Genomic DNA, 288,358 nt, shown 5'->3' with positions numbered 1-288,358 from the left:
GAGAGCCGTTTGAGGGAGGTGCTTCAAAAATTCAAAGACTCGGGGTTAAAAGTCAAGAAAGAGAAATGCCAGCTCTGCACTGAGAGAGTCGAATTCCTAGGGTACCTCCTAGACCAGCACGGGATCCACCCAATGGAAAAAAAATCAGGGCCATCAAGGAAGCCCCCAGACCGAGAAATAAAACCGAACTACAGGCGTTTCTGGGACTGATTAATTTCTATAATGTTTTCCTGCCCCAAAAGGCGACCGCAGCGGAACCATTGCATAGGCTGTTGGACAAGACAGCCACCTGGAACTGGGGAAGGCGAGAGGAAAACGCATTCAACCGGACTAAAGACCTACTCATATCGGACGCTGTTCTCATCCAATACAGCGAGACCCTACCACTAGCAGTCACTTGCGACGCATCCCCCTTCGGCGTCGGGGCTATCCTCAGCCACATGCTCCCTGACGGAAAAGAGGCGCCCATCGCCTTCTTCTCAAGAACCCTCTCAAAACCGGAAAGGAATTACAGCCAGCTGGATAAGGAGGCCCTGGCAATCGTCGCCGCCGTAAAGAAGTTCCACGAGTACCTTTATGGCAGAACCTTCACCGTCATCACTGATCACAAGTCGCTGCTCGGGATTCTGGCGGGGGACAGGGCCACCCCGAACATTCTATCCCCGAAAATGACAAGGTGGTCCGAATTCCTTGCCGCCTACAATTACAGGCTCATCCATTGGCCGGGTAAGACAATCTCACATGCAGATGCTTTGAGCCGCACTCCATTACCCGACATGGACGCTGACCCAGCACCCACCACTTCCACCCTGAGCATAGAGACATTACCCAATCTCCCCCTAACCGCGTCAGACATTGCCCGGGAAACCAATAAAGACAAACGTCTGGCGCGGGTTTCAAACTGGGTGGAGAAAGGGTGGCTGGAAAAAGACGACGATGAACAAGTCAGGACTTTCCGAAGCTGGCAAACAGAACTCTTTACACAAAAAGGTTGCTTACTTTGGGGGGACAGGGTGGTTATCCCAGAAAAACTACGGAAAAGGGTCTTGGACATGTTACACGAAGGGCACCCGGGCATCGTTAGAAGTTTACACTTGGTGGCCAGGGATGGACAAGGAAATCGAAGCCTGGGTGGCATCTTGCAAGAATCCAGGCCAAGCCCTCCCGCCGCCCCAATCCTGGAATGGGAAACCCCCAGAGGGCCATGGTCCAGGATTCACATAGACTTCGCCGGGCCCACAAAGGGACCCATGTTCGTGATAACGGTAGACGCTTACTCCAATTGGTTGGAGGTAAGCAACATGAGAACGACTACCACAGAGGTCGTTATCAGAGAACTCAACAAACTATTCTCAACCCACGGCCTCCCAGATGTAATTGTATCTGACAACGGGCCCCAATTTACTGCGCTACCATTCGAAAAATTCCTAGCGGAACGGGGAATACAGCATGCGCTGACAGCGCCAGCACATCCGGCGGCGAATGGGAGGGCGGAACGAATGGTACAATTTACCAAAAAAAACAATCCAAAAAATTGAAACCGGGGAAATACAAGAAAAGATTAATAAAATGCTATTTATACAACATATAACTCCAAACACGACAACCAACAAAAGCCCGGCAGAACTATTAATGGGGAGGAAATTAAGGTCCCCACTAGACAGGCTGCACCCCACATACAACCCCGAGAACCCCCCCGACTCATCCAGCAAGCACCGAACGTTCGCACCGGGCGACACAGTATACGCTAAGAACTTCACAGGGGACCCACTCTGGGTACCAGCAACTATAACCCAGGTAACAGCTCATACCGGCTGCAAACAACCGACGGACGAGCATGGAAAAGACACATCGATCAGCTAAGATCAAGAACCAACGCGGGAAATACAACCGACATGGAAACCAGAGGGGGAAGGGGAAACCCAAACAGCACCCAGGAAAGAGAAGAAAACCCCGCAACGCAAAAACAAACAAACCCAACAAGAAAGAAACCAGCAATACTCACCAGAGACAGACGACCAGCCCAAAGCCTCACCTGGAAGGAACAGCCAAGCCAGTTCCACCAGCCCAGAAAGACCAGGCGGGAACAACGAAGCCAGCAGCTCAACCAGCCCAGGTAGACCGGGAGGGAGCTGCGGCGAAAGGCCCGACTCACCCTTCCAGGCGGTTCCATCGATGAGGCGGAGAGCAACACAGAACCCGACCGAACCGGCCGGAGACCAAGGAACAACTAACCTGCGCAGGTCCAGTAGACAAGTATGGAGCCCCGCCTACTTACGGGACTACGTTACGTAGGACTGAACCAAGAGGGGAGGGGTGTTCTGTATTTGCATTCTTGTAAACCTGCGTTCGGATTGGCTGAGACGCACAGCAACCTGATTGGTCGAGTGTGCGGCACTGATTGGCCGTTACGAAGCAACCGCGATTGGCCGAGCCGATCGCGGGAGATTCGAACGGCTGCCATTGGCCGCAGCACCCTGTGCAAGACCAATATAAGCCGCTGCCGATCCAAGCCAAGCAAGCAGATCTACCTAACTAATAAAGAGCTTTTAAAAATCACTCGCCTCGCGTCTCTTCTTGGGACCGATCTACCAACACAACATTAGCCCTTTATTTAATTTTATATCAGTAACACAGTGGAAAAACCTCACAAAATTGGAGCGTATTCAGGCCAGGCTAGTTGTCATATAGTACTACTTTTATATCAGATAATACAGCCATTATCTCAATTTCACTTGTGGACTTATCAAATTGTGGTACCACAGAGGCTCTGTTACTAGCATCTGGTCATCCCAATTTCAAGGAAGAAAGAGTGTTGGATCTCGAGAAATAAGCTGTGGTTATTTTATGAAATCTGGTGAACTTAAAGTGTAGATTCACATAAAGTGTAGATTCACATAAAATGTTTATTCTTTCTATGCAACTCCTGAATCCAGTGCCATATGGACATGGTGGCCACTGGCTTCAACTATTAAAGTTATTGATGATAGTAGTTAAATAGGAGCTCTTTATATGGAGCAGTATGTCAGCCACTGCTTATTTCTTTTTGCTGTAGAGCAAAACAGAAACATTTATATTCCATTTACAGGCTTCCTGGTGGTCTCTGTCAGACCAATGAAGAAAACAGGAGTTGAAATTTAGGTAGTAAGATGGGAAGAATACGCCCAGGAACCAGAATTTGCTCTTTTCTTATTTGTTTGATTTTCTGCCAGAATTAGCATGCACATTGGCTTGTCTTTGTTTCTGCTCTTTTTAAATCTACTTGTAAAAATTACTGTTTTTCTTTCTATGTCCCCAATATCCTCACACTTCCTGTCTACTCAATACTTTGCTCTGTCCTCACTCTACCAACTCCAGGAAGAGCATTATATAGCAAAAAGGTTTCAGATCGGTGTTTACAGATTAGTCTACCATGTCAAGTCCATTTAACTCTGCATTTTGTTTCCTACAGAAATTCCTAGCAATCAAACACATACCTCCATAAAGTGCAAAAGCTTGGGCTTGAAGAGGTCATCTTTCCATAGGGATTTCATTTCATTTTTTTTTCTAAAGAGATACATGTCTTCAGAACAAAGAGATTCCATTTTGCTGTGGAGTTAATAGTCTCTTCTTTGAAGTACCCAACTCAGTGGGAAAGAAGATCCCGTGCCCCTTTATGTGAAAATTCTATCTATCGGGCTCTTTTATATTAATCATAGAAATTGGATCACCTATGTTTGTGACCAGGCACTGTGTAATCCAGAACAACTCTCAGCACCACTTCTGTAGGTTTAGTGACCTATTTGATGTCAGGGTTCCACGTAATGTATCCATTGCAAGCAAAAACTCCAAGGCAGGTGAATTCCTGAAATAATAGCTTTATTGGAAATATCAAACTGGCACATATCCGGTGAAAACCAACTCTGAGAGGCCCCTTAATGTAAAGGTAAAGGTTCCTGTTGCAAATACATGCTGGTCATTTTCAGCTCTAGGGGACGGTGCTCAAAGCCAAACAGCCAGCACTGTCTGAAGACGTCTCCATGGACATGTGGCCGGCATGACTAAATGCCAAAGGTGCACGGAACACTGTTACCTTCCTACCGAAGTGGTCCCTATTTTTCTACTTGCATTTTTTACATGCTTTCGAACTGCTAGGTTGGCAGAAGCTGGGACAAGTAATGGGAGCTCAATCTGTTACGCAGTGCTAGGGATTCGAATCGCTGAACTGCTGACCTTTCTGATCGACAAGCTCAGCATCTTAGCCACTGAGCCACCACATCCCTATAAAGACTCCTTGGTTTTCATCTAATTAAAAGTAAAAGTTATCCAAGATATTGGACATGTTATTAATTTGGATAATTGGCAAATCCTATGGGAAAGAAATAAAAAAATAACATTAGCCACATCGTACACAGAAAATTTATGGAAAATGTTTAATAGATGGCATATCCCCCCAACAAAATTAGCTAAAATGTACCCAAATTTATCTCCTATCTGTTGGAAATGCTTCCAGGAAAATGGATCATACTATCATATATGGTGGGCTTGTAGGAAAGCCCAGGATTTCTGGCATAAAATTCAGAGCTGATTAGAGGAAATGGGTGGAATCAAACTTGAATAGAAACCAGAATTTTTCTTACTTGGAATTCATATAGAGAAATATAATAAAGATATGATGTACCTAATAATACATGTGATTACGGTTGCAAGACTAGTTTATGCTCAAAAGTGGAAACTTAAGGAAATTCCAGATGAAATAGAGATAATTAAAAAGACATGGACATGTGCAGAAATGGACAGATTAACCTTGGAACTGAAAAATAAAGATGAATCTGAATATTACAAAGTATGGGAAAAGTTTTACCACTGGTTGGGAAAAAGGATGTAAAATTTAAATTAAAATAAGATAAAGATGTAAAGATGATCGACTACGAATATATAAGAATTGTTGACATTGATGTATATAAGATGTAAATATGTATTACTATCTGAAATAGATATTAAGACACCACATTCAATGTTTTTAAATGTTTTATCTTTTTGTTCAATAAAATTTTGTAAAAAAAAAAAAAAAGTAAGTTTTCCCCTCAAACCCAAACAATCAGTCACATGGCCCAAATCATAGCAGCATCCACAGGTCTGGTGACATCGCTCCTCCTTCTTCCAGCCAGGTGTGAGAATGTCCTTGGTTCCCAGGGAAAAGTATTTTATTTTGACTACACAACCCCAGCTATCTCTAATTCCCCCCTCCCTATACCTCGCTCCAGTGTGGCAGCACTGTAGCTCCAAAATGGCTTTGGCCAGGTCAGCTTCAAGGTTGGCACTTGGATGACCAATCTCTGTACTATATGAGATTAGTTTAAATGAGGGGAGAGAGGAAGTAGGCGCATTGTTTCCCTCCCCCCACCCTCCCCCCCCCAAAAAAATCCCTGTAAAGTCTGTAAAGAAGCAGCCAATAACATTGGAAATACAGTACCTTGGTTTCCTTCACTGGGGAGCAAAGGGAGAAAATGTTCGTGGCTTCCCCTTCTCTTGCATAAGAATAATAGTGGAGAGCTGAAGTTAGGAAGCAGATACTGGGAAACAGGGAAGTATCCTTGTTCTTTTTCTCCCTTAGCAATCCTCTTCTGAACCACGAGAGAGGGAGAATGCTTCCAACTTTCACATGTGTAAAATACAGTAATTGGATTTCCACAGTGGGAAACTAATGATACGTAAACTGATGGGGTCTGGTGAGAGGAAAGAGAGGTAATGGTGAGGCATGAAGTTCTGACTTGGAAACTAAGGCATCCCTTGGGGGTCAAATATATTGTCTGTCTCTGATCCAGACATTAGAATAGAAATCCTCCTGCACTTGGAGACTTGGAAATTCTGTACTTGGAGACTTGGAAATTCTCCTGAAGACTTGGAAATTCTTGTTTCTTTATTTCTCATTCTTTTAAAAGTAAGTTTCTCTTTTTCTAGGTAGGCATTCAAGATGAATTGACATAGTTTTGAAGTTTGCCACAACAGGTAGAAAAGAAGTGAGGTTCCATTCTGCGTTTTAGCTGTTATGTTGAAGTATATCTTGCCTTCTATGACTGCATATGAATACTTCATGCCGGAATATACAGATAGATATACAGTACATACATTCTTGTTATGTCTCACCTTTACAAAGGAGGTGAGAAGTCCAAATTCCAACTGAATACAAACAAGCAAGCAAATCCAGTAATTATAGAGTTAATTCCTTGAGCCGATAAAGTTCTTGGCAGTCTCACACACGCTGTCTGCCAAGTCCGACAAGAAAGCAGGAATATAAATCACACAAGCTATCACAACACAGAATAATCCGAAGCTCCTCTGAATAAGTCACACCTCCCGTACGAAACTCTCAGAGCAAACACACCCACTTTTATTCCCTGTGGGGTGTGTCAGTCCCTCAGCTCAGTCTCTGATTCGTCCCTTCCTCCTGTGTTGCAGCTCACACTTTTGCCTGCGATGCTGCCTTGCATCAAGCCAGCATTCCTCTGCTTGATTCTCAGTCAGAGACACTGATATGCTCCTCCTTTTCCTGATTAGCCTCAGGTTTTCCCTCTCGGTTATCTGCCGACACCTGAGGCACAATCAGGGAGGAAGGCATTGCCGAAGAGGAAGGCACTGGGGAGGAAGGCATTTCCAAATCCTCCTCTTCCCCATTGTCCGAGTCTTCGTCCTCTAACAATGCAGGCTCAAACCTCAGAGCCACAACACATTCTCAGATTTATTTATTTTTTAATTTAAGGGAAACAAACTACTTCAATAAGAAAAATGGTATGAAAACTGCAATATGTCTGTGAGATGTAGTTCAGGCATCCTTGATGCTCACAAAAATGATCTGCAAACTACACTAACTGCACGTGTCAAAATATATATCTATTAACTGCTATGTGCCAGCTTGTGATCTATTTCTGATACTGAGGCTCCATACCAAACAGGCTGTTTGAATCCTAACCTAAAACCTGAACATACTTTCCTGCTTCATTACAGCTGCCAGACCTGTACTCACAAGAGCAGGGCGCTGAGATGCAACCCCAGGCTAGCAACGAAAACAACAGGGGGCAGCCTGACATGGGATCCCAGCAAGATGCAGTAGCACCCTCAGAGATCCCAGGGGTTCAGATCACGGAAGAAGGTGAGCCCTTCAATTTACTTTATTGTTAGGTTGCCTCTCCAGATCTAGTGCAATAAGGAAAACTGCCTTGCCGTTTCTTTTAGTCTCGTTATGCTCCAACATACTTGAATAATTGATTGATTGACTATACTTTCTCTACTGCCATGTTTCCCAGGGATGTAAGTTCCCTTTCTAAGTACATTATTCCTATGCTGTGCAACTCCATCAAATAAGTGGCATACAGCGTTGGAAACTAAATAAATAATTAAGACTTCTCACTGATCTGGAGTAGTTGGACAATGATTGTAATGCCTTAATAAATCTTGTCTTTTCTGACAGGCAGTGTTTCTACAAATTCTTTCTATACCACTAGCTATTAACCTTTTGTGCGTATTCAGTTTTTGACCTATACACCATTCAAATGGGATACTTATGAGAGGCGTCATCATGCCAATGTTATCAATGTTACCAATTCCTCTTATTTGCTTTGCTGGTATTGCACAATCTTAATTTGGGTTTGCAGCTTACAAAGAGATCGTTTGTTTTAAGTATATTTTTTAATAAGCCATAATTGGTTGGATTAATGCATCATGCTAACTCAAAAACCAGAGTACACTGCAATGGCTAAACCAGCATGAAAAATAATGATGAAATTTGTTGTGTGAATCTTCTTGATTGTGACTTTTTTTTTTTTTTTTTACAATAAACCATGGTCGAGCAGACATGGCTCAATGTGATATTTGAATCCACCCTACCACAAAACTTAAACCAATCAAAGACTTTGAATAAAATATGAGCCCAGCCTTAGCCATTCTGTACATCTTTTTCCTGATTATGGTCAATTCCTTTGTATTTAAAAAGAACTACTCTTTGTGCTACAGGAAACAGTATGATAAAACCAAATTAAATAACTAGCATGGTCACTGAGCAATAAACATTCTTCTTTATTGTTTCTAAAAAATGGGTTGGGAAAGATGTTTGTGTTGGATTGCTTTGTCTATTTTAGATGTCTGCTCGGATCTAGCCACATTAAAGACATACTGTATTTCAGAGACCATCCAAAGAGAGGGAAGATAGCAAGACTGAAGACAAGGTAGAATAGCAGGATGGTTCTGTCAACAGCTGGAGCCTGCCAGCTGCTAGTATTGTAGTGATCAGCAAATCTCTTGTGATATGATTTATTTTAAATTAACATATGGGAGAAGAGGACATGCTAGTATCCATGGTTCCATGTTGCCCTTCCTGCCCTTTAACAGCTAACCAATTCTTTTATATGACTTACAAATGGTTTTTTTGCATTCTTAAAAAAAAAGTCATATTTGTATGTCAAATGTTCTAGAAATTTGTCTGTTTTATGAGTACAAAGCAATGAAGAAAATCCGAACTGGATGATTGTCATTTTGGGAAATAAAACTATCACATACCTAATCAGTGACAGGAAATCTGAAGTGCAAATCATGGAATGAAGAGAGCTACATGTATTAAATGCCTAATTTCCCAATTTTTCAAATGCAGTTCCTTTCCCCAAGGCCATTTTCTTTAGAATGATTTTTGAATGCGAGTATTTTGCAAGTATCAGATTCTAGACTCAATTCCTAACAACTTTAGGTTAGGCTGAGGAAAGCCCATGTCTGAAATACTGTAATAGATCTGTTGACTCCTATGATGGAATTGCCTTCCCCTGCATAATATTTGCTAAATATGTTAACTGAAATTCCCATAATCTTCAACAACTGTTTGGGAATTAAGGGATTGCAAACTAACAACTGGTGAGATCAGATGGGAGGCAGTGCTCAATTTGGTTTAACTCATCAAGAGGGTGCCAGAGTCACATTTGGCATAATTGCTCCCAAATAGGTAAAAATCAAGGCCAAGAACAAGGCTGAATTGGGCAAGAGAACACTTTATTTGATTTAATATAAATGAATATTTAATTCAAATGAATGGAACACAGTTAACATTACTATGAAAGGAAGAAAAGATGGAATAGGTAGATAATGTCATTTGGCCAGTAGCATTTGGGGCTACATTGTAATGCTACCTGGAAGCAATAACAATATAGAAATTATTTTTATTTTTCTTGTCTGTCATGTAATTGTAAAGAAAAGAAATCAAATATTAGGAAATAAGACCTTTCATGGGCAGCTAACAGTCAAGGATGCAGCCTCAGAATATAGGAGCCAGTATTGGGTTCTCTGGGTTTAAAGTGCGGGGGAGACACAAAAGTAAGAGAATTAGAATGACTGACAGCTGGCTGAAGTTGTTTTAAACTAATGCAAAGAAAAGAGGGACATAGAGGTCAGAAAAGAGTAAGCTGTTCATGGCAATAAGCAGAATAAATGAGGAATTCAAAACAGAGGTAAGAAGATTGAAGAAAGGGGCAGAAAGGGTGAGCCTCTGCTGATTAGTTCCCAGAATAATTAATAGATTGCAGCAAAGCTTCCATCAGCAGCAGGCAGGGTCGTTCGGCATGTTTCTTTCAGAACCTGATGGCATCTCTGCCTTGATGGGCTTTTGAATGGAGGTAAGACTCCTCCTTGCCAGTTCCATCTGCTTGCCAGTGCCCCTTGCTTTTCTTGGTTTGCCCAACAGGCTCTTCAAACGAGTAGTGAGACTTTTCTTGTAATCTAGTACTGCCAAAGTCAGCTTCAGTATATTCTTACTGAACTGCATCTGAAATTGGCACTAGCGATCTGCCACTCTGTACAGCCAGGTCTCAAGGGGAATGCTTGGTTCTGCTCCAGTGAGGACTTACTAGAAGCCGAGTAGCTGGCTAGTCACTCCAAGTGGCTAGCCAATTAACTATAAACTTGCAGTGACCTATGTGGAGAGGTTTCTCCAACTGTGAGCTTTCTAATGAACTCATTATTTCCAATCTCTCAGGAGAGCAATTGTGAAGTGGAAGAGCTACCAATTTAAAGATACAACAGCCACCTCTATTCCCTTGAGTGATTACTGTATGGGGATAGAAATAGTAGGTAAAATGAGCATGACGGTTAAATAAGATAACATAAGAAATATGTATTCAGATAATTGATTTGTAATTCCTCATCTACCTTCTGTCTTTGCTCTTGCAGCACAACCAATGTTCTGCAGACTTACTGAGACAATTTACTTTCCTTCCCGTCACTGCATACTGTTATTTTTTGTCCCAAATTCATAGCTTCTGCTTCTCTTGTGCTTTTTTTTAATACTATCTTTCTTTGTCTTCCTTTCACTATACAAACGTACAAATGTCATCCTCTTCCAACAGCATCCTGGCTATAGGATACCAGGCCTTGCCCTCACCTCCACCTGCCCTGATATTTTGAGTAATATCCACACAACTATTTTTTAAACATTCTTCTGAAATTGTAGTTTGTGAGAGAAAGGCAGGAGGATTAAGTTCTCTCCATGTAGCAGCTTTCAAATAATTTGGCACTAAAGCTCCCATGATCAATAGGCATTTTGGTACAGGGTTACACAGATGATAATTTAACGTATTTGAGAAGTACTGGGATGAACAAGCTTGACCAAGATTCTGTAATAAAACTATTCTCAGCACCTCATCAAAAGCAATGACTAATTTAAATGGCCCATAAAACCAATGGTCTTAGAGTGGAAACATAATGCTATTAAGATGATTGCATCTTTAATATTAAAAAAGGTTGGTATGATTTAAGCCAGACTTGAGAAAAAAAGAATCTTAAATGTCCTCTTCAATCCTTATCTTTGAAAAGAATCTGAGAAATGATGACAGTTTGTACAGGTCACTTTTACCATTATTATTGCTCCATATGTTATACACTTGAACTTGCACTTTGAAAATAAGTGCTAGAACTAATCTCTGATTCAAATCTGATTTGAGATTTTAAAAATTCGCATTCCTCAGTTGAACAGGTTGCTGACAAAGTCTAATCTATAATTTGCAGCAGAATGGAATGGTAGACAGAGGAGATTGTACAATCTCTGAAGGAAATGCATGATGTTATTTTTAAAAGCTACCCAATATAACAGCCGAATACATCCTACAAGTAGGAAAACATCATACCAAAGGGAAAATTTTTCCTCAACTTCCTTTTTATTTCTTTGCTTTTACCTCTAATGCTTCCCAAACCTGGGTAAATTTCCCAAAATTGGGTAGAAGTTTTTCTTCTGATAGAGTCATACAAACCCATTACCCATCACAACATTTAAATGGATTTAAAGAATGCCCTGTATACTAAAATATATTCAAAAATCTCCCAAAGTATTCCTCCTATTAAGACAAACATCATTGAAATTACCGATGGCAATTGGCTGAAATGATATAGATATCGTTCAGTGATATCATTTTTATAACAGAGGTAGACCTCGAATTATGACCATTTATTCAGTGTTCATTCGAAGTTACAATGGGTGCTGAAGCAAGGGACCACTTATCAAACTGAGGACCGCCAACAAATGGTTTTGGGTAATGAAAGAAAAAGAAATAGGAAGCACTTCTCTAGAGAATTGATCTTATGACTAGCTTTTAATGCTGATCATTAAATCAACCCAATGTGTTGATGTACCAAAATATAATCATCATTCTGTAGCATACTGGATAGCCTCAAGGAACTTTGTGGTCCTGGGTGACAATTTTGAGTTTCTTTCTAGTTCTGCAAGATAAGCATATACTGTACTGTTTAGATTCTAGTTGGAGATGATGAGGGTTGTAGTCACAACATGCCTGGGAAGCATTAGAAGGTGGAAGTCTTCCAATAGTAGTGAAGCATATTCCTGATAAAGGATTGGCTGTTTTTGTGAGGCAGTAGGAATGTAAAAGCATGAGATTGTGGTTATGAGGAAAGGGAGAAAAACATTAAAATATGGCAATAAATGTAACCTCTCGGGGTTGGTGCCAGTGTAATCAACATTTCCTTTATTCAAACTGCATTTTTGTCTTGTTTTTGCATATTTTACTTACACCTAATTTTTCTTCCAAGACATTTTGAACAGTCTGTATAGTTCCCATCTACTCACCTCCATTTTATCTGATAACAAATCTGTAAGGAAGAATTAAGTATTGCAATTGGCTCAACAATATTAAATGGCTGATAGAGCATTTGAACCTGGGCCTTCTCAGATAAGTCTAACACCTTTGATAATTAGACTTCATTTGACCATTCATCCCCCAAGCAAACTTCATTGTGAGGAAAACACGAAGCGCAGCAAACTTATTCTTAGTGCACATAGCAAAAGAATGGTGTCCTTCCTGTGATTATCATCTGTCCGGCTTTTCAAATATATTGATAACAGCTTTTCTGGGAACTCTAAGTGTGCACGGGCATGGCTGTGTCATCATCTCAACAATAAACCCTGAAATAATTGAACAGTTGAGCTTATTATGGACTTCAACCTGGTCTCCTCAAGCCCAGTCCAACAACTTAACCACTGCATCATATCAGTTCTTAACGCATTACGAGTTTTGTGTATAAATTTTTCCTAGGTGAAAATGTATTTCTAGTTTACTTGTTAAGATTTACAGTGGATCCTACTTTTTCTCCAGGAACCTAAGGAGCCTAGCACTCCTTTCTCAAATTTAATTCCTATCAGTATGAGAGGCAGGTTGTGCTGAGAGAATGACTGACCCAACTAAGTACTGTATTGCCTTCTGCGTAGGCATTTTCAGCTGTCTTTTGTTTTAAAGATGTGGGTTGAGTCCTGAGGCTTTTACCTTTGCAATAGGAAGTTGATATGAAAAGGACTGTACAAATCCCCGTCCACTCCCTGTTTCTGGACTCCTGCTGTCCTGTGTGGCCGGGGGTGCGGGGGAGGGAGGGAATGGGGAACTATATAATGCACAGCCATCAGCACAAGAGAAGCTGCCAACTCATTCCTCTTCTTGATACACTTTGGACATGCTGTATACTCACCCTTTTTATTTGTGTGTCCACACACACACATTTACACAGGCACATGCGTGCCTTCTAACGTACTCCTCCTTGTTTCCTTGCCTTTCCAATCCCAGACGGCTGCATCCACCGAGGTTTGTTTTCTTTCTCTTTTCTTTCTCCTTCCTCACGGGTAGCCTTCCGCAGTGGTGGGAACACCAAGAGATCTCACTTGTGCCTGCTGCAGGCTCAGCTGCTGCAGAGCTGGCTGCAATGGCTCAGCAAGAGTGAGGAAGGAGGGAGGGAGGGGGAGTCTGGCTCCGGGAAGCTTTGGAGATGGATGAAGAGAGAGAGAGAGAGACAGAAAGAGAAAGAGAGGAAGGGAGGGAGGGAGGAGAGAAGCAAGGGGGCAGCTGCAGAAGCTCCTCCTCCCCATGGGCGAGGAGCCCAGCCCTGTTGTTCTGTCACTGAGCAAACGGCTGCGGTGGCAAGAACTCTCCCCCCAGCCCCCTTTCACTGCCTGGGAAGTACTGTCCCCTCGCTCGATGGCTGGCATAGTGAGTGACGGAGCCCAGCACAGCCGGGCGGCACCATGAGAGGTGGGAGCCAGCAAGGCTGTGCTTGCCACCACTTGTTCCGCAAAGTCCTGGCCAAGTGCAGCTGCTGCCCCTCTAGGGCACGAGGTGAGTGGGATTCCCAATGCAGGCACTGTTTTTCCTCCTCTCTCCAGCTCCCCCACCCTCCCCCCCCTCCCCCGGCCTCCCCCTGCCTGCTTAAGCACCGCAGCCTTTATGTTGCCCTTTTTCTTAGACGCCGCTCGCTCGTCCATCCATCATTGCTTGAACGCCACCTGCTCAGTACCAGCATCATTATCCAAAGTGGACATCACCAACCAGTAGGATGGCACGGGCGTTGTCGTCCCTGCTGAATAATAACACCTGTCCTGGGATACCTTCCCTGGCCATCACTGCCCCTTCCTTCTTGTCAGAAATTAATATTATTTTGTTATTTCAATGGCAAGCACACCCCTCACCATTGAATCATCCCTGTGCCTGACATAGAGAGGCACTGTTTTTCCATGTCTGTCTCCTCCAGCGTTTCACAGGTGCTATGGTTTTCCCTGGGTGGGTCTGAGTTTGCTCTCCAGGTGTTGGCAAATGGGGTGGGATCTGCTTTCTTGAACATGGTTCCTCACATTCTTGTACTACTCTGGTACTTTCTGCTTACCAAACAATTAGATTGGGTTTATGTCAAGTTACCTCAGATGTCAGTTTCTTGTGGCCAGGCTACAGAGGGCACTAACGGGGCAGAATGACACAGCACGGGGAGGGGTGGTTTAGAAAAGTTTGTGGCAAGTATCACAGGTGCAACTGGAGTGGTCCAATATCTTGGCTTTCAGGCAAGTGAAGAGGTCAATTTTTAGCGGCTGTTTAAAGAGATGAATTTTTCTAAAACATATGAACATGCTCCCTCTCCAGAAGACTGCACTTTTGGTTGTTGTTTCTAATACTTTAGCATGATTTTGCATGCATATTTGTATTTAGAAGAATTGGATCTCTATATGAATCACTGTAAGATTCTTGTTTACATCTCTCATTGCACGTATCTGGTTCGGCACTCAGGTTGTACATGTGAGCAGAAGGGACAACTTGTGGGAGGCTATATGTACAAGAAGTCTGGCTGTGGAAGAGAGGAACAGAAAAAAAAATCTGGATGTGGGGGAGGCTGTGCATGCATGTCGGAATATATGGCTGTGTATCACTGCACGCATGATTGCATTTCTCCTGCAGTCTGTGAATATGTGAGGTTGCTTGTGTCAATGGATTGTGTTCTGCACACACACTTGAGAATATAAAGCACTCTCTGCATGAGCAGAGTTTTAAAATGCTAAAGAAAAAAGAGAGAGAGAGAGATGAGAAGTACCAGGGAAGGATGTTTGAGAACTTCCTTCCTTGAGTTTTCTGCTACTTAGTACTGCCTCTTCTCCACCTTATTTCCAGCCAATTGCCCAAATGATTGAGGCTGATATCAGTATAGTAATGTTGAAAACTTAAAGAATCTGGGGTTGAAGGTGGTGTTATGGGACAAGAGACCTAGACTTTAAGTGTTAATCCTGATTTAGTGAGTAGGGTCAGAAGGCATGGTCCATCTCTTTGTATATATGTTTTGCATCCCTTTATGCTTGGAACTTACTACAAGGGTTACCACTCTTGATTCCCGTTCTCCAAATCTTATCTAAGCCCTCCTTTTCATGTCCTGTCTTTGCCTTAAAAGCCAGGTGCCTGTACCCAACCGTTAGAAAAGAACTCTAGGTTATATGTAACTACCATTCATTTTCCCTTGTTATCTCTACATCTCCCCTAGCTTTTCCATCTGTTGACATTTAGACTGTAAGTTCCTCAGTGCAGAGATCTGCTTAAAAAAGACAAACATGTAGCTCAAGACAAACCCATGTGTTCGGATATTTCTTATAAAAATAATAATGATGTGTGGGTAGCAACTGGCTGTGTTGTTGGCTTTTTATACTTCTCATTTTCAGGGATTTTTCGTGTGTTAACTCTTTTATACCAAGGATCCTGTAAAGGATTCTGAGCTTTATGTCTGAAATGCCATCAGGCCATGGAGAACTTTAAATTTCCAGTGGACCCACGTTTTAGGACACTCCAAAACAAACCCAGCACTGAGCACTCCCTTGCAGGCACAGGCTGGGGAGTATGATGCTAGGGAATTCTTCAGTATTGCTATTTGTCTAGTTGAGAATTCCATGATAAAATGGTTAAGAAACCCCAGCAGGATCCTTTGTAGCAATTTCAAAATCACTGAATTCAATTACATAATGTAGATCAATGCATTTACCCACATATGCATGTGAAAAAAATGCACATATGATTTTGATTCTATAGTGTATGGATTCCTAATTAGGCCTACTCACATCTGACTCCTTGTCTTTTATTTTGTGCTTTACATGTCCACCCAAATAATTCTGTCCAGTAATACATTCCTTATTGTTGTTTTCTCTCTGTATACCCTCCTCTTCCCTTCCACTTAGGAAAGCTGAAGCCTGCCAATTCTCAGCCATGTAGCTAAATTAATAATAGGTTAGAAGGGACAAGCTGAGGGTTGGAATCTTGTTGCCAAATGGGTACCTGTGCTGCTCCAAATCCTGTATTCAGATAATGTTCATTTTACTGGCTGCTCCTTTTTCTGGTTGTTGACTATTCGTTTGGGTGAGAGACAGATAACTTCAGATTCTGACAACATAGCCTATTTCAAACCACCCTTAAGCTTTTAAAAATGGCTAGTTTGGGGATCTGCTTATAGGTTTTCCCAGCAACAGTCACTGGCTTCAAAATGGTGGATGCAAAAGAGCTATTGAAACCATGTTCTGTTTATGTGCAGGTAATGTGTGTGACACATGTTCAAGGTGGAGGCCCTTGTTTATATGATTTAGAAATAAAGTCCCACTGAGGTTATACTACATCAGGAGCTTTTGATACTGAACTTAATTGTTTTCTTGCAGACATTTCATTACCCAAACTTGATAACATCATCAGTACACATATGTAAGGCTGCATATCATTTAAGGAAACTGCAAAAACTGAGGAAGATGTAGAGTTTTATTTCTAGTGTTTCTTCAGTTTTTGTTTAATGGAATACCTTTCCAAAGTTCTCCATATATATTGGATGTAGCTTCCATTACCCCAAGCCCTGTCCATATGATTCCATGTCCATGGATTAGGGACTGTGACAATTGAACAGTTCTGAAATTTGTAGTGCAGACCTATTTTTTTAATTGATTTTTTTCTGCAATAGTTTTTGATTTTTTTTTATTTCCCTGTATTGCATTTAAATTGTTCACATCCCTGTAATAACATTGGAAGTGTATTTTCTATTCATGAGTAAACATACTGCTAGTTTCCTCTTTCTGATCAGAGTTTTCAGGCTTCACACTTATGAACAAGAGTCATCCAAAACATAAAAGTCATATGGCAATTTGTCTAATTGTGCTATAGTACGTTTTCTGAACCCAATCACTGTGATTTATATGCTGTGGCTTATAACTTTCATGTTATGTGAGTCTAGGTAGCAGTCGTATCTATGATTACTAAGCAAAACATGACTTGGTTTGACACATGAACGTAATCATTAATGTATCTGTTAATCTCTGGTCTATTTTGATCGGACCTCCAAGGCTTGCTGGTTTATTCCTCTGGTTCGAAGGACCTGGAAGTAGGTCTCTTGGGGCCTAGAAGCAGCTATCCGAATGACAGTGGTTTGGTGAAATTAGAACAGAGGTTGTGGGAGCAAGCATGACATTTGTCCTCATATCTGGGAGCACAGCTGAGACTTGAGTGGTGAAGCCGGAACTAGGGGAAGAGAAGCTGGTATTAATTCCCTTTCTTTTGTTCTCGGATCAAAGGTGGATTGTTAATGCTGCTTTCCCACAGTCAAATGGAAGTGTTAAAATATACATTTGCTTGCATATCTTCAAGTGCTCTTATTAATTATGCAGGCAGCAAACAAGGAGGGAAGTATGGAGGGAAAATCTGCATCGGGCTTTTCTTTATGCAAGTCTCCCTTCCTGCAAAAAAGAGTGCTTTGAGTCATGTCAAGAGTGCCTTTCCTCCTGACACAAGTAATTGCAGCTGGTTCCAGGGTGCTGAGGGATTAGGAAGCAAAGCTTTCCAGAGCAAAGCTAGCAACCAACTTTTTAAGCAACCAAGAAAGATTAGGATGCCCTCTCTTGAGTACTTCTCTCCACAGGATGTTTCTTGAGAATCTGATCCTGAAATAAATGCTGGCTGAACCTCAAAACCTGCATCTGGCGGTTCCAGTTATCAACAGTGCCTCCAGTCCAGATATGATTGGTGCTGCTCTCAGATTGGTGGTAACCAATTATTCTGCACTGCCCTACTCAGGCCTACTTTCTTCTTCCTCCTGGTCTTCACAGACAGGCATGGACACATTTATCACCAGTCCAAACTTTTCGCTTGGTGGAATTTGACATTCAGGAGGACAGGTCGAAACTACTTCATTCCATAGAATTCAAGTTGCGGTCATATTAGTGAAGTGTTCAAATCCTCACATTGGTGAACAGGCCTTCTATTCTTGGAGCATGGGGGAAACAAGAGCAATGATTTCACACTTTAAAAATGCACGGGAGCCATTTGAAATGATCAGTTGTGACAATGCATCAGTACTGTGTAAATCCAAGAGTTGTTTTAATGATTGTAAGCAGCCCAAGTTTGCTTTGGATAGTGAGGTGGGTGGAATAAAATTGTGTTTATTGGGCCATTGATGTCAGTGGATAATAAACCATGGAGAAAAATAAATAAACTGATCAGGGACTCAAACGTTATTCCTCTCTGAATCTTAAAAAAAATCTTGCCTGGGGACTAAGGAGAAGGCTTGAACTAGTATATAAATGTCTTCTGGATCAACATATGTTCATTGGCATGAGGTGTCTCTACAGAAACTCAGTACATGATTAGTGCCAAGAGCACTTTACACCCCAATTCTCAATATAAATAATTTCAGAGCATAACCCCAACCATTCCTCTTTTCTATTATTGCAATTATAAAATGAATAAGAATCCTTCTCTTACCTGTAAACGTGTTCAGCTATCTTTAATTGCATTGATGGTGCACATGTGCAAAAGGAGGTTACAAAGGGTTTCTGAGTATATGACACTGCTTCATGTCATGAGGTGATTTAAAAAAACATCACTACAGTAATTATTTATTTTTATTTATATATTATATTTGTTTGCTGCCCATCTCAACATAATTGTTTGATTGCTTTCCTTCTCTTTTAGTTTGTTAATTCAGACTTGGCTAAGGTAGTTGCTTCTCAGCCTAATTAATAGACTAAATTTGTCTCCTTTTTTTTTTGCTTCAGCCGGTAGCCTTCTTCATATTGATCCGTCACAGCAGGGTTTCCCAAACTGAGATATACGGTACATTCCTAGGGGAGGTCCAGACAGAGTCCAGGGGAGATTTGAAAAATCCTTTAGCTGCATTGTTACAATAAATTCACCTTTCCCCAAATCTCATTGCATTGTTTTTGGTGTTTGGATTTTTAGAGGAGTTGTATACATTAAGGTTATCCTCAAGGCAGATGTAATGGCAAAATGTTTAGGAACTCCTGTGTTAAGAGGATCAAATCGCTGAACTCTGTATATGTTCTCATATGAGAGCAGACTTACATATTATTATTAGTAATTGGGATGAATATGGAATTAGCTCTTTAGTATAGGTAGTCTTCGACTTGCAATCATTCCTTTAGTGACCAAAGTTACAACGGCACTGAAAAAAGTGAATTATGACAATTTTTCACACTTATGGTTGTTGTAGCATCCCCATGGTCACATGATCAAAATTTGGATGCTTGGCAAGTGGTATGTGCTTATAATGGTTGTAGTGTCCTGGGATTATATGATCACCTTTTACAACTTTCTGTCAGGCAAAGTCAATGGAGAAGCCCAGATTCACTTAACAACCGGGTTACTAATATAACAATATACTGATTCACCTTAAAAATTGTGGGAAGAAAGGTTGTAAATGAGGCAAAACTCATTGTTATGGTTGTTAAGTCAAGGACTACCTATACCTCATCTTTTCATCTTCTTAAATTATCATAGAAATTAATTGTATTTATTCCATAGCTTGAGAACAGCCCTGCATTCTAAGGATTAGTGCTCAAGTCCGTATTGTTTTGCAGCAGTCACTGTTTCTCTGAGAGTTTGGCCCATCTTATTGTGGAAATGTATTTGTGTGTTTAGTTCATAACAAGCAGGCATCACTGTTTGGCTTGGCCTGGTTGGCCCTAAAGTGTTGTGTGTTGTGGAAACAACCAATTGCAAGCAGAGCTGTTCCTAAAATCAACTTTAAAAGACAGAACAAGGTAATAGATGAATTTTCAATGTCATAAGTTATTTTGTCAAATGGCTGTGCAAGCTTTTTAAGTTACACTGAGTTCTTTGTCATGTACCTAAACCAGAGGTGGGGAATTATGTCCCTTTTATGATTAGTGGACTTCAACTCCTAGAGTTCCCGAGAAAGCATGGCTGGCTCAGGAATTCTGGGAGTTGAAGTCCACAATTCATAAAAGGGCCATCGTTCCCCACCCCCGACCTAAATGACTATTGAAAAATTATTTCTTTCATTATTTTGGGATTGTTTCTAATGATGGAAACCAGAAACAGACAATGTTATAAATAAGTAATTTTTCCTTACTCTCCTTCCAAAGTCATGTCAAGAGATTGTGCGAAGATGAATAAGGATTTACCAGTGTAAATAATATTAGTATGAATCAGAGATGTGCTTCTACCCATCTCCCCTTCTGGTGGTGTATGACGCATAGGAATTACCTCGTTGGACAGGGCCAGTAGCCAGCTCATCAAACGTTGGCCCACCCGATGTATCAGGCATATGCATAAGTGGTAAAGTTGTTGAATTTTCCAGCTACTGTGAGTTGCTTCCCGAAATACATGTAACATTTGGCTCTAGACACCATTTGGTGGGGAGGAGGGGAAGCAAAATTCCTTACCAAAGCAAATTCTTATAGCCATTTTAAGTAGGGAGCGTCTGAAGCTACTCCATTTCAAGATTAATTATCTAAAGAGAAAAATGCCCAATCAAAAGGTAGAGAAAGCAGAAAAATACTCTAAACTACACGATCTGTTCTGCCTACAGTATGTGGGTTTGGGAGAATCAGTTCTGTAACTATTGGTGCAGAAGGATTATTTTTTGAACTTGGGCTGTAAGGTCTGCAAGCAAATCTCTTCCCTCTTATTGCTCCTGTAGTAACAAAATATTAATTGAGATTGTTTGGTTGATTTTGCTGTCCTCTTAACACCATCCCAACTCATGAAAAATAAGCAGATAAGCTTTTCCTGGCATGAAAACAGCATAAGCATAGTCTAAGAGTCAGCAAAACAAAAAAAAATAGCTAAAATCCTGCTTGTATGTGATATGTCCAGTGTTTATTTTCCCATAAGTGAAAGCCATGAGGAGCACTAATGAAAGCTTGTCAAGGAAGAGGTTTTTATAAACCCTTTCTCCTTTGCAAAAAGCCTAATTAAATCCCTCCCTTTCAAAGCTGTAGTTAGCCCTCAGATCCACTGATACCAGGGACTGAGCTACAGATCTGTAAGTCCTTTGGCTGATCTTTTGTTCTGCTAATTGATGGCCTTAGGGCAATCCTGTTAGCTGCAGTATTCATCCACTGTTATAGTTTTGATGTCATTAGTTAATACTTATAAATACAGCATTTCTAAACACTAGGCAATCCAAATACTGAAAGGTAAGATTGTTCCAGCCCACAGGTTCACTGACATGATACCAAAGGAAAATTAAGTGGAGAGTGAAGGGGAGAGCAGAGTAAATAAAGGACTATTGTCGGTATACCTTTCTTCAACCAATGATTAATGTCCCCCATGCAAGGACACTATGTCTGGAAGACAGGGAATGTAGCTTCCCAGTGGTGCTTGGTCTCCAGACCAATGGATGGTGCCAGAGTCTGCTGCAGGTCTGATAGACATAGGACTACATCATTGGGTAAAAGCATTGTGTAATGCTGCTGGTGAGTAGGTATGCCTTCATCTGCTATGTTTTTGTAGAGGTGACACAAACTTTACAACAAGTTGCTGAGAGAGCTCCTTCCCTTGGCTGCTTCCCCACAAGTCAGTCTGCTTTCTCCACCAGCTTTCACGGTGATCTCATCCTTCTTCTCCATTCACTATTGTTTCCTCCATCCAAGCTGCCAATTCCACCAGTGGCACTTTCAGCACTGTTGTTGGGATGCACAATTTCAGGAGCAATAGAAGCCTGTATTATTTTCCACAAAGAGAAAATTAAAGTATAGTTTTGAACCAATCAATAACGTGCTGCCTTTGGGAGTGTTGAAGTAGCACAGGACTGGGTTTATTGCTTTTTCTCCATGCATCACAAGGAGTTTCTGATTTGGTTATCATTCTTGGAGAAGTAATTTCTTTTAAATTGTATCCTGTTACTACAAGTATGCCTATATGGAAACCTGTATGCAATTACCCCTGCTGCTTTCCAAAAAACAAAAATAAACCAGGGGTGACTCTATACTGCTAAACATTCTCAAGGCTTTCTTCAAGGTATTATGAATTAGAAAATAAGCCAAAGAATAAAGCATGGATATTTAATTTTACTGTAAGCACAACATTACTCTAAAAACAATACATCTGTTTTCTGAAACACTCATGGAGAATGTTGAAAGTATGATTTTAGAAGGTGGGGCAAAAGATTTGTCTAAAAATAGGTGAAACTCGGGACCTAAAAATGCAACAGTGTCTGAAGATACATTTCAGATTAAATCTGGATTTGCACTTCCCTGAAATTTATTAGCTGCGCTTAGATTTCATTTACATTTTTGGTTGCCTGAATATCTGATAACATTTTACAAGTATTTTCTGTGCTGAAAGTTTTGTTAAACTGAAGTCTGCCCATCTCTTTCATTGGCTAAGCTCGTTCATTTTACAAGAGCTCTTTTCTGCTTTCTCTTCTGCCTGGCCATAGTAATAGTTTAAAGAGACAGAGAAGTGATAGAGACGTCTTGACCAGCCTGACTAAGAAGTTGAGCAAATTATCTTCCTTGAATAATAAAGGTAAGATAAAGTCTTCTGAGTGAGCTCAACTCCCGCTGACTTCATGAGTATGGCCTTGCAATTTTCCTGGCAATAGTGTAGAAGTGGATTTTCATGTCTACTTTTTGGACATTTTCATAACTTTCCAATCTGGTTATTGCCCTTAATAACTTTCCATATAATTATTTAACCAGGGCCAACCCTGCTTAGTTTCCAAACCCAGACATCATCAGCCAAGAAAGTGCTGCCACATATTGAGACAAATAGTAAAAGAGGGGGAACAAATTGAATAGAAGCTTGTAGTCCTTTCATAGCACCTAAGATGTGGTTAATGCAGAAACAAAGAAGAAAATTAGTTTATGCCATGGAAAGGATTAGCCCTATAAAAAAGGGGGATGGTCTTCCCTGAATGGCTGCATCTTTCCAGCATGTGTATATGCAAGTCTTAGAGATGTATGCACATTCCATTGCTGCTTGTGGTATTCTCATGGGCATGTTGTTCTATTCCCTACTCAATAGGCTCCTTCTGCAGGAAATGCCTCATGCAAGCAGCTACCCTAGAAGGGGCTGGATGAGATGATTGACACAGTTGTTCTCCTTGTGAACATTCTTTCATTTTTCTGCCTGAATCTAGTAATGCACAGAACAAATGGGATTTCTGGCCATGATCTGAAGCTGCAATTAGATCTTGCTCAGCTTTTCAAAACGGATTGAATAGTGTGTGTGTGTGGTGGGGAGTGTTCCATTCTTGATGAACAGCTCAGGCATCACCTTTGACAGTAATAGACTGTATTCTAAAAAACTTCAGAAAGAAAACAGGCTGCAAGGTAAACCACTGTGTGAGTTCCCTTAGCCCAGTGGTGGCTAACCTTTTTGGGCTCCTGTGCCAAAAATTGCTCACGCACGTGTGCTCACGTGCCAGCACCCAGGAGACAATACGCGCGAGGCTCCCACGGCCCCTGCACATGTGCGTGCAATTCCCCCCCCCTCTTATGTGCACTGCACCTCCCGGCTGATTTTCGGCCCGTTTGAGGCCTTTTCGGCCTTCCAGAAGCTCAAGGGAAGCCTCTGCAGCCTTTGGAAGCCAAAAACAGGCCTGTTTCGTCACTTCCTGTATTTCTGGAAATGCAGGAAGTGAGGAAACGGGTCTGGTTTTTGGCCTGCAGAGGCTTCCTTTGAGCTTCTGGGAGACCAAAAAAGGCCTCAAAGAGGCCGCAAATCAGCTGCGAGGCATACACATGCGCAGTGAGGTAAGTTTGCCTGGGGCTCGCATGCCCGGACAAATGGCTCTGCATGCCACCTGTGGCATGCGTGCCACAGGTTCGCCATCATGGCCTTAGCCTATTGACCCGTCTTCAATTTAATGCCTTCCAGGTTCATTGAACAATATCACCCGTGATGCCTGGCCATCATGCCTAATTAGCGGCTGTCTGGGGACAATGGAGGAAGCGATGCAACATATAAAAGACTCTGTTAAAGGAAGATGAACACATTTTGTGAGATTTTACATCATTTGAATACATGAGTGAGATTTGCCAAGGTGGTCAGAGAATTATCATTCTATAACGATTGCTTCAAAAAGCTTCAGAGTGTAGCAAGTGTACAGAAAAGTGCACATTTGTCCCTTTGAAGCTAAATCCATGTACTTAGATTTTTTTAAATTATGTTTTATTGGAGCAGCTTTCCCCAAAGTAGTGCCCTTCAGAAGTGCTTGGGTTACTGTGCTCAGAATTCCCAGCCAGCATCTGGAAGATACCAGAGTTGAGAAGGATGCTTAGATAACTGGTTCCTTTATTCATTGCTTTGATTAAAACAAAGCTTTCAGCTAGCTTAAATTCATGACTTGTTATGCTGTGTTTGATGGCTAACTACACTATGTTTTTAATAATGTTTGTAGAAATAATTTAGTCTTCATCTATTTTGCTTTTTCAACATACTTGTGAGGTGAATCACAATCATTCCCACATGGGAAGATTGAGAGAATATATTTGCTAACAATTCGTTAAACAGAGCAAGGATTTCAGCCTAGGCCTTCTATTCCATATCCAGTTCTCTGTGTACTCTCTTCTCAACTTAATTGCAACAATCTTCAGCTCTTGCAGATGTGGGACCTTTCATCTGACTCTCGATGTGGCGTGACTATTTTCTTTTTTATTTATTTTTAATACCACATTTCTTCCTTGAAATTTGCCTTTCGTTGGTAACTCCTTTTCTTCTTGCTTTTCTTTCTATCTCTTTGATTCTCTATTAGCTCATGGCTGTGACACCAGTAATATAATTCATATAACTGTTTAGATAAAAACCCATGTTCTATGGCAGGGGTCTCAAACTCAATTTACCTGGGGGCCGCTGGAGGCAGAGTCTGGGTGAAGCTGGGCCGCATAAGGGATTCCACAAAAAACGTTAAAAAAATATCCTCAAATGTCATCAACAGTTAATGATTTCTCCAATACATGAACTGTCCTGAACACATGAATGGAACATTGAATGAAGATCATGAGCAGTTCCTCAGAACATGGCTTCTCCAGCTTACTCCTTGCTGCCAGAGACTTGACAACGCTTCCTCTCATATATCTGAGCCACATTTGGCTTGAGAGAGGAGGCACTTGAGACCCTCAGTTATGGCTTGAAGATGATCATCAGTAAGTCTGGACCTGTACTTGGACTTGTTAAAGTTCAGGGTGGAGAAGAAGCCATGACGAGGAACGGCGGGCGGGACTTCCTTCAGAGGTCCATTCCCCCTGCGGGCCACACTAATATTATACTTTCATATCACGGTGGGGGCCACAGGATATCGTCCTGCGGGCCACAATTGGCCCGCAGTCCGCGAGTTTGAGACCCCTGTTCTATGGGATGCCTATATTAGGCTGAATTGTCATCCCCTAGGGAGAGAAAAGGAGCCATGGTGATGCAGTGGTTAGAACACAGTATTGCAAGCTAATTCTGCCAACAGCCAAAGCTTGATTCTGACTATCTCAAGGTTGACTCAGCTTTCCATCCTTCTGAGGTTGGTAAAATTAGGACCCAGATTGTTGGGGGCAATAGGTGGACTCTGTAAACTGCTCAAGGTGGGCTGTATTATAGAGCAATATATATGTCTAAACGCTATTGCTATTTAAATGTATGTAGATTTAAAGCAACATTCTGTTTTTCTTTTTTAAATAAATATTGAAAGGAAATGTCAGGCATTACCTAAATACATGAGAGTAGGAATTTCTTGTCCCATGTTTCTGTCATCACCTATATCGATTTGTTATGCCTTTTTCCTTCTCCACCTCCCATAGTCCACAAAGAAGAAAGAACCTCTTTAGTGCTGTCATTATGCAAATAAAGCATAAACAATGTCAGGGGATAAGGACTCCAAGATTTGACAGTGAACCTTTTTATAGGACATGTCAGGTGCTCACTGAAGTCACTCTGATGTTATAAATGCTGATTCATGTAGGAGCCTCGTTAACTGTTTCAATCAAAATAAGAGTTGTTTATTTCAATGTAAAATGTTATGAGTCCTTTAGAAAGTTTTTCTTTCTCCCTTTTCTGCCACAAGTTCTTTTTATTCTTAGCAAATTGCATATCAATTTTATTAGGATCTTCACAGGGTGAACTAATTATGAAGGTCTTTTGAATCAAATGACCAACTTAAGCCTGTGTTGCTATTGTTTTTTTAAGTGGGGATTAGGATGTTGGTAGGGATAATACTGATAAAAAAATAGAAAAATACACTTCTTTAATAAAAATTTCCTCTTCTCTGGAAAACTCAGTGCGTGAGTAGAATTAGACACTTCTAACTGAAGTTTCATTAGTGTCATGAAACTGCAATTTCTAGAATTCTCTTGAGGAAAGCTATAATATTTAAGATTATACAACCAATATATTGCAGTCTAGAATGGAATTAAATGAGGCAAGAGTGTTGAGTCTAAATGAATCCTTAAGAAATACATTTTTCTTTTTTACAGTTGCACTTGGACGATAGACATTTCTAACCCTTTCCTTTTCTGTATTATCCTTTTGGGAATGGGTCCATAACTCTGAAATAATGTGTGCATTGAAGAATATATAGAAGGTCTCAAGTTCAGGAATTTCAGAGAGCACAGCTGAAAAAATTCCTTCCTTTCCTCTAAGGTCTTAGACTGCCAATGCTGTTTAGGCAGTATTGAGTCAGAGACCAGATGGATCAATATTCTAACTAACTCTCTACAGAAGCTTCTGTTATGGATCTCTCTAAAGCTGGACCAGCCTTGCCTTTAGGCATAGCAGAACAAACTTCCAAAATAGCATATTTTGGGAGTGGGTAACATTAGGTTGTATTTGATTTGTGCTCTTACGGCAGCTTTTCGGATGCAGAGAAGTAAACTGTTTATTGCCAATGTTCTAGAGGTGTCTTAGAGGTTGATAAAAGCCCAGAATTGAATATACCCAGCAAGACCAACAGTGGAAGAGACAAAGGATAAGTTAATATTGACTACATTTTAGAAGTTATGGCAGTATATACAAGGATATAGTATTAAAATGGATAAAATTTGCATATTAGCAAAACTAATATGGGAAAATATTTCCTTGTCATAGCTACTGCTTGGAATCAGGAATAGAATCAAATTGAAGAGAGATGAGCCTTAGAGATTGGCAGAAAACTGTAACAATAGAAGTACTACCATAACACAGGAGGTCAAGTATGATATCATAGGCATCATTGAAACTTAGTGGGATCATTGCTTAGGTTCTACTAGATCACAAGTTGAACACGAGCTGAAAGTGTGATGCCGCTACTAAAAAGGCAAATCTATTTTGGGATGTTGTATTAATAGAAATGTAGAGTTCCGATTGTGAAAAGTAACTATCCCATTCTAATCTGCCCAGGCCAGACCCCAATTGGAATACTGTGAGCAGTTTCAGATATCACAGTCAAAACAAGTAATGGTTAAACTGAGGTGAATTTAGAGGAGGACCATCAGAATGGTGAGGGAATTAGAAATCAAGTCCTGTGAGAGACAGTTAAAGGAAATGGATATGTTTTACCTTGGAAGAGAAGATAGAGGAGATTCAATAGTAGCCTTCAGATATCTGAACTACTGTATGTTCATATATAGGATAGAAAGTTCTCCCTGGGAGGCAGAACAAGAACCATTGGATTGAAACTACAGGGAAGTACATTCAGGCTAGGAGAAATTTCATGAGGTCAAGCAGTGGAAGGAGCTGTCTTATGTAATGGTGGCTTCCTCTTCAGTGAAGGTCTTCAAACAGAAGCTGGATAGCCATATCTCTGAAATACACAGCATATTTATTCTAAGCAATAGATTGGACTAAATGAAATCTGAGGATATTTCCAACTCTATGATTCCGTTCAACTGCCTGGTTATCTCACATTTTGTATATGAAACCTAAAGAATGAACATGATCTTAATCTTTACCCCCAGAGAGCAACCTTTCTTGTGCTCACCCTATTGTTGAAAATGAACTTTTGGAAAGTTTGGGCAGACTTCACTCTCTTCTTTCCCATCCCAGTTCAATAACTGTTTCATAAACTGAACCTAATAAAGAGACCTTTAAAGAAGCAAATGTTGACATTATTTTGCATGCTATTTAAGAGAATCTACTTTAATCTCGTCTCCATTGCTTTTCCTGGAAAGAAATTTAAGTTTTGAGGGTTTTTTTGCCCCTGTACTGTAGTGTCATGACTATTATTTATTTTTATTTTATTTTTCACTTTTTTGAATTGCCCATCTCCCTCAGATAGGAACTCTGGATATCTTGCCATCCATCAGATTGTCATCTATTTGTGCTAAAATAGAGGAAAAACATATCGTTTTTGTTACTTATATTCATTCATTCTCCCTCAGATTTGATGTAAGAGCCTATAGTTGATGATAAAAGTCTTGTCATCTCAAAAACCTCTTGCTTATGCCAGAGTTGTTTGTAGAACATTCAAACGCTATGGCCCCTCTGTTCATTTTCTGTGTACAAAAAATGCTGCCATCTTTGAAAGCCTCAGTCAATAGTTCTGTGAGATTTTCATGGGATCAGTTGATTAGGAACAGGAATTTCTGAAACAGATAACATGTGCCTGACACAGAGGACATATACCAATGAACTACTTGTATAGTGGAATCATTTTGGCTGATGCATGGGGATCACAGGCAATGAATGTAAGGTGGAAAAGCCAAAGATAACTACCTTTTTATCTCAAAGTGTAGTAGGGAAGTGAATATTGAATAATCTGTTTGCCTGTATTGATAACATCAAATGTTCTGCCGGCGGGCAGGCTACTTTGTTGTATTGAGTGAAAAGATAATGCTCTCAGTGTTAACACTTTTAAGATTTGTTTTTGTGCTTTGCTACATAATTTGTTTTGCGATGCAACCTATCTACATGTCTGCTCAGAAGTAAATCTCTGGATTTCAATAGGGAGGTGGGGTATTGCTGGATAATGTGCATAGCTGTATTGGAAGAAATATCCTTCTGGGTTCAGTTCCACGTGGGGAAAAAGACACTGGAAACATGGAGGCTATTTGGAAGGTTTAATGATGGACAGGACCACATGGCCTTGAGCTCCAGAGTGAAAAGGAAGGATGATCACATGCTTCAAGATGAAGGAAGAGATCAAGAAAAGGCTGATATGCTGAGAGTACCTGGGTTCTATACCCTCTGTTGGGATTTGAATTGGAGCTTGTATTCTAATTGGTTGTCAGAACCCCATGGGACCATGCAGGGGCAACTCTGTAGGCTGTCCTGAGTTCCAGGCTTGGTTGAGCCTTGCTGGATGATTATGCCCTTAAAAGGGCTTTTGGCAATTGCTATAGCTTTACCTGCAGACCTTTGTTATGTAAAGTATTCTGGCCCAGGCCTTAATGGCCCACCCATTAACAAAGGTGGGGGTGAGCTTCTGCTTCTGAGATGAGTTTCTGCTTCTGAGTTTCTACTCTTTTTAGGGGAAATATTCTGCCTTTTTAATATTTCCTAGGCTATTTCAATTTTCTAGGAGAGGGGTGGGTGCTAACTTCCTACAGCTGTTTTTCCTACTTTGATACTCTTCAGTTCTCAGAAACCTGAACCAGCACAGCCAATGACAACTGAGGTCTGTCGTATTTAGATTATTGGGTGCTAATATGTAGGGTTGCAGTATTAGAGAGCATTTCACTCTGGATCCATTTAAATAAAACTTTTACATAGCAAAGGAAGAACTAGGAAGCCAGCAAGATTATCTCACCATTCACACCCCCAGGTCCTCACGTCCATTTTTGGATTGGGGTCACGTATCTCTTCATGCTCTTCATTCTAAAGAAAGAAATAAAGGTAGGAGGATCTCTCAGCTGGAAAATTTCTTTTTAACTTATCTACACTCACCTCTGTCCATTAAGTCATACTGAATTTATCCAAAAATTATTTCAGCATTTAGAATTAAATACATTTTCTTTCAAGATCTAAGGAGGAAGCATAAGCAAGTATCTTGGGTATGCACCCCCAGAGAACATGTAGAAAGGAGAGAGATAAAATATTAAGTTGGAGAGGACTCAAATTACTGGATAAAATAGAAAGAATCTAACTGTTTTTATTTTAGAAGAAGGGCACAGTCCATCTGCAAGTTTTATGGGTTCTTTTTGATAAAACGTTGCACAGTTACTGTTTATTTCAATGAGGCTTGCTTAGGAGAATTTCTTAGGAAATTGGAGTCCTAAGTTTAATTACTAGCTTTCATGCTTAAAATGGGGGAGATATGTCATTTTGAAATATGATTCTGTCTGCTACTAATTCTAGAGTTACCTAAAAACAAATGCCACAAAAAGAAGTTGATGATTTTGTCTTTGAAGTCTGGAGTTTTTAGATAACAATATTTTATTTTCAAGACCTTACTCATCATGTTTGCAGTTGTCTGCAATTAGTGATCCTGGAGTTGGCTGGACACCTATCTTCATGCTGCCAAATACCCTTATATCAAATAATTATTCTGCATTGGAATCCTCCACCTTAAAAATATTGAAAGCAATGATGATATTTTGTGCTGCTTTATGGGGAAAGATAATGGTTTTCAGAAACTTGGCACAGAATGCCCTCTCCATTACAAACATAATAAGATTTATCATCTTTTTCTTTGTGGACAGAAGGTCCCATACCCACAGACATATCCCTGCAGCAGTTCAAACTATTTCTACGTACCATGGTAAGGCAATTTTAAGAAAGATTTCATCTCTAAATTTGCAATTTGTGAAACAGTCGTAACATAGTACATGTCTCCATGAAACATGGAAACATTAGAAGCCACAAACAGAGAAAATCTTTTTGTGAATGGCTTTTGTGGCTTGCCTTCCATTATACCCCACAGAGTTGCATAATGATTGGTACCTCTTAATAAACACTGTACCTCGCAGCTAATGTGCACTATCATGGTTTGAATCAGCCATCATAGATAGACTGATGGTGTTCTCATTCAAACAACCACGAGGCCAGCTTTTATTTCCATACTTCCATAGGCTTTAATGCAAGTGCTTCCCAAACGTTTTTTTTCTGTCATTACCCAAAACTGCTATCGGAAAGTCCTTTTTACCGCCATTTATAAGAAAGGGTCAGGGAACAGCTTTTTTGTTGTTGTTGTTATATACGTTGAGAATTGCTATTAAAAAAACATGAAAAATACAAGGAAATGTGTAAAGAAATCCTCTCCCCTTGTGTTTTGAGCCTTTCTTTCCTGCACATGGCTCCACCCACCAGTACACCGAACTTCTAAAGAACAGATGGTGGAAGACGCAGCCAGTTACACCAGGCCTTGCCAAGGAACGTGCTGTGCACACTCCTCCTCCACTGATATTAATGGTTGCCCCATCACCCATAGAAGTAGCAGGAGGGATCTGAAGGAGATCAGCATTTAGCAACATATAGCTTATGTGAACATGGCTCTTGCACTCTTTCCTCTTGTTTTACTTCTGGAGAGCAGCCAGCGAGAATGGACTGGTATAATGTGTTGTTAAGACAGACTTGTACAAGCTATTTCTGACACACTGTTTTGAGGGTGGCCCCACCAATCACTAGCTTGGACCTCATAGATTCTTGATAGATCCCCGCTTCTTTTTTCTTTGTTCTCCCATGCCAGCAAAACTGGGAGGTTCGTCTGTTTGCCAGAGATGACGCTAGCCTTAAAGAGGGTGAGGCTGAGGTAACATGTGGTAGGATGCCATTAAAAACAGTATTTAAAAAAATATTTCATATTCCTCATACAATGCAAAGTGGATTTAAAATGCTTTGTGCCCCCATTTTCTATTAAAATGCTCAAAAAGTTACACCGCACAGAAAATGTTGACCCCGTTCTCTCACCAACGATACCCCTGATATCCGCCAGATATCAGGGGGAGGCCCAATTGTTTAATTGTTTAATTAGAAATGTCCCCACCTCAAAAAAATGTATGTTAGGGATAAAAGGTAATTGGCTTGTGGAATTAAAATAGTGAATGCATTCATTGAGGATGTGGCATACGCAGCCACATTTACAATTATCTAGACTAAGGGTAAATACAAACTACATAAACTGTTCTTAAAAGTGGTTCACACATGCATATATAGATACTACTTGCAAGCTTGGACCAGACAGCCAATTTGAACTTTTCTTTAAAGTCATTTGATTTTGAGAGTCTGTAAATAAAAACAAAAACAAAAACTGGAGCCCAGTAAAGCTGCTCTGATTTATTTCACTTTAGAGTGCAAATGAGAAGTCCTTTCCATTCTCCTTTCCATTAGCAGTCCTTACATAAGCTTTCAACCTTATCCTTGACTTGCTAGTTTTCTCTAGAAGTAATATTTTCTATGGAAGAACATTTAGTCAACACGAATTTCAGCACTTCAGGTACAGTATAGGCTTCAGATCATGGAGTAATAAGCAGCAGCGGTAAGAATGACATTACATGCTATATTTTGTGGGTGCAAGTTGTTTTCCCCCCCCCCCCAAGCCTTCATCCCAAGTAGACCATGGACATGTACAGAGCTGATTGGTTGCCATAGCAACACCCCTCACACTGTCGTGTTAGTTTCCTAGGTGGGTTTAGATGCCTGTGGCATTGGCTTGACACATCTCTACTTCCTGACGCAGGCAGTGTTATTTCAGGAGCAGGTGCCATGCCACTGTATTGAATTATGGCCCCTGGCTAAATGGGTTATTACTGCAATACAGTGGTTTTTTCATCCCTGAAAACAAGACTCCTTTATCTTGCTAGTTGCATTGGGACTATACTGCTGGCTTACAGATATTTATCGGAGTGTCTCCAGTGTGCATTTTCAGATATAATTCCATGCATTCAGGCTCACTTTATGAGAGTAAGCAGAAAATGGGCCAAAGTAGCCAAACCAAACGTTTCTGTTGAAACTAAGCATGACTACCCTGATTCGTTTTGAAACAGATATGGGGGAACTGCTTTTTCCACATATTTCTGGACTCCAGCTTGCAAGATCCCTAACCAGCATAGTCAATGGTGAAAGATTCCTGGAGTGGCAGTTCAACAACATCTGGAGAATAGAAACTCCTTGCAGATTTAAAGCACATTTGAATCATTTTTCATCAAATTCAGATTTTATGGTGATGTATGGTAAAAACTGCTCAAGCGGAGCCATATTTGAATCACTCTCCCATATCGTTTAAGTAATGTACACAGTCATACTGAATAGTTGATTACCAAATCTCAGGGATTTTTATGGAAATGAATCAGATACAGATTTCACACAACATCCCTGAACTTTTATGAATCAGGTTACAAGTATGTTCTAATATTTATAATGTAAATTAGGGCCAAGGAGACTTCAATTAATATATCCTCATAGGGTTATCAAACCCTATGAGCCTTCTCTCTCATCCTAGATCGAGGTGGGGAACAATGGCATAGCTGGCTCAGGAATTCTGGGAGCTGAAGTCCACAAATCATAAAAGGGCCATTGTTTCCCACCCTGAAGTAAGATGAGAGAGAGAGAGCTATAAGGAAGTTTATTGTTCCCCAACCTATTGTTCCTCAACCCTGCCTTAGATGGTAATTGTGAAGGATGAACTAGAAGGGACAGGGCTATGTATATTGCATAGAGTTCCATGAAGAAGGTGAGAAAATTAACAAAAACAACAAAAATTAATTCACCTGTGAGCCATCAGTTCTTGGTTCACAAATGTATGAATTTTACTTGATTTCCCTCCCCATGATTATATTAATTGATGGTTTTTGTCTGATGCACAGTAAAATAAAACTGTGTATGTGCTCTTTCATTCATAGATTCAGCCAATCATCAGACAATAAATAAACCCTAGATCTCAAGTACATATCAGTTTGTATGAATCTGGCATAAATCTGCATGCAATCATTTTACTATGTAGTCAGCTTGCAGTGTAACCCATGTTTATTGTCTTGTCCAGAATAAGATGTTATTGAGCTAGTAACTTTAGGATTTATTTGAAAAATCACCCATATTGTGTAGCTGATTTCATCACTGCTTCTGTACACAGCTCAATCAATCTACTTCCTCTCACAGAACTTGGATTGTGTAAATTTAGTCTTTATTCTCACCCAGTTGATTGCATTTTCATACATGCTCTATAAATATTAATGCATACAAATGAACACCTGCACCCATCAACCAGGGTTTAATTTAAACTTTATTTCATTATGTCAACTCACTACTAGAATATAGGAGAGGAATATTAATATCTTGTCTTTGCTTCAGATTTCAGTTTCTCTAGGCCCATCAGTTGCACTTAAATAAAGACTGTGTCTCCTAGGAAAATGGTTGTAGTCTTGCTCTTACTGAATCTTATGTCTTGATTAGAGGCATAAGCTACGCTTAAAAAAAACAAAACCCCATCCTGTTCATGAAATTGGTTGGGAAGGGAGAGAGAGAAACATTTTCAGTGCAAAATCATTCAGTTCACTTCAATATATGTCCTTAATATCAGGAGTGTTATTTGCTTTTAGTGAAATTGAGGCACCAGCCACTTGCAGTGGCTTTTCAACAGACTGGATGCTGAATTTGGGGAGAGCGAACTTTGTGTGACATATATGAAATAAATATGCAGGTGTTCTGTCATTTAAGAAAATATCCAAGCTACGCTGAAGTTTTTGCTAATTACATAGGACTATTGCTAATGCAACTTCTGATCATTTTCATATTGCATTGATGTTATCCCAACAGGGTTTACAATGAATACCTATAAAGCAGATGTGCTATAAGGCATTTTATTTGCTTGTTTATTTATTTATTTGATTGATTGATTTGGGTACCACCCAGTTCCAGATCAACTCTGGGTGCATGACAGTATGGACAAAATAGACAAAATAGCAAATACACTGAATACGATTAAGCTGTACAACTTTAAATAAGATGGTGAATCTGGCCAAAGATAGAAAAACACATATCACCCACCCAGCAAGGGGTACCAATCACCCTAGCTCACAATCTAGAAAGTCTTTTAGGTTTCCAGAATACCAACTGGCTACCAAATTTCAGGGGCAACCTCATTCCAGAGGGCAAGTACTGCCTTAGAGAAATCAAACTTCTGAGGTCTTGATAAATGACACTGCTTAACTTGAAAGACCTTGGAGCATGCCAATCCTGTTAGATCAAATCAGACATCAGGAGAGATAGGGCGTCCCACAAATAACCAGACCCCAAGCCACATGGGACTAAACGGGTCATAAACAGCATCTTGAATCCCATCCAGAAGCAGGCTGGCAACAAGTGCAACTTATGAAGCAGGGCTATCATGTGGCATAACACAACATGTTCCTCAGTGCCCAAACTGCTGCTTTCTCAATCATTTGAAGCTTCTGAGTGGGCTTCAAGAGCAGTTCCATGTAGAGCATATTGCAGTTCATACAAGGGGGCTGTCCTTATGCATAAGGACCTGCACTGATTTTTGAAACATAAAAGCGTAACATGAAATTTAGTATTCATTTCAAATAAGCTTGGAGAATGCAGAGGGATGCAATTAGAGTGGCTTCAGCTCTTTGACATTAATTAAGACCATTAACACCTGGTTGTTTAATGATGTGCAGATATCCCATTGCATTTTGTGACTGATTATATTGAAATAATGTTTTCTTGTTGACTTAGGATTTTTTAGTATTCATATTGGTGATTGGTTTCTTTGATTTTAATCCTGGTTATGAAGAATGCACATATGCTGCTTAGAGTTGAATACAAGTGAAGCATTCTATAAGCCTGAAAGATAAATAAACATCCGTCAAATTAGTTATTGAAGAAGTATCATGGGGTCTGTTTCCAAATGACTGGGTCCTAATTCCTACCAACTCTTAACTATGTACTCTAAATTTTCAGTATGGTCACCAGTTCAAATATGATTCAGAGACAAAAGAAAAACCTTACCATCCTTGCTACAAAGCATAAAATGATATTTCGATGCCTCTCTGACCCAAGCCTTGTTCAAATTAAACAAACACAAACTGTGTAAAAAAGCAAACCTTTTTTAATGCAGCGCTGGGAATTCTGCATTCCCAGCCAAGAGTCAGTTAAAACTAATTTTCCAATATCAAAAGCAAGCTCTTTCAAGGTTGTGAAAGGGTGCCAAGTACAGAAGACTAATTACTGATTAAATATCCACCGACAAGTTTCAAAACCAAGCCGGAGTAAGCAGGGCTTCGACAAGAACTCTGAGTCTAAAGAACTTCTTTGCTTCCTGCAAAGAATATATCCCCGAGGGCTGGCTTTTATCCCCTCTGGAAGGGGCCATCACCTTCCAGCCTTACTCCTGAGTCACCCTAGCTGCTTCAGCTGCTCTTTCCTTCGAGCAGCCCTGCACCCCACTCTCTAATAGTCCTGGGCCCATCCCTGCATCACCTGCAGGCCCCTCGTCTGAGTCCTCACTATCAGAGAGTTCTGCCATCCATACCTGCTGCCGGCGAACCATAACAGCCTCCAAGATTTTGTAATTCATATTTATTTCATGCTTTGGTCTTCAAATGCTGACAGAACATTGGCCCGCTTTCTGCTATCCATTTTCTTGATAACCATGAGAGCAAATAGTGCAGCATCTTTTTTTGAAGCTGGACAGGATTGAGCTTGATCAGTGTGTACATTAAGGCTAGCCAAAAGCCCCATGCATGCAGCAATGAATCCTATTATTGAAGGAAAATAGGATAATAAATGAACCAACAACATAGGAGGTTTCTCTGGGAAGGAAAAATAAAATAAAAAAATACAACAAAGGACATTTCCCACCTTACTACCTCAGGCTATTTCAACTGGATTTGTTTCTAAGTGCAACATGTATACTGCAACATTGAGTGATGATCCTGTCCTCGGTGAGAATGTATAGAATACCATAAAATATGCTTTCGTAACTAGTGGAAGGACTTCCAGATTATGGAGTATAACTTATTTGGCAGTCTTGAGTCCATTTACTTGAATGTTTCGCCTTGGCGCTTAACATTTGTCATGATGCACTCATTGTTTCTGTCTTCTTCTTGCAGATCCGTACTCTGTTGCAGGCAGTGATGGCAGCATCTCTGCCTCAGTGGCCTCAATCCAGCCACAGGCATCTAGCAGCTCAGCTCCCAGTTCCCCGGCTTCCCGCCACTCAGTTAGCACCCTCAAGAAATGGCTTACCAACCCTGTTCGCAAGCTAAGTGGTGGTGGGCTACCTCGGGGAGAACGCCCACTCAGGAAAACAGAAGGCCGGACAAGGCGCCACGGGCGCCAGGAGGAACGCAAGAGTATTGACCTAGGCCTCCTCAGCCAACCAGAGGGACCCTTTGCTGTTCCACAGGAGTCAATCAGCACTGTAAGAGCAAAGAAATGCATGCCTGTGCAAACAAAAGCTATTTTGTTCAGTCCCTCACTGCAAGGCAGGATTAGGCAGCCCCCAGCTCTGATAGAATAGTCCATTGAATCTAGGCTAGTTTCCTGCAATCCAGATGTCTGGTTGAGGATTCCCTAAATTAAGCTCCACAGATGTGGAGGGTACCCAAGTTGGGGAGGTTGATCTAGATTGCAAGACATAGAACAAATGGTTTGTTTGAGCAAACAAGACAACACACATGCTGTTGAAGAACACCAGCATCATGACGCACATGATACTATGAATCAGAGACATCTGATCACCTATTGCCGGTCAAAGTGAATTAGAAAGAGACAGCCTTCAAAATTGCATTGGATGATTGTCCTTTTTCATGTGTCAGTACAATAGCATTAGTTATTCTGGTTTGTCTTGTAACCTTTTTGTTAATATGGAGTTTCCTAGATGCATCTTGATGCCTTTAAAAAAAAACACTTTGATTTACAGAAAGGCTTGGATTAAGTGTGCTAATTTTGCTGGTAGAACAAACTGGCAGCTGTGTAGAGTATGGCCAGAGATTTCAGGTGCTAAAATTGTGTAATGATGTGAGGAGTAGTGCTGTTATCTAAAGGAAATTTAAAAGAGGAGGATCAGAAAGTTTTGTATATCTGTATATTTTATTATAAACCTGGTATGAAGTTGTTTGATACCCTTCCCTTATAATTTCAGGATGGCAATACTCATCTCCCAGACCTTCCCTTGCTCTCCAACCTGCTAGAAGGAGATGGCTTAAAAACACCCAGCCAGGTGGGTTGTGAAGGTGGGGGAGGCAGGAAGAAAAAAATGTCTTGAATTAGATGTTGTTCAATGCACATCTTGATGGATGATGTTATATTTAAGCAGACTTTAAAGAAGAATCAACTATTTTTCTGAAGCGGTGAACACATTTGGAATTTTAAGATCGAGCCACTATAAAATGTCTTCTTACTCCTGGAAGCAAATTTGGGAGGGTTTGTTTCACCAACCATCAGGATACTTTTATTTGTTTATTTATTTATTTCATTAAATATATATGCTGAGTTTATATAAATATAAATTTATGTATTTTTATCTTTTCTCTGGGAAGGTCAATACAGTTCCTACAACATTAGGATATAGGCTAGAAATCTCCAAAATTGTACTCTTGTTGCCTAGCTTGGTTCAGAAAAATACTTTGACATTGAAGTTAAATATTTGCAACTCATGCAGTTAGTGTTGCATGAAATGAGGTTAGCTGCAGCCAAAGGCAGTCAAAGAATAGTTTAGCTGGACAATCTTATGATGACTTCTTTAACTGGTCTCAGTTCTGATTTAAAGCCTATTTTCTCTCCTTTTCTTTTTCTTTCCCTTCTTGAGCCAATTTCCCTTTTTAAAGAATTATGTCATCTTCATAGAAACCAATATGTACTTTACTTACAGTTCAGGAATACCAATATTCAAAAGGAGCTAGGAGAAAAGAAATTATTCTGTATACCATGAGAGCAATTAAAAAAGAAAGTAAAATAAAAATGGCAGCAACAGAGCTGAGGTTAAGGGAATCTTCTAAAATCTCAAAACCACCTAACTTATTAAGTTGGTAACTGCTAATAATAACCCTTCCTTGTGCATGTAGGGTTTCTTATCTGAATAGTTAGATGGGATAACTTTATATGTAAGGTCCCAAATTTAATCCTTTGTCTTACTTAAATACAAGATTCAAGTGAAAAACTGATGGAGCTACAGCCATTGTGTTTAAGTAGTATATGACTATTAGACTAGGTGTATCTAATCTTTTGGCTTGCCTCACTGCATTGAGTGAAAAGGAATTGTCTTGGACCGCATATAAAATATATAATATAGTTAATATATGTATACAATACATAACAAACTTTTTTCATTTTAAAATATATTTATTATGATCTTGTGGGAGCCCATTACTGGGGGTCCAGGGTTATATGCAGCCTGTAGGCCATGGGTTGGATATACCTGGTTTAGACTATCGGATTGATTCCACATAAGATAGGTTCTTATGTTCAAATGAAGCCCACTGTTACTCAGAAGTTTATATGTAAAAATTTCTGACTACAAACAGACTATTAATGCTTTATTGACCAAAACATTATTAGCAAATTTCAAAACATATTTGTAATAGGCATTCATTGATTTATAATAATACTATGTTGATTTGAAGTTTAAAAGCCATAATAGTTAGGTAAGGTGGAAAAAGTTTGATGTTTCCATATAAATCTTTCTCTAACAAAATATAGAACGAAACAGGTTGCACTCAAGAACCACAGAATTCAACAATACTTTCATTGTGAATTTTGGCAGGCATCAGAGAAGGGTGAATGTCTAGTTTTTACAAATAACATCAGTTTTGGAAATTGAGGTAAATCTTATTGAGAAGCAGTGCTTGATTTGCTCGCAGATTATATACCTCTTTAACTTTTTAAAAACAGTTGACCTGAGAACCAAATCCAAATAAACCAGTTTTGCTTTCCGCATATACTGTATGTGGAAAACAAGGCATTAAAATTGGGAGGGCTTTTTGGTTTGGTTTGGTTTAAAAAGAAATGGGTTCTGTAACTTTCTTTTCTTTGGCAAAGAATCAATTACCTGCCTCCAGTAATTTGGAGCATTAGTGTATTTTCTTTCCCTTTGGGATTTTTGTTACCGCAAAACTTGGAACAGTTCATGGTGGGTCAGCAATTTGCTTTATTTACCTCATAACTTCTAAAATTTCAGAAGTGAAGAGGTTTTAAATTGCTTTTCAGAAGCTGGGAAATCAAAAGGGATATATGCCCAATGTCAATAGTGTCCAGCATCAAAAACAAGTAATCTGCTCCAAACCGGAAAAATGAACTTGGATTTTTTTTATTAATATTCCTTCCTGTGCATCATCAAACTCCTCATATTCTGAATGACATTAGAGGAAATGAGACACTACAGTAACTCTTCTTGCTTGAGTAAAATGTTTTGAGTTGCCTTGAATCCCAAACCTGCCTTTTAACCTATTATTGTCTACTGCAAATTTTAACATGTAATGGAATCTTTTCTTTTTTCGGCAGGATCCTGAGCCCTCTCTGCTCCCCACTGATCCCAGAACTCCAGAGTCTACCTTGGAGCCTCTTGTGCAACCCACAAACTCTGAGGAGCAGGAAGAGGAGGAGAGGCATAGTGCCTTAGAAAAGAGTATGTAAGTGATATTCCTTGGTGCAGTAGCTTACAACCATGATGGGAGAAAGGGACAAAGACAAAACTAGGTGGAAGGCCAATGTAGCAGACATTGGCCCAAGACCCTTAGGATATAGAAAAGCACAGAGGCACAAATTTAATGTAGGTGAAACAAGAGTTATTTCATAGCTTTTGTACTCAGGGTATATCCCATCAAGTCCTAAGTCTTCATTCCAAATGTGCTAGGACTACATGCTATATAGAACCAGTTGTTAATTATGCATCAACATTCCTGTAATACTTCAGGAAAAACTGGCTCCTTAGATATTTGCATCATACTTGCTCTATCACATCTTAAGCAGCTTGCAAACAAGGTCCTTTCTCTGAGTCATACAAGAGTCTCCTCTGCATAGAGAAGGCTTGACTGTATGTCTGTAAGTGGCACATGTGTGCAGAATAAGAAGATGGGAGGGATGCCGTGCATAAGAAAAGAGGGGAAAGGGCTCACACAATGCATTTCCTTCCCCTTAGACACTGCTGCTTCGTCTTGTCTGCAGGTTTGTTCTCAGGGAGTTGATTGAAACCGAGAAGATGTACGTGGAAGACCTGGGCCAGATTGTGGAGGTGCACACACATACTCTACATCTTAGACACTAATTCCCTATCCATCAGCGGGTCATCTCCAGATCTTTTGGGATCTTGGGAAAAGTATTTTCCCTCCTCCAAAGAGAGTAGATTGCTTGAGACTGCCTGTCTTCTTGCTTGACAAGAGCAGAAGAAAAAGAAAATTAATGCTTGATTCTAATCTTCAGTCTGAAGAGCCATTCAAGTAACTATGGACTGACCCAGGGCAAACCCTGTGTGATTGGGGATTTGTTGCATTGCCACCCAAGCTCCTTTGAGGTTTGAAAACCTCAGTATCTTACGAAGAGAAGACTTTTCCCTTCAATTTTTTGTCTCCTCTAGTCTGTGTCTCATTTTTTTGAGATGGGGCTAGCCATGTCCCGAAGTTCATACTGGTAGTATATTAAATTTTGACAAAGTTTTGGTGAAAGTAAAATCCCAAAGATTCAAATGAGAAGTGGTTGCATGCTTTTGGGTACCAAATATATATTGGCTACTGGAGGAAACATAAAACAGGGTGGAATGTAATATCCTGTAGAGAGCACATTATTTTACAATGCGATATTCTTTTGAATGTCTTAATTGTAAATTTTAACATTGAATCAGCTTGTTGTGTTTACTTCCATTTTGGGCCCTATTTATTTATTTCCATCTTCAATTGCTTGTCTTTCAAACTAGCAACCAGTCTACCCTCTTATGTCTTGACTAGTTGTGTACAAATTGTTTGACATTCAAACTCAGCTTGAAAAGCCCTGATTTTTAATTCAAAATCTATTTCAATCCTAACTATATGTGGGTCAAACATGAAACAACTGCTTCATTTAGAATTGGAATTAGAATTCAGAAATAGAAATGTTTGCATATCTCTACGTTTGACTGCTGCAATGCAAGGCGAGTAACATTTTTATAGTCAGGAATTTTATTTATTAAAATCACATTTTTGTGCCAGGCTGGAACTGTTGGCTTCTTTTATATCTCTTTTGAAAATTCGATAAGGTTTTACTTAAAAGCTAAAATATTTGGGCTCATTGTATTGAAGGCTTGTTTTGGAAGAAGTGTATTAGGAAAACAGTGCTAATATTAGCCTTTCAGTACTGAATATCACTGATTTTATCTTCAGTATTCAGCAACAGAATTGGAGTAGGCCAGGCCAGGAGTGTCTAACTCAGGGCCCACAGACCGAATCCGGCCTGTGTGGCCATCCTGGAAATTGTAAGGGGACAGCCCGTGTTGCTTCGGCCTGGCCCACGCTATCCCAGTGGGCGCATATGTGCACAGGAGACAGCAGGAGCACATGCGCATAGGCCTGGCCCGGTAGCTGCATGTGCACACAGGAGGCGGCTGTGATGGGGGCAGGGCCTGTGCACGCATGCGTCTGCCAACTCTGTGTGCACATGTGCCCACCGACTGCTGCACATGCATGTGCCCACCAACTCCTCCCCACACCACTAGCCCATGGAGGACAACTAGAACACTGATCTGGCCCACAAGGAAATTGAGTTTGACACCCCTGATCTAGGCTGTCAAAAAGAGGAAGTTGATGGTTGCATGGAGGCTGCTTGTTCACCACATTATAGTTTTCTGAACAGCTGAGATTACAGTACTCAACTGGATCACTTACTGTATATCCAACTTTATTATTGATGCCTTTATGGTACAGTATTTTCAATGGCTGGCAGAGCAGAACCTCCCTTTACAATAATTCTTCCTTAACAAGTCTTGTGCTTACGCACGTTTTTACAATATCAGTGATCTTGAGTTTTTCATCAATGCATCTCAGGCAGGCCAGTAATTTCCTGGATGTTATTTTCTTTTTTCCTCTCCCTCAACTCCAACCCATTTCTTTTAAAAAATATTGCTAATATATTGGCTGCCTTCCAAGTTCTCTGTTAAGAAGTCTGATTTAAGAGATGTTACACATTTGATCTCGTGCTGCAGCAGTTCCTCAACTGTTCTTTAAGACCTGTTGGGTGAATGCAAAGCCCTGATCCATTTTGAGAAAAAAAATGTATTCATTTTCAATCAATTCTGATTCAGGCATGGGTACACTTCCAGCAACTTTTATAGTAAAGACCAACGTACAAAATTCATTTGATTCATTTGCCAATTTCCCTGACTCCTATAATGACTTTTTCTATATTGTCGTCATGTAATGGTTTCATTGCTCTTCCTGCTTCTTATATTTTTAACTTGTATTAAAGCAATACAAGTTATGTGTTTAATATCTTTAACAACTGGTTTTTCATTTTCTGCATTTTTAAAATATTTTGTCAGACACAATTATTTTGCAAAATGTGAGTTCAGTTACACCTTTTCTTGAGTTGGGCAAAACCTCCCTTTATAATAAAATAATGCTTCCTTTTATAGTTTACTGACTTTAATTTTCTGTGTGCTTATTGCTGATCTGTCTTCTTCCATTCCTCCTCCTCTTCAACTTGTTACCCACTTTATGTGAGCTTCTGTTACTACATATCTAAAATGAATTTGTGTTTTATTTTAAAGTGTCCTCAGTTCAATACTGCCAATGAGTTATTTCTTGCTGAACTCTCCCATTTTTGCAATAATTCAAATTTTTCCGGTTTATAGCACTATAGTCATAGAGATTTGGTTTAATGGAGAGGATAGTACAGAAATAATTCTTGAACTTTGGTGAATACCAAAATACCAAGTAATGGAAGAAAAGGTAGCAGTAATGCGTGTCCCTTCCTTGTCAGTCATCATATTTTCTGAAGTCCTTGAAAAAGAGCACCTGTTTGCTTCTTTTTGTGCAGTTCAACTTTTTTTTCTCCAACTAATAAAAGCACTAGAGAGGAAATATAAATCAATCTCAACATAGTATAGTATTCCCCAGATTTTTTAGTTTTAAACTCCAATAAGCTGTTTACTTTGAGATATCGTTAACTGGAGTAATGGGAATTAAAGTCCAAGCAAAATATGGAGACAAAATGCCTATCCTACTATAAAGTATATTACATTCTAGATAAGAATTTTTGAGTTTGTAATGCAACTTGGCACAAACTTGGTATTTATACCATGTTCGAGGTAAATAACTTGATCTTTGTTTTAGTAGGTCAGCATGTTGTTAACCATGTCTCCCTGTAGACAAAAGGCATGTTACCACCCCAAAAATCTCCTGTGACATATTTCATTGAAAGATATTTTAAAATGGGAAGACTTTTTTTTTAAAGGAAATTGGCTAGCTCTGCTCTCATTGAGGAATCTGTGATGTGTTTCTGAATATCAGGGATTCTCAGGGATTCCTCAGAACCGTGGTTGCTATAAATAAGATATATGCACACGTACTCCCTTTCTCCCACTGACCAAGTCAGAGCCCATCACCTGTACTTTCTGTCAGGGCAGGAATTCTGTCTTATTTCCTCCTTTGTTTACTCCTTCCATCTTTCAAAGAAGAAACAAACTAGGGTCCCTCTAGCCTCTTCTTCTGATTTTGCAGGGCTATATGGTGACCATGAATACCCGTGGCATCCCTGAGAGTATGAAGGGCAAGGATAAGATCATCTTTGGGAACATCCACCAGATCTATGACTGGCATAAAGAGTGAGTGAACAAACAAAGCAGTCATTTCTGGGTAGAGCATGGCATGTGGTATTAATGGAACTTTCTATTGAACCTGTGGGGTCTAGGTAGAACTTTCCAATAATCAGGCCAAATGGCTGTAATGGGAACTGTAGTCCAGTGGTCATATCTGGGTGAAATCTGGTGTAACTTTGGATTATTACAAGGGTTAATAGTGACCCAGTGATTACCTATCTAGGTGAGTGTGGCCAATATGAAATTATGAAGATAAGGGGCAAGAACTTTGATGGGCCGCTATCTTATGGTTGAATGGATTACTGATCCTCTTTCCTTTGTTTCCCAAAAGAATCCAGTCCTAAGAAGGACTTTTATTTCTTAGCCTCCATTGAAAAGCACTTTGGTTTGAATCTGGCATATAAAAGATGGGGAGGGAGGAATGGGAGGGATGGGACAAAGGCACCTATCTCATGGATACCATATCTGCTCCCTCTCCTCCCCCAACTACAGTTATTTACTCAAGCAGCTGGAGAAATGTCTGGAGGATCCTGATCTTCTGGCTGAGCTGTTCATAAAGCACGTGAGTCCCTACATTCGGAGGGTAGAAAAGCTGTCGAAAAAGAAGCAGAATGGTTAAATGGCATTTCTGAATCGAGGGACATATATTTCTAGTTTCTAAAGGCCGAGATAAAACAATTACCCTTTTCATTTGCATTAAAACATTTTCAGAATGGCCATGGTCAGATGCGGAATGCTGACCTAGATAGAGCTTTTGTTTGATTGAATCATCTAATTCCTCTGGAAAGCATGTCCAGTAGCTTCTTAACTCGGGGATTGTGCAAGTTTAAGTATAAAAGAGGAAATCTGTTACTCATCTTAAGAAAGCTAGATGCTCTAATGATGATGATATTGATCCCTTTTTCTTATCAAGCATTTGTTAGCCTGACCTGTGCCATATTTAATAGAAGAGATTTTTCATTGTCTAGGAATATTGGTAATTATTGTCCCACAACTGGTCTAGGAATATTGTCTAGGAATATTGGTAATTATTGTCCCACAATTGGTAATTATTGTCCCACAACTGGTGATAATAGCCTGATAACAGTGCAAATGAAATGAGGTATAGAGTTGTAAAGTGGAATGTTATTTACATGTGGCACAGACTTCCCCACTTTGTTGCATTTTAAATCTCATAATCCTCAAGCACCATAACCTTTGACCATTCAGTTGGTGATTATGGGAGTCATCAATTGTATGATGGTTGGAGAAAGAAACATTCTTCTAATAGAATGAAGGTGGAATTGACTATACCATGTCAAAGGCTACACCTGCCCTAGTCAAGTTCATGCTGCAGAAGAACATTTAATAAAACAATTTCAGTATACAGTAATGAAGAACTCTGAACGCTATTTATAAATTCAAAAAGCATCTTTGAAAACTAGGAGCTTTGCTGCCTGAGATCAGATAGCTTTGTACTTTTTTTAAAAAAAACAGGGCTACATTCTAAATAATATCAAACTCCAAAGAGAGGAGAGTTGCCATGAATCATTCACACCCTGTCTGAATCTTGTTTTTCACAAAATTATTTTGTTATTGCCCCAATGAATTACCATGATTAACCCATAGTTCACCTTTGTAAAAGGAAACTTCGGTAAAATGAGATATTTTTCCTAGCCTACTATTTAACTGTAGTAATTCAACAAAATAAACTGCTATAATTCAACAAAATTGACTGTAATCATTCAACAAAACAAGGTCTGGTCCCAAATAAATGTGAAGTATATACATATATATTTATATAAACAATCAGAAAAAATATTACATTTATTTCTTAGTAAGTATGCATATTCAGTGGTTACAACTACAAGCTGTGAACTACAAGTTATGAAAATTATACATGCCTTGCTTATGATCTGCCAGAGGAAGCTAATTCTGAGTTTCCCCAAGCATTATTGGAAGCATTATAGAAACAAATGCTGGCTTAAGCATAGATAACGATGAAACAATTAAAAAAAAGCCCCAAAGGCAAAGACAGCATGTGCTATAAAGTAAGATTTTCATCAGAACTTGTAACTTGTATAAATTGCTCAGGAGGTTTGGACCTGGCTCTTTAACATACACGTTGTTAAAATTTTATCCAAAGTGTTCCACTGAACTGTTTCCCTGTTGTATTCTAGGAGCGCCGATTGCACATGTATGTTGTTTACTGTCAGAACAAACCCAAATCTGAGCATATTGTTTCTGAGTTTATTGACACTTACTTTGAGGTAAGGGGCTATGTGCCTTGACTGCTGCTTTGTTCTTTCTTCCTGCCCTCAGCTTCTACCACATAACTTGCTTGTGTCTGACTCATCTCCTGCCGGCATAAGGGACCTTTGATTTTGTGCTGTTGTGTGCCCCTTTCTCAGCCAACGCAGATGAACTCCAGGGTACCTGGCAACCTCTTTTGGTCCTGTCACCTAGCAGCTCCCATCTTGAGGAGAAACATTTGTATGGAGCCATTGCCACCCAACACATCTGCCTCTTCTTGCACACTACCACACATTCATCTTAATGTGGGTAGGCAATGATTTGCGAAACCCATGGGAATTAACTCCTGGCATCTGTTAGCCGTAATTGAGGTGAGAACTCCTGGTTGAGGGAGACTTTAAAAGCCATGTACCATCAGAGGTTGCCTGTATTAACTATTTAGATTGGCATAAGGAGTAGATGAGCAGCTGTTGACTGGCCCCAGGCTGTCTTTTCTCTCAGAAATACCTGTCCTTGAGCTAAGGGTTGGGAAAGGAAGGTCTTTTGAAAGACTGGTGAATTTCCTATCCCTAGGGTCCTTCTGCTCAGAGATAAAGAATAGTAGACTACAAATGTTTTTCTATGCTAAGCTCCATTCTAAATATGTAAGAGTGTGAAGCTGCTTTTAAATGTTAATTATTTTTTTTTTTTGGTCCCATCTTGCTTTCGCAAGTCTCTAATACTTGTCTTTCACTTGCAGGTGTCCTTTTAAAGCATGTCACATTTTGTGTGGTATCTGTATAGCATGCACAGTCAATCTCCCACACATTTTTTTTTACAGACTTGGCTGAACATCGATTTCTCTTTTCCAGGAACTGAAGCAGGAATTGGGGCATCGCCTGCAGCTCAATGATTTACTTATCAAGCCCGTACAGCGGATCATGAAATACCAACTGCTGCTCAAGGTGCTGAAGCAGAAAGTGGATTGTTGATCTCCAAAGCTAAGGGCAAAAAAGACTGATCTCCAAAGATCTCCAAAGCCGAAGGCAAATCCAGCAAGGAAGAATCTATACACGTATTTCCTGCTGATCTTTAAAGAGCAAGCTTCCCTACTAGCCTGTTATTCTCCAGATGGCTGAAACTTCAATGGCCTTAACTCCCCATTAATAACACGAATGCCCATCTGGAGAGTAGCAGGTTGGAGGTGGCTGCTGTAGAATCCAGAGGGGAACAATTGGTGAAAAGGAGCTCCTAACAACATCTGGGTTTTCTCTAGGGCAGTCGGCCAGTGAAATGTCCCAAAAGGAGTGGCCACTCCATCTGGTAGAGTTCCCTCACCCCCTACTGGACATTATTTCTATCTAATTCCCCCAGAGTGAAAACAGGGATTCAGACTGAGGCGCAATTCCACCCTGCAGCCTAAGCCATTTGTTTCTTAATGTCAGCTTCAGAAATTCTACTCTGGACAAGGGCCAAGTTCCAATTAGCCTTTTAAAATATTTTTTTTAATCCCACCTTTATTGTTTTTTTAATAAGTCACTCAAGGCAGCCAACACACCTAATATTCCTTCCTCCTCCTATTTTCCCCACAACAATAACCTTATAGGTAGGTTGGGCTGATGGACAGTGATTGGCCCAAAGTCACCCTATCAGATTTCATGCTTTAAGGTCCTTCTGTGAGGAAGATGGGTGGTTTAAAAATGTAATGAATAAATAAGCTCAAGTCTTCTTTGTTGATTGGCTCCTGTGGGCACTGCCTGTGCCTGCCTTCTTTTAGAGATTGATTCCTAATATATAATATATAATTATAATATATAATAATATATAAGTCCTGATGCCTTGCCTTTGCTTCTCCAGATGTTTGCAGGCATGGATACCTTCCCCTTTCCCTTCTCATGTTACTTCCTTTGACACAAATGCAGATCCTTTCTGGGAGTTTTTCACCCCCTTTATGATACTTTTGTAGTTCCAATGACACAATTGTATCAAAGCAATAGGGACCATTTTTTCTGTAGGACCATGGAAAGGGGAGCAAGGAAGAACTGTTCATTTATCTTCACAGAAATAAAATAGCAATGTTCCTACATTGCAGTGCAAAGATCGTCAAATTAAATGAAAGGCCGGGAAGGGAAAGCCCAGATGCAGGAATACTAAGGAAATGGGTTGGAAAGAAAGGAGAGTCTGGACAGAAAGAGCAAATCGTTAAAGTATCCTCTCCTCAACCCTAAAAGCTTGTATTCCATTCAGTCTTTATCTTCACCAAGAGATGTAAAGATGGAATGAAGCACACACTTATAGGGATGAGGATGTTTCAGTGATTGTTAGATCAGTTGCAGGGTTATTTTTAAAATTAACAACTTGCAACTGCTGTCCAATAAACAACATAATATCGCAGCAGCAAAGGACAGGATGACCCATTAGAGGAGAGGCAGTGTGTGCCAGGCACCAGAGCCAGTCAGAACTGCTCTTGGAACAAAATGAAGCATGGAGACCATCCTTTCTGAAGAACCCAGGATGGCTTGAGTTGAAAACAGTAGTTTTGAATTGAAGATGGGAAAAATGAGAGGGGCGAGGGGGCATTTGGAATGGAATGAGAGAGGAGAACAGTCATCCATTCCTGCACTTAGAAAGCAATGAGTTTGCCTGCACTAGTAATGAGCCAAACAGAAAGTATGCATCTACCCAGTTCAGACATTAATGGCAACAAATTTGAATTTGTCATCCTGTCTACATTTTTGACATCAACTGTTTCTTGACCTTTTCTACCATTTTTAATCCTCCTCCTCCTCCTCCTCCTCCTCCTCCTCCTCCTCCTCCTCCTCCTCCTCCTCCTCCTCCTCCTCCTCCTCCTCCTCCTCCTCCTCCTCCTCCTCCTCCTCCTCCTCCTCCTCCTCCTCCGTTTTGAGTCTTCCACTTGTGGCGTCCTCACCAGTAGTTGATGCCATTGTAGTGTGTCTATGATGTTGCCTCTCCATCTTCTTCTGGGTCTACCTCATATTCTTTGGCTTTCTCCTCTTTTTGTATATGCCATATTTCCAATTCCCCGAATACTAAGACCAGGGGTCCCCAAACATGGCAACTTTAAGACTTGTGGACTTCAACTTCCAGAATTCTCCAGGCAGCATAGTCCACAAGTCTTAAAGTTGTCAAGTTTGGAGACTTCTGACTAAGACCTTTAAAGGATAGCACTGCAGGTTTTAGTTTCCTTTGGATAAAGAGAGCCCTGGAGGTTTTTTGTTTTTTAAATGGTATGTTATTTACAAAAATACAGGCAACACAACTTAGAAGGCAGATAAGCAGATATCCATCTGAGCCAGGTTCCCATAGAGGAATTATTACAACATTATTGCCCTCCCTCCTGCTCTGTTGTTCCAACTAAAAACTGCTTTGGGGCCATTTTCCTGTTAGGTACTGCTGTCAACCCTGTACCTACCCCACTGAGTTGTCCTAACCCTGTACCTACCCCACTGAGTTAACATTCTTTTTTTTTCTATTTAGGAGAAAAGTCACTCATAGATTTCCCCAAGAGCTCAGTTAAACTGGAAGCCAGCACATAATTTTGTTGAAGCAAGATTGCTTCTGTTGCCTCTGGTACTATAATAAACAAACATAGAAAGGGTAGGGATACAACTCCTCTAAACAAAATTATGCAAATTGGAATGTAGATGTGATTGGATATAACAGTACACGTATTTGTTTGGATGTAGCAACATATCAGGTGTTTTGGAAGATCAGTTGTGGGCTAGATTCTATGAGGAAATGAGAGCAATACTATAAAGACAACGTATTTGAGAAAAGAGATAGTGTTTCATTCATATAAGTTTTCTTCTAATGGTTTTACTTCCCTGAGCCTTTTTCATCTTTTAGAATCTTCTATCTATCAATATCATTCAAGTTTTTCAGCATTTTATGGCAAAGCTAATAGATTTTTTAACGTTTCTCAGGTCCCTGGGAACATAATTTAGGGAGGGGGATATTTTGAAAGAATTATATTTTCTCTTACACTAATCCAATAGTGGGTTTAATTATACAGAAGCTTGCAATTTTTTTAAAAAATGTTCACCTTTAGAATTTTAATTTTAAGTTTCTTCAAGATTAATATGACAATGTGTTTTGTCAAGATATTCACAATGTGATGAGTATGATTATGATTTGAAAAATTGGCATTCAGTTGTAAAAAAGAAATCCTCAATATTATTGCTCCAAATAGCGTTAACTCTGCACAGTTCGTGAATGTGTACAAATGTCCATGAGCTGATTTAAAAGTTAGGAAATTGATCTAGTTATAGATTCCTGCCTAATGGAAATGTTGGCCTTTATGCAAACAAAATACACAGCAGTGAGATTTTGTAATGGCTCCGATGCTGCCAACTGTCTTTTGATGGGATACAATTTAGTTCTAAGTCATGACTTGTCTCTTCTCCAAGGAGGTTGGAATTTATGTCACTCTTGCCACGTTTGGTAGCCTTTAGACTGTAGCTTTCATCAGTGGTCATGCTGTGAGAGGATTGTGGGTTCAGTAGATCCTGAGTGCAAAACAGTCAGAGTTATACTCTCAACATATTTGAAGGAGACACCAAATAGGTATAAGCTGATGTAGGTAAGTCATAGAACAATGATAACTTGGTAATAGTAACAGTGGTAACTATAGAACAATGGTAACAGTAGATGACACTAAATTTAATCACTCATCATAAACTAGCTCATGTTGCTCTCTTTCTCTCTCTTATAAAAACAGTTATTCTTTCCTTTCCTTCTTTCTCTTGCTGTCTCCAGGATTTCCTGAAGTATTATAGCAAAGCTGGGAAGAACACGGAACAGCTGGAGGTAGGAGCTGAAACCAATGGGGAGCTATCATAGAGCCACTGTTCCTACGTAATGGTCTTGATATTACACTATTGCTTTTGAATGAAGAATTGCAGTCATATGGGTCGGTTGGAATACCACCCAGCATTTACAAGATTGACAGTTGTGGGAAAATTGGCAGATGGGCAATCCACATCCCAGGTCAGTTATTGTACATTTGATACACTGTATCTTCAGATCTCAGGCCAGTGAAGCCTTCTGTATGACTAGCAAATCTTATTTTGTGATTCCGCCTCCCCTCAGTTTACCCTCGCCTTTGTAGTTTAAGATGAAGAATAAAAGGTTAACAGCTTTAGTATACTTCACTGATGAGCCCTGAAATTGATATATCCAGTGGCAATTGGGCTTGGAGAATCCAGTACATCTTTTCTAGCTTCCTTCTCCACATTTGAATTTCAGAAAGCTGTAGACGTTATGTGCTTTGTTCCCAAACGTTGCAATGACATGATGAATGTGGGACGTCTTCAAGGCTTTGAGGTAAATTCTGAGGATCAATGTCTGGTTGGAGATTCTTAGCTCTGATTTTTCTGATTAGCTAGCTCAGTATGGTAGACAGCATTGAAACTATTCTCTTTTTACACCCTCCCTGACCTCTATCATCACTTCAGTCTTACAGTGATAGGAAGGTTGTACAATCTTCAAGGAAGGGTCTTAATTGTTTATTTCTGAAGGATCTCAACTTCAATACAGATTTACTTGGGAATGTGAGCTTTAAATATAGGATATTACTGGGAGGTGGGAGAGTGGGAGGTGAGGGCAAGATTTAGAGACATTTTGACCAAAGAAGATTTAAGATAGATGTTTTGAAATGTCTGATGATGCAGTTGTTGAAACTGCCACATTAACTATAGTGGCATATGTGAATGAACAAGGAGAGATTTAACCTGGAAATAAGGAGAAACTTTCTGACAGTGAGAACAATCAACCAATGGAACAGCTTGCCCTCGGAAGTTGTGGGAGCGCCATCACTTGAGACTTTCAAGAAGAGATTGGACAGCCATTTGTCAGAAATGGTATAGGGTCTCCTGCTTGGGCAGGGGGTTGGACTAGATGACCTACAAGGTCCCTTCCAACTCTGATTATCTGTTATTTGTTATCTGAATGCTCTCCCAAACTACATTTTAGAAAATTATTGACAGGGAAAGCTACCATTTTGATGGGAAAGAACCTTCGACATAGAGCAGCATTATAAGGGTGTGCTAGACCCTACTAACACTAAGTTCTCATAGTAAGGTAATTTTATGCTGTTTAGACAATTGGATAAATTGCAGCTTACTTTTTTTTCTGTAGGGGAAGCTGACTTCACAAGGGAAGCTGCTGCAGCAGAACACTTTTTGGGTGATAGAGCAGGCAGGCGGGATCCTGGCCCGGGCTCGTGAGCGTCGCATCTTTCTCTTTGAGCAAATTGTCATCCTAAGTGAGACCTTGGAGCGAAGGCGTGGTCCATATGCTGCCCCAACATATGCCTTTAAGAGCAGCATCAAGGTATTCCAGAGTTAACAGTGGGGAATTGAGATACATATAAGCATCTGGCACTTACTCATAAGGGACTTTACAATGGAAGTCTTTCATATCCAAAGTTGGATGCCCCATCTTTCTGCAGGGGCCTTGTGCATTTGTATACCATAATACCACATAGTAAATTTGATATTCTCCTTGATATATGCAGAGGTCTGGATTCTGGACTTATAGCTGCAATTTGAGAATATGTGGGCAACAAAAAATAAAGAACCTAAGGAATTCTTTATGCTGCAAACCTAATGGGGAAAACATTAATATTTGTTTGATTTCCATGCCTTATGCCAATCAATGAATGTAACTTCTGTTTGCATCAGGATATAATTGTATAACCAGAAAGCCATACAATTTCTGTATGGGCAGCCAAAAACTAAAAAGATGATGAAACTGGGGTTGTAATACAGTACTTTAAACCCTTGCAATATATCACTGTATGGCACATGTTTTATGTTTTGTGAATTGGAATAACCTAAGTCTAAATCTACTCTCAAAAATAAGTAAAGGTTTGTATTTGCTTGATTGTTGAATATCTTACTCTCTCTATTGTATTCATGTAATTTTCTTGCTTTTTTACATTGTTGCTTAGGAAAAGATCATATTCATGTGGTCTGGATTATGCTTGGGCCAATTTCACTTAATTATCTTTATTTATTTAATCAAGTGTATAATCTGTCTCAGTTGCAGTCACAACACTAGGTTGATCCACCATCAATTTCTCTTGCAGTTAAGCAGTTTGGGCCTGGAGCCTTGTGTGGACAATGATCCCTGCAAATTTGCACTGATCTCTCGTGGCGCAGAACGGGGCACCGTCCGTTATGTACTGCAGGCAGCAACACCGGAAATTGCCCAAGCCTGGGTGACTGACATCAACCTCATCTTGGAGACCCAACGTGACTTCCTTAATGGTAGGAGTAAAAACATAGCTACCTACTAACTTTGGCCATTCAAATCATCCTATCAGAAATTGCCTTTTAAACTTTACCCAACCTTCCTGCAGGGCTTCAGTATTTCTTACATCACATTTCCATACTGCATTTTAGAAGTATGAGAAACAATCATTCATAGTTAAGAAGAACATTTTCAAATTGTAATTTGAATTAGAGGCTTTAAAATAATAAGTTTTGGCTTTTATACAATTTGATGTAGTTTGGATTAAAGGCCCGGAGACTAAAACATATGAAAAAGGGTTGCAGGATTTGGGTTTGGCTAGTCTAGAGAAAAGGATTGAGAGGGATATGATAGCAGTATTCCAGTATTTGAGAAGCTGCCACAAAGAGGAGAGGGTCAAGTTATTTTCCAAAGCACCAGAGGACAGGATAAGAAACAATGGATGGAAACTAATCAAGGAGAGAAGCAACCTGGAATTAAGGAGAAAATTCCTAACAGTGAAGACAATTAACCAGTGGAACAGCTTGCCATCAGAAGTTGTGGGTACTTCATCACTGGAGGTTTTCAAGAACAGATTGAAGAGCCTTATATTTTTGATCCAGGTATTGTTTCATCAGTGAAAGAACTGTTTAATTTCCCTCTTGTTAACTATTTTGCTTTTTGTTATTCTTGAATCTTGATCATATGTCAATCATTTGGAAGCCTGCACTCACAAACAAAAAAATCTCCACACCACAAGCCAGGCAAACACCTGGGCACAAACAGATCCCCCTGATACCTCCAGCTCAAACACACCCCAACCAGGCACCCAGATGAAACCTAGCTTCCTAACTAATGATAGCCGTCCATTCACCCAGAGCCAAGCTGCACTAAAGGCCTCCAATAAAGTAACACAATGTTGCCAGCCAATCAAGATACAAAAAGAGCCAAAAAACAGACAGAAGATATTAGAAACACCAATCAAGCAGAACACAGCAAACTCCAAGACCAATAACACAGACCAAGACTCTCAACCAATCAGGATGAAGAAAAACATTCTGGCACAGCAATAGGCTGCCCCAAATTCAAATCTGAAACCACTGTAAAAGCCTGACTCACAGATGAACACTATACAGAAGCCTGGTGATGGCAGATGAGATTCTGCCGCTATCTAACTTTAAAAGCACAACTACATGACGTGGAAAATACCCAACAAAGCTGAATGCCATACATATACATATACATATACATATATACATATATACATATATACATATATATATATACTTAAGTTTTCGCGGGTACTTACATGTATGGTATTCAGCTTTGTTCGGGTATTTTCCCACGTCATTATAGTTGTGCTTTTAAAGTTGTAGCAACGTTTCGGCAGAATCTCATCTGCCATCATCAGGCTTCTGATTGTGTTCGCCTGTGAGTCAGGCTTTCACAGCCGTTTCTGTTTTAAATTTGGTGCCAGCCTACTGCTGTGTTAGAATGGTTTTTTCTTCATCCTGATTGGTTGGGAGTCTTGGTCTGTGTTTATTGGTCTTGGAGTTTGCTGTGTTCTGCTTGACAATCAAGCAGTATATATATATTTGTTTTCTTATGTTTTTGCGGGTATTTATATGTATGGTATTTAGGTTTCTTCAGGTATTTTCCCACGTCTTAATATTTGTGCTTTTATTATAGCGACGTTTCGGCAGAATCTCATCTGCCATCCTCAGGCTTGTGTATTGGGTTCTTTTTAATCTTGTGTGTCAGGCTTAGCAGCCGTTTTTTGTTTTTTGTTCGGGAAAAGACCCGAACGCACGAAGACCTGCATACCTGTACCCGTGAAAATCTACGAAAATATACATATGCTCAATATTATATATTCTTTGCCAGAGTAATACCTAGATTGATCCTTGTAGGCAGAAATTGGACTTATTTCTCAGGGACTCCTTCTAATAGGAAAGGAACCAGGGCAACAGTTCTCAGCTTGGTGCCTGCATGCTGATTTTTTTTACTCCTAGGAAGGTTTGTGTTATTCAAAGATGTGATTCCCACTTGTCAATTCGTCTGTAATTTCCATTCTAATAAGATCAGGTCTTAATGAAATTGAAGAAGCAACAAACATGTCTCACAAGGGGGTGCTTTGATTTGTGCAGATCAAACACAACACAAAACACATTTGAAGGAAGGGAGCTCCAGAATCCCAAGTGGAGGCCCTCTACTCATTACAAGGAATGTGAAGGCAAAACCTGCAAGTTTGCTTATGTTGCTTTTTCAATACTTCCATTTTTTTTCACTTGAAACATTTACTTTAATTTTAAAGTTTGGAAGTTACCTGAATCCAAAGACAATAGGCAACTGACAACTTTTAACAGCAAGAACAATGATAAAGAAGCAAAAAATCATAGACCTACGAACAATTCATAACCAGTGACAAATCCTACAAAGGCTTGGTATTATATTTCAAGGCCTGTAGAAACAACCTGCTCTTCTTCCCCAAAACAATGTATATTTTTATAAATTGTTTATAAATCTTTGGTCAAATGATATAAACATTCCAATTGTTTATAAAAATTGGCCTTCTGTATAAATGAGAGGCAGAATATAACAGCACTTCCCTAAATATTACACTGCCATGAAAATAGTTGATGAGATCATTTAAGTATAATAAATCCCTATTATTTTGGATTGGTGATAGCAAGTGTTTAAGCTACATTTTTTTTCCAAATTAAATTTGCCACTTCTAATCAAATAAATCTGATCTCAGCGTATGAAATCACAGTGGTATAATATAGATCCCCAAAGGAGTTTATTTATTTATTCAACTTGTATACTGTCAAATCAATTTATCTGACTAAAAAGTTTTAAGAAAAAGTGAGGTGGGAATCAAGAAAATCTGAGAAAAAAATGGTTTTAAAGGATAGCACAGAAAATTAGAAACAACAGAGAAAATACTGTGCGTAGAAAAAAGAAGAAAATTGATAGCAATAGCACTTAGACTTATATACCGCTTCACAGTGCTTTCCAGCCGTCTCTAAGCAGTTTACAGAGTCAGCATATTGCCCCCAACAATCTGGGTCCTCATTTTACCAACCTTGGAAGGATGGAAGGCGGAGTCAACCTTGAGCCAGTGAGAATTGGACTTTGGCTGCGGACAGAGTTAGCCTTCAATGTTACAGTCTAATCACTGCGCTACCATGGCTTTTTGATTTAACAAAAATTAAGTCCAGATCCTGGACAATAAACAAAGCTATTTTTTTTAAAAAAAGTGAGGACAAATGGATCTTATATTATAAAATCAGCATGAGAGATATCAGACTGTTACTGACTAGAAAAGAGCAGTTAAAGAAATGAAATATTTATAAATATTTTCAGGGAACAGAAGACGCTGAGGAAATAAAAGATATAAGAAAAGAGAAAAGAATAAAAAAATTCAAATGTCATTGAGGCTCACCATTATGAAAAAGAAATATTGCAGGTTAAACTTCAACTGAAAGATACCATTAGGTTTCATCATGTATCCATACATCTTTCTCTCAGTTTTTAATGGAACTTAAGAAACAAAAACTTCATGATATTCACAGTGTGTTTGATTTGAGGAGAGCTGGCAGAGATATAAAACAAATTTTCTGAAGAATAAGCTGCTTTCAATGTCTTTAAACCAATTATATACAAGAGGTTTACACTTTTTTCAACTACTTTAAATACACAATAGTTGCAGAAGAGTTCCATAGTGGGCGGGTTATAACTGTGACTAAAAAAGGATCATCTGAAGACTATTATTTTAGGTAATCCATACTGGCCAAAAAAGTGGGGGGGAATGGTAAAATTGAAGAAGTATGCCAATATTGGCTTTTAATTATTAAATGTTATGAGATTGACAAAGAAGAGAATCACAATTTGAGGAAATGATAAACCATAGCTGCCTCCTTGCCTGTTTTATGTACCAAATTAGTGGATAGAAAAAAAATATCTGTATTGACAGGCAAATTAGGAAGCTAAAACCCTTTTGTATCACCAGTAACAAGTCTCTCAGTGAATGGAGAGGAAAAGAAGGGTTGCTTGAAAGAACTATAATACTGTACAGCATCAGTTTGTACCATTTATTATAAAGTAGGAAGGGATATCATGGGTCCCAGTACAAATCCTTAACCAGGAGGCAACAGGATTAGTTTGAATAACTATATTCTTGATCATTGTATTCCTGATTCAGAACATGGGCTGAAGCTGAGGAAAAAGTAGGTTGTCTAGAGGAATCAATTTTTAAAACTGAAACTGAGGAAAAAACTGTTGTTAAGAAAAGAGTAGCTGTCAACTGGATACTTGAGGGGTGGGGGGATAAATACTTGTGGTTTTGGTTGCTGCAGAACATGCAGACCTAATCCAATAGCAGAGGTATTAATAAAAGCTTTGGCTGAGGCAGGAGAAGAAAAACATTATGCTCAACAATTTCTGCTGTTAAGAAAATAGAACACCATGCTGAAAAGGCAAACCAGCAAGCTATAGTTGTAATTGGAAAAAAAGATCAAAGCCATTTCTACAGAAAGGGGTAAAATGGTTTGAAAAAGGAAGAATTTGGATAATCCTTGAGTTGGGAAAAAAAACCATTGCCTTTGCTCCAAAGGAAATTGTTTCTCTGGGTGATGTCAACTAATGACATGAAATAAAAACTGAAATTGTTGCTAAGGTAGAAAAGAAAAGATGACAGGATTTGAAGGCGACATAGGAGAATGCAGTGGTGCGACCTTGGCTTTGAGAATAATTCTGGTTTGTAGATCATCTAACTTTTCACAAGGTATTGAAAGTGGTAGAACTCAGCATTCCTATTTGGGGAAACAGCTGACAAAGCTACAGACACTTTCCATCTTGTCAAAGAAGAGGGGAAACTGAAGAAGAAGAAAGGGGGTGAGGAAACCAACACAAATCTGAATAGATTTTTGAGAATTCTGTTATTTTGGGTTCAGTGCAATGACATCTTAAACTATATTTATACCCCAAAATTCACTCATAAACCCAATCTCACCGAATGTGCCAGCAACAAGAAATCTATTTTTAAAGTATCTTAAAAAATCTTTCTTAAAGATTTTATTTTATTTATCAAATTTCTACATCACCCATCTCACCTAAGTGACTCTGAGCAATTTACAAAGTGATCATTCAAAAATGATGTTAAGATCAAGGTTTCCATCCTCTCCAGCAGCCACCTCAGTACATCAGTCATGGGAGGAATCAGTAGATGATGTTAGACCTCAGGTAAGCCTAATCTGTGATGGCTAATTCAGACAGGCAAATCATCACGTAATCCTTTTACTCAATGAAATTACCTCTTGGTTCAGAAATGGTTTCTTGTTATTCTCAGTGAATATCATACAACTTCTTTTTTGGCATGTGCATTATTTTTGTTAACCGGGTTGACCCCATAGTTCAAAGTTTCTTCCTATTGTTTTTTTCCCCTCCCAGCACTGCAGTCACCCATAGAGTACCAGCGTCGGGAGAGCAAAACCCACAGTCTAGGACGAACGGGGGCTCTGCACCACTCACTGACAGGTGGCTCAACCCGGCCCTCTTCCTCGACCTCCATGGACCAGAACAAGGGATCCAGCCTCCAGGCCCACAATGCCTCTCTGCCTTCCCTTTATCTTCCTGGTCCTGCCCCACCTGAGCCCCTCCCCTCTGTCGAGGTAAGGCAAGAAAAGCATCAGTCAGGCTCCCACCTCAGATAGTATAGCAATTCGGTGTGTGTGGCTGACACAGATTTTCTACTTTGGAGAAGAAAGCTTAACATCCAATGCAGTCATTTGATTTAATTAAACAGTAGCTCTGAGCCTACTTAGAATGTGAATGCCTGAAATAACCATTACTGTATATAAAAACAGCAATTCATGATTAAGATAATTCTATCCTGTCTGTTGCTTGAAATATGTTGTGAACCAGTTGCCGTAAAGACAAAACAGTTTCTTGCTCCATTCCTAATCGATGCCGCTTTGTAAAATTTCCATTATTGATGTGGAAAAAAAGAGGTGGGAGAGAGAGAAGGTTATTGGCCATCTTTTAATAGAGCAGCTCAACAAATAATGAGCAATTTGGGCCATTTACTTAATATGTTGCTCTTTCCTAAGTAAACTATCCTGGAAATAATTGTACTGAAAGCTACTATGTAAATATTGAAAATAAATGCTAATATATTTGTCTACCATACATCATTTTATTTGAACAACTTATTAGTAGAGTCAAAGGACCCTGAGCCCATGCCAAGTGTATGTACAGCATATATGTTATTCTGTCTAAGGATCATAACTGCTCTATCCAAATGTTGAAAGTTGGAGAAGATGGAGTCACGGTCAAATGAAAAGGAAATTGGGTTGAGGAAGACCTAGAATAGGACTTCTTAACTCTGCTCCAGCTCATCTGGGAGGAGATGATTTCTTTCTTTTGATAAGGAGAGGCTATTCAGATGAACAGAATGGGTTTCCATGGTCTCCCAAGATGGTCAGTTGAGAAATAGGAAAAATTGATGAATGAATGAATGAATGAATGAATGAATGAATGAATGAATGAATGAATGAATGAATGAAATCCATGCCCCAAGCAACCCAATTTTTTTTTGGCTTGGTCCATCCTTGAGGCAGAGATATCAGAAAAACTAGAACAGGGCAGGTAGGAAGGGAATATATTGTCTGCTATTGCTACTAAACAATTATTATTATTTAGTATCACCCACTGAATGTACAAGAAAAAAATCTTTGCGAGAATATATATCAAAGTGTTGATTTACCCAGCAGACTGCTAGGCAAGAAAGATTGAGAAAAGGTAATTTTAGAGGATATTAATCAATGTAGAAAAACCAGATGCATTTATTATGAGGCCATTAAGACAATGATTATTATGTGTTTACTGATCATTGATCATTTGGCTGCTGTTAGAGGAATATCTTTTTCAACATCTATTTGATTCTTCTATTTATTTATTTATTAAATTTGTATGCTTATATTAAATTTATGTAGCTATGTATATAGGCACATTAGAAGGGAGAGACTTGCAAGCTTTTTTTAAATCTGGGAGAGCAGTTGATTCCATTAGATTAAAGGAATCCACTCTTCTCATTTTGAAAGAGATCGAAATATGTGCTAAATTAGTGATGACTTTAGTGAAGCTATGAATGGTACAACATGTCTTCAGCATTGAAACGATCATGTCCTTTTAAGGATAATTTCTTACATCCAGTCAATGCTAAATGGTGCACTCATCCCCAAAATGCTCAGCTTCTGGTTTGCTTTTCTGTACTATGGTTCTCTTCAAATTTTCTCTCTTCATCCCACCTTTCATTTACAGCCATCTCACAGCCAAAGCTCTCCAGGGCCTGAATCCTCTCACATACCTTCTGAGCAACCTGACATGCAGCTCTCCAGTGTCCCTCAGCAAGAAACCCAGCAATTGGTGAGTTCTTGGTGAGTTCAGAATAATCACAATGATCAGATTATTCTGGTTCTATTCACTTTCTCTCCAAAATTAATTGTTTCCTTACCCTTTTGCTGGAGATTTCTACTTGCATGCATGCACATACACGTACAGTACATACTCACTGGTCCTTGGCCTTTGGCATGTTACCAGGGTTTTGTTTTGGGAGAGGGTAATTGTAAAGAACCTTTCCCCTCCCCTTTTGCGATCTTGGTAAGCACAATCACTGCAGACGGCAACGATAAACAATTGAATCAAAGCTTAAATGCAGTTTCTCAGTTCCAGCATGTTGTTGATCAGTACAATTTTTGCAACTAATATAAGCAAAAGGGTTATATAATCAGGTAACTACCAAAACTGTTTTAAGTCTAGGAAGACCTCCCAATGTGAAAAAGATAAAGGGAGAAATAGCAGGCAAACAGGAGCAAATACAGTAATTAGCTATAGGATAGAAAAAACATTGCATGTTATGTGCACTCACTCACACACATGTGCACACATACATACCCTTTGCTCACTTTGCCCAGTTTACACACAGAGATCCTCTTTATCTTCTATTTTATAACCTGGTTTTTATCAATCTTGTCATGGAATAGGTGTTAGCAGATTCTGATTCTTTTGTCCAGAATGGATGACTGTGTATGAAATGAGACAGTTGTGTCTAAGAAATTTTTATATACAAAATAGACAAACTATAGACAAACTATGTCTATAGACAAACATAGTCGTAGTCAAACTATGATGTATAATGCCTTCCCATATTTTTACACACACACCCAACTAAAGAAAATTACAGGTAAATGAGAGGAAAGAAACTGCATGAAATCCTCGTGTGGTTTTAATGACCAGAAGTTGAGGATATATTCTATAGAAGTAGCTTCTCTATCTGCCAATACACATGTGTATTGTAGAAAGTGCACCTGTGTACAAATATTTAATTTGTTTGTACTCCCCATGCCAGGACAGCAGAGAAGAAAAAAGTTGGAGGAAAGGGAGACAGAGTGTCAAAGTCTTTAGTCAAGTCCTTGCCATTCTATTATGATGTGATAATGAAAAATGTTATTTATCATAATCTGACTTCATAGAAAATAGAAATGCAATTAGACAAATGAACCAAATTCTGTTGATAGAAGTGTGCAGCTGAACTTTATCAGGTGGGAGACTCATGAGTGGACAGATTCATAAGAAATAACATTCCTAGTAGATGAGATAGATTAATAGCTATAGCACTTAGAATTATATACCACTTAATACCTGAATGTCTTGTCCTCTGTTAGTTTTTAGTGTCATTTTGATCAGGAAAATTATGGTTGGTTTGATATTTTAAAAATAGAGTTAGCAGACCAGTCTCCCGGTGGTTTTACAACAGAAGCAATTCCTACATATTTAGTTGTCTTGAAACATTATTGTTGTTTAGAAGGGGGGAGGAGAACAGCAGAGAAAAGAAATGGCCCAGGTACTGTCTATTGCTTTTACATATTATCTAATCTTTTAATCCCTTTAGGTTTATCATTATTCATAGAAAAATGATTCCATAAAAATAGCCATTTCCTCAATCAGAAATGGTGAATGCTATTTCAGTTCTGCAGGGAAGTGCAAGATTCTGGGTTTGTCTGCATTCTCACACATAACCACAAACCAGAGAGCATTCATGTTCCATCAGAATGCAACTTTTTGTGGACAAACGAAGGGCCCTTCCTGGTGATCATAAGATAATGAGCTTAATGAACTCTATTATGCTGATCAGTCTAATTTCATATATACAATCCATTTGAATGCATGAAAGTACAACATCATGCTAGGGTGGACTATATAATGTGCCAAAGATCAGAAGAAAGTCAAAGTATAACTGATGGATAAACGCACCGAGTGAGGACATGAACTTCCATTATCAAGAGCTGCTCAAGAACTAGATAAATCTCAGTTTTATTTTGTAAATGGAAGAATACAGGTAGTCCTTGATGTACAACTACAACTAAGCTCAATATTTCTAAGGGAGACAATTGTTTAGTGAGTTTTGCCCCATTTTACCTTTCTTTTGCCAGCATGGTTAAGTGAATCCCTGCAGTTATTAAGATAGTAACATGGTTGTGAAGAGAATCTGGCTTCTCCATTGACTCTGCTTATCAGAAGTCGCAAACAGTGATCACGTGTCCTCAGGATACTGCAACTGTCATAAATATGAGCCAGTTGCCAGGCATCTGAATTTTGATCATGTGACCATGGGGATGCTACAATGGTTGTAAGTGTGAAAAACAGCATAAGTCACTTTTTTCAATACCGTTTTAACTTCGAACAGTGACTAAATGAATGTTTGTTAGTCAAGGATGTGTTTTGACTAACAAATGTTATTAAAAAGTGTAAGCTTTTGTGACCTGTGGCTCATTTTATCAGGTCCATAGAATAACCAGACTGATGTAGGATTAAATTGCAGTGATTTGGGGGTAAGAGGAGAGGGAGAAAAGTGAGTAAGATGGGTTGGTTATGCAGATGTAGGTAACATAAGAAGCAGCTTATAAGTAGCTTATCACTTGGGCTTCTGATACCCATCATTTCTCTATGTTATATATATGTAAAGTGAAATGGAATCCCTACATATTATTATTTACATATATTTTGCACATTTTTTGTCAGGGAAGTGATACCCAGTTGTTTCTTGATTTCACTTTTACAACTCCTTTTTGTTGAGGAACTGGAGGTAGTACAGGGGTGGGATTCTACACGTTCACACCTATTCGCAAGAACCGGTTGTTAGCATTTTAAGCAGTTCGGAAAACTGGTTGTTAGAAGAAATTACTGGCCTAATCCTGTAAAGAAGGCAGGAAGGAAACATTCTGGTGTTGCTTACAGAAACTGCCTCTCGGTTAACCCTTATTACATTCTTGGCAGGACTAGACTTCCTGTCTCTGGAACTTCTCTGGAGTTTTTTTCCCTCCTTTGCTGGTACTTTGCTTGTGTGGAGTGACCATTCAAAGTTACCATGGCACTGAAAAAAGTGACTTATGACCATTTTTCACACTTAGGACTGTTGCAGCATCCCCACAGTCATGAGAGGCCAGGCGAGGAGATGCGTGCCTCGATGTGAGTGATATTGATAACGACCACCAAGCCACATCCACCCAGTCACACCAAGTAAGCCACGCCCACAGAACTGGTTGTTAAAAAAATTTGAATGGCCCCCCTGAGGTAGTATAAATGTTTGTTGCTATCTAGTCCAGGGGTCACCAACCTTTTGGACCTCAGGGACCACCAAACTCATAATTTTAAATCCCAGGGACCACTAACTGGTTCTGTGGGCATGGCTTAATTTGTGGGTGTGTCTTGGTGGTCATGTGACTGGCTGGGCATGGCTTGTATGTAAATATTATAAATATTTATATAAATATTGAATTTTTCATAAAAAAGAGCAACTTTTACCCAAAATCAGGCAAAGCAGGCAGGCAGATTGAGTTGCACACAGAATCACAGATTCATTCAGAGATCTATCTATCTGCCATCGGCTAGCTCAGTCTGTCACATAAAATTGGCTTGCAAGCAAACTCATAAAATTTGCTAGCAAGCAAACTCACAAAATTAACTCACAACACACCATGTATGTAAATATTGAAATATTTTATTTTAAAAAAGAGCAACTTTTACCCAAAAACAGGCAAAGCAGGCAGGCAGATTGAGTTGCTCACAGAATCATTCAGTCATCTATCTATCTGCCATCAGCTATCTGAATCTGTCACATAAAATTTGCTTGCCGTGACTCTGCACTGCATAATAGAACTTTCAATCCTAAGGGAGGTTCGGCTGTGCTTAAAAGCAGAGCCGAAGATCTAAAGACTAGCTAGAAAGTAAGAAATCCAACCATTTCCTGCTTCCGAGCTAATCTAAATCTCCCGAACAGCTGATGGTCAGAAAAAGGAAAAATAGCAATTTAGCAGGCAAGTTTGCCAGGTAAGGAGTGAGTGGGCGGGGAGGGTTCCCGTGGGCCATGTGGGCGGCGCAGGCTTGTGTTTCTGTGCAGCCTGGATTAATTGCTTTGGGGGGGTGCTCTGGGGGAGAGATTTCTCTGCGGCCTACCAAAATTTTCTCGCGGCCCACTGGTTGGTGACCGCTGATCTAGTCATTATTATTCGTGCAACAATCCTATGAGTGGTGTTAAGGTAAAATACTTTCACCTAAGGCCTAAGAGACTACATGGCTAAGAGAGGATTTCTCTTCTCTGAGTTTGATGTTCTTGACCACTATATCATCTTTCGAGTTTACAGAGGATTTATTGTGTGTTTAAGAGATTCAAGAGACTTAGGTTCCACTTGCAGTGATGCCTACAATTGTCCCCTTGTCTTTTGGAAAATTGGTGTAGTAAATATTGAAGACACTGCTGCTGATACATTTCTTGCTCTGGGAAAGCCGCTGATAGAAAAGTGTAGATCATTGCAAGTAGGATCATTATTGTCCATGTTATAATTAGTTGACAGAAGGTAAATCGTGAACCAATTAAACATATAGAGGAAATATGCTTAGATAACATGTTTGCCTATAGCTGTAAAAATAATTTAATTTTCATTTTAAAATAATTGTATCAAACCTTATTTTTGAGAATGGAAACAAATGTTGATATTTCATGTTCTAGAAATATGTTTTCAGGAGACAAAATATTGGATAGTCCTGAACCTGGCAGGCCAGATATAACTTAGATTTATATACTGTTTCATAGTGCTTTATACCTTTTTCTGAACATATTACAATAGCAGCCTATTACCCCCAACAATCTGGGTCCTCATTTTACCAACCTTGGCTGAGTCAACCCTGAGCCAGCCAGGATAGAACTCCTGGCAGTGGGCAAAGTCAGCCTGCAATATTATATTCTAACCACTGCGCCACCACGGCTCTTGATATAAAAACATAGTTCACGTGCTCTAATAGAATGAAATTGTGCATAATGTATGTAGATTAGAGTGCAGCTTTTCTTAAGGAGGAATTTGGATTGCTTTGCTTTACAATTTTCCCCCCTTAAAACTCAACATACTGAACTACTACAAATGAGCCTGGCAGAATGTTCCCGAGAGCAGTTATATCAGAGATCAGTCTTGAACAGATTTCTGTAGTTGACCATCTCTCTTTGTCCCCTCATTAGGTCCTGATTGAAGATGAGGCCAGGCCACTGCTCCCCGATCCTGAGGTCCCAGAAATTAATGTCCCTCAAGGTAGTGCCCAACTTGCCAAACTTGACGAGGATGAGCTGTGACCCTTGGCCTGCAAGATGGTGGCCTCTGTCAGACAGGCACTTCAACTGGGGAAATCGAACGCTTCTCCCACATCCCTCCTCCCTCTCTCTGGCTGCTCTGGAGGAAAGAGAAATGTAGCAACAGCGGGATGGAAAGTTTTGTTGTCCTCTGATTCTGCTCAAAATGCCCAGACTTCACCCCCTTCCTCGTATGGGTGCAGGACCCCATATTGGGACCAGAGCAAACAGCTGAAGGCTCTTCCCTAGACCCCAGTATATGCATGCTGTGGGGCTCTAGGGCTTTACGTGGGGGGCTCTTGGATGAGGGGGTTTAGATTATGTGAAATGAGAATATTTTGTTCGTTGTAATAAAGATTTTAATTAAAACTAACAAGGAAGTAAATTGTATCACACAAAATCTGCACAGGCATCCCCCAAAAACCGATTTCCACAGCTGATTTCTGTAACATTTCTTCAGGAGGAGCTTGTGAGGTACCCATCAAATTCTCTGTTTTCTCCAATTCTTCATAACTGAACACTTACGTGTTGGGCATGTAGACTTCAAGGCAGCCTTGAATTCTCATTGTACTAAGGGAATATTTTCCTCCTTTCCCACTTTTAAATTATACTTGAAACTAATCCTGCATCTATTCAACTCAATGCAAAGTCCCTCCTCATTTAGATTACAGAATCCATCATCCTAGTCATTAGAGAAAACTACCATTGCATAGGAAATTGGAAGGTGTGAATGTAGCTATTACATTCGGGGAAAAAAATTCGAGATTGTGGTTTCATTCTCAGCATTTCTCAGCTGTTAATCCATTTTTGCTGTCACTGGCACATCATTGCATCCCAGCTGAAGGGCTATCTACTGTATTAGTGTGCAAGATTTGTCAATTAACATCAGTATGGAGGGATCAAGGAAAACTTCCTATCTATAAATCCTGAATTAATAGGATTTAACTTAATAGTGAGAGCAAAGGGTTGGGAAAAGGGATTTCTCCTGTCAATCCCCTTTTAACAACAGTCTCAGAGATATAAATGAAAGAAGCTTGGTTCTTTTACACTTCAAAGGCCACCCAGCCTATTTTGACAAAGGCAGCTCTGCTTACAAGTTGATCCTGATAGTGGTCAGAAGCATTCTTTATGAAACAAAGCAAAAGATTATTTTCAATTAAGCAGTTTTTGCATTTGTTTCCTCTAAAATTTGCAAGTGAAAGGAGTATATCAGCCATCCCATTCACCAGGTATTAAGTTCAAAAGGTGCCTCCTGTTAAAAACACACAAACATTTCTATCTAAGATGAAGATTAGGAATTTTATTTCTCTAGGTCCTTCCAAAATTACCTAAAACAGGGTATGCAAAACTATTGGAAGTACTCATAGCAATATATAGCTCCACCAACATTTAAAGACAATAAATACTAACATTGATACAATTTTTTCAAGAAAGCTGAAAAGCAAAATACTAGACAAACCATAAGAGAATTGTACCTCCGAGTACTTGTTACCCGAGCAATGCCCAGAAGATATCTTCCATTGTTGTCCAAGAAAGAACTTAGGTGGGTCTGCCAAACTTGCTTCAGGAGAAGATTCCACCTCTGAGGTAATGCCCTTTTGCTGGCATACAGCTTGAGGTGGTGCTGGAAACAGGTCATCTTTTATGGGCTTGGGTCCAATCCTGGAGGTGGGGGCTTAACACTGGCTTAGCCCAACATGCCACATCTGAGTTAGTTATTACTGCTGTATCCTTTTGAGGGGGGGAGGCACTCTACAGACAAAAGGATACCAATGTATAGTGATCTTTTACCCACAAGGTATCGCAAAGGCTAGAACAACTCATAAATGTATGCAGTTGTGCATCCTTCTTGGTTAAAACATCAGCCGACACTTTTCTCAAAAGATTCCACTGGAGCTAACTGTGTTAAAGACCCCATTGTGATGTAGGGAGGGACAGCCCCATGGACACAAAGCTGATGGCTGGTTTCTGTGGCAATTAAGAGGAACAGAGCCCTCTGGAGTGTTCCTTGGGTCCCAAAGGAACTAACAGTAATAATAATAATAGTGATTATCTCAAGTAGAGCTGGAGGCAGCGTGAAAGGATCTATCTTTCCATTGGAAAACAAAACAGCATCTTCTCAGCCCCATTCCCCCCATAGTAGCCTGTTCCTCTCACAAAAAGGTGAGTGTCTCAAGACAGAAAGAAGAATCAAGCTACCAGTTCACTCTGCTTCTATATGATTCTGAGTTGGGTGTGCGTTTTTTAAGCCAGAATTCAGGTAATAAAGGAGAATATTTGTAATTCGGGCTTGAATTGAGGGGTCCTTGGTGCTCTCTGAGCTTGGTTGTGCACTGATGATGTTGCCTAGTTAAACATCTGCAAGAAAACAAATTCATTCAGCATGAATGATCCCCTCATTAAGGTGTGCGTAGTCCAAGGTTACATATAGATTAGTATTTTTTTTCTTCCTCAAGACACCAAGACACCACACCAGTTTTCCCCATGAGTCAAAAATGGACATCTTTGAGTGTTTATGTGGATGTGGATGCATGCACAGAGGAAGCCTAATATAAAAGAGTTGTGAATTCCACAGTATGAAATACGACAAAAGGGGATCCACCATGAGGGTGTTTCATTTTTATTTCTGTTTTCATTGAAAGGTAGGTTTACCCTCAAACCTTTCGTCACTTAATATCACAGAAGCAGCAAATGAGATGATAAAAATGTTCCTAGACATTTTTGTTACTAATTGCAGGCTGGAATCAAAGGTTTGAGTGCTTCTACCTGAGGGCAGGGGAGGAGGGAAGACACTGCATAGATGCAACTAGCATGTCAACGAGAAGGCCATGCCAGAATTTTCAGCCATTATCATGAGGATGTGTATATTCACGTTCACAAACATATGAGTTTCAACACACAGAAGCTTCACACTAGCTTATGGAGTCCTTTTCATTGCATACTGGCTTGTTTTCTTAAAGCACAGCAAAATGGGGGAAGGCTGGTTTAATATCAACTTATCAGGATATTCTCATCTCTAAATTCTTTATTTTTTTTATGAAATGACCCAAGAAAAGAAAGCAAAAGAGCCTGTATATCCAGGGAGGGCTGCACCCTCTAATTTGTTAATGCTTTTACAGCTTTTAGTGCAAAACAGATGGTTAAAAAAATTCAAACTATGTTGTTTGGTGAGCTACAAAAATAATTCAAAACCTGTGATGTCAACATCAGAGTTATAGGACAGACCAATATTTCTCAATATGGGCAACTTTAAAGACCTGTGGACTTAGTCCCAGAATTCTCTAAATCTGAAGAATTCTGGAAACTGATGTCTACACAAATCGCCAAGACTGAGAAGCAATAGGATAGAGAATATGAAAAAAAATGGTTTAGATCAGGGGTGTCCAACCTTGGCAACTTTAAGACTTGTGGACTTCAACTCCCAGAATTCCTCAGCCAGCAAAAAGTTGCCAAGGTTGGACATCCCTGGTTTAGATGCTAGGCTTTCTTTCAGTGCTATGGAGACCAGGGGGCAAGGTGGTGATAGAGGTAATAACAACATATTACTATGTGACTTGCAATTGGTCAAGTATACTTGCGCTTCCCCCTACCAGTTTGGACTGGATATGCTCTCATAGAGTATTTGATATTGCCTATATTCTCATATCTTTCTGGGAATGAGTGGAAACTGCCTCCTAGCAGACCTTATCTAGGTTCAGAAGTGGGACTGAACTTCTGTGAATATTTGGATGGGAGATCACTTGGAACCTCACAACTGTAAGTGAAATGGGAAAGTCAAAAAAAAAACATCCTAGAAGGCAGTCAGTTGACCTGCTTGCAAATTGATGTATTAATGTGTTTGTCAAGTCCACAGAAATCACACTCATCTCAAAAGGGGATTTATTTTATCTGAGAATTTATTGAAAAGTGTACTAGACAACCCATGCCGCATTGGCTCATTGTTTCAGAGATACTTCCTTACCTAACAGAGAAACCGAATGATTGGCAGGCAAGAAAGCAATAGGAGCAAGAGCAATTTCCAACTTCCTGACTGTTTTCCATTGACTTTTCTTGTAGAAAGTCAGAAGGAACACTGGAAATGATGATCACATGACCATGGCTGGCTGCAGCTAACTTTGGCAGTGCAGTAGCACTGAAGCAGCCACAACTTTACCACATTTCAATCAGAAGGAGTCATGGATCCCAGATTTTGGGTGCCTTCTCTCATTTGAAACACATTGATTCAAAAACAGTTGCCCTGTGATGCACTATTTAATCCAGTTGAAGGTTACAAACAATCATAGTTTTAGTAATACAGTATATAGATTCAACTATCTGGGTCAACTCTGTTTGGACTTGCTATGAATTCTCAAGGTAACCCAAGGCATTAATTTCCTATTAACTTCCTTTCAGTGCATGCATTTGATTGTTTCTGTGGACACTTCCCTGAGCACTATTAGGCTCCTTATCCAACATGTCACTAATATTTTGAAGATGTTTTAAAATAAAAAAAGCTAGTTAGAAACTGATATTCCGCAAAGCAAAGCACTACTCTTTATTTCCCAAAACTGCCTTCAGGTCTAATAATCATATTTAGAAAATAAAAATACTTTGCATTGCAACCCAGTTTTCTGTTAGAAATGTACTCTTGAGCCTAGATAAAGGAACAACATCACTCCTCTCAAAAGCAATCGATCTAGGACTATAAGGAACTTAGGGTGAGGGAGGGGAGGTTTGAAGTAGTTGTCGGGACTAGTGGGGAGCAACTCACCAATTTGCCTTCCAGAAATGGAAGTTTTGTGACCTGGCAGCCATTTAGTCCCATAGAGGCCAGCATGTACTATCTTGACACAAAAGAATTATCTGCCTGCTCCTGTTTTTATACCAATGGAATTGAAGGGGCTCAGGCATCACTATTGGTTTTAATGGACCTAGCCCCAAGGGTCTTCAAACTTGGCAAGTTTAAGACTTGTGGACTTCAACTCCCAGAATTCCCGAGATAACATGACTGGAGGAGAAATTCTGGGAGTTGAAGTCCACAAGTCTTAAAGCTGTCAAGTTTGAAGAGCCCTGACTGGTCCTAGCCAATCATACATTGTTGCTAGGGAACATTGCCAGGATTTTCTGATTGAGACTTCATAGCATCCCGCTGATCTATAGTTGCCAGGTTTTTGGGAAAACAATATGATAGGTCAATATTAGTGTTGGGTATAAAATGAATTTAGCAAGGGCTCCAAATCAGTAGACGGTAGCAAAAGTATGTAAAAAAACAACCCATTTCTTTGCTGTCATCTGCCGTCTGTCCAGATTTTTGCAGCCCAGGCACCATAACCCTGCTGTAACCTTCTCCTTGCTTCCTTGACCTCATCTCTGCTCTTTTAGGCCTCTTTGTTTAACATCACTCTCGCTTGATGCCCACTGCGGCTGTTGTCACAACAGCCACATTCCGCACCCGCTTTCCCTGGTGGGTCTTGACATGCTTTGCTAGGTGGTCACTCCGCATAAATCTCTTGGGGCACAGCTGGCAGCCAAAACGCTTCTCCCCCGTGTGTGTCCGAAGGTGCCTTTGCAGCTCATCTGAGCGAGTGAAGCTCTTCCCACAGTACAGCCAGGAGCAAATGAAGGGGCGCTCGCCTGCATGCCAGCGGAGGTGGGCCTTCAAGTGAGAGGTTTTGCCATAGACCTTGCCGCACCCTGGCAGATGGCAGACATGTTGCTTCTTCCTCCCTGGCTCCTCGTGGGACCTGCTGGCTCCCTGGCAATTGGGGCATTTGCAGCGACGACAGCGGCGAGCTGTACTCAACAGCCCTTTGGGAGGGCTCTGAAGGAAGGGCGCAAGGGGAGGCTGGGGACTGAGAACTAGTGGGTGTCCCAGAGAGAAATTGTTTGGCTGCTGCAGGGTCCACCAAGGGGTATCGTCGGTGGAGGAGGGGCCTGGAGGAATAGCTGGACCCAAGGGCCACGGGCCTTGCAGAAAACTGGAGGAGTCCTGGGCTTCTGGGAAAGCATATGAGGGGTGCACTGTGGGTGCCAACATCTTGACAGGTGACCACTCCAAGGAGTAGATGGCCTCAGCTGGCGGTGTCAGTGGCAGTTCATGGGCTGAGGCACAACAATTGCTGGCCACCATCTGCTCATGATATGGCATCTTGGGTTGTCCAAATGCCATGGTTGTGTGAGAGCGTGATGGCACCTCATTGCTCCAGAGTTGAAACATTCCCACAGATTCATAAGACCCTGGTGAGCTGGCCGAGGAACAGGGAAGCGGAGGTGCTGCTCGGAAGGCCAAGGTGGGATAGTTGGCAGTGATGTCCTCTGGAGACGAGTTGGGAGAGCGGTCCTGAAAGCAGAGCAAAAAGACTGAGCGAGGGTATAGATGTTAATCATCCCAATTCCTTAATCAACATCTACTCAAACTCTATCCAAGCAAATCATCTTCTGTAGCACATTGCTACGTGTCTTGCACTTTGCATACATCCTCTGACTAACTTTGCCTGCCATGCTAAGGTAACTATATGTATGGCCATTTTGTCCTCTTCCCCTGTCATGCATAGATCTTTAATTTGGCTCCATGAGTGATGTTTTCATCTGTCTTAAATTGCCATTATCTGCAATGGGAATCGAACCAAACATCTGTCATAGTCTGTAAGCACAGAAGCAGTTTTCTCAAAATGCCTGGACAATGCATGTTGGTCAGCAGCTAGAGCAGATCACTTCATCTCCCTCTTTAGAGGAAGAACAAGAGCCACTTGAGTCGGAAGACCAGGTCTGGTTTACACTAATTTGGTATCTGATACTTTCTACACACGATTTCTGCTTTCTGATCAAAGGGGCTCAATCTTCTGGATGTTGCCAAATTCTGTTAGGCTCCTACTGAGATAAGATTCAAACTAACCGATTCCCATCCTTTAATATATCTGTGGCTAACTATGGGGGGACGGGGGACTTTTTGAACAACACTAAAGTATAGATAGATGTCATTCCATCCCATTCTTTTTAAAATTTTAGCTCTACAGATTAACCTTTTTTTGGTTATGGTATTTTTAAAACTGTTATTAGTATTATGTGCTACCCAGAGTCATTATGGACTCTGGAAATTTTAGAATGTTGACAAATATTGATATTTAAAGATGTTTCGGTAAATACTTGCTGTAGTTATAACCTAAGCAACACCATTATATAAATGTTCATGGACAGGAATATTATCTATGGATGTTCAAGCTTTTGTATCTTTTCTTTTTTTAAAAAGACCAATATAATAAGGAGGGCTAGGTAAAAGCATTGCCAATTGATGAAGCTGCTTTGGTTCCAATCACTGGAAAAAGATCCACTTTAGAGCAATACTTTTAGGCCTCCAGTTAAAAGCCTGTCAAAAGATCTGCAAGCCATTTTTCATTGCCTGAGGTTATGCTTGGGGGAGAGAGAGAGTCCAAATGCAAAGCAGCTAATTTGATGTAGTGAAAAAGGCTTTAAGCTGATGCTACTCCCCAGAAGTGTAGAAGGCACATTTTATCGTACTGCAAGGACCTGTCAAGGCTTTGGGCCTAGTAGGTACTGATAGTTTCTCTTTGGCATGGTTTTTGCTAATTTTTTTTTGTTTCTGTGTCCCCCTTTTTTTAAAAAAAACTTTTCCCATTATGCTGCTTTGATCTTTTGGTGTTGAAATATATTTTAAGAGAGGGAAAAAAAAGCAGAGGAGGCAGAATCCTAGAAGCATTTCAATTAAGCAGGAAGTCTCTACTCATAAATCCTGACAATGTATACAGATAGTCCTCAGGTTACGACCGTAATAGAGCTTGCCCATTACAGTTGTACAGTCACAACAGTCATAAAATGGAAATAGACACGATTGTGTCTTTTTCAGCGATTGTTAAGTGAACAGCGCAGTCATAAAATGAACCCATTGTTCACTATTGTGCAGTTTTAATAGAAACTAGGAGTGCTGATTTTTGGCAACTATTGTAAAATATGGTTGGAATGCTACAAATGGCTGTAAATGCAGCTATGTTGCTGAACATCCAAAATAAGGTCACTTCACCACAGCAAGGAGTGACTGACAAAATTTTGGGTAGGGGCGATAGGTCCCTTTCCCAGGTAGATTATAATTTCAAATGGCCCTTAAGCAACCAGTTGTAAGTCAAGGACTATCTGCATTGGAAAATGGGCAAAGAGGAGGCAATATAAATTCAATAAATAAATAAAAAGATGGACATCCAGACGGGAATGTTAACTGCGGCTATTTTAGAATAAAAAACAGAAATCCTGTTTATCATTTCATAAAATGATGCAAATTATATAGCTGCATCACTTTGGGTTTAAAAACAAAGCGATCCTAGGATCAAACTTCAAGAATATTTAGGAAAATAGTGGTGAAAAATCACCATCAAGTAGGAACAATAGGATGAGGGATTCTAGCTGCCACCAGTATCAGGCAGCATGACCAGTGATGATGGCAGTTATACAATTCATCCAGAATCTACTGGCTTCTAGTCCTGTTATATTGGCCTTCCTGGAATAGCTTTAATTGTATTTTATTTGGAATTATGAAGAGTGAAACATTTCAAAGTGACTGGAACTTTCAAGCAATTACAAAGATAATTGTGTGTTCCCAGGATTGGTTACTATATTTTTCATTTTGTCATTCCCCAAAATCGTGATGCTACTTTACTATGAACTTCATTGGTCACTTGATTTCATGTCATGACAATTTTCTCTGTATTTATTGAAAAATAATTTTAAAAGTCATTTAAATGTTTCCTTAATTGCCAGTTCAAACCCCATGCAAAACTCTGTACATGGCCAGAAAGAAAAGCTTGTTAATTCTCTTTAAGAAAACCAAAGTCTATTACTATTTCCTACTGAAAACATGTAATAAAGCCATAGATTACGAGAGAGAACCAAAAAAGGAGAACAAGAATCGGTGATAGGAATTTAAAAGCGGAATATGCTTCAGTTATGTGCCATCTTTTAATGGAGGATTATGTGTATGAAAAGTGGGAAATAGCTCCCAAATCCTTTGTAACTTTTTCAAACCTGTATTAAAGCATCATTGCTATACATTCCTCCTAGCAAGGAGGTCATATTGAATTCAGTGAAACCTGTTCCACAAGCCACTCTCGAAAAGTTGCAATCAGGCAGGAAACGCTCCAACTAATAAAGGTTTTATCCATCTGATCAACAGGAGAGTTTTGAGAATGGAACTTAAGCCGTGCCCATCACCTGAATTGCCAGAGCTCTTGAACCAATGAATATCCTATAGCAGAAACAGTAGGAGAATGAGCAGGACTTTTTTCAGAATATGTTTTAAACTGGTCATTTGTCGTTTCTGGGAGAATTCCCTGCTGTGAAGGAACCATGCAGTTCCTTACTTTAAAAGCCCTTATTAGCTCTGATCTCAGAAAAATTCACTTTATAGCAACATTCTTACAGCCCGCCCGCTTTTCACAACAGATCAAATTAGGATGGGAAATATGCTGTATAAAACTCTCTCCCTCCCTCCATACACATGAAATGATAAGGAATAAAAGTGAACGTCTAAAGGCAGTCTGAGGCAGGAATTCTGTGCCTGCTACTTCGATCAGCACGGAAAATAATCTCAAGCAGTTTTAGGAGGGGTGGGAGTTGATTTTGTAAACAAAAGAGTGAAAAACTAACTAGAAACCTAAGGATTAAGGTGGTTCTTTGCTCAAGTTCCCTTCCTTACAATAAATAGATTGCAGCAGATAAGAGCTTGTTTACACCTAAGAACTGGAAGGTTGGTGAAGCAAGAGTCAAGCCAACAGGAGAATGGAGCATTTCCATAGTCCGTGTCTTTGTTTTGATTTTAAATAAGTCAATGAGGAGCCAGAATAAATGCTCGCTTACACCCCCTCCCCAAATACACCAATATTATTGGTTAAAGGCAAATCCAGAGTCAATCAGGAAATTGTGCAAATGGATACATGGGGTGAGTCTGTAACTAAGCATTAATAACAGTTAATGATCTACCGTATCTTTTAGGCCTGTGGTTAGGATACAGGAAATTACTATTTTTTCCCTAAGGAATGGCTTAAATGGTGGATGTGACTTTAAATTTGTCTCAATAGGCATTAAAATGTCACATTTCCCTATTCAGAGTGTCGCCTTCTTCTAGCTAGAATTAGATGCCTAGCTAATATTGTCTAAGCTCAATTGCAACAGCTTATCAGGTCTTAGGCAGATTCTTTACAATAACTCGGTATCTAGCTTTTCATTAGGAGATATGTGGGAACTGAATTTGCAACCATTTCCAAGTAAAGCTATACTACTGAGCTGTAGTCTATTTCTAAATAGTCTTCTTGGCACTGAACAAAGCACAGTAGGATCTACTTCCCCCTTCTACAATGTATATAATATACTCATATAATACTCATTTTGCAAAGTAAAAAAAATGCAATACTTTCATTAGACATTTAAAATATGTATAGTACCCATAAACAAAAAAATAGCACATTGTAAATGTATATTCCAGGAGTCATACAACAAATATATAGTTGAAAAGTAATGTTTTTATTCAAAATAAACACAATTCTGCCCCAACTTAATACCTTAAAGATGTCTGTATCCCAAATTAATATAACATTTGTCAACATTTGTTTCTTTAGAATCACAAACCACCTTCCCCACTTTTTAAAATGTTCTTGCTATCTAAATCTCAGCTGAGCTCACCTGCTAAAAAAAAAAAATCACCTGCAGTTAGAATTGATTATCCTTCCCTTTCCTCCAGCATCTCAGCAGCCTCACTAGTCCAAAGTTAGCATCGTTCTAGTACATTTCCTATTTGTTTGCACCCATTTGGTCCTTACAGTTCAGGAGCAATTTAACCTAGCTTGAACATAGCAGGTAAAATCCACTTCTCTCCTTCAGAGTCCTTGCTTAGCTATTCCTTAAAATGAGAATGCAGGTTTTCAATACTGAACCTTTAGTGGGAGATCGGGAGAAGGAAAGCAGGTGTGGTTAAAATACGCAAAATTCAGAGGCTAACAGTCCTTTTAGTAAATCTAAAAGATAACTTGCCCTACCATTCCCTACAATCAAGAACACTGCATAGCCTCAGAATTTACACAACTGTAACTCCACAGTCTCTTCCAGAAGGTCAAATTAGACGGGGTGGTCCACATCAAAGTGCTATAATCAGTTGGTTGTCGGTTGCTAATTATGACTTTGTGGTTTCTTTTTAAGGTTTCGTTTCACGTTAATAAAAAATAATGATACCTCTTGCATCCTGATCCCTTCAAGGCAAGGCTGCTTGCTCCAGAGTTCCTCTGGGATTATTCACAGTTATATGGGAATCCAAGAGGAAGCCTCCTCTGAGTGAATGGGATCTTACATCTCAACAGAAACCTTACAGGCTTTCCCGGAAAATGTTGGAGCGCGCTTTCCCCATTCCTTCCACAGCAAACCCGCGCCGGTCGGGTATTTGAAACAGCCAAAAGGACAGGCTGAAAAATCAACAGGTGAAGTTTCCCCAACTGCTGAATCTCCTCCGCATCAGGCAAATCCTCACTTACTGAATTGCACCCCTCGGTTAAAGACCCCACGAAAGAAACTCGCCCTCGAGGCAAACCCAGATGGGGGCCACGCTACTTCTAACCTAGGGAGTTGCTTCCTACCTCTTTGAACATTTGAACTACTCTTAAGTCCATGGGCACACGTCAAATAAATCAACAAATCTTCCTACCTGCAGAAAGGAGGTGAAGTGGTTCGCGGAGTTTGGCACCGCCAAAGTTGCCATTGGGACCGGGGGTCATCCAGCTCTATCCACGGATAGGCCTCATAAACTCAGCCGAGAGAGCCCGGAAGAGCCGAAGTGGCAACCTGCTCTGCTCCCCCTCTCTATGCGAAAAGCCCCCGCCTTCCTCCCCAACCTGCATCTTTCTCCTCCTGCGCTCAGACTCCCCTCACCCTCCAAGCACTTTGATTTTGGCTCCCCGTCAGCCGATCAGGAGTGGCGATTGGAGGCGCCTTTGATGTCGCCCGGGCGCGAACCAATCATTAAAATAGATTGAGTGATTTCAAAGAGGGGGCCTGGCTAGATCGCCTTGAAGGGCCGGGCTCCCCCGCTGGGCCGCTTGTTACGGATGCAAAAGGCCTTGATTGGGCTTGCGTGCGATCAAGAGACCCGGCCTGTTCCTTTTATCTCTTTAGAAAGGCCGAGAGCGGGAGTAGACACGTCCCATGCACGTCGGTGCAATCCTCCCCGAGGCCTGCATAGCCCCCAACACGTGGCCAGCCTCTCCAAGTGATAGAGATTGTCCGTCATCCGGGTCATGGTGGACCCAAAGGGGCTTATTCTGGAGGCAACTGGACTTTCTTGTTTGATTGTTTGTTTTTCTTTGAAGACGTTTTCCTTCTCCTCCAAGAAGCTCTGACACCGAAACTTCTTCCCCGCTGTCCTGTCAAGAGCTGAAGAAGCTCCTTGGATGAGAAGGGAAATGTCTTCAAAGGAAAAACAAGAAAGTCCAGTTGCCTCCAGAATAAGCACCTTTGGGATCTCCAAGTGATTGTCTTTTGGGTAATAGATGGGAAGGTAGAGAGATCCTGATTGAGTGTGCCCGGTCTTCATTTATGCAGAATCCACGGACAAGCCATCATGAGCTTAGTGTATTAAGCTAACTATTTGATTTGTAAACCAATGACTTTAATGTGTGAGTCAGTGGTCACTTCACCCATGCTTTTATCAACCTCTAGCGAAGAGTCGTAAATAAACCTGATTTGTAAATACTTAAGTTCTGTATGATGATGATGATCATTCATGGCACAGTCAGCCAGATGTTTGGGCTGAATGGCATTTTTATCTACCCATTGAGTCCTTCCCAAGGACTTGGAATACGCAGATGTTGTTTGATGGTGTTAAAAGTATGGTCACAGGATGTAAGCTGTTCCAAATAAAACCGCCTTTTGCAATTGACTGGTGGTGATTTTGCCAAGGCTGATGGTGTTCAATTGGTGCTCCAGATGTTTTGGGATTTGTACCCAAGGTGCCTATTACTATTGGTACTAGCTGTGTTTTCTTTTGCCCCTGTCCTTCCATATCTGTTGGCAGGTCTTTGTGTTTTGTGATTTTTCTCCAGTTCTTTCTCTTCTCCTGTGTCCAGGTACTGCCGCATTAACTAACCAGACTTTTTTGTGTGTCTTTTTATCAACAAGAGATAAAAGCCAGATTTTTAGATTGGATTTGGCAGTTTTATTATTAATTTTTTATTCTGCTTTTTCAAATATTTTAGTCAACTCAAGCTAGTGAACATACCTAATATTCCTGCTTCCTATTTTTCCAACAACCCTATGAGGTGGGCTGGGCTAAGCAACTAGCAAAGAGAGTAACTAGCCCAAAGTTACCTAGCTGGCTTTCATGTCTTCTAAGGGAGGTTTAAAACTCACCACCTCCTGGTTTCTAGGCCAGCATCTGAACCACTAGACCCAAATGACTCTGTATACAGTTTCTATCTATAAGGAAAATATTGGGATAGACAGAGGATGAATAAATGGAACCTGCCTAAGCATAGGATTGCCTCATCCAACCTCCAAACATGTATTGTAGATCACTGCTAGATATAAGAGAGGGAGTTGCTATATCACTTTGCCACGCTTAGTGATTGTCTAGAGTTTATTTATTTATTTATTTGATTTGCCAATTGTTTACAAGATAATAAGTATAAGTGTATACATGGTTGTGAATACATGAAATGGGTACATATAAGAAAAATAAAAGAAGAATAAGAGAAACAATAGGACAGGGACGGTAGGCACGTTGGTGCGCTTATGCACGCCCCTACAGACCTCTTAGGAAGGGGCGAGGTCAATAGTAGACAGTCTAAGGTTAAAGTTTTTGGGGTTTGGGGAAGAAACTACAGAGTCGGGTAGAGTATTCCAGACATTGACCACTCTATTGCTGAAGTCGTATTTCCTGCAATCAAGTTTGGTGCGGTTTACTTTGAGTTTGTATCTATTGTGTGCTCTTGTGTTGTTATGGTTGAAGCTGAAGTATTCATTGACAGGTAGGACATTGCAATGTATGATTTTATATACCATGCTTAAGTCAGACCGAAGACGGCGTAATTCAAGGTTTTCTAGTTCTAGAATTTCAAGTCTGGTGGCATAAGGTATTCTACAATGAGTAGAGGAGTGGAGAACTCTTCTTGTGAAATATTTCTGGACTTTCTCAATTGTGCTAATATCAGATATGTAATGTGGGTTCCAGACTGATGAACTGTATTCGAGTATTGGTCTAGCAAATGTTTTGTATGCTCTGGTTAGTAGTGTGATATTACCAGAGAAAAAGCTACGTAGGATTAGGTTAACAACTCTTAATGCCTTTTGGCTATGTAGTTGCAGTGGGCTCTAGCACTTAGATCATTAGAGGTGAGTATTCCAAGGTCCTTTACAGAGCTTGGGTCATCAACAAGATCTTGTTGTACAATCCACGTTTGGTAGCCCTAGCTGGCAGCTACAACCCCAGTTCATTTCTCAATGTCTGATGATTTTTCACACTGTTTAACACAAGCGTCCTGTCCACCAGGGATGAATGAAAATTAATGCCACCAATATTATAAATTGCCAATAGGTGGCAGTATTGATGCATTAGGTGCTCTGATGTGGTCTTTAGCTTCTGTTCTCCCACTTCAGTTAGTGGGAAGTTGCTCCAAAAAGATCATTGTTATTGCTATTGTTCAATGGAAGCTTTTAATGAATATTAATATATTCTGAGCAATGTAATTGAATTTTGGACTGTCAAAAGAAGTATCTCCAATTGAAATTCATTGCCTAATGCAGATTGTTATTATGGTAATGCCTAGGTTGATGTGAGCACAATAGTCCTCACTTAACAATCTTAAATGAGGCCTACAACTCCTGAGCAAGGTGGTGGTTGCTAAGTAGGAAATCAGGTGACTTTGACTGTACTTTTTAGCTGGAAAGAGATAAGACTGCTCAATTTCGCAGATTCAGCTTTAGTTTTGCCACCTAACCACTCTGCTGCCCTTTGTGTTTATATGCATCAAAAACAATGTGATCATGCTAGTAGCCCAGGGCTGAGAACTCTGGGCATGTTGCACAAACAGCTTACACTCTTGAAATTTCTGCTCTAGGAATGTGTCAGGAAAAAAAAAAGATTTCTATAGGCACTCTCTCCTTTGCCTCACTTTCCCTGCTGTCAGCATAATTGAACTGTTTTCAATGTATAAAAGAGCAACAGCTTATTCTCTCTCTCTCTCTCTATATATATATATATATATATATATATATAGATAGATAGATAGATAGATAGATAGATAGATAGATAGATAGATAGATAGATAGATATAGATATAGATATAGATATAGATATAGATATAGATATAGATATAGATATAGATATAGATATAGATATAGATATAGATGTATGGCCTTCAGCTTTGTTCGGGTATTTTCCCACGTCATAGTAGTGGTGCTTTTAAAGTTGTAGCAACGTTTCAGCAGAATCTCATCTGCCATCATCAGGCTTCTGATGATGGCAGATGAGATCTGCTGAACGTGCTACAACTTTAAAAGCACCACTACTATGACGTGAAAATACCGAACAAAGCTGAAGGCCATACATGTAAGTACCAGCAAACTTAAGAAAATATAGATATAGATATAGATATAGATATAGATAGATAGATAGATATAGATAGATAGATAGATAGATAGATGATAGATAGATAGATAGATATAGATGATAGATATAGATAGATAGATAGATAGATAGATAGATAGATAGATAGATAGATAGATAGATAGATAGATAGATAGATAGATAGATAGATAGATAGATAGATAGATAGATAGATAGATAGATAGATAGATAGCGAGAGAGAGAGCTGGTGAACTGGGAAGAGCTGATTTATGTGGTCAAGAAAGGCGGAATTGTTAGGACAATCAGAGGATCACTCAAAGGGAAATTTCTGTCAAGCTTGGTATTCACAGAACATTTGGATCACATTATAAACATTCTTCAGTATCACAAATGTTTGCTCGAAGTGGATTCCTCATATGCTGATGGCAGAGACAAAAGCCTCAAGATCTGAAATTTGTCAGCAATTATTTTCATGAGCAAGAATGAAGGCAACACATTTCATCACAGCATAGTGATAGCCAACAAAATACGGGCTTATCGTTATGACCCAGAAAAGAACTGTTAATCCATGAAATGTGTTCATGAAGTTTTACTGGAAACAAAAATAAATAAATCAACACCCAGGGTTCAATATTTTTGGGGACACTAATTATATTATTCATTTTTATTTTCCTGAAACCGGCACCAATATCAACTCAAAGTATTACATTGCAAGAATTATAAAAAAATTAAACTGAGTTCAGAAACACAAGAAGAAAATTTTGCTACAACACTACAGTAGACTTCACATTTCAAGCTAACCCAAGAGGAGTTGCAAATTTGGATCTCACCACCTTACTCCATTTAGTCTAGATTTGCTACCAGGCTAGTTCTACCTTTTCCCAAAATTGATGGAATAACTTAATGGGAATCTGTTAGAATCAGATGAAGAGTTGGGAAGGACTGTTGGGATGGGGCTAAAAAGACAAAATATAAATTCATTTTTTGATGACTTTAAGAAGCTGGTCCATTGTTGGCAAAAGTTATGAAGTAAATCATAGACTTTATGTGGAGAGAAAATATAGCTAATGAGCTCATTTCAACATTATTTTCCTTTTTATATTTATTAAACTATCCCTATTTTAAACTAAAGTTATGGAGTTGGAGAAAATATTTTGCATTTGTTCCTTGTATAGCGTATAACATCCAGGATGAGTGATAGTAAAGGAGAGAGGATTTCAGAGTGGCAGAAAGAATGTCTCTTATGTAATCAACTTTGCCCTGATTAAAAAACAGAGCTCTTGTTTGGGGAAAAAAGGATCTCAGCTGTTACATTTAATAACAGTTTGATATGTGCCACCTAGAGTTTGGCCAACTCTCTAAGGTCTCTTTGAAAAAACAATCAATCTGTTTAGGGGTAGTTCAAAACAAACAGTTGAATGTAGTTCCACTATCCAAAAAACCTCAAAAAATCCCTCTGGGAAATTTAACATTAAATAGTGTTAATTTGGTTTGCGTAATGTTATAAAATATTTTCTGTCAGTAACGATGCAGATACAATATACTTGAAAACCCAAGGATGGTCTCAACTTCTTTAGGCAACAAGATATGAAGAAAAAGATGCTTTGGAGAATTCATCCAGAGCAGCAGTAACATCAATGTATGCACATTACTTGTGGCTATACTTCTGAGTTCAAAGTTTTATAATCCCATTACCCTGAGATGAAACCAATGCCTGTATATTGATAGAAAAGAAAAGTTACCAGGGACATTGTCATATTCTGTCCTTGAAAAGGTACAAACGTGGCAGAAGCCAAATCTGGGAACATATGCGCTATTTTCATGTACTTTGGTGGAAGAGATCATGGCAAAGCATTTAGGTGTTAATGACTCCTGTAGTACCTACAACCAATGCAAGAGATTAAGTTACTTGAGATAAAGGCATCACCAATCTCATTTCTTATATAATATATACTGTCCTACTCAATTAGCTTTTTTCAAAAGTGAAATTTACATCATTTTTGGATGAACATGACAGACACTAGAAATAAACAGGGATGTTGATCTCAACTTCCAGCCGCCATATAGATAGAATTTCTCCAAGATTATCTGTACTCAACCAGGATCTTCAGCTCCTCCAATAGTGTATCTATCGCTGTTCTAATTGATCCATTCACCATGCTGCTGGGTGTCCTCTTCTTCAGTTGCTTTCCACCTTTCCCAGAAGTTCTAATATGGATTTCTGAAGGACTATGCTAGCATTTTAAAAAAAGAAATAATTGGATTTGCAGAAACTGATATTATTCTGCTTCATTTTCATTTTATTTTGTACAGTTCACCTACATTTTCCTCATTACTGTTTCCAATTTCAGAATTCCAGTATATAATCTTGATGTACACACCCTAATTCTTTATTCTTCCCCTGCCATATTGAGGTAGCATAGCAGTACTCGGATATGTCTCTGTGTGAGTATAGTTAAGATAGTTTAATTTAATAAGGTAATAAATCTCCTTCAAGTCAATATTGATACCCAAATATTTGTCCAGTCTTTCTGTCCACAAAAGGGTTTGTTCTTCATTTCTGCTAGGATATTTTTGACTTCCCAAATTGGCATAGACTGTAACCTTTGGTAGTTTCCCAATCAAGTTTAGCCCCAAAATTCAAACAAGGCCAACCAGATGCTGATACCTGCTGAGATATTTGTAAACACAGTATATTTTTCCTTACTGTTCTAGTTAATTTTTTTGGCAGGGAGGTCCCTCAACAAGTATCCCATGCCATTATATTATATGATCTTTTTCCTTGGACACCTTGGAAACATGCTTCCTGGTCTTAACCCTTTGCTTTTGAGTTAAACATCTCATAAAGGACCTTCATTTGAGAATTTGGAGGAACACGCATCCGCAGGGAGACACCTATGTGTTTAATAAATAAAAATGTTGTTGATGATGTTGATGAAGAAAATAATAATAATAATAATAATAATAATAATAATAATAATAATAATAATAATAATAATAATAATAATAATCTTTAGTGAGATTCACAGCCTTTGTGGCTGGTTGGTAGCTCAACAGCTTGAGTCCTAACCAAGGACCTAGGAACTGTTCAGGTAGCGTCGGAGGATATAAGCTGTTCCAAGTAGGGTAGTTTTTTGCAGAATAAGAGTATTCAAGTCTGATAAGTTCAGGATTTCCAAATAGCGAGGCAGCCCTTTAGGTATTGCTCCAAGGGTTCCAATTACAATTGGGATAACACATGAATTTTTTATTATTATTTTTATATTGTTATTGTTGTTATTATTATTTAATAGTTGCTGCATAGGTTATGGATGGAATGGGGTTTTTGTGTTGTGGATTTTTAATGTTATAACTCACCCAGACTCACCTGTGCATGAATCAGGTGACCAAATAAATTTGTTTAATAAATAAATAGGCAAATCTCTTCATTTATTACCCTCCAGGATATTGTCAAGCTGTCTCTCTCAAAGCAAAAATCATAAAATGTGCTAAGTTTTAGTCCTTTTGCAGATGGAGATGTAGTGTGAATCCTTCTAGTAGGGTACCAAGCTTAAAAGCCAGTGCAAGACATTTGCCTATCAGAAGGTCAGGCTGTCTCAGCTCAACATGATGCCAGATTGTAGTTGCTGGGCTGAGACAGAAATGAATTGATATCCAGGTGGTACGTTGTGGAGGGAGAGTAGAGAAGTCAGGCAAGGTGAGTGGAAGGACTTGGTGAGTAACTGTTGCAACCTTACCGAGAGAAGCAAGAAGAAAAACATGACCTTTCATATTCTTTCTTACTTGTTTATTTAACAAGGAATCGCTATGGATCCATTTGGATTTGTTAAAAAAAAGTTTTAATTCATGATCTTGGTAATTTAATTAAGACTCAAAGGACATACCGTACCTACCTTATCCTGATATGATTTATTAATATGGAATACAAGTTGACCTATTGTTTTAACCGTGAAGGATGACTTTTACTTTCCAATTGTAACTTATTTCACACTTCAGTGCCTCCATGGAATATCTCTTTTGTAATTTTGGCCAATAGCTGCCATTTTAAAAGAGCACTTCATTAATAATTGGAATATTCTTTCATAAAACTATAGACCCAGTTTGGCTGATATGTATATTGGAGATTATATATGTATATGTATATGTATATGTGGTATTCAGCTTTGTTTGGGTATTTTCCCACGTCATTATAGTTATGCTTTTAAAGTTGTAGCAATGTTTTGGCAGAATCTCATCTGCCATCATCAGGCTTCTGTATTATGTTCATCTGTGAGTCAGGTTTTCACAGCCATTTCTGTTTTAAATTTGGTGCTAGCCTACTGCTGTGCCAGAATGGTTTTATCATTCATCCATTGGTTGGGAGTCTTGGTCTGTGTTTATTGGTCTTGGAGTTTGCTGTGTTCTGCTTGATTGGTGTTTCTAACATCTTCTCTGTTTTGTGGCTTTTTTTTGTCTTGATTGGCTGGCAACATTGTGCTCCGATACTGGAGGCTTTTAGTGCGGCTTGGCTCTGAGTAAATGGACGGCTATCATTTATTAGGAAGCTAGGCTTCATCTGGGTGCCTAGTTGGGGTGTGTTTGAGCAGGAGGTATCGGGGGGGGATCTGTTTGTGCCCAGGTGTTTGCCTGGCTTGTGGTGTGGAGATTTTTTTGTTTGTGAGTGCAGGCTTCCAAATGATTGACAATCTGGTGGAATCATCTCTTCTGTTCTTATGTAGGGCAGGACAGCTGTTCCATAGGTCTGTTCATCTTCTAGGTTTCCATTATGTCTCAGTGTGTTTTTGTGGATCAAGCCGGTGATTTTGCTTTTGTGGAAGCCGTTAGCACAAACACCTGGGCACAAACAGATCCTCCCTGATACCTCCAGCTCAAACACACCCCAACCAGACACCCAGATGAAACCTAGCTTCCTAACAAATGATAGCCGTCCATTTACCCGGAGCCAAGCTGCACAAAAGGCCTCCAATAAAGGAACAGAATGTTGCCAGGCAATCAAGATACAAAAAGAGCCACAAAACAGACAGAAGATATTAGAAACACCAATCAAGCAGAACACAACAAACTCCAAGACCAATAAAAACAGACCAAGATTCCCAACCAATCAGGATGAAGAAAAAAACCATTCTGGCACAGCAATAGGCTGCCCCAAATTTAAAACTGAAACAACTGTGGGGGCCTGACTCACAGACGGACACAATATAGAAGCCTAATGATGGCAGATGAGATTCTGCCGAAACATTGCTACAACTTTAAAAGCACAACTACAATGACGTGGGAAAATACCCGAACAAAGCTGAATACCATACATGTAAGTACCTGCGAAAACTTAAGAATACACACACACACACACACACACACAGAGTATATAATCCAATACATATCCAACACACACACACACACACACCAGGGCTCAGATTCAGTTTAAAAAGACCTTTGAAACATGCAGGAATGTGAATGTTGTTGCATTCAAGGTTGCAAAAGATGTATGACTAGGGAAGAAATTCAGCTGCATCAAAAGGACGCTATGTTCACAGAAGCACCTTTTCTGAATTATTTCTGAAACTTTGCACAGCCTTGACATACACATACTGGGAAGCTGTAAATCAGTGTGAGCAAATTGCAAGACTAATATTGCTTTCCAGTCCCAATTTTTTTTTTGCACTCAGATCTGGGGCTATTTCATCTTTTATCTTGGATGGGATTGTGTTTTCTCTTTCAAGGTTACTACGCAATCTGGTGGCTTTCCTAGATTCACAGTTCCTACTTGAAGGGCAGCTGGCAACTGTGGCCAGAAAGGCCTTTGCACAACTTTGTCTGCTGTGCCAGCTGTACTATGACAGTTGCTTATGATACAGTTATCTGGCAGCATGCAACACCAATGTGCTGTATATGGGGCTACCTTTGAAGATTACTGAAAAGCTTAAGCTGGTCTAGAATGCAATGGCATGGACAGTGATGGGCACGCCTCAGTATGGCCATGTAACACCTGTACTTTGTGAGCTGCACTCGCCACCAGTTTGCTTCCAGCTGCAATTCAAGATGCTAGTTGTTACCTAAAACGGCCTGGTTACTTGAGGGAACCATCTGTGTTTTATTACATTTGCCCTGCCAATTTGATCTTGCAGACTTGGTGCACTCTGGGTTCCTTAAATTAAGCAATGCTGTCTATTGAGATCCTGGAATGAGTCCACCCCTCCAAACTCTGGAAGAACTGACTTTTCTCTGAGGTCTTTGGCAAGGGAAGGAGAGACCCTCTTGCTTCATTCCATCCATTTTACATGGACTTTTCTGGCTCTTGGAATGTGTGTGTGTGTGTGTGTGTATGTGAGAGAGAGAGAGAGAGAGAGAGAGAGAGAGAGAGAGAGAGAGGAGAAGACTTAGTTGTGTCCTTTGTATGACATAAGGAGGTGACTTAAAATTAGATGCAGTCATTGTGTTCTGGGTTTTGAAGGAGCATAACATCTGTTGGTTGCTTGACTTTTCTAATGACATGGTTGTGTATATAACAAAATCTTGGCCTTGTCTATTTGTCAATCCTGATTGAGTAAAACCAAGAGCCCCCCAAAAAAAACATGCATACGTGTGTCTATGCAAATAGGTTAGGCTGAAAATGAGATAAGCTATGGATACAATGAGATAAGAATTCTTATCTATCAGATAAGAAAAGAATGCAAACCTTGGCTTGGATAGTTATGAGCTATGTGCTTGCTCCAGGCCTCACTGTTTTAAGCCTGCCCCGAGGCCCCTTGCCTGCACCGTACCTAATTGAAAAGGACCCAGATCCCTTTTCACTCCCCAAAGTTCTTTGCCAAAGTGAAATTTCACCAAGTCTCAGACCAGCTGCCCACAGCTGTCTTTAAACTCCAGCAATTTGCACATAGCTCTCCTCTGAAGGAAAAACAACAAGCAGCCTTGACTCAGGAGGATAATCTGTTTCCCTCAACTAGCTTCTGTTTCATCTCCTCTCCTACCACCTTCGATGATGGAAATTAAAGGAAGCAGCTAAGTGGTTTTGGTGCAGGTGTACAAAGGCCCAGGAGCCCTGGGCGGATAACTGGTGACTTGTCCAATTTGCTTGTGCCACGTCGGCCTCCCTTTGAAGATAGCTGCTTAGCATAAGATGGTACTCAGCATCTGAGCAGCATCTGCTGCCAGTCCCATATCATTCAATTAAAGAGAAAAGAAACAAGGCTGGGAGGCGGGCAACCATCTCTTTCTGTATTAAGTTTCCCAGCTTTGGGCAGGGGAACCAGAGAAAAAGTGATACTTCTGGAGTGGGATAGATCCACCTGTTGAAAACTCTGGCCTCTCTAGGATTATTTCATACTCGCTGGCATGCAGAGAAACGAACCGCATTCTCCGATTGCCTCCATTTTTGATGGGCACAAATTTGTACCCCTTCTCCCCATTTCCTCTTACTGTACTTTTTTCTTTAAAAAAATAACTTTAATTGGTATGTTTTAATGATGGCTTGAGGTAAATTCTCATTTATAGAAGGTCGACATTTTAATTAATGTGGAAAAGAGAATAATGAAAAGAGGGAGGTGGGCATTAGCTCCCTTCCTTGACTCTCATCAAACCAGATCTCCATCATTCTACATAGGCTTGGAGGAATTAAGTAGCCAGAAGAGACTTTCATTGCTGTTCCCCAACATTCGTAAAGGAAATTCTTCTCCCATGGTAACTGGGGAATGAGACTCTGAACAGAGTAATTAAACCAGAGTTGACATCTGAAAGAGGCAGCCTTAAGAAACAGAAGAAACATATTCTCCCAATTCTTCTGCTTGAAAGGACCAGATCCTCTTCTCATCTATTTCAATAGTAGAGTTTGGCAGAATTAAGTTGCCAGAAGATGCTTTCATTGCTGTTTGCCAATATTCATAAAGGAAATTCTTCTCACATGGTGAGCAGTTTGGTTACTGGAGAATCAGACTCTGAACAAAGTCATTAAACCAGAGTTGACTGATCTGAAAAATGGTATCCTCAAGGAACAAAGGGAACATGTTCTCCCAATTCTTCTGGTTGAAAGGGCAAGATCCCCTCTCAGATATTTCAATAGTAGAGTCACATGCCTTAAGAAAGAAAGGCGGTAAAAATCAGTACCAAGCTTGCATCCTGCCTCTTAGAAGTGCACCCCAAAAGGACAGTGCCAGGAACCACTAAAGCAGTAAAGGAAGACCCCCTCCCCAGATAGAAAAAGCATGAAGCAGGAAAAAAAATTCAAACACAATACAAATAATTCAATCACAACAGTTTAAATCCTTTTAAAACTAAAACACAAGCCCTATCTGGGTCATTGTCAAAGTTCACACCCCAGGCAAGCTCAAGTGTAAACACTTGAGATAAGCCTAAAGAAAGCAATTAGCGCTAGAATGTAGCAAAAGAGCAAACACAATAGCTGTTGCTTGTTAAACCAATTACCAGAACAAATAGACACAGGAAGTAGCCAGATTTCTCAACCCAGTTTCTTTTCAGGAACAGAGATTAACCTTTTTCCTTCCAAACAAAACTGAATAGGGAAAATTATCCCATTAATAAACACAGGATTAAACGTCACCAAGCACAGAATTAAACTTCACCAAAAACCAGTTTTAGACCCAAACTCAGAAAGGTATGTAAACTCACGTTTGAATGTTAATCTTTCTAGCTAGCCAAGAAGCCTTGTTGAATGTCACTCATCTTGGTTCCTTGTCATTAAAAGCTTCTTTCCAGCAGCTCTGCTTCATTATTCAATTATTTCTTCAAAGTGCTGATAGTTGCATCCTGGCCTGAAGAACTCCAACAGGGGAGTATTTCCTCCCAATAGCAGTGTAAAAAGCTTAAAACAACCCCTCCCATTTAAGAAAGTCAAGCCCTAGCAAAGTACCAGCAAAGGAAGGGGGGAAAAAAACTCCAGAGAAACTCCAGAGTAAGTGTAGGTGTACTGCCAATAATGTAATAAGGGTTAACGGAGAGGTGGTTTTTATAAGTACGGCAATAAAGATTAGGCTATAAACAACACCAGAATGTTTCCTTCCTGCCTTCCTTACAGGAATAGCCCTGTAAAGTAGAAAAAAACAAAAGGAGATTTCTTCCAACAACTGGTTCTCTGAACTGCTTAGAAAGTTAACAACAGGTCCTCGGGAATAGGTGCAGACTAGTAGAATTCCACCACTGCCCCTACATAACCTCTACATCAGGGGTGTCAAACTCGTGTCATCATGGTGGTGTCACATGACACATCATGACTTTCCCCCCTTAAACCCGGAATGGGCATAGGTGATGCATCCGGCCCACAGGCCATGAGTTTGACAGCCCTGCCCTACATGAGTTTGACAGCCCTGCCCTACATGACCGACAACAGCCAATAGAATATTAAAGGGCATGTTCTTGTACAGGAACAGGAAGCTCAAATACAAAGCCCAAAGAAGATATAAAAACCCACTCACTCTCAACTCCATTTTGTCAGCTGCCTAGAACCACATGTGGTTGGTGGTTCTGCTTCATCAATAAAGGGAACCTTTCTTTCCAATCAGCCTCCAGCCTTCATTTTATTTCTGGTGCCTTTCTCCCGGATTGGGACTGAACCAGATGAATTTTTCTTCCAACAGATGTAAGCTAACACCCCTGCTTGTTTATGTGGGTATGTGCCTGAAGTCACTATTGACTTTTCTCCCAAATTTTCTTAGGAAGATTTTTCAGAAGTGTCTTGACCTCTTCCTTCCTCCCTTCCTCCCTCCCTTCCTTCCTTCCTTCCTTCCTTCCTTCCTTCCTTCCTTCCTTCCTTCCTTCCTTCCTTCCTTCCTTCCTTCCTCTGGTGAGAGAGAATGACTGGTCCAAGGTCAGTGAGTTGGCTTTTTTCTAGTGGTTAAGGTGCTAAAATAGAAGACTAGAACTTGGAGTTCCCTAGATTCTATTCCAGCACCTTAACCACTAGACATTCAAAAACACATCTGCAAAATTGGATTTGGCTTATCCATGGATGGCCTTATCCACAAATATATATTGTATTTTTGTTATGAAAGACAAATTATTAGATTTTTTTTTTAAATCTCAGCTTTATTAATTTTATACAAGGTCAAGGTGGCAAACATAGGTAACACCCCCTTCCTCCTCCTATTTTTCCCCACAACAACCATGTGAGGTGGGTTGGGCCAAGAAAGAATGACTGAGCCACCCAGTTAACTTTCATGCCTAAGGCAGGACTAGAACTCACAGGTCTCCTGGTCTCGAAACCAGAAGACCTGTGAGTTCTAGTCCTGCCTTAGGCATGAAAGTTAACTGATTCTTGCATAATGATTTTTGCATAATGAACAAAAGAAAAGAGTCACTTCATAATTAAGCTACAAAAGCTCCATGCCAATTCACCATCCTTTTCTCTCTTTTTTTTCCACTTATTTTTTCCAAAGAGCTGGAAAAAAAATGTGGAATAAAATTTTGGTACAGCAGCACACCAGATGGCAAAGACAAGAATGTGGAAGTTCAGTGAAAGAACAGGAATGAAATGTAACAGCCTTCAAACTTTGAATCTTTAGAATTAAATTTTGCACGCACAGGCTTTCTGCACCTATAACCTATTGATCATTAGAGGCAATATGTATAATTAACAGATAGATTGTATCCCCTTTTCTTCTTATCTAAAAGACTTACTGCATTTTCCATGTCTTGATGATTAGGTGGATAATCTCAGGTCTTTGTTCCATCAGTTTCTTCTTGTCTCACTTCACTTTTCTTTTTTTCTGCCTCTGACCTGTGTGATTTAAGGACTGACTACATAGTGAAGAACACATCACAGTTTCTTACCTCAAGTCACATAGGCTATCTTCTGTCATGCAAATGCCAGCCTCATAAATGCTTTCTCACAAAAAATTATACTCCTAACTTCAATGGTTTTCTCTCTGTGGGTGTGCTTTTAGCTGTATAAAGCTATCTTCTATCCAAAGCAAACCCAGGCCTGGTTCCCTAAATATTGTTATATTGTAATTCTGTCCCACTGGATAAGTTGGTGGGCTCCTGGGATTTGGAGCTAAACATCTGAACGGTTGCACATTGCCTATTGCCCTATCCTATTCTAAATGGTTGACTGTTAAAGAATAGTTTTATGAAAACATGTTGCAAGGGCAATTCTGGGAGCTGACATCTGTACATCCATCCATCCATCCAACCATCCATTTAAAAAAGTATATAAATGTTGTGACTCAGAGGTTTGAGCCTGCTCTGTTGGAAGACACAGACTTGAGCAATGAGGAAGAGGAGGATTTGGCCTTGAGGTTTGAGCCTGCTTTGCTGGAGGACACAGACTTGAGCCATGAGGAAGAGGAGGATTTGGCTCTGAGGTTTGAGCCTGCTTTGCTGGAGGATTTGGAATTGTCTTCCTCCCCAGGACCTTCCTCCCTGGTTGTGCCTCAGGTGTCGACAGATAATCAGGAGAGCGTAGCGGAGACTCTGGCTGAGGATCAAACTGAGGAATGTTGGTTTGATGCGAGGCAAAGATGCAGGCATAGGCGTGAGATGCAATGTAGAAGGAAAGGACAAATCAGGGACTGAGATGAGAGACTGACACGCCTCTCAGGGAATAAAAGGGGGCGTGTTAGCTCTGGATTCTCGTTCAGGACAATTTGTTAATTTGGGAGAGAAGCTTCGACAAATTCTGTGTGTGGCGTTTGCCTGTGATTTATGATCTTGTTTTATTATCGGACTTGGCAGGCAGCTTGTGGGAGACTGCCAAGGACTTCTCCAGCCAAAGGAATTTAACCCTGTCGTTACTGGTCTTGTCTGCTTGTTTATATTCCTTTGGAAACTTGGACTCTCACCTCGTGGGCACAGGTGAGACAGAACATATAAATAAAAGCTAAACATGAAAACACATAAAAAACTGGAAGAAACCTAAAATAAAAAGGTCAGAAAACAATATAAATAGAAAAAGAAAAAAGTGAAAGATAATTAAGTAATTTCCAATCATCTTTATGGCAGCTACAAACAAATTTATTATCCCTCCTCCCTCTTTGAAATTACAAAGTTGCCTTCTGTCCCATATTCAGCCTTTTTTTAACCAGCAAATCAAGAAATCACTAGTTCATTTTTTTCCATTTTCAAGAAAAATAAAATCCATAAAAGGTACTTATTGTTTTATTCCTGATCTAACATATCAAACATTTTGCCATTTCTGCGAATCCTGTCATCTTCACAAGCCATTCCTCCACGGTGTGTTTTTCAGTATTTTTCCATCTTTGTGAATAATCTTCATGTGGTGACAATATACAGAAACGTTCTTCTGCAAGTCTTTTCTAATTGACTATCCATAAGCCCAAAGTCTGCCCATCTTGAAGCTGCCACCACTGCCCCAAAGCTATGACATTCTGAAAATATATGCTCCATATCATGAATCGGTCAGTGTGTTTTAGTTAGAAAGAGAAATCTCCATCAACAAATAATTGCAATGGAGAAGCAAATGATTTTTGGGGGTATTACCTTGTAGTTACAGTGGAACGATGTGTTAAGAAAGTGCAAGCTGCGTGATCACACTTATGTTAGAATACTCTGCCTTATCCGTTCCTATTTCACTCCATCTGCCCTTATGATTTTCTCCCCATTCCTGACTCCCTGTAGCTTCCCACAGCGTGTTTCTTGGTAAGGTGAGCATTGATAGTTCTGGCTCCTTTTCAGTTCAGAAAGTGATGAAAAATCAAACATGGAAATGAAGACGCCTGAGTTTGCAGATCAAAGAGCCTGAATTTACCTTTTGCTTCACTTGATCTTCAAACTCAGCCTGAATCAAAGCTGCCCAAGGGGAGCCAGCCAACACAGAGTTCATGCTGGGAAATGGGGTGGGCGGTTGGGAGGGGTGGGAGTTGAGAGGAGAAGTCGAGGGTAAAGGCAAAAAATATATATATTTCATTGTACATTTGCTTTATAAATACAGTAGGGGAATTTCAGAAGTTGGCCTGTTTTCTCTTCATCTGCTGGCCCTTAACAGTTGGTGATGCTTGCTGTGAATCATCATGTGCATTTGTGTACAGGAGTATGTGTGTGTAACGCTGAAAGAAAGAGAGAATAAACGCATCAGACAAAGGCTCAAGATCTGCCATAGAGTCACAGTGGACAAAAGTGTATAACCCCAGAATTGGGCCTCAGCACAGTGACTTTGGGCATCTATGTGTCATTAAAGAGCAATTTCCAGGAATACAGTCCATTTGTGTGGGGTTTTTTTGTTTATGCCTAAACGGAGGTCAGTGGAGATTCAACTGGTATTTTCTAATTTTTGCTTTTATTTACCAGTGAGCCGATTGAGCATAGCCAGAGGCATGCTTAGCATTTCAATGCACACCCAAAGTCCATTGCTCCCTCATCAAACATTCCAGACAGACGGTCAGGCCAGGAAAATATTGCTTGTTTTCAAATGTCTGCCCAGCCCCTCTTTACCAGGTGTTATGTGTTCTATATCCATAACTCCCATGGAAAATGGAGCGTTTCAATTAGGGAATGCTGGCTTGCATGAGGGGATGCTGGTTTGCATGAGGGAATGCTGGTTTAAAAGTCAACTCTCTGCCTTTCTCAGTCTGCCTCAGCTAAGGGAGATGCTAGTTTGAAATTTTACCACATATTCTCATAGTCTGAGGGAGCTTATTGAGAGACCTGCTAAGGCAGTGATGGCTAATCTTTTCGGCACCAAGTGCCCAAAGTGTGCACACGCATCCCCAAAATGCATCATGCACGCCCCCACAGGTGCAACCCTGTGACCCCCACACATGTGCAGGTGATGTCCTGCACCCACATGCTCCCATGCATGCGTGTGTGAACCCCATGCACGGACACGTGACTCCCACACATTCGTCCCATCCCCATGCATGCACGTGCAACTTCTGCATGTACACGCGACCCCCCTGCGCATGCATTCGTGACTCCCATGCATATGAAGATCAGTTGGATGGTGGAAGGGGGGGGCGTGACAGAGGTGGTACTCAGCAGGTTCTGACCAGCTCTGGAGAACTGGTAGCGGAAATTTTGAGTAGTTCGGAGAACCGGCAAATACCCCCTCTGACTGGGGATTTTACAGTATCCTTTCCCTGCCACGCCCATCAAGCCACACCCACATAACCGGTAGTAAAAAAAAATTAATCCCACCACTGGTGCATGCACGGCGGAGTCAGCTGGGGCGACGGCTCGTGTGCCATTACAGTGCTAAGGGCTGTGGGTCTGTAGACCACTCTACAGCACTTCCACTTTTTCTTCCTCTCCTGTTGGAGGAAAGGAAAAGGCCGAAGTTGTAATGGGAAAACATGGCATTTAAAAGCAGGAGACCCCCCACAAACAATTCAGTGAAGTCAAGATAATTACAAAAAAAAAGTCTCCTCTGGAAACTCTCAGAATGGCAGAGATGAAGCAGTCAGAAAACAGAAGAAGTCAGCAAAAATTCAGAAACCCAATATTTTACTAGGTGCAAGAGAAATTTGTATGTTAAAAAGCAATTTACTTTAAAAGCAGTAAACTCTAAACTTCACTATACTGCTTGCTATTTACTTTAGAGTAAAGTTTTAATGTAACTCCAGAGATGCTGCCGCTGAATAATAAAAACAGTGTGGAACTTGATGTTGGGGGAAGGGAGAAACTTTCTTCCACCAAGCACAACATACCCCAAATACAAAGGGGAAGTTTTGGACTTCCAAGGGCTATAGCTGTTGCAGAGGATAAAACAGGACAGAGAAGACTGTAATCCTCTGCAAACTGAATTGTGTACTGTAGAGGGCTATGGTGGAGCAGGATAAAGAACCCAGATCCTGATGTACTCCTTTGAAGAAGAAGGAGCTTTGCCAAATGCCTCCATATTCTGAGAATTGATACTCCACTTTTCAGCTGTGAATGACATCCAAGGTAGACAAATATTAGGGGAAAAAAATCAATGGTTGCAAAGCACAGGTACAGTTATAGTGGATTCTGAATCAGAAAAAGCAACACTAACTATGATTAAACTATTTTATCTTACTTGCATAAGAAACAAAGTTCAATATTTCAGAAGGCCCTTTCCAAAAATCATACAAATTTGCTTTCTCTGTATCAGAAAATTACTTTTTCTTAGTGAAAAATTACAGTACTTGTATCCTGAAAAGCTAGTGCACACTTATGCTGATAGTTGAATGTATGAGGAAAGGTACAACCAAATCACAACTAAGTTACAACCGTTAATCACAACCTTTAAGTACAGTATTTTTTGTCAATAATATGTTTTTTCCTCCAGAGGGAGATATAGTCAAGTTCTCTGCAGGCTCTTTGATGTCTAGAAAGAAGGCAATTGAGTTTGCATTTTGGATGGGATAAGGTGCCTTGCCAACAACCCAAAGGAGATGCCTAACTTTGTCTAGTCGTGCCATGAACCACTAAGGAAATAGGACCAAATTAAAATTTGTTCATTTGTAAAAACAATACATTAATACTGTAAAGACATTTGTACTCTGGTTAACTGATAATGATGTTAATTCATACTTTTTTTAAAATGATGGTTTATTGAAATAGTGTTGGTGGCCTGGCCTGCACGCTAGTCATAATAGGTGAATTAATAGGTGGAACCCACATTACGTATCTGATATTAGCACAATTGAGAAAGTCCAGAAATATTTCACAAGAAGAGCTCTCCACTCCTCCACTCGCTGTAGAATACCTTATGCCACCAGACTTGAAATTCTAGAACTAGAAAACCTTGAATTACGCCGTCTTCGGTCTGACTTAAGCATGGTATATAAAATCATACATTGCAATGTCCTACCTGTCAATGAATACTTCAGCTTCAACCATAACAACACAAGAGCACACAATAGATACAAACTCAAAGTAAACCGCACCAAACTTGATTGCAGGAAATACGACTTCAGCAATAGAGTGGTCAATGTCTGGAATACTCTACCCGACTCTGTAGTTTCTTCCCCAAACCCCAAAAACTTTAACCTTAGACTGTCTACCATTGACCTCACCCCTTTCCTAAGAGGCCTGTAGGGGGCGTGCATAAGCGCACCAACGTGCCTACCGTCCCTGTCCTATTGTTTCTCTTATTCTTTTATTTTTCTTATATGTACCCATTTCATGTATTCACAACTATGTATACATTTATACTTATTATCTTGTAAACAATTGGCAAATCAAATAAATAAATAAATAAATAAATAAATAAATTCATGCTTGCCTAAGGTGATGTACAAACCAGGCTGTTATTCTTCAGTGACTATAAAATGTAAGCATGTGTGGAGAACTGAAACATTGTTCCTCTGTTTAGAGCAATGTTTTCAAACGGGGCAATTTAAAATGTATGGATTTCAACTCCCAGAATCCCCCAGCCAGGATCCTGGTTGGGGAATTCTGGAAGTTGGTCTGCACATCATAAAAGTGCCAAGTTTGGGGGAAAAAATGGATTAGAGTTACCCAAACTGAGGACAGTAACCTAAACTTTGAACTGGAGACTCTACCATAATTCTCTGACTACATTCCTGCCCCCACCTAAAGTTTACTCTAACACCATTATGACCTCACAATCCTTGGTTGCATGGGGCCTGCCTGACACTTGTCCCTCCATCGATATTCTCTCTCTACATGTTCTCACTATAATTTCAGTTCTCAATATGGAAGCAAGTTCAGATGGCCTGCGATGGTCTCCATAGTTTCATGAAGAGGCCACATACTTCCAGGATTCCATAGCCACGACTCTCTAGATTACATTGGAATATTTATACAATCTGAAGAGAAACAAGAGAAATTGCTTGATGAAATGATCACATCTCTACTATTTTGTTCAGGGAATGGAGTGGGCATATTTGCATGGCTGAGCTGTAAGTGGGGATCTTCACATTTAGATCTATCTGCCCAGTTGCTGCTCACTGCAATGCCTTGAAAATAGAGCTGCTTTTTTGCCAGTGTCTCTTCATTGGTCAGTTTCAATCACTGTTCTATTCATCCAGTTTCTCAATAGCCAGTCAGTTGTTCAGTTCCTGCTTTATAGAACAAATCTAATTGCATAGCTCACAAAAGAGCCTTCTTTCTTTCTTTCTTTCTTTCTTTCTTTCTTTCTTTCTTTCTTTCTTTCTTTCTTTCTTTCTTTCTTTCTTTCTTTCCTTCCTTCCTTCCTTCCTTCCTTCCTTCCTTCCTTCCTTCCTTCCTTCCTTCCTTCCTTCTTTCTTTCTTTCTTTCTTTCTTTCTTTCTTTCTTTCTTTCTTTCTTTCTTTCTTTCTTTCTTTCTTTCCCCTCTTTGGAGCTATTTCTGCTTTAGACTCTTTAATATTCTTTCCTTTCACATTATTATAGTTTGGGAAATGGGTATTTGTGCTCAGCTGAAGATGTTTTTCCTGCTGGCTGAGAGCAATCACAAAAGCCAGAGGGGGAAACTGAACACCTTGCCTGTAACAAATGGAATATTCAAATGGAAACCGGGACTTGGAAAAACTGCAACAGGCAGGCAGAGGCAGGAAAGGGTTTGGCAATGAAGACAACATGTTTTGTGCCATCAGAGTTTTGTGCCAATTAAAGGTGGGGTGAATGTGCCTTGACTTAACATCGGGGAAAGATTCTATGATACAATACTAGTTGTTTTCCTTTCCTTGGGGACTGTCATAAAGTTCTTATACTTACACAACAGTCTTGAGTAATAGGTTTTATTGTGTATTCAGTATAAAAATATGAACAATGATTGTTTATCAGCAGCAGCACTAATTTACAACAATATATATGGCTTTTCAACTGAGACAAGTTACTTACACAAAAATATTCTTAAAGGGGTGTTTGAGCCCTTTGGTTCTTAATCACTAGTACTGAAATCATTTGAAAACTATCCAGCCTCTACAGAATCCTCATTTTTTCTCTCTCAACATGTTGGGATATTGAAGAAGTAGTAGATACAATATTTTAAAAACCAAATATACAATACAGGATGAAAAGAAAGAAGGAAAAAAAATAAAAAAATGCCCTTTTTGCATGCTAGATTATCATGTGTACATAATGTAATCCCTGCTAATTCAGAATCAGTTGCCACCTGAATATAATTAATATTTTCTTTGTAGGGATAGAGTACATTCACTCTGCTCCCTGTGTGGGATTCTTTTAATATCCCTGGCATTTTAAAAGCAGGGCTTATTCTAAACATGGATCTTTTGTAGTACAAAAAGGAATGAGATGTTTATTTCTCTTCCCACCATTGTTTGGTCTTGGACATTATCACACTTAGAGCAAAAAGTGAGTTTCCTATTTCTCAAAAAATAGGTGTAGGAGGGAAGATAGTGGCTAACTTCTGATATTGAGTCAAATAATTTTTTTGCAAAAAAAAAAAAATCTAACTGTAGCTCTTCCATTATTGAGAAAAAAGTTAAGGAAGTATTGACAAGTGTTTAGCTGATAACCTGTTTGGAAATGCACTTGTAATACATAAAAACAGATCATGTGCTCTAAAAACAGGAATCAGAAAGAGGGAGGGAAAATAAAGAATGTTAGAAAGAGAGAAGAACAAAGTCAAACAGAGAGTTAAAATTGGTTGCATGATCTAATCAACATGGGTTTTGCAATAAATTATCTCTAAGGGAATGTGGCTTTTGCAGAGGGAAGTTGACCAAGGTCTTGGTCTTTGTTCTTTCACAACACTGAAGGAATAATCTGAAATATTGGCCTTAATCAGGGAAGTTCCCCAGACAACTTTGGACAGTCATTCTGTCTCAACCCATCTTATCTGACAGGATTATTGAGGTGAGCAAAAGAGGAGGGGTGGAGCACTGTGTATGTTGCCTTGAACTCCTGGACAAAAAGGCAGGATATGAATCAAACAAGCTAAACAAAAATGAGTCCTGATTCTTTGCTCACTGCACTCTTACTTCATACCTTTAGATTTCAGAGTATAATCTGGATTTAAAAGGTTATAAAATGAGGCTTGTTATACTAATATATTTTAGCTGAGCCACATCAATCATATTCTGGACATAATGCCACATTCAGTATTACTAAAGAGGGGGTAGTGGACAGCTTTCGACTTTGGATCATGTCAATGAGAACAAAAAAATGGGGTGGAGCTAAGGTGAAACAGTGAGATGCTATTCATGACCAAAGTTGCTAGAGTCAAATAGCATGTTTTTTCAATTTTTTCAAGTTGTTTTATAAGAGCCGTGGTGGTGCAGTGGTTAGAATGACACCTCTATAACTGTCTGGTTTGGTTCTGCAACCCAACAGGAAAGACACAGACTTCAGAGGATAATTAGGACTGCAGAAAAACAATTACTACCCACCTGCCTTCAATTGAGGACCTGTATACTGCACGAGTCAAAAAGAGGGCTGTGAAAATATTTACAGACCCCTCACATCCCGGACATAAACTGTTTCAACTCCTTCCCTCAAAATGACCCTATAGAGCACTGCACATCAGAACAAATAGACACAAGAACAGTTTTTCCCCGAAAGCCATCACTCTGCTAAACAAATAATTCCCTCAACACTGTTCCAACTATTTACAAAGTGTACACTACTATTACTGTTAATTTTCTCATCACTCCTTATCACCCATCCCCTCCCACTTGTGACTGAATGACTGTAACTTTGTCGCTTGTATCCTTACGATTTATATTGACTGTTTCCTAGTATGATTTGATTGCTTATTGCACCCTATGACTATCATTAAGTGTTGTACGTTATGATTCTTGATTCTTAACGAATGTACCTTTTCTTTATGTATACTGAGAGTATTTACACCAAGACAAATTCCTTGTGTGTCCAATCACACTTGGCCAATAAAGTATTCTATTCTATTCTATTCTATTCTATTCTATTCTATTCTATTCTATTCTAACCCTGCCGACTGCCAGCAGTTCGACCCTGACTGGCTCAAGGTTGATTCAGCCTTCCATCCTTCCGAGTTCAGTAAAATTAGGACCCAGATTGTTGGGGCCAGAGTCTGACTCTTGGAGAGGGCTGTAAAGAGTTGTGAAGTGGTATAGAAGTTTGCTATTGCTTTTATAATTTTAGAATTGTAAGCTGCCCACAGTCATGGTGGGGTGGCTATAGAAATTGAATGAATGATTGAATGGTTCTTAGCTGAGAGTTATTTTCTTCACTGATTGCCCCTATACTGCCTCTCGCGTTGGAAAACGCTGCTATTGGATTTCTGAGGAAAAGGAATGCTGCTCTGGAGAAACTGTTGAAAGAATGGCTGAAATTAGCAACATCTGAAGGGGATCCAAAGGGAAGAAATGATGAAAGGAACATCATATACACCTGATGCAAGGTGTAACATATTTATATTTATTTATATACCATATAAAGAAACCCATCTCCGTCACAGAATGACTCTACAATGGTATGTGGGAATGACCTTGGGAAACAGGCAGAAGAGCTGCAGACTAGGCAATGGTCGGGTAAGATCCAGCTGAGTCTGTTGAAGGAAGGGGACATGGCAAGCATCTCAGAAGGAATCCTCCCTATTTTCTTCAACTATAAAGAGAGGGGGCGGGCAAAGGCTGTATTCAGCAGCTTCTGACCAGTTATAGAGAACCGGTAGCGGAAATTTTGAGCAGTTCAGAGAACCGGCAAATACCATCTCTGACTGGCCTTGCCCCCATCTATTCTCTGCCTCCCGAGTCCCAGCTGATTGGCTGGGTCTTCTTTGGTTGCCCTGCACAGGAGAATGGAGCTGGAAAGCAGGTTAGTGGGATGGGGGAGGGAATGGGGATTTTGCAGTATCCTTCCCCTGTCATGCCCACCAAGCCACACCCACAGTACTGATAGTAATTTTTTTTTGTATCCTACCACTTGGGGGGGGGTGCAGTAGAAATGCGCTTTCAGATTTTCAAAGTTCTGTTAATGCAACCTTCAATAAAATTACAGCTACTACTTGTGAGGGAGCTTCTTGTCTGGATTAGCTGTATCAGTTATGATGTCCCAGGTGGCTATGAAAGGAACACAAGGTGCGCGCCTGAGGGTGTAAATCTACTTTCAAAATAATGGAAGTGCTGAATCCTGGGAATGCCTCTGACTAAAATTGTCCAGATTTGCTCCTGATTGAGAGATGCACAGAACTGGGTATAAAATGCACAAAAATACACTGCCCTCTTCCTATGCTTATTGCTATTTCCATAAGCCTTCTTTTTAGATCAGGGATGTCAATCGGGCGGCCTGTGGGCCAGATGCGTCATGTGTAGGCCACGCCCACCCCAGCTCTGCGAAGTGGAAAAACGCCACGATACGTCACATGATAACAACATGACGCCACAAATTTGACACCCATGCTTTAGATGGTCCCACCTGCCTTTCTAGCTTGGTACTGAAAAGGTTTTTTTAATGGCTGTTTGCTGTTTGTTGGTTTTATGAATAAGACCCAAGGACAGTTGTTCCTGTATTATCTCTTTAAGCCACTACTAAATGCCCTTCCAGTGTTGTACCCCCTCGTCTCATGGGTGAAACAATATCCACAATGAGCCACAGGGGGAGGCTTTATTGGAAGGTTTCTTGTCTCATAGCTTTTGGACTCAACCTGGTTTATTGGGGCCTTCACTTTGAAAAAGTCTCTTTATGTCTCTGGCACAAACAGTAATATCTTTTTTGAAGAAGGGGAAGCTTTACTGAGATATTTTACCCTGGGTTGTTCCCACCCCACTGCTAACATCAGACAGCAAGCAAGACTGAGTCCCAAAAATGGAAGTTTCAAATTTTTTCCTCACAAGAGTCTTCTGTGTCTGTTTAATTCAATCCCACCTCCTGCCCTGGGATACAGGCTTGATAGCTTCCACTGTCATACTTACCTTCCAAGGAGGTGCCACATCTGATATCTTTCTCCTAACCAAAGCTAGACTTATCATATCCTTTTATGGGGAGAAAGGTAATTTAAAAAAAATGCTATTATACATGTTATATAGAACATGTAGTTGTAGTGTATAATTCTCTTACATGGGAATAATACAATCCTATAAAGAAAAAAAATCTTTATTTGAAAATAAAACTTTTATAACTGTTAAACTTTAAAATTTTGCACTTGTTTAACATGCTGTGTTGCACAACGTGGTACAGAGCCGCCCAATTTACAACAGACAACAACTGGTAAGTTCAACAATCCAAAACTCTACACAATGGCACTTCAACCGATAGAGAACCACACAAATGACCCTTAGAGAAACTGTGCAATAGCCTTTGGAAAAACATGTTTTAACTCTAGGACAGGGAGAAAACATTAGGATAAAACTCTAACTAGCTCTGCCTTAACTCTCTTGACTGTAAGAGAGAGGGAGGGAGGGAAAATGCTGTTGGGCTTTCAAGATTCAGTTACTAGAGCCTATGGAAATAAAGTCCAGTTTTAGTCATTCTTGTAGAATCTGGTATCCGACCCGTGAAACAAAAAGGCCTCCCATTACCCAAACTCTGAGTTTCATAGGGGAAAAATTATGATCTCGAGAGAGTTGAACGAAAGGAAGCAGGCATCCTCATATAACCTGAGATATGCATAAAGGACTGAACTATATATAGTTGCTAAGCTTACTCTGAGGTAGTAAAAATACTGGACCATAAGCACGCACAGGAAAAATAAATTAAAATTGAATGCAGCTTCTGCCTAAAATATTTATCTCTTTCCTAGATATAACCTGAAGCTCAAAGCAAAGCCGCCTCCTTTCTCTGCCCTGGACTTCCCTAATCCCTTGGGAGTAAGTTTATCTGAGCTATTGAGGATATGGTCTGGTTCCCCCCCCCCCCCGCACTCAGGTGTAAGCAGGGGTGGGATTCAAATTTCTTAACAGCTGGTTCTGTGGGTGTGGCCTAATTTGTGGGTGTGGCTTGGTGGTCATGTGACTGGCTGAACGTGGCTTGTATGTAAATATTGTAAATATATATGTAAAGATTGAATTTTTTTATTTAAAAATTAAAGAGCAACTTTTACCCCAAATCAGGCAAAGCAGGTAGGCAGATTGAGCTGCTTGCAGAATCACAGATTCACTCCCAGATCTACCTTTCTGCAATCTGCTGCCTGAGTCTTCACTGCAAAATAGAAGCTTCAATCCTAAGGAAGGTTCAGCTCTGCTCTCAGGCCACTTCTCCCTCCCCCAACCCCCTGAATACCACCCCTGATTGGGCCTCAGGGAAGCCTCCTGGGCGGGGCGGGTGGGGAGGGGAGGAGCCAGCCAGTGGTGCGATTTGCTGGTTCTCCAAACTGCGCGGAATCGTAACAACCGGTTCTATAGAACTGGTCCGAACTGGTAGAATCCCACCCCTGAGTGTAAGTACTTTTCCTCTATTTCCCTGAGTTTAGAAGCTTTTTCCTATCCAGGAGAGGAAGCGGCTAGAGCACCTGCCTTTGTTTTACCTGATGCCTCCCCCAATGTTGATTCTGCTCAAGATGAAGGAAGGGATATTCCCAATCAGGGAAACAAACTGTCATTCTAGTGAATGCAGTTGGGCATCACAGCCCTGTTTTAATGGTGATGGCACTGCTACTTTAGAAATAGAAGTGCCATAGCCCATTGAGCAAGATTTTCAAACTTAGATGTGCTGCTGCTCCTGAATGCTTTTCTTCTACTGGAGGTACATATCAGAGGCGGTATTCAGCAGGTTCTGACCAATTCTGGAGAATCGGTAGCGGAAATTTTGAGTAGTTCAGAGAACCGGAAGCTACCACCTGTGACTGGAGATCTTACAGTATCCTTCCTTGCTGCCACACCCACCAAACCACGCCCACAGAACCGGTAGTAAAAAAAAAATTGAATCCCACCACTGGTACATATGTACCAGAGGTGGTATTCAGCAGCTTCTGACCAGTTCTGGAGAACCAGTAGCAGAAATTTTGAATAGTTCAGAGAACCGGCCAATCCTACCTCTGACTGGAGATTTTACAGTATCCTTCCCCTGCCAGCAAGCCACACCCATAGAACCTGTAGTAAAAAAATTTGAATCCCACTATCGATATGTACTTACTGCGGGAGCACAGTTTCCTATCGTGTTGCCAAAATTTGATGGCAAACAGCTATTAGCCTTATAACGGTTTTCCTTAGGTGTTTTTTTTTAATGCATTAAAATAACAATGTTGTGCCCTCCAACTTTCACAAATCTAGTTTGTTTTAATAAAGTAAAGCAAAACAAAAAAACAAAAAACAAAAACCCAAGCCCTCAGCCTGCTTCCTTGGTGATGTCACCACATCACCGTCATGTTTCAAAGGTTGAAAAGAAATATTTGCTTTTGTAGAAAAGTACATTTTCCAGCCATAAAGAACATTGCTTGCTCCTGAAATTATTGTGTAAGGGGTCAGCCAACATTGCAGCTCTCCAGATGTGCATTATCCATCAATGCAAAGCTTCAACTTTGAACCAATTGTGACATTTCAGGATTGGTTTTTAAGATTAGGCCAGATCTACACATTTTGTTTGCCCCATTGCCAGTATGGGCCACCCGCCATTTTTTTGAGTGCAGGAATGGATGACAGAGTTTTACAATTATTCCTAGTCTTCCTCGTACAACCCGCTTCCCCTTTGTTCTGAATCTTGCTTGTTTTTCATCCTTAAACCATACCAAGCAGTAGGTGTTGGTTGCCATCTTTGAAAACCTTCATGGTGTGAGGTTAAGATGTCTGTGGGACCAAGTCCTTCCTGTAATATCTGATAAAATCCAAGGAGATGTGTTTATTGCTTATTGGACATCTCCTTGTATAGAGCCTGTCATCTATAGCAGGGGTTCCCCAACCACCGGTCCACTGCCCTTGGACCGGTACGGTCAGCTATTTTATAGAACAACTCCTACCGGACGCGGCTTGCTGATTGCACCGCCATCTTTTTCATGAAAAAAAGTGCTTCCCGGTGAGCTTTTCCGGGTAGAAAAGCTCACCCGAAGCTGCGTTTTTCATCAAAAAATGGCGGCGCCCAGCAATGATGCGATACCCGGGCCGTGGCGCCAACTGATGCGGTGCAGGCCGCGGCGTCAAAAAAAAATACAAGGTTGGGGATCACTGATCTATAGGACTGATTTTTTTTTTAAAAAAACCTGCCTTTTCTGTCTCCTTGGTGTGTAAAGAGCCCCTTCCCTTCTATTTTATAGAAATTGGGCAAAAGGCTTCACATCATGCAAGAAGACTGATGGCATGGACCAGTCGTCATGTGGATCCTGACAAAAGAACAAAAGAGACCTTTAAAAAGACGATATGACATCAGCAAGTATTGTGAGCCCAACTGGCAAAAGGAAAGTTCAGGGCTACATGGGTTGGAAACATGCGGAAGGAGCCTTTGTCTTGCAGTAGATAGATGAGGATGAGGATGGTGATGAAGATACACCAACACACACACACACACACACACATACCCACACATATATGTACATGAGAGAGACAGTGTGTCTGTGTGAAGGGAAGAGAAAGTCATAGCAGGACTTCAAAGCCTGCTTTGGGATACAATCAAGATTCCACTGCCATGCATTTGGAGCGTTTGTGCTGAATGTTTTTAGAATATATATTCTTACAGCATTATATCCTGATGCAGGGCAAACCTTCCCCCCTGCCTCTCTCCTCTCCCTCTCCTCTCCTTCATTCTGTTTTATTTTAAGCAAGCTAATTTGTACCTTTGCCATCCAGACCCAGGCTGATGTTATCGTTCCTAACAATAGCTCCTCGGCATGTAAAGCTGAAGAGCTTGCCAGAAATCTCTCCTGAGGCCACGTTACAATTGGTTTTCCCCCTGCCCAACATCCCAAGATGGGAACTTTGCAGTACATTGAAACACCCAAAGGGAGGATGCCGGAAATTCTCTTTCAAGCAAGTGCTTTTATTGAAGTGAGACCAGATGGCCAAGTAGAATAAGCTTCTATACCAGAATCCAGCAGCTCCACCCTGGTCAGTGAGAATCGCATTTCAGCTTTCGGATACCATGACAAACCATGGTTTGCAAAGCCTACTTTTTAATTCCAATCTTTAAATATCTTTGATCTTGTGGCCAACCCAATGGAACAATAAAGATCGTATTGGGAAAATGGATCTCTAGCACTATCTGAAACCTCCCTTACAGAATGAATATCAGAGCCAGGGTATCCTTCCGGCCATGGTCAAAGTAGAGAAGAAAAGTTCTTTCTATTATTTAAAACAAGGCCAGCTGATGTGATACTAAAAATGAACTTGACAGCTTTCTAATTTTGTTTTGTCAATACCAAGAAATCAAAAGATCAAAACAGAGCTTGAGCCTTGTTCAAAATATTAAAAAAAAAAAACGGGATGGGGGAACATGGTTTCAGTTTCCATCAACTGTGGTTTGCTACTGCTTTATATCTGAACTCACAAGCTGTGGACCTGGGTGCTTAAGCTATTAACTCTGATGTTTAAAGGTGGCTAGGACAGTGGATCTTCATATTTCATAAGGATGGAGAGATTTTAACAGCTTGCATTTGCAGCTATTGAAATGCCCTCTTTGTGCAACAAGCCATGGGGTACAGGAAAGAGAGAGGGGAGGAAGAGGGAGAGAGAGAAAGAGAGAGAGAGGGAGGGAAGGAGGGAGGGAGGGAGAGAGAGAAAGAGAGAGAGAGTGAGGGAAGGAGGGAGGGAGGGAGGGAGGGAGAGAAAGAAAGAGAGTGCTCACACAATATAAACTGTGAAGGAGTAAAGAAGAAAAGAAGAAACAGAAGAGTGGGGTTTGAAGCAGTGGTAAGATTCAAAAATGTTTACTACCGGTTCTGTGGGCATGGCTTGGTGGGCGTGGCAGGGGAAAGATACTGTAAAATCTCCAGTCAGAGGTGGTATTTGCCGGTTCTCTGAACTATTCAAAATTTCTACTACCGGTTCTCCAGAACTGGTCAGAACCTGCTGAATACCACCTCTGGTTTGAAGGTAAGGAAATATAAGTGAAAGATTATATTAGAATTCAATCTATAAATGTACCAATAGTTGAGAAAATGTGTCCAATCACGTTTCCACATAAGCAGCCGTCTTAAAGACATGCCACTTGCTAAATATATAAAGAATAACAAGATCCTTTATGTAGTGTATTCAAATACAGACTTCTAAGACTACATTCCTATTGGTTAGTTAATGCAGCGTAACGATTGGTTTATAACGACAGTTTCGGATTGGCCACCTAAGCGGCGGGAAGTTTAAATAAATGCCATTGGTTGCGAGCCGCGAGCAGCCACTATAAAAAGGGCTGCCGCGGCTTGACTTTAGTTGAAGTTACTGGTTACTAATTCAACTCCGGTCTTCGAGTCTGCTTTGTCCTGGCGATAGAACACTTTATTCACTTCAGCCTGAGTGGTGCACTGAACTACTTCTCTTTTCTGGCTGGGTATGCTGAGAAGCCCAAATACTTCAGAGTAGAAAAGGCTGGGTCCTTGGATGATTTTTGACAGAGCTTGCTGCAATACGATCCCCTCCGTCCTTTGGAATGATTGGATGTTTCTCCTGTTTTGGCCACCAAGCCGGTTCCAGAGACAGAAAGTTGCTTCGTAATTCAACACACTGTAGACCCAAGGACGCTTTTTTCGAAAGGCAACTGGACTTCGTTTTTTTTCCCTTGAAGACATTTCACTTCTCATCCAAGAAGCTTCTTCAGTTTTGACTCAGAAGTGAAGAAGCTCCTTTTGGATGAGAAACAAAATGTCTCCAAGGGGAAAAAAACAACAAAGTCCAGTTGTCTTTTGAAAAAAATTTTTTTTTGAGGGGGACAACCATGATCTGGATGACTGGGAATCTCCATAGACAATGCATTGTAGAGTTCTTGGTGCTCTATTAGGTTGGTTTTTGTTTGCTTGCAAATACTGATGGTCTTAACTAGTTGGGTAATGAAATGTTTGCAAGTAAGACACCAAGGTCAAAAAGTACCAAGTACTTCCCGGTTTAGTCCTGAGCTATATTCTCTTCTGCAGGAAGTTCAACATTGAGTTCTTCAGTTCACAAAAGAGTGTCTTTAGATTGAGATTGGAATACAGGTAGTTCTTGATTTACAACAGTTCATTTAGTGATCGTTCCAAGTTACAACGGCATTGAAAAAAGTGACTTATGACCGTTTTTCACACTTATCACCATTACAAAATCCCTATGGTCATGTGATTTATATTCAGGTCCTTGACCACTGACTCACATTGATGATGTTTGGAGTGTTCCAGGGTCATGAGCCATTCCCCACCATCCAATCAGAGCTGAAAAAGCTTCTTGGTTGAGAAGCAAAACGTCTTCAAAGAAAAACCAGAAAGTCCAGTTGCCTCTTGAAAAAAAAGCACCTTTGGGACAACCATGACCTGGATGACTGAGAATCTCCATAGACCCCTGGCTAGGATAGTTTCCTGAAATAAGATGGTTTGAGGCAGCAGGTCACACTGGGAGGATCTTCAGTTAGAACTTGCACCAGGTCCTGCAGGTCCAGTGAGTCAACCCAATGACTAAATACTAGTGGTCCATGCAGGCACAACCCTTCCCCAATTTGCCACAACTGGTGAGAGAAAGGCAATATAAGTCTAGACCCTTAGAAGACAGCTTTGGTTTGCACTACCAACCTGTTAATCAATCTGCCAGTGAACTGCTTAGTTCCCAAGAACCTTCATTCCACCACCTGCTTCCACTTTAGGTAAAGGTAAAGATTCCCCTCGCACATACATGCTAGTTGTTTCTGGCTCTAGGGGAAAGTGCTCCTCTCCGTTACAAAGCCAAAGAGCCAGCGCTGTCCGAAGACGCCTTTGTGGTCATGTGGCCGGCACAACTAAACGCCGAAGGTGCACTGTTACCTTCCCACCAAAGAGGTCCCTATTTTTCTACTTGCATTTTTTACATGCTTTCGAACTGCTAGGTTGGCAGAAGCTGGAACAAGTAATGGGAGCTCACTCCGTTACCTGACGCTAGGGATTCGAACCGCCAAACTGCCGACCTTTCTGATCAACAAGCTCAGCATCTTAGCCACTGAGCCACCATGTCCCTTTGCTTCCACTTTACATCATCCTAAATCAAACTTATGACCATCAAAGCACTGTCAAATCCTATCCTTTTGGGCTCTTGTTCTCTCTCCCTTTTAAACTCCCATGCTTAGCATTCCTTCCAATATCCAAATCTTGTCATAAGATACAAAAGAATCCCTCCTAACTGGTGATACATCTTGACTCTCCTGCTGGCAAAAAATACGTTTAAATATTCATGGAGGCAGGGAACAGACACACAGCACTGCAGCTGGAGAGCTTTTGAAGTAGTTGGGGAGAATAGATCAGAATTGCCATGGTTCACACTGGGACTGAGGATGGTTGTCTTAGGTCAAGAGTGAGCAGAAGGTTGGCTTAAATCACAAGTAGATTTCTGTATGTAGGGATCTTGATTTTTTTTAAACTATCACAGCAATAAAATGGTCTTTGTCTTTCCAAACTGTAGTTTTAAAATGAAGAAAGATTGGAGTAACCAGGAGTTTTTTTCAGAGGACTACAAATTACAAATTCCATTCAGTTTTCATACTCCTGGTCTAGAATTTCTTGAATGCTCATTGTCAATGTTCTCTCTCTCTCTCTCTCTCTCTCTCTCTCTCTCTCTCTCTCTCTCTCTCCCTCCCTCCCTCCCTCCCCCCCTCCCTCCCTCCCTCTGTGTGTGTTCATGTCTGTGTGCCTGTGTGATCCAGAATTAGTTTGGCCTGGAATAGGACAATGGCAAAGTTGAAGTAAGTAAATAAGTAAGTAAATAAATAAAAGTGTGAGTCTTGCAATCCTAAAACTGCCCCAGGTCTGTAGTAGAAGAACCATTGCATATGCAGAAAATAATTATCTCCAGATAATAATCACGGTGCCAGTTGTGATCAGACACAGTGGGGATAATGAAGAAGTTTCTTTCTTTTGCTATCTACTCTTTGTCCAAATCGTTTTCACTCGCATCTTCATGTTTCAGCGGCCATTATCTTCCTTTCACTTTCATGAATCTCCCTTCCCTTCTCATTTCCTCAATTAAACACTTTCACAGATCCTCTCAAGTCCATGGCTCTTTCCTAACAGTTCTCTTTAGAGTCTGCTAAATCCCAAAGCCAAAGCATTTTCAAAATTACTCCTGGAGTTAAACAAACTAGTAACCATGAGTGAGTAGCCATGACTGAGAACTTAAAAAAGAAAAACAGAGAGACGGAGTTGTGTTTCCAGTGTTCAGTCTGAAATTATTTTCATGTCTGAATCTGGGAGCTCCATTTACCAATTCTTTATCTGTAAAGCCATCTAAGATCAAAGGAAACCCCTCTGAGACATGTAGCAGCAAATTCCAAATGTTTTTATATTGTATGAAGAAATATTTTTTATTCTCCGTTCTCCTTCTATAGCAGGTTGATTTTGTTACCACAAATACATCACCTCGGTCTCCTTTCTCCACTCATTTTATAATTTGACAATACTCCATATCACTATAGCAATTAATTTATTAATTTATTTCTGTACCAAACACATAAACCCTCAAATTAATCTTTCTTCATAGGGCAATTGCTTTGGTCCTTTGATTGTCCTTTCCCGAGCCTTTCTACAGAGAGTATTATTTGTATGTATGTATGTATGTATGTTATTCAGCTTTGTTCGGGTATTTTCCCACATCATTATAGTTGTGCTTTTAAAGTTGTAGCAACATTTCGGCAGAATCTCATCTGCCATCATCAGGCTTCTGTATCTATCTATCTATCTATCTATCTATCTATCTATCTATCTATCTATCTATCTATCTATCTATCTATCTATCATCTATCATCTATCTATCTATCATCTATCTATCTATCTATCTATCTATCTATCTATCATCTATCTATCTATCTATCTATCTATCTATCTATCATCTATCTATCATCTATCTATCTATCTATCTATCTATCTATCTATCTATCTATCTATCTATCATCTATCTATCTATCATCTATCTATCTATCTATCTATCTATCATCTATCTATCTATCTATCATCTATCTATCTATCTATCTATCATCTATCTATCTATCTATCTATCTATCTATCTATCTATCTATCATCTATCTATCTATCTATCTATCTATCTATCTATCTATCTATCTATCTATCTATCTATCTATCTATCTATCTATCTATCTATCTATCATCTATCTATCTATCATCTATCTATCTATCTATCTATCTATCTATCTATCTATCATCTATCTATCTATCTATCTATCTATCTATCATCTATCTATCTATCTATCCATCATCTATCTATCTATCTATCTATCTATCTATCATCTATCTATCTATCTATCATCTATCTATCTATCTATCATCTATCATCTATCATCTATCATCTATCATCTATCTGTCTATCTATCTATCTATCTATCTATCTATCTATCTATCTATCTATCTATCTATCTATCTATCTATCATCTATCTATCTATCTATCTATCTATCTATCTATCATCTATCTATCTATCTATCTATCTATCTATCATCTATCTATCTATCTATCTATCTATCATCTATCTATCTATCTATCTATCTATCTATCTATCTATCATCTATCTATCTATCTATCTATCTATCTATCTATCAATCATCTATCTATCTATCTATCTATCTATCTATCATCTATCTATCATCTATCTATCATCTATCTATCATCTATCTATCTATCTATCTATCTATCTATCATCTATCATCTATCTATCATCTATCTATCATCTATCTATCATCTATCTATCATCTATCTATCTATCTATCTATCTATCTATCTATCTATCTATCTATCTATCTATCTATCATCTATCTATCTATCTATCTATCATCTCACTCTGTCCATCTATCTATTTATCTATCTATCTATCTATCTATCTATCTATCTATCTATCTATCTATCATCTATCTATCATCTCTCATCTATCTATCTATCTATCTATCTATCTATCTATCTATCTATCTATCATCTATCTATCTATCTATCTATCATCTATCTATCTATCATCTATCTATCTATCTATCTATCTATCTATCTATCTATCATCTATCTATCTATCTATCTATCTATCTATCTATCTATCTATCATCTATCTATCTATCTATCTATCTATCATCTATCTATCTATCTATCTATCTATCTATCTATCTATCTATCTATCTATCTATCTATCATCTATCTATCTATCTATCTATCATCTATCTATCTATCATCTATCTATCTATCTATCTATCTATCTATCTATCTATCTATCTATCTATCATCTATCTATCTATCTATCTATCTATCTATCTATCTATCTATCTATCTATCTATCTATCACAGGGTGGGCAAACTTTTGGCTCGGGGCCGTTGACTTTTAAAATTTGACAGACGGGCCGGGTCAGCACAAGATTTTTGGGAATCGCCCCCCTTCCCCCTCTTCTCCTCCTTCCCTCCCCTCGGAGGCCCCTGAGTCAGGAGTTGCACGCCGGGCGCGCTCACGGCTCCAGTCTCGCATTGCCTTGGGAAGGGAAAGGCAAAAAGGAAGAGCCGCGGCGGTGCTTTGCAACGGAGCAGCGGCACCGGAGGCTCAGGCTCAGCGGCTCCTGGTTTTGCCTTTTCCTTCCCAAGCCAACGCGGACTGGAGCCACACGGAGCTGCGCCGGGCGGTAGCAACTCCTGACAGCCCCAGCCGGACACCTGAGCGGAGCCCGGGCGAACTGCCTGTTGCTGCTGCCGGAGCACCGCCGGTCGCCTCCTCCAAGCAGCCCGCCCGCCCCGCCTGGCTTCCCTCTGCCGCGCAGCTCGGGGCCAGGCGCAGCGCCCGCGAGTTAAAAGGAAGCCGAAAGTTGCTGGGAAGTTGCTCGGGTGCTGGGAGCAGGCTTTTAAAGTGCCGCCGAGCAAAGTTTAAGCAGCCCGCCCGCTGGGAGGAACCCTTCCTGCTCCTCGGGCGGGAAGACGCTTCCAGTCTGCAAACTTTGCCTTTGCAAAGTTTAAGCCTGAAGCCCCGAAACCCAAGCAACTTCCCAGCAACTGGCTTCTTTAACTCGCAGGCGCTCGTGCCTGGCGGAGGGGAAGCCCGAAGCCTCCTCCAAGCAGTCCGCCCGTCCGCCCCGCCGGGCTTCCTCCGCCGGCTGCTTGGGCCAGGCGCGAGCGCCTGCGAGTTAAAAGGAAGCCGAAAGTTGCTGGGAAGTTGCTCGGGTTTCCGGGATTCCAGGGCTTTGCAAAGGCAAAGTTTGCAGGCGGAGGCCTTTCCCGCCGAGGAGCGGGAAGGGTTCCGCCCAGCAGGCAGGGCGGGCTGCTTGGAGTGGGCTGCCGTGCGGCTCGGGCGAGGCGCGAGCACCCATGAGTTAAAAGTTGCTGGGAAGTTGCTCGGGTGCTGGGAGCAGGCTTTTAAAGTGCCGCCCGAGCAAAGTTGAAGCAGCCCGCCCGCCCGCCGGACAGAACCCTTCCCGCTCCTCGGCAGGAAGACGCTCCAGCCTGCAAACTTTGCCTTTGCAAAGCCCTGGAAGCCCGGAAACCCAGCAACTTCCCAGCAACTTTCGGCTTCCTTTAACTCGCGGGCGCGGCCGCGCAGAGCCGCACGGCGGAGGGGAAGCCCGGTCGCCGCCGGTCACCTCCTCCAAGCAGCCTGCCTGCCCGCCCGCCCGCCAGGCTTCCTCCGCCGGGCTCGGGACCAGGCGCGAGCGCCCGCGAGTTAAAACGAAGCGGAAAGTTGCTGGGAAGTTGCTCGGGTGCTGGGAGCAGGCTTTTAAAGTGCCGCCCGAGCAGGACCGCCGAGCCGGGAAATGGGGCACCAAGGCAGGGCAAGGCTCCACCAGCAGCGGCCTAGTTTTAGGTGGCTCAAGCAGCTCGCTCGCCCGCCGCTCCTCGGCGGGAAGACGCTCCAGCCTGCAAGCTTTGCCTTTGCAAAGTTTAAGCCTGGAAGCCCCGGGAAAAAAAGGGAATCGGGGGGGACTCACCTTCGGAGAGGTCGCACTTGAAGGTGATTTCGAACTCCCAGCCGAGGCCTTTGCAAATTTCTTTTCTTTCCTACCCCTAGATCGCTCCGCACTGTTTTGCAGCTTTGGGGCCATGCGGCACAGGGCAATACACCACACCCAGCGATTTTTTCAGGGGCGGGCCGGATTGGACAGACCAATGGCAGCTATTTTTTTTTCGGCGGGCGCATTGGACAGACCAACGGGCCGGATGTGGCCCGTGGGCCGTAGTTTGCCCACCCCTGCTATATGACATTGTTTGTGTAATTTTCAACCTTTCCTCAGCAATTCTTCCATGGAATTGATCTTTTTCCTCATCCTCAGTGCATTGAATTGATGCTCATAGAAGTCTGTTGGCCATTGCTTTCTGTCAGCAACATAATGCCCAAGAGTAAATCAAGGCCTTGCCATTTCTAAAGGTAGTCCTCTTTTAGTGATGGCCTCACACAGCTACCATTTGCAGTTATGACCATGATGAAAAAGTAACCTTCCAACCAATCCTCGCCTTTACGACTTTTGCAGGTTTGTAAAGCAAAGGAAAGCTGGGGAAGATGATAAGCACAGTTGAGGTTTTGCTTAGTGATGCTTTGCTTAACGACCAACTTGCCGGTCCCAATTGTAGTCACTAAATGAGGACTATCTGTATTTTCAGGACAGCAGATACTCTTTTGTCTCCTTTTGTCCCTATGCTTCCTTTCCTCTCTTCTCTGTCCCTCACTGCTCTCTAACTGAAGAGTTCTGGTGACGCATGAACCAATGCCAACAAGACTTTCAAGCATCACTAAGAGTTTAGTACACTTTAGGGCAGAAATCCCTTAGGGAATGATCAGACAGCATTGGGGATGACTTTAACTGCCTCTCACTCATAACTATGCAGCAGTCTTAAAAGAACATGTTTTTTCATTCACCTTTGATTATCCCTATTTATAAAAAAACAAAACAAAAAACCCAGAGGGATTGATTCTCCTAGTTTTCAGCTTTTCTGGTTCTAGCACCTAGCAGTCATTTTTCTGAATATAATTTTGAGGCAAACACACTCCCTCTTTCTCTCTTTCACTACTTGCAACCTTCATTCAACTGATCAGGACAGAACAATCGTACAAGCAGCATCCGTGAAAGCAAACTTGGCCGAGGTCCTTTAGATGGGAATGCAAGGTTGCCATTATCGAAAGCAGAGCAAGTTTGTAAATACATGAAGTAGAGTTTTCCTGAATGGCTTTCTCTGTGCATGTAAGGCCAATTAGGAGACCAACAGCTGCTGACATGGTTACTTGCACATGGTGTTACATTGCTAATTTTTTTAACAGGGTTGCTCTTCTCCCCTCATTGTGGGGACTTTTAGCCACCAAACAGCATATGATAACGGCGCTCCCAGGGAAGACAAGGGTAGAATTTTCTACCCTTTTTGCTCATTTAAGAGTTTTCTGTTGTAAGTAAAAGAGGAACATTAAGATGAAGGCATAATGCCTCTTTTAGCTGCTTACTTTCACATGCAGAAGAGGACAAAGTTAGTTTACTTTATTGTCATTGTATCTCGTACAATGAAATCAAACACCATCTTCAGTAATTACAGTAATTCAGTCAGTTTTGGCAATGTAATCTTTGGGGTAACAGGAGCTGCAAGCAAGACTAACTCTGCTTTCCAACCTAGCATTCCAGCCTGATGGTTGTAAAACAAAATATTGCAAATGGAAATGGTTTCTGGCTCAATTTACAGTAGTGAAGCATCCTAAAATACCACATTATATGAGGAAGGAGAGGCTACAAGACCAAGTTAGGGACAGATTGTCCTGGAGAAAGTCTATCTCCATGGTTGCTAAGAGTTGACAGTGATCTGATGGCACATAATCAATCAAATGTAAGGAAGAGACAAAAGGACATAATCAAATGTGAGGAAACAACAACCATAACGAAGGTTGTATTTTACTTTGTTATATCTCTGTACCAGTTATACTTGAGGGCATATTGTGCTATTGTGCTAAAGAGTAGATTGTTTCTTTCTTTTTTTTTCCTTTAAGGAGCTTGTATGTCATGTACTTACATAAAGATATTTCATGGCAGCAAAGGGGAAGTTGTTACAAGGAAATAATTAAATGGAAATCATTGTACACAGGCTTTGTTCCCTCAGGAGGGGGTGACAAAAGGCTCATCCTGATTTGCATCTCTCAGTTGCCTGCTTTGACATGTCAGGAAATGGGAGGGACAGTTGCAGTCCTCTTGAAGTCAGTACTCGCCATTTCTAATTCTTGAAGTAGCTCTCCGAGTACAGCAAGTAAGCATTTTCTCCATGGGGGATAATGGGTCACCTTATTAGAGAGCTTCCCAGATTCATGGGGACATTGATGGTAGCATTGCTAATACTGCGGCAAGCTACATTCTAGTTGCAATTTGTGCCAACTGAGAGGTGAACGGTCAAAGGACCGATGCAGGTCTTTCTTGAAGAAATGATTGCTGAATCCTTCCCTCCAGGGCCCAAAATGTTGCTGCATGGGGGCCTATGTTTTGCATGGAGATTAGAAGGATAAATGCAATACATGGCCAGAACGAAAAGACCAGGCCAAAAGTCTTCCTGTACTAATCTGCTACAAAGAGAGAGGCTAACTATTAATAATGGCTGGCCAATTATTTGGAAATTGGGTGCTTTTTAAAAATTAAATCTGAAAAAGTAAGGAAAGAGCCTAGAATAACTCATGTTGAAGAACCTTCTCCCCTGGTTACATTCTTGTTACTCTTTCATCTGGGGACCTGCTTCAGTCTGGAGGTTGTCGCAGACCGGAGGGGGACTACCAATTTTCCAAAGCACCCGAAGGCCAGACAAGGAATAATGTATGGAAACAGATCAAGGGAGAGATTCAAACTAGAAATAAAGGTAAATTTTCTGACAGTGAGAACAATCAACCGAAGGAACAGCTTGCCTTTGGACGTTGTAGGTGCCCCATTACTGGAGGCTTTCAAGAAGAGAATGGACAACCACTTGTCAGAAATGGTATAGGGTCTCCTGCCTGAGCAGGGGGTTGGACTAAATGACCTCCAAGGTCCCTTTCAACTCTGTTATTCTGTTATTCTTCCTTTTGTAACTGGCACATGCTCACTTTTGCCACATGGCTATGAATGGAGGGTGGCCATTCCTTGCAAATCTCCCCCATTCCACCCATGCAAAGAATTACAGAATTGAACGCTGACTCTCTATACCAGGGGTCTCCAACCTTAGCAACTTTAAGACTTGTGGACTTCAAATCCCAGAATTCCTTTGCTTTGCTGGCTGAGGAATTCTGGGAGTTGAAGTCCACAAGTCTTAAAGTTGCCAAGGTTGGAGACCCCTGCTCTAAACTACCTTCTGGATAATAAGTACTTGTAATTGTTGCTTTGGGCAGTGGGGGTGGAAGAACCTGCCAGTGGATGGCATCTCCTAGCAGAAGTCATTTATGCATAGGACCAGCGTATAATACTGCCCTGCCTGAGGCAAAGAATAATTGGTTGCTTCACTCAGCCAAAAATGAGTGAACTAATTGGTAATCTCTTTCTATAACCCTGGTGATACCTGGTATAACGGAGTAGGTATTTACACAAATATACAAGCACAACGGAATATGATGGCCTGGGATACTTGGCATCTACACACACACAAAAAAGGCTCTAGTCTTTTCCATCCACAAACTTCTTACTGTATTCTCTCTTGCTGTTGGGCGAAGCCTGTTCGGTATAACATTGTAGACCCATGAAAATATCATGGAGAATCAAAACAAAAAACGAAGTCAATGGATATCAAACAAATCAGCCCAGATTTAAGCAGAAGTAACCATGCTCAAATTATCCGACTTCAAACACATTATGCAAAGAGGTTTTTCTCTGGTCTGATACTGCGAAAGATAGAAGGACAGAGAAGGGGATGACCAGCAAAAATATAGTAAATGGACTCAGTTATAATATGATGAGGACACCACCAGGTTAGGGGACATCATTATGGAGGAAATCTATTTAGATAGTCACTAAGAGTAGATACTGTTGGAACATAATCAATCAATCAATCAATCAATCAATGCTGCTTCTATCCACTCTACTCCAGAGGAGACCCTTCTCTGCATGAGTTTAATTTACAAGAAAGGGTGTGAAGAAAGTTCTTTGCTTAATCTGGCAGACAGTGCACTAAAAGTCCTTCCAAAATGAATATGCTGATTCCAATAAGGACCTCCAAGCCTCCTTATTATGTATATCAAAGTTAGGGGGTTAATGGGAGTGAAAGACAAAGGAAGAAAGAAAACAAAAAGAAGAACTAATTCAAAGTGATTTCACTCAACGAACTCCCCCTCTAGCCACAAATAGACACAAAGGCAGAAGAAACTAGGGCACAGGATAGCAAAATCAAAAGGCAAAATAGATTAGCAAAAACACCATTCAAATAATTTGAAAAACCAAAATGCAAATTTCGCATCTAGCTTCCACTAATCCCTAGATGGCTGTATTTTTCCTAAATCTCCAACCCAGGTTTCTGGGATTGTTTCTTTCTTTCTTTTTCTTTTTAACTCGACATACACTCCGTCCTGAGAGGGACGATCTTCTTTCCTATTCCTGTGAGAGAAAAGGACAGAATGAACCCAAAATGGAACTGCTCCATCTATTTAAAGGACCATCGGGGAAGACAATTTTCTGGAATTGTTTCGGTGCCTCAGTTTCATATTCCCATGCCTGACACACAGTTTTAACGGTTTTAGTATCTGGGATGGGATTTTTCTTGCATCTGCTACACCTGGTGACACTTGAGAGCATCAGGAAAAGCTTTGAAATCCTCGACAACGAGACGTCTGTTCCTCAGTATCAGATATCTTACAACTTATCCACACAATTAGCTTGATGCCAGTCCTAGTCTGTCTCTGTTTCTCTGTCTCTCTCTTTCACTCACTCTCTCTTCCCCTCCATCTACCACCTTTATTATTTTTATAAGTAACTCAAGATTGTGAACTACTACATAACCATAACAACACAAGAGCACACAATAGATACAAACTCAAAGTTAACCGCACCAAACTTGATTGCAGGAAATACGACTTCAGCAATAGAGTGGTCAATGTCTGGAATACTCTACCCGACTCTGTAGTTTCTTCCCCAAACCCCAAAAACTTTAACCTTAGACTGTCTACTATTGACCTCACCCCTTTCCTAAGAGGTCTCTAGGGGGCGTGCATAAGCGCACCAACGTGCCTACCGTCCCTGTCCTATTGTTTCTCTTATTCTTCTTTTTTTTTTCTTATATGTACCCATTTCATATATTCACAACTATGTATACACTTATACTTATTATCTTGTAAACAATTGGCAAATCAAATAAATCAAATAAATAAATAAATAAAAAAATCTTCCTCCTCCTATTTTCACCACAACAACCACCCTATAAGTTGGAATGTGCTGAGAGAGTGACTGGCCCAAACTCACCCAGCCAGCTTTCGTACTAAGGTGGAACTAGAATTCATGATCTCCCACTAACCTGGTGTCTTAACCACTAGATCCAACTGGCTCTCTTCAGAATGAGTATCCAACGGTATCTCATCAGTATGGGTCACTAGATGTAGCTCAAGGACCAGAACACTCAACATCCTCTAGCCTCCCTCTGCCCATCAGGAAGCAACTTCCACTAGTCTTTTTCTGCTACCCATCAAAATTATATTACAGGTAGTCCTCGACTTAAGACCACGATGGAGCCCTAAATTTCTGTTGCTAAGCAAGACAGTTAAGTGAGTTTTGCTCCATTTTACAATCTTTCTTGTTAGAGTTGTTAAGTGAATCATTGCAGTTGTTAAGCTGCTAATGTGGTTATTCAGTGAATCTGGCTTCCCCATTGACTTTGCTTGCCAGATGTTCACATGAGCCTGGATCACAAAAGATGCTCACATGATCCTGGATCACAAAAGATGCTCACATGACCCTGGATCACAAAAGATGCTCACATGACCCTGGATCACAAAAGATGCTCACATGACCGTGGGACACTGCAGCTGTCACAAATACGTGCCAGTCACCAAATGTCCAAATTTTGGTCATGTGACCATGGAGATGCTGCAATGGTTGTGAGTATGAAAAGAGGTCATAAGTCACTTTTTTCAGTGTTGTAACTTCAGACAGTCACTAAATGAATGGTTGCCTGTCAGGGTGGTGTTTTCTGATTGTGGTGTTTTCTGACTTTTGCTGTCCAAATTGCTGCTTTGTATTATTTCTTTGTAGACAAAACACTTCTGACCTGACAGGCTATATAGTGTATGGCTACTTTTCATATACACTTGTACCTTGGTACTCAACTTTGAAACTCATCAAGTTTAGTACTCAACGCATTTTGATGTGAAAATTTTGTCCCAGTGTTCATCATTTGTTTGGTACTCAACGCACAAGCTAGAACCTGTCAGCGTCGGCTGCCTCATGATTCACTACATTATTCTTTATGGAAAACGTTTGTTTGGTACTCTTTGTTTTTGATATTCATAGCATCTCCTGGAAACGATTAACGATGAGTAGTGAGGTACCACTCTACGTTCACCAATTAAAAGTTGGACTTATTTTTTTTAAAAGCCCCCCCCCCCTTTTTTTACAAACTTATTGCAAGGCTTGGTTTTCAAAAAAACATGGGCAAAATTGACAAGAATTATGTTAGTTGTCCTTTCCAGCCAAAGTGACAGGAAAAATAGTAAAACTTGGTCTTTTCTTGTCTACTGCTTAAGCAGCGGTAAAGCTTTTGCCAGACCCCTAAATTGGGGTCAAATTGGAAAAAAGATCCTGGCAACAGATTTGGATATCTGCAGGCCTGTGGATCTGAATGATAATGGATCTCCCTTCCTTGGTACCATATACAGTAGTATCAACATCGTAAACTCTCAAGACTCTTTTTTCACTATGTATTCAAAATTATTCAAGTCTCACTGGTTCAAGGTTACACTCAGCCTTCCATCCTTCTGAGGTGGGTAAAATGAGGACCCAGATTGTTGGGAGCAATATGTTGACTCTGTAAACTGCTTAGAGAGGGCTGGAAATCACTGGAAAGCAGTATATAAGTCTAAGTGCTATTGCTATTGCTATCTCTCTCTGTGTATATACATACACACACACACACGCTCACACATATATTCTTTTGAGAGTGCGAATCAGAATTTCATTTTTAATGTGTGCCAGTGTGTACACAGAAAAAGCAACAATAAAGGTTTGCAGTTATCAGCTTTTGCCCCTTAAGGTGGCCTACCAATTTGAGAAATGAATCAAAATCAATCATCTGCTTGGTATTCTGGTACTGGTACATGCAGAAGCAGCTGAGCAATGGCTTGCCATCTTTGCAGGAACTCATTTAGATTAGAGATAGTACACACACACACACACACATACGCTTAATAAGCCTGTTATTATTTGTATGTCAGGCTTCCTGTTTTGCTAATAAATTTATTGTAATAGTTTTCTTCTGATCTTGCCAAAGGCTGCTGAGAAGAATCCTAATCTTCAGAATTTAGGTTCTCCCCTCCTTCCTTTTCCCACTGAATCCTGTTGTTTTGCACCCCCCCTTGCTATAGGCTACTGCCAGAGACCTGGCTCTGCCCCAGTTCCATTACTATTTATATCTGTGGTGGGTGTCCCCCTGGACATGTTGATAAATTACTTTCTCTTATAACCCTCAGCCTATTGTAAGCAAAGTTATTCAGGCTGCTTGCTTGTAGCGAAGTGGTGGTGGTGGAAAGGGGTGGGGGCATGTGACAATGAAGGTCAGGAGGTCAGGGAGGGGCTCCAGAAAAGAGAAAGGGCTACGTGCTGAAACTGGGCCCGAGGGCAGAGTATGAAAGTCCCCGGAGTGCCCTCCACAGAAAGGGTTCAGGATGAAGATCTGCCACTTCCTTCCCACCTTGCTGTTCTCCATTCCCGTAACGGGCAAATTTTCCTTGGCCAAAGGCTCCAACTGCTGCAACAGAGGAACTCTGTGAACTGAAAACAACGAGATCATCGAGGGTCTTCACTGAGGTCACGTTTCTTCCAATGGAAGTTGAACTTCTTCGTTTAAAAAAAAAAAAGCCATGTGGACAATGATAGGAAGACACAGAGAAAAAAGAAGAGGAGGAGAATTGAGGAAAAGAGGACAAGAAAGGGAAATAGAGATGAACCCAAGGGGTCCTTGGTGCTCTCTGAGCTTGTTGGCTTTCTTGCAGATGTTTCACAATCCAAACAACTGCAGTGCTAGTGTCAGTGCTAGTGATGTTGCTAGCACTGGAATAGCACTGATGATGCTAGCTAGTTGGGTATAATGAAACCTCTGCAAGAAAACGGCCAAGCTCAGAGAGCACCAGGGACCCCCCTCATTTCAACACTGAGCCAGAAATATTCTCCTTTAGCGATGGACCTCACTGCTTCTGATTCTGGTGAAGTTTGTAAGTGGGGGAAGATCTGCTTTCCTCATCACTGAATTAATGACCATCTATTTTAACTTTTGATGTGAACTGATCCAAAATTTGTATCCAACTCCACAACAAAATTATGCCCAATATTTTAAGTCAGTAGATGTGCTCTTGTGTATTTGAAATTGTTTTTATAGTTCTGAAAGTAAACTTCTTAAGATCCCGCACATCCATTGAAGAAAGCTTCTTGCAGAAGAATGCTGGAAGTTGGTTGGCTGGTTTTCAAAGATGAAGGTGGTGATTTTCGGAAAAATCAAGAGGAAAAAGTAACAGCATCTAAACTTCAGCTATTACTAATCCGAAAGGTGCTTTTTCGGGAGGCAACTGGACTTTCTTGTTTTTTCTTTTGAAGATGTTTCACTTTTCATCCAAGGAGCTTCTTCAGCTCTGACAGGACAGTGGGGCATGGAAGGATTTATGCTCCTTGCAGATAGCTGGTCATTTGCATCCTTTTAGATGGTAGTTGCAGCACTTGGAGGTTTATCTGCGTCCTCAGGGTCAAGTGAGTAGTTCTCCTGGTTCCTGTAGTCTGCAATTTTTCCTCTGGAAATCCATTTCTGGATCCAAATCCAGGTGAACCTGAGGGCACAGATAAACCTCCAAGTGCTGCAAGGACTGTCTAAAAGGTTTTTTTTTTTGTCAATGTTTCAAGTTAGTTAGTTATATAGTGCAGGGGTTGAAAGGATGGTACATATAAGGATGCAAATGACCAGCTGTCTGCAGGGAATATAAATCTTTCCATTCCCCATCATTCAGTCAGAGCAAAACATCTTCAAAAAACAAACAAAAGAAAGAAAGAAAGAAAGCCAGCTGCCTCCTGAAAAAAGCACCTTTGGGACAACCATGGCCTGGATGACTGAGAATCTCTACAGACTTTTAGCTATACAATTTGGGATGAACACCTTTTGAACGGTGTGGTAGTCGGAATGAGTTTCCAGAGGAAAAAATTGCAGACTACAGGAACCAGGAGCACTACTCAGGTGATCCTGAGGACACAGATAAACCTCCAAGTGCTTCAAGGACCCTCTAAAAGGATGCAAATGACCAGCTACCTTTTGCAGATGACTCAACAGAGATAGGGGAGTTGAATCTATAGGTCTACTGGATCTCTTGGTAACTTTTGACATCATCAATCATGGCATCTTTCTGCACTGTCTGCAAGCATTGACAGAGAGGGAGACTATTTTACTGGGAATTCCTTCCTTCCTGTATGGGTGGCTCCAGAGGGGGTGAGGGGAAGAGGTCAGCCTTAGGAGCCTTTGTTATGTGATCCCACAAAGCTTGATTCTTACATATACACACACATACACTTTTAAAATAAATATAAAAGATGTTGATGAGGTTACAGGCATCCATGGAGATTCTCAGTCATCCAGGTCATGGTTGTCCCAAAAGTGCTTTTTCAAGAGGCAACTGGATTTTCTTGTTTTTTTCTTTTGAAGATATTTCGCTTCTCATCCAAGAAGCTTCTTGGATGAGAAGCGAAATATCTTCAAAGAAAAACAAGGAAATCCAGTTGCCTCTTGAACAAACGTCTTTGGAACGTGAGGTCACAAGGATTTATTTGTTCATTTGTTTGCTTGTTTATTTATTTCCTATTTCTAGGATTAGGTAGTGATGCTACCTCATAGTACATCATTTGCATTGCATAGTACCTCTTGACCTGTGATCAAACAAAAGGTGTAGTTGAAGTTCTTTCCCAGTGTTTGGTGGCTGTTAGGGCTTGAGTAGAGAGAAATAGGCTCAGATTTAGTTCCACAAAGATGGAATAGGTCCAGTTCTAGAAACCAATTGATCCCTGTAATTTCCATCTAAATTCTATCTAGAGTTGCATGTTCCTGTATAGACCTAACTCATGATCTGGGATTTCCATAGATTCTCTTTCAAAAGGTCCTTGTGGGATGTTTTGAGTGTTTATTCCCTTTTAGAAGAGTTGTGCATTGCCTGCATTGATTGTGTATGTGTCAATTATTTATTACTGTAACTTGTTTTAATGTGTTTTTTACTGAATAAACTATTCAGGGTTGCTTTTGACTGGAGCAATATGTAAGACTCAGCAAAATAACTATAAATAAATCAATAATTAGATTTCCATCATTAAAGACTTTGGCCATAAAAACTGGCACTTGTAGAAATCCTGAAAAGGCATATCACCACATTTTTTATGTAGCTTCATTCTTGTTCATTTATTCTATATATAGATAATCTTGAATTGGTATCATAAATCATGGCATCAAGCAGCAGCTACATATTAACCAATCAGACTTGGCCATTTGATGACATTATGAAACCACATTAAAGTAAGCCGGGCAGTTCCTGCGATCATTCTTAATGGGTAAACTCTTTTTTCCAATTTTGCAGACACCCCCCTGGAAAATTGTAGAAACAAGTGGATACATTTCACAGAAAACAGATTAGTCCATAATAACAGTAGTAAAATTAAGTCTCAAACATCTGTCTTGGAGATGTGAGTAAACTGAAGACAGGGATACAATATTTTAATAAGTAAAAAGCCTGCCATATTATTGCTAGTTATTTTTTGAACGAGAAGGGAGCTTTGAATTAAGACGGATATCTGAAACAGATTAGAGATAACTGCTTGGTTTTTATTAAAAAAAAACACCAGCCATTGTAGCTGTGTCTTGGTACAGTTCTGTATAAGATGAGATTTTTGCCAATAGTGCAAGCATTTGCCTTATTAATTTTCATAAATACCAAGCTGGTGGATCTTTTAAACCATTTTTCTTCCTGATATTTTTTTTTACATGAATGGTATGGAAAGCTGAAATCACCTCCATCCTTTCCTCAAAATGAAGATTTTAAGGAAAAGCAAAACAGGGTATTTTCCCCTCCCAAATGCCTCCACAACTATGGAACTCATTAACATAGAAGGTTGCAATAAGAGTTGCTAGTATCTCATATTGAAATGGTTCTTGGAGGAAAGCTTTGAGGAAATATACAGTCTTTAACTTCACCACCATTGTTGTGGAGTTTTGCTACTCATCAACATTCTAGAGGCATTTAGCTAGTCACCATTGGATACAGAATGTTGAGTTTCATTGATCTGGTCCAGCAAAGTAACTGTACTTACATCAATATTTATCACCCCCATCAATATGTTTGGTGTTGTACAGCAACAACAGAAAAGAGATCAAGTTCTACTGGAAAGCTATAGGACCTTATATGATTCCCTATCGCTTAACACCAGCAACAACTAAGAAGTCCCCTTTTTTCATCCTACAGTTGATTATGTGGCATCATGTTGTTTTTGACTCTTTGTGACCACATAGATAGATTTTCTCCATGATGGTCTATATTAACCTATTCTTTCGGGTCTCCCAAAAGTGCACCCCCCACCACTGTAACCGAGTCTGTCCACTTTGCTCTTGGTTATCCTCCATCTCCTTCCTTCCCCCCTTTCCAGCATTACAACTTTTGTAGAGAGCTGTTTATTTATTTTCTACATTTATACAGCTGCCTATCTCACATGTGTGATTGGGTGATATATCATAATACAATCAAGTAAACAAGCATGGGATAACAATTTCTAAAAGTTTAAAACACAGACATAAATAAAACTGCAGTAGAATGGACCAATATCCTACACCCAAGTGTGGTTATTTTGCTGGCTCCCAACATCAATAGGATCTTCAAGCTTGTCGAAAGCCAGGTTTAGAGAGACTTTCTAAATGAAAAATGAAAAAAAAAAAACCTGGAAAGAAAACCAAGACTGGGATTTTGTGAGGAAGAATGGTAAGAACCTGTCTGGAACAGAAAACAAATCTCTTCACTGTGCTCATTGACAATCTGTTTTTTTAATTGTCTTCTAACCCAGTGTTTCTCAACCCCGGTAACTTTAACAAATGTGAACTCCAACTTCCAGAAATCTGAAGCCTGTAACCCGAGTGGAAGAAATGTGACCAGCATGGTAAATAAATACTTCAGATAAACAAGACAAGTACATTTGTGGCTCTTTATAGATTTCACTTATTTTCCAAAGCACCAGAGGGCAAGACAAGAAACAAAGGATGGAAACTAATCAAGGAGGGTTTTTAACAGGCTGGACAGCCACCTGTCTGAAATGGTATAGGGTCTTCTGCTTGAGCAGGGGGTTGCACTAGAAGACCTCTAAAGTCCCTTCCAGTTCTATTCTGAATGATTGATTCATACCAGATTGCATTTTCACCTAAAGCAATTCAAACTTGGCAAGTTTTAAGACTTGTGGACTTCAACTCGCAGAATTCCTGAGCTAACACGACTGGAGGAGGAATTCCGGGAGTTGAAGTCCACAAGTCTTAAAGCTGTCAAGTTTGAAGACCCCAGCCCCTAAAGGCTGTGTTGACCACTCCTTGGTTCAGCGATAGGGATCAGTGTTACAATAAACACTAGAGGGCAGAGAGATAAACACTAAACAACAAACACCAGACGGCAGAGAGCAGGTTGGGATTCCTCCATTTTAGGGGCACCCCAGCGCATCTGCAAAGTGCAAACTGTCCACAGGAGTTATTCTGCATCGGAAGGGTTGGCGGCCACGACTCTGGACTGCTGGCCAGGAGATAACATCTCTCCACACGTTGAGCGCGCGTCGATCAGATGGGACAAGTGAGGTCTATGCACGTGTCAGGCCAGCAGTCCTCCCTGCCTCCCCCGCCCGCCCTTCCTCCACCTCAGTACGGCGGCACCGCGTGTCTCAATTCCCCCCGCGCCACCTCTCGCCCCGCTTCCCGAGGCGCCCGGGGTGGCTGCGGTTCGAGCCCACGAGGCTCGGGGGGAGCGCGACCTGCCTCCGCCGGGGCCACCGCCGGGGCCACCGCCGTCTATTTTGGCCCCGTTCGCGTGTTGGGCCAGCTTCCTGCCATCAAGACAATAGCGCCGGGAGGGAGGGGAGGACGACGACGACGAAGAGGACACCCTCCAGCGGGGTCCCGACCACCCCATCACCCTGGCAGCCTACGAGCTGCCAGCTGGCCAGAGGCCAGGGCTAATCCTCGGAGGCCTCTCCAAAACACAGGAACCCACCCGGGAGCGATCCTCCGCGCGAACAATGCGAGTCCGAGGGGGAAGCTCCCTGCGGTGGAATTAAGGCTGCTGACAGGACGTGCCGAGCCAGCAGGCCGGGCGGCCAGCCGCCGAGATAAGACGCCACTGGGAACAATAGAAGGAATTGCAGAGCTGCCCTTCCAAAGGCAGCACCGCCCAGGCCTTGAAGAAGAATGGCTTTTTCGGGCCTTGGGACGCGCCGCGGCAGCCGCACTCAAGCCGGCGTTTCCTTGAGGCCGAGGCGGGCGGGGAGCAGCGCCAGCCGGCGGCGCTGCTGGGGCTGAGGCGGCGGAGCGGCTCTTTGGGAGCCACCCGGACTTCCTCGACCCCGATAGGGTTCGCTCATACGCGCAACCCGTCTGGCTCCTTCGTATCGTCTAATGCCGTCTTAATGGTTTAGAGTAGACTCTAACCGTTACCATTTATGGTAGGGACTCTTAGGTAGATAGTTGGTCAATTAAAAAAAGTAGCATTCCTTTGTGTTGCACTTTTCCTCTTGGACACATCCGTGCACGGTTTTGTTTTGTTGTTGTTGGGTTTTTTTTTGGCAACAAGACCAAAATAACCCTTGCCACCTTTTGGTATCTTTATTTCATCTACAATCCTGCTATTCTCCTCTTACCCAAGTATTAAGCGGATCTGGTTCTGCTTAGTTTCTGAACCAAGGCAAGATGGACCAGAGGCAGAGTGAAAAATGGAGCTATATTGAAATGAAATTTATATATATAATTATATATAAACTTCAGCTTCTACCGCAACAATACAAGAGCACACAACAGATACAAACTCAATGTTAACAGCTCCAAACTTGATTGCAGAAAGTACGACTTCAGCAACAGAGTGGTCGATGCCTGGAATGCACTATCTGACTCTGTAAGTTACATCCTCAAACCCCCACTCCTTTAACCTCAAACTATCCACTATTGACCTCACCCCATTCCTAAGAGGTCTGTAAGCGCCATGCATAAGTGCACCATCCTGCCTCCCGTCCCTGTCCTAATGTCCCCATTTAATCGTACCTAGTTTCTGTATTCTTACTCATGTTTATACGTATACCTATTATTATGTAAGCAATTGACAAATAAATAAATAAATAAATAAAATGTTTGTAAGTGCACACACAGCTTCAAGTTATTGGTCTTAAATTACAGGATAGGTTTATTGGAGTGATGGGAATTAATAGAAGAATAAAGATGAATACACTTGTCCCAGGATAATGTTGCAGGATCCAATCTGGGTCAGTCATCCGGACCAAAAGTGTTTGCCTTCCCAGCTTTCGGAGTGCTAACCCAAACCTATTGGTTCCCATGATTTTTATTTTTATTTGAAAGGCTGCTTGAAGCATTATAGGGCATTGAATCTGATAGATAGGTGTTTTTTTCTTTTCTTTTCATTGAGTGTGGGGTTGTAGACCAAAATGTATACAGCTAAAACTCTTGTCATGATTGAAACCTGAGCAAAATGGTACATCAAAGGGCAATAATTTTTGAACCAAAGTACCTCAAATGGGCTAATTTAACAGAAAATATCCAAAATCTGAGGTTCCTGTGGAATTGAACGTGGCAAAGTTGCTACTGCCTCAATGCTGCCAAAGCCAGCTGCAGTTAGCCATGGTCACGTGATCATCATTTCCATTGCTCTCTTCCTGCTTCCTACAAGGAAAGTCAGTGGGGAAGCTCGCAGGAAGTTGGAAGTTGTTCCTGCTCCCCCACTGGTTTTTTTTGCCTGCCAGTGGTCATTCAGTTTCTCTGTTTAAATAAGGAAATAATATCTGAAATGAAGACTTAATGGGCCACTGGTTTGTCTAGCTAAAACTGTTAAAAACTGTACAATAATATATTTCACTTGTGCCACATAAATCTTAAAAGATGACTATTCTTGTACTGCTGGATTTTCCAACTGGGTGCATTCTTGATGTGCTGAGACTACAGTTTTCCCAAACTGGCAAAGTGTGTTTAAGTGCACGCACAAAATACATAAATACTGTGTTACATATGGTGGTCCTACTTTTAATTAATGGATAAAAAGCTTACATTCATTTATCTGTTGAATTAACATTTCCCTCTTTTCACCAGGAGCTGAAAGCTGCATAAGTAGTTGTCCATTCTCCATTTTTCCTCATAACAACAAGCCTGCATGTTGATAGAGCTGAGTGTGAGAGAGTAATTTACTTTAAGAATCTTAAAATTACATTTCCATTTCCCTAATTTATTTTGTCATGATTGCCATCCCATTCAAATTGCTTAAATATTTGCTTGTAAGCATGAAAAAGATACAGCAGCGTGGGATGCAATAAATAGATGCCTCCCAAAGCTGGAAGTTCTGTCTCCAATTAACCCCTTTCCCGCTTCCATTATTCCCTTGAAAGTCTTTGTGGAAAGACTATGATGGAGTATTGAGCAGTGCATGGTCCATCTTGCAAACAATGGCTTTCTTTTCACATTCAGTGTGATGGAGCTGGGAGAGAAAGGGCACGGAAAATCTGTTCTGAACTGGGGCTTCAGGCTACCCAAAGAAGCATTTGTTTTCATAGCAGCTCTTGGCCTGAGTTGCTGTTTTATTTTTATTTTTTAAAAGTGTTTATAAAAAATGGATCTTCTCTAGAGCAGGTTATGCAAAGGCCAGGCAACTGGAAACAAAACAAATTTGCAGGGAGAGCTAAGGTTAAGCATACTGCCAAGAAAGCCAGGTTAAAGGTTTTTCATAATTTCTGAATTTGGCTACAAGATCTGGATATCAACAAGGCCAGAAAAGACATTATTTATAGAGCACATTTAAAATTGCATCTTGAATAACTTAATGTTTTCTATTCATTTTACACCACTATGTATCAATGATTCAACAATAGTCAAGGACAAGATTTTTTTTTCAATCAGTGATACTGACAGAGACAAAATGAGTATTTATTCTGGTTAATGATATTACTAAAAGTATTGGCTGGAAATTTGAGATGTTTCAATCCCAGTACATTTGTGTGATGGCCCTTTTTCTTTTCCATTGCCATTGTGACAAAATATTATTCCCTTTTTCATTTTTGTTTGCTCTTTTCCAAGGGAAAATAGATAGTTCTGTGAGATTACAGGATATACCTCCTTTTCAGTACCAATTATTCAATTTTCATAATAAACTAGTTATCCAGAAGACGGCACTGGCAAACCACTTCCACACTGTTGTGAAGTAAATTATATGGACATGGATGTGTCATCACCAGGAGTCAACTGAAATCACAACAAAACTCATGTTGTGAATTCAGAATGATAATTCATTGTTTACAGCTAATAATTGCAATTTCAATCAATAACTTGCATTTGAGTAGAGAAGCTAGAATTGCACCTGGTCATCAAGTTTGGTTACCAGAATAATCAAAAGACATGCTGATTTTGAGAAGATCTATGTAATCATATAAGTATGGTAGGAACCAGTGGTTGGTGGGCATATTCTGATAGCTTTCCTGCTTCCAGCGACTACTTTATCCCATTGCATCTGTTTGCTGCCTTCCAACCAAGTAGTCCAAGATATGTAACATCTGTCCCTCTACTTTATCTTCACACAAATTGGTTAGGTGAACCATTATTTGAGATGATCAACTCTAGTAGTCACTTAACACTTAGCCAAGTATGTTGTGATTGAAATAAAGTCTTCAAGCCAAGCAAAACTCTAGTTTTTTACTACAAAACTGTAGTTTGCTTAGCAATAATCCAGGTATAGTTCCCCATTATCTCCTTCTGGGGTGATTTTTCAACTTTTCAATTTAGTTTATATCCCTGGAACAGTCTCATCCAACTATTCAAATGAGCAAGTTGATTTTTTTTCTTCTTGGCAATATTTGCCATGATGGATACTCAAATGTAATTGTGTAATCTTAGCAAATTGTATGCTCCTTGGAGACAGGATTTTGCCTGTTTGGGCCTATGCAAGAAACATCAATACACAATAATTTCAGGTATAAATAAATAATTTAGAAGCTCAGCAGCTTACAGAATTGATAATAATATATGAATCAATCAAGCGACTGAGAAACTTCTGCCTTTCAATTACATCTTTAACATTTCTGAAACCTTTACACTTTTAAATGAAAGTCAAGACATGCTGCTTTGAAAAGAAGGCACGATTAATAAGCAGTCAATTAAAACCTCAACTTAGGAAGACCTTGGGAGTATTCTATAACTTTGTGTAAGAGATTTTTTAAGAGAAATAAAGATCATAGGAGACAGGATATTTTCCCATTTTTGGTGGGACATATTAGGAAAATACATTTCCTAATTTTTATGTGAATTCTCAAGAAAGATGAAATGAGATAAGCATCTTAAAAGATTTGCAAGGTATCACTTATGACTGATAGACAGTTTCATGGTTGCAGGCAAATTCAGAGAATATAAGACCACTTTGCCAACTACAAGAAAGTGCTCCCATTACCCTGGAATTCTCTTCTGATCAGAAAGCTGACATAAAGCAATGAAGGGCAGGAGGAATTATACTGGGTATCACCAAGCAAGCATCTGATTGCCAATTAAATGTAGCGAGGAACCTTGTGGTGCCTTCATGATTAAAACATTCGTTATGCCACATGTTATGGATCACAATTGATTTCATCATCTAAGCAGATTTCTAACTGACTAACCTCAATGAAGTACAAGACTGTAGATTTGGACTGTAGGACTGAAGACTTAGATAAGATTGCAGATCAACAACCATTTGCTTGCGTAGGGCCAGCTTTGGGTGCTGTTCATTGGGTTAAGGGAGAGACAGCCAGTGGTAGCAGAACCAACTTTTTTTTTCATCCTAGCCAAATGTCACTCATTGTCATTTGTCATCCTCCAATTTTTTTTTACTTTTTTAAAAAGAGCAATGAATTCCATAAGTAAATTACACATAGTCTGAAGGCATGCCTCCTTTGATCTGCCCTTGACTTCTTGCAACTCTTGGATTAATCTTGGCAAGATTTTTCAGAAGTGGTTTGTCGTGGTCGAGAAAGGAAGCTCGGAGTCAGTGACTTGGTTTCAGCTCTTTATTGGCTCCTGATACAGCTTAAGCTTGAAGGGGAAAACTGCGGCTTTTTATTCCCGAGCCGCGGTGGCGCGACCAATGACACCGCTTGAATCTCCCGCGATTAGTTTCCACCAATCGCGGGGGATTCGTGAACGGGCCATCAGTGCGGCTCGCTCGACCAATCCGGTCGTGCGCACTTTAACCAATCGCGACGGGGCTACGGTATGTAAATTGACTTGTACAGAACACCCTCCCTCTTGGTTCGGTCCTACGTAACGTAGTCCCGTAGGTAGGCGGGGCTTCGTACTTGTCTACTTGACTTGCGCAGCTTAGTTGTTGTTTGGCTCCCGGCCGGTTCGGTCGGGACTTCTGTTTCTCTTGGCCCTGTCGATGGAACCCCTGGAAGGTGTCGTTGGGCCTCTTGTTGCAGCTCCTCCCGGTCTACCCGGGTTGGTCGAGCTGCGACTTTCGCCGCTCCTGCCTGGTCTTTCCGGGCTGGTTGAGCTGGCCTGGCTGTTCCTTCCTGGTGAGACTTCGGGCTGGCTGTTGACTGGTGAGTATTGCTGGTTATTTCCTATTTGATCCCTGTATCTTCCCTCCCCTCTTGGTTTGTGTTATCGGGTCGCCTGTGTTTGGTGCGTGTCGGTTGTGTTTTTGTTCTTGATCTTATTTGATCGATGTGGCGTTTCCATGTTTGTCCGCCGGTTGTCTGTAACCGGTAGGAGTGGGTCCTGTCAGTTGGGTTATAGTTGCCGGTACCCATAGTGGGTCTCGGTAAGGTTTCTTGCATAGACTGCGTCGCCTGGTGCAAAACCCGGTGCTTGCTAGATGAGTCCGGGGTTTTTCTGGGTTGTATGTGGGGTGTAGTCTGTCGAGTGGTGACCTTAGTTTTCTCCCCATTAGTAATTCTGCCGGGCTTTTGTTAGTCGTTGTGTTTGGGGTGATATGTTGTATTAGGAGCATTTTATTTATTTTTCTTGTATGTCCCGTGTTCGATTTTTTGGAGGGTTCTTTTGTAAATTGAACCATCCGTTCTGCCCTACCATTGGCCGGATGCGCCGTCGCTGTCAGTGCGTGTCGTATGCCTCGCCCGCTAGGAATCTTTCGAATTCCAGCGAGGTGAACTGGGGTCCGTTGTCTGACACGATGACATCCGGGAGACCGTGGGTTGCGAAGAGTTTGTTTAAGACCTTGGTTACCGCATCTGTTGTGGTGGTCTTCATGTTGCTTACCTCCAGCCAGTTGGAGTAAGCATCCACCGTGATGAGGAATGTGTTTCCTTTTGTGGGCCCGGCAAAATCTATATGGAGTCTCGACCAAGGTCTCCTGGGCGTTTCCCATTCTAATATTGGTGCTGCGGGGATTTGGTCTGGTTTCTTGGCAGCGCGAGCACTTGGCTACCCAGGCCTCGATCTCCTTGTCCATACCTGGCCACCAAGCATAGCTTCTGGCCAAAGCCTTAGTCCTCACAATCCCGGGTGCCCTTCGTGTAATAATTTTAATACCTTCCTTGCAGTTTTTCCGGTATGACCACCCTGTCCCCCATAGCAAACAACCTTTCTGTAGTGACAGTTCTGTTTGCCGGTTTCGAATGTCCTGAATGCTTCATCGTTGTCTTTCTCTGGCCATCCCTTTTCTACCCAATGTAACACCCGCGCCAGACGCTTGTCTTTATTAGTCTCTCGGGCAATGTCTGACGCGTTATGGGTAGGTCCGGCAATGTCTCTATGCTGAGGGTGGCCGTCGTGGGAGCTGGATCGTCATCTAGGTCGGGAAGCGGCGAGCGGCTCAATGCGTCTGCATGGGAGATCGTTTTACCGGGTCTGTGTGTGAGCCGGTAGTCGTAGGCGGCGAGGAACTCAGACCACCTTGTCATCCTGGGGGACAGGATGTTCGGGTGGCCTTGTTCCCTGCCAGGATGCCCAGCAGCGGCTTGTGGTCTGTGATGAGGGTGAATCGGCGGCCGTAGAGATACTCGTGGAACTTCTTTACTGCTGCGACGATGGCCAGTGCCTCCTTATCTAATTGGCTGTAGTTTCTTTCGGGTTTGCTGAGTGTTCTTGAAAAGAAAGCGATGGGTGCTTCTTTTCCGTCTGGGAGTGTATGGCTGAGGACGGCGCCGACGCCAAATGGTGAGGTGTCGCATGTGACGGCGATGGGTAGGGTCTCATTATACTGAATGAGAACGGCATCCGAGGTGAGCAGGTCTTTGGTATTCTTGAATGCGGTGTCCTCCCGTTTCCCCCAGGTCCATTTGGCCGTCCTGTCCAGGAGCCTATGCAAAGGCTCCGCCGTCGCCTTTTGGGGCAAGAACACATTGTAAAAATTTAGCAGTCCCAAAAATGCCTGCAGCTCTGTTTTGTTCTTGGGTGTGGGGGCTTCCTTTATGGCTTTGACCTTGCTTCCGGTTGGGTGGATGCCATGTCGGTCTAGGAGGTACCCCAGAAACTCGACTTGCTCTGTGTATAGCTGGCATTTCTCTTTCTTCACCTTTAGCCCGGCCCCTTTGAATTTTTCTAGTACCTCCCTTAGGCGACCCTCTAGTTCCTCCTGGTTGGCTGCCGACACCAATACATCGTCAAAATAGGGAACCACCCCTTGATTCCTCGCAGCAGTCTCTCCATGAGGCTCTGGAAAATCCCTGGGGCTACGCTGACTCCAAACTGGAGTCGGTTACAACGGAACGCTCCTCGGTGGGTGACTATTGTTTGCGCCGGCGGTTTCTTCATCGACCGGCAGTTGCTGATAGGCTTGCGCCAGGTCGAGCCCATGAAAGACCTTGCCCCCCAGCGAGTGTAAAGGTGTTGCACTACTGGGACGGGGTAGGCGCTTGTTGCAGGGCGCAATTGAGGGTGGCCTTATAGTCCCCGCAGATCCTTACTGACCCATCTGGTTTGACTGGGGTGACTATAGGGGTCTCCCACCGGGCGTGGTCGATTGGCTGCAAAACCCCTGTTTGACGAGCTTGTCAATCTGCTCGTCTATTTTCTTCCGGAGTGCAAAAGGCACCCGTCTGGGTTTTAGGCGTATGGGGCGACATTTGGGTCTAGGCTAAAAGAGATAGGGGGCCCTTTGTACTTGCCTAGGTGCCGTCGAATACTTCTTGGAAGTCCTCGCCAGCTGCTGCTCCCAGTCGGCCTCTGTGGTGTGGTTTACTCCCGTGACCTCGATCCCGAGTGGCGCGAACCATTGGAGTCCTAAGAGGCTGGGTCGGTTCCGGTCCACGATAGTCAGGGAAGTTTCAAGGTGCGGTTTTTGAAAGTCACCTCGAACTGTCCGGTCCCAATGACGGGGATGCGGTTCCCCTGATAGTCCTTGATAATCAGCTTCTGGTTCTCCAGTCCTCTTTTCTGGATGTTTGGCACCAGACGCTTGAGTTCTTTCCAGGCGACCATGGAGAGGTAGGATCCGGAGTCTACCTCCATCCGGCATGGCTCGCCCTCGATGCTCACCTCCACGTAGACCTTCCGGGCATCCGTGGTTTCGGCATGGCCGATGGTGACCGTCTGGTGGGTCTCTTCTCTGGCGGCCTTCCCCTCCGTCGTCCTCGGTTGTCTCGGTTCCAGTGATAGTTGGCTTGGCGATCTCTGGTTCTCGGGGGTGTCGTCTCGTCCCGGTTGCTTGGTTCTCGCCGGCGGGGCTGTGTGTCTTTTGAGTCGGCAGACTCGGGCGATGTGGCCCTTCTTGTTGCAATGCCGGCAGATCGCCGATAAAACGGCACTCTGATCGAAGGTGATTTCCCGCACCCGCGCACTGGTTCCCGACTTACGACTCCGCTGATCTCGCCGGTCCCGTCCTGTCTGTAATCGGTGGACGTCTTCCTCCTCGTCCGTGGTATCGGAGGCGGAGTCCAGGTCCCCGTGGTGTGTGGTGGTTTCTGTCGGCTCGCCTCGGGGTTTCAGTGTGGTCCCCGTTGTCTGCTCTCCGAAGTCTGGCTGCTGACTTCCGGGTGGCTTCGCTGCGGAAGCTTCGCCAGGGCGTCTCCGAGGTCGATGTTGCCTTTGCCATCAGTCGACTTTTTAGTGCCTGATCCCTGAGGCCTAGGACCACGCGGTCTCGGAGGACATCGTCCAGGTCCCTGAACTCGCACATCCCCCTAGGTCTCGCAAGGCGGCTATAAAGTCGCTAATGCTCGCCCTGCCGCTGGTTCCGCCGATAGAACTCATCCCGCCCGGATGAGGATGGGCACAGCGGGGCGTAGTGGTTCCGAAGGAGTGGCTCGAGATCGGCCCAGTCCATCGCCTTCACGTCCCTCGGGCTTCGCGAGGCTTTGGCCATCTTAAACACTGCGGGCCCGCAGTGTGTGAGGAAGACGGCCCTTTTCTTCTGCCCGTTCGCATCCTTCAAATTGCTACTTGAGGAACATCAGGAATCTATCCGTGTACGATTCCCAGTCCTCAGTAGCGGGTTGAAGGGTGCTGGTGGGGTCATGCTGGCCATCTCGCCGGTCTTTGTCTTCCTCGGGACACGTGCTCGGTGGTTATTCTCTGGATCCCACCCTCGTCGCCAGTGTCGTGTCCGTCGAGAAAGGAAGCTCGGAGTCAGTGACTTGGTTTCAGCTCTTTATTGGCTCCTGATACAGCTTAAGCTTGAAGGGAAAACTGCGGCTTTTATTCCCGAGCCGCGGTGGCTGCCAATGACACCGCCAATCTCCCGCGATTAGTTTCCACCAATCGCGGGGATTCGAACGGCCAATCAGTGCGGCTCGCCGACCAATCCGGTCGCCGCGCACTTTAACCAATCGCGACGCTGGGCTACGAGTATGTAAATTGACTTGTACAGAACATGGTTTGTCATTGTCTCCTTTCTAGGGCTAAGAGAGAGAGAGTGACTGGCCTAAAATCACCCAGCTGACCTTGTGTTTAAGACAGAACTAGAATTCACAGTCCTCTGGTTTTTAGCCTGATGCCTTAACCACTGCTCCAAACTGCTGAGTTATTGTAGTACATTCATGGAGTAGGCATGGACTTGGACAGGAAGGAACTTTGGTTGAAATCTTCCTTGGCCATGAAGCTTGTTGGGTGTCTTTGGGCAAATCTGTGCCTGCACAGAGATAGTGAAGATAGAACAAGAGAGACAGATATTATTTTAAATGGAGGCCAAGACACAAATCAGAGCCCCAATTAAAATATTGCTAATCAAAATGCCTGAGTTCTACTCTTTTCAGAACAAACCATCTCCATTCATCTTCCACAAGTTTTCCTCTCTGGACCTAATTTAAACTAACATGAGAGATCCGGCCCTGTTTTTCTTTTTAATTATGCTTAGGTATATCTGTGGACCTCTGATTTAGGTCAGGGTCTTGATATTGAGAAAGGAGGCATTCTCTTTTTTCCATGTGATATTTATCTAGATTTCTCTCCCCATACATCATGGGACAGGGGAGAGGAATTAGATTCAACACAGTTCCTGGCTTGTCCTTTTGACAGCTAAGAGCATCCTTGAGCAGAGATTTGGAATAATTCACATATGAGGATTAAGTGTTTTTTCCCTTTCTCTTTATCGAAAAGCTTGGATTCAGATTGGTCCTCTTTGCCACTGCCTTTAAAAGCCAAGAAGACCAGAACACAGATTTTTTAAATCTAGTTTATGTTTCAGATCCTGTTAAAATATTATTTTATCCACATGAAGGCTGCCCACCTTTTTGTGAGGAAGGGATTCTATGTCAAGAGCCATAATATTGGACAGTAAGCCATTATATAGATGTCTTGATGAATGACCAAGCCACTGTCTTATGATTAAATGGCAACTGTGACATATGCAGCAAGTTCTTATATCAGCTTACGTGCTGACTTTCAGGGGGCTAATTATGCAGTACAAAGAGATTCAAACAATCTCAATCACTGTTAAAGCTATCCCAAGCTGAAAAGAGCTGGCCGAAATGAAAAAGATCCCAAAAGTGGAACGAGTCTGGCTTCCAAGGGAGCATATTTTCTATATATGTATTAGATGGTCCTAATGCGCAGGCAAAGTCACATCAAGAAACAGAGTCTCTCGGAGAATTAGGTCTTACATTGTTAAGGGCTTTAAACCAACACCTTACATTGTGTTCAGAAATTAAACCAACACCTTACATTGTGTTCAGAAAACAGCTGACAAGCGACATGGGAAAAACATGTTCTCTGAATTATGCACCACTGAGCAGGCAAGTTGCTTTGTTTTTTGTTTTTTTTTTAAATCAAGGAAAGCTTGAAGCCAGTTCTCTGGGATACCCCCCATGTGGATATTAAACTTTCTGAAAATTTGCTGAAAGTTAAGTAGTCGTGAGGGGCATTCAGTTAGAATTCCCCAGCAGAGGAACAGAGCAATCCAGCTGCTTTGAAAGAATTGAAAATGCAAGGACAAGAAGGGAGAACGAAAGGTATTGTTCCAGCGAGGGAAGTCTCTGGCTGCAGGGATGCTGGTGAAAGTGCCTGGAGTGCTGACTCAGAGAGCGCCTGGTGGCCGGCGACTGACCTTTGGCCCCTTTGCTTCCTCCTCCTTCCTGCCCAAAACCTCTTTGGCTTTCCAGAGGGAGGAGAATCTCAGCTCCTCAAGTCTTTGATTGGTTCAGGAAGTCAAGTCTAGCCCAGAATAAAAAATAAGAGGGAGCATTCTGTCAGCCGGACTGCCACCCTCAGCATGAGCACCTTGACCTTGTACCGTGGCATCTACACCCAAGAGGGCTTCCAACAAGTCTATGGGGTTCCCCTGGAGCCGGAGAACAGCAGCCTAGCAGGGATGGTGAAGGGCAGGCTGAGCCGCTGCTGCCACTGCTCCAAAGCGGCAGCCTTGCACTTGTTTAGAAGCAGGCTGCCTATTGCAAGTTGGCTGCCCAAGTACCAGCCGAAGAAATGGCTCCTGGGGGACCTGGTGGCGGGGTTAACCGTGGGCGTTGTACACATCCCTCAAGGTGAGTTTGTATGTGGGTGTCTGCGGGTGTGCAGGGGTGCAATTTGTTGCAGGGTCATGCAACAGAAGGTGAACAAAAGACTTGGGAGCTTGTAGTCATGCGCCCAAGAATTTTGCAGCCTGAACAGGACCAGCAATTCTTTCCTTTCGGAAAGATCTATTGAACTGCATAACAAAACAGGCAAATTTAGGGATAGGCAAACAATATCTTTGACTGACTCATTTCTGTTCCACACTTGTCCCTCCATCAATCTCTCTTTCTCTCTCTTCCTCCATAGATTTTTGGTGTTCCAAAATCAGTCTCAAATATTTTGTTTCTGTTTTCCTCACAAGCCTGACAGGAACGCCCTACTTCTTACCTCCATTTTTGAAGGGGAAAAAAAATATCTTTATTTCATTCTCCCTTTCCCTCACCTGTAGATTCTGAGAGCTGCCCTATTTCTCTGGGGCAGGAGGATTTCTACTTTCTTGTGCTTCCAAACTATTCCTATGTTCTTCTTTAAGGTCTGGTCTTTATTCTCCTTTCTACTTGGATTTTGATTGCTGTGTCTGCCTGCCTTCCCTTATTTCCAAAAGTGTTCCCTGATTCCATGCACAGAATCCCAAAATCCAGCTGTCATCCTTGTAATTCAGATCTCTGCTGTTCTTCTAAGCACTTCTCTCCTTTCACCTCTCTTTGCTTCTTCCTCTTTTAGGATTTTTGATAGGTAGCTTCTCTTTGCACACCTTATAATCACTGTCTGGTTTTGGATGGCTGCCTTTTTCTGCACACTTACCAGGGAGGAAGCCTTATGAGTCCCAGTTGTCTAAGAAATTGCACACAGGATGGGTAGTCAGCCTTGCTCCAAAGATTGTTCTCTAGGTTATCTTTCTGTCTCTGGTGAGAGTTGAGAGATTACAGCTATCCAGTGCAAGAGATAAAAGCAAAGTAGAACAAGGAGACACAGTGCCTAGATGATGATGATGATAATGATGATGATGATTATTATTATTATTATTATTATTATTATTATTATTATTATTATTATTATTATTATTATTATTATTTTGCTTTAGACTGGACTCATGCCTTACTTGCCCTCCCATTTGTCCCTTGCCAGCCCTTGCTTTGGCAAGGCAGCTGAGCTGGCATTAAAGCCATGCATCCTGCCAAGTCCCCAGCCAAGACTGCTGTTGCGTGTCATCCTCTAACTGTTGACAGAGAGAAAAAAGGAGGCTTTGCCAGTCATTCATGGATCCCATCAAAGTAGATTGGAGGTGCTTTGAACAAACCCTGAGCAGCATGAGAGAAGCTCTTTTCCTGTTAAGATGCCACAATCAAAACCCTGGATTTCTGTTTCCAGAGGCTGGTGGCTGTTTATATGAAAAGCAATGCAAAGCTCTCAACACGTTAAAGATGTAATAAGGATTTATTATCATTTAAACTTCCAGAGACTAGAACCCAATTTGTCTGGTCTGGGACCAGAATGGAAGCTATATAATAATTGAAGCAGAATAATGAGTGTCTTTCCAGAAAATAAGAGAATACAGTTCGCATCCAAGTTTTGAAACAAATCATACAGGAAATTATGTTCACACTCCCTGCATTGGGATGAGTTGGTGGGAAGCATTTGATGTTATAGAATATTTTCGTTTATATCTATGAAACTTGGGAAGTATTCTTGGATAACTTATTGCCTCAAAGGTCTACTCTTACCCTAAGTTTTTTTTTTTCAAGAAGTGCAATGGGGTGACAATATTTGTTATCTGAATGTCAGGAATGGAAAGCCTAGTAATGTTTATCTAATAACAGAAGCCACACTACTGAATCTAAATATTTGTGGGTTATAGATACTCATACAAGAGTGAGAGAAATGCTCTGCATGTGGGAGAACGTAGGCAAAGTTATGTTTGACTGAAGTATCAGGAGATACCCCTGGATTCTGTGGACATCAATTCCTCTCATCAAACAGGACAGCCAATGACGAGGAATAATAGAAGTTGTAATTCTATAGGTTGCACACTCCCAAATTAGGTTATTGTTCTGTCAACTCTTTATCCAAGGTTAAGTCGTATACCATTGGAAAAGTGAAATAATTTACTGCTACTCAGAGTTGGCTAATATCCTCTCTACTCTACCAAGTTACAATAGGAAGGGCAGAAGACAGAGCTAAGGCATTCTGTCCCTACTATTACCTCAAAGGAACTGATAATGTCAGCAGTGTTTTGGCAAGGTAACCAGACCTACAACTTGGGGTTTATGTTCTTGAAAATCAAAATTCCTGTCCCATCTAATAGTTTATTCTTTGGGTTTAGAAGCAGTGGGGATTCTATGACTCTTTCTGTTTGTTCTTCCTGCAGGAATGGCCTTTGCTCTGCTCACTTCAGTGGCTCCAATCTATGGGCTCTACACTTCATTCTTCCCAGCCTTGCTGTATATGCTCTTGGGGACAGGGCGTCATGTGTCTACAGGTATGTAAAACCAGGTCACATCCAGATAACCAACTTTCTGTCTCCTAACTCTGTGGAATCCTGTTTAAACTGCCTTCCCAAATTCATCTGGAATGCTTTGATTGTTTACAAATCTATTCAAGTATCCAGATATGACTGTGGTGGACTCCCATGGAAAGGATGAGACACAAGCGAGTGAACTCGGGATGAGAGTCTAGAGCAATTTCTAGTGCTCCCTTTTTATTGAGAATTTTACACATAGTAAGCATTCACATTGTGGATAATAATTAAACATAATACATGGAATTATTTACAATTGTCTGAGCTGCATGATTGTTTCTGGTGTTTATTTTTAATTTCCTTGTTTTATCTAGGTGACCTTTAGGCAGACATGTATGTATAAGGTCTTAGATTAATAATTACTCAATACTGGAGTCAGAGTTATTCCCACATATGACAAGCAGTTTCTTGACATTTCTGGACATCCATAGACTTTCTAGAGTTGAAATAGGCAAGTGAAACAACTTCACTTGCTAGCCAATAACTGTGCCTAGTCCTGTCTCCTGGGATCTGCACATAGGTTCCTTTATTGTGTTCCAGAAAGTAAGAGTCCAGAAAGTTTCTGTGTGTGGGAGGGAGGGAAGGGGAGAGAGAGAGTGAGAGAGGGAAAGAGAGAGAGAAAGAGAGAAGGAAGGACTGGCATCAAACTAATTGTGTGGAGGAGATGCTGCTTCTGAAGCTACACTTCCTGCTATGATATGGTATTTCCACAGATACCTCCTGGATACCACAATATATCAAATTGCTTGCACATGCATGCTTCTAACTAACAGCAACAGAACTCACCTTGCATGGGTCTTAGGGATGCACATTCTTCTAGAAGACCTGTCTGTCAGAATACTCTTTGGGGTGCTTCTTGAGGTAGTCTTTTTTGCAGATCTACATTCATAACATAATATTAAGCATGTTATGCTTAGGCTAAGTATAATCTCATGCTTTACGTGAACTTGAAATGTGAGAATCTTCTGAGGCATTGGTTTGAGTGTTGATTTATGGTGGATTCACAGGTCAAGCCCTGCATTACTTACTCCAAAAGTATTGAATCTTTATTGTCCATTTTCTTGATTTGTTCAAAGAATATTATGAGAAATCCAATCGCTTCTCATACTTTTCTTTCTTATCTCAGAAAGAAGGAGGGGGGAAACAGGAGTTTCTTTTAATTAATACTGGGAATTATTTCCTTTATTATTCATGTGTATCAGCTTTTCTGGGACACGGTGGCTCAGTGGCTAAGACACTGAGCTTGTTGATCAGAAAAGTCGGCAGTTCAGCGGGTCGAATCCCTAGCGCCGCATAACGGAGTGAGCTCCTGTTACTTGTCTCAGCTTCTGCCAACCTAGCAGTTTGAAAGCACATAAAAAATGCAAGTAGAAAAATAGGGACCACTTTGGTGGGAAGGTAACAGCGCTCCGTGCACCTTTGGCATTTAGTCATGCCGGCCACATGACCATGGAGATGTCTTCAGACAGCGCTGGCTCTTTGGCTTAGAAACAGAGATGAGCACCACCCCTAGAGCCAGAAACGACTAGCATGCATGTGTGTGGGAACCTTTACCTTTATCAGCTTTTCTGCAAGGCCAAGTGTATTGTTCAAACCAAGGGTAACTTCTATTGCTCTTGGTCCTGCAGTGTGTCAAAGAGTGTTACATAATAGAGTAGGGAGAGGAAAATTGTCATCCTTCACCTGTTTTGGATTACAGTTCTCATAAGTCCCTAATTCCTTACCCTGGCAGTTGAAATTGGTGGGTATTTAGCCATGGAGATTAAAACCTTGCTTCCCTACTTCATCTTTCCCCCCCACTCCTCAGGCACATTTGCTGTGGTCAGTCTGATGACAGGCTCCGTGGTGGAGCGCTTGGTTCCCATCCCCCAGCACTCCAATGGCACAGGTGCTGCTGAAGTCACCTTGTTGGAGAGACAACGCATTGAGGTGGCTGCCTCCATGGCCTTTCTCATGGGGCTTCTCATGGTAAGTTCCATGGTAACTTTAGCAGGCCTGTGCAGCTGGGTCCATTGGGGAGGCCTTGCATAACACAAGCGATTGTGTTATTGTGCTGTGAGAATGTTGGGTTAACAAGTTAAAAGGGTGTTCCTTCTGAACTTGAGGATTTAGTTTTGTTCACTACATGAACAGCTGTTTCATTGGATTTTTTTATATATATATGGCTCTTCATATATAGGATTTTCAGTGATAAATAATTATGTGTTATTAATAAGGAATTATTGTGAAGCAGTTATCAATGTAATTTGTCATGTTTCATGTATCTGATGGTATTTGAAAATGCTGAAGTTGACTTTTGTAATTTTTCTTTTATGATAATTCCAATTTTACTGCTTTTGTTTTAATTTTTCTTGAGTTTAGCACACAAACCAGCACTAATAAAATATTTTAAAATATTGTAATTTTTTTTTTAAAAAAATATGTTTTCGTAGTTATCTGTTTTGTAGCGTTTATTTAGTGAGTGTGATAACAGTGAGGCCAACTGATCCCTAAAGTTTACTTAAGGTTACTGTCCAGAACTTTCAGTTCAGCAATGTGGCACACATATATTGGTGTATATAAAGATATATGCTTTGTTTGGTCCCAAAATTGCTTCTGGACAGTGGCCTTTGGTTTATAAAAGGACATGACACTGGAGAAAAGGAGGATTAGGGAAAAAATTGTTATCCATATATTTCAAGCTTATATTCACACAAGCATAATAATTAGAGCATTGCTTCATTAAAACAAAGATTGCTAAGATTTTTAAAGGAAGTTTTAAGGGTTCTTACAACATATTTATAAACCTGAAAATAAAAACAGAAGAGAAATTTTCTAATTTTGCCTGGAAAGGTGCAAACTTAACCACAGCTCCATGTTGCGTGGCTTTCTCCACATGTGGAAGAGATAAAACCAAGCACTGCATCGTTTTTCAGGGACTTTCATACAACTAACTCTGGCATCTCTTTCCTTAACCCCAGGTCATGATGTTTCTGCTTCACTTGGGCTTCCTTTCCACCTACCTCTCGGAACCAGTGGTCAAGGCCTTTACGAGTGCCGCTGCCTTGCACGTGGTGGTTTCTCAGCTACAGAGCCTCCTGGGCATATCCTTACCACGCGCCAATGGCTACTTTGCCATTTTCAAGGTATGGGGGAATACATATTCTGGGGCCATGTATGAAGAGAGAAGATGCCTCGATGGCACAATAGTTAGAGTGCAGTTATATTACAATCAGAATTCTGTTGTTTATTCAAATGTATCAAAAATTGTGTCTTGAGACACAAGTTAAACAATGATAAAGCTCTCTATATAATTTACAATATAATCATCATCTAATCCGTAGTGGTGCAGTGGGTAGAATGCAGTACTGCAGGCTATTTCTGCTGATTGCCGGCTGCCTGCAATTTGGCAGTTCAAATCTCACCAGGCTCAAGGTTGACTCAGCCTTCCATCCTTCTGAGGTGGGTAAAATGAAGACCCAAATTATTGAGGGCAAAATGCTGACTCTGTAAACCACTTAAAGAGGACTGTGAAGCACTGTGAAGCGGTATATAAATCTAAATGCTATTGCTCATCCCTAATCCACCTAACCTTGTTCTAATATGCCGAAGAAGTTTGTGTCAAGCCTCTGTTGGAGTCTGACTCTGAGGGAGAGATGGAACAGCTGACAAGGAGTGGGAGTGTGGCTCCGGTGGTTGTGGAGGAAACTGGGGAAGGGCACAGGCCAGATGGGCATTCAGAGGAAGACCTAGACCCATCCCCTCTTCATCCTAGGGCACGCAGGGAGGAGCGGATAAGGGAGAAACATGAGTGGTGTGGTCTTCATGGGCTGCGGCTGGGAGGACTGGTTAAAAGGACAAACTGCGCATGGCAAAGTTGCTGGAAGCAAAGGGTGCATTCTTGTCAGAGCTTATCTGTGTTTTGGCTTCCTCCCAACTGTGGTTGCTGCTTATCTGGTAGAAGTCTGCAATTAATCATCCTTGCTTGCTGTAGTAATTCCTTCAGTGTGGTGTGTTGGATTTTTTATTTCAAATTAACTTTACTTTGGGTGCGGATTGCATTTACTCCCTCCGTAAACTGTATTTCTTTTAAGAGTTTGATGTCCTGCCGAGGATAATTGGACATTGGGTCCAAGTTGGAGGCATTAAAGGGACTTTCTTCTATTTTTGTGACTTCGTTATTTTTGTGTCACATCCTGGGTGATCACAGTTTGCTTCTCTAAGCGACTATGAGTCTACCCTTCTAAGTAGGCCACTTAAGAAACTGGCACTTGCAGGAATGTTCTTTATTGTAGCATGAAGAATAACAGAATATTGAAAGCCTACCGAAGCTTTTACCTGTCTCTTCTTAATACAAAACAAAATCAAGGTAGGGAATTTTGAGTTTCTTTCGCATGTTTTCCTCTATCTCAGGACTGAGTAATTTCCTCTTCTGCTAAACAGCTCTCCTGTACCTTCCTCAAGGTTTGCATTGCATTTCTTGTCAGTAGGTTTTCTTACAGCTTAGCTATGCTTTGTTTTTCCTCCCTTCCCAGGTTACTTTAGGCAAGGTGCAATGGATCCTCAGCTCTGCTGAGTCAGCCTACAAGGTCCCTTAGTGACTGCTGCTGGAAGGGTTCAGTAAATTCAGTCGCTGCCTTGTCTTCCCAGGCTGCTCCATGAGCATATGTTAAATTCTGTTTGTTCAATGGGAATTATCTTTGTGTTATTTCCTAGACACTGGCATCTGTTGTGGAAGCATTGCCCTTAACCAACATGGCAGAACTACTTATCTCTGGGCTCTGCTTAGCTGTGCTGGTCCCGATCAAAGAAATCAACCACCGCTACCGTAGCCGGATGTGGGTCCCCATTCCAGGAGAGATCATCATGGCAAGTTCTGAGCCTCCACTCTATCGAAATACAGCCGCTGACCACCCTAAGTTGGAGAAACTCATTCCTTAACTTAACAAATTGATGTACACAGAGTCCACTGTTTCCTTTGTCTGTTTCTTTAGGTTATCAATATATTTAGGTTATAAACATACATTACACCCCCTACAGACACATACACAGACACAAAAATGGAGGCCAAAAGAAGCGATTGAAAGAACAGAGGAGGAGCTTGTAGCAGAGGTGGTATTCAGCAGGTTCTGACCAGTTCTGGAGAACCGGTAGTGGAAATTTTGAGTAGTTTGGAGAACCGGCAAATACCCCCTCTGACGGGCCCCACCCCCACATATTCTCTGCCTCCCACTGAGACCCAGTTGAATGGCTGGGTCTTCTTTGGTTGCCCTGCACAGGAGAACGGAGCTGGAAAGCAGGTTAGAGGGGTGGGGAGGGAATGGGAGTTTGCAGTATCCTTCCCCTGCCATGCCCACTAAGCCATGCCCACAGAACCGGTCGTAAAAAAAATTGAATCCCACCACTGGCTTGTAGGTATGTCATTGTTCCAGTAGTGGTTATGAGAAGAAAAGCTGAGTGCTCTACTTAGGACTAAACTAGAAATGATGTTAAGCATTCCTTTGTATTGAACACATCATTTAAAAAACAGAGAAGCAAACAAATAGCTGTTGAAATATCTTTGGGCTCATCCTCATGTCCACCTAACCATGACACAAATGTGGCCTTAAATCAGCTTAAAGTTGTTGTTAGTTATTCCATTTTTAAAAGGATGTTTTCCCTCTTCTTCTTACCCAGATTGACATTGACAGACTGTGGCACAGGGGGTCGCCAACCCTCAGGGACAACCAAACTCATAATTTTAAATCCTGCGGACCACTAATATGAATTTTGACTGATGGTGGCTTGCTGACATTGGTGGGAAAATCGGTCCCATATTCCAGAGCTGCAGTAATCACAGGACTGGCCCTTTGGTCATCCTGGAGATGCTGCTTTTCTGCAGAGACCCTGGGAAAATCCCCAAAAAAGTCTGCAGGAAAATTCCCCACCCCGTTTTCCTACCGGTTGATCATTCTTTATTTGGGATCGCTTGATACGTTCTCCAGCTCCGTTCTCAAGGGGAGAGAGAAACTTTTGGCTTCATGCAATGGAAGCAGCCAAAGCAGCAGAAGTCTTTCTTTCTTTCCCCCAAATTCTGCCAGAAATGATTCTTTGTGAGATTTCTTGTGCCAGCACAGCCTCTTGGAGCAGGAGGCCTTGCAGGGTCCCAAAGACTCATTTCTGGAGGAGTTTGAGGGAGAGAAAGAAAGACTTCTGCTGCTTTCCTTGCGTACAGCCAAAAGCAGAAGAAAGAAGCGGAAAGAAGCAGCCTGGTGGCCAGGTGAGGTGCGTGGGGCAAGTGGGGCAAGTTCCCCCCCTTCCCCCTTTCCCCCTCCCACCACTACCTCGTGTTGTTCACAATGCAAGTGATGCAAGCCTTGTATTCCCACGGGCCGTGTGGGCGGCACAGCCTGGTGTTCCTGCACAGCCTGGATTAATTGCTTTGGGGGGATGCTTTGGGGGTGATGTTTCTCTGCAGACCACCAAAATTTTATTGTGGACCACCAGTGGTCCGTGGACCACCAGTGGGCAACCACTGCTCTAGCATGTTTCAGTCACAATCAAGTTGCTAGCATAAGCAGGGATGGGCAGCTTTTAATAGCCAGCCTCTCCTGTTGTGGGCAGATCCTCCAGTCACTGGAAACTGCCCCTCATCGCCATTTTGTCTTCGGCTGCAGGAGAGACTGAACAGCTGGCTTCTGCAGACCTACTCGCCTGACCCATGCTTTCTGCAGCATTTGTCAGGTCCTCCATAGACACCTTACAAAAAAAGTTTAGCTTATTTCTGAAAAAAGTACCGAACCTATGCTTAGACAACGGGACTTGCACTTGTTTCAAAAAATAGCGCTAGAAGTATGCTGCGTGGAGAATTGATTAAAACCCAGGAGAGATATCTAGGTTCTGTCAGCTATGTGTTGCGGGTTCTGTCGCCACTGAGCACATTAAAGATTTTTCCATGGCTTCTGTCAACCATGGGTTTTCTACCGTTGCACTTTTGACTGGCTTTATCACAATGGGAGGGAATGGTGCCATTTCACCTAGACTGTTCTGCACTACTGACATACTGCCAGTGCCGCCATTCTGTTGCAATATTTTGCAGCACTTGCCCAACAGAAACACAAGTTATATAATACTTGATCTTCTTTTTAAAGACATATATGACGGCTCTAGCTGACATAGAAAAAAAATATCCTTAACTCGGTTCAGTATTCATCCCTAACACACTTAATAAATTCAGGTTGCCCTATTGCGGCAAAATGTATCTGAGAGATCAATAAAACTTGGAGAGACTTGATTTTTCAGATCTCCAGATATTAACAGCTGCAATCAATTTTTTTTCAAAGATGATGGTGTTGCTGGCTTCTTTAAAAATAAAGATGTTGCAGATAACACTTCTTTTAATTATTTCACTTCTTGCGATAGGTACTGCTGGCCACGGGAATCTGCTTTGCTTCCTCTCTGAATACCCACTATAATGTACAGATCGTTGGGCACCTCCCAGCAGGGTAAGTTCCTTCTCTGTCTCCATTTTCCCCATTTTACACATTGGCTAAAGGCAAGGGCACTGCCACTCTATTGGCATGGCATCAAAAATGCAACTTCCTATCTTTGCCTGATGCTCTGGATTGGACCACATGACGGTCAGTTTTGCCCTGGAGATGGATGACGGGGTGGGGCAATGTATGATCTCTTTCCCAGCACAAAGTGATTCCCATTCCACCATTCTTTCGTGCAGGTTCCCACAGCCCCAGCTCCCAGCTCTGCATCTGCTGCCCCAAGTGTTGGGTGACACGGTGGCCCTCGCTTTTGTGGCCTACGCCATCTCAGTGTCCCTGGCCATGATCTACGCTGAGAAGTACCACTATGTCATTGACCCCAACCAGGTGTGTGCCCATCCTGGGAGCCTGGGTCTCCTCAAAAAGGGAGAAATGGAAACATCCAGTCAAGGAGTTCATCCCCTTATAGAATATAATAGAATACTTTATTGGCCAAGGGTGATTGGACAGACAAGGAATTTGTCTTTGGTGCATATGTTCTCAGTGTACATAAAGGAAAAAGATACATTCATCAAGAATCATAAGATACAACACTTAGTGATAGTCATAGGTTACTAATAAGCAATCAAAAATACTAGGAAACAAATAAAACAATATAAATCATAAAGATACAAGCAACATGGTTATAGTCATAAGTGGGAAGAGATAGGTACTAGAAAGGATGTGAGGAATAACAGTAAGACAGTCTTAGTAAATAAGTTGACAGTGTTGTAGGAATTAGTTCTTTAGCAGAGTGATGGCATTCGGGAAGCTGTTTTAACTCCTTGTATCCTGAAGGATCTGATTTTCCCCTTCTTCCTTTTACATTTAAATTGACAGCCAGCTTGAATGGGCTTCTGATTCTGACTTGAAGTTTCAGATTGATATCACTGACGGACAGAATAGGAGCTACCCAATTCTTGATTCCTTTTCAATGGACTTCATCAAGTAGCTGAAAAAGGTCTCACGAAACTTGTGTGAGGCCAACACTCCCATTCTTAAATCCACTGTGCTCTTGCTCTGCAAATGGAAGCTTTCATTTCAGAATCTGAAGTTTAGGGCTGAACTTTGGTGTAAAAGTTCCTGTTGGTTGGGTTCTGCACTACCCTTTTATTTTCAGCCATGCTTCAGGTTTTGCTGAAAGTAAAGCAACGGATGTTTCTGCCATCTTCATTATTGAAGATGGTGGGGTTTTCCTCAGCTTGTTCCTCAACTTGGAGAAGTTTTCCCTAAGGTGCATTTTGTTCACATTCACTTTAATAGGCTTTGGCTAAGCATTAGAGTAGACATTTCAAAGCCAAATCTCACAGTAGTTAAAACCAACCCAGATTTTAACTCTCAAATAGCTTTTCCAGTTGAGGAACACTGGAAACTATAATTCTCTGAGATTCTTACTGTGGTCTTCATGATTTTCCAGTATTTGCTGAATTCCATGGAGAGAGGGAGATTAGATAATAAATCCAATTAAACCTGTGCTCTATTTGTGCCATAGAACAACCCGAGACCAACCTGCTCTTGTTCTCCATTATCCCACAGGAACTTCTGGCTCATGGTGTTTCAAACCTAGTCTCTTCCTTGTTCACTTGTTTCCCCAGTTCAGCCACTCTGGCTACAACTAACATTTTGGAGAGTACTGGTGGACACACACAGGTACTTGGAGAATGTCTTATTTGGTAAAAAATTTTTGCTGTTTAAATGCACCAGAAACAAACAGCAGATTGCTTGAGATATTAAAAAAAAATGTTCAAAGCACCGAGTAAATTTGCAAAAGCACGAAAAATGTTTGGTTTTGTTCTGGATGTGGATGTGGCAGTAAAAGTGGCTGGCCAACTTTTTTTTTCTTGCCAGGACTTCTCTGTCTTCAAAACGTGCTGACAAGTCCTTTAGGAATAAAATATAGAAATGAGACCAAGACAAGAACAATACCCTCCTGTCTTTGTTTATTTTTTTAAAAAAAATTTAAAGCAAAGAAAAATATTTACATTGGTTTAAGGACTGCAAATTTACAAATTTCTCTGGAAAATGGAGATGATAGAGAGCAAGGAGAGTTTAGATCCTTAGCCTTGGATCTGTGGCTTCTTCCTTAAGGACTTCGGTCCAATCTATTCATTACCACTTTTTTCTCCTACCTAATGTTGAAATTTCCAACATGGGGGAAAAATGATATCAGCAATTGGAGAAGAGAAAGAATTTTAACTAGACTTTCCTATCCAAAGTGCTTTTCTGCCAGCGTTAGAGGGAGAAATCTGCCCCATGCTTTCTGGAGATGGTACTATAGTTTGCTATCTGGGAAGCCAAAGGATTGCTTTGTATTAGCATAATGGTGAATAAAGATATGTTTATCTATTTGCTACCTATACCTCTTGCGTACTATGCGATACAAAGATTGTTGTGTACGTTTGGTTCCCAATAAACTATTGTCTTTCTGTTAGTCTGCCACGACTTAACCAGCCTTCCTTATCCACAGCTTTCTGGACTCTTCACCAGTGCCGTTGTCCTGATTGTGTTAATATGGATTGGACCTCTCTTTCATTATTTACCAAAGGTGAGCTAGATGCAGGAATGGGTTGGCAAAACCCAAGGAATTGTGGTTCTTTTTTTAAAAAACTACTCCTCAAATGAGAATGAGAATAATTAATGTGTATCTATTTAAAGTGTCTATTGTATGCATAATTTGGATAGCTTTGATAAATGATTGTGGATTGAGGCTGTTGGGTTTCTTTAATAGGTGTTTTATTTATTGGGTTACTTTTGGTTAAGCCTAAGCAACGCTTAGCAATGGTAACTGGCAGTGAAGTTTCTCAAGAGGGCCATTGTGCCTTTAACAAGAAGCTTCCTCCATGTGACCTTGGCCTTGCCTTGCTACCTTTTCAATGTAGCTCTGGAATTTCTAATCAACTGTTCCTTCATTGTCCTTCAGTCAATCAATTCTTGGGTGTGGATAGGTTATAAGGACTAATTTCCTTCCAGTAATGGTTTTCTTCAAAAAAAAAAAAAAAGCACTGTTTCAGAATTTAAAAACCAAAAAAAAAAAAAAGAGAGAGAAGAAGACAGAAAACTATTAACGACTACTAAACTGTCATTTGCAGGATATAGGAGCAAACTATTTAAGGCAGAGATGGTATTCAGTAGGTTCTGACCAGTTCTGGAGAACCGGTAGCAGACATTTTGAGTAGTTCAGAGAACCGGCAAATACCACCTCTGACTGGAGATTTTACAGTCTCCTTCCCCTGCCACGCCCACCAAGCCACGCCCACAGAACCGGTAGTAAAAACTTTTGAATCCCACCACTGACTTAAGGATACATTCAATGGAAATTCAGTCATGTTGCATCTCCACTGAACAAAAAACAGTTACACAAAACTAAAGCTATAAGAAAGAAATTATTGAAGTAAAAATACAGTATATATTTGGGAAGGGCAGATGCAGGCTAGTTTTTTCCCCCAAAAATATACTAGGAGAATTTTAAGCATAGACATGAGATACCACCATTTAAATTTTGCATCCAGTTGTAGAAAAACAGTGTCTTAATAATGCTAAGATAGCACAGTATAGAAGCCCATTCTTGCAGATATTAGTAAGATGGATGTGGACATGGCAGCTCTTAAAATCTAGTCTGGCACATGGTTAAATCCTATCATTGGATTTAGATTTATCTAAGTATCCGTAGCTTGTTCTGAACCCAAGATGTAGCAGTTCAGTATCCATACTAGGCAATTTAGAATGCCAAAAGGTGAGAAGCTGGCCTTTTCCAAATAGTTTCCAACAACTGTTATCATCTGTGGTTACGACAATAAACCTATGTATGTATATATTGACTAGGGATAAGTTGTCTTTGAACTCTTTTATATGAGATCCCCATCGTTACATCATCAACCAGATGCTAGTGATTTCCTATTGAGGCTTTAAAATACTTCTCCTTAGCAGGAAAACATCTGGAACAGATAATGAAAGATAAACAAGATGATGTCAATGGGAGCTCCTTTGAGCAAGGGAAAGTCTACTCTCATTGAGAGAAAAGGCAATAAGAGTAATTACTGTACTCTAGATTAAGATCTGTGTTTTTAGACAGATACCTTAAGTTATTTTCTGGTTAAATGAATAATTTTTGTTCTCTCTTTTCCCGTAACCATGTTGTCAGCTTTGGAAGCCATATTTTACTTAGAAGTTTCCATGTTACCACATCGTAGTTCCTGGGAATTTGGGAGGGGGGATTTCATAAGAGTGGTGGAAGTTTAGACATAACAGCATTCTTCTCATAAAGTCAAGGACAAGTGACTCTGCACCTGGAATGGGGTGATTGGAGGAATGTCTCTAGTTGGGTGATTGGACCATGTGATGGATTGGTGGGTGCAGGGGAGGCGTTTTGATTTCCAGTTATGAAGGGAAAACCTGGAACTCTTAGATTCAAGTTTTCCCAGCTGTACCAGCATGACTTCTTTCATAACTTCTTACTTGGATGAACTGTGTTTTTGAGTGTTGAATGAAATGGGGAGTTTCACTGGAACGCTGATACGTGTTTTGATTCATTAAAATAATAATTTTCTACACTCCTGCTTACTGAAGTCTACATTCATAAGTATCATACAACCACTGCAGCCAACGTATCTATAAACCTGAAAATAAAAAAGGAAGGAGATGTCCTACTTTTGTCCAAAGAAGGACCAAACCCACAATTCATATTGGTGGTGGCAACTTATTATTGAAGGAGGAAATTGCTGCACCGAGAAGACCCTGGGTGGGATTGGGAAGGAGGAATTTTGTCAGGTAACCCAGAGGAGAGATGAGATTTGAGCAGGAGAGGACATGTCCATCCTGCTAGTCAATCTTGGCCTGTTTTGAAAAGACGGTCTCTTTATGTGATTCCTGGTTTCTTGTTTCATGATAGGCTGTCCTAGCTTGTATCAATGTCACCAGCCTTCGACAGATGTTTCTGCAGTTCCGGGATTTACCTGAGCTTTGGAGGATCAGCCACGTGGACTTTGTAAGTGTCCATAGCATCTGCGAATCTCCTAATTCTGACACCTAGCTAGCTATTAAATCGAAGCTTTATACTATAGATGTTCCTTCTCCTATAACTGCTGACATAGGTGCTCAGAATGTGCATTTGGAATCTGTTATTGCTTTTGCAATTGAACTGCATCTGTTATTCTGCCATTCATTTAACTTATGAAGTGCGAAGGCTGTTCCCAATTGAAAGAGGTGATAGGTTGGAATGGGACGGTCTCTTCTGACCCCCATGGAACTTTCTGTGCAAGTTCAGAATTGGGTGTCTCTATTACTATCTTTTCAACTCTTTTGCAGGCTGTGTGGATGGTCACGTGGCTTTCCGTGGTTATGCTCAGTGTGGACTTTGGCCTGGCAGTGGGGGTCGTGTTCTCCATGATGACCGTTGTATGCCGCACACAGAGGTAACTTCATAGTCGTGGTCTTTCCGTTGCTATGTTGTATTGCTGAATGCTGGATTAAAGCCCAGCTGTTGGGATCCAATGTCCCCTTGTGCTAAAAAGATCATTCTTGAAAGGGGATCATTAAAATTAAGGCAGATTTTTCGACCCCCATCTCTTGTCCTCGGCCATAGGTCAGGGCGAAGTCTTCCTTGGTTTCCAAACACCCATGTAAATGTGCAGAGTACCCTCTAAGAGTGTATCCTTTTGAAATGCTCTCTCTGCCTTGTTCCCAACGGCCACCCAAATATTGCCTGCATGCTTCTTGGGGCGGAAGCTATTCTACCCAATGTAATACCACTTTACTCTGTATGCCTTTATTTATGATTGAATAAATAAAATGCCATTCATTTTCCAGGGCTGAATGCTCTGTTCTAGGCAGAGCAGCTGATACGGAAATCTACAAGCCTGTGAAGTACAATAGCAAGGTAAAAGTGCTGGAAATTGTTCTTACTTACCTGGCTGGGAGAAAGTCTTTGGACTCTCAACGGGACTAATTCCTGTGCCGATAGGCGTAGAGGCTGCCTTAATATAGAATCATCTTGCCTTGGAACAAGATGAAGTTATTTTATTCTTAATGAAAGGGAGGGGCAATCTCTTTGAACGAGAACAAGTTGTTATCATGTTCTCATTCTAGAAGTTCAGAGATCTTCCAGAAATGTAATTTTATTGCTTAGACCACTTAACAGGGGCATTTAATTTTTAAGGAAGAAGGATGCTTGTGTTACAGTGCTGGCTCTGAAGTCTAGTCTGTAACAGGAGCATGGCAAAGCTTTGATGATGTTATCCATTTAGTTGTGTGCCAATTCTATGGGCTGGATCTCACCACATCTTCTGATCTTGCACTGCTTCTTTGAGTTTATGTCTGGCTGGTGTCAGCTTTGATAGTGTCCAGCCATCATGTTCTTTAGCAGCCTGTTGTTTTTTTTAACCACTAACTCTTCCCAACATAATCGCTTTTTCCAGTGAATTCCCTTGCATGACATGGCCATGCTTAATTTGCATTAATTAATTAATTAATTTGCACGGCATGGCAATGATTAATTCCCTCCCATTTGTATGCTTCAGAAATGTTGGGTTATATCCTCTAATCTTCTTCATTCATTCCTTTGGGTAGCTCCCTGCTCACACTTGACTGTGGATGGTGGGATTTCGAGCTTAAATTATTTGGTAGGTGTCAGATGGGGAGAAGTCTGCCATATAGGTTTCCCAAACCCAGTGAATATGCATTCATAAAATCTATGATTCTATGCTTCTATTCCATGTGTTCTGTTTCTTCTTCTTAGTGTTTTGAGATCCCAGGTGTGAAGATCTTAAGTTACCAGGCCCCCATCTATTATGGGAACCGCAGTTTTTTTAAAGATATTGTCAGCAAGCTTGTGGGGTTACAGCAAGACTGGGAACATCCTGAGGATCCACAATTTAACAGCAGTATCAAAATGGACATCAGTACAGTGGTAAGATTCCTGATGAAAGATTGCAGTGATGGTGGGGAGATCAAATATTGTCAGTTCAGTTTAGAGCAAATCAAGTTCACCCACAGGTGGTGACATGCTCACGGAAGTAAAAGTTAGCTAGAGGAAGAGATACTATTTTAAGCTTTTTAAAAACTGAATAACTAATCCTGGAGTTTTGGATGACGTTAAGTTAAAGTGCTTTTATTCCACCTGCATTCAGATAGATTAGACTAGATGATGATTAGATTAGATTAATTTAGATAGAGGTTCAAGATGTCTTTTATTGATATCATTTTAAAGCTGATGTTAAGAGTTTTCTTTTGTCGCTTTCACATTTCCTTTCTTACACCAGAGCAAGACTGGGTTGGATTATAATTGTCATTAAAAAGCAAACAAAAAACGTATTACCATGTCTTCTGTCCCATCTGAGACAACTGGATTGATTCTGGTTGTACACCATGGGCAGTTTTGCCATTCAGCTCAGAGGAACAACCAGGAGTCAGGGGTATTTTCTGCGTGTGTGTGTATCAAAAAATTAAGATGGTGGCCACACCTCTTTGATCAAAGCCCCACCCTTTCTACATGCATTATGACATATGTAAAAAGTGATGGGGTTTTGATTACAGAATTGTGGCCACCATCTTTATTAAATTGTAAAAGAGTAGCTCTTATATATGCGGAGATTTAAATGGGCATAGGTCAAGATGTTGGCCGTGTTTCATCCTGTGGGGTGAGTCAGTTGCTTAAGTTAAACTGAATTTTGAGGATTGATTTTCTATAACTACACTCCCACCCCCCAAAAAAAACTCCACCTTCTAAAGGTCCTTGGTGGAAAACAGTCACATCATATGAATCACTGACACACACACACACACACACACACACACACACTATTAGATGTAAAGTAGCATCGGTCAATTCTTTCAGTTTGTAAATGAAAATTAATTTTTGGGTTTCCCCCTTTTTCTTTTAGGACAGCAGCGTTTGTGTCTTGGAAAAGAAGCTTAGCTCAGGTAACCAAAGGTTAATTCCTTTTTGTTTTTGGGAAACTTTCTTGTGGAAATATACATGCTAAGACCCATGGTGGAAAATCTGCTGTACCCTTTCCTCAGTTCTACAGAGGATACTACATTCTATAGTATTTCTTGTTTTTTGATACTTTAAAGCTAATACAATTTGCTAAACTGGCCTTCCCTAATTTCATGTCTCCAGAGTTATTGAATTCCAATCCCCGTCCTGCTGTGGGTTATGGCAATTGAAGCCCATCCCATGTGGGAACAAGCTGAACTCTCTTTGTGCTTGTGTGCGGTTATTAGACATGGTTTGTTAGGAGGAATCTCTTCTATGCTGGCTGTTTTACAGAAGAAATGTATGCATGTGTCCAGACTTTCGTGTTAAGTCTTTTCTCTGCTGGTGTAAAACCATCTGGAGAACAAAGTGCTTCTGGACGAGTGCGCATGGCAGCTGTTAAGACTGAATCTGTGGAGTTGCAATAGTTGAGAGTGGTTGATATGGGCTCTGTCTTATCTACTTATCCAGGCTTAGATGTACAAGCTGTGATTTTTGACTGCAGTGGAATATCCTTTGTGGATTCATCTGGCGCACGGCTCCTTATCCAGGTATCAAAATATAAATATGTGTGTTTGTCTCTGTGTAGTGGGGAATAAGGGTTGAAAAATAGTAAAGCATGAGAAGTATAAGAGTCAAAAGTTAAACCAATGAGTGTTGAGACCAAATCAAGATTAAAACTCAGACTATCTCTCCAGAGGAGCTTTCCTTCACTGGAGCCCAAGGGGTCTGCCACACCCAGAACAGTAGTTGCTGATCTCCAAAAATTAAAAGTAGAGCTGTATCTTGGCCTCTTCCCTTTTCAATCTTAATTCCCTGATTGATCTTCTGCATAACTCAGACTTCCATCCTTCCAACTTAGCACAATGCAAAATACTGATACTTCTATACTCTGATGCTGCTGCTACTGTTACCCAAACCCATATTGGAGCTATTTCAGCAACTTAAAATACAAAATAATCTGATCCTCAATTTTGATAACTCAAAAATCCTAGTTTTTGCTAAAAGAGGCTATTTAATACTCTTGGAGAATAGAAAGACACAATCTAGAACAAGTCAATACATTCACGTACCTTGGGGTGATGTTCCATACAAAAGGTATTTGGAAGGCACATCTGGACTACATGATGCAATCAGCCCTTAGGTCCTCAAATGCTACCAAACACTTTTTTTTACACAGGCAGAGGACAATGAGTCCCCGTAGCCTTAAAACTCTTTGAGGCTAAAACACTGACACAAATTCTCTACGGGGCACAAATAGGATTATTATTATTTTTTGAAGAAGGGGGCTTTAGAAACCATACAAACACAATTGCTGCAATCGATTTTTGCTGCACCTAACAGGACATCATACACCCAGTTGAGACATGAGACAGGAATGCCTCAAATTCAGGTAAGGGCCTGGAAGACAGTGATAATTGACTGGTTAAAAATTGAATACTTCCCACAGGGCCTGACCTCTTTAGTTCTGATAGACAACTTCCCCTCTTCCAAGCTTTCTATGGACTTTTCTCACTAGGCTACGATCAAGGCAAGCAAGTGGTTACCAATAGAATTGAAACCGGTCCCTGGTTCGAAAAAGGTTGGGGGCCACTGGAATAAGAGACATGGAGTTCCAGCTAGAACTTATAGGATATCTCTCCACAGAAGAATTCGGATTACATGGAGTATGTGGGAACTAGCAAGGTATCTGAAAGGCCTGGCTTTTCTTAAGAATAGAATAGCATTTTTTTTAGAGCCAGACTTACGGTAATATCCTCCCTTCAGTATTCTTGCAGGGCAGGTATAATAAAGCCCCAATAGCTGAGCGAATGGGGACATGTGGCAATGGGGAAGTTGAAGATTATCTCATGTCCTATTGCGTTGCAAGTTCTGCAGGGACATCAGATCAGCATACATTCTCCCTCTATTAGAGAGATTTGTAGGCAGGGCAGAGCAGATAACTTCTATGTGAACCAACTCCTTTAAGGATTCAAATCCAGCCACCACTCGTGCAGTCGCAAAATTTTGTGCTGCTCTAATGGTAATAAGGAAAAAAACAACAACTAAAAGAACTAAAGAGCCTTATTCATATAAGTACTTTGCTTTTCCAATAATTTCTAGAGAATGTATTTATTTTAACATTTAACTTTTGTGCTGACCTGGGACCGTAATAAAGATTGATTCTGATTCTGAAAAATATTGATACTGTTAAATTTTAAGATGGCTAGAACTTCACCTGACCCTATGGGAGTTCACTAGATCTTACGTTACAATCCCTGAAATACCTTGAGATTTTCTGATTTCTTGATAGTTCAGATTTTGAGGGGAGGGAAGGATTTCATGCTGCCTGCAATTTGGGGTGTTTGGGTTTTTTTTTTGACCCTGGGCATTGGAGCAATTCATGATTCTCATCCTTTAGAGTATCTTTTCACAAAAATCAAATCCACCTAGGGCATTTTATCACAGGCAGCGTGAAAGGGATGGATGGACTCTGATCAAAAATGGACAAGGCTGCCGTATCTCTCGTTTTTCTGGCCCTCCCCAAATGTGTTCCATTCCATTCCATTCATCTTCCAGAGCTGGAGACTGCTAGAGAAGAGACCAATTCCTTTGGCCAGAGGTTCAGTTGAATCAGAGGGACCTCTTGAATAAAAATTTGGACTCCCCAGTATTGGTAGTTCTAGTCAACTGCTCCAGTACTAACTAAACCCATATTTGCTCCAAGCTCTTTGGTTTGAGCTCAGCTGCAAGTAAAGAAGACAATGAAGAGCTCTCCCTCTCTTCTAAAGACAACAGAAGTTCTGTTACATTGGGAGTCTCTCGACATGTGGCTTCTGGACACATCTGGAGTTGTAATTATAAGTCGACAGAAGTTTTGAGAACATGCTGTCAGTGCTCCTAGACAATGGCTGTTACGGGGGTGGGGGGGAGAAGAGAGGGCTCTCCTATTCTCCAAATGGCAGCCATAGGGAATATAACCAGTTACAAAGCCAATATCCTAGGATGCCTCTCGTCCCAGACTTTGAAGCAATTATCCTGCAGAACGCTCCCTTCAACAACCATTTCCATTTCGTCTTTTTCTGTGCAAGCGAGCAGATTTTCCTAACGGCTCTGAGCTGCATCTGCCCATCATTTTCATCTTCTAAGACACAGAGGCCTTTTTGAAATTTGAGAGTAATACTGCAGGCTGGTCCTTGGCTTTGGACTACGCCAGCATCTCCCTATTTGAATTGAATGATGCACAAAGTCAGAGGAGGTGTAAGGATCCAGTCAATAAGTCAGGGTTTTGTCTGCAGACCCATTGGGCCCACAAACATCCAGAATGAGAGCATGATTTTCCACAAAGGAGTAATCAGTTTACATGACAGTGAAAAGGTTGTTGTTGTTTTTAAAAAGGCCATTTGCTTCTCACTCCAGACAGCATTGTCTCATGCATCTGCATTGTGCTGGGTCAGTTTAAATAATGTTCTTCTCCCTTTCACGCTGCCCTTTGAAAAGGATTATGATTCACCAGGGCCTAAATGGGTTATCTTTAAAATGTGATATTAACAAATGAACTAGAATCATGCCTTTTTATACTGAATTGGAAAAACAGCTGCTCCCTGTATAATAGACTCCTTATAATAGATTATGGGGTGGAACACAAACTGTGTCACCTCCTTGTGCCAGAATTAATAAAATATATCATTGTGTATCAGGATCTTGGCCATCAGATTGGTGCTACGGTGTACCTGTGGTGGCTGGAAGCCCTCACGTAAGCTTCTTTACAAATGTTTCCTTGCCTTTTAGGTGTGTGTGGAATGTCAAAAAGCCGGCATACAGATACATTTGTCTGCCTGTAATGGTGAGTGAAGTAAGACGTGCCATCAATCTTCCTGTTATTTTAATTCATTGTTCCTCAGTCCGATGGCCTTCAGAGGCATTAGACTTTGGTGGTCTCTAGCTGAAATCCCTTATGGGAGCTTTAGTTCAAAGATAGTATGCAGGAAAAAGTTAGCCTAATTTACTTTCTTTTTTTTTCTTTCCAAACTCTAAATGTTAAGAAGTTGTCTATTTCCCTAGGAAAGGGTATACATTTTTTTAATTGGTGGGATTGGCTCACTTCGCTTGTTCCTTACGAGCAAAATCAAGACGACTACTGTGAATTCACTCAATGGGAAGCCCAAGGAGTACATATACAAGAGAGATCCTGTACATTTCCTGCATGGACAGATTCTCACATACAAAGGAGAATATAGGTTTATGGAGTCATTTATCTGATGCAGATCCAGAAATCTATGGCACGGGGTGTTTCCAATAAATCACCTAACTTAGCATCAAAGCCAAGGAGATGGATGAGCTGAAGGTTATTTGAGTGATTGCATCACCATTTTATTATATCTGGATTTTAAAAAAAACCTCAGCCATTGTGATTGTTATGAGTGATTCAAAACACGATTCACAAGACACCAGTTTTGTAGGAAAAGTGTCGTGTGATAGATGCCCATCTCTAGATCTGGGGTCTACTTGTGTTGAATCATCCCTCCCTCTCCTTACAGCCTTTTAAATAAACATTGTAAGAAGACCGCCTGAACAGTCAGTTTCACTGCAGTAGGGCCCAGAAACATCCAAGGGATCTGATGCGCCTGTCAGAAGTGGGGGGGAAAAAGCAGCACCACACGCCACTGCAAAGCAAGCTCCGCCCCTGTTGTACACTCAATCCACACCACAACACACATATGGAAGTGGTGGAGCTGCATTTGTTATTTGCTCTCCATCCCTACCTCACCCCGTGCAGGTAGTTCTCAGCTTACAGTGGCAATCGGGAGAGGATTTGCCATCGCTAAGCACAGCAGCCATAATGGGTGACGCGTGATATCCCATAGCAATCCTAGCACCTTAGTTGCAGTCGTTAAGGAAGGCAGGCACCTGATTGCAACTACCCCAATTGACATTCATGTGGGGGGGGAGAAGGGGTTCTCGATAGCCGACACGCCACAGGGCTTTCTCACTGCCCTCCTCAGCTCTCCTGAATAGAACGCTGGAACAACAATAAGCTCAAGTTGTTTCCAACTGGTTTATGAGAGATTGGACCTTGGAAAGAGCAGTGGTGCAGAAGTGCTCCCACTTGATCTGAAGGACTAGTTTACTCACCCATGTAATTACAGCATTGGACTTTTCCCAAGATCCCATGAATCACGTACAGATTCTGTTGTGTTGTGGAGGTAGGAAGAGACCATCAGTAGTGTCAAGGAACTGTGCGTTTGCCAGTCATCACCAGCGGCATGAGACCTGAATGCCTTCTCTTCTTATCCACCCAGCCAACGTCCTACAGACCTTGAGTTTTTGTGGCCTCATGCACCATCTCACGCCTCAGCAGATTTTTGTCACTGTTCACGATGCGGTTTCCTACCTCCAGCAAGCCACGGTAAGGGTCCGAGAGTCAGCATAGAAAACAAGGGAGCCTCTTCCCCTCTTGGTCTCTGTTCAGGCTGTTGTGTGGGGGGCAAGGGGAAGGAAGGGGAGCGTGGCTGGGCACCTGTAGCCCAGCTCTCGAAACAGCACATCACTGTCATTTAGTGTCGCCCCCCCCATGAGATCAATCTGTAAATACAAGCAATTTAGCCCGAGTCTTTAATTTCAATATTTGGAGTCCGTATTTAATGGGAAGAGTTTTACTTGACGCAATGCCCACCCCTACCCCACAGTTCTGGCGAATTAGCCACATTTGCTCCTTCAAAGGCTATTTATGGAGCCTCTGTGGCGCAGTGGTTAGACTGCAGTACTGCAAGCTACTTCTGCTGCAGCCAGCTGCCTACAATTTGGCAGTTCAAATCCCACCAGGCTCAAGGTTGACTCAGCCTTCCATCCTTTTGAGGTGGGTAAAGTGAAGACCCAGATTGTTGGGGGCAATAGGCTGACTTTGTAAACCGCTTAGAGAGGGCTGTAAAGCACTATAAAGCGGTATATAAGTCTAAGTACTATTGCTATTTAGAACTACAGGTAGCCCTCAAGTTATGACCGTAGATGAGCCCAACATTTATGTTGCTAAGGGAAACATTTGTTTTGCCCCGTTTCACAACATTTCTTCCCTCAGTTGTTAAGTGAATCACTTCAATTGATCAGTTAGTAACCCGGTTGTTAAGCGAACCTGGCTCCCCCGCCACAGACTTTTCTTTGTCAGAAGGTTGCAAAAGGGGACTGCATGATTCTGGGACAGTTCAACTGTCAAGCGTTTGAATTTTGATCACGGGACCATGGGGATGCTACAATGGGCATAAGTGTGAGAAACGGTGATAAGTGCCCTTTTTCAGTGCCGTGGTGACTTTGAACGGTTCACTGAATGAACTGTTGTAAGTTGAGGACTACCTGTACCACATCCATTATTTTACAGAGGTAGAAAGTTCAGATCACCACCAGAATTCAACTGCTACCCTTAGCAGGGATTGCATCCACTGGGGCGGGGGCAGTGGGTGGAAATCTCTGCACTTCCCTGAGTAGGCTTGAGGCACAGAGCCAGAGATACCCAAGGTGCTTTTTTCTTTCTTTTTTCAAGAGGCCAGTTGCCTCTTGAAAAAAGCACCATTGAGGCACAGAGCTTAACAAGTAACGTGAGCTGGGAAGGTATGCAGTAGCTTTTTTTTATACGGCACAGTTCCTCGTGGATAACTCCGATTAGTTTTTTGTTTTTTTTTGCTCAGGAAAATGTGGAACAGAAGGATCCCACCATCTGGGTATAACTTTTCTTCCTGCCAAGGTCGAAAGGCAGTGAGATCTAGCAGGACAAAGCCCTCCGAGATCACGGAGATTTGGGGAAGGCAGCAGGCTGCCGACAAGACCACGTTTCTCCTGCTACCTGGAAGGCTGGATTGTCAGGAACGGACTGGCAAGGAAAGAGTGGACTGGCAAGGAAAGAGCCAGGCTCTTAGGTTTAGCCGTTCTTCGCTCTTCCTCCTGCTACAACTTCCGTGGCCTGCCTAGTCCGGAAATGAAGCGTCAGGACTACTTCATGCGCTCACCTATCTCGGTTCCTTTCTTCTTGAACCCTCACCAGAAAATTTTAGAACACAGCAGCTAAACAAAATTGTATTAAAAACTTTATTACTTTCCGGGGGGGGGGGGGGGGGGGTAGAATTGAAGTCATCACAGAAGCCAAAAGGAAGAGAGGGTTTCAGCCTAGGAAAGAACGTTCCGTGGGGATTACAGAGATGCCTGATTGCCAGAAATAAAAGGAAGCCTATTCTTGTTAAAAGTACTCAGTTTATACTGGGACACCTCCTTTATCCGAATGGGATTTTCATCAGTCAGGGAGTCAACAGAACAAAACAATTGCTCTAACTGAGCAGATGCAACTGTTAGCTCTTTAAATGACCCGGTTAATTCTGCCAGCATTGGGCCTGAAGCGAAGGGAGCTAACCAGCCCAAGAGATTATTTTTCCTCCGTTCTGGAGAAATGAGCTTGCTCTCACACCAGTTCAATATAATAGCCTAAACTTGAAACAATCTGCCCTGGGACCCAAGCTACGTTCCTCAGCCCACACTTCTCATGAGTGGGTGGATATGCAGTACTTGCAGATAAACCACGGGTTATTGTGAAATGCTCAGAAGTGAGACACCACACCTTGGGTTAGGTCATTGATTACTGTTTGCATCTTACTCATACTCTGGGACAGGACCCATTTTACACCTTCAGCAGCCTCAAATACTGTAGCTAAGGTTTTCTTGGATTCAGAGGTGGGTATTCAGCAGGTTCTGACCAGTTCTGGAGAACCGGTAGCAGAAATTTTGAGTAGTTCAAAGAACCGGCAAATACCACCTCTGACCGGAGATTTTACAGTATCCTTCCCCTGCCACGCCTACCAAGGCCACAGAACCGCTAGTAAAAAAAAAAAATTGAATCCCACCACTGCTTGGATTGCACCAGCTCAGAGTTGCATGATGATTATGCATCCATCCTTGAACAATAAATATGTAAATAAATGAACAAGCTTTTGAACTTTTATCAAAATTTAGCATTTCAGGAGGGGAGCAACCATTTCATTATCACATGGAATTTCTTTCCTGCTTACTTTGGAAGGGGTGTGTGTGTGTAAAAATGCAGTGTCATTTTTTTAAAGCATTTAAGTATATTTAATTTATTACTGTATTGTTCTGGTGGTGTGAGTAGGATTTAATTTCAATTAAAATAATACTTAAAATCTTATCGTGCTTAGGACAGCTTATTCCCATAGGAGCATGAATATGATTGCTGCTGCTACTTATGGCTTCTAAGCTATACCTAATCCATATCTTATGTCCAACAACCGTATCCTACACAAATATTTTTTACGTTTTTCATCAAGCAAGTCAGAGGAAAGAAGAGTTTATCCTTTTGCAGCACGAAACAACTTTGTGAATCGATCTGTACAAAGTCCTATACCATTCGTGCTACAGAGATTTTGAAATCTACCTCTCTGATTTTTGTCACCCTGTGCTAAAAATGCACCCGTACGGGTTGGTACTCTTGGGCTGGTACTTGGCTGATTTTATCTCAGTGAAATCCACAGCCCAGCTGCCAGGAAGAAGGGCACACACAGGCAGAAAGAAGAATGGTGCCTGAGTAGTTACAGCCTCTAGGGTTACGTACGGTATGAGCCAACTCCCATGCAACTGCACTATTATGTAAGACCTTTACCCAGCCCTGATTTGTGTTGTTGTTGTTGTTTTCTAAAAAAAAACTCCCTCATAAATAATCGTTTTAGGAAAAGCAGTAGTGCAGAAGGTTCCATGGTTAAAAAGCTGGAGATCTGGGATGGAGAAGTTTGAGGAATGAGAAGCAGCTTTGGAAATTGATTCTGTCTAAAGTTAAAAAAAAGAAGAAAAGAAACTGACAACTTGTCATGGTCGGTCTTTCTACTTCACTGTATATATAAAGAATCCCCATAGAAAATAAGCTGCTCCCTCTGCCTCCAATGTCCATGCACATCTGGCCATTTTTGCCGTAAGCTTGGGAGTGGCCTCAAATCTGGACTGCACCTGGTAGTTCTGTGGCCTTTCAAGGCTGCTCTGTTGCAACGCACATGTCAAGGCTTCCCCCTGGTGGTGGCCTTCCATCATTCATATTTGGCACTTCAAGATATCCCAGAACGAGGGGAGCTGGGGCTCAACTTTAAAACCTCGGCACAAAAATTGTGACGCTGGAGAAAGCCCTCCCAGCTCAGGTTTATTCACCTCCGATCCTGTCCCCTTCTGTCATTTAAATTAAAGGGAGGTAAAGGATGCTGGGATATTGCCAGATTTTGCAAGTTTTTGATGTGACCTATAGGTATGAGCAAGTCCAAAGTTAGAAGGGGAGTTCAGCTGCTCTCAGCCAGGAGAAGGGTAAAGACACAGACTTCATGGGGCAGCCTCTTCCAGAATCACTCCCCGTGGAATATGGCTCAGTTCAGATGCAAAATATGACAAAACGACAAGCAGCCAACATCCCCCCTTTCATCAACAAGGTCTGGAAGATGTCTTGTTCTATTAATTCTGTTACAACACAGTTGTAGTTTTTTTTTTTTAAGCAGCATGAAGTTCATTTCTCAAATTGCTCGAATTGAGAATGTAGAAGCCTCCCTGAGTTCTGGGCGTTTGACTATTGGACAGGGCAAGCTTGTTTGCCAAGATCTGTGGCAGCTTGCTCTGGCAGCTACTCCAGTCACCTGAGAACTTAAGTCAGTTGTCAAGAGTGGGATTCATCACCCTCTCACTGAAGATTAATTGGCCATCATACATTTGAAATGGTTCTTGAAGTAGAAAAGGCTTAGTTTGGTGCTCTTCGAGTCATCCGTTGAGTTGGGATAGCGGAACTTGGCATATTGTTTCTCATTTACCGATTTTAGCCACGGTATCTTGATCTTAGAGGCATGGTCTATCACCACATTCGAGCAGGAACCGACATGCAGAATACCCAGGCCATCAATGAAGAACTCTGCAGTTAGAAAAACCCAGAACGAAGGTCAAAAATGAGCATAAGTCTATGACTCTTCAACAGACAATCCTTCTGGGCGTGCTTTTTTGTACCTTCCTGTTGACTTGAGTAGAAGTTGTTAACGGGCCAATTAACATTTTGAATGGAATAAATAAGAACTTACTACGGGATCCCGTTGGTACTCACAAGTCTGGCTCAAGCATCTGTTAAGATTACAACGTTTCTCAATCTCGCCTACTTTAAGTTGTGTGGAGCTCCCCCAAAATTCTCCAGGCAACACTGAGTTGAAGTCCACACACCTTAAAAGTCGCAGAGGTTGAGAAACACCAGACCACAACATCAAAGGAAACCCAAGTTCACCCTTTCGATTGTTTGTGCGATTTGGATTTTCCTACAGGTAGTCTTTGACTTACCACAATTGAGGCCAACATTTCTGTTGTTAAGTGAGACATTGGTTAAGTGCATTTTGCCCTATTTTATGACCTTTCTTCCCTCAGTTGTTAAGTGAATCACTGCAGTTGATAAGTAACCCAGCTGATCAGTGAACCTGGCTTCCCCATTGACTTTGCTTGTCAGAAGGGTTGCAAAAGGGATCCCATGACTTTGGGACACAGCAATGGTCATAAGGATGAACCAGTTGCCATGCCTCTGAATTTTGATCACGTGATCCTGGGGATGCTGGAAAGGTTTTGTAACTGTGGAAAATGGTCATAGGTTACTTTTTTCAGTGCTGCTGTAACTTTGGTCATTAAATAAACCGTTGTAAGTCGAGGGCTACCTGTATTATGTTCTATATAGGAAAGAAAAGCTATTCATGGTTGACTCAACCTTCCATCCTTCCAAAGTGGGTAAAATGAGGACCCAAATTGTTGGGGGCAACATGCTGACTCTGTAAACCCTTAGAGAGGGCTGAAAAAGCACTGAGAAGCTGAGGGTCTCCCAGGCTGGCAGCATCACTCACCAAGGTGGGCAACACGGTTGAGGCGTGGGTCAAAGCCAACTTGCAGCACCTTCTCTGTACGTGCCAAGAAGAAATTGATCACACCATCAGTGACTACACAATCGGGGAAACCTTCAATGATGTGGTGATAGCCCTGGCGGATTCGCAGGCAATCTCCCCTCTCATTACCAGGCTGCACGCTGATCTGTTGGCGGTACGTGGTGGTGTAGCCAATAATCTCCCGTACGGCTCCACCCACCTGTGGAAAACAAACCATAACTTTGAGGATGGATGGTATGCACTTGTAAGCGCATATGAAAGGGGTTCTGTCTACAGGGGGAAAAAAACTAATTTCTTAGGGGAAGGTTATTTCGTTACTCTTATCCTTTTAATTTTGTTTTAATACCCATTTGATTTGCTTTTATTCGTTTATTAAATGTGTATGCTGCCCATGTCCCCTAGAAGGTGACACTGGGTGGCTTAGGTGGTATAAAATAAAAACTACACAGATTATGATTTCAAAACTATACAGAAACCAGAACCAAGAGACAAACAGGACAAGGGAGAGGTCTTCTGACCTTGTTATGTTTTTAGTTATTTTAATTTAGATTTTGTAAGCCGCCTAGAGCCTGCTGGAGTAGGTGGCCATAACAGGTTTAGTGAAATATTGATTTATTTAAATCAATAAATAACTTTGAATAAATTAAGCCACAATCAAGACCTGGAGATTTAAACAATGCTACATCCAAAAATAACCATTGTGTCATAGACTTTTGCATATTTAGAAGGGAATGAAAGTCTCTTTATCAACTCAAAATTGATTCACTTCATATTATGGGATACAAAGATGTTGAACTCACAGCCACAGATTAAGTCTGCCTCCACATTTCCTGTACCAACTATGAGATCTATCACACTTGTTGAGAACTTCACACCTGCTCCTCAAAGCATCTCCCTCATTCCACAACACCATCTACAGCCACTGTAGGCCACTGTTTTTCAGCATTGGCAATCCGATGATGTGTGGACTTTAACTCCTAGCCAGCACGTTGAAATAAACGATCCACAGCCAGCAGGCACTCACCAAATCTAGAGAGGTTTTCTCAAGGACATCTACAAGCTTTTCCACTTTGGTGCGGGGTGTGAAAATGAAGTCGTCATCCACCCACAGAACATATTTGGTGGTCACCTGGGAGATGGCCAGATTCCTACCAGCAAACCAGCCCTAGAAGGCAAGGGTGGAAAGGAAAAAGAAAAGATTGAAAATACTATTTATGAGCATCGCTACTGATAATCCTTTTGCCAAATAACTGGACTGTCACTTGCTCCTCTTGCTTGGCCACAAAGAACTGAAAACTGTTACCTTATCATTTCATACCTCAAACTTTGGCACCTGTGTGTCTTAACAATGACTTTATAATCCAACTTCTGTCTGTCAACCTTTTCAAAACACTCTAATCAGTACCATCTGTTTCAACTTTGCATCATCAACTGAATAACAAAGTAATCTTCTACGCAGCTCCAGATTTACTCCTGCAACCCACATGAGATTCCTACCTATCACCTTCCTTTTGCCCATACCCTGGTTCAATATGAATCCCACCCCCTTCTAGCAATGAAGACAACCAAGCTCAGAGAACACCAAGAACTCCATAATATGGTCTTAACCAGTTCGGCCTTAATCTTTGTCCTACAAATACAAGACAACTTTTATCCTAGATTCAGGGGTCTGGATCTCTTTCAGCTATGTGACTTTCAAATTTCCCATACTTCACTTGCAGGAACTTCCTGAGAAATCAACTCAGTGAACTGCTCTTGGATGACTAGAAATATGCCCGAAATTATATTGAAAAAAGGTGGGTGGGAAATTTATCTCCTTACTCATCCTAACTTTGATCATCTGCAAGCTGAAAAAAATCCTGTTCAATCCATAGTTTCACATCGCAGAAATGTTTCCCAGCATAAGAGGGCAATGGAGTGAGCTCCCTTTAGCAGTGGTTCCTTAAACCCTTTCCTTTCCAACCAAATCTCTGGGACTGATTCTTCCCAAAATTGACAGTATTCTTAAGAACATGGCCTAAGCTAGGCCTGAGGATTCCCCTAGATTAGAACACCTCCCCACCTTGCCAAAGGGCATGAAGTACTGTTCAATGTGAGGTCCCTGCACGTGTTCGATATCCTGGCTATCGTCCGCAATGATGATGGTCACAGTGGGGTAGAACTTGCGGATGCTGTCAATCAACACTCGTAGTTTATCATAGCGTAAGAAGGTTTTGGTAGCTATGGTGACCAGGGCGCTGATGTTGTAGGATCCTGGGGAAGAGACAAAACGGGAAAGTTAGCAAGAGGGTTTGGATAAAGGAGAATTCGGCAGGATGTCTGAGAAGTGTGTGTGTGTGGGGGGGGGGAAATGCACTCTTCACCATGTTTATTTTTTTAGACTCAAAAGAAAGATGGACTGCCACTTCCTGGTTAACTTTGCTGTTCCTTATGCTTTTTATAATTCCATCTTTATGACTACAGGCAGATCATAATAAGCTGCTTAGAATGTTCTGACTGGAGCAGCACCAAAATCTGATAATAAATAAATACATAACTACGTAAATAACCAAAACTCAAGCAATTAATAGTGATAAATAACAACAATAGCAAGGGCTCTCCAGAAGCCACTTAGCTCCTGGAAAGGTAGTTCCACCAACAGCAGAGCAGGGCACCACAAACTTCCTCTAGTGCAGCGTTTAGATTGGCTGCTAGAGAGCAATAAATACTTTGGAAAACTCTCATCCTAAACACAATATCCCTTACTATATACCCAGTTTGCTGATAAGTGCCTACAAGTGGGTGCCTGGAATGGCAAGCCTCTCTGGGCACTTTTCCGTTTTCAATAAAGGAAAATATTTGTAGCTCAGGATTGAAATGAGGGGTCCTTGGTGCTCTCTGAGATTGGTTATGGTTGTTTTTTGTTGTTGTTTTTTTGCAGATGTTTCATTACCAAACTAGGTAACATAATCAGTGCTGTGATGTTACCTCATTTGGGTAATGAGATGTGCAAGAAAACAATCAATCTCAGAGAGCATAAAGGACCCCTCCTTTTTCTGCTTTCTCTTTCGGCCTGTTTTAAAAGACAACAGCATAACCCTGGAGAAAGCGAACTTGGAAAGGGATGAGCATACCCTGAGTCCACCTGCACATACTCAAGAACACAATTTCACTTCCCTTTTTTTTCAAATTCTCAGGTGGGATCCAGCCGGGACTGCTTTCTACATGAAATCTTGGACAACTACTACTATCCATCTGGTGTGCTCACCTTCGCTAGTTCCTCCCCTGGATGATCCTGGATTGTAGAGCTTGGGAGTAGGTGGATGTCTGATGCGAATGCTGAAAGATGCACGATGCTCATCAGTAGAAAACTGCACTGGAAAACAGAGGAAGAGACCAAACATTAGTCTTGGATGTGACTTTCCTACCCTGGTGTCCTTTAGATATGTTGGACTTCCACGCCCATCATCTCTTATGCTGAAATGACAGGTTAGCATATCTGGAGGACGGTAGGCTGAGTTACATCAAGAGGAAGCTAGCAATACTGAAAATGCTCCTAAGCTTGGGAATTAATCATTTTTATTTGTTTGCATGTCCTTAAGGCACGAATGGTTGGCTTAGTTTGAGGTTAGCAAGCTCAAACCAGGGGTGGGTTCTGTCCACCTCTGAAGAGCAGTAGACATAGAACCGGTTCTATGTCTGCTGATGTTTTTGCCCACCTGCCCACCTGGGTTCTTACCTGACCTTTATTTCCTGCTTTTTCAACTTCAGCTGCCATGCGAGGCACAGTTGCAGTTTAAAAAGCAGGAAATAAGGACTTTTTCAAAGGCTGCTTCTCTGCACGCAGCGCTGCTCAGCTGTCCAGGCACCAAGCTGATAATGATTTACAGGCGCGCCTGCAGCATGCAGGAAAGCACATCGTAAATCACCGAACCTTGTAAATCACTGAACCGGTAGTTAACCCTGTCGGATCTCACCCCGGCTCAAACCCTATACACCACAGCTTAGGTTTTATGTGAATTAGCCACTAAGGCAGGGGTCTTCAAACGTGACAGCTTTAAGACTTGTGGACTTCGACTCCCAGAATTCCTCCTCCAGTCATGTCAGCTCAGGAATTCTGGGAGTTGAAGTCCACAAGTCTTAAACTTGCCAAGTTTGAAGACCCTTGCACTAAGGTCGTGATGGCAAACCTATCTCTGCAGGCACCCGAGCCGTCACCCCAGCTCAGTTCCACTGCGTATGCACGCACACCTCCCACCAGCAAGCTGATTTTCTGGTATCTGGGGGCGGGACGCATGCGTGAGACACATGTGCAGGGTGTGGGAGGGCACGGGGGGTCCTGCATGGAGGGGTGTCCTGCACACATGCGCAGGGGGCGGGGCGAGCAGGAGGGGGGTTCGCAAGTGCATTGCATTATGGGTGCAGGCACGCCTGTGTGCTGTTGCACACCCAGGTGCGCACTTTTCACACGCGATAACAAAAAGTTTACCTATCACACTGCACTAAGGCAATAAACTACAGGTAGTCCTCGACTTACAACAGTTTGCTTAGTGACCGTTCAAAGTTACAACGGCATTGAAAAAAGACCATTTTTCATACTTACGACCGTTGCAATATCCCCGTACTCACATGGTCAAAATTTGGATACTTGGCTATTGACCCACATTTATGACGGCTGCAATGTCCGGGGGTCATGGGATTCCCTTTTTGCGACCTTCTGACAAGCAAAGTCCATGGGGAAGCCAGATTCACTTAACAACCGCGTTACTAATTGAACAACAGCAGGGATTCACTTCACAAAGGTGGCAAGAAAAGTTATAAAATGCGGCAAAATCTCACTCAACACATTTCTCACTTAAGCATCAGTCGGGCTCAATTGCGGTCGTACGTTGAGGACTATCTGTGTAGTTAGAAATCCCGGCTCAGCATTGTTACAAACATGGACACTGTTAACTTTGCATAACATTATGCATTATGTGGGGCATTTTGAAACTGTTGTGAGATTGCAACTTAGGAAAATTAAGAGTTGAGAAACTTCAGGTCAACGTAAGGCTGTTCTCCTAAACAATTATGGCTTTGCTGCCTCAAGATGCAATGACCATCGACTAGCTTAGATGGCTTGACAGGTAGTTCTCAACTTATGACCACAACTGAGCCCCAAATGTATGCTGCTAAGTGAGAAATTGGTTAAGTGAGTCTTGCCCCATTTTATATGACTTTTCTTGCCACCTTTGTTAAGTGAATCACTGCCATTGTTAGCTTAGGAACGTGGACGTTAAGTAAATCTGATTTCCCCATGGGCTTTGCTTGTCAGAAGGTTGATTGCATGACCCCGGGACACTGCGACCGTCGTAAATGCAAATCAGTTATCAAGTATCCAAATGGAAATCATGTGACCAATGGTTGTAAGGTAGTCGAGGACTACCTGTATAAGAGAATCAGACAAGGAGGGGTTAGGATATCGGTGACCGTTACTCACAAAGCCCAGGTGCCATTCACAGATCAATAGCAATAGCACTTATATACCGCTTCAGAGTGCCTTACAGCCCTCTGTAAGCAGTTTAGAGTCAGCATATTTTCCCCAATAATCTGGGTTCTTATTTCACCGAATTTGGAAGGGTGGAAGGCTGAGTCAACCTCGAGCCTGGTGAGATTCCAACGGCCGAAGAAGTGCAGGAAGCTGGAAGTCAGCAGAAGTAGCCTGCAGTACTGCATTCTAACCACTGCACCACTGCGGCTCCTAGCAATTGTTACTTCTGTGGAGGGAACCTTTTGGTCACACGATGGAATAAGCTGGTTTAGATGAGCCATTGGTCTGTTACTGAAGGAGCTGACCATTGGTGGGATTCAATTTTTTTTTTTACTACCGGTTCTGTGGGCGTGCTTTGGTGCGCGTGGCATGGCTTGGTGGGCGCGGCAGGGGAAGGATACTGTAAAATCCCCCTTCTCTCCCCATCCCACTAACCTGCTTTCCAGCTCCGTTCTCCTGTGCAGGGCAACAAAAAAAGACCCAGCTAATCAGCTGGGACTCGGGAGGCAGAGAATAGACGGAGGCGGGGCCAGTCAGAGATGGTATTTGCCGGTTCTCCAAAAATTTCCGCTACCGGTTCTCCAGAACCGGTCAGAACCTGCTGAATACCACCTCTGGTGCTGATCCTGTGAGGAAAGTCGCTGTGTCATAACTCTACCTCAAATCCCTCTGTTCTCTTTCCCAGATGGTTGCTTGACTTAGCTCTACCAGAATGCAAATTCTGGTAATGGTCAAGTCGGAAGTGTTATGTTCGGAAGGGCGGACTTCAGAGACGAGAGACTCGGGTTCAATAAACAACAGCTTTTTGTTAATAGGCTAGATCAGGCTCAAAAAGGTAGCAGCCGCGGCGGCTCTTTTATAGAGCTCGCCGAGACTTGGCGGCCAATGACATCGCTTTGAGTCTCCTGCGCTTTTATAGAGCTCGCCGAGGCTTGGCGGCCAATGACATCGCTTTGAGTCTCCCGCGCTTGGTTTTAACCAATCGCAGCAGACTCTTAGCGAGCCAATCATAACCGCCCATGCTGACCAATCAGGTAGCGGTTAAAACGGACCAATGGGAATGCAGGCTTTCAAGCCTGCTAATATGGAACAGGAAGAGAGATCTGAGGGTAAAAACAGCAACCTGAAGGATTGCTGAGAGGCACTGCCTGGGTTTGAAAGGATCACCCTCAGCACATTCCTTCTGTTCTTCTGAGGGCTTTGCCAAAGAAGGACAGGGCTGGCGTTAGACCGCAGAGTGCCTTCTTTCAAAACAGTTAAGAGACCATAAAACAGAAGGAAATATGCAGCACGAGGCCTAACATCCTCCTCCCCCTCTCAGTAAAACACCTGCCAAGAGGCAAGAAAAATAGTGTGATTCTGCAGAACTGCAGACTATTTCTCTGGTATGCCAAAAATCCAACAGAGTGGGAATTCTCCTGGACAAAAGCTTTTCCAAGGAAAAGGGAACATAGTTTTTCATTTAACATAGCAATTTTTTCCACTGGGAAAGCCCCAGGTGAAAAAAAACAGATCTCCAGCTTTGCTCAGAAAAACAAAATCCTGTCAAACTCAGTCCAGTCCTACACATAAATCAAGTGGAAAACCACTTTATTATTCCCCTGCCCTTTGTGAGTGAAGGATGTGAATCAAAGACATATTCTTTTGAATTCTTTTAAAGGATTTTATGTATCAAAAGGGGGTTGGACTAGATGACCTGGAGGGTCCCATATTTGCAAACTGTTATGTTTATGTTATGTCTGAGTTGAAGACCTACAAGAAACCACAACATGTTTCCTGCCCAGCTGCCGAGCTAAGAGTTTCTTCTTCAGTTTGGTTAAACTTTCCTGTCTCGATATAGTTTTTGAAGCAAATATGCTTCAAAAGGAAATAAACTATAAATTGTATTGTTTAAAGGAAGTTCTTTGCTCTTCTGACTCCGAGAAGGATTTGGAATTGCCTACTTTTGCAAAAGTATAATAAAAATCCCAGTTTGTTGACTTTATCTCATTGTCCTGAAAATTTGTTAAGAATTTGGGGTCACCTAAATCTGACATGCGAGTACTGGTAATCCTCAACTTGACCATGATTAAACCCCAGATTTCCATTGCTGAGTTGTTAAGTGGGTTTTGCCCCATTTTACACCCTTTCTTGCCACAGTTGTTAACTGAACCACTACAGTTGTTACATGAATCATGCAGTTGTTAAGTGAACCTGGCTTCCGCCACTGACTTTGCTTGTCAGAAGCTGGCTGGGAAGGCCGCAAATGGTAATCACATGACCCCAGGATAGGGCCGCTGTTATACATACATTTCAGTTGTCAAATGCCTGAATTTTATTCACATGATCATGGGGATACTGCAATGGTCATAAGTGTGAAAACTGATCATAAATCACTTTGTTCTAGTGTCATTGTAACTTCAGTAAAGAAATGGTTATAAGAGAAGGATTAGCTGTATGAGAACACTAGCTCTATACCCGTGCTTCGCTACGAAGCTATGTGGTCGGGCTTAGTTTTGGGGGAGGAAAATAAGGGGGGGGGGAAATTCTGCCTCTGCCTACCAGCATCCATTGGTATTCATCTGGCTAGCGTCCTGCCAATGTGTGAGAGAGTTGAGGGCTGTTTGGAAAGTGAAACAGAATTTGCTGTGTGAGCAAAAAGGAGACAGCAAGGAGCCTGGGCGTGGCTTAGCTCAACTGTTCTGTACTAAAGCTGGTTACTGCTGTGAAACTAAAACTGAAACTCCCCTCTGCTTGTGTTTTGCATTTGGAACAGATTTCTTTTCAAGTGGGGAGGGGGAGAACAAGTGTGTTAATAATAATAATATAGAAAATACTAACGCTCTGATGGTCATTTTGAAAAAAGCTGATAGCTCACATTTTTTTTCTTTTACCCTCAAACTGCTGGAATCCATTGGGAAAGTTAAAACAACATCTAGGAAAGAAAGCCATGGCAAACCATACACTTGCCTAGAAATAATATGATAGTAGCCACATTTTTGCCCAGAAAACAACATGGATCTGTCAATCTAGCGTAGTTTGCTTCGAGGAATATTCTAACTTTACTACAATAGTCCCATACTATGTATATTAAGGTGGGGGCTCCTCAAGTGAAGGACAGACAGTGGATACACCTGAGGGGGGAGGAACATCGGAAGAACTGGCCTGCCTCAAAGTGTTGGTTTCCAGCAACTTCCTTTTCAATTGGCCCTCATTTCTCACAGTGATGTTCTTGATCCGTGGTCACGCAGTGGTTATAACGCAGTACTGCATGCTACCTGTTGACTGCCGACTGCCAGCAGTTCGATCCCAAGCAGCTCAAGGTTGACTCAATCTTCCATCCTTCTGAGGTCGATAAAATGGGAACCCAGATTGTTGGGGGCAATAGGCTGACTCTGTAAGCTGCTTAGAGAGGGCTGTAAAGCACTATAAAGCGGTATATAAGTCTAAATTCTATTGGCTATTGCTATTACAGTTTCCCTCCAATGGTTTGTCCCACAGTTTATTGCTGGACTACTGATATTTGCAGTGGTAATGATTGCTCCCATACCCACCTATGTCTGCTGTATTAGGATGGAAGAGGGTGTTGGTATAGGTGACAAACTGCATTTGCCGATTTAGATTGTCCAGCTGGGATCCGGATAGGGAGAAGTGCATCTGTCCTTCCCGTTCCACTTTGACACCTTCTACCTCCGCAGCCACATCAAAAGTACCCATTGTTGCTGTCAAGTTGACCTGCCATAAAGACAAATAACCAGGAAAAAAAAAAAGAACGTAAGAGTCAGGGGAAGAAGGGCTGTTTAAAAATCTAATTACCTATGGCAAAATTTCTCCTAAAGAAAAAGGACATCTTTCAGCCTCATCAGGATTAGGCCCGCCCTCTTTCGGATGGGAGTCTACACACATATTGGAAAACTCTATTCCTTTTAACACTCTGCACCAAAAACCCCTACACACCTTTGTCTACTTTTAGTAAACAAGCCACATACACGCTTTTCAGTACATTCTTTTTCTTAGACAAACTCTATTCCTTTTAACACTCTGCACCAAAAACCCCTACACACCTTTGTCTACTTTTAGTAAACAAGCCACATACACGCTTTTCAGTACATTCTTTTTCTTAGACAATGGGGCCTGTTCTTCTTCTTACGTCACCCTTACACTTCAGAAAACTGGTTATGCTGGCATCTAAGCAGAGCACCCCAGCACTGCCTATTTCCATGGCAATGAAAACACAACCCCAGGTGAAATTAATTAATTGTCGACAGCCCTTTCGACTGCCATCCAAATTTATTTCCAAGAAAATGGTTTCCTTCTAAAACATGCTTGTTGGGCCTGTTTTCAAGGAGGAAACATTCAAAGCACAGGCCAAAGGGATAGTCCTCATTTCTTCCTAGGTTTCACGAATGCCAGCAACAATGAATAAAGCGGCAGCACGGTAAGAGACCCACACCCTAACCCTGCCCTCCATCTGCTGTGCATCAAGAACTACTGAGCTGTGGTGGTGCAAGTGGTTAGATGCAGTATTGCAGGCTAATTCTGCCGACTGCCAGCAATTTGATCCTGACCAGCTCAAGGTTGAAACAGCCTTTTACCTTTTCGAACTCCAATAAAATGAGGGCCCAGATTGTTGAGGGAAATACACTGACTCTGTAAACTGCTTAGAGAGGGCTGTAAAGCACTGTGAAGCGGTACATAAGTCTAAGTGCTATTGCTGTCTTACCCGGTATAATGTTCTTTCAGCTGCTTGCAAACTCAAGCCTATGGGGGGAAAAAACACAGGGGGTGAGATGTTTTTGCCATTCCACCTGCCATTATATTCATCACACACTCTTCCACGGTGATAGACAGATTCTCCCCCACTCTCTCTTTGCTTCTTTTGACATGCAGAGAAAATAAAAGGCTTGCCTGGAATAAGAATGGTCTGGAGGGGGCGAACTTCTACACCTTGAACTGGATATTCTAGTGGTGAGTTGGCTTGGACAATGATCAGCTGGTCAAGTGGAGACTGAGACCTGATGGAGATAAAGGAAGGCAGTTTGAGGTGCCAATATCTGGTTTTCATGTACTACCCAGCAAACATTAACAAGCACAAATACACCCGAGGAATGACAAACATCTTCCTGCCATGGTTACTTCAAACATAGTTACATAGTACTTTCCTCTGCTGCTCTGGTCTTCATTGGCTAATATCTAAGCCTGTTGACAAGGGAGGAGGGGAATCCATTATCTGCATTATTTCCAGGGCAGTCAATTTGGAACATCAAGCCTTCCAGAACAAGTCTAGCAGTTCAACAAGTCTTGAATAAGAACAAGTTTTATTCAAAACTAAACCTCATGCTGCTCACTGGGATTTACCTTTCTTATTACTGGGAAGATCAAACATTACATTCATTGGAATGCTTGTATTAGTATTTTAAAGGGTTTTATGGAAACTTGAACTTCAAGTACAATTTAATAAATACAATTTAATCAAGAAATGCTTCTGATTTTCCATGACTAGAAGGCACAAATAATTATAATCACTTTTTAAAAGTACATGATGCTTAGGGAGACGAACAATCCACAGTCTTCTATCTTAACAAATGATACTGTTTTCCTGTAAATTGGGATAGTTATTTGTACTTTTGGATGTTTGTTTATTAAGTGGAATTATTGTTTTAACTTTGCATGCTGCTGCCCAGAAATCACTGCTGTGAGATGGTCAGCCATATACAGTCTATGAATGGATGGATGGATGGATGTCTTGGACTGTATGCTTTCTCATCATACAGCTTCCTTTCCACCTTTCCTAATGTAACTAAAGTATGTCAACAAGATTGCAGAATGGCATCTTGTTAGGGTTTGGGGATTAACCCCTAGAAGAGTATTGCAGCAGTAGTCAAACCAGGAAGGGCCCCAGAGTATACACACACTGAACACAAACACTGTTTGTAGTTTAAATAGTTTTTAATCCAGTTAGAGTTTAAGCATTGTCATTCAGTCCATTAAGTCATTCACAGTATTTCCATCCAGTAAGACTCACTATTATAGTCCAAGTTAAGAGTCCTTGCAATATCTTTATCAGCCGATAAAGATAGAGAAACAAACGCTGGATATTCAGCAAACAGTAGCTAACAATAACAGTTCAGTCACAGGCACTCACAGTCAGTAATCACAGTTAGTCACAGTAACACACAGTAAGTCGCAGCAGCACACAGTTACAGCAGCAGCACACAGTTACAGTCAGTAACAGTAAGCATTCCAGCTTCTAATGCTTCCTTATATTGTAACTTCTAACCGCACCCTTAATCGGCTAATTGCCTGCTGCATTGTGCTTAAAGTGATAAGCACTTAAACCATGATATCTAAGTTTTATATATTTATTCACCCAAACCATATTTGGTATCAATGTTATACCTAACATACTCCCCTTTTGGGTGAAATAAATATATAATATCTTTACAATCTAATCCCATATTTTTCACAACTCTCCTGGTGCTTACTGGCACCTTGGGCTTTAGTAAAATTATCAGCTAAATTGTCATCCGACATACAGTACTCTAGCTGAATCATCTTACTTCTTACAGATTGTCTCACGTTTAGGTATCTTAGATCTGTATGCTTGCTCCTTGTTTTTACTCCAATATTTGTGGCCATTTGAATTGCTGCCTGATTATCTTCATGAATAATTATAGGATAATCTACAGTTATACCTATATCAATTAACATTTGTTTATACATTATTAATTCTGTACATAACAATGATAAACAGGAGAATTCTGCCTCCATAGTAGACAAACTTATATGCTGTTGTCTTATTGACTTCCAGCCTATTAATGTCTTACCCAGCATTATGGCTGTTCCTGAAGTCGACTTTCTAGTGTCTCTTTCTGATGCAAAGCTAGCATCTGCATAAGCACTCAAAATTAAATCACCCTTTGGTTCTAAATACAATGAATAATTCATTGTCTTTTTAAGATATCTTAATATCCTCTTAGCTGCAATCCAGTGTCTTTCACATGGTGCAGAATTGAATCTAGCCAACTGATTCACGCAGTACGATATATCTGGTCTAGACCAATTACTAATATAACTCAAACTACCAATTAAAGATTGATAAATCACCTTATCAAACTCAGGGCTTTGTTCATCAGTGTTGCTAAACTCCTGACTCATTGGAGTCTTAGCTGGCTTACAAAGCTCCATCTTGTAATCTTTTAGTAATTTGCTTATCTTATCTTCCTGAGATATCTTAAAACCTTTCCGTGTTTTCTTTATATTCAAACCGAGATACTTCTTTATCTCCCCTAATTGCTTGATCTTTATTCTCTTTCCTAATGATGCTATTATTTTATTTGCTTCATCATTAGTTTCAGTTATCAATGCAATGTCATCTGTGAATAGTAATAATAATGATACTTTCCCATTTGTCTCCCTCTTAAACAGACATGGATCGGCTAAACCAGCTTTAAATCCTATATTGTCTAGTACCTTTACAATATACTGGTTCCATTCATAGCCTGATTGTTTAAGACCATAGAGACTTTTCTTTAACAACCAACAATCATTATTATCCTTATTTTCACTTTTAATACCAACAGGTTTTTTCATATAAATAATATGTTTTAATGGGGTGCAAGTAAGCAGTTTCCACATCTAAATGGTTAACTATATAGTTTTTACTAGCTGCCCACACTAAAGCTGCTCTCAAGGTTGCTGCCTTAAGACTAGGTGCAAACACCTCATCATAGTCATTAGCATTCTGCCTAAAACCTTGGGCTACTAACCTTGCCTTATGAATTAAATTACCATCCTTATCTGTTTTTACCTTAAAAATCCATTTGCAGCCAATGGATTTCTTTCCTACAGGTAATTTGGCATTTTCATACACCTTCATATCACTTAATGAATTCAGTTCCTTATTCATTGCTGCATACCATTTTTCTTTTTCCTTATTAGGATACTTTTTAATTTCTTCTACAGAATTAGGAACTTGATTAATCTGGCACACTGTGTTAGCCTGGTACCTATCAGGCGGTCTAGATACACGTGTAGTTCTTCTGGGAATTACAGGGCTTACAGGAGGACTTTGTTGAACTACTACCTGTTCATCTTCCTCATCCTGTTCAGCTATTGAATCTGTTTCTTCCTTTATGGGCACTATTTCATCCTGTATTTGTCTTTTTTACTTTATTTTTAAAGTTACAGGGATAACTAATGGGATTTCTATAGGATTCAATAATTACATCTTTATTGGCATCCTGTTCTAATTTCTCCCATCCTTCATGTTCTAGAAATTGGGCACTAGCACTACATAACACTTTAGATGTGCCTTTCTCCCAAAATCTATATGCCCTATGGTTTGCCTGATAACCAACGAAGAAAAATCTTTAGCTCTATGTTGCCCTTTTTTCTGAGTTGTGCAGGAATATGCACCCATGCTGGTGCACCAAATGTGTGCAGGTAACTTAGGTCAGGTTTCCTGCCATGCCACCTGGTGAATGGAATTTCACCTGTTGTTGTATTAACAACGTTGTTCAATATGTTATTAGCACACATTGTAGCCTCCCCACAAAGAATCAGGTAACCCAGAATCATTTAACATTGTTCTAACCATTGCCTGTAGTGTTTGGCCTCTTCTTTCAATAAAAGCGTTATGTTCTGGCCTGTATGGAGCAGACTTCTTATGCTCTATTCCAGCTACCTTAAGTCTGTTCTGGAATTTGTTATTAATAAATTCCGTGCCATTATCTGTCACCAGGGTTATCAGTTGTCGTTTAGACTTTCTTTCAGCAAACCTAAGCCAATTGAAAAAATGTTGATATGTTTCAGTTTTGCTTTTCATTAAATAGCAAAACCCATATCTAGAATAATGGTCCATAATGCTCAGTATATATCTAGCACCCCCATACTGGGTTTCTTTGGACCTATTATGTCTGCAAATACTACTTCTAAAGGTTCTTTTGTTTTGAAACCATTTAGCCTATTTGCAGGCAATACTTTGCTCTTATCTTCACAGCAAACATTACAACGTAAATATTTATCACAAGGTTTTAACCTTATTCCTTCAGATAACTCAACTGTACGTTTTAGCATTTTAAAATTTACATGCCCCAAACGCCTATGCAATAAATGGATACATTCTTCATGAGGCTTTATATTATTAAATACAGTTTGTGCCTCCCCTTTCTTACTATTATCTAATACATATAATGTTCCATTTAAAGCTGCAGTTATCCTTTTGTTATCTTTTTCAATTATGCAATTATTATCCTTAAAAGTAATTACATAACCTAATTTATCTAATACCCTTACTGAAAGCAAATTAAACTTTAGTTGCGGTACATACAACATTTTTATATCCTGGTTTATGTATCGGACAACGTGCAAAACCTTGACCTTTCGCTTTCAGGTTCCAGCCATTGGCAAGAGATATATGTTGAGAGCTTTTAGACATTTTTATAAATTTTGTCTTATCTCTTGTGATGCAGTGGGATGCGCCACTGTCAACCACCCATAAATTATTCTTCACATCAGAGTTGCTAAACGTGGCTAGTTCAAATGCTTTCTTTGGCTTTTTTATCTTCTGGCTTTTTCTCTTTTTGCAGAATCTTGCCAAATGTCCTCTGCCTCCACAATTAAAACACTTTTTAATTGTGTATGCCGTTGAAGATAAATTCTCTTCTTCCAGGTGCTTTACTTTGCTAATCTGGTTTCTTTCAAGCTTTGAAGATAATTTCTCTTCTTTCTTATCTTCTCTCAGCTCGTCACGCCACGCCTTCTTCTGGCTTCTTCTAGTAGCCTGCCTGTTATGTCGGTTAATGAGAGGCTTTCTTTTGGCAATACTTCCAACGAAGTCACATAGTCATCATAGCTTTGATCTAATGAAGATAATATTATGTAGACTTGTTGCAGTTCATTAAATATAAGCTCTTTTCTTGCAAATCTTGAAAAATGCTCTTCATACAGTTTAAATGAACTAACATATCTCCATTCCTCTGAAGATGCGTTCAAAAAAGCTTCCGTGTAAGATTTATATGTGCTCCTACACTGTCCCGAACATAAATCTTCCTGAGGTTCTCCCAGCAGTTTGCAGCATTTTCTTCTCCACGAATATGGACAAGCTGCTGATCACAGAGAGTCAGTCCTATGATGCATAAAGCCTGCTCATTCTTCAGTTTAAAGTCTTGTAACTTTTCTTTATCATCATCATTAGCAGGATCCCAGCTACTCACATCTGGTGGGTTTGCTATAATGTCCCACAAACCTTCTCTGCGTAGAAGTAAACTACATTTCATTGACCATGAAACATAGTTTGTTCCATCCAGCCTGGATATCATGGACAGTTGTGACAAATTTACTTGTGCCATTACTCTTCAGATATTTTGACTATTTTAAACTAATTAAAACAGTTTGTTTTTACAGTAATGTGCAACTCACACCAACTCTCTCTGTTATATCCTGGTTAGTTAGACTATGCTGCTGGGCCCATAACCAATGTTAGGGTTTGGGGATTAACCCCTAGAAGAGTATTGCAGCAGTAGTCAAACCAGGAAGGGCCCCAGAGTATACACACACTGAACACAAACACTGTTTGTAGTTTAAATAGTTTTTAATCCAGTTAGAGTTTAAGCATTGTCATTCAGTCCATTAAGTCATTCACAGTATTTCCATCCAGTAAGACTCACTATTATAGTCCAAGTTAAGAGTCCTTGCAATATCTTTATCAGCCGATAAAGATATCTTCTCCTCCTCCGGTTTCACTCTCCAGAGAAACAAACGCTGGATATTCAGCAAACAGTAGCTAACAATAACAGTTCAGTCACAGGCACTCACAGTCAGTAATCACAGTTAGTCACAGTAACACACAGTAAGTCGCAGCAGCACACAGTTACAGCAGCAGCACACAGTTACAGTCAGTAACAGTAAGCATTCCAGCTTCTAATGCTTCCTTATATTGTAACTTCTAACCGCACCCTTAATCGGCTAATTGCCTGCTGCATTGTGCTTAAAGTGATAAGCACTTAAACCATGATATCTAAGTTTTATATATTTATTCACCCAAACCATATTTGGTATCAATGTTATACCTAACACATCTAACAATTTTGTGGCCTATAACTACATCCTTTATTATAAATAACAGTCCTTTATTTCAGAAAGCAGTCCTTCAGATTATTTTTCAAAAATTCATTTTTCCCTTAGTTTGGACGTTTTAACTTTTTATCATACAAACTGTACCATTTAATGCAGTCTCTCTGTCAGGTCCGAAGCTGGTTTTTGGACTGATACATTCACATGAAAAATATGGACATTCTAAAATAAATTTACACACGATCGGGTCATTGAGCCCCAAAATTTCCATTTCTAAACAAGACAGTTGTTAAGTGAGTTTTGCCCCACTTTATGATCTTTCTTGTTGCAGTTGTTAAGTGATTCACTAGTTGTTAAGTTAGTAACACAATTATTAAGTGAACCTGGTTTTCCCATTGACTTTGCTTGTTAGAAAGTCGCAGAAGGTGATCACATTGCAACCATCCTAGATAATGCCAGTTGCCTAGCATCTGAATTTTAATCACATCACCACAGGGATGGTGCCATGGTTTTTAAGCATGAGAAACTATCATACGTCACTTTTTTCAGTGCTATTGTAATTTTGAACTGTCACTAAAGAAATGATTGTTTAAGTCAAGCACTACCTGTACCATTTGATTTTCGATATTTTCATTAGAATACGAGAGTCAAATTAGTGTAATGGTTTAGGCAACAGGCTAGAAACCGGGAGATAGTGAGTTCTAGTTCTGCCTTAGGCACAAAGCCAGCTGGATGACTGACCTTAGGCTGGTCACTTTCTTTCAAATCTAAGGAGGCAATGACAAATCACTTCTGAAAAACTTTGCCGAGAGAACTACAGAGACCAATTCAGAAAGTCTCTGAAAACCAGACATGATTGAACAGAATAATAATAATAAACAATGTATTTTTTTGTAAAGTTTTCTCTTAAAACTTTCTTTGGAAAACAAAGTTAACATTTTTTTTATCCTTATGAACCTCTTTCAGATTTGTTCTTTTTTTTTCACATTTCTTCCTTACTTTTTCTAAGAAAATGAGGTCAATATACTTAGGTTTTATGAGGGGAAAAAGTGGATGTGTTTTCCTTCCCACTGCAACTGGGTACAGGCTAAATCTCAGTATGACTTAGCTCTCTGCAAATATTCCATCAATTATTTAAGGCATTAATATCATCAGTGACAGCTAGATGGGAGATAAAGGAACCAGCTAAGACCAGCCCTGGATTAACCATCCAGCAAAAGAAGTAACAAGATTAGAGAACTAATGGAAGGAAGGCAGCACATATTCCCGCCCCCCCTAACTCTCATGTTATTAATTCTTTCATGGTCACACACTAAAATTTTTAGATTTCAGCACTTATTGAGTCTTAATGTCTTGTTAAGCAATGGAAGGGCAATAAACGATTTTTTTAATGTTACTGATGTTAAAAGAGTTTGGGGCAGACAAAAGAAGAGGGAAGACAAATAAGCACTTTCACTAGCATCAACTTCCAGGGCATAGGAAAGTTTTGGTCTACATGTTCAGTCACCAAAAGGAAAAGTCAGAGGTGCAGGATCCAAATATAAGTTCTTTCTGAAGAAGTCTCAACTCTGGCATTTCCAATCCAAATGGTCTACTAGCAAGCAGCAGGAGAGAATGATTTTCTACAATTAAGTAACTTAGAACGTAGAATAATAGAGTTGGGAGGGACCTTGAAGGACCCTATGGTTGTCCAGTCTCTTTTTGAAAGCCTCCAGTGATGGAGCACCCACAGCTTCTGAAGACAAGCTATTCCACTGGTTGATTGCTCTCACTATTAGGAAATTTCTCCTTAGTTCTAGGTTGCCTCTCTTCTTGGTTAGTTTCCATTCATTGTTCCTTGTCTTGCTTTTTTGGTGCTTTGGAAAATAGTTTGACCCCCTCCTCTTTGTAGGTGCCCCTCAAATTTTGGAAAACTGTTATCATGTCTCCCCTTCTTTTTCATTAGACTAGAATGCCCAATTCTAGCAACCGTTCGTTGTATGTTTTAGCCTCCAGTCCCCTAATCATTCTTGTTACCCTTCTCTGCACTCTTTCCAGAGTCTCAACATCTTTTTTTGTACCGTGGTGGCCAAAACTGGATACAGTATTCCAAGTGGGGTAATATTAAGGCTTTGTAAAACATTAATAGAACTTCATATGAACTTGACTCCATCCCTCTATTAATGCAGCCCAGGATTGCATTGGCTTTTTGGGCTGCTACAGCACACTGGTGGCTTGGCTCATATTTAAGTGATTGTCCACTAGGACTGCAAGATCCCTCTCACAGTTACTAGCATTAAGCCACGTTTTATCTAATCTGTACCTATATAGTTGGTTTTTCTTGCCTAAGTGTAAAACCTTGCTTTTATCTATGTTGAATTTCACTTTGTTAGATAAGGCCTGTTATACAAGTCTGTCAAGATCTTTTTGGATCTTATGCTTGTCTTCTGGGGTGTTGGTTATTCCCGCCAGCTTAGTGTCATCTGCAAATCTGATGAGTTCCCCTTCTATTCCTTTGTCTAGATTATTTATGAAGATATTGAAGAGTATTGGGCCTAAAACAGAATCTTGGGTTACCCCACTGCTTACTTCCCCCTATGTGGAAGTAGTTCCATTGAGGACTATACGTTGAGTACGATTTGAGTTACAAACAAACCCAGTGCTGATGCTGTCTATCCAACATTATTTCTAGCTTCCAAGAAGTATGCTCCCAAAATAGATTTGCTCACATGGGCAATTTCCAGATTAGTTTCATAGTTGTGTTATTTGCCTTTAGAGACAATTCTAAAAAACAGCAAGGGAATTACTTGGTAGTGTAGTGTGATCTTCCCCAGATGGTATCCTTCAGATCCACTGAACACATCTTTCCTTACTATCACTGAACATAATCAGAGTCTGTTACAATCCATATTGAACACACCTGGCAGAGGCTACTCTTAAAGATATTTGATGTGAATTTTTCAACAATCAACTTGCTTTTGTTCTGTCAGATAATTCTATAACCGGCAGAGTTTCCACCCTCCAAGTTTTGCTATATCTGGAAAGACTTATGCTTGTATTATCTGCCTGGTAATAATAATTACCTGGCTGACAGATTTAGAACAGTAGCTCAAATATTTAAAACTGACAGAGGACATTTTATTTGCTTTAGCTGGTGCACAATAAGCTGCTTATTTTGTTGTAATTCTTGCACAAGGGTGCTTAAACCCATATTATTTTCTTGACAACAATATTGGGAAGTCATTTGCTATTACCTACATTCAGAATGTAACTGATTTCTTTTTTGAAAAAACTTCCCTTTATCAATTGCTAAATAATAACTCTCGGCAAGGCTTCGGCAGGAATTCACGACTCTCCGTGATTCCTGCTGCGCTCGCCGCCGAGCTGCCTCCGATCCAGACGGATCCGGAGGATAGGGTTGCCCCGTAGAGGCAGCCGAAGAGAGAGGGGATCCGGATTTGGGTTTGGGGTATCGCAAACCCCCTCCTCAGCCGGCAAAACCCCTTTTTCCCAAGGTGGTGGAGTGGCGGTCAGCAATGGCCGCCACAAAGAAGCCTGCAGCCGGGTAAGATTCGTGCTGGAGGAAGTAGGAGAAAGCGAAAGTTTTGGCTGAACCGGGACTACAAGAAACTTCTAAACACCCTGGAAACTAAATCCTTTGAAGGATACATTGTCTCCCAAAGAAGATTGTAAAAGCGGCGGAAGAAAGCTGAAAGGGAAAGTTATTTTCTTTCACTCTCCCTTCCCACAGATACAGCAGATGGAAATCTGGAAAACCTGCTTGGGCATAGAAGGTAAACTTGAAATTTAAAGCCAAGGGGATAAAGGACTTCTGGACATTGGAATTAAAAACTCAAAATTCTTTTTATTTGCTATAAGTGGAAGGGAAGAGGTAAAGACTTATTTTAAGATTGTACTGAAGGAGACTGCTTTGAGTTTATAAGATCAGAAATAAAAGGTATTACGACTTCTAGAAGACTACTTTGGAACTGTGTATTTGAATTCTACCCTAGGAAGAGAAAATATAGAAAGAAGAAAGTGTTAAATGAAACTGTTTGCTTTGATTTGGTTTGCTTTGTGACTTTGGGATTTTTGTGAACTATTTCTTGAAAGATTAAAGACATTTGGGTTGTTTTTTTAAAAAAGGGAAAAAATGGCATTATCTTTTGAAGAATTACAAATGGAATTTCAAAAATTGAAAGAAGAGGAACAGGAAGGCATGGGCTCTTCTGGATCTATTTTCCACTAGAAATGGCGATTTCTACCTATCAAGAAACACAACAACGACAGGAAGGCTGGGATGAAGAAGAAGAAGCCATCTTTAATGGACAAATACTCTTAGTAGAGGAAGAAAAGCGTAAGGGGGGCAAAGAAATGGTGAATTTAGGACTTAAAAAAGCAACCAAGAAAAAGAAAAATAAGATGAAAAATCGATATGATGTCAGAAAGCAACAGAACAGAGAAATACAACAGAGAGGGAAGATTAAGAGACTGAAACTTGAGAGATGGGGGGGTCAAAAAGCTAGAATTGATAAGAAAGGAAGGGAAAAAGGAAAGAGAAGTCACAAAAGTTTTAAACAAGATGTTAAAAAACAGGTTTTTTTCAGAGATAAGGGGTAAGATATAATTTTATAAAAATGATTCTGCAAAAGTACATAAGATTGTATGGTAGATATTAAATGTAGTACTTAGAATGTACGAAGCAGAATCAGTATGGAAAGTATGTATTATTTTAAGTGTAAAATGTAGGGGAAAGATAAAAAGTTGTCATACTTCAACCAGTGGTTACAGGAGAAATATTGTATTAGAAAGAAAGGAAAAATAGATGATTGAAAGAGAACGGACAAAAGATGCAAGTATAATTATTTAAATTGAGATGAAATAAATAAAATAGAATTAAAAGAGTGAACAGGAGAGAGAAAATATATAGAAAATATAGAATGTTAAATAAGATATGAAATAGTATATTATGTGAGCATGAATTTGATTTATGTCTGTACAAAAAGATCTAACCCGGGGTAAGCCGCTTTCCAAAAATAAGTTTTATGTATTTATGTTTTGTGTAATGTTTGTTTATGTTTGAAAGGATGTTGGAAGAGAACTAATGAAACTATATATAATGAATATATATAATTCAAGGCAAAAGAAATATAATTAAACAGAAGAAAAGGGAGTAGTAAAGAGAAATTGGGGGAAGGATATGAAGTTGAACAGATAAGATAAATATATATATATTAAATTGTGTTTGTATAGAAATGTGATAATTTGGAATTGTTTTGTTTTTAAATAAGATGTTCTATGTATTTTTTAGAAAAGATATTTTATGTTAGTACATCCTATGTTTTGTTTGTTTGTGTATTGTTTTTAAAAAAATTAATAAAATTTGTTAAAAAAAAAACAAAAACAATAACTCTCAACAGACAGCGAGAGATACTAAGTTAGAATTTAGCAATAAATGTCTGGAAGATTATTAGGTTCCCCCACAATTTTAATTTGCTCTGTCCCTTTTCACTGATTCAAAGACTGTTTCATCTTCTCAGAAAGCCTGCTAGTTGAAAGGGGATCAGACTGGGGGTGATAAGCAACTATGTTTGCAAGTCATGCAATGGGTGTGGAAAGGCCTGTCTGTGCTTTGTTTGGAGGCACCGGGAACTGGCAACCACCAGACAAATCCTGATTCTATGAGCCGCTGCAATCTGCTGGCTGGCTGGAATGACTGTGCCTATCTCACTGTTTTCAATCGAAAATATTGCCCCACTGAGGAAAACAATTGATGAAAATTTCACAGCATGAGCACCATGTTTACATGCCAAGCTGATCCCAGATGAAAAGGTGGTACCTTTAACCCTTGGGGTAACTGTCACCCCAAAAATGCCATCAATGCAAATTATGTATGCCCCTTATTTTCAGGACGTGCTGCCTAGATCTATTCTTTAAGAAGCTCGCTCTCTTCCAATATGGGAGAAATGCAAACTCTTCATCTGCACTAGTCTCCTTCCTTTTATATAATTTACACGCCATAACCCATCACAGGCTTCTAATAGCTAGAAAAAAAGAGCAATAAGCAAGATGGCTTTTATAGTTTTAATGGACTCATCATGGAAAACCCCGTGGAGGAGTTGATTTACATATGTTTATATGAAAACTCTAGCAAGTAAAGTCTTTATCTTATTTACCAATATTCTTTTCTGCTTGAGCTATAAAACAATATATTCACAATTATTATTTAAAACTGGGACTCAACACAGTCATTGAAAACGAAAACCTTGAATGCTAGCATAGATTTTACAATCTTCTCTTTTCATGTTTGATACATTGACATAATCTAAAATCCAGAATGTTCATATTTTATGTAAGATTATGTCAAAGGTGCTTTTTCAAGGGGCAACTGGACATTCTTATTTTTCTTTGAAGATGTTTCGTTTCTCATCCAAGAAGTTTCTTTGATGACAAGCAAAACATCTTCAAAGAAAAACGAAGTCCAGTTGCCTCCTGAAAATGCATCTTTGGGATAACCATGATCTGGATGACTGAGAATCTCCATAGACATTATGTCAAGTACATTTCTGCATGTATAGCATTTAGGTAACCTGGATTTTGTTCATTGATAATCTTGCCCATTATTAGTGGCCGCTTCATTTCACCAACTCTGTTCTTAACATTTCACATGTCTCGTAGAAGCCTTAAGGGCCAAAATCAGCTTCTTGAGGTGCTTCATCCAATGCTCGATACAATCAAAGATTATGCATTAAAGATTATGCCCAGCTCTGGCCATTACTCACTTTTGCTGATGACTGCGGTATTCCTGTTCTCGTTTGCTGTTGATGTCCGGCAGGTCAGAAGGCTTGAAGGCATTGGAAAATTCTATAGAGTACCCCTGATCAAAGAGCTGCTTCTGAAAGGGCAGTTTCAAACTTGCTTGTACCTCACATTTACAGGAATTTTTAGGAAGAAGCCTGCCAAAGGGATGAAGAGACAGCACTAAACATTGCGGAAGAATGTTCTGATTGCTGTAGTTCACAATCAGGCAATGTAGAGATGCGCATCTTGCACAGCAAGACACCTCAGCAAATGAGCAACCATTTATTCCTAAGAATGTTTATGCCTACAATTTAGAGTGTAAATAATTTGGAGTGTTTAAAAAATATTTACTTTACCCATTAGATAGGCTGGACACTAACTATGGAAGAAGTGCCCTTGAAAATACATGAAGGCATACTTAGTATCTGAAGAGCCGAGGAGAGGGAAAGAGGGCTAGCAAAGTTATCTATCATACTGTATGCAACTGTAACCCTTCACTAAAGGGCAACCCAGGGAAAAGACGGGTTTGGCACCCCTAGTCATTCAACTTTGGAATACTGTGCTCTCTGTTGAAAGTGTCATTTGTTTCACCAACCCAAAGACTGACTGGTAGGCCATAATTCTTCTTGCAATGTATATCATACATTTATTGGCACAGATTCAACCACTCGAGCCCTACCTTGGTTGAAACAAGCATCAAGTATGCAAGATTTTCTCCAACGCTTGCCAACTTAAGATAACAACTTTAAAATAGAAGATCAACTGGCTGTATGATTTGCTATGGTGTAATATGTAAGTTCTTTGCCTGTCAAGTCTCCGGACCCTAAATCCAGCCTAAATACAGGGAGTCGTTGAATTACATCCACAAGCCCAAATTGTATGTTGCTGTGTGAGAAATTTGTTAAGCGAGTCTTGCCCCATTTTACGGCTTTTCTTGCCACTTTTGTTAAGTGAATCCCTGCAGTTGTTAAACGAGTAACACCGTTTGTTAAATGAATCTGGCTTTTCTACTGACTTTGCTCGCCAAAAGGTCACAAAAGGGGATCATATGACCCCCCGGGATACTGAAACCGTCTTAAATATGAACCAGTTGTCAAGCATGTGAATGTAAATCACATGATCATGGGATGCTGCAACAGTCATAAGTGTGAAAAAATGGTCCCAAGTCACTTTTTCCAGTGCCGTTGTAACTTCGCATGGTCAGTAAATAAACTGTTGTCAATTGAGGACTAGCTACATGCAGAATGCCAGGTCTCTTCAACGATCAGATTCTCAATCCTCAGAGAAGTGGGCAGGAAGGGAAGAGAATAACAGATGGGGAAGGGCAGGCAGGCAGAAGGGACAAAACAGAGCTGAACCTCTTGGCAGCCCACTTTTGCAAATTTTTTAAAAAAAGGAAAGAAAGCACACAATTACACAAACAAAATGACCGCAACATACAAAAAGGGGAAATGTACACTTTGAAATCGACTGGATTTTGTTTGCTTTCTTAGGAAATAGGGGCCACAGGGATGTAAAGGATTCTGCCTTACTCCAGAATTTCCTCTTTGATCTGGAAAGCAATGTGCTCATATTTCTTGTCAGGCACCAGCAGGTGATCCAGCAACAAGTGCTTGGGAAGCTGATCAGGCCGATGTCGCAGATCCACCACGTTGTAAGGTTTGGGCAACCACACGTGAAAGTACAGGAAAGCCAGAGTTGCTGTCAGCACTATCAGTGCACACATGGACTTTTGGACAGGACGCATCCTGGAGCACAGAGAGAAAGAGAGAAAGTAGATAAGACAGCGGCCTCCAACTTTTGGGGCACCAGGAACCTGTTCGATGGAGAGATGTTTTTCCACATAATGGAAGGATGTGTGGTTTCGTGTACTGCCTGTATCCCGCTGATGGGGCTTCATTTGTTTGCGCGGCCCAGTTTCTGGCATGCCGCAGCCGAGTGCTGCTCCACTTTGAATCCCTTATTCACCCTTTCCATCAGAAGCAAGGGAAAGAAAGGAATGATGCACAGCTATGCCAATGCCCGCTGAGAACCCACCTGCCTTGCCCATCCCTGCAAAGCAGCCATTCCGTTTGGTTGTCTCCCCTGTGCTCACCCCCATTGCTTGGGGAAAGAACTGGGATCTGAGATTGGCTCCACCCCAACCCATTTTCTTTTCCATTTATGTCCAAGACAGAAGGGACAGTTCAGACATCCAGCCCTTGTTTATCAATTGAGACCGAGTGGAGCAAGTGGCCAGTTTTAAGTTTCTGGGTGTTACCCTAAAAGAGGACCTGCCCTGGGGCGCCCACATTGCAGCCCTGGTGAAAAGGGCCCAGCAGAGATTATACTACCTGAGACTTCTCAGAAAATGACAACTGAATGAAAAATGCTGGTGACCTTCTACCGCTGCACCATAGAGAGCATTTTAACATACTGCACCTTTGTAGGGTTTGCCAACTGCACAGTGGCAGATAGGAAAGCACTCCAGAGGGTTAATGTCATTGCCCAGAAGATCATTGGTTGCCCTCTCCCCTCTTTGGAAGAGCTTTATAGCTCCCGCTGCCTTAAGAAAGTTCAAAACATTCTCAAAGATCCATCTCATCCTGGGAACCCTTTTTTTTGAACTATTATAGACGGTACAGAATAATAAAAACAAGGACAAATAGGCTGAAAAACAGCTTCTATCCCAGGGCAGTAGTTCTTTTGAATTCTACTGTATAGTGCAGTGTCGGTGTGGTGTCGGGGGTTTCCGGTTCAATGTGTGAAGGGTGAAGGATGTGTGTTTGTGTTTATTTTCATGGTCATGGTCATGATGTGCACTGAAGATGGTGTTTGATTTTATTGTACGAGGTGCAATGACAATAAAGTAAACTAAGAAGGTTACTGGTAGTTCAGAACTATTTTTGAGGTAAGAGTAGTGTGCTGTCCCAGCCAATCTAAGGGAATTGGTTAGGAATTATGATCTGTCCCCTTAAGGGAATGCATCATGGTAAATGTAGTTAAAGGTATCCTGGGAATGTAGTACATGTCACGTGGCCACATCTGTAATCCTGATTGGGCACTAAATTGACCCTCGAGGGGTTGGGGGAGGTTTCCCTGCATTCTTGCCTGGACTCATGAACTGATAAGCAGCTTACTGCTATGAGATAGGTTACGAAAATAACCATCTTTTACCTGCAAGGCTGATATACAAAGGATTGGTCATTATAGAAGAATTTCATCACAAATGTGAGTCATGAAGATACCTGATGTACCAATAAATGTACTTTGTTATGGATGTTTTGTGGAATTATCTATCTGCATCTGCACAGCTACAAATCCACCTCTGTGCATGAGACAGGATAGTAAAAGATGAATCCTAATCCATCTCTCTCTCCGTGAGCATAGGAACTCTACATGCTGTGGATGTTGAGAGGTGCTGGAGTTCCCCACATGCTAAAAATAAAGAGATCTTTCTACCCACCCACCCACCCTCTTCTCTGCTCAATTCGTCTTCCTGCTCTCTCAGAGACTCTATTTGCATAACAAGGAGAGTTAGAAAGTTCCCAGTTCTCAAAAGATAATCAAACCTCAATTGGAAAGTTTGAGAAATCTTGCTTGTATTTTAAATGGAAACCAGAAGCTGATTCTGCTATGCTCATTTGGAAGGGAGACCAAACCTTTACAACTGATTAAGATACATCGTAGTTCCAGGAAGGGGCTAATTTCCCCTCCTTTTCTCTTCAGCGAGAGAAGTGCTTTGTCTCAAATTACAACTCCTAACTGGGAAGACTCAATTTGTAAAACAAAGGGAGGAGCCAGATTTACCCATCTGCCCTGCTTCTCCCCCCCCCCCAGTTACTACAGCTGAATCTACAATTTTTAGCAACTGAAGACGATTTGCTATCTTTTTCTTCCTTTTTGCCTTCTGTGACAAAGACTGCATCTAGCTAGCCATTTCAACTAAAAGCTTCCACGGGAAGTCAGTCATTAAAATACCTCATGTTGGGAAAGGCTGGAGTTCCCACATGCTACAAACAAAGAGCCTTTCTAACCCACCCCCCTCTTCTCTGCTCAACTTTCAAAAAACCAGTTTGGCTGCTAGGAGGAATTCTCCCCCCCCCACCTTTCTCCATCCACCCACAGAGGCTCAGGAATCTGTCTGGATTACAAAAAGGAATTTTAGCAGGACTCTGTAAGATTTTCTGAATCTTAAAGCAGCCCACAGCAACATCTGGTACTCAAAGAAAAATCTCCCTGAGTTTCCAATACGTGTTTGCATTGATAAACCCTTTTGAAACTATTGTGAACAATTTAATCAATTTATTTCAAATGTTCCAAGACTACCTGCAACCTACCAGACCCAAGTAAAGCAACCTACATCTCCATCTGGTGGTCAAGAAGAAATTTCCCAGAATTTGCCTTTTTTTTACACAGTTTCTCAAATATTGACCAGAGTAATTATCCAATGTCAATCCCCTTTTTTGAAAATATTGTGCACCATTTAATCAACTTAATTCAAAGGTCCCAAGAGTAACTGCAACCTAATATGGGCATAGCAACAGTATCTTCTAGACCCTCTGCTACCACCTTGTGAAGCAAGCGACCCTTCTAGACATATTTTTGCGTTCTGCCCTCAAGTCTCAGACTTCACGACGCAACCTCTAGTGCCCCCTTTTGTCGCAAGCGCACAACGCACCCTAGAAGCAGCCATACCGTGTACTGTGCTAACATCGCCCAGACTCTGCAGTGTCACCTATGTGCTCAAGTATTAAATCCAGCAGCAATTCTACTTTCTGCTACCTGCTTGCAGCATACCTTATTACAAAAAAAAGGGAATTGCACAAAAAAAAACCACTAAAATTTTTCCAAATGTTCTCTTTGCCAATTTGAAGCATGGAAACTTCTTCAGCCATGACAGATGTCTCTGATGTTCCAGAAGACCCGAATCCTCCACCCACCCTTGTTGTAAACGTGGAGCCTGGTTCCCAACAACCGCTTTTAGATATCCAACCCTCTGGAGAAGCTGTGATACCTCAGAAGGCCTACGACCTCAGACAGCGTAGGAAGCTTACCTCACCCACGGCGACATGCTTCAGAGAGAATTGGGAAAGGCAGTATCTCCGTCATGCAGAAGCATGGACGGCGCTGTTCAAGATTTGTGACACCCGCAAAAGCAAGTTGCCCCTCGAGACCCTCTTCCTGATGCAGACAGAGTTAGAGAAGCACCTCACACGGTGGAGAGACAGTGAAAATAAGCTTAAATACATACAGTTGAACCTGGAAGATGCAGCGTTTCAGGAACACATTCATTGCTTCAAGGAGGAGAACAAAGAATGTGAAGACAGCATTCGGGAAGGCAGAAACTCCCTCCAGACCACGATCTTCAATGCGCTTCAAAAGGAACAAGGGGCAAGGGAGAAGTCCACATCCGACTTAGGTCATCGATCACAAGCAGCTTCTTCCCACCACTCAAAGAAAGCCTCCTCCCTCCATTCTAAACCGCCTACATCGCAGTCAGGTTTTAGTATCTCACACCAATTCTCTGCTGCTGGCTCCCACCATCCTTCCAGAACATCCTCCCAGTGTAGCGGCGCATCTCAGGCCTCCAAAGCAGCAAGTTACGCTGAATGAGCTGGAGAAGCCCAACTTGAAGCTGCAGCAGCAGAGGCAGATTTACGTATTACAACAGAGGTGATATGGCAGAAGGCTGAACTGGCCAATCAACAAGCAGAAATGGCCAAAGCTCAGGCCAAACAACAAGCAGAAATGGCCAAACAACAAGCAGAAATGGCCAATCAACAAGCAGAAATAGCTAAAACTCAGGCCCAAGTTGAGTTACTCGAACAACAAAGAGAGATGGCAGCGAAAACAGCACAGGCCGCAGTATGGCAGAAGGCAGCCAACGCTGCCTCTCTCAACTTCAACCTTGACGAGTTGAGAGAAGAGAGTCCAGATACATGAGTCAAAGCCGACGTGGATGAGCAGCACTCGCTACAAAACGAGCAGCTGGAACTGCCTCAGTTGCCTAGTAGTCTCCCACAACCAGGGAAGCACAGGGATGAATCTCTACCACAGACTTTACATGTCAGTTACGCTACTGACGTACGACCTAAAATACGAGATTCACTTCCCACCAACAGCAAACCTTTCCCAACTGATGTTGTACATAATAAGGTCCGAGATTCTCTTTACAACACTAGCATCCCTACTCCAACATCTCATGGCCTGCCAGGTGAGCAAATTAGCCCAACAGTGCTCATGACGACTTCTCAACGAGTTGACATGCCATCAACGACAACTGCCACACTCAATCCACAGGCAGCAGCATTCCTGCCACAACCTCAATACCAATCCGGCTCACAGGCACCACAAAGTAACCGTGCCCAGTCTACACAGCAGCGTGACACTCAACCATCATCCCCAGTATGGGAGGACGACATCCTCCGCAAGTACTGGGAAGAAGACTACAACCCATCGTTGACTTACAACCCAAACCCACCCTATGAGAATCCAGGGGGAGAATCCTCTACGTCAATACCTCCCACCAACTCAGCAAATGCTGAAGATTACTGGAGAAACTTGGCTGTACAGAGTGGAAAGCTAAATCTGCATGCCAACGGAGTTCGCAGATTCTCTGACAAGCCAGGCGGTGAATATCTAGTTTGAAAGAAACTTTTCCTGTGCCCCATTCCGGTGGCACGCCTGCACCCTGATGAGATAATCGGACACTTGATAGCATGGCTAGGGCTACAGTCTTCTGACATACCAAGGGCAATTTTGACATCCCACTTAGGCGACCCAGCCGCTGCCCTACAGTTATAATGGAAAAGCCTTGATGAACTGTATGGCGCTCCCGAGGACGTAGAAGCAACATTCTTGGATAGCCTCAACAGTTTTCCTAAAATTCCTATCGACAAGCCTTGCCGAATCATAGACCTCGCTAACATACTTGTCCAGCTGAGAACGGCACAACGTGATCCAAACTTACTGACACTCGCCTGTCTCGATCACGTCGACACAGAACAAAATTGTTCAAAAACTTCCCCAGGTGCTAATTGAAAAGTGGCTCCAGTTGACTGACACCTTCATGGCCAAGGGTCGCCACCGCTTTGTATCTTTCACACTTCTTGAAGAATTCGTCTCCCACCAAGCGACAGTGTGCAACACATACTCGGCCCATGGACTCAGAGCTGTTAGTCCTCCTAATAACAGAAGATACAACAGCAACCATATATCGCCCTCAGGCCCTATACATACTACCAGAGAAAGACCTTTCATGGTTGTCCATGACATCGAAATTGACTCCTCATCCACACACAGTTGGGGAGAGAACTCCTCAGACACAACCCAAGTTAGATCTCCGAACACAAGTAGAAACCAGTTTTGTCCTATGCACAACACTCGTCACTCGCTGAACAGCTGCACTGGGTTTGCAGCGAAATCACTGACCCAACGAAAAGAGTTACTAAGTGAGTACCAATACTGCTACAAGTGTTGCGAATCCAAACATTCACCCAAATACTGCACAACCAAAGTGCAATGTCACATCTGCAAAAGTGACCAGCACCCAAACGTGCTGCATCCAGACTCCGAGCCGCCACCGCAGATACCTCGTAACCCTCCTTCGAACAAGGACCCTCAACATAACACAGAAGCATGCAGGGCTCCTTGGCAGACTGACAAACTGCAACCAAAACCAAGCATGAGCATCAACTGCACAGCACTGTGCACCGACTCACCACCCCCTCATTCATGTCTTCCCATCTGTTTAGCCAAAGTGTACCCTGAAGGACGCCCTGAGGATGCGGTGAAAATTTACGTGTGGATAGACACTCAAAGCACCTGCACCCTGGAGGGCGGAGCTGGCGTCACGACAATACGGCATGCGATCTTGAAGGTCTGAGCTCGCCGCCAATATCTTTGCTCCTGGACGGTCCAAACGGATCTAAACCATCCCAAAGAAACAGTGAATGTAAAGAGCGCATCCTGTTGATCCCAGGGATACCGCAAAGTCCCTGGTAGATCCAGGAAAAGCTCTTTTTGCCAGGGGCAAAGAGGCAGCCATTAAAGCTGCTGAAGTTGGGACAGCTCCGAAACGGAAGAGAATGGAAAGAGAAAGTGTGCCGGTTTGGTGAGAATTTTTTCTTTACTTTTAAGATTTGAAAGGACACCCTAAGGAAAAGAAAGAATCTATAAAATCTTAGACAGAAGTGATTAAGCAGCGATTTTAAACAGGAAGTCAAATTAATATTTTCTTTTTTTTTTGCTGGACTCTTCATATATGATTTTTTACTTTGAAACTGGACTGGTCTTTTTTTCTACCTTATTTTTTTTCTTTTTTGTCTTTTCTCCTTTTTGACTTTATAATATTTTAGGCTAGAGATTCCCCTTTAGCCCTTTTTTCTAAATATTTTTTCCTTTTTAATTAATTTTTATTATATTTTGTTTGGAAAAGGAGGAGGAAAGTGAAAGCAGAGGAAACTTTATAACACTGCCAACTAGAGGCTTAGAAATATTGTTTCTCTTTCTTTTCTCTCGAACAGATGAAGCTGAGAAAGAATTCAGACTTCTTTTCAAGGACTTTGAGCCTGTCTGATAAGATAGAGGGAAGAGCATGGGAGAGTATTATTGCAGGTGCTCTTCTGGTTTTCTATCAGTAGCTGGAGTCCAGTGTTGAAGTTTACAAAAAAAAGACGATAAGACTCTAGAGATGAGAGTTATAAAACTTAACAAAAGCCTTGGATAACTAAATAGGTGCAGTGTATTCTTTTTCTCTTTTTGAAGCTGGGCTATTCCTTACTTTAACAAACCCCCTCCTTATCAGCTTGTTATTTGTAATAGTCATTTGGATCTTTGGCCTTTTGGAACTTGCTTTTGTCTTTCTTTTTTGCTTTTGGAGCCTAATTTCTACTTTGCATTTCATTTTAAAGGACACGTCTTAGTATTAATGTTCTCTCTCTCTTTTTTTAAGGGAGTAGTCTTTTTTCTTCTTTTTTTCTCTCCCTCTCCTGCATTTTTTAAATTTATTTTCCATATTGGTTTTTCTTTTGTGGCTTTTTTTTTTGTATACCTTTTCATACCTGAGACTTTTTAATTGGATTAAGGTGTTGAAGAACCTGAAGAATTTCTTTTTTTTCTTCTTCTTTAGTTTTTACTCTTTTTTTTCTGCCACCTACAAGATTTAACAATTTTTCCTTTTTCTGTTTATGGTTTTTTCTTCCTTTTTTGAGTTTTTACTGCTATTTAACCAATTGATTGGATTAAGGTGTACAAGAACCTGAAGAATTTTTTTTTTATCTTGCTTCTTTTCCCCCACTATTTTTACTTGGAATTACAACTGGTTATTACATGAGTGGATTAAGGTCTAGAAGAACCTGAAGATTTTGAATCATCTGAAATGAGCAGGAAACTAACAGCGGCTGGTTCTTCAATTCCTACTTCTTCCTCTTCACCATCTGGAGGACAACGGTCAATACAGACGATATTACAACAAGAAAAAGAACAGGAAAAGGTGACACTGCAGATGATAATGCAAGGAATTCAAAACATACAACGAAGAACACAGAATATTGAAAAGAGAATAGAAAAAACTGATGAAAAGGTGGAGAATGTTCAACAAATGATGATGAAGTATGATGAGAGATTCCAAAAAATTGAAGAACATAAACAAAGAGATAAGAAGATTGGAGATATTGATGGCAGATTAACTGTGGTTGAACAAGATAAAAGTGGGATGCTGAGATGGGAGATGGACAGATCAGAATTTTATCTCAGATTCCAAAACATAGAGGAAGAAAAGGGACAAAACTTAGCTGAGATAATGATAGAAATCTTGGCTGAAGCTCTGGAAATAACCAAAGAGAAGATGATGGATGGAATAGGTGAGGTCTTTCGAGTCTTCACAAGATATGCAATGTGAAATACCAAGAGAAGTTCACATCAGATTTACAAAGAAAGCCATTAAAATGCAAATATTGCAGGTGGCAAGAGAGAAAATATTGAAATATAAAGATATATTGATATATTATATTATATATATATATATTAAATATAAAGATTGTGGTTCTGAAACAAGTACCCAGAAGAGTGAGAGAGATGAGAAGAGAATACCGATTCCTGACTAAAATTCTACTTTAAAAAGAGGTGAATTATAGATGGTTGATTCCAGAAGGTTTAATGTTCACATGGCAGGAACAGAGACACAGAATTAATTCAATTGAGAAAGCTGAATTATTTTATACAGAATACTTTGGAGGGAAAGAGAAGGAGACAGAAAAAGAAATGTCACTAATTGAATTCCAAGAGGACTGCCAAATAGTGACTGAAAAAGAAGAAGGTGCAGTAGGCGGAAAGGTGGAAGCTAAAGAACAACGCGAACCAAGATCTATGAGAGCTGCCAAACCTACCTATAAAGTATAATCATGGAAGAGAAAAAACTGATTACAATTAACATAAACGAACTTAATTCAGCTGTTAAAAGAAGGAAAACTTTCCATAAATTAGAGAAATTAAAATTTGATATAATCTGCCTACAAGAAGTACATATTAAAAAGCAACATGAACAACTGTTGATACAGCCAAAATTAGGGAAAATATTTACTTCTTTGACACAATGCAAGAAAAGAGGAGTGGTTTTATACATCAGATATTATCCCAGCGAAATTGATCCATACGGATGATGAGGGAAGACTATTAATGGTGGAAATAATGGACAATAATATGAAAACACTCCTGATTGTAATCTATGCCCCAAATGACAATCAGGAAGAATTTTATAGGAAATTACATATGAAAATAATTGAACTGGACTATGCTAATATCATTATGATGGGAGACTTCAATGGAATTGTAGACAATAAATTGGACTATACAACACAGAAAACAACAAAGCAAAGTAGAAAGACTCTCCCTAAATCCTTTTTTAAAATGACAGATGAAATAAATTTAAAAGATGCATGGAGAGAAAGAAATGCTAAGACCAAACAATACAACTTCTATTCAAACAGACATTTATCATGGTCCAGAATAGATATGATATGGATATCAACAGAATTGTTCGCTAATATTCAAGAAATAAATATTGAAACAAGTACTTGGGCAGATCATAATCCAATGACAATTAAATGGAAAGGACAAAGAAGAAGATCTAGATGGACATTAAATAACACTATACTAAAAGAAAAAGACTTCATACAGAGAATGGAGAAAGAACTGGCTTTTTTCTTTAAAGAAAATAAAAAAGAAGGCACATCAATGCAGAATGTTTGGGATACAATGAAGGCATATGACAGAGGCTTGATAATAGACTATACAAGGAAAAGAAATACTATGAAAAGATTAGCCTCTAAGACATTAGAGGATGAGTATAAAAGACTTGAAAAAGAGTTACAGAAAATGCCACAGAAAAAGGACATTAAGTTAAAAATGGACATAATTAAACATAAAATGGGATTAATGGAAAAAGAAGAATTAGCACAGAAAATCAGAGGTGCGAAACAGAACTATTTTGAAGATGCAAATAAACCAGGTAGATGGTTAGCATATAAACTGAGAAAGGAGAGAGAATCAAGGAAAATATTGCAATTAATAGATGATCAAGTCCAAGCTTGTTATGGAAGTAAAGAGAAGAAGAAAACCACACGAGATTATTATGGGAAACTATACACACAAGAGAATATTGATGATGAAAGAGTCAAACAGTACTTACAGAATGCTAATCTACCCCAGATACCTAAAGAGATTGAAATAATGTTAGAAAGCAATATAACGATGACGGAGTTAACTGAAACATTTAAGAAGCAAAGTAATGGAAAGGCACCAGGCCCAGATGGACTTCCGACAGAATTTTACAAAACACTGCAAGAATCGTTGAATCTTCCATTGTTAGAAGTTATGAATGAAGTTATGTTAAAGAAGAGGATACCTAAATCATGGTCAGAAGCTTATATTACACTTGTCCCAAAAGAGGACACTGACACATTACAAATCAAGAACTATAGGCCTATTTCCCTACTAAACGCAGATTATAAAATTTTTGCTTCAATACTGGCAGAAAGACTCAAAAAATACCTAAATAACTCTATCCACCCTGATCAAAATGGATTTCTGCCAAAGAGACAAATTAAAGACAATATGAGAGTAATCTTGGACACTTTGGAATACTACGAGGCACACCCTGAAAAACAAATGGCTTTGATATTTTTAGATGCACAGAAGGCATTTGACAATGTGAATTGGCAATTTATGTTATTACAGCTGGAACAGATGGGCTTTGGTAAAAAATTTATCCAAGCAATAGAAGCTATATATATTAAGCAAACGGCAAAGGTAATGATAGAGGGAGATTTGACGGACTCTATTGATATAAGAAAAGGAACAAGACGAGGGTGCCCACTGTCACCTTTGTTGTTTGTGTTAACCTTGGAAGTGCTAAATAGAAATATTAGAGAAGAAAAGGATATAAAAGGGATTAAAATTAAAAAGGGAGAATTTAAATTGCAAGCATTCGCAGATGATCTGGTTTTCATTTTAGAAGACCCACTAGAAACAGCATGAAAATTGATAGAAAAGATAGAGGTATATGGGAATGTGGCCGGTTTGAAAATAAATAAAGACAAAACAAAGATTTTGACAAAGAATGTGCTATCAAGACAAAAGGAAGAATTGGCGGGTGTTTTGAAAATCCAGGTCACAAATAAGATCAAGTACTTGGGGATACATTTGACAGCAAGATGTAGTACACTTAAAGAGAATAACTATATTAAACTCAAGCAGCAGATAGTGCTAGATTTGGCGAAATGGGAAAACTTACAACTGTCATTAATAGGGAGAATATCAACAATCAAGATGAATATATTACCCAGAATTTTATATTTGTTCCAAACAATTCCAATTAGGCTTGGAAAAGATTATTTTGAAGATTTAAATAAAATTGTGTTGAAATATATATGGCAAGGTAAGAAAGCGAGAATAAAGTTAAAACTTTTGCAAGATGCTAGAATAAGAGGAGGATTTGGTTTGCCTAATTGGGAGTTGTACTACCAAGCTACAAATTTGATGTAGGTTATGGAATGGATAACATTAAGAAACGCTAGATTGTTGATATTAGAAGGACATGATCTGTTGTTGGGGTGGCATGCTTTTTTATGGTATAAAGGAACTAAAACACAGGGGTATTTTAGAAAACATTATATACAGGAGTCTCTGTGGTTAAACTGGGAGAAGACTAAAAGGCAATGTTATTTGAAAATTCCAGTCTGGCTATCGACTATTGAAGCTTTTTCCTATCCTATAATATATAAAAAGGAACAAACAGTTAGATATGGTGAAATATTGAATGAAAAGGGTGAACGTAAATCTATGCAAAAATTAGAAGAACAAGGTATAAAGATGAATTGGTTTTCATATGCGCAAATATATTCAAGGTATGATAAAGATTCTAAAACAGAAGGTTTCTATGATAAATTGACTGATTTACAAACTGAGAAAACAGAAGCGGGGATGCAGAGCGGGGATGCTAACTCAATTGAGGAAGAGACCACAGAAACCCCCATTACCATCTATGTTCCTCACAAACGTCATATCTCTCGTAAACAAAGTGCATGAACTACAGCTGCAGATCTCCCACAATCACACAATTTGTGAGTGCTGTCTGCTAATCGTCACAGAATCCTGGCTGCACCCGCAAATCCCTGATGCTACAATGGAGCTAGCGGACCGGACCTTGCACCATCAAGATCGCAATATAACCTCCGGTAAGAGAAGGGGAGGGGGCCTAATTATTTATGTACGTAAAGACTGGTGCACAAACAGCAAAATAACAAACAGCCATTGCTCACCAGATTTAGAGGCCATGACTGTTCAGTGTAGACTATTTTATCTGCCACGGAAGCTAACAGTAGTTACCATCACTGCTGTATATTTACCTCCAGATGCTAATGTTAGCATGGCGCTCAGTCACCTTCAAGACATAATTACCATGCAACAGAGAGCTCATCCTGAGGGCGTTCACATCATTGCTGGGGATTTCAACAGAGCATGCCTAAAAACTGTGCTCCCCAAACTTTACCAACATGTTAAGTGCCCTACCAGGAGAAAAAACACACTTGATCATGTGTATTCAAATATTAAGCATGCTTATAGAGCAAAACCTCTTCCCCACTTAGGACAATCAGACCATTTCACCCTGCTTTTACTACAGCCTACACTCCCCTTAGGAAGAGAATAAAACCTAACAGTCAAACTATTAGATGCTTGCCTGAAAATGCCCTCTCCCAGCTTCAGGACTGTTTTGCCTGCACAGATTGGAGCATCTTCAAACAACAGGACTTCGAGTTATACACAGAGACTGTGCTTTTCTACATGAAGACCTGTGTAGAAAATGTCACTGTGGACAAACAGGACCTTCCCAAACAGGAAACCCTGGATGACCAGCAAAGTCCAGACTCTGATCAGGGCCCATGACCTGGCTTTCAGAGCAGGTGACACCTCACAGTACAGAACTGCCAGAGCTGAGCTGAGAAGGGGCATCAAACATGCTAAGGAGATGTATAGGAGGAAGGTTGAGGGCCACTTTACTGACAGTGACCCACGGCAGATGTGGAGTGGGATACAGATCCTGACCAACTATAAAGGTCAGGGCCCAACGAACAGCGAGAGCAGTAGCACTCTGGCAGAGGAACTAAACAGTTTTTTTGCATGCTTTGAGACCACCAAGGAACCTGGACATACAGCTTCACGAAGACCACGACGCTGCACCTCTTTCTCTTCAGGTGCATGAGGTGAGAAAAACACTGAGAGCAGTAAACCCCAGGAAAGCTGCAGGGCCTGATGGCATTCCTGGTGCAGTAGTTAAAGTGTGTGCTGACCAGTTGGCTGAAATACTTACAGAGCTGTTCAATCTATCTTTAACACATGCCATCATCCCACAATGCCTGAAGGCTGCAATCATCATCCCCATTCCCAAAAAAACAAATATAAACACTCTCAATGACTATAGGCCCATAGCGTTAACAAGCTCCATTATGAAGGTTTTTGAGTGACTAGTTTCACAGCACATCAGAGACTGCCTCCCGCCCTCCTTTGATCAACATCAGTTTGCTTAAAGAGCAAACCGATCTACAGAGGATGTTGTGGCCATTACACTTCATAGAGCGCTGAGTCATCTGGAGAACAAACAGCTATGTGAGGATGCTCTTTGTGGACTACAGCTCTGTGTTTAACACTATCATTCCAGATGTACTAGTAACCAATCTGTATAATCTGCAGGTCCCCACCCCCACGTGCTCCTGGATTAAGAACTTTTTGACAAACAGACCACAGTCTGTTAGACTTGGCCCCCACCTTTCTTCCACTATTTCTCTCCAGGGTTGTGTCTTGAGCCCCCTGCTATATGCCTTGTACACCTTTGACTGCTCACCAAGCCATGCAACAAACACCATCATAAAGTTTGTGGACGACACAACCGTGATTAGTCTCATCTCCGGAGAGGATGAGACGGCATATAGGGCAGAAGTAGAGAACCTGTCTATCTGGTATTCACAGAACAATCTGTCACTGAATGTCCATAAAACCAAAGAACTGATTATGGACTTCAGGAAACATGGACAGGACCATGCCCCACTCATCATCAATGGAGAATGAGTGGAAAATGTCCCTACGATCAGATTCCTTGGCATCCATATTTCAGCTGATATCTCCTAGTCCCCTAACACCAAGGCCATAGTGAAGAAGGCTTAGCAGTGGCTGCACTTCCTGCGGGTTCTTGGGAAAAACAATCTGGATAAGAAGCTGTTGCTGGCTTTCTATAAAGCCTCTGTGGAGAGCACTCTGACATATTGTCTGGGTGTGTGGTATGCAGGCTCCACAGCTGAGGACAGGAAAATTGTACAGAGGGTGATAAACACAGCTCAAAAGATCATTGGTTGCCCTCTGCCCTCCCTGGAAGACTTAGCCAGGTCCCGCTGCCAAAGCAGAATCAAGGCCATTATAGGAGACCCCTCACACCCTGGCAATTATCTTTTTGACCTGCTGCCATCTGGACGGTGCTTTAGGTCAATAAAATTCCACACCACTAGACTAACAAATAGTTTCTTTGCCTGGGCCGTCTGAACCGCAAATAAACACAAACTACCTTATTAAGATGTGAAAAGATGTGAGATCTCAATACCCCATTCAGATGTATAATGACATATTGCAGTACAGTCCATCTCTTGTGTATTATACTCGGCAAAGCGTCACGGTCAGTGTTGGATGTATGTTTTGTGTATATTCGTAGATGTTGTACTCTCTGGTTGCAAATGGAGACGTGGGTACTCTATTTTTCTTGTCTTCATTTTTTTAAGTGCTTTGGTTTTGTTTTATTGCGAGCAGTTGCTGGGGTGCATCCACATTTTGTTGTACTTGTACAATGTCAATAAAGTTCTTTTTCTTCTTTCTTCTTCTTTTTCTTCTTCTTCTTCTCTATTCTGCCCTAGCCAGATCCAGCACATTTTCGAACTTAATTTCTCTTTCACAACCAAGAAGTTATATTGTGAATAGATGGAAACATGGAGTACAAAGAAGTTTTGTATAATTTTTTTTCTTCTGGCTGATTCCAGCTCATTTTAAAATACAATCTTTCTTTTGACTGCTTCTCCTCACATACCTAATCTGTCCTAGAGATTAGTAGCAATCTGCAAGAATTTTTGATTTGCCTAACAATGTGCAACTAATGTGTTTTGCTGTAGAAGGAAAATGATCCCCCTTTCCTTCTGTTTCTCAGGACTAATTCCAAGACTCAGAATTTAAATTTTTAAAATTCTGTTCTTGTACACTTGGCTCTGTTTAAGCATCAAACTCCAATAAAACAATAACTATGCATTTCCATGTAAATCACAGAATTTTGAAACCTGCTTTCTCTCTCAATAAAGTTCTCGCCTTTTTTTTAAAAAAAACCTTATTTCTGACAGTGAAATACAACTACATTATGAAAAGGAAAAAAGCAATAATCATACTGAAGAAAAAGACTTTGGATATGTTATGATGATTAAGATAAACAAACACAGCAGGAAAAGAAAAAAAAGAATTACATACTAGTCATAGGTATGGATTAATTCTATTCTAAGTAACTTGGAAATACGCCACTCTTCTTTTCAGAACCAAACACTTTTCAAAAACATTAGATTCCTATCTTAAATCAAGTCCATAAAATCAGGAGAATCATTTTTTCTTCTATTTATATGAAATTATACCTTCGGCTATAGTCCAGGTTCAATGGCACCAAACTTCTGATGACAAATTCCATGTTTTAGGGATTGTAGGAAGTGAGCACCCATCCCTCTCTTAGAAAAATGAAATATCCTAGGAAATATTAAAAAGGCAGACTATTTCCCCTAAAAGGAAAGTAGAAACTCAGAGAGGCAGAAACTCATCCCGTACCTTTGTTAATGGGCGCGCCATTAAGGCCTGGGCCCAGTGGTGGTATTCTACCGATTCGGCCCGGTTTCTGCCTAGCCGGTAGCGGTGACGAGCAGGGGAGACCAAACCGGTTCTCTCCAACGCTCTGTGTTGGACCCACCTGGGCTCCCATACTAACCTTTATGTCCTGCTTTTGAAGCGCAGCTGCATTGTGTGGCACAGCAATTGCTGCATGGCAGCTGCTGAAGCATCAGGGAGAGTGCAGGCTTGCAAGAGGTGACTCAAAACGCCTCTGCGCCTGCGCAAAGTGTGCGCGCGTGCGCAAAGCGTGCCCACCAAGCCACGCCCACCTAGCCAGTGGTAAAAATATTTGAAGCACACCACTGCCTGGGGCAGAGTATTCTACATAACAAAAACCCATCTCACCGTCTGGCCTGGGAAGATTGCATCAGCCAGCACTCAGGTGAAGCCATGTGGTCCAGACAAAGCCTACAAAGTTAGATAAGACCCCCGCCCCTGAGAGTCTGACAGCCAATGGGATACATTTCTTGAACAGGGACAGGAAACACTAAGGTGGGGCCCAACAGAGGACACATAAGGTGTGGGAATAAACTTTGGCCTGACCTTGAGCAATGACTAATATAATGCTTTATACATACATGCCTGTTTAAAGGTCACTAAGGTAATGCAAAGAAAAGAGAACAATAAGGACAAATACAAACAAGGAGACAGCTTAAACAATTGCAAGCAAACCTTTACTATATCTAATTATTAAGCCATAATGTAATTATGCTGACTATGTAGAAAAATCTCAATAAAAAGAAGCACTAGAATTTATTCTGGGCTTCCATCCCGAGAACACCAGCCTGTGTCTCATTCTTTCCATGGAAGACCACCACAATAAGGGTCTCTCAGCATCTTGCTCCTTCTTCTTTTCCTTCACCCAACATCTTGAAGAACGTGATCGTCCTTTTCACTTTGGACCTCCAAGCCATGTGGTCCTGCCCACCATTAAACCATCTTTCCAAACAGTGGAAACAATGGAAAAGAGACTGGAAACATCTTTCTCCATGTTTCCAGTGTCTTTTCCCCCACTTGGAACTGAACCCAGAAGGATAATTCTTCCAACAGAATATAGATAGGGTGATGTCGGGGCGAAGAGAGGCGAGGAAGAATGGGCTCTGTTCTTCACCCCTTTTTCTTGGTGCTGGAGAGACCCTGTGGGGTGCACGGATCACGGAGAGACCAGTGATGGTGTGGGGAAAAGCGGAGCGGTGGAGGGCGACCACCCCTGCGACGAAGAGAAGCCCTCAGTGGTGGGATTCAAAAATTTTTACTACCAGTTCCGTGGGCATGGCTTGGTGGGCGTGGCAGGGGAAGGATCCTATAAAATCTCCAGTCAGAGGTGGTATTTGCCGGTTCTCCAAACTACTCAAAATTTCCACTACTGGTTCTCCAGAACTGGTCAGAACCTGCTGAATACCACCTCTGCCTCAGAGCCCAGCACACAAGACGCTGTCATCCCTGAAGAGTGGCCCCGAAGTCCTGACAGCCCAGCTGAGGGGAAGAAGCATGTTTTGAAGATAACAGGCTGTGGCAGATAGCAGATCGGATGGTGCACAGTGACCACAACAAGCAAAGACTGCCGAGAAGAAGGTTCGTAAACTGCCTCACCCCTAACACAAAAAACAATCGAAGGGATGATAACATTAGAAAAACAGAGTCCAGTTTCAAATATCAATGTACAAACCACACTACTAACCTTACAAGAATCGATATGTTAAAGTTCCAGGAAACAATGATGAAGAACGATACGGAAACGAAGGCGGATATAAATGAAGTCAAAGAGTTTCCTAACAAGAACAAACAACAAGCTTTGAGCTAATAGTCCTCTCCAAAACAGATGAGCTGTTTTGTCCAATGTCCAACCCTCAACACTGACATATGCAGAGCTGACAAGAGACCACAATGGCCTTATATTATGAACATTCATAGAGCTGACAAAGGTTTGGAAGCATTGAAGATTTTTCAGTTCTGAAACCACAATTAAGACTTTAGATCAGGGAGGTCAAACTCAAGGCCCGTGGGCCAGAGCCAGCTTGCACCGTGCTTAATTCTGGCCCACGGGACAGGTGTGGAAACAGCTGTAGGAAGTTAGCAGCTACCCCACTCCTAGAAAATTGAAATATCCTAGGAAATATTAAAAAGGCAGAATATTTCCCCTAAAAAGAGTAAAAACTCAGAAGCAGAAGCTCACCTCAGAAGTAGAAGCTCACCCCCACCTTTGTTAGTGGGTGGGCCATTAAGGCCTGGGCCAGAATATTTTACATAACAAAGATCTCCAGGTAAAGCTATAGCAATTGCCCAAAGCCCTTTTCATTACATCATCATCCAGCAAGGCTCATCCAAGCCTGGAACTCAGGACAGCCTACAGAGTTGCCCCTGCATGGCCCCATGGGAGTCTGACAACCAATCAGAATACAAGATCAAATTCAAATCTCAACAGAGGTATTGCAGCCAGCAAGTCTTCACTCCGGTCTGCTGTTTAAGTGGGAGCTGGAGAAGCCATGATTGGCTGAGCTGTTTGACAGCTCCATATAAAAGGAGCTGTCAAACAGGATCAGCTGTCTCTCTCTCTCTCTCTCTCAGCTGCTGCCGCATACAAGTTAGCAATAAAGCCTGTTAGCTTTACTTTTGCCTCTGCCTCATCTGTCAGCACGCCAAATGCGCACTTTCAGCTCTCCTCCTTCCTTCTCTATTCCTTCACTTTGAAGCATGTTTCTTTGGAGCTCCAGGCCATGTGCTCCTGCCCACCATGAAACCATCTTTCCAAACAGCCTCCATGTTTCCAGTGTCTTTTTCCCCACTTGGAACCGAACCCAGAAGGATGTTTCTTCCAACACAGCGAAGGACAAGCAAAACAAAAGGAGAAATGTTTCCCCTTTTGCATTTGAGCATCGAAGAAGGGAGAGGAAAGGAGAAAGGAAAAGAAGAAAGGCAAAGAAAAAGAAGGAAAGGTGGGAAGAGAGGAAGGAAGTAAAAAGAAGGAAAGAGGGGAAGGAAGAAAAAAAGAGAACGAAGAGGGAAGGAAAAAGAAGGGCAGGAAAGAAGGAAAGTCCTGCCTTATCATTTTGCCACCAGCAGGCTGCAAGGCACCTCTGGAGAACAAGGATTTAGCACTCTCTCTTGCCTTGCCTTCCTCCGCTGGAGACAATGGATTCCCCCCCCAGCCCCCCCCCAGGTGCTCTCGACATGAGTGATGTCGAGTTGGCCACACCCCCTGGCCACACACACACACACAACCACACACACACACACACACACACACGAGGTTGAACACAATCCTGATGTGGGCCTCAATGAAATCGAGTTTGACACCCCTGCCTTAGATAATCAATGTTATTTTAAAAAATTAACCTGTAGCAGAAGCCCATGTTAAATTACATGGATGAATGCATTGAGAGCAACTTCTCATCAGCAGTTAATTTTAAACAAGAGACAGTGAACGCTTACATATTAAAAGTAGAGGCGCACGGCCTCATAGTGACCTGACTCAAAAATCATGAAATTTCAGAACCTTTTACAAAGTTCAAGAAAAAAAACATCACAGATAAACAGACACATTGACCTCTGTTAAGAATATGAGTCACCTAACAGCTATTTGGGTTAGAAATATATAAACCAGGATAAACATTTTAGTACTATATCTTTAAGGGAATGCAAGAGCATGCAATTGGATGTGGCTTCTCAAACAGCCATAAAATACAGCCAGAAACCTGGGTTGTTTAGTCGGAGTCTCAGAAGAGTGTGTCTGAGTGTATCTCTGTTTCCTTCTGTTGGAAAGTATTGCCGTTCCTCCATTTCTTCTAATTGACTGATATTACTGGATTTAATGTAAGTCTGTTACTGAACTGTTTTTTGACACTGGACTTTGATATTTGGATTATCCCTGGATTGAAAACTGACTGATTTAACTTGTGAATGACTTTGGATTGCTTATTTTGGACTTTGCTTAAACCTTTCTGGAAGTAAAAATCTACATTTACTGTACAGTGTATCTGTGTGCTCTGTGTGTATTATTCCAACACTACTCTCTATACGTCTCCCTGTATGCGCTCATTCTCCTAATGGGGAATTACCTCAACAACCTCCAACGAGCCTATGAAGCCCTCAGAATCCAAATCAACTGCATAACCAACCAGAGACAGCACCAACCCTCAGCCAACCCATGCAACCCACCTCTCAATGACCCTGAGCGGATGTAACCTCCCTATCACAAGACCCATCACAAGATTCTCACTGATGACTCACACCTGACCCATCACAAGACCCTCACTTGACACACCCACCCCTGAAGCCCTTATAAACAGAAGAACACTGACATCCCCTAAACTCTGAAGATGTTACTTAGCCTGGTAATGAAACGTTTGGAAACCAGCCCAGAAGCTCAAAGAACAAACCTTCACCCTCATCCTATACCTGAGCAAAAGATATTCACCTCTATTGCAAATATCATGGATGTAAAATTATGATTTATCCAAATCTTCCTTTACAATGCTTTATCTAAGGGAAGGCTTTCTTTCAGACACTATACTTGCAAGGAATAAGAAAGTTAAATATTGTACTACTTTTTTCCCTCAGAGATGAAAAGATTTACAAACGTTCTCTCTGCCCCTTGTGATTTTTTACAGGCTCTGTGTTTTGTCCTACACTGTAATAGTCATTGTTGGGATGTGAGTTTTGAAGCTATTCTCTCCTTTCTCCTAAGAATTACAGAGAAACTATAATCTGAGTCAATAATCAATAATTTAATATACTTTTTATCATTTTACAAGGCTTATCTAACAGTTAATATCAATGCTTGAGAAAGACTCTTATTAGATGTGCTAGTTATAAACCAACATTTTAAAAATATTATTCTGGCCAGGAGGCTATCAAAAGTAATATCATGTAGAAATCTATTTATTTCAGCCTGGCTTTATTTAAAATACAATCATCTGACACTATATACACAATGACTGATATATTGGATAATGTGGTACATAAACTAGAATTAGCTGTTCTACATTCACTGGATGCTAAAAATGCCTTTGACTGAATTTCAGTCTGGATTTAAAAACTGTAGATTTAATTTATGAAGGAAAGAACAGGTTTCCATTGCATTTTGCTCACTGGATTTCAATTTGTTATTTTATCTAGTTACTAGAATTATTACAAACGGATTTGTCTCTTGACCTCTAAAGTTATGCTGGAAGTTAAAACCCACCCCCACCTAGAAAAATGAAATATTTTAGGAAATACTAAAAAGGCAGAATATTTCTCCTAAAAGAGAAGTAGAAACTCAGAGAAGCAGGAACTCAGCTCCCCACCCCCGCCGCCATCTTTGTTAATGGGCCATTAAGGCCTGGGCCAGTCTATTCTACATAACAAAGATCTACCTCCTTCAGGCAGAGCCATTGAATTGCCCTTCACTGCATCACCCACCAAGTTTCAACCAAACTTAGCACACAGACAATCTACAAAGCTAGCTACGACTTCTGATAGCAACCAGTCAGGATACTCTTTCCTGTGTCCCAGGAAACATATGGACTACACAACTTGATCAGGGCAAAGCAACAGACGCAATCTACATAGACTTCTGTAAAGTCTTTGATTCAGTAGTACATGACAAACTACTACTAAAACTAAAATCTTATGGTATCTCTGGACACCTACATAACTGGATAGAAGCATTCCTGTCAAACAGACAACAAATGGTCAAAATTGGGAGCGTCCTATCAAATTCTGTACCTGTCAACAGTGGTGTCCCCCAAGGCAGTGTTTTAGGACCAACTCTCTTCATACTCTACATAAAATACCTCTGTGATCATATTAAGAGCAACTGCATTCTCTTCACTGATGATGTAAAGCTATTCAACACCACAGACAATACTACTACCCTCCAAAAAGACCTTGACTATGTATCAGAATGGTCAATCAAATGGCAACTTCAAATCTCAACAAATAAATGTTCTGTCTTACATATTGGCAGAAAAAATCAGAAAAGAAAATACAAGCTAAATGTCAAGACCTTGTTGAGGATCCAAACTTTGTCAAGGACCTTGGGGTACTCATCTCTAATGATCTAAGTGCTAGAGCCCACTGTAACTACATAGCCAAAAAGGCATTAAGAGTTGTTAATCTAATCCTACATAGCTTCTTCTCTGGTAATATCACACTACTAACTAGAGCATACAAAACATTTGCTAGACTTATACTTAATACAGCTCATCAGTCTGGAACCCATATCATGTATCTGATATTAACACAATTGAAAAAGTCCAGAAATATTTCACAAGAAGAGTTCTCCGCTCCTCTACTCATTGCAGAATACCTTATGCCACCAGACTCGAAACTCTAGACCTAGAAAACCTAGAACTACACCACCTTTGGTCCGATCTAAGTATAGTACATAAAATTATATATTGCAATGTCCTATCTGTCAATGAATACTTCAGCTTCAACCGTAACAATACAAGAGCACACAATAGATACAAACTCAAGGTAAACCGCACCAAACTTGATTGCAGGAAATACGACTTGAGCAACAGAGTGATCAATGTCTGGAATACTCTACCTGACTCTGTGGTTTCTTCCCCAAACCCCAAAAACTTTAACCTTAGACTGTCTACTATTGACCTCACCCCTTTCCTAAGAGCTCTGTAGGGGGCGTGCATAAGCGCACCAATCGTGCCTACCGTCCCTGTCCTATAGGTTTTTTTTTTATTTTTCTTATAAGTATCTATCTCATGTATTCAAAACTATATTTATTCTTATACCTGCATCTTGTAAGCGATTGACAAATCAAATAAATACTAAATACTAAAAAAGTTCAAAGCCAGAAAGGGTATAAAACCAAGGGATTCTCAGCATTCCTTCCCTTTTTCACCCAGGAGCTCCAAGGCATGAGATCCTGTTCATCAATAAACCTTCTTTCCAAGCAACTCCCATGTTTCCAGTGTCTTTTTCCCCACATGGAACTAAACCCAGAAGGATATTTCTGGTGCTACATTTACTTGTTAAATTTATTTGCGTCTAATAGCAAAAAGAAGAAATGAAAAGACTGTAAACAATATATGTAAGACAATCAAACAATAAACAATGAAAAAGAGCACAATGAGATACATCAATATAAGCACACACACACACACACACACACACACAAAGCCGTGTCAACCTGTTTTTTGAACTTAGATATTAAGAATGTGGTGGCACTGGACACCAAATATAAATGTTTATTATATGTTGATATTATGGCTACTCTGGAATGTTATTAAAAACTCTACTGAAGTTGTATAGCAATAATGGTATGGTTTATACTCTGGTTATACCATTAACTGAAACAAATCTAATTTGCTGCCTTTAGGATCCATTCAACTCTATTACTATAAGAGATATTACAATTTTTTTCTGAATCTGTATGGGTGTGTATCCTTCTCAAATTATCAATAATGTTAAATTAAACATGTATTTATTCATGTACACATGTATAGATGCAATACAGTCTTTACCTAATTTCCTATCCTAACTAAATCTCTGGAACACAAATCTTTGGGATTCTTTCTGCTGCAACCTGATCTTGGGCAATTCCTTTCTGAAACACAAATCATTCTGTACTATTTCCTACGTGAAACTGACTTGAATCATTAGTTGAACAGAATTATTTTTTTTAATTGTGTTCATATATTTTCTGAAACTAAAAGTGTTCTGTATTTCTTAGCTTATCTTTTACAAAATGGAGTTGAGTAAGTTCTACTACTCCCTTCAAACACCTTGCTAAAATCAATTTAATTATCCCAATCTTTGTTTCTTGCCTCCCAACATTTCCAAAATGGCCCATTTATTGTCCTTGACACGATGTTGGAAAACACACCCAGCATTTTTATACCATCTCTGTCTCTCTCTGACCACTTAATCTATTCCAGCCATTTCTGAACTCTGCTCCTGACAAGAAAAAACTCTCCATGTTCCCCATGTGAGATTTTCCCCATGAGCTAGAAGAATACCCAGAGAAAAAAAGAAACAGATGATAAACCTGGGACTTCTCCAACATAAAACATGTTTTTGTCTGTCCTCGTTTGCTTACCTGACTCTGAAGCCAGAAATGCTGAACCCTCTCCTTGCGCCCATCCTGGGTAGTGATTCTGATGGTGTTTTTTTTTTAATCCACTTGCACAATCACCATTATAACACTCGGAGACTATTACTTACTATGAAAGAGAAATGCATGCTATAAACAAGCACCAGGTGGATTAGCATCCTAGCAAGCTGCTAGGGAGATGCATACTAACGGAAGGAGGTATGTATTGATGGTTTTAACATGTAGCAAAACAGCAAAAACTCCACCCATACAACCCATAAAATCTTGCAAGATGAAACACATATGCAATATACATCTCACAGGGTGGTTGTTGGTATATATATTTTTGCACCTCTGGGAAGGCATTTCCCCCATTAATTATCTGAGCAGGTGGCTTAATTCCCATCCTGACCTGCAGCCTTCTAAAGCAGCCTCAGGAGCACAGCCAATAATGCTACAACAGGTGAAATTAACAGGGTAGAGCACTGTCATCTGTCCAGCTGATTCGGAAAGGATGACATTTGCAAAAAAAAAAAAAGTTGCTATGACAACTTCATCAAATTTCCTGCTGCATCGTATCCATAAATGTCTTTGTTTTAGAACCAGCACTCAAAATGTTTTATTGCTGAGTTTGGGCAGAAGACATACCTTGTATTGTATGTACACTTGCTGATGCACACAAACAGTTATTTAAAGCTGACAGATTTACTGCTGTTTTAGGCAGACAAGAGCAGACAGCAATTTGAGTCAAATGCCTAGCAAGAGAGCTTGCCTGAAGAAAGCTGAGCACAGCACAATGAACCATAGTGTAGTCCAAATACTTCCAAGAGTCACAGGTGCCAAATTAGGTAGTTCAACTAATCAAGAATTATAAAAAAGATGGAGGCACTAGAAAGTGAAAGGGTGAATGGGCGTTGGTCCTTACCTGACACGCCATTTCTCTGGAGCCGTGAGGATCATCCAGAGAGTGGGAGGTGCTTCAGTCTGCGTCGTTGAAGGCTGAGCTTAATTACTGAGGAACGCTCCGCCCTCCATCACGTGGCTCCCTTGCGTTCCCCAGTTTACGCGAAGTCGAGAGTGAAGAGAAGATTGTGCTCTCATCTTACTATGCTAAAAGGTTCCTTGGCCGAAACAAGACCCCACCAGATGGTGAAATAATAAGGGTGGGGCTGGATGATCCTCACGGCTCCAGAGAAATGGCGTATCAGGTAAGGACCAACGCCCATTCTCCTGAGAGCCGTTCGGATCATCCAGAGAGTGGGACATACCAAAGCTTGGCTGTCCTACGGGAGGGACTCCGTCTGGTTCTGTAATCTCTGCGGTTCCTTGAGGACTCGCTGGAGAACTCGTCTACCAAACGAAGCCTCCGCCGAGGCAAATATGTCGATCTTATAATGTCTAATGAAGGGAGATGGGGAGGCCCAGGTGGCCGCCCGACAAATATCAGCAATTGGAGCCTGGGTGGCCCAAGCTGCCGAAGTGGCTACACTTCTGGTGGAGTGTGCCGTTATTCCGCTAGGTACCGGCAGAGCCTGGGACAAATAAGCTTTGGAAATAGTAGCTCTAATCCAGCGGCCAATAGTGGAAGAGGACACTTTGTGGCCTAATGATTTGGGCTGAAAGGAAAGGAATAGGGATTCTGACCTCCTGAAGGGCTGGGTACGCTTAATATAAATGCGGAGGGCCCGTCTCACGTCCAAGGTGTGCCAAAGCTTCTCCCTTTCCCGCGAGGGATTGGGACAGAAGTTCGGAAGTGTGAGTTCCTGTGCCCTGTGGAAGGCTGAGTTGACCTTGGGCAAGAAGGTAGGGTCCGGCCGGAGAACCACCCGGTCGGCATGGAAGATGCAAAGGTCCTTCCTCACTGACAAGGCTGCTATCTCCGATATTCGGCGAGCTGAAGTAATTGCCACCAGGAACACGACTTTGAATGTTAGGAACTGGAGTGTGGATTCCCTGAGAGGCTCAAAGGGGTGTTTAGTAAGGGACACAAGGACCTTATTGAGGTCCCAGGTAGGGTACCGGTGAACTGTTGGGGGACACAAGTTAGTGGCTCCTCTGAGGAATGCCCTAATGCGAGGGTGGAGGGAAAGGGAACCCAGATTGTCACAGGCAATGACGGTTGAGAGGGCTGCGACCTGACGCCTCAGGGTGTTCGGGGAAAGTCCTTTCCTCAGACCTTCTTGGAGGAATTCCAAGACTTGAGCGATGGAGGGTGACAGCGGGTTGACCCGGAAACCATGGCACCACTTGCAAAAGCTATTCCAAGTGGCATTGTATATTTGGGTTGTTGAGGGCTGCCTGGCAGCTAAAATGGTATTAATAACCTGGTCAGAAAACTGCTCCTTTCTTAGACGTTCCCGCTCAACCTCCAAACGGCTAACTGGAGCCACTGAGGATCCGGGTGTTGGAGGGGCCCCTGGGAAAGTGATATCCTGTTCGGGGGGATTTTCCAGGGAGGGGCCACCGATAAGTTGCAGAGGTCCGCAAACCATGGGCGTCTGGGCCAGTAGGGTGCCACCAGAATCAGTTCTGCTTTCTCGGAGATGAGCTTCTGGATGACTCTGGGGACTAGGGCTAATGGAGGGAATGCATATAGAAGCCCTGTGGGCCAGGGGCAATGGAGGGCATTGTGATTCTCGGCCCCATGGGAGGGGTACCTCGAGAAAAACCTGGGGAGTTGTGTGTTGAGCGGGGATGCGAAGAGGTCTACTGACGGGAGCCCGAACATCATGGTCGCCTCCCTGAACAGTGACGGGTGGATGCGCCACTCGGACTGGTCCACCGTGGTCCTGCTCAGCCAGTCCGCCTGGGTGTTTGATTCCCCTGAGATGTGTTCAGCTTTTAGGGAGAGGAGATTGCGCTCCGCCCAACGGCAGAGGTGCTCGGCCTCTCTCATCAAGCGTATGGACTGGGTGCCCCCTTGTCGGTTGACGTGAGCCTTGGCGGTGACGTTGTCCGTGAGTATAAGGACATGCCGCCCGCGTACCTGAGGGAGGAAGTTGCGCAGGGCCAGGTGGATGGCGCGGAGTTCCAACCAGTTTATACTGCATGCCTGTTCTGCCTGTGACCATCTGCCCTGTGTCGAGAGCGAATGGATGTGAGCACCCCATCCGGACAGGCTGGCGTCTGTGGTGAGGGTGAGGCATTGGGGCTCCTTGAAGCAATGTCCCTTGTTGATGGCGGGACTGGTCCCCAGAGGAGAGACGTGAGGACCCTTGAAGGCACCTTGACCGTGGCCTTTGAATTGCTTCTGCCGGTCCTTTGGAACGGAAGCAGGAACCACTGTAGGGATCTGGTGTGTAAACGGGCCCAGGGAACAATGGAGATACATGAGACCATTTTACCTAATAATTTAGACAATTCTAAGAGTGTTACCTTTCGTGCTCGTCTGATATGTTTGACGGTTTCCTGGATGCTAAGGAATCTTTCCGAGGAAAGGAAGACCTTCCCTTGAACTGAGTCAATGACGGACCCCAAGTGGGTGATCCGCGTAGATGGTAACAGTTGGCTCTTTTGCCAGTTAACTAGGAACCCATGGTCTTGGAGGGCAGAGAGAGTAGCTCTGATATCCTTCTCTGCTTGGGGTCTGGAGTGAGACAGGATGAGGATGTCATCCAGGTAGCAGTGGAGACGAAACGGGAGGTTCCTGAGGTGGGCCGCCAGAGCCGCGAGGACCTTAGTGAAGGTTCTCGGGGCAGAGGCCAACCCAAAGGGAAGGGCCACATATTGGAAGTGGCGGTGGTTGTAACAGAACCTGAGGAATTTGGAATGGGAGGGCCGGATTGGGATGTGGAGATAAGCCTCTGAAAGGTCTATAGAGGATAGCCAGTCCCCCTGCCTGATGCCTAGTAGAATGGACTGTAGGGTGTGCATCTTAAACCTGCGGTGGATCAGGTAACGGTTAAGGCGTTTCAGGTCTAGAATAGCCCTCCATCCCCCTGAGGATTTGGGGACCACAAAGAGGTGGGAGTAAAAACCTTGCCCCCGCTGGGATGGTGGGACGGGTTGTATAGCCTGTATGTTGAGGAGATGATGGATAGCTGAGTCCATTAAGTTGTGTTTGGTGGGATCCCTTGCAGGGGGATGCCATAAAAAAATCAGGGGGGGGGGGCACTGGAATTCGAGAGCGAGACCGAGTCTGATGGTGTCCCGGACCCAGGCATCGGAGGTGGAGGAATCCCATCAGTCGGCGAAGTGCTTGAGGCGTCCGCCGATGGGAAGGGAGGGACAGGATCTATCTGGTGCGCCGGAAGGGCTTCCCTCCTGAACCCCTGAAGGGACGCCTGTAGCTGCCGCCCCTCCTGATCCTGTCGCCCGGATCGGCTTGATCCTGGGGCTGGAATGGCCGGAAGGAGGGGGGTCTCGGATACCTGGGCGGCAAGGGTGACTGGTAGAAAGGCCGGGAGGAACCTCTCCGAAATGGCTGAGGGCTCTTGACTCCGACCTGCGAAAAAGGGGGGAAGGAATTTTTTCTTGCTTTGGGTTTCGGCTAGTAATGGCTCCAGGGCAGTGCCAAATAGTTTGTCCCCCTTGATGGGGGCAATGGCCAACTTAACCTTGTTTTTTACATCCGCCTGCCAGTGTTTGAGCCAGAGCAGGTGGCGGGCTGTAACATGGGAGGTTATTGCTCGGGTGGAGAACTTAACCGCGTGGTAGGTGGCGTCGGCCGAGAATTCTGCCACGGCTGTCAGTTTGGCGATGTCCTGATGTGCCCTTGTGTTAGAGGGGGGGACATGCTGTTTCAGTTGGCGGAGCCACCGGATCGAAGACCTGGTGAAGAAGGAGGCGGCCGTAGCCGATCTAATGGCCCAGGCGTCAGCTTGGTGAGCCCTACGTAAGGCTAGTTCGGACCTCTTGTCCTCGGGTTTCAGGGCCTCCAGGGGATCACTGGGGGAGGAGGAGGATGCTAAGCCCACGATGGGCTCATCTACCTCGAGGGAGTTAAGCAGGTTGCAGAAGCTTGAATCGAGGTTAAAGAACCTGTTGTCCTGGCTGGATGGGGCAGGAGGAGCCCTTGTAGAGTCCAACTGGTTTGAAACTAGGTCGTGAAAAATGGGTGGGGCCGGAATAACCTCTGCCTCCACCATGGGCTGTCTAAAAATGGCGTCCTCTTGTCCCTCTGCCGGGGAAGGGAGAACCGGGGGGACTGTACAGACAGGCCAGATATGTTCTTGGCCTTAAATAGGAGCGATCTAAACATGTGTGGCTTGAATAGACCCACAAAGGTGGGTTGATCGGGAATGAGACCCTCGTCCTCGGACATGTCCCCTTCCATAGGATCTATCTCCGATAGGGGCTCCCCGTGGTGCGTAGACCCCCATTCAAATTCCCCCTCCTCCTCCCTGAACTGATCCAGGTCCTCTATGGCCTCCTCCAGTTCCACTTCTGGGAGAGGGCTGTCCCTCTGTAAAGGTACCTGACCACGAGGAGGGTCCGATCTAGGTGAGGACCTGACTGATAGCGACTCATGTTCGGGTGCCATCGAGGGGGGACCGGACCTGGACATCTGCTGAAGGCCCTCTGCAATCCCCTGGCGGATGGCCCGTTCCATCCATGCCTGCATTTGTGCAGGGATCTCGACTGTGGCGGTCTCTTCCTGGCGCAGACCAGCGGCCGTGGGCGTGAAAGTAGCTTTGGACGTCCGTCTGGTCGTTGGTCCGGGGACCTGGTGTCCCTGGGATGAGCTGCGCCTGGAGAGGGAAGAGCAATCTGGAGGAGGGGGGGGGTGTCTGGAGGTAGAAGGAATGGAGAGTGGGAGGGCTGGAGGCACCGGTTGTGACTCTCTAGAACGCCTGTCAAATTCCTTCTCCAGTGCCTTATGACGTCTTAGGGCGTCTCTCTGAGAGGCCTTGGAAGGTTCCTTAGAAGCTTCCTTAGCCTGTCTGCGCAGGTGGTAGGACTTAGATCTGGCCTTCAAAGAAGGGCCTTTAGCGGAATTGTCATCTGCCATTTTAGAAGTAAGGACTGTAATAATATCTAAAGGCGGTTGGCTCGCCAAGGGTTCGACCTACAACAAAGGCCGGGAGTCCTTTCAGCTGGCCCGCGCCCCCTTTTGGAATTTAGATGTATACAATCTATAATATTATTATTGTTATAATTATTAATATATATATACGTATGCGTCTAATTAAATATATAATCCAATTAGTATTGGTAATGTGTTATAATCATATATCGATAAGATATATATATATATATATATATATATATATATATATATATATATATATATATATATATATATATATATATATATATATATAATATTCAGTTATTTATTTCTTGGTTATATTATTATTATTATTATTTATTTATTTTTTATTTATTTTTTGAAGAGATATCTAACTCGAAGGTTGGTTCAGTGCTCCCAGGAGGGAGTGACCCCAGAGGTTGATGCTAGATATATTCCAATTCGTCAAATGACCTCCTGAGGCTGGAAAGGAGGCCTCTGGCAGCTGGAGTTCCCAGGCAACAACCGGGAGGGATAGGCTGCAATACTTTGCCCTGCGCGCTGCTGCGGAAAGCCAACAAATTGTTTTATAATGCCCAATACAGTTCTCACAGGCGAGAAGGCCTGTGAATGAATCTAGTAAACTTCGCAGCTACAATGAGGCCGGAGAAAAAAAAAAGGCGCCCGAGCACGTGGCGGCTCCCAAAATGGCGGCCGCCCACAACCGTCCTATGTCGGGCCGCTCAGAGCGAAGATTAAGCCTCTCCGGCCGATTTAGAGGCCGAGAGAGGCAGCCAGGCAAGATTTCGCCCCTTCCTGGGGCGATCGGCGTTCGCGGTGGGGGGGAACACCAGTTGCGCTTTGTAGCGTGATCGAATCAGGCTGCTATAAGGGTGGCGTGGAGAAGCGGCAGGAATAAACCAAATGGGGGGGAGGGGGTTGGCGCCAGAGCGCGAAGAAACTGCCCGCTGTTATCCCCCCCTGGGGGCGAAGAACGCGCACCCCTTGCTGACAGTCCACCCCAGATGCGCAGAAGCTAAGGATATAAACAAATAATTCAAACCTGAACTAAAAAGGGAATACTTGAATCGGCCAAGGAGAAACAATTCACACAGCCTATCCTCACGAAGGCTGAGCGTAAACTGGGGAACGCAAGGGAGCCACGTGATGGAGGGCGGAGCGTTCCTCAGTAATTAAGCTCAGCGTTCAACGACGCAGACTGAAGCACCTCCCACTCTCTGGATGATCCGAACGGCTCTCAGGAGAATCTCTAAATTGCACATGCCTTGCCCTTTGCTTAATGAGAAGCCTCACTGAGGAGCTTTGCTCTACTCACCTCTGACTTTTCCTAGCTCTGGGGCTTGGGAGTTGTTGCCTTGTCATCTGACTTCTGCAGCTGGAGATGCCTGTTACCGATCAGCCTGCAGTGAATCCTGGCTTCCTGATTCTTGAGGCCGACCATCTGAACAACAGATTCAGCTGGAGCAAGACTTGTCAGGTTCCAGATCACAGTCAGACTCTGAATCATGGCTTATAACAGTAGGTGGCTCTAGCTCTCTTCTCCACTCACCCTTACTGTGCTTGGAGAGGGACACACCTTGGCAACATATGGTTGCAGGATTTGGGCTTGACTAGTCTAGAGAAAAGGACTAGGGAGGGACATGGTAGCAGTATTCCATTCTTTGAGAGGCTGCCTCAAAGAGGAGGGGGTCAACTTATTTTCCAAAGCACCCAAGGGAAGGACCAGAAACAATGGATGGAAACTAATCAAGGAGGGAAACAACCTGGAATTAAGGAGAAACGCCAATTTACCAGCTCCTCCAGAAGTTGTGGGTGTTTCTTCCCTGGAGGTTTTTAAGGAGAAACTAGATTGTCATTTGTCTGAAATTGTGTCTCCTGCTTGAGCAGAGGGGCTGGACTAGAAGACCTCCAAGGTCCCTTCCAGCTCTATTTTGATTGACTGACTGACTGACTGGCACCTGCTAGCACTAACAGAAGTTGACAAGGCACAAAGGTTCTTGTTTCTCTTTGTGTTATTTCAGGGTTCTCAAAGAAACAAGGGAGACTGACATCTCAAACAGTTCTATTATTTACCAATTAGATGGAGATACAATTCCCCTTTGGGTAGAATTGTATGGGAGTGGAAAATGGGGCAACCTTGATCCTTCCCATCATTGCCCTTGTTATGTAGTCTGCTGAATGGGCACTTTCCTTATGCTATTAAAATTGCCATTATTATTAAATTCTTAAATTATGCATCCCTCTCTTCCGCTTTTGACTCCTGAAAAAGGTGTGTGAGAAGATAAACTGCCTGCAAAATGCCCAGTACCTGGGTAAGTAGTGCCCTGTGCCTTTAAGACTTCTTTCTAGGCAGTTGAGCAAGGTGTGACAGCCGGGCAGAGTTTGTGAGTTTGTTAGTTTGGGAAACAAATAGCCAGAAGTAGCCCAAGGCAAATAGAAATGTTACTGTTCTCGAGCAGTAGGACTCACAAAGAGAAATAGTGGACAAACAGGAGTTGGAGTAGAATTGGGGAAAAATAAACAGTGCTGTCCTTTGAGTCCTTAAGGGCTTGTTGCCTAAAGGCCAGGTGGGGTTGTGTTGGTGTTGTCTTGAGCCTCAGCTGGGTTCTATTTTCCCAGCCTGAGTTTCTGAACTCTAAAATTTTTCATATTTGAGTACTCAAGAGCTGAGAGAAATGGAAAGCGCACACACACACACACACACACACACACACACACACACACACACACACACACACATATATATATATATATATATATATATATATATATATATATATATATATATATATATATATATATATATATGCATGTATGTGTGCGCACACACAGACACACACATAAAATCCTGGGAGCAGAAATAAACAGGGGGAACATGTAAGAACTTGTCTGAAGTGGTCTCAAGGGATTTCTTGGGATATTTGTGTGTAGGTGTACCTCAAGGTTCCAAAAGACCAAACACCAAGTGCACGCACAGAGATTTGATTAAAGCACAGACAACAAGAATAAGAAAAAAGATCTATTGGTGAGTCTTAGACTGGGCTGCAAGAGATCCAACTGAAGGAAGAGATTGTACAAATTGCTGTAAATGACATTCTTCTCCCCACCAGTAATAGACTTCCTATATTTTCCTTTTTAATAATTTTAATAATTTCAATTCCCTCCTCAGGGAACTGATGAAAACTTGGGTTACCTTTTCTCCATACTCCGATTCCGGGGGGCAGGGAGTGGGAGATGGAGAGAAAGAGTTGCTCCACGCCTTTGCTTTGCTAGACAGGTAAAACAGGATGGGACTGCTTAGACAGTGAGTATTCAGGCTGTTTTAGTAGTTTTTTCAAAAATTTAAAATTCTCGCCTCAGGTAAGAAAAGGTTTCCATAGCTGCATCACGTAAAGCCACCATTGATTGGGTTAACACAAAATGTATTGGGTCTGGTGTTAACCAAAAATGTTGTGCCCCTCACTCCCCAACTTCCATCAGGGTTTGGGGGAGAGGAGTTAAGGGTCAAGCACTATGCATTCCTTAATTTTCAATGACTCTCGCCATTGGGTTCAGAGCGATCTGAACTGCTGGTGTTTGGGAGAAAGGTACCGGCAAAATTGCAAGATGCACCATACCTATATCCAGAACCTTGTGTCATTCCATGATCTACTCTGAAGCCAGACATGGTCCTGTGTTGGTTTGCTAGAACTGCTGGCCTGAGCCACAGCTGGATTCTGTTTTCCCAGTACAGAGTGGCCAATAAATCAAACTAGAACAAAGAAGGCAATTCTCAATGAACAGATTACAGATTAACAGAGTTGGAAGGGACCTGTAGGTCATCTTGTCCAACCCCATCCTCCTGCCCAAGCTGGAGACCCTACACCAGGGGTGTCAAACTCGCGTCCCACAGCCCAGAGAAGTGACATGCTAGCTACGCCCACCCCCAGTTCAGCAAAGGGGGGAAAGTTGCAATACGTCACATGACAAAAACGTGATGTCGCAAGTTTGACACCCCTGCCCTACACCATTTCTGACAAATGGCAGTCCAATCTCTTCTTGAAAATCTCAACTGATGGCGCTCCCACGACTTCTGAGGGGAAGCTGTTCCATTGGTTGATTGTTCTCACTGTCAGAAAGTTTCTCCTTATTTCCAGGTTAAATCTCTCCTTGTTCAGTTTCCATCCATTATTCCTTGTCTGGCCTACAGGCGCTTTAGAAAATAGCTTGACCCCTTCCTCCCTGTGGCAGCCCCTCAAATATTGGAAGACCGCAATCATGTCTCCCCTGGTCCTTCTCTTTACTAGACTAGCCAAGCCCAGTTCCTGCAACCGTTCGTTGTATGTTTTAGCCTCCAGTCCCCGAATCATCCTGGTTGCTCTTCTCTGTACTTTTTCTAGAGTCTCAACATCTTTTTTATGTGGTGACCAAAAGTGGATGCAGTACTCTAGGTGTGGTCTTACTAAGGCTTTATAGAGTGATATTAGTACTTCCCTTGATCTTGACTGTATCCCTCTGTTAATGCAATTTAGGATTGCATTAGCTTTTTTGGCAGCTGCTGCACACTGCTGTCTCATATTTAGCTGGTTGTCCACTAAGACTCCAAGATCCCTTGGATCTAGCTGAATTTAAGGCAGACAGACTTAAACTCCACAGAGGCATCCATACAAAGTCTCTTTATTGGTTCATCAGGCATCCTAAAATATAACTCACAGTTACATCGAGATTCATCTCAATGTCCAATTCTCTGCATAGCTGTCTTTATGGTGTAAAAGGATGGTAATCTTTCATCCCATGCTGAAGGAGCAAGGAACAAGGAAGTGAGGTGCCAGCAGGATGCTGGATTCAGGCAAGAGTGAAGGAACCTCCCCCAACCCACTAAGGGTCAATCCAGTGACCAATCAGGATTACAGATGTGGCCACATGATATGGACTACATTTCCCAAGATACCTTAACTACGTTTACCATGATGCATTCTCTTAAGGGGACAGCTCCCAATTCCTAACTAACTATCCCAATTCCCAATTAACTATAAACTGTCTGGACAGCACAAAGGGGATCAAGGCCCTTTCCTCCCCTGTAGACCACACCATTCATGTTTCTCCCTTATCCTGTCCTCCCTGCGTTCCCTAGGATGGAGAGGGGATGGGCCTGGGTCCTCCTCTGACTGCCCAGCCGGCCTGTGCCTTTCCCCAGCTTCCTCCACAACTTCCGGAGCCACACTTTCACTCCCTCTGTTCCTCCTCTCCCTCTGAGCCAGTCTCCAACAGGGGCATGACACTGGGCATATATAAAAGAACCTGTGAGAAGTTAAAGTTAAAAGAGCACAGTCACCAGGAAATAAAAATTATCCTCTTCATCCTTCAACTTTACTTTACAAAGAGTGAGAAGGGAGGGATAATACCCATTGTAAATTCTCTTGTTGATTTCTTCTTACTATAAAAATCACTCGTACTATATATGGGCATAGAATGCTCACATGTTGCCTGGGGAAGCATATTAACAAGTTTTTCTTACTCCTGTAGAACTTGTAAAACTACTGGGTGGGATATCAACTGAATCTATCTGTTTGAGCCAAATGTGTTAACATTGCACATGGAAAAGTCTATTTAAAATGCCCAAATTTCAGATTGCTAAATGACTGGATTGATGCCTACATGGGAGGAGACAATTCATTCTTGTGGGGGGGGGGGAATGTCCTCCATAATGATACAACAGTGAAAGCAGGTTGGTATCAACCATGTACTCATTCCAACTGAAACCACTTAGAGGCAAAGAGATCAACAGTGTAAGCCATTGGGCAAATGCTAACAGAGATAAGCTTTGAAATCATAAAAATTTGGATCTTGTGAGTCATGAACCAGATGCTCTCCCTTGTCAGCCAGGGAAATAAGGGAACAAGAGACAAAGAAAACTGCATACCTATTTCTTACAATACTTTCCAGGTGCCTTGCATACAACGCACATGATCTATAATTCTTTGGAAATCCGCAAGCCCTTAAGTAGTAGTAAATGTAAAAGTGAAAAACCAACACAAAAGCATACTAGTTTTGGTATTCAAATCCTGTTTTCAGAATGATTCCCTATTCAAGAGAGCTGATAGTTTATAGCATTGTTAAAGGCAGTTCGGTTTAGTGGTTATGACACCAGGAGCCAGTGAGTTCTAGTCCCACTTTAGACATGAAAGTTGGTTGGGTGATTTGGGGTCAGCCACTCTAGCTCAGCCTACCTGACAGAGTGGCTGTTGTGGAGAAAATAGGAGGCGGGAGGATTATTAGGTATCTTTGCTGCCTTTAATTAGTTATAAAAATAATGTAGCCAGGAAATAAATAAAACAAATATATAAACAAACAAATATTGTGCAGACCCAAAATCTTACTGGGCAGCAAGGCTACAGAAGAATGCAAATGGAAGGTCAACTGAACGGGTGGTAGAGGAAAATATTATTTTGCACACATAACATTTGCAAAGCTTTACTTCTACTAATTCAACTATAGGAATACAAATACAAATAGTTCTTAACTTAGTTACTAAGGGAGTAATTTGTTAAGTGGATTTTGCTCCATTTTACGACCTGTCTTGCCACAGTTGTTAGGTGAATCACTGCAGTTATTGAGTGAGTAACCTGGTTGTTAAATGAATCCGGCTTCCCCATTGACTTTGCTTGTCAGAAAGTGGCAAAAGGGGATCCCGTGACCCCGGGACACTTCTTCTTCTTCTTCTTTTTCTTCAGCGTTTGTCTCGCGCTCTGGCGAGGTCCGCTAATGTCCTTGAGTACTGCTTCCACGCCTCTCTGTCTGCCACGTATGTCGGGTCTGCCTTCGCGGTCTCTAGATCGGCCTTGATCGTGTCCATCCAGCGTTGCTTAGGTCTACCACGCGGTCTCGCTCCTCCGACAATCACCTTCATCGTAGATTTGATGATGGATTCTTCCTTGGCGCGACTCACATGGCCGAACCATCGTAGCCGGGACTGCCTCATGACCGTGGGGATGGGCACGACGTTGAACCGTCTGCGCACTTCTTCATTCCTGACGCGATCGAGTAGGGTGAGGCCTACCGACCATCGGAGCATTCGCATCTCCATTGTCTGGAGTCTGCTTTCAACTTCTTTGGTCATCGGCCAGCACTCTGCGCCGTATATGGCCACGGGGCGCACCACAGAGTTATAGATTTTCGCCTTCAGGCGCATCGGCATCTTCTTGTCACAGAGGACGCCCGTGACGGACTTCCATTTGCCCCACGCTGCGTTGATCCTGGCTGCCACCTCAGTTTGTAGTAGGCCTTCTTCCCCAAGAGTAGTTCCCAGGTACTTGAAGGTGGAGGCGCGCGGTAGCTCCTGCCCGTTCACGTGGATGGAGCCTGTCGTTTCGTTGTCAGTGGTCAGGTATTCGGACTTCTTTAGGTTCAACCGGGCCCGAACTGCTCGAGGCGGTCGTGCCACTGTTGGACTAGGTGCTCGAGTTCAGCCTTGCGCAGGTTGGCCAGGAACACATCATCGGCGTAGAGCAGCGTCCATGGGGCGGGCGTGTGCAGGTCGTGTGTAATTGTGTCCATCACCAGAATGAACAGCAGTGGTGAGAGAGCAGAGCCCTGGTGTACGCCGACGGTGATATTGAACTCCTCTGATATCCCAGCTGCCGCTTTTACATGGCTTTTGTGACATCTGTATAGGAGTTGGACCCATTGTACGAGTAGCTCGGGCACGCCGTGATCTCGCAGTGCGTACCAGATGAGATCGTGCGGGACTCGGTCGAAGGCCTTTTCCAAGTCCAAGAAGGCGGTGTGGAGCGGGATTTTCTTCTCTCTGTGAGCCTCCATCAGCATCCGCACACCGAAGATGGCATCGGTGGTGCCGCAGTTCTTGATGAATCCGGCCTGGTTGACGCTGATGTCGGCGATGTCCCGAATGCGCTTATCGAGGACGCGTTCGAAGATCTTCATAGTGTGTGACAGTAACCTGACCGGTCTGTAGTTGGAGCAGTCCGCTGGGCTGCCCTTTCCCTTCCAGATCGGAACAGTGGTGCTGCGGTACCAGTCGTGTGGCACTATTCCCGTGGAGACGATGTTGTTGAACAGCTCGCACAGCCACAATGCCGAGCCCGGTAGTGCCTTTTTCCAGAAGTCGGCAGGGATGTCGTCTGGTCCTGTTGCCTTACCGTTTTTCATGGCCTTGATGGCGTCGGTGACCTCGCTGGCGTGAATGCCTGAGACTGGGCCTTCGACGGGGTCACCTCGCGGGGTTCGTGGGTGTGGGAACTCCTCGGCCACAGTTGTTAGGTGAATCACTGCAGTTATTGAGTGAGTAACCTGGTTGTTAAATGAATCCGGCTTCCCCATTGACTTTGCTTGTCAGAAAGTGGCAAAAGGGGATCCCGTGACCCCGGGACACTGCGACTGTCATTACTATGAGTTATTCTCACTCAAGCGTCTGAATTTCAATCACGTGACCACGGGGATGCTGCTTATGGCTGTGGGGAAAAGGATCATAAGTAACTTTTTTCAGTGCATTGTAACTTTGAATAGTCACTAAATGAACTGTTGCAAGTTGAGGACTACCTGTAAATAACCTTTTTTCCACTATGTAATTCAAAATGGATTGTGATGTGTGTGTGTGTGTGTGTATGTGTGTGTGTATACAGTATGTATATACAAAGCATAAGCAGATGTGTGTGTGTGTGTGTGTGTATGGTTATGGAGGAGTGTCTTTGTGTGTGTATATATTTTCTTTTGAAACTGGGCCTCAGAATTCCATTTTTAAAGTGTGCCAGTGTGTACACAGAAAAAGTGACCAAAAAATCTTATCTTATTTCATCTTATCTTACAAAGAGATAAAATTTTGGTTTATTTGACACACACCCTTCCCCCCCCCCAAAAAAAAACCACCGGAAGGAAACAGAGCATTGATTTTATAAACAGTTCAGAGGCAATTTTTTGAAAATGTTTGAAAAATATTAGAATCTTCCATTTGCCCTGAAATGGATTTCAGTCAGAGAAAGCAAGTTTTAAATAGTTTAACTTTATACTTGCTTATATAAATCAGGAGCAGGCCTCTCTAATAAACCGAAGCAAGAAAACTCTAGAACCACCATGTTGGATAGCAGATCCAATATATTAATCCTATACAGGTTGTCCTTGACTTACAACCACAATTGAGCCCAAAATTTATTGCTAAGTGAGAAATTTGTTAAGTGAATTTTGCCCCATTTTACCATTTTTCTTGCCACATTTGTTAACTGAATCACTGCACTTGTTAACTTAGTAACCCGGTTGTTAAGTGAAACTGGCTTCCCTGTTGACTTTGCTTGTCGGAGGGTCGCCAAAGGGGATCACATGACCGCAGGACACTGCCACTGTCATAAATGTGAATCAGTTGCCAAGCATTTGGATTTTGATCACATGACCATGTGAAACAGTCATAAGTGTGAAAAATGGTCAGAAGAAGTCACTTTTTTTCACTATCATCGTAACTTTGAACAGTCACTAAATGAACTGTTGTTAGTGGAGGACTACCTGTATTAATTCTGAGAGAAATAATGAGGATCAAAAAGCAAAATATATATATTAAGGGGTTGAGAAAAGGATGAAGGAAGCCATTAATGGATGGAAATGTTGAGATTTTGAAAAACAAAGAGATGAAGAATTGAAAGAACAAAAGCCATTACATAAATCAGTGTACAAATGTGCTGAAAAGCAAGACTAATTTGAATGGACAGAAGAGCATGGAGAAGTACTGTATGATGAAGTCATTAGGTATAAGTATAAAAGAAACAATAGGACAGGGACGGTAGGCACGTTGGTGTGCTTATGCACGCCCCCTACAGACCTCTTAGGAAAGGGGTAAGGTCAATAGTGGACAGTCTAAGGTTAAAGTTTTTGGGGTTTGGGGAAGAAACCACAGAGTCAGGTAGAGTATTCCAGACATTGACCCCTCTGTTGCTGAAGTCGGAGTTCCTGCAATCAAGTTTGGTGCGGTTTAGCTTGAGTTTGTATCTATTGTGTGCTCTTGTATTGTTATGGTTGAAGCTGAAGTATCCATTGACAGGTAGGACATTGTAATGTATAATTTTATATACTATACTTTGATCGGAACGAAGGCGGCGTAGTTGTAGGTTTTCTAGGTCTAGAATTTCAAGTCTGGTGGCATAAGGTATTCTGCTATGAGTAGAGGAGTGGAGAACTCTTCTTGTGAAATATTTCTGGACTTTCTCAACTGTGTTAATATCAGATATGTAATGCGGGTTCCAGACTGATGAGCTGTATTCAAGTATTGGTCTAGCAAATGTTTTGTAAGCTCTAGTTAGTAGTGTGATTTTCCTAGACCCTGACTTCCCCAATCTAATTCCCACTCAACAAGTATTGTGCAATCAGTTGTTCCCATTTCAATTTTGGTCTGCAACAAGTTTTGGTCACCATAATGTAAAAAAGATGTTGAAATTCTGCACTCTTTCGAGAGTTCACAGAAGAGCAACTAATATAATTAGGGGACTAGAGCAGGGGTGGGATAGGAAAAGGGTTAACTACCAGTTCGGGATTTACGAGCTCCCCTACCAGCTGTGAGCCACTAAATCATCATTAGCACACTGCTGAGAAGCAGCCTTTGAAACAGCCCTCTTTTTTTGTTGTTTTAACTGCAGCTGTGCCTCTTTTGGCAGCTGAAGTTGAAAAATCAGGAAATAAAAGATCAGGTAAGAGCCCGGGTGGGCAGGTGGGCAAAAACATCAGCAGACATAGAACTACAGAGGTGGACAGAACCGGTAGAAACCCACCCCTGGACTAGAGGCTAAAACATATAAAGAACAGTTGCTGGAATTGGGTATGTCTAATGAAAAGAAGGACTAGGGGAGACATGATAGCAGTGTTCCAATATCTCAGGGGCTGCCACAAAGAAGAAGGAGTCAAGCTATTCTCCAAAGCACCTGAGGGCAAGAGAAGAAATACACTATCGTTGGCACATCTTGCTAAAGGGATATCAGACATGACTCACAGAGCAGCAAAACAATTCTGGCATGACATAGTAAATTTTGGTCAGCAATCTTTGTAGAAATCTCTTTTTGGAAACAACCCCACCTGGAAGGAATATTTGCAATTGGTGATTTATCCAGTTGTTAATAATAAATAATAAAACATCTTCTGTTTTGCTTCCATATTTCTGCCATACTTTCCATAGCTGTCCATGGTTGTGTCTAATAAAACAACTGGTTCAAATTTAAGTGAGTTAATCCATTAGGTTCTCCATTCTGTTATTAAGATCATATTTTTGGTGCTGTCATATATTCCCACATGCCTTGAATGAGTTTTGTTTAATCCCAATTGACTCATGAAGAAAGATAATGTTCATGTAAGGGAACCCATTCTTTAACATTATCTGCAATAACAACTGCATTTGAAAAATTATTCCATCTTGAGAAACCCCCTTTTTAAGATTAAATGTTATATGGAAACGGAGAGAAATCGAATGCAGAAAGAGAAGGAATTCTGAGTGATGCAATGAAGATGTGTAACTCAGGGTTGGTAGATTATGCAACTGCATTCTCTGATCTAGAGATAACTTGGTAGGCAAAGATATTTTGGAGCAATAAGGTGTATAATTTGGCCAGATCGTCCTGTTTTACCTGCTTATATGAGATCATCCTATGAATGAATCTGGTTAACATTTTTTCCTCGAAAGCCATCACTCTGCTAAACAAATAATCCCCTCAACCCTGTTCAACTATTACAAAATCTGCACTACTGTTAAATCTTGTCATCACTCCTTATCACCCATCCCCTCCCACTTGTGACTGTATGACTGTAACTTTGTCGCTTGTATCCTTATGATTTATATTGACTGTTTCCTAGTATGATTGATTGCTTATTGTACCCTATGACTATCATTAAGTGTTGTACCTTACAATTCTCGACTCCTGATGAATGTATCTTTTCTTTTATGTATATTGAGAGTATTTACACCAAGACAAATTCCTTGTGTGTCCAATCACACCTGGCCAATAAAGTATTCTATTCTATATTCAGCAGACAACTGATGCCTTTTTATATAGATATATGTATGTATGTAGTTTCTTTCTTTCTATCTTTCTTTTCTTTCGCTTCCTGTGGCTGGTTGGTGAGACATTTGTTAAGTGAGTTTTGCCCCATTTTATTACTTTTTGTGCCACAGCTGTTAAGTGAATCACTGCAATTGATCAGTAAGTAAACTGGTTGTTAAGTGAATCTGGCTTCCCCATTGATTTTGCTTGTCAGAAGGTCATAAAAGGGGATCACATGACCCCAGATGCAACCGTCATAAGGATGAACCAGTTGCCAAGCATCTGAATTTTGATCACATGACTATGGAGGTGCTGTATACGTAGTGCATCTGGTCGTGAACACATCTTCAGGTGGCGACCAAACAGCTGCGGCGATTTCCCCTGCTGTGGCAATTTCACCTTCTGGAGCATTTTTTTTTTTTTTGCCCGTGCATGCGCAGTCAGTCGTGCTTCTGGTCACGACCAAATCGGGTTGTGACCAAAGTCCTGGAACGGATTTTGGTTGTGACCCCTAGGTTCCACTGTATCTGCCTCTGACAGTCCATCTGAGGATTTATTTTCCCAGTTAAAATAAGGAAAATAAGAGAAGCATATGAAAAACCAATGAGCTCCTAAGAGAAAGAAAGGAGAACTCACTGTGACCATGGAGCATGTTAGATCTTGTTGAGAAAGATACTGTATGCAACTGTTGGGCAACTGCAAGGAAGAACAACTGGGCCATCACATCTAAAAGTAAAGTTCTTTGATGCTGTTTTAACATACTCTTGCTAGAGAATTGTGCAAATATGCCTGATCTTCTTCCTCAAGGAGGTGACAGTGTCCTCTTTCTGGCCAGTAGCCTGGAGAGAAGTAGTTTCCAAAACAGGGAAAATAGGGGGAAAAGGTCTGAAAATATTTCAGAAAACAAAGTGCTTACAGAGAGGGCAAATCCTTAGTGGGGCGTGGGGAATGGCAGCAAGAAGAGAGGCTGGCTAGTGATCAAAGGGGAAGAAGTGTGCACATGTTTCTCAAAACTCCTAAAATGCATCTCTTGCCACACCTGATCTCACCCTCCAAGAAGATGGGTGGCAAAGTGATACACATTTTACACATTTTGAAGCCATGTTGAGAAACTGTTAGCGCTGGAGGAGAACGTCTGCTTTTATTCCAATACATGCATTTATTATACATTTTTTTAGCAATGACTTGAGGCTGTTTCCTCAACTGGATGGGGACGTGATGAGGATTACAACACATGACTGAGGAAAAAAATGGGGCAATCAGGGTACAGTGGAGGCTTTAGGCTCTGCCCAGAAGCTAATTTCCCCTCCCCATTATTTATTTTATTTAATAAATTTCTACACCACCCATCTCACCTCTGACCTTTGCACTGATATTAGAAGAACAAATGCTGAGTTCTAGCCAGGGTACCCTTGTTGCTTAAATTTGCTAAGATCAGAGACAACAGTCCAACAGGTAATTCTTCTGAAGAACACAAGAAGAGATGCTAGCAACATCATCTGAGCTCAAACAATGGTGTCAGGGGCTAACTGGGAATGGGTTCCAGGTAGTATTGATGGTCTCTCTCTTTTTCAGCACTAATACAGAAGCAGCCTGGCAAACCCAAGGGGAAAAAAAAAGCAAATGAATGCAAAACCAGAGAAGTCAGTCCCAGAGGCCTTGAGCCAGAAAGATACAGACTGCCTCCTGACTGGTTGGTCAGTTATTGTAAGCCACATGCCTTCCATACATGCCTATCCACAGCGAAACCTTAAGCAATCAGCCAATTGGGAAACATCTCAAGCCTTCGCTTAACTTGCTTCTCAGGTCACTATATGCCTACAGCAAAATCTACAGCAGATGTTCTCTGATGAAAGATTTCACTTTTAAACTCTACCTTGTGACAACATCTCCCATCTTCAATCAATCAATCAGAACAGAAAAGAGCTGGAAGGGACCTTATGTTTTCTAGTCCAACCCTCTGCTGAAGCAGGACCCCCTATTTCAGACAGGTGGCTGTCCAGTCTCTTCTTAAAAACTTCCAGCGATGAAGCACCCACAACCTCTGAAGGTAAGCTGTTTCACTGGCTGATTGTCCTTGCTGTTAGGAAGTTTTTCCTTAATTCCAGGTTGCTTCTTCTCCTTGATAAGTTTCCATCCATTGTTTCTTGTCCTGCCTTCGGGTGCTTTGGAAAATAAGTTGACCCCCTCTTCTTTGTGGCAGCCCCTGAAATGCTGGACTACTGCGATCATGTCATCCCTAGTCCTTCTTTTCTCTTCCAAGCTTGGCCTCAACAATTAATTGTGCCTGTGACTACAGTTTCCTTGTCTCATGCTCTTTCTGTATAATAGTTTTGCTGCTCTATACTGGTACTTGATCCTATGCTGATTCTAGCCTTGTTATCTGTTTATTCATCATTGATCTTTTTCTTGCCCCATTTAACCCAAACTTTAAAGTTCATCTGCACATTCTTTTCTGTTCTACAGTATTGATTCTTATTTTGCATGGGACAGAGCTAATGCAATGGTTTGTGAGTAAATATTGCTTAATGGAAGCCAATTACAGTCTGCCCATTTAGGAGATAAAAGAACATTTCTTGTTCCATGCAAAAGAAGTTGTACATAAGTCTAAAACCTATCCTGCAACACATTGCACCAAGCTATGGTTTATTAGCTATTCTGTCTAAGCAGAGTACCCCAAGTTCTTCCCAATTGTACATTTCTTGCAACCACAGTTAACATAATGTATTATAATTATATATGTATCATAAATACTGCCAATGGAATAAATTTAATACAAAGCCAAATCTGATACATAATTAATGTTAAGCCTTTTGGGGAAGGCATTCTGCTCAGATCTCTTGCTTTTAAATAAATGCTTTAAGAAAAGTTAAAAATAACATTTTTTTCTTTATCCGCTTGTTTAAAATGAAATCACATTAAATTTCCAAAAGATAACACTCAGAGGATATTTTTGCATAAACTTAGACTTATACTTTACAAAATTAACTCCACTGTCCCCACTATCAAGGAAATTGGTGGAACTCATGCATCGTACAAAAAAAAGGGATTTTAAAAGGATTCTGGCCATTGAATTCATATGTTGTTGATCAATCATTATGTGGACCTATTTTCATCCTCTTTTAATTAGTTGAAATCTACGTTGACTCATACCTCTTTTTAAGAATATTTTTTAAAAATGGTTTGCTTCCTTTCATTATTTCTATGAAAATGCAGAACAAAAATGGGAGACTTCTGGTGACATCGCGTCGTGGAGGTTAAGGAGCATTCTGCTCTGATCTCCTGAGCCGGGATTTTCGCCTCTGGATGGCCATTCGTGGCAGTGTCAGGTCCTGGAGACTCTTGGAGACAGTTTGGGAGGTTGCGATCCCGAAACATTGAAGAAGAGAGCCCGAAGTCTGAGGCGAAAGAAGTCAGCCTGTGTGGCCAGACCCAGAGACGCGACAAACTAGCTAGCAGGAAGCAGTGAGACGGCAGTGGATGAAGGGGTGGCGATTGCATGAGTTTGGAAGCTTTATTTGGATTACAATTCATTTGGATAACAATTGAGATAGACGATTGTTTGAAAGAACAATCAAGCGGACTAAGGAAACCCAGGGTGAAAGGGGGAGGGAGAGTGGAAATCGGCGGCAGTGTTTTAACCTACCACCCCTAATGCTGAGACAATAGTGAATGTGATAGTGAAAATAAGAAAACAAGAGGAATCTTGACAGAAAATTGGAGTGTGGAGTGAGAGCTGAGAAGTTATTTTTGGAAGGGTCCATTTCCTTTTGACAGCTTGAAACAAATGTGTGAAAATCAAGTGAACTGGAGAGAAAAAACGATTGGATAAGAACCTAAATGGAAAGAAGAATGACTGTGCAATTCTTAAGACAGCCATTGAGAAATCTAAACTCTGGTAAACTGTTTCATTGTGAATGAAGAGACTTATAAACTTGTAACTGGAAAAATATTGTTTTGAACTACAAGAACGCTGGTATATATTTAATTAGTTTATTGTCATATTATAGATAGGAGGAATATTGTATCAGATAACTTACATAATTCTATTTTTTGATTTACTTAGTAGCTGATTACTTTAGATTTCCTATTTTTTTATATAGATTCTTTTCTTTGGTTCCCTCATAATTCACAATTCTTATTTTACGTATAGTGTCGGTGTAATTAATAATTAAATATTGAGGATATCATATAGTAATGTGTTTAGATAACCCTAATTGATTTTGATAAAACGAAAGTGGTAATTAATTATCCTACTTAACCCTTTCCCCAGTTATTTATTGTGATGGAATGAAATTATTATAGTATTTATTACGACAACACAGGTATTTTTTCTCCAATATAGATTATTATAGTATTTATTACAACAACAACACAGGTATTTTTTCTCCAATATAGATTGCTAAGAGTTAAAAATTGATTAAGTGTATACTGATTGTGATGGAAGTTGGTGAGTAGTTAATCAAAGGTGATATTGTCTGATACGTGTTTGTATTGAAAAATAGTGGTTGATAGTGATTGGGAAAACTTTAGCATTAATAATTAGGAGATTCTGTTTATTAGAAAATCATAGAATTGATGGTAATTTGGGATAGTATATATAGGATAATAGATGAGCAGGCCAAAATTATAAAAGATATGACAACTATCACCACTACTAAGACAGGGAAAAAAACCTATGCCAACGGTGGGACCATCCAGTCCGGCAGTTTCAACCTAATGAACAATTGAAGGAATGTTGGCCCCCGAGAAATCGACTACCACAACCAGCGTCCAATCAGTGCAAACCTCCCTATTAGCAATCCAGAATACGATGCTGTGAGGGGAGAACATGAATAAAATCCATTGTGTACTTTGTAACTGTGACTCAAACTTCAAACTGTGAGTTGATACTTTTCTACTGAGCAAGGGAGAGCTGAAACGTTAAACAATCACACGTTGTGCTCTAAGAAAGTGTGTACGTGTTAGGAAGCATCTAACTTCCTGATGTGCCATATTAGCTGATGAATTGTATACTGTAATTCAATAGGTAGATTGTAAACCATAGGATGGGGGGTAGGGTATAAAATAGAATGCAAAATTTTGCTCTGGGTTCTCTCCTCAACTGCCAAAGGGGAGGACCCATCTGCAGATGTAATAAAGCCTTTTTCCTTGGATCAGCTTTGAATCCTGGTGGTTTTTCTTAGCCACAATCTCACAATTTGGGGTCTCGTCCGGGATCCTCGACGGCGGTTGACTGGAAAACGGGGACCAGGTAAGAGAGTGGCCACAACCTCCCATTGAGAGGCACCTCTCCCCGAATTCGGTCAGACTCCCGAGGTGACTGGGAAATCCAGACGGTCCTTGCAAAAAGAACTGAGATGAAATGCCGGCTGAGAGTGTGTGAGATCGATCTGAGTTGGGGACGCCCACGCATCCTTTTGACTTTGGAGAGTCCAGGAGCGATCAGATCAGGTAAACTTTGTTCCTTTCATTTGTAGCCAAAAGAAAGAGGTCCTTAAACTCTCTGGGAGAATCCAGCGTCTGCTGGAGGACTGGGAAAAAGAGAGGGGTCCTTAAACTCCCTGGGGGAATCCAGCGTCTGCTGGAGGACAGGACTGGTGAGTCAAGGCTCTGGGAGCCTGGAAGAGTAGAGATGGGAAAGGACAAAGCAAGGGTCTTGGAGACCAGGAAGAAGCCTGTCTGGGACAGGGAAAATTTGACAATGGCAGAAAACCTATTCCGGTAGATTTGCCCCTGAGACAACTAAATACCCTTTGATTGATCCTAAATTTCCATATCACTGGAGTCCAGAGGGGGAAGCCAGTATCTATTGGATGACCAAATTGCAAGACTATATTCTCTAACATAAAATGACTACTCAAATTGCATTTCATAGATGTATGGTTTCATGTGAAATTTGAAGACGGATGATTGGCTGCAGAGTCCGCCGCCCGCAAATCCTAATTTGAATAACGCGCCCGCCAATGTTCCTATGGCACCGTTGCCATTGCCGGCGCCCCAACCCCCTCCTCAGCCGCCCCTTTATCTGCGGCTGAGAAAAGAAGTGGAACAGTTGAGAAGAGAAGTGTTCAAAATTTTCCCTTCAGAGAAAAACCTGAAGTGGATGCATTTCCTCTTAGGGAAGTCCTTAATGGGATCAATGCTGCAAGCAACCCGGTGACAGTCTTTGTGACTGTCCCCGTAAAACCAGCTGAGTTGCGGGAATTGAAAAAGACTCTTCCAAAACTTCATGAAAATGCTCATGAGGTTGCAGAACAGTTAGAGCTATGGATGGGTCCGAATGATTACGCTTATCAGGAGTTGATGTATATCCTGGGGACTATTGTAATAGGCTTCGGGACAGCCTAGTTAAATATTCCAGTGTGGATCCAACCACACCTGCTTTTGAATCCATGCTGAAAATGCAGTTTGTGACTGGGGCTTGGCCAGATATTCAAAAGAAAATTCAGAATATGGATAATTGGGGAGCTGTGGGAATTGTTGATCTCCTGAAAGCAGCCCAACAAATTTTTGTGAACAGACCCTGTAAAAAAAAACCAACAGAAGTCACAAATGATGGTTGCAGCTGTGCAGGTTGCAGCTGTGAGATGAAGAAAAGTGAGAATTTTGGGAAAGGTTCAATTGGAAAAAGGAGGGAGAATTTTGGGGGATACAATCAGGGAAGTTTTCAGGGCAGAGGAAGAGGTATGGGAATGAGACAGCCTGGAATGGATAGGAGTTGCTTCAGGTGTGGGAAGGAAGGTCACTTTGCGCGCAAGTGTCCTACCAACCGGGAAGAGAGAAGTTATGCCTTGTATGATGATTAGGGCTGTGCTGGCTCCTTTAAGTTTGTAGCCAAACTTGTCAGAAGCCCCTTTGTAAAAGGACTTTGAATACCATAATCTTTAACTGCTTTTTTAATTTCTCTAAGAACAGCTAAAGGAATCGGAATCCATTCAATTTCCATATTGCCTTGAGCATTTATTTGTCTGTTTACTGGAAACAAATTCATCTGGGTAATCTCATCAGGCTCTAATTTCCCTTCATTGAAAGCCTGATGCATCATTGCTTGAACTTTCCCCGTTTGTGATTGGATTTTATCCTCTACAGGCGTAAACGCTGTTGGGGTTGAGGAGGCATATTCCAATTTTGAAATTGGGGGGTGCAACACAACTCCTTCATAAGGAGGAAGTTCAACTAAAGATTTTAAAAGAGGCTGTTGCTGGATTTCTAAAGCAGTCATAACAACCTTCCAATATATCAAAATTTTAGCTGTTGCCCGTGGCTCTTCATGAAGGATAGTTCCAATTTTCCTCCATGTGTCTAACTTTAAAGATCCCTTCTCTGGATAGTAGGGACACTGCCGCCAGATCTCTTGCAGCAGCTCTTTCACTTTATCTTTTGAAAGAACTATTTGCTCCCCCCCCAGAGGGTTTAAAGAAAAAGGAGCTTGTCCTAACTAACTTCAGCAGCTCACTAACATGCCGTTCCTGTGGCTGAGAAAGTTTTCCCCCCATGCTTCCTGAAAAAATCCTATTGTCCAGCAATAATTAAGTACGTACTTTACCTATTCCAGGCGAGGAAACACAGAGGTCCGGACACGTATCACCTGCAGTGATCACATCGGGGTCACCACTTGTGGTGGTCTTCCATTGAAAGAATGAGACACAGGCTGGTGTTCTCGGGATGGAAGCCCAGAATAAATTCTAGTGCTTCTTTTTATTGAGATTTTTCTACATAGTCAGCATAATTACATTATGGCTTAATAATTAGATATAGTAAAGGTTTGCTTGCAATTGTTTAAGCTGTCTCCTTGTTTGTATTTGTCTTTATTGTTCTCTTTTCTTTGCATTACCTTGGTGACCTTTAAACAGGCATGTATGTATAAAGCATTATATTAATCATTGCCCAAGCTCAGGCCAAAGTTTATTCCCACAGGGGAGGACCCATCTGCAGATGTAATAAAGCCTTTTTCCTTGGATCAACTTTGAATCCTGGTGGTTTTTCTTAGCCACAATCTCACAATGCTAATGCTACAAGAATCTATGGCCAAAAATCACATTGAAAGTAAAGCAGCAATGAAAACTGAGCTGAAATCAGAAATAGGGGAAATGAAAACTGAAATCAGAAACCTGGGTGAAAAAATAGGCTTGATCCAGGAATCAACTAAGAAAAATGAAGAAAAAAATCAAGATAATTGAACAACAATCTGAACAAAATGAGAAAAAGTTTAAACTTATGAACCATAAAATTATGACTCACAACAAGGAAACTCTAGAGGCCTTAATCCACCTTGAGATGGATAGAGCCTCTTATTATTTGAGATTTCAGAACGTAGAGGAAACTAGGGAGGAGGACTTAACATCGGTGATGGCTAAATTTCTAGCAGATTTCCTTCAAAGAGACAAAGATGAGATGATGATATCTACAGAGTCTATACCAGTTATGTGAGATGACACAGACTCCCTCGAGAGGTCCATATTAGATTTGCTAGAAGGAAAGTCAGAGATATTGTTTACAAGATTTCTAGAGAAGAGACAATAAAATACAAAGATAAAGAAATAATAGTACTGAAACAAATACCAAGAAGAGTCTGGGAACAGAGGAAGGACTATCGATTCCTCACTAATTTAAAAAAAAATAAATCTTTTAGATGGATTACCCCGGAAGGTATTCTGACATCCTGGAATGAAAAAAGAGTGAAAATTGATAACCTAAATAAAGCACAAGAGTTCTTTGAACAGCTGGGCGGATCAGAGGAGGAAACAAGTAGCAGAGACGAATTGGAAATGCCAAGTCAAGAAGAAATACAATAAAGAACTAAAGAACGAGAGGAAAACCAAAACAAAGAAGATAGAGGGGAAAGATCCACCCATGAGGAAACAGGAGTCAAAAACAGAAGTCAAACAAGTCAAAACCAATGAGAGGTAACACCTAAAATAAGAAAGAATGGGGAAAGGACTAACACTGACTTCTATAAATATTAATGGCTTAAACAATCCATCAAAAAGGAAAAAAAAATACTTTTGAAACTTGAAAAGCTGAAATTGGACATAATATGTCTTCAAGAGATTCATATTGAACCACAAGAACAGAAATATTTACAAAACAAAAAGTTAGGGAAACTATACACATCACGAGCAGAGGAAAAAAAGAGAGTAGTATTATATATCAAAGAAGAATTAGAATTGAAACTGATTTATAATGACAAGATTGGAAGAATATTAATTGTAGAGGTGGTTATACAAAACAAAAAGATTTTACTAGTAGGGATATACGCCCCCAATATAAATCACAATGAGTTCTATAAAACTCTATATGCAAAATTAATAGAATTAGGCAAACCTATGATTTGCATAATTGGTGACTTTAATGCAATTTCTAACAATAAACAGGATTACGCCAGTGATCAAAAATATCAAAAAAACCAAAATACATTGCCTAAATGTTTTTTCGATATGGCCGAGGAACTAGATTTAGTAGATGCATGGAGGAAATTGAATCTAGAAGTGACCCAGTTTACCTTCTACTCCAAACCACACAAATCCTGGTCAAGGTTAGATATGGCACGGATGAATAATGATTTACTTAAGGATATAAAAAATATAGAAATATTAACCAACACTTGGGCAGATCATAACCCATTGCAAATAACTTGGAAAACCCAAACTTATAAAAAAGCTAGGTGGACACTTAACCCACAACTATTGAAAGAAAAAGGATACACTCAAAAAATTAAGGAAGAATTAGAGATATTTTTTAAATTCAATAAAAAACAAGTTACCTTGTTGCAAATTCTTTGGGACACAATGAAGGCGTACCTAAGGGGTATATCGATAGCCTATACAGCCAACAGAAATAAAGAAAAGTGGAAGAAACAAAACTTGTTAATAAAAAGACTAAAAGATTTGGAAAATAGACTAATTTGTTCGTCCCCCAGGGGACAAACGAATTAAAAATGACTTGATATTACTTAAACATGAATTGAATATATTAGACTAGGAAGATTTAATTAAGGCAATGCTATACACAAAACAAAATTACTTTGAATATGCAAACAAACCCAGAAAATGGTTAGTGTATAAACTGAAAAAAAGAAAACCAAAAAAGAACTATATACCAATTGCAAGATAATAATAGGATATTAGAGACGGAATTGGAAGAAAACAATCGTAAGAGACTATTTCGAGAATTTATATAACCAAGAAGAAATAGACGCAAATAAATTAGAGGAATATTTGAAAAAGTACATTACTGCCATTAACGGAAGATAAAAGGGAGATATTAAATAAGGAGATAACTTTAGATGAGTTAAAAGAAGTGATTAAAAGACAAAAAAGCAATAAAACTCCAGGCCCAGATGGGTTGCCAAGCGAATTATACAAAGAGATCAGAGAATCGCTAGAAAAGTTGTTCCTAGAGATTTGCAATGAGGTATTATTAGAGGCAAGAATCCCGGAATCATGGAAGGAGGCCCATATTATACTGATCCCTAAAGAGGGTGCAGATGCCACCCAGGTAAAAAATTACAGACCAATATCTCTTTTAAACACAGATTATAAAATTTTTATGAGTGTGATGGCAGAAAGATTGAAGCTAATTCTCAATGAAAGAATTCACCCTGACCAGAATGGATTTCTTCCCATGAGACAGATTAGAAATAATACAAGAATGATAATTGATTTATTAGAATACTATGTAACACATCCAGGAAGCCAAGTTGCTCTTCTCTTCCTGGATGCACAAAAGGCATTTAACAACCTAAACTGGGAATTTATGAAACGCCAGATAAACTTGATGAAATTCGGGGATAACTTCACAAATATATTAGATTCAATTTATTTAACTCAGAAAGCAAGGGTAATGATAAATGGAGAATTTACTAATCCTTTTGAAATAAAAAGGGGTGTCAGGCAGGGATGCCCATTGTTGCCTCTGCTTTTTATTACATTAGAAACATTACTGGACAGAATTAGAATGAATGAGGAAATTAAAGGTACTAAGATTAAAAGACAAGAATATAAACTACAGGCATTTGCTGATGATGTGGTTGTTATTATAGAGGTTCCAATAGAGTCAGGACCAACCTTATTAAAAGAAATTGATAAATTCGGTAAACCAGCTGGGTTGAAAATCAATAAGGAAAAAACCAAAATGTTAGTTAAAAATATAACAAATAAAAAACAAAAAGAACTAGAAGAAATAATGGGACTACAAATTGTCAATAAGATTAAATATTTAGGTATATGGTTGAGACCCAAAACAATAACTTTGAAAGAAGACAATTATGTTAAACTAGTACAACAAATAAGAAGAGATTTGGAGATATGGAACAAAATGCAGATTTCTTTATTAGGCAGAATTGCCACAATTAAAATGAATGTTCTACCCAAACTGCTTTATTTATTCCAAACAATTCCTATATTATTGGATAAATCATTTTTCAAAGAATTGGATAAAATTACTATGAAATTCATATGGGCAGGCAAGAAATCAAGAATTAAGAAAATTTATTTACAAGATAATAAAAGCAGAGGCGGCTTTGGTCTCCCTGCCTGGGAGACCTATTATAAAGCAGCAATGTTAATGTGGATACAGGATTGGATTAAATTGGATAACAAAAGAATTCTACCATTAGAAGGATATGACTTACAAATAGGGTGGCATGCCTTTTTGTGGAACCCGAGTAGTAAAAGTCACTCATACTTCCAGAGACATACTCTACACAAATCTTTGATAAAAACCTGGTCTGATATTAGGAAAAATCATTATATTAAAGTTCTGTTATGGTTGTCAACAATGGAGGCAATGTTCCACCCTAATACAATGGACATCAGTAAAAAGCTCAAATATTACCAAATTTTAGACCAGGGGTGGGCAAACTTTTTGGCTCGGGGGCCTCATTGACTTTTAAAATTTGACAGACGGGCCGCCACCTGGTGTCAAAATGCCTGTCATTACAAGTCAAAATCAAATGAATGCAATCATTCAATCATTCACATCAAACCTTAATTCTGTACCAATCTTCGGCGGGCCGGATTAAAAAGACCAACGGGCCGGATGTGGCCCACGGGCCGTAGTTTGCCCACCCCTGTTTTAGACAAAGAAGGAAAGCTCAAATCAACTCAAGAGTTAGAAAACCAAAAAATAATGATTGATCGTTTGTCCTATTTCCAAATAGCAATAAGATATGAGAAAGATTTAAAAGAATTTGGAATAGAATCAAAGAGTACCAAATTTGATAAGATACTTTTGGGCCCAGACAAAAATATGTTATCTTAATTATATAATTATCTATTGGAATATGAATTAGCAGAGGAAATTGTGAAAGGACCAATGATAGCGTGGGCAAGAAATTTCAGCCATAATATAGACTTAGAAGACTGGGAAGAAATCTGGCAGAGAAATCTTACAATAACTAAATCTGTGTCTTATAAAGATAACTTATATAAAATGATATATAGATGGCATCTAGCACCCTCCAGATTAGCAAAAATATATCCAACATCCAATCCAACTTGTTGGAAATGCAAAGGGAACCATGGTACCTACTTCCATCTCTGGTGGGCATGCCCAGTGGTCAAAATTTTTTGGATTACAATCAAAACTTGGTTAGAAGAAATTGTCCAGGGTGGATTGGAGTGGGAACCTAGACTGTATCTTTTGGGTATCATTAAGGAAGGTTATCCCTCCAAAGTAAAATATTTGATTATCCATATCCTAACAGCGGCACGTATCTCACTGGCTCAATTTTGGAAATCACCTAATATACCAATACAATTTATTATTCAAAAAATTTGTGAATGTGCAGAAATGGAAAAACTCACACTAAAATTAAAAGGAAAAGAGGAGGCAGAATTTTACTCGACCTGGAATAAGTGGTATGATTGGCTAGAACGTAAAAAAAACAAAAAGGGGAACCAAGGGGGGGAAAATAAATTTATGAAACAGATTAAGATGCATACAATAACAGGAATCATTAATGTCAGTCTTAGACTCTCTCGTACTTTAAACAACCAATAGAAGGAATTCATTGGTAAAAATAAATAAGTATAATCCAACAACAAATATTAACAACAGAACATTATGTTTGATAGAACATAAATAACAGAGAACCCATAGGAAGTAAGAAATAACTGCCACATAATATAATTTAGGAAATATTTAACTCACTGTCAAATGTATTAAAGGAAAGTTTAATTAGTTTTAGCAGAGAGATTATGGTTTGTCTGTATGAATCTTTGTTTTTTGAGTCTGTATATTTGTATATTTTAATTTTTTGTATTCAATAAAGTTGATTAAAAAAAGCAGAAGAAGAAAATGCAGAACTTGACCATAAATGGCTATGCCTATGGTTTCCTAGATTAACGGTAGAATTAACCCTGAAATATGCAAATTTATATCTTTTTATATAATTAGTCAAAATACGGTGTCGGGTTTATTGTTCTACATTTTTTGTAAAAGATTTATAAGATCTGAAGAAAAACCAGAGAATAGAACTAGATTGTATTTATTGTAAATATAATATTTTAGCAACTATCTTGTAGCATTATTATTATTCATTAGAAACAATTACATCTGTTTTGGGGAAAGGGAAGGCCATACTGTAGTATATAGTAGACCCATGGATATACAGGTACTATAGTCCTTGACTTATAACCACAACTGAGTCCAAAATTTATGTTTCTAAGTGAGAAATGTATTGAGTTTTGCCCTGTTTCACGACTTTTCTTGCCACAGTTGTTAAGTGAATCACTGCAGTTGTTAAATTAGTAACATAGCTGTTAAGTGAATCAGGCCTCCCATTGACTTAGCTTGTCAGAAGGTTGTAAAAGGGGATCACATGACCCTGGGAGACTACAACCGTCATAAATGGGAGACAGTTGTCAATCATCTGAATATTGATCATGTGATTGTGGAGATGCTGCAACAGTCATAAGTGTGGAAAACGATCATTTAAAAAAAAAACAGTCATAAGCCTCAGTGGCGCAGTGGTTAGAGTGCAGTACTGCAAGCTACTCCTACTGCAATTTGGCAGATCGAATCCCACCAGACTCAAGGTTGACTCAGCCTTCCATCCTTCTGAGATGGGTAAAATGAGGACCCAAATTGTTCGGGGCAATAAGCTGACTCTGAAACCCTTTTAGAGAGGGCTGTAAAGCACTGTGAAGCAGTATATAAGTCTAAATACTATTGCTATAAGTCACTTTTTTCAGAGCCACTGTAACTTTGAATGGCCACTAAATGAACTTTTGTAAGACAAGGATTACCTGTACAAAAATACAAATAGAGCATTATGTTGCAGGTGCCATTCTTACAAAGGCTTTCATGGATGGCAGCAGACCTATGTGTGCGTTTAACTATTAATTCAGATTTTTTTTTTTATCATTCATCATGTTTGGTTGGTGTATAAGCCTTGAAAAAATATATATCTATATTTTAGTCCTTTAAACATAGAATATTGTTATGCCCTTCAGGCATATGTGAAACTTTAAGGCTAAAAGGCACAGTTCTTTAAGCTTAACCCTTTACCCAGAAAAAAAGCTTAGTTTAAATGAAGGAATGAGAGAGAGAAGTGTTTCCTAGAGTGTTTGTCATTCTCTCCACTGTTGCAACGTACTTATCGAAGAGTCACAAGTAGGGTGATCTCTTAGGAAACAAGCTCATAGCGCACTCAGGGCACAACAAAACTTGTCTTTGTAGAAACTCAAGCAGCACTCTGGAGCTAGTAGCAGAGAAGTCGAAGTTAAGGCTTGGGTAGAAAGTGTCTTTTATTACAAACACAAGACACTCTTAGTAGAAAGATAATCAGCTATTGCAGAACCACGTTGGGATTCAAATTTTGCCTCTCTTCCATTTTTGGATATGGAGGGGAGTTGCATCCTTGTTTTCATCATGATCTGGTCTGGTCTCTTAATTCTTAAGTTTCCAGCCGTGGCAGATTCAGTTCTCCCTTCTTCATGGACATATCTATGAAACTTTCACTACCCCTTTCCAGGGAAGGAACGTTTTTTTTTTCAACTTCCCCATTTAGCTTACAATCATGGGATTCAAATTTTGTAACAACCAATTCTGTGGGCAGGCCATGTGACTGAGTGGCCGTGGCTTTGTTGCAGTTCCCCCCCCCCATTTTTGGGGCCTTCTGGGCCTCAGGGAAGGCCCCTGGGGGGAGTTTTTGCTCCCAGAAGGCTTCCCTGGGGCTCAGGAAGAAAAACAAACGGAGCATAGGGGAGGCACGCAGCACCCCCTGCACTCTGTTTTGGGGCCTCCTGAGCCTTAGGGGAGCCTCCTGGGTGAAGCAGTAAGTAAGCGAGGGGAATCCAGGCACAGCTGATCATACGAGCAGCTGATCGTCGGGAGGTGGGGGAAAAAGAAACACCTTAAGGAGTGACTGGGCGGAGAAGAGCGGTGTCGGGCATGCACACAATGTTGCGCATGTGCAATAAGGACTGACTGGGAGGGGAGGAGAGGGGCCAGCCAGGGGCACGATTTGCTGGTTCTCCAAACTGCGCAGAATCATAACAACCGGTTCTATAGAACCAGTCCAATCCGGTAGAATCCCACCCCCTGAGGCCTGTCCCTACTGAGGGGCTGTCATTTGTTGAGCCCAGCCACTAAATTAAACATAAGGAATTCCATGCGCTATGGAAACAGAATGACTAGTTACATCATACACAACTCTGCTTTACAAACACTGACAAAGAACTTCTTTGCTTACAAAAAGCTGCCCTCAATACCAATCATTAGATTAGAAAGAGGGGGGAGAATACACACTGAAGATCAATGACAGTCACATCCATCATAAAAAGCTAAACTATGCTGGGTCTCCTCTGTCTGAATGCCTTCCTTTTCATCAGCAATACCTGCAACCCAGAGTTACAAACCAGGCAGGGAGTGCCAGAGCACCTTGAGGAATTAAAATATACAATGCAACAATAACTATCAGCAGCCAACTCTTGCTCATAAAGCATAATCCTTTAGCAGCGAGTTCATTTAAGCTCTCCGGAGAGTGGGTGGCACACTTGGGCTATAAAATGTCACGCTAAAGAGGCAAATTAACAAAGTATACAGGGGACCCAGTTTCAAGTCTCTGCCCACGCAAGCTTGTCAGGATCACAATAAACTTAGTACATATCACACAGAGGTGGTATTCAGCAGGTTCTGACCAGTTCTGGAGAACCAGTAGTGGAAATTTTGAGTAGTTCAGAGAACTGGTAGTGGAAATTTTGAGTAGTTTGGAATACCAACTCTGACTGACCCGCCCCATCCATTCTCTACCTCCCGAGTCCCAGCTGATTGGCTAGGTCTTCTTTTGTTGCCCTGCACAGGAGAACGGAGCTGGAAAGCAGGTTAGTGGGGTGGGGAGGGAATGGGGATTTTACAGTATCCTTCCCCTGTCATGCCCACCAAGCGACGCCCACCAAGCCATGCCATGCCCATGGAACCGGTAGTAAAAAAAATTTGAATCCCACCACTGATGTTACAGATATCTAAATAAACTTCAAGCCTGGTGCCATGTTACTAAGCCTTATTATCATGAGAGAAAACTAAAACAAATTGGAGGGAGGATCCACACTCTACCTCCTTTTTTAAAAAAAAAATTTTTTTTCTATCAGTGAGCAATTATGTGCCTTGGCCACTCTGAAGCAATGCAAGAGGCTCCTGTCCCAAAGGTGCATTTTTCAAGAGGCAAGTGGACTTTCTGGAAACCAAGAAAAAAGCACCTTTGGGACAACCATGACCTGGATGACTGAAGAAGCTCCATATAGACAAAAGACTCCTGTGCTCAGCTCAGTGAACTGACAAAGCAGCCTTTCCCACTCAGAAGCAATCCTTAGATCCATTTGCATCACTGAAAAGATACCCACTGGTCTCACTCACCTCACAGGATATCAGAAGGAAATGATCCAGATTTACGGAAAGATCACATGCCCCCAGAAAGGCAGTAAAAAAAAATAAGGAGTGCCAAGTTTGCAACCTGCCTCTCAGCTATTTCTTCTATGGCTATGCCAACCCTTAGGCAAATAGCTCTTAATCCAACTAGTCCCTCCTCCCTAAGTGTCTGCCTTTACAACAGATCTCTGGGGCGGATCTTTGCGGGCGAGGGCGAGGGCGAGGACTGCTGCTGGAGCCACATCTGGAAACACCCCCACCTCCACCCGGATCCATACCCGACGAAGATTGGCTACGATCTTGTCCGGGCTCCCTTCCCCCGCACCCCCGTGTCCTCGAGCACATGTGCCGGTGCCCCCCTTGAACGCTAATTCCGTTAACAGCAGGACCAGAAGCCGCTTTGGAGGAAACATGCAGCTTGGAAAAAGATTTTTTTTTTTTCTTCACCCCGCTTCCTCAGCAGGGTTGCTCAACTCGATCAGACAGGCAGCGGCGGGTCTGAAAAAATTACCTCATCGCTTTCCCAAGATGAAGACCCAAGATTAAGACCTTTCCCTTTCCCTTAAGACACCCGCCCCCTTTCTTTCTTTTTGTAACAAAGAAAGCTAAAGACTAGCCAGATGGCTCCATTTTTAGAGAAGATTCCGCATCCAGGGAAGAAAGAGGCCCTCCATCGCCCCTTTCCCCCCATAATTGGGGACGGAGGCCCCGCCCTCTTTCGAGGTCTGCACGAAAAGCTTTCCTCAGGATAAAACCTCCCCTCTCTGAAGCCGTGCCCGGTCCACGCAGCGCATTCGGCCGCCTCCATCCATCCCAGCCTGCCTTCCCGCCCGCCCGCCTCGGCTCGGCCTCGGCTCGGCTCTTAACCGAAGCCTTGCGGAGAAGTCTCAGCCTTGGAGTGGACGATGGTACCTTGCTCGCTCTTTTTCAGCCCTGCAGCATCGTTCTTCTCGCCGATCTCCCCTGTGTGTCATGTTGGTTTCTTACATTTTGATTGCGGGTTTTTTTTTTCCTCCCACCCGGTTCTCGGGGGCCCGGCGGCTTTCCAGCTCGCTCTGCCTTTTGGCTGCCGGGCACGGACGGTCTATAAACGGTTCTTGAGGCAGCTATAGAAGGAAAACAAAAAGCGATCCCGTTTAAAAGCCGGCGGAGCAGCGGGAATCCACCTTTTAGCTTGCTGCTGGACCGAATACAGAAGAGAGGGAAACGGTGGTCTCGCGCCCCTACCGGGGAGAGCTGCTACTTGAAGCTTTAACAATCCTGCAGTGAGTTAAAACACCCTTGGTGGGTTCAATGTCCCCTAGGCTTCCACCCCTCCACACACACACACACTTCGGACAAAAGGCAGATAGGACGGTCCTCGGCCGAAAATGTAAAACCTGTTAAAATGCAGTGATTAAAAATACTGTAAAAAAAACACAAACAATTAGGGATTATATAAAGCACAAAGTGCTATAAAGAAAAACTCCTTACGAGGTCAATGGCTGACTAGGCGCTTTCTGGAGGATATATTGTTCTGATGAAAATGCATTATGGAACTGGCCGTTTTCCCCTCTTCCCCGAACAATATTCTTCTGTGTGTCCAAGCCTGAGTGGATTGCATCATACCCATAAGTATTTTCTTTTCCTTTGCCAAGCTACGCAAAGAAGAGTTTCCAATGACATCTGGGATATTTGTATTATTAACCAGGAGTCCAACAGTTGCCTTTGGAAATTTACAGAGTAGGTTTTCAGCTTTCTAATGGAATTGCAGCACAATTAATATACAAGCTTGACACTTCCAGTTTGGCGCTAAAGAAACTGTTGGCATATATACTGAGGATACAGATAAACATCCAAGGGCTTCAAGAACCCTCTAAAAGGATGCAAATTACCAGCTGTTTGCAAGGAATATAAATCCTTCCATTCCCCACTATCCTGCCAGAGCTGAAGAAGCTTCTTGGATGAGAAGTGAAACGTCTTCAAAAGAAAAAACAAGGAAGTCCAGTTGCCGCCTGAAAAAGCACCTTCGGGACAACCATGATCTGGATGACTGAGAATCTCTACAGACTGTTGGCATATACAGTGTATAGTGCTAGTGTTGGAAAGACCAACAGCCTTAATGAAAACTGTAAAAAATGCTCTGTCCCCAGTGCTTCAAACTCTGTAGTTTGTTTTTACACCATGCAACCAAGCATGTTGCAAAAAAGCCTGATTTTGATGCAGAAAATATTGCAGGCAATCCTTGACTTGCAACCAAAACACAATTGGGAGCAGGATGCTCACACCTCATTCGGCAACCTTTGTTGCTATGGTTGTTAAATGAACCACTGCAGGTGTTAAGTGAATCACACAGTTGTTAAGTGAATCCGGCTTTCCCCTTTGGAATTTTCTGGTCAGAAGCTGGCTGGGAAGGTAATCCCATGACCCCAAGATGCTGCAACCATAGTAAACATGCACCAGTTGCCAAGTGCTCAAATTTTGATCATGTGATTGTGGGGATGCTGGGACCGTCAAAAGTGTAAGGACTTTTAACTTGCAAGTCAGTTCTTTCAATGCATTGCATATCTGATATTAATACAATTGAGAAAGTCCAGAAATATTTCACAAGAAGGGTTCTCCACTCCTCTACTCGTTGCAGAATACCTTATGTCACCAGACTCGAAATTCTAGACCTAGAAAACCTACAACTACTCCGCCTTCGGTCCGATCTAAGTATAGTACATAAAATTATATATTGCAATGTCCTACCTGTCAATGAATACTTCAGCTTCAACCATAACAACACAAGAGCACACAATAGATACAAACTCAAAGTTAACCGCACCAAACTTGATTGCAGGAAATACGACTTCAGCAATAGAGTGGTCAATGCCTGGAATACTCTACCTGACTCTCTGGTTTCTTCCCCAAACCCCAAAAACTTTAACCTTAGACTGCCTACTATTGACCTCACCCCTTTCCTAAGAGGTCTGTAGGGGGCGTGCATAAGCGCACCAATGTGCCTACCGTCCCTGTCCTATTGTTTTTATTTTTCTTATATGTATCCATTTCATGTATTCATAACTATGTTTATACTTATACCTGTTATCTTATAATTGCTTGATTAAATAAATAAATAAATAAATAAATGAATAAATAAATAAATAAATAAATAAATAAATAAATAAATAAATAAAACAAGTGTTAAAGTTGCCAAGTTTGGGGACCTCTCGACTAGATTATCAAGGAAGAGAGAATAACATGCAGCAGATGCCTAGCAAAATTTAGTAATACTGCAGATTGGCTGTTTACATTGAAATCAGGTGCAAGAGAGTGATAGTAGGTAAATTATTGGGCAGTTTAGTTTGGTATTTATTTCAGTAGGCTAATTTTAGAAAGCTAAAGAGGATCAGACCTGGTAAGTACTTGTCTGGGAAGCCAACACAAAATAGGGTGTGGGGAGGAATGGGGTTGGGAAGGAAAAAAGGAAGATAGGATAAGATAACTTTTATTGTCATTTTTTTTACTGTAAGGACACTGGCACACATTAAAAGTGAAATATATATCCATATCCATACACATACATAACACACATATACACACATAAAATCGTTGCCCATTTTGAATACATAGCAGAAAGGAGGAAAGAGTATTGGATACATATACACAAATGTGTGTGAAAAAAACTGCAAAGAAATGGGATTATAAAAATACGGCTTCCAATCTTAGCAGTTATAGATGAGAAAGAGAAAGAGAAATGAAAAACAGAGAGGGAGAAAGAGATGAGAGAAAGAGAGAGGGAGAAAGAAAGACGGAGACAGAGATACCTGTTTAAAAGAAAATAGAAAAATGGCTCTCTGAGTGTTTAAGGTTGCAGACCCCTGGGTTAGGCAAACACCATGGTCGTTAAGTGAACCTTGTGGTCATTAAGCAAACACTGGTTGTTAAACAAGTCCATTTTCCCCAATGGGCATTTTTAACCAGAAAGAATTGTTGGAAACGCAAAAAACATAGAAAACCTCAGTCACAAGACTGTGTGGGATGTTGTAACTGGTCATGTGTGTGTGTGTGTGTGTGTGTGTGTGTGTGTATGGCTGTCAAAACACCAAAAACAGGTCAAGTAGCTCTGGGGAGGTCAGTCGTAAATTAGAACACTTGCTAAGCAACTGGCCATTAAGCGAGGACCACTTATATTTGATTTGCCAGTCACATGGCCACCTAGCTATGCCCACCCCAGTCACATGACCACTTAGCCATGCCCACCCCATCATATGAACACCTAGCCACGCCCAGCCAGTCACATGACTACCTAGCCATGCCAGTCAGCAAGCCACGCTAGTCAGCAAGCCACACCCACAAATTAGGCCATGCCCACTACCATCGATAAACACCTCCTTTTCCTCATACAAAAATATATATGCTAATTCCACCTTGAAAGTGAGATGTAATCCTCAAGGGACTTTAACTGACCCAATAAGAGTACAAAAAGGGGTATGGCAGGGTTGCATCCTATTCTCCTCCCTTTTTAACTTCTACATTAACCCTCTGATCAACCTCTTACAAAACCCAGATTTACATCCTCCTAAAATAGCACAATATCCTGATTCTCCTATATGCCAATGCTGCTGCTATAATTTCACAAACTCCCATAGGACTGAAGAGAGCAATTATGGCAACACTTGAATTTTGTAAACAGAATAAACTGGTCCTTAACTTTGATAGATCAAAAGTTTTAGTTTTTGCTAAAAGACCTAGACAATACTCCTGGAAAATAGAAGGACACAGTTTAGAACAGGTTAGGACATTCAGATATCTTGGGGTGGTTTTCCACTCACAAGGGACATGGAAGGCACACCTGGATCACACATTGCAAGCAGCCTATAGGTCCTCAAATGCAATTAAATATTTTTTTACACCAGTGGAGGGCAATTAGTACCTGTGGCCTTAAAACTTTTTGAGGCTAAAACATTGGCACAAATTCTATATGGGGCACAAACAGGAACCCTTGCAAAAAAAAAAAAAACTTGCTAGAACCTATACAAACCAAATTCCTGCGAGCCATCTTAGCTGCACCCAAAGGAACTCCAAATGCCCAGCTAAGAATCGAGACAGGCATGCCTCACATTCAGGTAAGAGCCTGGAAGTTGATGATCATTCATTGGCTAAAAATGCATTTCTTCCCAGAGGGACTGACCCCTCTAGTACTGATTGATAACTACTACTCCCCCTGGAAACAGGCAGTAGACCACAAGGGGCTCCTATGGGCTCTCACCAGCATTCTTAATGACCCTAGGCTTTGACCAAGCAAAGCCAGTAGTAATCAATAGAATGAAGGACATGGAGTTCCAAGAAGAACTAAATAGGTTGGCTTGCTACAGCAGGGACAGAATCAAACAGGGAGTGTGGGAATCAGCAAGGTATCTAAATGATCTGATCTTCCCAAAACAAAGAATAGCATTCTTCAGAGCCAGATTTAATATTCTCCCATCAGCTCTCCTTCAGGGCAGGTATAAGAAAACACCAATAGCAGAATGGGTATGTATATGTGGTAAAGGAGAAGTTGAAGATATCTCACATGTTTTATTGTACTGTGAGTTATACAGAGTTTATAGGACATTGTATATTCTCCCCTTACTAGAGAGATTGCCAGGGAGGGCAGACAATATTTTGTAGACTTTCTCCTCCAGATTCAAACCAGTGGCAAAATTCTGTGTTGCTGCAATGTCTACTAGAAAAAAAATTGGTTACAGAATTATAGCTGTCAATTTGTGACAATTTTTGGAGATAGAACAATCTTTGGAAAATGATATTTACACAAATACTTATTGGCTCTCCACTCACATAAACCAGGGAGTGCCCCGAACTGTTTGGGAACATGTATTTTCTTAATGGAAGTTTTTATCTACTATTAATGTATTATAATATGTCAGTATTTTTAATATATACTGTAAATAGTGATGTCTATTGCTGGTCTAAGTCTGTAATAAAGTTATATTCTATTCTTCTTTATCCCATCACATAGATTTTTTTTCAAGGTTGTGACAAGCTAATTTTGTGGATCCAATAAGAAAACATTTTTCAGGTCATCATTCTCTTGGTTTGTCATTTATATTTCCCCTTTAATTTTTAAAACCTCAGCCAGTTTATTTTGTATACTGTAATGTCAAGAATCCTTTCCCAATCATTCTCTTGCCCTGTCATTTCTGATTTCAGTTTTGGTACTTTCTCTGTTTTGTCATTCGTTTGGACATAATTTATCCATAGAATCACATTATAACTCATACTGTTGATGCTGTAGCTGCTCATTTCTGGCTCCATTTTTCAAAGATCTTCTTTAATATTACATTAAAAGTTATTTAAGATTATTACATTTTGTGTCCTTTTGTACTAGCTTGTATTTTTTTCTCTTCTTTTTAGAATCTTTAGTCCCCTCTAGTGTCTAGTGTATAAAATAATTAAGTCACTTGTCTATGTTATGAATCTGATAGCAAAAATAAGCCTGGTTCCCATGAGAAACTATATTTTTACAGTTAATTCCAATATCTTCTAGGAAAAAAAATCAAGATTCCAAATTCAACTTAATCCGTTTATTAACTTTCTTAGGCGAAAATCTCATGTAACTTTTTATGGTTTATTTTAATTTCTTTAAGTTCTTAAGCTTATAATTAAACTCACCCAGTGACTTTTCGAACTTGTCATTCTGAAGAGCTCTAAATAATTTTAAGATGATTCATAGGCAATTTCTGAAAATGAGGTTGCTAACTTTAAAAGGTTCCATCATAGTGACAAGAAAAATGGCTGATCACTTCATCTCCCAGCACTCAAACCTGCAAAGGGATGTCCTGTGATCTCCTTGAGAGGAAGCAGCCATCTGGAGCACATGTGAACAATCTCCTTTCCTTGTCTGCAGAAGTTCTGAAGAACTGTAGAGTAGATCAGTTCTTTGGTCATTGACTCTGCTTTGGCAAAGATGTCTTCAGTGCACCATGCCTCCCTCAGAACTCAGCACCTTTTATTTCCAAGACGTCGGTGTGCATATATTTATCTATATATCTATATCATCATCTCTGGGCTAACGTATTTATGAAGAAAGCATAATGGCACTTTGGGATATAAAGAATTCCATGAAGTAGTCGGAAACAATCTGTAAGTATTAACTGTGTTCATGGCAGGAACATATACAAACAATTTATATAATTATGATTGCAGAACAACATAGGTCATTTATCACATAGGTCACTTATCAGACACTCAAATATTTTTTAAAGTCTCATAAATCTCTATTCACCTGTGCTGGGGATGTAGGTTTAGAATGCAGGCTTTAAAAGAAAGGGGGTTGCAATTGTATAATTTATATTGATATCTGTTGAAATTATCTGTGTAAGATATCTATATATTTACAACGAGATATCATGAGAGGTTGATTTTAGCTATTTGAGAGAGGACAAGACACTTCTTAAAGGTCCAAAAAGATGAACAATTCTCTGTGAGCACCAAGTCACTGAATGTTGCAATGATGCTAATTAAAACATTAGTATTTAAAGACATCTGAGGATATATAGTATCTCTTTAGGAATGTGCTTAATATTAAAAAGAAACCTAATTTCAGATATTTCTTTGATATTGTTAAGTTTGAAGCATGGGTAATATGAACGGAGACCAGACTGTCAACCTTGAACTTCAGCTCTTTATTCACAAGCATAACAGAGACAAAACACCCCGGCTAGCAGTCGCTCTTTTATAGCATAAGCTGCTATCCGGATAACCAATGGATGTTGTTATATCGTTTGAATCTTGGCGCGGCCCGCCAACAGCCAGTCAGATTGCTCGGAATGAACCAATCGTAACTTGCCATTTTATGGGCCAATAGGACGTGCAGGATTACGATCCTGCTAGGCAAATGAATCTTTATTACTATATTCTTTAGTTCACAACACCCCTCCCCCTTGGGTTCCGTTTGACGGCCGGGGTGACGTAATCCCGCAGGTATGCAGGTCGTTTTACCTGCCTATTTGATTTTCGCTGTTCCACCGGTTTTTGTTTAAAGTTCGGTTCCGGTGGAACGCAAGGCTCGTCTTCGCCCGGGGTTGATTCCGCGGTGCTGTTTTCGGCACTATCAGGGTCCCTTAAATCTATTTCTGGATCGGGTGGGCACGCCTCCACTACGGTGTTCCTCCGTGGGGAGGATGCCCCCGATCCCGGACCTTCTTCAGGTGGCGCGAGTACTTGGTTTAGCGGCCGTCTGTCCTCGATTGCATCGTCGTCTATGCGGCCTTCGTCCCCCTCAGTATTCCCTCCCCCTTGAGTTTGGAAGTCAGAGGGGTCGCGGATATTTGGTTGTAAGCGAGATCAGAGTTGATCAATATGGCGTTTCCATATCTTGCCGTCTGTTGTCTTAAGGCGGTAAGATCTAGGACCAGTAAGGTAGACTACGGTGGCTGGGACCCACAACGGTTCGCCGGAAAGGTTTTTTGCGTAGACCAAGTCGCCTACCTTGAATTGGCGATACGTTCCGCTGGATCCACAAGGTTTCTCTGGCGAGTAAGACGGGTGTAGTCGGTCGAGGTGGGAGCGAAGCTTCCGCCCCATTAAAAGTTCGGCTGGGGTCTTGTTGGTGACACTGTGGGGGGTAATGTGTAGTAGTAAGAGTATTTTGTTTAATTTAGCATCGATGTCCCCCGGATCCATTTTTTGGAGTGTCTTTTTAAGGAATTGAACCATCCATTCCGCCCTACCGTTTGCCACAGGGTGAGCCGGCGAGTTAAGGCATGGCGGATGCCCGTCCACCAAGTATTGTTCGAAGGTGAGGGCAGTAAACTGGGGGCTGTTGTCGGAAACTAGAATGTCCGGGAACCCATGTGTTGCAAATAATCTGTCTAGTTTTTTAATAACAGAGTCAGTAGTTGTGCTTTTCATCTTGTGGATTTCGAGCCAGTTGGAGTAAGCATCCACGGTTAGGAGAAACGTGTGTCCTTTCGTGGGTCCCGCGAAATCAATGTGGACGCGGGACCACGGGCCTCGAGGAGTTTCCCATTTGGTGGGAATTGCTCTCGGTGGGGCGTTGCTGACTTCTTGACAGTTTTTACACGTGGTAACCCAGGCTTCAATTTGTTTATCGATGCCTGGCCACCACGCGTAGCTTCGAGCGAGGGCCTTCATGCGGACGATGCCCGGATGTCCTTCGTGCAGGGTTTGCAACACGAGTCGCTGTAGTCTCTCTGGCACGACGACTCTATCTCCCCATAGGATGCAGCCCTTCTGGGAGAATAGTTCCGTTTGCCGGTTTTTGAACGGTGCAAAAATAGCGGGGGTTTCTTCGACTGGCCACCCGCGTTCGACCCAACTGAGAACTTTTGCGAGGATAGAGTCTCGTTTTGTGCTGGCAGCGATATCTCTTGCCGTTAGTGGCGGCGAGTTGAGGGTTTCAATTTGCAGCGTGGTGAGGGTTGGAGCTGGGTCGCTGACGGTTTCCGGAAGTGGGGAACGGCTCAAAGCGTCAGCGTGGGGAATGGCTTTCCCCGGGCGATGCTGCAGTATGTAGTTGTAGGCTGCTAGGAATTCTGACCAACGAGTCATTCTAGGCGATAATATATACGGGGTTGGTTTATCACCTGCTAAAATACCAAGTAAGGGCTTGTGGTCTGTAATTAGAGTAAAGGGCCGCCCGTACACATATTCGTGGAATCGCTTCACGGCCGATACAATAGCAAGAGCCTCTTTGTCAAGTTGGCTGTAGTTTCGTTCAGCCTTTGATAATGTCCGCGAAAAGTACACAATGGGGGCCTCGTGCCCGTTTGGTAACACGTGACTCAAAATGGCTCCAACCCCAAATGGTGATGCGTCACATGTAATATTTAATGGCAAAGTCTCGTTGTACTGCATTAGAACAGTATCGGATGTTAATAAGTCTTTCACTTTTTGAAAGGAGTGTTCTTCTCGATGTCCCCAGACCCAGGTGGCTTTCTTGTCGAGAAGTCTATGTAGGGGCTCAGCTACGGTCGCCTTCTGGGACAAGAAGATGTTGTAAAAGTTAATAAGTCCCAGGAAAGCCTGGAGATCAGTCTTATTTTTAGGTCTTGGGGCGTTCTTGATTGCCCTGAGTTTGTTTTCGGTAGGGTGGATACCGTTTTTATCGAGGAGGTATCCGAGAAATTCTACCCTTTCAGTGCATAGTTGACATTTATTTTTTTTAACCTTGAGACCGGCGTCCTTAAATCTATGTAAAACCAATCTGAGACACCTTTCAAGCTCTTCTCTATTTGGGGCAGCAATTAATACATCATCGAAGTATGGTACAACCCCTTTTATTCCCTGAAGAAGTCCCTCCATTAGACTCTGAAATATCCCAGGGGCTACACTCACTCCGAACTGGAGTCTGTTGCATTTAAAGGCACCTCGGTGTGTAACGATAGTCTGTGCCTCTGCGGTTTCCGCATCAACGGGTAGTTGTTGATACGCTTGCGCTAAGTCTAACTTTGCGAAGATCTTCCCGCCGCCCAGGGAGTGGAGAAGATGTTGAACTACCGGCACCGGATAAGCGCTCTGTTGGAGTGCGTGGTTCAGAGTGGCGCGGTAGTCTCCACAAATTCTGATCGACCCATCCGGTTTGATGGGTGTTACGATTGGGGTTTCCCAACGGGCATGGTCAATAGGCTCCAACACCCCTTGGGCTATTAACTTATCAAGTTGCTCGTCAACCTTGGGTTTAAGGGCGAACGGAACCCGACGAGGCTTAAGGCAGATAGGGGCTACTAATGGATTGAGGCTAAATGATATAGGGGTCCCCTTGTACTTGCCTAAGTTGTCCGAAAACACGTCGTGGAATTCCTGGATGATGCTCTGTTCCCAATCGTCGCTTATGGCCTGGTGAATGCCGGCCACCACGATCCCGAGTGGGGCAAACCATTGTAGGCCTAGTAAGCTGGGCCGGTCCCCATCGACAACAGTTAATGGGAGTGACACGGCATGATCTTTGAAAGATACTTTGACTTGACTCACTCCGACGACTGGGATCGTGTTCCCCTGGTAATCTCTGAGGATGATTTTCTGTGCTCTGAGGTCTTGCCGATGATGGCAGGGATCAGTTGTTTAAGGGTCTTCCATGAAACCATTGAGAGGGACGATCCGGAGTCGACTTCCATCAGGCAAGGTTTGTTCTCGATCGCCACCTCCACTCGGATCTTTTGTTTGTCTAATGATGAAGCGTGGCCGATAATAATAGTTTGGTGTGTCTCTTCTCGTCGTGCTGGAAGAGCAGGTGTTTTGCTGCTGTAGGCATGGTTGCTCCATTGGTTATTCAAATGATCCCGATTTGCAGGGAGGTTCCCTGTGGTTTGGCGGAGGTTGTTCTCCTTTCTATTTGTGTTGAATTCCCTCTTACTTCTGCAGACCCGTGCGATGTGGCCTCTCTTTCCACAGGAACGGCAGATTGCGTCGAGGAATTTGCAACCGGATCGCGGGTGGTTTCCTCCACAACCCGCACATGGGCGCTGAAGTTTTAGAGTTTGTTGATCTCGTTCGGCACGAAGTCTGTTAACCTCTTCTTCATCACTGTCGGATTGGGACTCGAGGTCTTCATGGTGCGCTGTTGCTGAGTGTCTTTCTAGTTGAGGCGAGGCTTCGTGGGCGGATTGACGGAGCGGTGCGTTGGTGTGGCGCATTCGAGCGGCCGACTTCTTGGTTGCCTCTGCTGCAGTAGCGTCAGCAATGGCATCGGCAAGATCGATGTCTCCTTTTGCCATGATTTTGCTCTGTACTGTGTGGTCATCTAATCCCAGAACTATGCGGTCTCGCATAGCTTCTTCTAGGTCTGAAAAACCACAAAGGCCTCCCAGGTTTCTAAGGTCAGCGATGAAGTCTGCAATACTTTCACCCTTCCGCTGATCCCGTTGATAAAATTCGTGTCTCCGGACCAACGTTGGTACGGCGGGGGCATAGTGAGCTCGTAGGATAGGCTCGAGGTTGTCCCCATCCATTGCTGTCACCTCAGCCGGTTTCGCGAGCGCCTTCACCATTCTAAAAATGGCTGGTCCACAATGGGTCAAGAACACCGCCCGCTTCTTTCCGGCTGTTGCGTCTTTCAAATTGTTGGTTTCTAGAAACATTTGAAACCGATCCATATACGACTCCCAGTCTTCCCTTTCCGGGTCAAAAGGAGCGGGTGGTATAACGCCACCTGACATCCTGCCGATGTAGATGCGCTCTCAGCCACGTGCTTCAGTTGGTGCTCTGTAGGGTTTAGTCAGCTCTATTGTCTCCGCATCCCACCTTCGTCGCCAGTGTTAAGTTTGAAGCATGGGTAATATGAACGGAGACCAGACTGTCAACCTTGAACTTCAGCTCTTTATTCACAAGCATAACAGAGACAAAACACCCCGGCTAGCAGTCGCTCTTTTATAGCATAAGCTGCTATCCGGATAACCAATGGATGTTGTTATATCGTTTGAATCTTGGCGCGGCCCGCCAACAGCCAGTCAGATTGCTCGGAATGAACCAATCGTAACTTGCCATTTTATGGGCCAATAGGACGTGCAGGATTACGATCCTGCTAGGCAAATGAATCTTTATTACTATATTCTTTAGTTCACAACAGATATGATTGTGGATTTTTAGTTCTCACTTTTTTGAAAGAAAATGAGGGAAACCATGTTTCCTGTGAATTAAAGAACAGATATAAATATTTATTTCGGATCATAGAAGTGCCGTGCTGGGTAGTTATGATTCTAAGTTGTGATAGATTTACTTTTTGAATACATCACAATTTCAGCTGAAAAAGAATGATGAGTACTGGGGAACAATTTATATTTGTATCAGTGGAGATCATATTCCTCTTGTTCTAACGAAAAAAAGCTCGCCTTTCTGTTCTTTGTGTAGAAATGAAAGAACAAAGAGGGAATTATAACAAAGGCATTGTGTGGATGCTCTGGGAAAAGGGGGTGAATGAATCCTGTCAATGTCCCTAAAAAAGCACAGTAGGGAAATTAGGCTGGCTCTGTCAGCACTTTAGTGGCAACAAAGAGAAAGAGGCATGTCACCTGTCTTAAAAAGGTCACTCAGCAATTACATGAAAGCCCTAGAATTTTACATTCTGGGTCAGAGATGGAATTAATGTTCTGGAAGAATGCAATGCCCATCAAAAACCAGGATTCACATTCTGAGGTTCTATTCTAGAATCTAGAACATTCCCATCCTCTTTCATTACTTACAACTGAGGAAATGTTAAATGAAATCACTTGTTAAAATTATAACTAGGTATAATCCCAGATTACAAAGTTGCCCAGCATAGGAAGAAAGATATAATACTGACTGTTTCTGATTGGGAATAAATTTGGAGAACCTATCCATAACAGAAGCTTAACTAAATTGAAACAAGAATGGCTTCCATATTTTTGCTTCTATTGTGTTGTAAGCCTCCCAGAGTCCCTTTGACAGTGAGCTAGGCAGCATATAAATTTAATAAATAAATGAACAAATAATACATCATGCAGCAAGGTAAATTATGGTATGATTTTTAAAGAAGTTTAAATGTTTATAAACACTGCAAATTGCTCAGAGTTTAGAAAGGGGGAAATTAGAGATAAATACCTATTTTCCAAGCAGGTCTCTTTTTGTCCTCCCCACCTTTTTAAATACTCAAATAATAACAATAATACAACAGAAATTTAGTATTAAGCTCAAAGACATAAACATTTTTATATTACAAAATAATTCATTGCATGTTGTAACTTCTTATCAATGTCATATTAAGCACGAATATAGAAAATCTATGTTCATACGCATTTTAGAAATCATTTTGAAAATTTATTTACTTGAAACATTTCAAGCCCATTTTTCAGCAACCCCAGAAACATGCTGCTTTCACTGAAGTTTCTGGAAAACCAAATAAACAGAGGCCTTATTTTCTGCAGCCAGACTCCATTTTATTTCCAGCATCTTTTTCCTGGCTTGGAACCAGACCAACACCATGATGATATAGCAACAATCACGACTTGATTTACAAAACTTTGCAGGGAAAAATTATATCTCAAGTTGATCTGAATCTCTGTCAATTTATGTGTGAATAAAACTGTATCTGTGAACCTCATTGTGCAGAGTTCTAAAAGGATTAATTTAACACCCATTTCCACAATCCTCTGAGGGGAAAAAATATTTGGGGCAGATTATATTTGTTCTTATCTAAGAACAAAGATTGCGGTTTGTCGGCTTCGCGAGCGGCAGGGATTCGCGACACTGCACGATCCCTGCTGCGCTAGCCGTTTTTGGTGCTTCGATCCGGACGGGTTTGGAGCTAAGGCTGCCCTGCAGGGGCGGCTGAAGATAGGGGGGATCCGGAGAGGGGTTTGGGGTGTTGCAGACCCCCTCCCCGGCCGGCAGAACCCCCTTTTCCCAAGACGGTGCAGCGGCAGTCCGTAATGGCCGCCACAAAGAAGCCGGCAGCTGGGTAAGAATGCGCAGGAGGAAGAGGAGAAAGCCTTTGAGAGTGAAAGTTTTTCTTGGTTGACCCAGGACTCTAAGACATATTTAACACAATTCCTGGAAATTATGGCTTTTTGAATGATACTTTCCAGAAGAGAAAATAAGCGGCAATTTTGAGGTGCTGAAAGGAAAGTTTACTCTCCTTCCCTACGGAATCAACAAGTGGATACTGAGAAACCTGTCTTTTTTAGGTAAAAACTGGCTTTATGTGATAAGTGGGAAGGGAGAGGACAAAAAATATATTTATATGTTAAGATTTTGTTGGAGGAGATGCCTTAAGGATTTGAAGACTGAAATGTATTGCAATGAGGCTTTAAGATACAGATTTGGACTTTCTTTTTTTGACTGATACTACCCCAGGAAGAGAAAGTGAGAACTTTGTCTTGGCTTGGATTGATTGATGACTTTGGGATTGTTCTATTTTTTGAAATATTTTGGTTGTTGCAAGAAGAAAGAGGGGGGGAAAAAAGAAAAGATTTATAATGGCTTTTTCTGTTGAGGAACTGAGAAAAGAATATGAGCAAACAAAAAAAGATGGCGAAGATGGTGTGAAAGAAGCCTTCCTTTTTTTAGAAATGGCGCTTGTTACTTATCAACAAACACTACAACAGATGGAGGCAGCAGCAGCAGCAGCAGAAGAAGAAGAAGAAGAAGAAGAAGAAGAAGAAGAAGAAGAAGAAGAAGAAGAAGCCATCTTTAATGAATTTCAAAATTTAACCAAGAAAGAAGGAAGAAAGAAAGGAAGGAAAATGAAGGACTTAAGATTTAAAAAAACATTTAAGAAAGAGAAAAATAAGGTGCAAAATCAATATAATGATAGTAAACAAAAGAAAAAAGGAACACAACAGAGAAGGGAAGCCAGTAAGGCAGAGGCTAGGAGAAGGGGGGGTAGAAAGGTCTGGTGGGAGAAGAAAGAAAGGGAAAAGGTGGAGAAAAGCCACAAAGTTTTGAAATCAGATGGGAAAAGAGGAATCTTTTTTAGGGACAAAGGGTAAAGTATAATTTCTTTAAAAAAGATTTTGCAAGGTACATAAGATGGTATTGTAGCATTTGTATTAGAAATAGAAAATTAGAATGGTTTAAGAGTTAATAAGAGATTAAAATGTTGAAATGTTTAGTAATGATTGATTTTAAAATCTAATAAAATATTAAAGGGAATGTTTAGAATATTAAGTTTTAATTAAAGAGTTTAATATGACTATGGTATTGATGTTATTATAAAATTATTATTGTAGCATTTGTCTTTGGAAAAGGCAATGGGAATGTTATAAGATTCAATATTTAGATCTATTATTTAACTATGTATTTAATCATTTTGGATTTATTATTTTTCTTTTATTAAAAAAAAAATTAGTAGATAGAATGTACCAAGCAGAATCAGATTGGGTATTAGGTGTTATTTTAAATGTTAATCTAATTATTTTAGGGGGAAGGTAGAAAGGCATCATACTCTGTTTAGTGATTTCAGGAGAAATTCTTTTTTATTATTATTATAAGGAATGAGACAAAGGGATAATAAAGAATGGACAAAAGATACAAATATAATGACTCAAATTAAGATGGATTAAATAGGATAGAATTAAGAAGAGTGAAATGTGTGGAGAAGCCAATATAGAAGACATAGAATGGTAAATAAAATAGGTAATGTAAGATGAGCATGAATATAATTGAAGTCCATGTAGAGAGAGGTACCTGGGGCCAAGTTACTTTCCTAAAAGATTTTTTATATGTTTGTGTGTTGTGTGTTTATGTTTCTGGGAGAATTAATAAAACCTTGCAGAAATATAGAATGAGAATAATGGTAACCAAGTCAGAAAGAAATAGATGAAATAATAATAGTGAAATTGAATAAGAGTAAAGAGAAGTAAAGAGAAACTGGAAAAGAGGTATTTGTATGCTCATATGGAAATGGTTTAAAATAGAATTATAATGTATAAAATAAGGTTTTATTTGACTTGTAAAATTTATAATGGAAAAAGGTTCAAGTATGTAATGGTTAATGATGATTTGTTTGTCTTTAAAATTAATAAAATTTGTTAAAAAAAAAAAAAAGAACAAAGATTATTACCTAAACCTTTTCCACCCATTTTGAACTCAACTTGGTGGACCTTTTCAAATTATGCAACACTAAGGCAGAAAGAATAAATATATTGTTTTTAGGAAGATATTAATGTTGTGAATCAATAAAAGTAAATAACCTGAATGCAAATTAGGGGTTGAAAACCTGCACACTTGATTGGTCCTTGTACAACAACTTGGGATTGGGCCAGAACCAGTCCCTGATTGGCTACTTTGGGACTGTTCTTATTGGTTAGTGGTTTGAACTAGTTGCACATGTTCATTGGTTAATAAGGCAGCAGCTAACCCTATAAAAGGGTTACTGCTGCCCATAGCATTGCTCTGTTCTATTCCTATTCCTGTTATTATTAAAGAGTTGAAGTCACTGGTCAGATGTCTGGTCTCCTTATTCTCCAAACGTAACACTGGCGACGAAGGTGAGATCCGGAGACCGAAGAGCTGACTAAACCTACAGAGCAACCTACAGAGCACGTGGTCAACACGCACCATCAACGGCAACATGGCCAGTGGTGCCGTACCACCCGCTCCATTCAATCCAGAGACCGAAGACTGGGAGGCCTACATGGATCGGTTCCAGATGTTTCTAGAAACTAACAATTTGAAAGATGCAACAACCGGCAAAAAAAGAGCTGTCTTTCTAACGCATTGTGGGCCAACCGTGTTTAAAATGGCAAAGTCGCTTGCCAAGCCAGCAGAGGTAAAAGAAATGGACTGGGACGTCCTCGAGCCGTTACTACGGGCTCACTACGCGCCCTCTGTACCAACCCTAGTAAGAAGACACGAATATTACCAGAGGGATCAATGGAAGGGCGAAAGCCTTGCCAATTACATCGCGGACCTCCGAACCTAGGAGGCCTCTGCGGGTTCGCCGACCTGGAAGAAGCCCTCCGGACCGTTTGGTTCTGGGCCTAGAAGACGGCGCTATCCAGAGCAAAATTATGGCTAAGGGGGACATCAGCCTCACCGATGCCCTTAAAGAAGCCTCAGCAGCAGAGCGACAAAGAAGTCAGCAGCCCAAATGCGCCGCACCAACGCACCGCCACGTAAACTCGCCACTGATACCTCGCCTCGCTCAGAGAGACACCCGGTATCAACTCACCACGAAGACCTAGAGTCCCGTCCGACAGCGATGAGGAAGAGGTCAACCGACTTCGAACAGAGAGAGAGCAGTCCTCACAACACTCATTTCGACCGTGTGCCGGCTGTGGAGCGAATCACCCACGATCCGGCTGCAAATTCCTTGACGCACTTTGCCGCCATTGCGGGAGAAGCGGACACATCGCAAAGGTTTGCAGAAGCAAACAGAACTCCAAACCACGACAGGCCGAATTCCAGTCTTCCGGATTCTTCGGCACACACCGAGAAAAAGTGAACCACTCCTACAGAAACAAGCCGTCCACCACTTCCACCAGGCGTGAGGAAACCAGGCGGAAGAGACCCACCAAACAATCACCATAGGCCACGCTACATCCCTTGATGCCGGGAAAATCCGAGTAAAGGTCGCCATCGAAAACAAACCTTGCGTGATGGAGGTAGACTCGGGATCTTCCCTCTCGATGGTGTCGTGGAAAATGCTCCAACAGCTCCTTCCAACGATTCGCCGCCAAGACCTTAACCCTCAAAGGGTTATACTCAAAGACTATCAGGGCAACCAATCCCCGTCGCCGGGTCCCGCAGATTCCAGGTCTCATTCAAGGACCGCACCGTCGCACTACCACTGACTGTCGTGGACACGACAGGCCTAGTCTCCTAGGCCTCCAATGGTTCAGGCCGCCGGAATCACTGTAGCCGGAGTCCACAAGGCTGAAAGCGTCGATTGGGAGGAAGACCTCGTGCAAGAATTCAAAGACGTTTTCGTGAACGGACTAGGCAAGTATAAGGGGACCCCAATCTCGTTTAACTTGAACCCTGAAATAGCACCCATCCGCCTTAAGCCGCGTCGGGTGCCGCCGCCTAAAACCTAAAATCGACGAACAACTCGATAAGCTGATAGCGCAGGGCGTACTGGAACCCACCGACCACGCCCGTTGGGAAACCCCGATAGTGACGCCTATCAAACCTGATGGGTCCCTAAGAATTTGCGGAGACTACCGGGCCACATTAAACCACGCACTGCAGCAAAGTGCTTATCCAGTACCGGTAGTGCAACACTTACTCCACTCTCTGGGCGGTGGGAAAGTTTTCGCCAAACTAGATCTAGCCCAGGCATATCAACAACTGCCTGTAGACCCAACCACAGCTGAGGCACAAACGATCGTAACACATAGGGGCGCATTTAAATGCAACCGGCTCCAGTCGGAGTAAGCGTCGCCCTGGAATCTTCCAGAGTTTAATGGAAAGGTTGTTACAAGGGATAAAAGGCGTTGTCCCATATTTCGACGATGTACTCATCGCTGCACCTAACAAAGACACCCTAGAAAAACGACTCAGAGAGGTTTTACGAAGATTCCAAAATGCAGGCCTCAGAGTAAAAAAAAGATAAATGCCACTTATGTACCGAAAAGTAGAATTTTTGGGATACCTCCTGGACAGCCAAGGAATTCATCCCACGAAGACAAATTACGAGCAATTAAAAAGGCACCCACTCCGAGGAACAAGGCAGACCTACAGGCGTTCCTTGGACTTATCAATTTCTATAATGTGTTTTTACCCCACAAAGCAACAGTGGCTGAACCATTGCATAGACTATTAGACAAAAAGCAACGTGGGTTTGGGGACAACGGGAACAACATGCTTTCCAACAAGTAAAGAAATTGCTAACTTCTGATTCAGTACTTATGCAGTACAACGAGACTCTGCCGCTCACTATCACGTGTGATGCATCACCTTTGGGGTTGGGGCAATTCTGGCCCACGTGTTACCAAACGGAGCGGAAGCCCCAATCGCATTTTTTTCACGAACCTTAGCTAAAGCTGAACGCAATTATAGTCAGCTGGACAAAGAAGCTTTAGCCATTGTTGCTGCAGTTAAAAGATTTCACGAATATGTTTATGGTCGTGCATTTACAATAATCACTGATCATAAACCGCTACTGGGGATCATTGTGGGTAATAAACCAACCCCGTATATATTGTCCCCTAGAATGACCCGTTGGTCTGAATTCCTGGCGGCCTACAACTACACTTTGCAGCACCGCCCGGGAAAATCGATTCTCCACACTGATGCATTGAGCAGAACACCGCTCCCAGACGCTGTTGTGGATCCAGCCCCAACCCTCTCAACACTACAGATTGAAACTCTACAGGCACCACCCTTGACGGCTAGAGACATTGCTTTTGAAACGAAACGTGACCCAGTTCTGCAACACATACTACGCTGGGTTGAACGGGGTGGCCGATGGACCAAATTGCACCTGAATGGGCACCCTTCAAAGCCCGCCAAACCGAGCTGTTTTCCCAAAAAGGCTGCATCTTGTGGGGCGATCGAGTCGTAATCCCTGCCAAATTGCAACAGACTGTGTTGGCAGTATTGCATGAGGGACATCCGGGCATTGTGCGGATGAAATCACTCGCACGCAGCTACGCTTGGTGGCCGGGAATCGACAAAAGAATCGAGGCCTGGGTCGCTACGTGCCAACGTTGCCAGGACGTCAGCAACGCCCCACCGAAAGCAAGCCCAACCGAATGGGAAACACCGAGGGGACCGTGCTCCCGTATTCATATTGACTTTGCGGGGCCTACCAAAGGTCACACTTTCCTGATTACTGTCGACGCCTATTCTAACTGGCTCAAATTCATCGAATGCACACAACTACAACCGACTCAGTTATTAATAAACTAAACAGACTATTTGCCACGCACGGGTTTCCGGACGTGTTGGTTTCGGACAACGGCCCGCAGTTCACTGCATTGCCCTTTGAACAATATCTGGCTGATCGGGCATCCGCCATGCGCTGACCTCGCCCGCGCACCCTGCGGCGAATGGACGTGCAGAACGCATGGTACAATTTGTGAAAAAGACCCTGCATAAAATGGAATTTGGCAACATCGACGAGAAAATCAATCGAATCCTCTTATTGCAGCACATCACGCCTCACAGCGTGACCAACAAAACACCCGCTGAACTTCTTATGGGGCAGAAAATACGATCGCACCTGGACCGACTCCACCCCCTTTCGCACCAGAAAAACCTGTCGGCTCCAGCAGCAAATGCCGGGAATTTAAGGTAGGCGATTTAATCTTTGCCAAAAACTTTTCCGGCGACCGTTATGGATACCCGCAACCGTTACCCACCTCACCGGGCCTAGATCCTACCGCTTGCTAACAGACGATGGGAGGGTGTGGAAACGCCACATAGACCAACTCCGATCGAGATTATCACCCAGCGCCATGAATTTCCCAGTTCAACAACTCAAGGGGGAGGGAGTATCGAGGAATTGACTTTGATACAACTAATAGCGGGTCAACGGGAGCCCTACAGCCCAGCGAAGCACCGAACGTGAAGCGGGGAGGGAGTTGATGTCGCCAGGGAACTTTAATACAGGGGAAAACGAACTGCAAAACCCCAAGAAACACGCAGCAGCAGAGACATCCACAGTGAATGCAGCACGGAATCACCGTGCAGCGAAATAGAACTTAACAATGGTCATCCAAACGCTCCACCGAACCGGACGTTGGACAAAACCCGTGGAGCCTCGAAATCTTCCAGGCAGACCAAACGGCCTGCCTATCTTGAGATTTTATCACAGCTCCTCAAACGGAACCCAAGGGGAGGGTGTTGTGAATCAATACAAGTAAATAACCTGAATGCAAATTAGGGGTTGAAAACCTGCACACTTGATTGGTCCTTGTACAACAACTTGGGATTGGGCCAGAACCAGTCCCTGATTGGCTACTTTGGGACTGTTCTTATTGGTTAGTGGTTTGAACTAGTTGCACATGTTCATTGGTTAATAAGGCAGCAGCTAACCCTATAAAAGGGTTACTGCTGCCCATAGCATTGCTCTGTTCTATTCCTATTCCTGTTATTATTAAAGAGTTGAAGTCACTGGTCAGATGTCTGGTCTCCTTATTCTCCAAACGTAACAATTAACATGATTCTGCTTGATAATGAAATGTGTGATTAAAGGGTCATCCATTGGTTATTCATCCATATTTTTCAAGCAGGAAACGTTGTCTCACTTGCAACAAAAACTACAAACGGAGGTACAAGAAGTCAGAGGATTTAACAACACAGAATGAGGAAATCCTTGAAAGTTGTATTCAAGCATTTTAAACAGAAAGCTCTTCTCATAACTGTGGATCAAAAACCTATTATGCAACAAATCAATTTTGTTTGTGGCAGGAAAAAACATAGGAGAAAAACTGTGTGAAAATAAAGGAAAGCCACAGATGCAGATAACTAATCAACTTTAACTGATCTTAAAAAGCCTAAGCAGAGTCAGACCTGATTAGCAATTGGGTGAGAGACTGTCAGGAAATCTAGTGCCATAAAATCAACAGGAAATTAATGCCAAGGGAACTACATAGACTTGTATACTTGAGGAGACTATATCTTAACTTTGAAAACCTGTAATATCTACCCAGCCCTCCCCCCCAGTACATTTTTCAGAAAAAAAAAACAAATATATGATGAGAAAACCTCATCTTTAAATTCCAAATTTACAAACACCCATGCCTAAAAGCAATTTCAATATTGTGCACAAAAACATCCAGGAAAAGATTCTAAATATTTTAATGAATATTATATTGTCCATGTACAATAAATCAGAAATGAAATTGATAGGACTTTGCTATCACTAAGCGTCATATTATAATAGTATAGTAGGAGCAATCACTTGAGACTTTGAAGAAGAGATTGGACTGCCATTTGTCAGAAATGGTGTAGGGTCTCCCGCTTGGGCGGGGGGTTGGACTAGATGGCCTATAAGGTCTCTTCCAACTCTGATTATCTGTTCTCTGTTCTCTGTTCTTAAAGAGGGTGGGCACATTTGAAGGAGAACAGTCTCATAAAATGACTACACTGTGGCCTCTTACACTTGCCCCTTGTACAAAACCTTGGATGTGGTTAGCTGCAATGCATCAATTTACAGTAGCTGAAGAAAAATTGGTGAAATTAACCCTCTGCAGTTGCTTTAATGAAAGCCTGTTTGGTGTAGTGGTTAGTTCTACCCTAGGCACAAAGGAATTACATCAAATGCCAATGTCAACTCATAAAATATTTTGTATACATGTTTTGTAGTTGACAACAGAAAGAAGGGGGGGGGTTCAAAGCGCAGGCAGCAGTGTGGAATCGAAAGTAAATTCCATTCATATTTTCTTCAAAGACTGATTAGATGACTGAAGCTTCTGCCGCGCAAAAATCTAATTGGTGAGCATGATTGATGACTCTTGGCTATGGACGTTTTTCATTGGATGATACACCCAGAGGGGTAGAAGGAAAAGCAGGATCAAGGGTGACAGTGAATTACGTATCTCAGAGTTGGCTACGCCCAGGTTAATTCCGGACATAGAATGTTAACTTCAAATAACATTTTAGTTTTGGGAGCGTGGCTCGAGGCTCATGATTTAATTGGACTAACTGCCGGAATCCTGACAGCTAAACTTTTTGAATACATTAAAGTTAAAAATCAGCATAAATGCATATTAAAATCACCTTGATTATTATTAAAAGCCAATGTGAAATAATTTAATCCATTTGAATACTAATTTATAGCGGTAAATATTTAGCAACCATTAGAAGCAAGTAGGTACATTAGAATAGTTCCTATATTACATTTGTGGTTAGATTTCAAGGGGAAGTTGGCCAGAGCAGCAAGGGTCAGCTGAAGCTATGGTTTAGCAGCTACATATCACTACCAGGACCTTTTTGTCTTTTTATAATTAACTTGTAATCAAGTTAATTATATCTATACCTATAGTCTTCTTTTTCCCTGTTCCATTATTATAAATACACCATTTCCTGTATATTGTATAATGTTGTTGTTGGAATACTACTAAATATGGCCATCCATGCTTGACCTGACTTTGCAAACCCATCACAAAATGTTTAGAGACTATCCCCTAGTGTCCCATTTCAGTAGACTGTTGGAACTTAAAACTCACCCCTCTCCTAGGAAAATGAAATATTTTAGGATATACTAAAAAGGCAGAATATTTCCCCTAAAAAGAACTCAGAGGCAGAAACTCAGCCCCCACCCCCACCTTTGCTAATGGGCCATTACCCTGGCCTGGGCCAGTTTATTTTACATAACAAAGATCTCGTCCAGGTAGAGCCATAATAGGAATTGCCCAAAGCCCTTTCATTACATCATCATCCAGCAAGGCTCAACCAAGCCTGAGACTCAGGACAGCCTACAGAGTGTCCCTTGCATGGGCCCATGGGAGTCTGACAATCAATCAGAATACAAGCTCAAATTCAAATCCCAACAGAAGGCATAAAACGAAGATTCTCTCAGCATCTTGCCCTTTCTTCTTTTCCTTCATCCAACATCTTGAAGCATAGGATCGTCCTTTTCATTTTGGAGCTCCAAGCCACGTGGTCCTGTCCACCATTAAACCATCTTTCCAAGCAGTCACCATGTTTCCAGTATCTTTCTTCCCCACTTGGAACTGAACCCAGAAGGTTATTTCTTCCAACAAGACAAAATGAACTTCGGCTTGAGAAGGGAGGGGAAATTTCACAAATGGGATGGAAATTCCGGAGTTCCCTCTAAAAGATTTTTCTCCAACATCAGACTGAAAAGATTGGTCTTGATAGCTGGGTGTAGGTGTAGGTGTTTTCTGGAGGAGCAAAGCGGGAAGGAGGGGAAATCACAACCGTGTGTGTGATGATACCACCATGAAAATACTGTAATTTACATCCCTGTCTCACATATTGAGAAATAAGTACATAATATCTACTATTGCATGATATTCATATCATTCTGACAGCACTGATATTTGCTGCAATCCCTGGTGACTACAGGAGGCCCGTCCCTCTCATTTAAGACCTTGTTCTGATTTACCACCAAATAAACTGATTTGCCCAAAGGCTGGAAGGTGGCCCCTCATTTTGTAATATGTCAATTTCCTGTTCATTTTTTACAAAGCTTCAAACAAATTTCAAAGCTAATTAGATGAGGTGGAGAACACGGCAAACACTAAGGAGAATGCTAACAGGCACTAGGGAGCCTGCAATTTGATTTGGCGGGGGGGGGGGGGGGGGGGGGGGGGTTTGGGGTTTGTTTTTGTTGTTTTTGTTGGTTTGGGGGTGGGGGGGGGGGGGGGGGTGTTTTTTTTGGTTGTGGCGGCGGGGGGGGTTATTGGTTATTTTTTTTTTGGTTTGTTTTTTCGGGCAGGGGGGGGGGGCTTTGCCGCGGGCTTGGGGGCTGGGTTGATCAACCGGTCGCCGCTTTTGGTCCTTGGGGGGGGGGGTTTTGGTTTGGTTTTTGGTTGTGAGTTTGAATGTCTTGTTTTGGTGCCTTGGAGTCAGTTTGACTCTTGGCAACTGCCCGGACTCTACAGTTTTCTTGGCGAGATTTTAGAAGTGGTTTGCTCTTGCGCCCTTCCTAGGGTTGACAAAGGGACTGGACCAAGATCTGGCTTTCTGCTGTAGGAAGATAATCAAACACTCCTCTCAGTATTCAGCCACTCAATCTTCTCCTGGTCCTCTTCACTCAATCTTTCCGCCATGTTAAAAGATTGGAAATTACACTTAAAGAGATTTAAGACCAAGGTTAAAATTAGCAAGATTGCTTAAGGCACCAGCCTATTCAAATGAAGAAAATCTCTTTAGGATATCAGAGATTTCCTCCCTCTATCTGAGATTTTCCCATTTCCTAAACAAAGGGGCTCTGTTTCTGAGGCCATCATCTTGGTTCATAATGCAAAACCTACAAACCTAGCAGGGTCCCTGACCACAGAGCGCTCCCTTCTGGCTGGCTGGCTAATTGCACTTTTCTCTTCGTTTTTTGTTTTTTTTTTAAATTTAGAAAGCACTAAACAGATAGGTAGATAAGAATAGGAACTATTCTTATATATCTGTGCAATCGTTTGTATTCCTTTATATCTGTGCAATTGTACAATTGTTCAATGCAATTATACAACCATATCTGTACAATTACTATATTCACCACACTCTCCAGGGAGCTGGTCCTCCTTTTTATCCCAATTTTTTTCCTGATTAACCACCAGACAGACTGCTTTATTCTTGCCTACATTTCAGTCTGTAAAAATATCCAGGAAGGTTGTCAAATATTGATTATGATTGCCATAAGAAAGTTCAAGGCTTAATACTCTAAATGTACCCAGGCTTATTTATTGCTTTCTAAATGATTTACAACTCCTTTAGTCAATTTCTAGGATTTTCTTTCCTACTATATGTCAATAAAGATCCTCAGTCATCCAGATAGAGTTGTCTAGAAGTTGAGTCATGGCAACTGGATTTTTTTTGTGTTTGATTGAAACATGTTGAGGTAATTCCCCGTTAGGAGAATGAGCACATACAGGGAGACGTAGTGAGAGTGGTGAAGAATAATACACAAACAGCACACAGATACACTGTACAGTAAATGTAAGTTTTTACTTCCAATGAACATTTAAGCACATTCCAAGATAAGCAGTCCAAGTCATTCACAGGTAAAGCAGTCAGTGTTCAGTTCAGGGATAATCCAAATATCAAAGTCCAGTATCAAAAACAGTTCAGTAACAGACTTACATCAAATCCAAGAATAACAGTCCATTTAGGAGGAACGGCAAAACTCTCCAACAGAAGGAAACAGAGACTCACTGAGACACACTCTCTTCTGAGACTAAGACTAAACAACCCAGGTTTCTGGCTCCATCTTATGGCTGTTTGAGAAACCACACCCAATTACAGTTTTTGCATTTTCTTAAAGATACAGTATTAAAATGTCTATCCTGGTTTATATATTTCCAACCCAAATAACTGTTAGGTGACTTACATTCCTAACAAAACATTTCAAAGAAGCTACTTGGAAAAACAGCGGAATACCCAAAATTAAGTGAGACATCTGGCAAGTGCATTTCCCTCCACTTTATGACCTTTCTAGCCACAGCTGTTAACTGAATCATTGCAGTTGTTAAATTAGTAACATGGATGTTAAGTGAATCTGGCTTTCTCAATGACTTTGCTTGTCAGAAGGTCACAAAATAGCACTAGCACTTAGACTTATATACCGCTTCACAGTGCTTTACAGCCCTCTCTAAGCAGTTTACAGAGTCAGCATATTGCCCCCAACAATCTGGGTCCTCATTTTACTCACCTCGGAAGGATGGAAGGCGGAGTCAACCTTGAGCCTGGTGAGATTCGATCTGCCAAATTGTAGGCACCAGAAGTAGCAGAAATGGCAGTCAGCAGAAGTAGCCTGCAGTACTGCACTCTAACCACTGTGCCACAATGGCCAAACAAAAGCTGTTCACATGACCCCAGGACATTGCAATTGTCATAAATATGAACCAGTTGCCAAGCATCTGGGTTTTGATCATGTGACCATAGGGATATTGCAACAGTCATAAGCATGAAAAACAGCCTAAGTCACTTTTTTCAGTGCTGTTGTAACTTTGAATGGTCACTAAAGGAACTGTTATAAGCCAAGGACTACTTGTATTTAAAAGAAAAGAAATCCAGTTGCAATGATTCAACTTCCAGTTTTTCCTACTATATTAATGTCTTATTTTGTTGTTTTTTTGCATTTGTTATTATTGGTTCTTACAATAATTACATCTTGTGCAAATAAAATGCATCATTTAGAAAAATCGATCAGTCATTAACAATAAAAAACAAAAGTTAAATCTAGTAGTGCTAGTGAAGCAGTGGAAAATTACAAATAAAGCACTTTTACATTTAGCAGAAGTCCCCAAGCGCCCAAGCGTTGCTTAATACAATATTGTGCAAAACCACAAAGTTACTGAACCAAGGAACTAGCCATGTTCCAGTAATCAAGGGTGGACATAGAAAATAGCAGATGGTGTAAGATAAAACGAATAATTAAATGTACTTCTCCTTTTTGGTATATATGTTATTTTCCTTTTTTGGTATAGTTTAATAAGAGAAATGCCCCGGGCTAGGCTGAGGTCATGAAATGTATAAAACTGACGCCTCAGGAAGAGCCAGGGGTTCAGAATTTGCCATGCTAATGCTCTGAACCTTTGTGCACAAATAAACCTGTATTCTCCAACCTTTCTTGGTCTTGTGTCCTGATTTGGAAGCAAGATTTGCTGCAACACTGGAAATGTATCTTCTGTACCAGCGAACAAGTGAAAACTGATGTAATGAAGATTGTGATTTTATACAAATAAACCTAGTTTGGGTTCTGAATTAACCCTCATATGCAAATTTGTTAAGTTTGTTAAATTTTAGACTATGAAATTTTGTTTAATTTTAAAGAGAGAATTTGGCTTATTCAGTAGTTGTTATTTAAGAAGTCCTGAATTCTGATCCTGAAAGCATCTACTTTTGATTTTGCTTGCTTCAAAAATAATCATCCTGACTAGGTTTAAAATTACAGATAATTCTACTAACAGTGTATATGTAGATTCACTAATACAGTATCCTATTCCTTACTCTATTTCTATACCAACAATTAATGTCTGCCAAGGACAAAACTGTATGCACACTTATTTGTGAGTAAACTTCATTAAACTCATTGGGGCACTCTTCTGCAAAAATCATTATAAGGGTATCATGCCCTTGGTAGAGTCAGACTCTGAGGGAGAGGAGGAACAGCAGACAGGGAGTGGAGGTGTGGCTCTGGAGGTTGTGGAGGAGGCTGGGGAAGGGCAGAGGCCAGTTGGGCAGCCAGAGGAAGAACCAGGTCCATCCCCTCTGCATCCTAGAACATGCAGGGAGGAATGGAGAAGGCAACAATTTGGCTTGCGAGAGAGGAAGCGGCCATGATCCTCCTCATTGGTTGCAGCTGGGGAGACTAGTATATATAAGAGACGATTACAACACAGCATTGCCAGAAGTGTTCTGTCGCGGGAACAGATCTGACTCGAGACCAGTGTGAATTCAGCTCTTTATTTGCTCTCAGTAACTTCAACAAAACCGGAGCCGCGGCAGCCTCTTTTATAGCAGCTGCTTGCGGCTCACAGCCAATAACGGCTCCTTAAACTTCCCGCCATCAGGTGGACCAATTACAAAACAGTATTCAAGTATTCAGTAAGGACCAATCAGTAATCAGCATTGGCGGACCAATCATAATGCAGTATTACAAGTATGCAAATATATAACACCCCTCCCCACTTGGTTTGGTCCAACCTACGTTACATAGTCACGTAAGTAGGTGGGGCTTTTATGGTTCCTACTTGACCTGCGCAATTCAGTTGCGGTGTTGTCTTCGGCTGGTTCGGACGGGATCACTGTCTCTCCCGTCTTTCTCCGTGGAACCTCCTGGAAGGGTGAGTCAGCCATGCCATTCCTCCCCGGTCTACCCAGGCTGGTTGAGTCGGCTCTGCCGCTCCCTGTGGTGGTCTCTCATGAATGAAAACACTGGTGGTCTCTCATGAATGAAAACACTGAGACGACATCATGAAGCAAGATCGGGATGAGAGCACAAAGCAGACTCTGACACCCCCTTTTATTAGAAGCAATCCTTGTAACAATTTTGTTAGTGTCTTGTCACAAACGCATTACATCACACAAAATGCACTGATTATTCGTGTAAGCATACAAAGCTGCAAAGTCTAAGTTTGCTACAGTTCTGGGTAAGAAATAGCAACATTTTGACCTTGTTCCTGCTTCGTGTTGCAGTCAACTACCAGAAGGCCCGTTGTCCTTGCACGTACACAAGGAACAAATAATAATTCCCACAGCTCCCGCCTGGTCTACCTGGGCTGGTTGAGTCGGCTCGGCTGCTTCTTCCAGGAGTGGCTTCGTGTTGTTTTTCCGCTGCCAGCTCCTTTCTTCCGAACTCGCCTGCAGGTAAGTAGTTTTGATTTCTTGATGGGCCTACTGGTAGTGTTGGTTGGTGATTTGTTGTTTGTCGTGTTAGTAGAGGGTCTCCCCCTCCCCTTTTATTTGCACTTGAGGAATCTCCCCCCTCTCTGGCTTTATTATTGTCTGTTTGATGTGGTGCTTGTGCGTGGGTATGTTCTGCTCCCTCGCTCCTAGGGTTGTCGGTGTTTCTTTCTATTGTTCTAGACCGCAGTTGGTCTATGTGTCTCTTCCAGTTTCTTCTGTCCTCCATGTCTAGTCTGTACGACCGGGCTCCCGTTATTTGGGTTATTCTAGCCGGTATCCAAAGTGGGTCCCCCGTAAGGTTTTTTGCATATACCAGATCCCCTGTTGTAAATGTGCGGTACTTACTGGAGGAGTCTGGTGGCTTTTCAGGGTTGTATGTGGGGTGCAATCTATCCCGGTGCGACTGTAGTTTCCTGCCCATCAAGAGTTCTGCTGGGCTCTTATTAGTCGTGGTGTTTGGTGTTATACGTTGGATGGTTAGCATTTTATAGATTTTGTCTTGGATGTCACCCGTGTCTAGTTTATCTAATGCCTCTTTGGTATACCGAAACATGCGTTCCGCCCGTCCGTTTGTAGCCGGCCGACCGGGCGCAGTTAGGGCATGCCGTATGCCCTGTTCGGCGAGGAATTTTTCAAATGACAACGCCGTGAACTGGGGCCCGTTGTCTGAGACCAATAAATCTGGTAACCCATGAGTTGCGAATAATTTTCTTAGTTGTTTGATGACGGCTTCTGTCGTTGTGGAGTGCATGACGCTTACCCCCAGCCAATTGGAGTAAGCATCTACTATAATTAAAAATGTATGTCCTTTTGTGGGTCCAGCGAAATCTATGTGGATCCTCGACCAGGGGCCCCTTGGTGTCTCCCAGTCGAGGATAGGTGCTGGAGGGGGGGTAGGTCTGGACTTTTGGCATTTAGTGCATGTTCCCACCCATGTTTCAATATCCTTGTCCATCCCTGGCCACCATACGTAACTCCTGGCCAGGGATTTCATTTTTACGATACTTGGGTGTCCTTCATGCAACATGTACAGTACTTTCTCCTGTAGCATTTTTGGAATGATAACCCTATCCCCCCACAGTACACATCCCTTCAAAGTTGAGAGTTCAGTTTGTCGGTTACGGAAGGGTTTAAAGGTTTCATCATTATCAGTTTCCGGCCAAGCCTTACCTACCCAGTTTAAAATCCGCACCATCAGTGTGTCTTTTGCAGCTTCTTTCGCGATGTCTGATGCGGTGATGGGAAGGTTCGGTAATGTCTCAATTTGTAGAGTGGACGTGGTTGGTGCTGGGTCGTCTTCCAGGTCAGGTAGGGGTAAACGGCTCAGGGCGTCCGCATGGGATATGTCCTTTCCTGGCCGGTGGATTAACTTGTAGCTGTAAGCGGCGAGGAACTCTGACCACCTTGTCATTCGTGGTGACAGGATGTTGGGAGTGGTCCTGTTCCCCGCGAGTATTCCCAAGAGTGGCTTGTGGTCTGTAATCAGTGAGAATGTCCTACCGTAGAGGTATTCATGGAATCGTTTGACTCCCATTATTGTGGCTAGGGCTTCTCTGTCCAGTTGGCTATAGTTCCTTTCTGCCTTTGACAGTGTTTTGGAGTAGAAGGCGATCGGTGCCTCTCTGCCGTTGGGTAAGGTGTGGCTGAGGATGGCGCCGACGCCGAATGGCGATGCGTCGCAGGTGACCGTTAGTGGCAGGGTGTCGCTGTATTGAATTAGCACACATTCGGATGTCAATAAGTCTTTAACTCCCTGGAATGCGGCTTCCTCTCATCGGTCCCAGGTCCAGGTAGCTTTGTTATCCAGTAATCTGTGCAATGGTTCCGCTATCGTTGCCTTCTGCGGCAAAAAGACATTGTAAAAGTTAATGAGTCCCAAAAATGCCTGTAAGTCTGCTTTGTTTTTGGGTCTGGGTGCTTCTTTGATAGCTCTTTTTTTTCCGGTGGGGTAGATCCCTTCTTGATCTATAAGGTATCCCAGGAACTCAAACTGATTGGTGGCTAGCTGGCATTTCTCTCTTTTGACTTTGAGTCCCGCTTCTCTAAATCTTCGCAAGACTTCCCTCAGCCGGTCTTTCAGTTGCCTTTTGTCTCCGGCGGATACCAATACATCGTCAAAATATGGGACCACCCCCTTGAGTCCTTGCAGAAGATGCTCCATCAGGCTTTGGAAAACGCCTGGGGCCACGCTGATGCCAAATTGCAGTCTTTTGCATTTGAATGCCCCCCTGTGCGTCACAATTGTCTGTGCCTCTGCTGTCTCGGGGTCGACTGGCAATTGTTGGTACGCTTGCGCAAGGTCGAACTTTGCAAAAACTTTTCCTCCCCCCAGTGAATGTAAGAGGTGCTGGACCACCGGAACGGGGTATGCGCTTGGTTGTAGCGCGTGGTTGAGGGTGGCCTTATAGTCTCCGCAGATGTGCACAGACCCATCTGGCTTAACGGGAGTCACAATTGGAGTTTCCCATCTTGCGTGATCGATGGGTTCCAACCCCTCCTGTGCGATGAGTTTATCCAATTGCTCATCGATTTTCGGTTTTAATGCGAAGGGAACTCATCTGGCCTTTAGCCTGATTGGGGCTATATTAGGGTTCAAATTAAATGATATAGGGGTCCCTCGGTACTTGCCTAGCTTCCTGTCAAATACGTTCTGGAACTCCTTCATCAGGCTCTCCTCCCAGTGCGTCTCGGTGATGCTGTTGATTCCAGTCACTCCGATTCCCAGGGGTGTGAACCATTCGAGTCCAAGCAGGCTAGGGCGATCCCAGTCAACGATCGTTAATGGGAGGATTTCCGTATGTCTCTTGAACTTGACTTTGAAATGTCCGAGTCCAACTACAGGGATCCAGTTTCCCTGGTAGTCTTTCAGGATCAGGTTTTGCTTTTCCAATTCTTTTCTTTGTATGTCTGGTATCAAGTTCTTTATGGTATTCCATGATACCATGGATAGATATGAACCGGAATCCACCTCCATCTCACATGGCTGCCCTTCTATGTTGACTTCGATGCGTACCTTTCTTGCATCGGTTGTGCTCGAATGGCCAATGATGAGTGTTTGGTGTTTCCTCCTTTTCGTTGAACCACTTACTTCTGTTTTCTCGGCTCCAATGATTTCTGGTCTGTCTCTCTCTGGTTCTGGGGGGGTTGCTGTCTCATCTTTCAGGGCTGTAGCTCTTTCTGTTCTGGCAGACTCTAGCGATGTGCCCCCGTCTCTTGCAGTGTCTGCAAACGGCATCAAGGAAACGGCACTCAGAACGTGGGTGGTCTCCTCCGCAACCGGCGCAATGGAATTCCGATTACCTTTCCTTCTTTGTTCGCCGATTCCATTTCGACTGGAGTCTATATATTTCTTCTTCCTCGTAGTTGGTGTCGGGCGTGGAATCGATGTCCTCATGGTGGGTGGTTGTGGTGGTGGTGGGCTTCTGAGTGCCCTCTGGTTTCTTGTTTCGGGCTTGGCTCGGGTCGCCCTGAGTTTCTTGGGTTGTTGTATTCATTAGCCGCATAGTGGCTGCAGATTTTTTCGCTGCTTCAACGGTGGTAGCTTCAGCGATGGCCTCAGTCACGGTGATATTGGGTCGGGTCAGCAGTCGGCTCTGTAGGGTAAGGTCTCTCAATCCGAGGACCACGTGGTCTCTCATGGCTTTATCCATGTTGAGAAACTTGCACGCCCCTCCAATGTCCCTTAGGGCCACCACGAAATCCCCGATGCTCTCGCCTTCTCGTTGGTCTCATTTGTAGAATTCATGTCTCCGGATAAGGCTGGAGACAGCTGGCGCATAACGGGCTCTCAGTAGCTGGTTCAAATTTGGCCATGCCATCTGTTTAACGTCCTGGGGTTTGGCCAATGCCTTGGCCATTTTGAAGACTGTGGGCCCACAGTGCGTCAGGAACACGACTCTCTTCCTTTGATCAATTATTCCTTGTAGCTTGTTGCTCTCGAGGAACATGAGGAATCTGTCAATGTACGATTCCCAGTCCTCTTCCGCTGGGTTGAACGGTGCAGGTGGCGAGTTGTTGCCGGCCATTTCGTCGATTGCTTGGCTCTCGTTGCCACGTGCTCAACTGGTCTCCTTGTCTCAGAATCCCACCTTCGTCGCCAGTGTTCTGTCGCGGGAACAGATCTGACTCGAGACCAGTGTGAATTCAGCTCTTTATTTGCTCTCAGTAACTTCAACAAAACCGGAGCCGCGGCAGCCTCTTTTATAGCGGCTGCTCATGGCTTGCGGCCAATGACGGCTCCTTAAACTTCCCGCCATCAGGTGGACCAACTACAAAACAGTATTCAAGTATTCAGTAAGGACCAATCAGTAATCAGCATTGGTGGACCAATCATAATGCAGTATTACAAGTATGCAAATATATAACAAGAAGCAAAGCATGTTTTATGCGGTTGCAGGCTTCGGCGGCGGCAGGAATCCATGATGCTGCAGGTCCCTACTGCGCTCGGCGCTGAGGTACCCCCGATCCAATTGGATTTGGGGGTTGTCGCTACCCCGAAGAGGTAGTGGAAGATAGAGGAGATCCGGGTAGGGGTCTGGGGATATCGCAACCCCTTTCCCCAGCCGGCTAGACTCCTTTTTCCTGAGGCGGTGGAGCAGCTGTCAGAAATGGCAGCCACAAAGGAATCTTCAACCAGATAAGATCTGTGCAGGAGGAAGAATCAGAAGGAGAAAGTTTTCTTGGCTGAACCGGGACATTAAGATACTTTTAAACACCCTGGAAACCTGACTTTTGGATTAATACATTTGTTTCCAAAAGAAGTTGTTAAAGCGGCGAAAGTGCTGAAAGGAAAGTTCACTCCCCTTCCTTACGGATAAAGCAAATGAGCACTGAAAAATCTGC

General features: G+C 41.6%; 4 protein-coding genes across 17 annotated transcripts in view; 2 read left to right on the top strand and 2 right to left on the bottom strand.

Moving 5' to 3' along the window:
- ARHGEF25 (Rho guanine nucleotide exchange factor 25) overlaps positions 1-67,196 on the top strand; it is an 89,021-nt gene extending 21,825 nt beyond the window's left edge. For 3 of the 6 annotated variants that reach the window (XM_087956464.1, XM_087956463.1, XM_026673928.2), the window contains exons 2-17: positions 6,988-7,132; positions 37,007-37,317; positions 38,041-38,118; positions 40,398-40,525; positions 41,061-41,127; positions 44,582-44,685; positions 45,172-45,241; positions 46,839-46,928; positions 47,763-47,855; positions 51,667-51,717; positions 52,156-52,233; positions 53,047-53,241; positions 53,999-54,179; positions 59,593-59,813; positions 61,465-61,569; positions 66,716-67,196. In XM_087956464.1, the coding sequence (XP_087812590.1) occupies positions 7,024-7,132; positions 37,007-37,317; positions 38,041-38,118; positions 40,398-40,525; positions 41,061-41,127; positions 44,582-44,685; positions 45,172-45,241; positions 46,839-46,928; positions 47,763-47,855; positions 51,667-51,717; positions 52,156-52,233; positions 53,047-53,241; positions 53,999-54,179; positions 59,593-59,813; positions 61,465-61,569; positions 66,716-66,826 (1,992 nt within the window). In that variant the 5' untranslated portion in view covers positions 6,988-7,023 and the 3' untranslated portion in view covers positions 66,827-67,196. Of the gene's footprint in view, positions 1-6,987; positions 7,133-13,369; positions 13,629-37,006; positions 37,318-38,040; positions 38,119-40,397; positions 40,526-41,060; positions 41,128-44,581; positions 44,686-45,171; positions 45,242-46,838; positions 46,929-47,762; positions 47,856-51,666; positions 51,718-52,155; positions 52,234-53,046; positions 53,242-53,998; positions 54,180-59,592; positions 59,814-61,464; positions 61,581-66,715 lie in introns of those variants that run through there. The other 3 variants (XM_087956462.1, XM_026673930.2, XM_087956466.1) reach the window with 3 other exon arrangements.
- Positions 67,197-72,200: 5,004 nt separating this feature from the next.
- Positions 72,201-78,669, bottom strand: LOC113416104 (transcription factor Sp5-like). Its single transcript, XM_026673795.2, has 2 exons — positions 78,501-78,669; positions 72,201-73,142 (listed from the first exon to the last, which is right to left on the bottom strand). The coding sequence occupies exons 1-2, from the start codon at positions 78,552-78,554 to the stop codon at positions 72,201-72,203; spliced, it is 996 nt and encodes a 331-aa protein (XP_026529580.2). The 5' UTR covers positions 78,555-78,669.
- Positions 78,670-130,458: 51,789 nt separating this feature from the next.
- SLC26A10P (Solute carrier family 26 member 10) lies at positions 130,459-167,671 on the top strand. 2 transcript variants are annotated; one of them, XM_087956452.1, is made up of 18 exons: positions 130,459-130,545; positions 143,893-144,003; positions 145,850-146,010; positions 147,003-147,167; positions 148,738-148,890; positions 151,423-151,505; positions 151,736-151,883; positions 153,072-153,185; positions 154,003-154,080; positions 156,424-156,519; positions 156,840-156,946; positions 157,341-157,410; positions 158,269-158,439; positions 159,413-159,452; positions 159,979-160,058; positions 163,279-163,333; positions 164,790-164,896; positions 166,170-167,671. In XM_087956452.1, exons 2-18 carry the CDS (start codon positions 143,895-143,897, stop codon positions 166,206-166,208), a joined length of 1,776 nt encoding a protein of 591 aa, XP_087812578.1. In that variant the 5' UTR covers positions 130,459-130,545; positions 143,893-143,894; the 3' UTR covers positions 166,209-167,671. The 2 variants fall into 2 exon arrangements, with proteins under 2 accessions (XP_087812578.1, XP_026529719.1); XM_026673934.2 differs by lacking the exon at positions 130,459-130,545 and adding an exon at positions 141,231-141,553.
- A 508-nt stretch (positions 167,672-168,179) lies between these two features.
- On the bottom strand, positions 168,180-255,682 carry B4GALNT1 (beta-1,4-N-acetyl-galactosaminyltransferase 1). Of its 8 annotated transcripts, none has more exons than XM_087956453.1 (11): positions 255,572-255,682; positions 255,011-255,204; positions 195,297-195,512; positions 193,746-193,919; positions 180,632-180,923; positions 179,463-179,643; positions 173,668-173,775; positions 172,483-172,673; positions 171,445-171,585; positions 170,382-170,619; positions 168,180-169,420 (listed from the first exon to the last, which is right to left on the bottom strand). In XM_087956453.1, exons 2-11 carry the CDS (start codon positions 255,070-255,072, stop codon positions 169,206-169,208), a joined length of 1,818 nt encoding a protein of 605 aa, XP_087812579.1. In that variant the 5' UTR covers positions 255,073-255,204; positions 255,572-255,682; the 3' UTR covers positions 168,180-169,205. The 8 variants fall into 8 exon arrangements, with proteins under 8 accessions (XP_087812579.1, XP_087812580.1, XP_087812583.1 ...); XM_087956454.1 differs by lacking the exon at positions 255,572-255,682 and adding an exon at positions 255,326-255,360; XM_087956457.1 differs by lacking the exon at positions 255,011-255,204 and having other exon boundaries at positions 255,572-255,678.
- Between the last annotated feature and the right edge of the window lie 32,676 nt (positions 255,683-288,358).

The sequence above is a fragment of the Notechis scutatus genome, chromosome 2 (assembly GCF_049901735.1).
Source record: "Notechis scutatus isolate UNSWTSFEM ecotype Mainland chromosome 2, rNotScu1.2, whole genome shotgun sequence".
Lineage (NCBI taxonomy): Eukaryota > Metazoa > Chordata > Lepidosauria > Squamata > Elapidae > Notechis > Notechis scutatus.
The sequence above is the reverse complement of the archived record's forward strand: the minus strand, read 5'-3'. Positions and strand labels throughout refer to the sequence as shown.

Bases quoted from the DNA above. Each gene is read 5' to 3' on its own strand.
- LOC113416104 (XM_026673795.2), bottom strand. From the start codon at position 78,554: ATGGCAACTTTGGCGGTGCCAAACTCCGCGAACCACTTCACCTCCTTT. The intron at 73,143-78,500 runs GTAGGAAGATTT...CTCTGCTTTCAG, and splicing joins ACTTCACCTCCTTTCTGCAG to GACCGCTCTCCCAACTCGTC.
- SLC26A10P (XM_026673934.2), top strand. From the start codon at position 141,283: ATGAGCACCTTGACCTTGTACCGTGGCATCTACACCCAAGAGGGCTTC. The intron at 154,081-156,423 runs GTGAGCTAGATG...GTTTCATGATAG, and splicing joins TCTTTCATTATTTACCAAAG to GCTGTCCTAGCTTGTATCAA. The intron at 156,520-156,839 runs GTAAGTGTCCAT...ACTCTTTTGCAG, and splicing joins GGATCAGCCACGTGGACTTT to GCTGTGTGGATGGTCACGTG.
- B4GALNT1 (XM_087956453.1), bottom strand. From the start codon at position 255,072: ATGACACACAGGGGAGATCGGCGAGAAGAACGATGCTGCAGGGCTGAA. The intron at 173,776-179,462 runs GTGGGTATGGGA...TCTGTTTTCCAG, and splicing joins TCCTAATACAGCAGACATAG to TGCAGTTTTCTACTGATGAG. The intron at 169,421-170,381 runs GTGAGTGATGCT...TTCTAACTGCAG, and splicing joins CAACCGTGTTGCCCACCTTG to AGTTCTTCATTGATGGCCTG.